General features: G+C 41.9%; 1 protein-coding gene across 9 annotated transcripts; it reads left to right on the top strand.

The window, feature by feature from the left end:
- The first annotated feature begins 114,775 nt into the window (after positions 1 to 114,775).
- Positions 114,776 to 287,727, top strand: TSPAN5 (tetraspanin 5). Of its 9 annotated transcripts, XR_009008382.1 has the most exons (9): positions 114,778 to 115,233; positions 257,352 to 257,402; positions 274,034 to 274,180; positions 278,244 to 278,414; positions 280,728 to 280,853; positions 282,884 to 282,931; positions 283,027 to 283,143; positions 285,556 to 287,352; positions 287,542 to 287,727. XR_009008382.1 is itself a non-coding variant. In XM_007184064.3 (8 exons), the coding sequence occupies exons 1-8, from the start codon at positions 115,153 to 115,155 to the stop codon at positions 285,619 to 285,621; spliced, it is 807 nt and encodes a 268-aa protein (XP_007184126.1). In that variant the 5' UTR covers positions 114,778 to 115,152; the 3' UTR covers positions 285,622 to 287,727. The 9 variants fall into 9 exon arrangements, 8 of the variants coding, with proteins under 8 accessions (XP_057402962.1, XP_007184126.1, XP_057402965.1 ...); XM_007184064.3 differs by having other exon boundaries at positions 285,556 to 287,727; XM_057546982.1 differs by lacking the exon at positions 114,778 to 115,233 and adding an exon at positions 128,988 to 129,100 and having other exon boundaries at positions 285,556 to 287,727.
- The last annotated feature ends 631 nt before the right edge of the window (positions 287,728 to 288,358 follow it).

The following is a 288,358-nucleotide window of genomic DNA, read 5'->3' as shown; positions in this document are numbered from 1 at the left end:
GCTTTATCAAAACATAGATAGGCAGACAGACAGATGTGTGTGTGTATAAAATAACAACTTCCTAACTTTTAATTTGATGATAGAAGATTAGTCTGTGTTGAAGTTTTAGAATTATGTTTGGGAATAGTGAGTCTGGAATGCTAACCACTTAGAAGATGATCCTATGCCTACATATATGCATCTATGATTTTATGTATATTATATGTATGTATACATAAGTTCTAAATTTAAATGTGTATATTGAAATTCAAGTTACCTGATAATGCTAGGATCCAGCATTTATTGAGCAACTACTGACAGATTTGATGCTTACCTATAGTAATTTAATCTTCCCAGCAATCCTGTGAGACAGATTCTATTATTATCCTCAGCATCACACAGCTAAAATTTAACATGCTCAAAACAGATCTCCTGCCTGCCCCACCACAGACCTTCCTTATAGTGTCACACTTCTTTGTTCTTGGAAATTTCATCCTTCCTGTTGCTCACACCAAAAGCCTAGGAGTCATCTTTAATATTCTCTCTCTCTCTCTCCCTCCCTCCCTCTCCCCTCAACACATGTGGTTGTGCAGGTTGCATACTGCACAAGTAAAGAGTTGCCATATGCATTGTAGGCATCATAGGTTTGTGTACTAAGTACAATAATTTCCCAGCAGCTGCCAGTTCTAATATAATAAGTACATTATAACAATTTTCTGTGAGATGGAAGGAAAATGTCATGATTATAGGCAATGAAGGTCCCTTCAACCATCTACACTGAATTATTACCGTGGCTTCCTTGCTTCCACCCTTGTCCTCATACGGCCATTCTCAGTCGTCAGCATGAGCCTGTAAGGTCAAGTCATGCCTTTGCTCAAAACCTTGCAGTGGGCCTTCACTCAGAGAAAAGTCCAAGTCCTTACAACAGGTCTCCAAGATCCACCCCGACACTGCTCTGACATCGTGCTGATACTTTCCCCCTCTCTCACATGGCCACGCTCACCTCCTGGCTGTGCCCACAGCTCCCATCTTGGCCCTTGTTCTTATTTTCTGCTCCGCTCTCTCCCTTTCCACTTTCAGGTTCACACAAATGTCCCTTTCTCTGGCCACCCTATTTATTTACTTATTTATTTATATTTTTATTTTATTTTTTAAAACTTTTTATTTTATATTGGAGTATAGTTGATAACAATGTTGTGTTAGTTTCAGCAAAGCGATTTTGTTATACATATACATGGACCTATTCTTTTTCAAATTCTTTTCCCATTTAGGTTGTTACATAATATTGAGCAGGGTTCCCTGTGCTATACAGCCCTTGTTGGTTATCTATTTTATTTATTTATTTATTTATTTATTTATTTGTTTATTTATTTAAATGCTTCTCTTTCCTTATTTATTTTCATTTTGGATGATCTGTCCATTGGTGTAAGTGAGGTGTTAATGTCCCCCACTATTATTGTGTTACTGTCGATTTCCTCTTTTATAGCTGTTAGCAGTTGCCTTATGTATTGAGGTGCTCCTATGTTGGGTGCATATATATTTATAATTGTTATATCTTGTTCTTGGATTGATCCCTTGATCATTATGTAGTGTCCTTCCTTGTCTCTTATAACATTCTTTATCTTAAAGTCTATTTTTATCTGATATGAGTATTGCTACTCCAGCTTTCTTTTGATTTCTATTTGCATGGAATATCTTTTTCCATCCCCTCAATTTCAGCCTGTATGTGTCCCTAGGTCTGAAGTGGGTCTCTTGTAGACAGCATATATATGGGTCTTGTTTTTGTATCCATTCAGCAAGCCTGTGTCTTTTGGTTGGAGCATTTAATCTGTTCACGTTTAAGGTAATTATTGATATGTATGTTCCTATGTACCATTTTCTTAATTGTTTTGGGTTTGTTTTTGTAGGTCCTTTTTTTCTCTTGTGTTTCCCACTTAGAAAAGTTCCTTTAGAATTTGTTGTAGAGCTGGTTTGGTGGTGCTGAATTCTCTTAGCTTTTGCTTGTCTGTAAAGCTTTTGATTTCTCCATCGAATCTGAATGCGATCCCTGCTGGGTAGAGTAATCTTGGTTGTAGGTTCTTCCCTTTCATCACTTTAAGTATATCATGCCACTCCCTTCTGTCTTGTAGAGGTTCTGCTGAGAAATCAGCTGTTAACCTTATGGGAGTTCCCTTGTATGTTATTTGTTGTTTTTCCCTTGCTGCTTTCAATAATTTTTCTTGGACTTCCGTGGTGTCACAGTGGTTAAGAATCCTTCTGCCAATGCAGGGAACACGGGTTCAAGCCCTGTTCTGGGAAGATCCCAATGCTGTGGAGCAACTAAGTCCATGTGCCACAACTACTGAGCATGCACTCTAGAATCCGTGAGCCACAGCTACTGAGCTTGCATGCTGCCACTACTGAAGCCCACATGCCTAGAGCCCGTGCTCTGAAGCAAGAGAAGCCACTGCACTGAGAAGCCTGAGTACCACAACGAAGACCCAAAGCAGCCAAATAAATAAATTTATTTATTTTAAAAAATAATAATAATTTTTCTTTGTCTTTAATTTTTGCCAATTTGATTACTATGTGTCTTGGTGTGTTTTTCCTTGGGTTTATCCTGTATGGGACTCTCTGCGCTTCCTGGACTTTGGTGGCTATTTCCTTTCCCATGTTAGGGAAGTTTTTGACTATAATCTCTTCAGGTAGTTTCTCTGGTCCTTTCTCTCTCTTCTCCTTCTGGGACCCCTATAATGTGAATGTTGTTGAGTTTAATGTTGTCCCAGAGGTGTCTTAGTCTGTCTTCATTTCTTTTCATTCTTTTTTCTTTATTCTGTTCCGCAGCAGTGAATTCCACCATTCTGTCTTCCAGGTCACTTATCCGTTCTTCTGCCTCAGTTATTCTGCTATTGATTCCTTCTAGTGTAATTTTCATTTCAGTTATTGTATTGTTCATCTCTGTTTGTTTGTTCTTTAATTCTTCTAGATCTTTGTTAAACATTTCTTGCATCTTCTCGATCTTTGCCTCTATTCTTTTTCCAAGGTCGTGGATCATCTTCACTACCATTATTCTGAATTCTTTTTCTGGAAGGTTGCCTATCTCCACTTCATTTAGTTGTTTTTCTGGAGTTTTATCTTGTTCCTTCATCTGGTACATAGCCCTTTGCCTTTTCATCTTGTCAATCGTTCTGTGAATGTGGTTTTCGTTCCACAGGCTGCAGGATTGTAGTTCTTCTTGCTTCTGCTGTTTGCCTTCTGGTGGATGAGGCTGTCTAAGAGGCTTGTGCTTGTTTCCTGATGGGAGGGACTGTTGGTGGGTAGAGCTGACTGTTTCTCTAGTGGGCAGAGCTCAGTAAAACTTTAATCCGCTTGACTGCTGATGGGTGGGGCTGGGTTCCCTCCCTGTTGGTTGTTTGGCCTGAGGCAACCCAACACTAGAGCCTACCTGGGCTCTTTGGTGGGGCCAGTGACAGACTCTGGGAGGGATGATGCCAAGGAGTACTTCCCAGAACTTCTGCGGCCAGTGTCCTTGTCCCCACGGTGAGCCACAGTCACCCCCCACCTCTGCAGGCGACCCTCCAACACTAGCAGGTAGGTCTGTTTCAGTCTCCCCTGGAGTCACTGCTGCTTCCCCTGGGTCCCCACAGGCACACTACTTTGTGTGTGCCCTCCAAGAGTGGAGTCTCTGTTTCCCCCAGTCCTGTTGACGTCCTGCAATCAAATTCCACTAGCCTTCAAAGTCTGATTCTCTAGGAATTCCTCCTCCTGTTGCCAGACCCCCAGGTTGGGAAACCTGACGTGGGGCTCAGAACCTTCACTCCAGAGGGTGGACTTCTGTGGTATAAGTGTTCTCCAGTCTGTGAGTCACCCACCCAGCAGTTATGGGATTTGATTTTACTGTGATTGCACCCCTCCTACCATTTCATTGTGGCTTCTCCTTTGTCTTTGGATGTGGGGTATCTTTTTTGGTGAGTTCCAGTATCTTTGTGTCGATGATTGTCCAGCAGCTAGTTGTGATTCTGGTGTTCTCACAAGAGGGAGTGAGAGCACGTCCTTCTACTCTGCCATCTTGGTTCAGGGCTCGAGTTATTTTGTCGGCAGCAGCTTGCTTGCTGAGCTGCAGTTTCTAGTGAGTACAGAAAATGCCCTATCTATTTTAAATATAGTAGTCTGTATATGTCAATTCCAAACTCCCTAACTATCCCTCCTCCCCCTTCCCCTCTGGTAACCATAAGTTCGTTCTCTAAGTCTGTGAGTCTGTTTCTGTTCTGTAAATAAGTTTCATTTGCATCAGTTTTTTTTAGATTCCGCATATAAGTGATATCATATGATATTTGTCTTTCTCTGTCTGACTTACTTCACTCAGTATGACAATCTCTGGGTCCATGCATGTTGCTGCATGTGGCTTTATTTCATTCTTTTTAACAGCTGAGTAATATTCCATTGTATATATGTGCCACATCTTCTTTATCCATTCATCTGTCGATGGACATTGAGGTTGCTTCCATGTCCTGGCTATTGTAAACAGTGCTGCAATGAACACTGACTGGCCACTCTATTTAAAATGCAGTCCTCTCCCACTCCCCATCCATGTCCTGGCTTTTCTTTCAGTCATGGCACTTATCACCACAAAAATTTTATTTAAGATATATTTTATTTATTCTGATAGATTTTATTTTGATAGTGTAAACCCCATGTGGGTATGGATCTTTGTTTTATTCACTGTGGATCCCAGGCACCTAGAACAGTTCTTGGCACAGAGAAATCAATCTATAAATACTCCTTAAATGAATACATCTTCATTTTACAGATTAGGCAATTTAGACTCAGAACTCATTAAGATACTTTTTATTTATTTATTTATTGTATTTTTAAAATTTCATTTTATTGAAGTATAGTTGATTTACAATTTTATGTTAATTTCTGCTGTACAGCAAAGTGATTCAGTTATATATATATATTTCCATTTCATATTCTTTTTTTCATATTCTTTTCCATTATGGTTTATCACAGGATATTGTATATAGTTCCCTGTGCTATACAGTAGGACCTTGTTGTTTATCTATTCTATATACACCAGTTTGCATCTGCTAACCCCAAACTCTCAATCCATCCTTCCCCCACACCCCCTCTCCCTGACTCCAAACCCTGTGCTCTCTAACCTCTGTGCTCTGCTGCTATTTATCCAACAACATGACTCTTTAAGGCTGCTGTTGATGATGATGAGGACGGTGATGACGATAACAATAGGTAATATTTTTAATGCCTGCTTGTGCCATACACTGTGCTTTACATGTATTATCTAATTTAATATCCAGGAAACATCTCGTCTGAATCAGATTGGAGTCCTTAAACTTCTGGCAAATGAACTGTCATGCCACTGAAGTACAGCTAGGATGAACAGAACTTTATTCCCAAATCCTAAAGATCAGTACAAATGTCCCTTCTTCCTGTGGGGAAGGCAGGAAACTAACAACTTCAAATTTCACATGAACAAATTAGAAAGTGTGTAGCCATGAGAGAGACCCAGTGTAATCATCCTATTATGGTTGGCTTCTTATGCTCAGTTTATTACTCGTTTATTCACCCATACATTCATTTATTTGTTCACTCATTCAACATTTATTGAACAATTGCCATGCAATGTACTATGCCAAGTTCAAAGGCTACAAAGATAAAGAAGACATATCCTCTGCCCTTGAGGGATCCACAGCCTAGCAAGAGAGACAAATAGGAGAGCAAGTAATCCCACTGAAGGAGTAAGTGTGATATTAGAGGATCAGCACAGAGTCCAGAGCAGGAAATGCCTAACTAACCCTGTCTGGGGAGACATGGTAGTATTTCTCGGAAGAGATGACCCAAGATGAGGTCATCCCATCAGGCAGGATGGGAGAGAAAAACCTTCAAGCAGGGGAAGGGTTTGCAGAGGCATGGAGTCATGAGTCACGTGGGCATTCGTGGACTTGTGTATAGTTTGATATAAGTGGAGCTGGGAAGCCATGTGGGGATGGGGTGGGAGAAAGGAAAACAGGAGCTAGAGGAACTTTAACTAAGGTCATGATTAGATCAGATTATCATCTCATAAAAATCCCTCAGGAGTCTGGATGGAAACTAAATTAAGGGGGCAAGGCCAGACGAAAGAGGCAGCAGATACCTGGCACTGAAGCTGCTGCTTTGATGCAAGTGTTTTCACTTGGGGATATTTTGAGGGGGCATAAAAGTAATTACATTTTCAGCTCTTAAAAATTACCAAGTGATGTGCAAAACAGCCGTCTCACCTTCTTGCAGAACCTCTTTGCACACCAACTCCTGAATCTGTGGCGGCTAGGGATGGGGTCAGAAAGAGGGTGAGAATTAGACAACATCTGGCAGATAAGCCACATATAACCAGGGATCATGTGCTTACAGCAGATTCTTATCTCAGAAAGAGCCATTAGTATACAATGAGCAGACTGCTCTTCCTCTGAGACTTCCCTTGTGTTTTGCAAGAGCCACACCTCAAATTCTCTGTTTATTCCCTTGAGGTTATAACTAACAATAATTTACTTTTAGTTAATAAGTATTATTAAGTGCTTTAACTAATATGTGTTCTATTTTCCATTAAAGAAATCTCAAGAATGGAAACCTCTGCCTTTATGGGATTCCATATAATGTTCAATTTCATTTGGGGTCCATGTTATACACTGTAAGGGGAACTGGAGAGAGGGCATATTAATTAAAACTATTTTAACTGACTTTTAAAAAGTCATGTCTTATTGAGCTGGGGAGTCTGGAATGCAGCTGACTTGAAGCGTAGTCAGTGATGTCATTGTGGCGCTCTCACTTTGAGACAGGCTTTTTCCACATGGCAGGCTAGGTAGTCCCTGGAACCCCAATGCTCATATCCAACCAACTGAGCAAACCTGGATAAAGGAGAATTTTTTCAGAAAGCACCTGTAAAACTTTTCAGGAAGGACTCTGATTGACTGGCGTGGGCCATATGCTTATCCCTAAACTGGGGTCCAAGAGATGGGCTATTCTAACTGGCCACGCTGGAGGCATGTGTCTATCTAGGAGGATGAGGGCTGGGATAGTAACCATGTGGGTTCATCCCTACTGGAATCCCCTATGATGGGTACTTTCCAAATAAAGGAATCCTTTTACAAGTAAAAAGGGGGAAATTGTATGAGATATCCATTCTAGATATAGTAACCATAAAATTTATTGCCCAAGCTGGATAAATAATGATTATTCCAGGACAACAGGCATGAACTAGAACTAGAATTGACCACTTAGGAAATATGTCCCCCTAACTGTGAGGGAGAGGCTATTTGGGCACAACAGGATCCTTTATTTTTTACTCTAAACAGAATATCCTCAATTAAATTTCTAACAGTTCTTTCAGTACTCATAATATATACACACTATATTTAATAACATCAAACTCATTGATGGTTTGAAGACTTTGGTACCCTTTTATAGGTTAACCTTGATTTATCAGATTTAAAACATAATTTTCTCCTGATTAGAGTAGTCATCTTTAAAAAGAACTCATGAAAAAATAATATTAAATCATATAAATGTGATCAAAGTATAAAGTAAAAGTCACTGTCCTTGGGGACTCAGGAAATACGTAAGTGTCAGCAATATCTTCTGGTAATAAAAAACCAGTGAGTTTTGACTCAGGTGCTTAGAGATGGAATAGGAAGTTATCCCAGGAATACATGGGCCTCAATGAAGGTAGTGATGGTGGCTTTGGAAAGGAGGGCACTGAGTTGAGAGATATATCTAAGAGATAGGACCAAGGACTTGGTAATTTGACCTGAAAATGCAAGGGAGAGGTTAATGTCCAGGATTCTGGATCAGGTAACTCCCCAGAAAGGGAGCCCATCGTAGAAGTAAGAACTATTGGAAGACAAGGAGGACTGAAAGATGTGAAAGAAAAATGATCCCAAACACCTTCTGGGTCTGATTTAATTTACAACCTCATTCTGGGAGGAAATGAAAAAAATGCATAAGCAATTTTCTGACCAACTTTAATGGAATTAACACTTATTCTGAGAACCAGTTGTCCCCCACTTAGCTGACTATCAGTCAAGAGTCTTGTGACCAATAATCAAAACTTCTTTTCTTTCTCTTCCTTGTTTAACAATGATGATTTAACATTCTCTTTACCTACAAAATGCCCTGCCAAGACTTACTCTTTGAAATGATCACAATTGGCCTTTTCTTTTGCAGCAAAATCATGACAAAATTCCAACACACGCTTGTAACTGGGGGGTTGTAGAGGAGGAGAGCAAATGCTTCATTTATAGGTATTTTAAGTCCTAGTTCTATGGAGCCTTTTGTAACATAAAAATAATAATTAAAAAATAATTATTAAAGTAATACATGTCCCCAGAAAGTAGAAAGCATAGGAATCTTGTTTTCAAATCATCTTTATGCATTATTTTTTTCATTATTTGTATTTCTTTCTGTGAATTTTCTGTCCTTAACAATTTTTCTGTTGCTTTGCTGTCTTTTAAAAATTCAGTGGTTGGAACTTTTTATAAATTAAGGCTATTGCTCCAGATCAGTTGACCTTTCTAGGTGGGAGCTTGCTTTGTTACTAGGACCTCTGCTTAGAGTTGGGGTCTCCTGTAGTTCCCCTCGTGGACTTGTTTTACTACTATCAAAAGCTGACTGCTCTTCAGCAGTTGCTATGCATCAGGCACTGGTCACCTTGGCCTCCTGAGAAGAACCATCTTCTACTGCTGCAACCTTGGGGGTGAGCACAGTACCTGCCACATCGCAGGGAATAAATACCTGATGAATAAGGATAGCAGTAAGGTTCTCGAATGATGACTATTTTTCAGGAGTTACTAAGTATGTTACAAATATTATTTCATTCAAATTCCTCATAATAATTCTATGAGGTAAGTGCAGTCACTGTCACCATTTTACAGATGAGGAAACCGAGCATAAATATTTCACCTGAGATCCCACAGTTGGAACTGAGATTAAAACCCAGTTCTTTCTTACTTTGGAGTTTAAGCTTTTAATTATGATGCTATCAAGAGAATTGTATCTAGAAGAGAACTTTTAGACTTGAGGCATAGACATTTGATCCTGTGAAGAAATCAGCATTAATGTGGTCTCACATCAAAAAGTTTATCCCCCAAAGTTATTTTGAAGCAGTTTTCTTTAATTGAAATTGAGAGCATTGCATTATACAGCTAGAAAAATCCCAGACCATAAATTTCATGTTTCACAAAACTCCTGAATTATAATGCCAGGCTGAATTTGGCAGGGAAAGGACCCAATGGAGGCTGAAAAGACCCTACAGGTAATAAAATGAGCTAATGATCCAGACTAGCGTCATGAAACTACCCACGAGTGTAAAAAGGCAAAGTGAGTTTTGTGGAATTAGCTCTTACTTTGTTGAGCTTTCATGGTGGCGCAGACTGAAACCTTGGTCTTACGTTATAATCAATTTTTGCAATACAAGTTCATTGAGATCATCTTCCACTGATGAGTGCTGATGTGTAAAATCCTCTTCCTATAGGTAGAATCAAATTCCTAATTGACTTGTCCAATTTAGATTGAGTTCACTTCTGTAAGCAGAGGGCCACCTTCATGGTCACCTGCCACTTTCTCAGCTCAGCCCTGGCTGACTTGATGCTGGGGTCAAGCAAAGAGAGGCCTTATTCAGAGCCAGCTAACTCATTTCCTGGGATACTTCCAAGGATGGCTCCATTTGCACTGCTTTGCAGCCCAGGGGGAAAAAGTGATTGGCCACACAGACTGGGCCTACAAGCTAACTCAAAAATAGGAGCACTGCTTGGGCTACTGACAGACAGCTGCATTTTGCCCATCTTCTTTTCAACTCATTTTCTTTATTGCTAGTTGGTTAGAATGTATTTTGTGTGTTTTGTGGAAAGAACACAGGGCTACGAATCAGAAGATACATGTGCTTATCCTGTGTGATTTAGGACATTTCAATTTCCCCTTTTTAAAAAATTTTATGGCTTCCCTGGTGGCGCAGTGGTTGAGAATCTGCCTGCTAATGCAGGGGACACGGGTTCGAGCCCTGGTCTGGGAGGATCCCACATGCCACGGAGCAGCTGGGCCCGTGAGCCACAATTGCTGAGCCTGCGCGTCTGGAGCCTGTGCCCCGCGACGGGAGGGGCCGCGATAGAGAAAGGCCCGCGCACCGCGATGAAGAGTGGCCCCCGCACCGCGATGAAGAGTGGCCCCCGCTTGCCGCAACTGGAGAAAGCCCTCGCACGAACCGAAGACCCAACACAGCCAAAAATAAATAAATAAATAAATAAATAAATAAATAAGAAAATCCTTTAAAAAAAAATTTTATTTTATCGAAGTATAGTTGATTTACAATGTTGTGTTAATTTCTTCTGTACAGCAAGGTGATTCAGTTATATATATATATGTATACATATATATATATACATATATATATATACATATATATATATACACATATATATATATATACATATATATATTCCTTTTCATATTCTTTTCCATTATGATTTATTACAGGATATTGAATATAGTTCCCTGTGCTATACAATAAGAACTTGTTGTTTATCCATTCTATATACACTAGTTTGCATCTGCTAATCCCAAACTCCCACTCCATCCCTCCTCCCTGTCCCTCCCCCTTGGCAACCACAAGTCTGTTCTCTATCTTTGTGAGTCTGTTTGTGTTTTGTAGGTAAGTTCATTTGTGTCATATTTTAGATTCCACATATAAGTGATATCATATGATATTTGTCTTTCTCTTTCTGACTTACTTTACTTAGAATGATAATCTCTATGTCCATCCATGTTGCTGCAAATGGCATTATTTCATTCTTTTTTATGGCTGAGTAGTATTTTATTGTATATATGTACCACATCTTCTTTATCCATTCCTCTATAGATGGGCATTTAGGTTGTTCCCATGTCTTGGCTATTGTAAACAGTGCTGCTATGAACATAGGGGTGCCTGTATCTTTTTGAATTATGGTTTTCTCCAGATATATGCCCAGGAGTAAGATTGCTGGATCATATGGTAGTTCTATTTTTAGTTTTTTAAGGAAGCTCCATACTGTTCTCCATAGTGGCTGTACCAATGTACATTCCCACCAACAGTGGAGAAGGGTTCCCTTTTCTCCACACCCTCTACAGACTTTTTGATGATGACCATTCTGATTGGTGTGAGGTGATACCTCACTGTAGTTTTGATTTGCGTTTCTCTAATAGCAATGTTGAGCATCTTTTCAAGAGCCTGTTGGCCATCTGTATGTTTTCTTTGGAGAAATGTGTATTTAGGTCTTCTGCCCATTTTTTGATTGGGTTGTTTGTTTGTTTTTGTTATTGAGTTGTATGAGCTGATTAAGACATTTCAATTTCTGAGCATCAGGTTCCTCAACTGTAAATTAAGGATAATAATATCTTCTTTGTGGGATAATTGCAAAGATCAAATGAGAGTGTGATTGAAAATACAGCATAAAGCTCTATGCACTATATGAATATTTTTCATGCATAATTTTATTCCAGTTTTACAACTAGGAGCTTGAAATTCATTGAGGTTAAGGCTACACCTCTAATAAGAAACAAAGCAAGGATCTGAACTAAGTCTAATTCCCGAAACTCTGATCTTTTTTTTTTTTTTTGATCATTTTTTAGCATGCTGCCTCCTTACACAAATTCAAGTTGTTATTGTGACTATAATTTTTTTAACCATGTATGCTAGAAATGTTTAACCCTGACTTCAGGAGTCCCATACAACACTCCACAGAACTCGGCCTCAGCTCTCCCTAAAACCCAGCAAAGAGAAGGTACCCAGGTCTAGACCTCCTTTGGTTGCCGATTTCTCATAGACCTGAAAATGGGGCACAACGTACATGTGTAAATGCCTGTTACAGTGGCATCAGTGGCTATTACTCAGTGTGCTATTTTAACACTAAACAATTCAGAGTGAAGAACACATCCTGTGTTTATTCTTTGCCCATTGTACTCCTGTGCCCTACAAATCAAGATCTTATAACAATAAGTAGTCGCAAGTGGCTTTAGAGAGTCCTTTTACCAAGATGACACAATCGGATGCTGCAGCCTCCTGACCCTAACAAACAAAGAAGAATATGCTTGTTGTGTGTCAGATGAAGTTACTTATGAAAAATAATATCTACTAGGAAAATCTGAAAAAATACTTCAAAAGGGGAGGAAAAGAATGAGATATTTACCTGCTTTCTTGCCTGAGAAATCTCCTCCAAAAGTTGATGTATATCTTAAATTTGGGGAATCACAGTTTCTTTACCAGGAATAAACGCTTCTTTGTTGATCTGGTTTCTCATTGGGTATTTTTCTTGCATCTGGCTGTACAAATTCCATTAATTAACTGACTCCTTAGTCATTCCTCAATTGCTGCAATATGGAAGGTTCTGATTAGAACAGCTATAAATAGCAGGGTGGGCAGGGCAGGCAGGCATACAGTTTACACATGCAGCTTCTAAAATGTAAAAACTGAAGGTAATGCAATCTACTACTGCTGTGCGAGTGTCTTCAGCCAGGTCCTTTCCCTGACCGGCGACGACCTGAGCTCTCCTTCTGGGCCAGCACCTGGTGCCTGGTGCACGGGAGAGTCACCCAAACCTCCTCGAAAGGGGCCACTGGTAACAGAAGCTCAGAGGCCAGAGCAGGGCCATGTGGCCAGCACAAGGACTGACACACAAATTCGTGAAGCGTTCCATATTTTTTACCAGACGTAAAATAGATAGCTAGTGGGAAGCAGCCGCATAGCACAGGGAGATCAGCTCGGTGCTTTGTGACCACCTAGAGGGGTGGGATAGGGAGGGTGGGAGGGAGGGAGATGCAAGAGGGAGGAGATGTGGGGACATATGTATATGTATAACTGATTCACTTTGTTATAAAGCAGAAATTGACACACCATTGTAAAGCAATTATACTCTAATAAAGACGTTAAAAAAAAAAAGTACCCATTTCACTTCTGCCAGCTGGATGAATGAGTGCCAGTCTTCCCTTACCCTTGCCACTGTCATATTATTCTTTTTTTTTTTTTTAATTTATTTATGTAGTTATTTTATTTTTGGCTGTTTCGGGTCTTCGTTTCTGTGCGAGGGCTTTCTCTAGTTGTGGCAAGCGGGGGCCACTCCTCATCGCGGTGCGCGGGCCTCTCACTATCGCGGCCTCTCTTGTTGCAGAGCACAGGCTCCAGATGCGCAGGCTCAGTGGTTGTGGTTCACGGGCTCTAGTTGCTCCGCGGCATGTGGGATCTTCCCAGATCAGGGCTCGAACCCGTGTCCCCTGCATTGGCAGGCAGATTCTCAACCACTGCGCCACCAGGGAAGCCCCATATTATTCGTTTTAATACTAGTCAATGTTTTGGGTTTGAAAATGGTATCTCATTGAATTACTTATAAAATTTCCTCTGTTATTTTTAAGCGAATAGTGAGGTTGAACATTTTTTCATATATTTATTTAGTATTTGCCTTTTAAAAAAAATTTATTAATTTTAATTTATTTTATTTTTGGCTGCAATGGGTTTTTGTTGCTGTGCGCGGCTTCCTCTAGTTGCGGTGAGCGGGGGATAGTCTTCATCGCGGTGTGTGGGCTTCTCATTGCGGTGGCTTCTCTTGTTGCAGAGCACAGGCTCTAGGCGCGCGGGCTTCAGTAGTTGTGGCACATGGGCTTAGTTGCTCCGCGGCATGTGAGATCTTCCCAGACCTCGGCTCGAACCTATGTCCCCTTTCATTGGCAGGCGGATTCTTAACCACTGCGCCACCAGGGAAGCCCCTAGTATTTGCCTTTTTCTCTTAGAATTTCTCCTTTATGTTCTATGCCCATTTTTCTATTGATGATTTCCTCCTTTCCTTATTAATCTGAAAGACCAGTTTTATATTTTAATAATAACCATTTTTCACAAATGCTACAAAGATTTTCCCCTAGAATATCATGTATCTGTTATTTTGCATGTGTGCATATTTAATCAACAAAAGTTTTTAACTTTTAGATTGTGAATTTTATTAATCTTTTTAATAATATTTTTCACCTTGGTTGTTTTGGTTATAATAGATTTCTCCATCCACAGAGTGATTAGCCAGTTCTTTTGTTTTTATTTTGGACACTTAATTTATTTGGAATTTATTTTGGATTATACTTAGAAGTAAGTAAGGATCTAACTTCATTCTTTTTTCAAAGAGCCAACCAATTTTCTCAAGATCATGTAGTGAACAATCTACTTTTATCATACAGTAAATACTAATGAATCCTCAGGTTGTTGGGTTTTTTGTTTTGTTTTGTTTGTTTGTTTTTAATTTTTTTGCTGCTCTGCACGACTTGCAGGATCTCAGTTCCCCAACCAGCGAATGAACCCAGGCCCCGGGCAGTGAAAGCCCGGAATCCTAACCACCAGGTCACCAGTGAACTCCCCTCAGGTTTATTTTTAATGCAGAGGCAAAGCAGGGCAGATAAGCCCTTCAGGACATGGCAAGGGCTGTTGTCACAGCCATGTCTCTTCCTATAGAGTATGACTACAGACTAGAAATGAAGGGATGAAAGAGGTACAACTTTAAAATGTAGATTTAAAAAAATGTAGATGGTTATTTTCAAGTGTCTAAAAGATGCTGAGATATAGTTTTCTTCTAAATTTTCTTTGATGTGTGGTTGGTTTTAAAAATGTGATCCCAATTTAATGATTACACATAAATTACATATACATTTTAAAATTATTTTTCTTACTAGTCCACACTAGCTCTCCTAATAAATAATGTATTATTAAGAAAGCTCTTCTAGTATAATCAGTTTGCACTTGGTTACAAATGCATAACAGATAACTAGGTTAAAGCTAGAGAATCATTGTTGGGATTTTTAAACTCAACTGAAAATAGGGGAGAATATGTCCCTTCTTCCTTCCATTAGGACCAGTGCTAAACTACCTAGTAACTGACAAGTTTTATTTTAGTGACCCTTAGAGAAAATTCCATATCATCTCTTGGTTTAATCCATTTCAATATTGAATGATTTTCATTGATAAAGAAATCTCTCATGCAGCAATTTAAACTGTTTCTCCTTTTTTAAAAACAAGATATTGAATATAGTTCCCTGTGCTAAACAGTAAATCCTTGTTGTTTATCTATTTTATATATAGTAGTGTGTATCTGTTAACCCCACAATCCTAATTTATCCATGCCCCCCCCTTTCCCCTCTGGTAACCATAAGTTTGTTTTCTATGTCTGTGAGTCTGTTTCTCTTTTGTAAATAAGTCCTTTTGTACTATTTTTAAAATTCCACATATAAGTGATATCATATTATATTTGTCTTTCTCTGTCTGACTTACTTCACTCAGTATGACAATCTCTAGGTCCATCCATGTTGCTGCACATGGCATTATTTCATTCTTTTTTATGGCTGAGTAATATTCCATTGTGTATATATACCACATCTTCTTTATCCATTCACCTGTTGATGGACACTTACTTAGGTTGCTTCCATGTCTTGGCTATAGTGCTATAGTGCTGCAATGAACACTGGGATGCAGTCTAATTTTCAAATTAGAATTTTTGCCTTTTATAGGTATATGCCCAGGAGTGGGGTTGCTGGATCATACGGTAGCTCTCTAATTTTAGTTTTTTAAGGAACCTCCATACTGTTATCCATAGTGGCTGCACCAATTTACATTCCCACCAACAGGGTAGGAGGGTTCCCTTTTCTCCATTCCCTCTCCAGCATTTATAATTTGAAGATTTTTTGATGATAGCCATTTTGACCAGTGTGAGGTGATACCTAACTGTAGTTTTGATTTCCATTTCTCTAATAATTAGTGATGTTGAGCATCTTTTCATGGGCCTGTTGGCCATCTGTATGTCTTCTTTGGAGAAATGTCTGTTTTGGTCTTCTGCCCATTTTTTGATTGGGTTGTATTTTTTTTGATATTAAGTTGTATGAGCTGTTTGTATAATTTAGAAAAAGAGCCCCTGTTGGTCACATCATTTGCAGATATTTTCTCCCAGTCTGTAAGTTGTCTTTTCATTTTGTTTATGGTTTTCTTTGCTGTGCAGAAGCTTATAAATTTGCCTAGGTCCCATTTGTTTATTTTTGCTTGTATTTCTTTTGCCTTGGGAGACTGATCTAATAAAATATTGTTACAATTTATGTCAGAGAATGTTTGCCTATGTTATCTTCTAGGAGTTTTATGGTGTCATGTCTTATATTTAAGTCTTTAAGCCATTTTGAAGCCATTTAAGCTTTTTTGTAAACTTAATACTTAATAGTGACTTTCTTCAGGCTATTGTCCCTCAGACTTCACTTCTTTAGATTGAAGAATCCCGACCCCATATGCAGACCAAATCAAGATACTTTCTCTTATATTTATCTGGTGTTCAAGAACATCTGAGGAACTAGTGACACTAATTGAGACCCAGCACACACACACACACAAGCATGTGTACATGCAACACTCTCTCATTTAAAAACTATTTAAGATTGACTCCAAATTTTCCATTTTAATTTTGGCGAAATGTCTTTTTTTTGCCTAACCAAAGACCAACTGTAATACACTGAATTGGCTTTTCATCTTAGTGAAAAATCTGAGCAAAGCCCAAGAGGATCCCTTACTGTAGAGGGGGCCTGGGGTTGGCTGTGGGGAGGCGGAGGCTTGCCAGGCCATGTTTGTGGTGAATATAAGCTCCTAGCACTTGCTGTCATTGTGCACGGAGCTCTGCTCTGAGCCCAAGCTTTCAGGAAGGAGTTTATCCTTTCCCGGGGAGAGAGGGCAAACAAATGACACATCCATATTAACAGAGAGGATGGATACATAAATAAAGAGTCACAGCTGTAGAGCTAGGTGCTTGGGCATAGGAGTGGCAAATGACATGGGGCAGAATTCATGAATTCCAACTTGAATTTGTTGTAAAGACAGATTCAGTAGGTTTAGAGGCTGTATTGTAGGTCAAGGGACCTCAAGCCAAGAACTGGGCACAAGGGAGGTTAGTCACATTTAGGCTGTCAACAGCGTGCCTTACCCAGGGCCCAGACGCCTCGCCAGCCTCTCTGAGAAATGATTTCATTCCCTAGGCCAATTTTCCTTCACCTCAGCTCTTCATCCGTAGCTGCCTGCCTTCTTAATTCCTACGAGGGTGCGGGGGAGCTTTAGGTTTGGGGCCCAGAGACTCTCTGTGTGGAGCCAACGCATCTCAGGTGGGTCTTGGCTGAAATGCGACGATGCCTGGGGTAAGAGAACTAGGGAGTTCAGTAACTTTACACTCATTGCCCAGTGAAAATTGCCTGAGCGACTGCACAGGTGTCCTGCTTCCCGTTTTATCCCTAAAGTATAGATGTTCCTTGAGGGCTCTCCAATTACACCCACTTCCCAAGAGGTAAGTCTGGAACCAGGACACACTTGAATCACCTAGTTTAAAAACTGTCCAGATGAACATATCTCCACAGTATGAACCGTCAGAGCTCCAAGATGGCAAGCTCCAAGATGGCAAGCCAAATGTGTGGGTTTCTTGGCAAGCTAACATTTTGGCACTCCTTCAACTAATATTTAAAAAATGCTCTAGACTTTTCAGTTCCCTGGTTGAGGGAGATGCCAAAAGCTCTGGCAGAGAAGGAGGACACGGGTGGCAGGACACAGCATCTCCTCTGTTGACCCAGCAAATCTTCCCTGGCTGCACTTCACTAAGGAAAACAAAAGCTTAGTAATTAATTGCCCTTGTCTTCCTTAGAAGGTGGTTAGTCGGCCAACTATTTTTATTCTATTTATAAAGACGCCTCATAGAGGTTCTAATTCCCAGCCCGGGTGGCTATACAAGAACTTTATGCCTTTGAACCATATACAGCACTTTTTTCTCTGAGAGGAGTTTGGTGAATACAATTTTCACCATCTTATTATATTTCCAGTTTTTTTTTTTCTTCTTCTTTAAACACATACATTGGGTCTCTTGGAAATTACCCTACTGGCCCATGTCTTGGTGTAATCTACATGGGTAGAGCTTCACATGGGTCACCTATCGCTCTATTACTTTTTGAGCTAGCTCAGTGCAAACAGAAAAGAATACTAGAACAACTTACTTCCTAACCAATTCAAAGCAATTTACAGAACGCTCAATTCCAGGTTTTGTTCTCAAATTATATCAGACAGGCAGGAAGTGTTTTTTAGCAGGTGGCTTAGACTCTGAGGGATTGTTTTCTTTTAGGAAGCAATCTCTTATCATCAGTAAGCTCGAGGCCCCAGAAAAGGTCTTTGTTACTTTAACTTGGGCACGTGGTGTTTGTCCAGCTGCTCTGACCTTTCATGGTGTGAGGAAGGCAGTGGGGAAAGCGAGAGGCAGCAGCCCTTGAAGGCAGGCCTAGGGAGCCCTCTGGAGGGGGAAGCAGCCTCCGGACAGAGCCAAAAACAACAAAGTGTGTCTGTGTTTTCCCATCCCTAACTGATGAACCCACTTCATGGTAGTGACAGCAAAAGAGCCACCCAGTAGGAAGTTTGTTGCATGGTCTTCAGGGAAATAAGGAGATTGTGTGGGCCCCATTTCATCAAGAGAAAGACTCAATACTTAATGTGGCCAGATCTCCAAGTTTACCTGAAGGACAGATGCCCCCAGGATGTCGTAGATGTCCAAGCCCTTATCCTGGGGGCTGTGTGGATGGTTTTCTGGGCTTTAGGGTTCAGGCCTTTTCAAAAGCATTGTAAATAAACCAACACTGCAAGAGAAGGTCAAAATTATTTCAATAGGGTCAAGAATTCCTAGTTCAGGCAAGTCAGTTAGGGGTCCTAAAACTGGTGATCAGCGGGGTGAATTCAGTCTATGATTGGCTTGGTTTGCAGGGTGCTTAAAAAACAAAAAATTGCAAGCCCTGCACAAAGACATAGTAATAGTCTTGCTGAAGTTCAGGATTTCGATGGAGACCCACAAGGCGTTCCTTGAGGAAACACATGATGGGGCAGGTTTTCTGCTAGAACGGTTGTTCAGCACACTCCTAAGCCCTGTGGCCTTAAAATAAGTCGCAGAACAAAATAGCAGTGGGCTCCACCTTCGGAGTATTTGAGCCTCTCCCCTCCTGAGCGTGGCTCAGAGCAAGATTAAGAGAATCTCGTGTTGGCAGCAGATAAAGGGATCAGTGGAGGCAGGAGCAGCTGAGGCCTCGCGGAAATTTACAAAAGCCTGTGAGACGTGGAGCCTCCGGAAGGGACAGGAGGGAACCGGACCAAAAGAAAACATCTGTAAAGAGCTGTGAGGGCAAGTGAGCTGCACAGGTTGGAGCAGGCGCCTCCCCGCTTACAGAGCAACCAAGCAGCTGCCAAAGCAAACCTTTCTCCACTTGGGATTTCTTTTATTGTCAGGCTTCCCTTTCCAGGGCTGCCAGCCTTTGAAGTAATACTCAGTGTTAAATGTTAGGGGGATGCGCACGTGAGATGGCCTTTGAAAAAGCCTTGGGGAAGTGGCTAAGCTCGGCAGGGAGCAGCTGCAAGGTGAGTAGGACAAGGAAGCCGGGAAGGCTTGTAGGGAGACCGTACTGGGTTGGAAGAGAGAACAGGTGGCTGAAAACTTAGCCATGTCGGGGCTTCTTAAACACCAAGCCCTACAGCCCGGCCCAGGCGTCCTACTGCAGCATGGCCCTAGGGACCTCATTCCTGTGCCTGCCAGGGTGGAAGCAGAGTTAAAATGACCTCAATGACTGTACCCCAAACTACTAAGGATCCTTTAGAAAAAAGATCCTTTGTTGATCTATGTTCGTGAATAAAAAGTAATTATTTGAACTTTTAACACTAGCAAAATCTAGTGAGTAAGGTATAGGTGGCAGAATAATAATAAGGAATTCAATATTAGTTCCTGCACTGCTCTCCCATCGGACTCAGAAACATGGAGCTTATACTTGCTCCACTGGGGACTTGCAAGAAACAGAGCAGAGAGGCAAAGAGAAAAGCAACTTTGCTTTCTAGGGCAAACCCTGGGCTCTGATGTAACACTAGAGAGGTTTACAAAGGGGGTATGAATAGACAAAGCAGGTACCTCATTGGCCCTGCCACTAACCCCGATAAAGAGCTTTGAGCCTAAAAGAGGGAGAAGAGTTTGCAGTTGAGGAAAACGAAAATGTAGCATGAAGTCCTTGTACTGTGCCCCTATATGCTGAAATAAACCCTGTGCAAAGGGTGACATGACCAAATGTTTCCTGATGCTTGGGGGATCCAAAAGTAGAGAAAACTCATGCCCAGCTTTGAGGTCAGTATGGGGAAGGCCAGCAGGACAACGGCATGGAAGAGCTGAGCAGGAGAAGGCTGTAGACTGGCCCCATCTGAAGTGGGGATGGAAGGGGCTCCAGAAGATTTTGAGTGTAAGGAAGTTAACTCAGAAAGAAAGAGAGGAAGCAGGTCTGCCGCAGTCCAAGTGAAGGACCAAGCAGCAGAAGGGGGGAGGGCGCTGCCAGGGAAGGTGAAGGTCACTGCTGTGGTCTTGGGGGCATCACCAGCCCAGGGTGCTGAGTGGCAGCAGGATGGGTACCCATATGCAGATGAACTTTCCCCATTTCCAGGAGCGAGACCCATGGGTGGTATGCCAAGAACTAGACTGACTCAGGTGACCTGGGGTGGGTGTTGGGACTGCTATAGAAGGAGCCCAGAGTGGACCCACTTTCCTCCCCTAAGGATCCCACTCAGTATTTTGTATAAGCCCCCCGGGAGTTTAGGATAGCCATCAGAAAGAGGAAGGGGGAGTTCCCGAATAGAACAAAATTCCAAGTTAGAAAATACTGCAAAGTCACTGGCCAGGCCTGAGAAGGCCCAGAAAGTAGCCCTCTGGATGTGGCAAAGAGAGTTGACTCAGCTCTAGGAACCAACACTCTTCAGGGCCCCAGGGCAAGTGGAAGAAGTACTTCAGTAAGAGAAAATACAAATGAACTTGTCAGCCTTCCTATTAGATAGCTCTAATGCAATAAATCCTTGCATAATGAAGAATCATTTAGTAGTAATGGCAAGTGCCCATTTTCTTGCTTCTCGTCAGAATTCAATTCATGTATGCAAAGGTATTCATGGAGTATTTGCAACAGTGGCCCTGGACGAGCAAGGATCATGTTGCAGTATTAGACGATTCACATTACTTTTAAATTTATAATACGTTGTTACAGGTCAGTGGTTCTGGGGAAACCTGAAGTCCCAGAGACCCTTTCAGGGTCTACAGGTCAAGGTGTTTTTTTCTTAATACTACTAAGACTTTATTTGCCTTTTTCATTCTCATGCTTTCTCAAGTATACAGTGGAGTTTTCTAGAGATTGCAAGACAATGTCATGTCATCAATGCTCTGGGAGCTAATGGAATGTGTGCTTATATATTCTGTTTTAAAAACTTCCCAGTATTAATTCTAACATGTAAATATTGATAACCCACATTAACAAAGGCGTTTTGGAATCCTCAACAACTTTTAGTAGTTTAAAGGAGCCTTGAGACCAAAAAATTTAAGAACCTGTGGTCTAGGTATCACATGAATGAAAGTAAGATACTAATTCTTACATTGGCAACTTGATGGACATTTAGTACTAGAACTGCAAATGGTTTTATTTTTATAAAAGTATTTAACATAATTGAATTAAATTTACAAAATATTTTCAAAATTCAGCTATATTTAAATACATTTTAAAAATTGTTAGTTGTTTGTTATAATTTATATTTCCCTTTCAATTTAATATCTGCTTTAAATATCTTAGAAGAAAAATAAATTTTTAAAAATATAAATAAAAGTACCTAACACATTTTTTTGTATTTCCACTAAAGTACTTTTAAAATGAAAATGTATGCAAATTGTGCACACTTTGAATAAAATTACATTTTAATTTTAATCCGTCAGGTATTTGCTGTCAATAGAACACAAGTTAAGTAAGAATCTTCTTTATAACAACAGATGAGGTGGTCACCATTATAGAAATAAGCATGAAATAAAGGCAAGAAAAATACATTTTATGGAATAATGTAAAAGTAATTAATTATTAATTACATGTATTTTAAATTTATTAGTCATATAGACATGGCCAACTCATCATCAGAACACCTGTACATATGCAATAATAACTAAATTCAGTAGTTGTTGATATTTTAGCAACTTTCAGATACTTATAAAACATAACTTTATACCCAAATTTTGGTTTTGTCATTATGAAGGTACGCTTGCTACATGAATGTATACCTGTGAAGAGCAGTAGTATATTCTGTTTAACACATGAGATGAGGACATCTATACTCTTCCCTGGGCCTCACGGGAGTTAGGGCAGCCTGTGTATTTTCAACACCTCACTGATTCCTCTAATAACCCTCTAACATAGATTTCCTATCCCTCCACTACAGATAAGCCAACTGAACATTAGAGAGATTAAGACTCAACCAAAGGCAACCATCTCATCAGTGTTGGGGCTTGAATTCTATCACGGGTCTGTCTGAATAAGAACCTATAATGTTTAACAGTTAGACATTTGTATGGCAAACAGGAGTAGAATCTGGGACACCCCAGAGGGTAAGATGTACATCACAGGTGGTGGGGTTTTTGTTTTGTTTGGTTTGTTTGTTTAAGCATTAGTTTTTTCTGAGTGTAATGTATAGCTCACTGAAAAAATTAAAAAATCAAATTAAGGAAATTATAGAAAGAAAAACTGCACAACCACCTGTAATCCCACCCTCTAAACTGAACTACTTTAAAAATTGTGGGGTGGTGGGCATTTCTTCCAGAGGTTTTTTCCTCTGCTTTTGTACACACATGCACACACACACACACACTCTCACACACACACACACTTTTTAAAATGTGATTGTGTTGTAAATTCTGTTTTATAACCCGACCTCTTCTACTATTTTGTGACCATCTTTCCATTTGAATAATTATAGATTTACATAACTATTTAAGGATTGAACAGTATTCCACTTTTGTAGATTTGCCAACATTTACTTAACCTCTCCCATATTGATGGATATTTAAACAGTTTCCAATTTTCACTATTACAAACAATACTTTGAGTCTTTGTGCACTTGTTTAATTCTTTTCTTTGGAAAAATTTCTGAAGACAGGAATTGGGTAGCACATCTTAAGACTTTTGATATATTCGCCAAATTGCCCTTTGAAACGGTTGTACAAACTCGTGTTCTCACCAGCACTGCTTCCGAGCATGTTTCCGCAAACCCTTACCAGCTCTGAGCATTCATTTTCTCTTTAATCTTTGCCAATTTCACAGACCACTGTGAGATCTCAGGATTATTTTAATTTATATTTCTTTGATTACTAGTGAAATTAAACATAGTTTATGATGCTTATGGGCCATTTTTAATTCCTTTATGAACTGATTTTTTATACTCCTGTCCTTTGCCTATTTTTCAGTTGGGATAACTGGCTTTTTTTTTTTAATTTAATTTAATTTATTTTTTTATACAGCAGGTTCTTATTAGTCATCAATTTTATACACATCAGTGTATACATGTCAACTCCAGTCTCCCAATTCATCTCACCACCACCACCACCCCCTGTCAGTTTCCCCCCTTGGTGTTGATACGTTTGTTCTCTACATCTGTGTCTCTATTTCTGCCCTGCAAACTGGCTCATCTGTATCATTATTCTAGGTTCCACATATATGCGTTAATATACGATGTTTGTTTTTCTCTTTCTGACTTACTTCACTCTGCATGACAGTCTCTACATCCACCCACGTCTCTACAAATGACCCAGTTTTGTTGCTTTTCATGAATGAGTAATATTCCATTGTATGTATGTACCACATCTTCTGTATCTATTCGTCTGTCGATGGGCATTTAGGTTGCTTCCATGACCTGGCTATTGTAAATAGTGCTGCGATGAACATTGGGGTGCATGTGTCTTTTTGAATTATGGTTTTTCTCAGGGTATATGCCCAGTAGTGGGATTGCTGGGTCATATGGTAATTCTATTTTTAGTTTTTTAAGGAACCTCCATACTGTTCTCCATAGTGGCTGTATCAATTTACATTCCCACCAACAATGCAAGAGGGTTCCCTTTTCTCCACACCCTCTCCAGCATTTGTTGTTTGTAGATTTTCTGATGCTGCCCATTCTAACTGGTGTGAGGTGATACCCCATTGTAGTTTTGATTTGCATTTCTCTAATAATTAGTGATGTTGAGCAGCTTTTCTTGTGCTTCTTGGCCATCTGGATGTCTTCTTTGGAGAAATGTCTATTTAGGTCTTCTGGCCCATTGTTTGATTGGGTTGTTTGTTTTTTTAATATTGAGCTGCATGAGCTGTTTATACGTTTTGGAGATTAATCCTTTGTCTGTTGATTCACTTGCAAATATTTTCTCCCATTCTGAGGGTTGTCTTTTCATCTTGTTTGTAGTTTCCTTTGCTGTGCAAAAGCTTTTAAGTTTCACTAGGTCCCATTTGTTTATTTTTGGTTTTTTTCCCATTACTCTAGGAGGTGGGTCAAAAAAGATCTTGCTGTGATTTATGTCAAAGAGTGTTCTTCCTATGTTTTCCTCTAAGAGTTTTATAGTGTCCGGTCTTACATTTAGGTCTCTAATCCATTTTGAGTTTATTTTTGTGTATGGTGTTAGGGAGTGTTCTAATTTCATTCTTTTACATGTAGCTGTCCAGTTTTCCCAGCATCACTTATTGAAGAGACTGTCTTTTCTCCATTGTATATCCTTGCCTCCTTTGTCATAGATTAGTTGACCATAGGTGTGTGGGTTTACCTCTGGGCTTTCTATCTTGTTCCATTGATCTATATTTCTGTTGTTGTGCCAGTACCATACTGTCTTGATTACTATAGCTTTGTAGTATAGTCTGAAGTCAGGGAGTCTGATTCCTCCAGCTCCGTTTTTTTCCCTCAAGACTGCTTTGGTTATTTGGGGTCTTTTGTGTCTCCATAAAAATTTTAAGATTTTTTTCTTCTAGTTCTGTAAAACATGCCATTGGTAATTTGATACGGATTGCATTGAATATGTAGATTGCTTTGGGTAGTATAGTCATTTTCACAATGTTGATTCTTCCAATCCAAGAACAATCCATCTGTTGGCATCATGTTCAATTACTTTCGTCAGTGTCTTATAGTTTTCTGCATACAGGTCTTTTGTCTCCCTAGGTAGGTTTATTCCTAGGTATTTTATTCTTTTTGTTGCAGTGGTAAATGGGAGTGTTTCCTTAATTTCTCTTTCAGATTTTTCATCACTAGTGTATAGGAATGCAAGAGATTTCTGTGCATTAATTTTGTATCCTGCAACTTTACCAAATTCATTGATTAGCTCTAGTAGTTTTCTGGTGACATCTTTAGGATCCTCTATGTATAGTATCATGTCATCTGCAAACAGTGACAGCTTTACTTCTTCTTTTCCAATTTGGATTCCTTTTATTTCTTTTTCTTCTCTGATTGCCAAGGTTAGGACTTCCAAAACTATGTTGAATAATAGTGGTGAGAGTGGACATCCTTGTCTCGTTCCTGATCTTAGAGGAAATGCTTTCAGTTTTTCACCATTGAGAATGATGTTTGCTGTGGGTTTGTTGTATATGGCCTTTATTATGTTGAGGTAGTTTCCCTCTATGCCCACTTTCTGGAGAGTTTTTATCATAAATGGGTGTTGAATTTTGTCAGAAGATTTTCTGCATCTATTGAGATGATCATATGGTTTTTATTCTTCAATTTGTTAATATGGTGTATCATATTGATTGATTTGCGTATATTGAAGGATCATTGCATCCCTGGGATAAATCCCACTTGATCATGCTGTATGATCCTTTTAATGTGTTGTTGGATTCTGTTTGCTAGTATTTTCTTGAGGACTTTTGCATCTATATTCATCAGTGATATTGGTCTGCAATTTTCTTTTTTTGTAGTGTCTTTGTCTGGTTTTGGTATCAGGGTGATAGTGGCCTCATAGAATGAGTTTGGGAGTGTTCCTTCCTCTGCAATTTTTTGGAAGAGTTTGAGAAGGAGAAGTGTTAGCTTTTCTCTAAATGTTTGATAGAATTCACCTGTGAAGCCATCTGGTCCTGGACTTTTGTTTGTTGGAAGATTTTTAATCACAGTTTCAATTTCATTCCTTGTGATTGGTCTGTTTATATTTTCTATTTCTTCCTGGTTCAGTCTTGGAAGGTTATACCTTTCTAAGAATTTGTCCATTTCTTCCAGGTTGTCCATTTTATTGGCATAGAGTTTCTTGTAGTAGTCTCTTAGGATGCTTTTTATTTCTGTGGTGTCTGTTGTAACTTCTCCTTTTCATTTCTAATTTTATTCATTTGAGTCTTCTTCCTCTTTTTCTTTTTTTTTTAAAACTTTCTTTTCATTTATTTATTTATTTATTTATTTATTTATTTATTTATTTATTTATGGCTGTGTTGGGTCTTCGTTTCTGTGCGAGGGCTTTCTTAGTTGTGGCAAGCAGGGGCCACTCTTCATTGTGGTGCGCGGGCCTCTCACTATTGCGGCCTCTCTTGTTGTGGAGCACAGACTCCAGACGCGCAGGGTCAGTAACTGTGGCTCACAGGCCCATTTGCTCTGCGGTATGTGGGATCTTCCCAGACCAGGGCTCGAACCCGTGTCCCCTACATTGGCAGGCAGACTCTCAACAACTGCGCCACCAGGAAAGCCCCTTCCTCTTTTTCTTGATGAGTCTGACAAATGGTTTATCAATTTTGTTTATCTTCTCAAAGAACCAGCTTTTAGTTTTATTGATCTTTGCTGTTGTTTTCTTTGTTTCTATTTCATTTATTTCCACTCTGATCTTTATGATTTCTTTCCTTCTGCTAACTTTGGGTTTTGATTGTTCTTCTTTCCTAGTTCCTTTAGGTGTAAGGTTAGATTGTTTATTTGAGATTTTTCTTGTTTCTTTAGGTCGGCTTGTATTGCTATAAACACCCCTCTTAGAACTGCTTTTGCAGCATCCCATAGGTTTTGGATCATTGTGTTTTCATTGTCATTTGTCTCTAGGTATTTTTTGATTTCCTCTGTGATTTCTTCAGTGATCTCTTGGAATTTAGTAACGTACTCTTTAGCGTCCATGTGTTTGTGTTTTTTACGTTTTTTTCCCTGTAATTCATTTCTAATCTCATAGCGTTGTGGTCAGAAAAGACGCTTTATATGATATCAATTTTCTTAAATTTACTGAGGCTTGATTTGTGACCCAAGATGTGATCTATCCTGGAGAACGTTCCATGTGCACTTGAGAAGAAAGTGTAATCTGCTGTTTTTGGATGGAATGTCCTATAAATATCAATTAAATCTATCTGGTCTATTGTGTCATTTAAAGCTTGTCCTTCCTTATTCATTTTCTACTTGGATAATCTGTCCATTGGTGTAAGTGAGGTGTTAAAGTCCCCCACTATGATTGTGTTACTATCAGTTTCCTCTTTTATAGCTGTTAGCAGTTGCCTTATGTATCGAGGTACTCCTATGTTGGGTGCATATATATTTATAATTATTATATCTTCTTCTTGGATTGATCCCTTGATCATTATGTAGTGTCCTTCCTTGTCCCTTGTAACATTCTTTATTTTTAACTCTATTTTATCTGATATGAGTATTGCTACTCCAGCTTTCTTTTGATTTCCATTTGCATGGAATATCTTATTCCATCCCCTCACTTTCAGTCTGTATGTGTCCCTAGGTCTGAAGTGGGTCTCTTGTAGACAACATATATATGGGTCTTGTTTTTGTATCCATTCAGCGAGCCTGTGCCTTTTGGTTGGAGCATTTAATCCATTCATGTTTAAGGTAATTATCAATATGTATGTTCCTATGACCATTTTCTTAATTGTTTTTGGGTTTGTTTTTGTAAGTCCTTTTCTTCTCTTGTGTTTCCCACTTAGAGAAGTTCCTTTAGCATTTGTTGTAGAGCTGGTTTGGTGGTGCTGAATTCTTTTAGCTTTTGCTTGTCTGTAAAGCTTTTGATTTCTCCATCGAATCTGAATGAGATCCTTGCTGGGTAGAGTAATCTTGGTTTTAGGTTCTTCCCTTTCATCATTTTAAGTATATCATGCAGCTCCCTTCTGTCTTGTAGAGTTTCTGCTGAGAAATCAGCTGTTAACCTCCTGGGAGTTCCCTTGTATGTAATTTGTTGTTTTTCCCTTGCTGCTTTCAATAATTTTTCTTTGTCTTTAATTTTTGTCAGTTTGATTACTATGTGTCTTGGTGTGTTTCTCCTTGGGTTTCTCCTGTATGGGACTCTCTTTGCTTCCTGGACTTGGATGGCTATTTCCTTCCCATGTTAGGGAAGTTTTCAGCTATAATCTCTTCAAATATTTTCTTGGGTCCTTTCTCTCTCTCTTCTCCTTCTGGGACCCCTTTAATGCAAATGTGGTTGTTTTTAATATTGTCCCAGAGGTGTCTTAGGCTGTCTTCTTTTCTTTTCATTCTTTTTTCTTTATTCTGTTCCACAGCAGTGAATTACACCCTTCAGTCTTCCACACTTATCTGTTCTTCTGCCTCAGTTATTCTGCTATTGATTCCTTCTAGTGTAGTTTTCATTTCAGTTATTGTATTGTTTATCTCTTTTTTTTTTGTTCTTTAATTCTTCTAGGTCTTTGTTTAACATTTCTTGCATCTTCTCGGTCTTTGCCTCCATTCTTTTTCCAAGGTCCTGGATCATCTTCGCTATCATTATTCTGCATTGTTTTTCTAGAAGGTTGCCTATCTCCACTTCATTTAGTTGTGTTTCTGGTGTTTTATCTTCTTCCTTCATCTGATACATAGCCCTCTGCCTTTTCATCTTGTCTGTCTTTCTGTGAATATGGTTTTTGTTCCACAGGCTGCAGAATTGTAGTTCTTCTTGCTTCTGCTCTGGCTTTTTAAAATTGATTTTTAAGAGTGTTTCTTTTTAATTTTATGTATTTATTTTTGGCTGCGTTGGGTCTTCGTTGCTCTGTGTGGGCTTTCTCTAGTTGAGGCAAGTGGGGGCTACTCTTCGTTGTGGTGTGCGAGCTTCTCATTGTGGTGGCTTCTCTTATTGCAGAGCACGGGCTCTAGCTGCACGGGCTTCAGTAGTTGTGGCATGTGGGCTCAGTAGTTGTGGCTTGTGGGCTCTAGAGCACAGGCTCAGTAGTTGTGGTGCACGGGTTTAGTTGCTCCGTAGCATGTGGGATCTTCCCGGACCAGGGCTCAAACCCGTGTCCCTTGCATTAGCAGGCAGATTCCTAACCACTGCGCCACCAGGGAAGACCAAGAGTGTTCCTTTTTTAGAGTTACTTTAGCCTTTAACCTGCTTTAAAGCTTTAGAGTTACTTTAAAAAGATGGGGGGTTTTTTCTTTTGATAAACAGATTAGAAGTGTGTGTTTATTATAGAGAAATTAAAACCTCGAAAATACAGAGAAAGTAAAGTAAAAATGGCCCATTGTCCCACCACATTTTCTTCTTTTTTAAAATGTACAAAGTAAAAAGTGAATGTTCTCCCTTTCCTCCTCTTACAACTCTGTCCACCTTCAGAATTCATCCTTTAGACAGAATACTTATTTGTATTTTAAAGATAAAGATAAGCTTATAATTTTTCTTTCAACTTTATCATTGTCATCATCATTATGAACATGAAGAAACTTTAGAATCATTTCTGTGGAGTTTTTCTATTATAATTGCTGGCTTTTCTTAGAAAGGCCACTTATACTCCCAAGGATGTATAAATAACGAACTCTATATTCTTTAGAAAATGGCTTCATTAAAAAAAAAATTAACCCTTTAATTCTTCTGGAATTTATTCTGGCATATGGTGTGATGTAGTCATCTAACTCTCTATTGGTTAAATGGTTATTCACATCATATATTGAATTGTCAGTCCCTTCTGAACTGATTTCAAAAGTCACATTCATCATTTAATTTTTTTTTTTTTACATGCTTTTGGACTTTATGTTTTGGCACCAGTTTTGCAATTTAAAGATCTGGCAGGGCAGTTATAATTTATTACTCTTGTTTTTGGAAGTATTATGGCTATTCTTACTAGTTCATTTTTCAGATGAATTTTTATTGGTAATTATGTTAAGCATACATATATTAATATGGGGATAATTGATGTCTTTTCACTAATGACTGTCCCCATTCAGGAACACAGCATTTCTCTCTAGTAAATTAAATCTTGTATGTTCCTCAGTAAAGTGCACCTGGATGTTTTTTGCTAAATCTATCCCTGGGAATTTTGTAATTTTTATTATTTGGGTCTTTTTTTTTTTTTTTTTTTTTTCCTACCAAGATATCTAACTGATAATTGTTGGAAAGAAATGGAAAGTGTTTTAGAAGAGTGAATTTGGGGATGTTAGTCAAAGGAAGTGAAGCAGCGCCAGGGCGCTGTCACAAGTGAGTGTAAACATACCTTGCCATGTGGTACATCCTGTTACTGAGGAAAGGTAAGTGCAAGCTTACTGGAAACTGAAATTTATGCCCTTCTAATCTGAGCCATCAGCTTCTGAAAAACAACTTTTTTCAATGTTCTCTAGAGCATAATATAATTTGAAAAATGTTTCAGGTCTTCTTTGATGCCTGAGGGTGTGTTTTTCAGCAATTTCTTTTCAGGCTGATGAGAAGGAACTTTAGATCCCCAGGTGCCGTAGCCCACTAGGCCCCTACCCCAGGCTGCTCTATGTAGATAGTCCTGAAGGCAGGTTTATTTCCTTTGCCCCATCTAATGTCTCATCCCAAACTTTACTCTCTCAAGAGTGATGAAATTAGCAAAAGGAAGATTGTGTTTATCTAACAAAAAGTAGGAAATATGTATCAGTTGGGTGAGTTTTGTCTTATTTTAGATTTCAGGGTTGTGTCATTTGAAACTTCTGTAGACCAAAGATACCACCAGTATTTTTGAAAACAAGTCACAGACGAGAGAACATATTTAAAATTTATGTAATCCAAATATAGATTATAAAAAGACCACAAAATGGTACTCATGCAAATCAGTAGGGAAAAAAAATTACCAGTTATGAAAATGGGTGAAGGATTTGTTAAGGCAGTTCACAGAGGAGCATACCTGAATGGCCAAAAAGCATTTGAAAAGATAAAATTCTTTACTCATAATCCTGGAAATCAGAACAGTGAGCTATGGGACTTCTTTGGTGGCACAGTGGTTAAGAATTCACCTGCCAATGCAGGGGACACAGGTTCGATCCCTGGTCTGGGAAGATCCCACATGCTGCAGAGCAACTAAGCCCGAGCACCACAAGTACTGAGCCTGTGTTGTAGAGCCTGTGAGCCACAACTACTGAGCCCGCGTGCCACAACTACAGAAGCCCGTGTGCCTAGAGCCCGTGCTCCGCAACAAGAGAAGCCACTACAATGAGAAGCCTGTGCACCTCAACAAAGAGTAGCCCTCACTCGCCGCAACTAGAGAAAGTCCGCATGCAGCAACGAAGACCCAATGCAGCCAAAAATAAGTAAACAAAATAAACAAATTTTTAAAAAAAGAAAAGAAATGACTATGTGAAGTTTAATTTTTCATTGTCTAAAAACTGGGCTTCACTAAAAATATATGCTAATTTTCTATTAGACTCCAGGAAGAAAAATCGTGTCTTACCTAAAAAACTAATAAAATTTCTTTCATTAGGCATTAAGAACTACACTATTCAGATTCCTTTTATGCCTGGGCTTTTAGGAAGCTAAAGCTAATGTAATGTTTGAATTTACCAGCTTATTCTAGATCCTGATCCTAGATAATTGCCTTTCCATTTCCTCTATATGGTTTTTGATTTTCATTTCTGATTTATTTGCTGCTGTATTTGCAATAAATAAATGTACATGTTTTGTACATGTTTATAAGTGTTCTTAGATCCATCTAGAAGGAAATGCATTTTAAAGTAATAAGCAAGTCGATTGAGGAATGCATGAATGGACTGATTTATAAACCATAGATTATATTAATTTACCCTGAGAAATATGACTGCCAAATAGGCATATTTTGTCAGCTGGTCAGTGTACTTGTTTGCCAGTATGAGAATCTACTTAAGAAAAAAATTTCCAGCAAGAAGATTTCTCAGTGAGTGCAAAGTCAGTCTTTCCCAGGATAATTTATACTATGTGACTTCCAGATGACTTTTCCCAAAATACAACCCCAGTTTTATTATATACCTGCTCAAAAACCTTCAATTAAGTAGACATTCCTCAGCTTGGCATCTTATATGATAGTCACCAAATATTCTAGCTTCTGTGTCTTATGTTCCTAACATGTACCCTCTGCCTCAGCCAAACTGGAAAACCTGTAGTTTTCTGAGGACCATCCACTTTCCCATATCCATCCTTTTTGAATACTGCTTCCACCGCTTTCATACCTCCCCTACCATAGAATCTTACACGTACGTAAATGTCCATCTCAAAAGTCGTCTTTTGAGATGACTTTATGTTATAAAATAAAATAACATTTCATTTGCTAATAAATTATTTCCATCTGCCTCTGTTCTTTTCTTGAACAAATAGCTCACCCTTACTTCTAAAGTCTAGTCTCTTTTCCCCCGTTAATTATATTTGGCATCACAACAGCTCAGGAACCCAGCTGACAGAGAAAGAATTTTTCTTGGAGTGGGGCAGGGGAGGGAGTGAGATGGGAGAAGCTTGGAAGGCAAAAGCAGAATTCTCTTTGATTGTTGAAAGAATGAAGGAAATTGCTATATTGCAATTAACAACTTTTTTTCCTTTTCCATTCATCACACTTTTATGATTATTTGATTATTGTATAGCATGCCCCACTGGGCTAAGCTCTTGGAGAACAGAATCTGTGTTCATTCCCTGGAACACAGCAGCCCCTCAGAAGTCTGATGCATGAGTAAATGAGGGAGGTCATGATGATTCAAAGAAATCATGCTGATTAAGCACTTGATACGGTGCCTGGCGCATAGCACCGAGCACAGACTCGCTTTGGGTATTATATCCTTCCTTTAATCCACCTTCTTCTCTAGAAGAAATCCTTCCTGTGCCAATTTTACATCTATTTCCAAAGCTCATCCTCAGGGCCCCTTCTCAGGAAACCTTCCCAGAATATCCCTTCTGGACTAGGAGTTTTACTCAGGTGCCTCCGCAGCTGGCTGCGCTTCTCACTGTCATAGGATTAGCCAGTAACATATCTCTCTCCTCACCAGATTGCAACCCCTCCGGGGGTCAGTGACCAAGTCAGATGTGACTTGGAATCTCCAGTGCCTGGCACACTGCGTGAACCATAGCAGGTGTTCAGTAGATGTGTAAGGAATATGATTAAATCACAGTTTCTCTTAGATATGTTTCAACATGGTTTCCATTCATTTCTTTATGGAATTTGGGAAATACTACGTTTATTAGTAATATTTGCAAACCAGCTCAGAGTTGCATTACTTCAGCATATGGCTAATATCATTCATTTTATGTGAAATCTTTCTAGCTTCAGAATGAAAGATGATATATTCTGGTGACCTTGTTCCCAGATGAGGGAAATCTGGTCTCCCCTCTGCACTGGGTAAATCTTTTAACCTGGCTTTTGAGAATTCAAATACATGGAAGCATAGGAAAGGGATTTCCTTCTCCAGTGAGTTGCCTAAACTACCCATAGCTAAGGGTTGTTGAACATATTTTCAAAGCTCTCCAGTGCTGGTAATGACAGAGTTTAATCACCTTTGCAGCTGAGTTCTGCCTTAGGTCAAAGAGGACTCTCTGGTTGCATTCTAATCCAATTTTGTCTGGTTTTCATCTCTGTAGAGATGGAGAAAAGCCAGCTAGCATCCTCCTCCAAATAAACCATCCTGTTCTCGAAGAAAGTTATTAAATCAGTCCTTGGCCTGCAATTTTCAAGGCGAAGCCAGTTCAGTGTCTTTAACATTTCCTCAGAGGTCTTCTCCTCCATCCTTTTAATGGTTTTTGTTGTTTCTCTTTGGACCTTTTCCAAGTCCTCTACAGCTCTCTAGAAATTCAGAAACCAGAACTTGACTCAACATTAATAGGGGCCTGACCAATATTAAATATAGAAAAAAATGATAGGTTCTCAGACTTTGTGTGTCATATTCTATCAGTACGTCTCAGGGCAAGAGACATTCATTAATCCAGACATCACTAAAACATCATTTGAGATATTTTAAAACACGGTTGAACAAGGATTTACCACTTTAAAAATATCTTTTTCTTCACAGAAAATGTAAAGAGATGCACAGAAAGATATTTAAAATGCTTACAACAAAATACTATTTTAAGCATTCATTAACTGAAAAATAACCGATATCACACATTATAAGCTGTTTTTAACTTTTTACTAGACCAAGTTGTGTAAGGAACTCTTTTAAGCATTGGTTTACTAAACTAGATTGTATTTCTGTGAGTATTTGAAGGTAATATTGTATTTTGACACTCAAATATATATCTGTACCTTAGAGCTTTTATTGATTAAAATTGCCTTCCAAATTTCTTAAAATTAGTGATTTTTCTGAATCAAAAATATTTATAACGTCATATTTATAAAAAATTTTATATCACTTATTGTATAAATTTTTCCCTCTTTTCTTATTTTGAATCTTTATTTGTGGAAGATTGCTCCTCAGAATAGATTTTCACATTCTAGTTCCCTGGTTTTACCTGGAGATATGATCTAGTGTGAAAAGTAACTAGCCTTTGTTGGCATCTCTCTGAAGAGATGAGATGAAGAGAGATGGAGAGAACCAACAAGTGGTTGGGTTTTAAGGGTCTCCCTGGTGTAACTTTGCACTGTTCTCCAGTGCTGCCCACTCACTTTTTGACTTTTTCAGCTCCCAGGTGGATAAGAAATGGATTCAGAGACAACTAACCTCTTTTCTATAAGATTCCTAAATTTTGCTACTGATTTCTAAATTTCCACATCAATTTCTTTTGTTCTTCTGAGGATGACTCCCCCCAAGTATTTCTGTTACCAGATCCCTTCCTGTTCTTTTAAAGTCATTGTATATATGTATATCATATTATGAAGGCTTTGTTTGGGTTCATGAAATAATTTCTTTAGATGTGTTTTTCCTTAAGTCAGTTATATTCTGCTTAGTTTAGATTCTCTTTTAGTTCCCCTAAAATCAGAGTCCCACCCAAGGACTTGGATGCAGGTATTTTGTTTAGGAGGTTATCCCATGGAGCAGAAGGGAGGGAAAAGGGAGAGTGGGACAAGGAAGAAAGGAAGGTCAGTGTAAGGGTGTATTATCAAGGTCCAGCTGCAGGCAATGGAGATTCAGTTTCTGAGATTCAAGGGCCTTTGAGAAGCATATGAAGTTCCTCCTGGGATTGTCCCTTGAAGGACAGGAGGCTGGAGTATATGTCCGTCAGCATCCATCCCTTCTTCTTTGAGGATTGCTCCCAGGAGGGTTAAGCGCACAGGCAGGTGTTCTGGGCTGACAGATGCACAGGCAGGTGTTCTTTGGCAGATATTGGGCCCTGAGGGTACCACAGGTGGGTACCTGAGGAGGTCCAAGCCTGCATGGAACTGTCCATCGGCCTTGCACTGAAATTAGAGGTGGGATGAGGAAATGCGACCCAAAGCCCAGGCCCCTTACCTTAACAAGCCTTCCATATCATGAATAAGTATGATTTATAAGAGCCCTCAGAACAAGTGGGGCCACTTGATGGGAATGTGTACCCATGATGGACTGCCTAATGAACAATTAATTGCACTGGGAGTTGAAATTTGGTGAGTGGCTTCTAATCTCTTTGGAATTAAAAATTATCAGCTTTAATATGAATCAACACCAATACAAGGGCACTTTCACCAACAATGCAATGAAAATAAACCTCTTTTGCCTCCTCCTCTCATGTCAGCATAAGAAGCAAGAATCACATAGAAACCAAAGATGTTCAGAGAGACTCCTGGGAGAGAACGCAAGAGCGAGCTCCATGGAGCAACTCAGCCTGACATCCAAGGACCTTGCAAGGGCTCACCTGTAGTCCTGGTCCCCTGTTGTTCCATGCATCTGGAGCACCATTTTTATCTGAGAAAGAAGATTTTATTACAGTCACATGAATAGAATATTTTTTCATTAGAAAAGATGTTAAATTTATTTGTATAATTAAAGCAAATCAACCAGTCAGTGCTCGTGGTTTAGAGAGCTGTGTGTAAAGAGAGATGGTCAGCGTCTCTCTGTATTCTTGGATAGTATTTCTCAAACCTTTTTGGCCGTGACCCACAACAAGGCACACATTTTACATGGTGACTCAGCAGACACATACATAAGTATAAAACGGAAACAAAAGGTCCACAAGGTAATAATCCTTACTATGTGCTCTGGTAATTTCTATTCTATTCTTTTCTATTCTGTCCTATTCTATTTGTTCTATTTCATTTTTTAAATGCTAGTCTAGACTCACTAAATTGTTCATATGACCTATGGTGAGCAGGTCACATACTGCAGTTGGAAAAACACTGCTCTGGGGCACTGTAGCTTTGCACTCACAATTCCTCAACTGATTTGTTTCCTTTCATGTCATAAATCAATGTATGTATAATTTGTTGCCTGCTGTAACTGTGGAATTGGTTTCCTATCCAGCCTTTTCCCTCCTATCAAATCTTTTTCCTCCAGCCAAGAGTGTAATAATGTAGGATATATTGTTTTGGACACACTGGAAACATTTCTAAATCCTTTGGTGCTTCATTCTAAAATGAAACCTGTAAAACCGTAAAACTTACAAATGAGGGTCCTGCATCAGGATGCTTTAAGTTGTAAGTAACAGAAATCCTGCCTTAAACTGTCTTAAATAGTATACAAATATAGCATCTCATAATGAGGAAGTTCAGAGTTAGGCTTGGTTGACTCAGGGGCCTTCTGATGTCACCCAGGATGCTGGTTCTTTCCACCTCTCAGCTCTGCCAGTCTCCAGGTTGGTTTCATTCTCAGGCTGGTATCAAGATGTTACAGATGTTCCAGGTAACGCCTCCAGACACAACTCATCCAGAGGAAAAAGAAGGTGACTCTCATCCTGTGGTTCATTTATGGAGATGCTCCCCACAGATGTCCTGCCGTACCCCACTGGCTATCGTGAAGGTCACATGTCTTTTCCTAAATTAATAGCTGTCAAGGAAGATGTGATGACCCTTAAACAAATCAATTTATGGAGGCGAAAGAGACACCTGCACAATTAAGTCAAAATCCCTGAAGTTATCTTCAATTTCTCCCTTTTTCTCACCTCTGTATCTAATTTGATACCAAATCCAGGTGATTCTTCCTCTAAATAGGTCCAGTATCAGAACATTGCCCACTGTCTCCTGTGCTTTCACCCTGATCCAAGTCACTATCATCTCCTGCCTGGATATCGCCATAGCCTCCAAATTGGTTTCCTTTCTTCCTCTCTTCACCCTTTGGTCTCTTGTCAACACAGAGTAACCTTCTTGAAACAGTAAGTCGGGTCACGTGACTCCCCTGCTTAGAGCTCTCATTGCTCCTCAGCTCACTAAGCGTGGCCTCGAGGCTTTGTACCAAGAGCTGGACACAGAGGAGTGAATGAAACAGACATGGGGCTTACCTTCTTTCGAGGGGTAGGGATACACACAAGCCAATTAAATAAGTAATATATGTAGTGGGGTAGATGGTGATAAGTGTTATGGATAAAAATAGACAGGTCCCTCACATCACACGGTTTATATTCTAATATACTTGAAGGACCTGGTACAGAGTAGGTTTCTGATATGTGAGAGCTACATTAGTTACCTTTTCATTTAAAAGTGACAGGAACCTAATTCATACCTAATTAAGCAAATCAGGAGAAACGTAAAAGCGGGTCCAGCTCCAGGCCCAGCAGGATTTAGAGGTTCAAATATGTTCAGGAGCCTGTTTCTCTCCACCTTTCCTTCATGCTTTTCCCCGCATTGGCTTCATTCTCAGATACACTCTTACCAAACAGGGGCAACGATGGACACCATGGCTCCAACTAACATTTACTGTCCTAGCAACCTGGTAGGAAGAGAAGCTACCACAACTTTCTAGCCACACTCAAGCCAAATTTTAAAAACACAGCTCCAAATAAATTATTAACCTGAATGTCAATTTCCTTTTCTGTAGATTGAGGGCATTAATAATAATACCTATTTCACAGATCACTGTAAGGAAAGTTTGCTTACTGTATCTAAAGGCCACTTGCATAGGATTTGGCCAGAAGAGCACAAAATAAATATTGACTCATTGTTAATTTGTTTTCAGGTGTGGGTGTATTGATCCTAATTTCTGCTTCAGAGAGCTGTCCGAAATCAACAAATTTTATCAATGCTTAAAATTAGTACTTTGTTATGCATTATCCTGCCCTGTGGCTGTTTTATGAGAACCTTTCTTCGGTTGTATTGCAAAGTCTTCCTTATGAAGTAAGGTAGCTAAGAAATGAATTCGTTATCTGAAAAACCTGGGTTCAAATCCTGCTCTGCCACGTAAACTTGTGGGATCTTGTGCAGATGATTACCTTCCATGAGACTCACTTTGCTTATTTGTAAAGTAGGGATAGTGATACCTAGTTCACTGGGTTGCTGGAAGGATGAAATGAGATGATATTTATTATTTCCCTAGCACCGTGGCAGGTTCAATATACAGTAGCTTGAAGCTATGAGCCTAGGATGGTGTCCTCCTCACAGTGACTATTCAGTAAATCCATACTTGGAATTAGACACACATTCTAGACCCTCAGGTTTGGTGACCCACGCCTGAACTCTTGGGGCAGCTCTGCTTCAACAGATATTTTTGCAAACTCATTCTTAAGAATTTCCTTGGACATGAGTTCTGAACAGTCAAGGTTTCAAGCCACTTCTTTGGTTTAATAACTATCAAAAAGATGTTATTTCACTCTAGTTTTTCTTAACCTAAATTCTATCCCATGTCAATAATTATCCTTCCCTGTCATTTCTCTCATATAATGTACTTCATTTTCTTTTTTTATCAAATTAAGCTAAGAGGCTGTTTCTAAAGGGCCCCAGGGTGAGGGGTAAGTGCACTCGTGCTCTGACTTCTGAAGTCATGAAAGGGTGGCTTTGAAAGGGGGCAAAGTAGTAAGATGGCATTTAGGGACAACATGTGACTTGTGTGCGGACTGTGTGTGGAAGGGGCTCGTGTCACCTGGCAGGAAAGCAGCACTGACCTTTTGGCACCAGCTGGTGATATTGTCATCTTCTCCATTCACTAGATTTCTCTTTTTGTCTATTTCATCTTATTCAAAAAAATATTTGTCGAGCCCGTATTATGTACCAGGCTGTGTGCTAGATGTGGGGCAACGCAGAAACACAAGTCACAGCCTCTGCCCTGAAGAAACCTGGAGTTCTCAGAGAGAGAGTTGACAGGCGGATGTACACAGAAGGGGATCCTCATGCGAGAAAGACCTGGAGTGAGAATGCTGGGCACGCATGGGGGTCAGCGAACATGGCTCTGTTTCGGCTGGAGTCCACGGACTGCAGGAAAGGGACTATAAGAGAACAGGGCAGACAGTAGGGTGGGACCCTATCACGTGTCAGGAGTTGGGACTTTCACAGCGAGGATACTCCTCCAGGGCTATCAGAAAACATCTACTGCCCGCTGTACCACCCTGATCATTGCCATGATGAAGCTGAGCAGAGGACAAGCCAAAGCTGTGGCAGCTCTTCAAGGGCAGTCAGTTTGCCATGTGCTGGGGCTTTATTCCTCTTGTGATTTGCTTGGGATTTAAGAGGCATGCAGATCCTGAGATGTCTAAACCAAGCATTTTGAGCCTACTTTGGTGATAAAGGACAATTTGGTCTTCTGGATGTGGAAGCAGTCAATAAATAGGCACAACATGGAAGGTGTGTGCTCTGATTAGGATAAGAAGTGGCACATTGTTCAGATGTTCACCACTTGGATGGCATAGGGATCTTACTTCGCAGATACATCTGTGGCAGAGTGGAACTCCACTGACTTCTTTATGATGGATTGTATCAAAACAAATATTTTTGACAATGAAAAACTAAATAAAAAACACATCTACCCAGCCTCCCTGTCTTTAGGCTAATAAGGAATTGTCTCCATTTGACTAACACAGGCAATGAGGTTCAGAGATGTTAAGTGACTTTCCCGAGGTCACACAGCTTCCATGGGCCTTCTTTGGGAGAATGAAGCAGCTCCCAAAGCCATATCTTTTTTTTTTTTTTTTTTGATTAAAAAAAATATTTATTTATTTGGCTGTGCTGGGTCTCAGTTATGGCATGTGGGATCTTTAGTTGTGGCATGTGGGCTCTTAGTTGCAGCATGCAGGATCTAGTTCTCTGACCAGGGATCGAACATGGGCCCCCTGCATTGGGAGTGTGGAGTCTTAACCACTGGACCACCAGGGAAGTCCCCCAAAGCCACCTCTTTGATTCGGCTTTGTTCTAAAAGAAAGGGTATATATGAGTTACAGTGGGATTTTTATAACCTAATTGACCAATAAATTTCATAGATAATGACAACTACAAATATTTCTGTATTTCTTTAATATATTTGCACTCAGCTCAAGGGATAAAAATCTCAACAGAGACACTGTTTAGATTTCATTCATTCATAAACACCCATTACATAGAAAGCACAGGGCTAGGATTCTTCAGAGAAGAATAAACAGTACATGCTTTCTCTTCTACTTGTATGCATACTAATGCAATCCTAAATTGAGTTCTGTATTCCATCAAGGTAATAAAACCTATCCATTTTGACATTGAGCTGCCCATTATCCAATACAAAGCAATTTCTTTTTTAAGACAATTTTTAAAAAGTTGTTTTAGGTTCACAGCAAAATTAAGGGTAATGCACATGAAACAGGAGGGAAGGGGGCAGGGCACAACCTTTGAATGACACAGCCCAAGGACATGACATAAACTGATTAGAACCAAATAGGTCCAAGGTGGTCGATGAGTTGACTTCCACTAGACCTTGAGCCTCAGTATACCCTCATTGTAACATATCAGCAAGCTAAGTGACACATCCACAGGTGCCATGACAGTTGCAAGGCTGACCATAAAGGTCAAAAAGTGGGCGGTGGCCCAATTTCTGGAAATCCCCACCCCTTCCCCAAAATAGCTGAAATATTCCTCCCACTCATTAGCCTATGAAATTACCCACACCTATAAAAACTGACAACCACATACCCTGGTGCGGCTCTCACCTTCTGAGATGGCCCATACTTCCTGTGGAGTGTGTTTCTCTCTAAATAAATCCACTTCTTATTTATCACTTTGTCTCTCACTGAATTCTTTCTGCGATGAGACATCAAGAAACTGAGCTTCATTAAGTCCTAAGACCAGGTGTGTGGTCTCAATTAAAAGACCGTGGGTTCAAGTCCCAATCTGAGTTACACAGTTTCATACAGAGATTATACCCTGCCCCTACGTACACATAGTTTCTTTGGTTATAAACTTCCCCCACCAGAATGGTACATTTGTTATAATTGATGAACCTACATTGACACATCATTCTTACCTGAAAAATGGGTTTGCCTCTTGGTGCTTGTTGAAGCAAAAGACACAACCAAGCCAAAGATCAGGAGAAGGAGCATTTATTACTTGCAGCCAGTAAGGAGAACACTGGGGATCTTTCCCACAGCAGTGTCTCCCGAACAGCAAAATCGGGGAAGTTTTAAGCTAGGGGTACATGCATATTCATGAGGGGGCTTGGCTGGTCCACAGAGTCCAAGCTTTAGTTGATTGAAGTCACGAGGATCAGAGAAGGTCAATATCATTATCCCTTAGGTTCTGTTGTTCTGGTGGTTGAGCACTTCAGGCTAATCTTTACCATTGAAATAGAACTGGGAGTCTTTACAACTGATATATTATCTTTGATATTGTTACTTCTCTTGCCTGATTGCATTCTTTTGTTCCCTAAGATCATTAATTACTGAGATTTGTTCAAAGGCAAGCATTGAGGCCAGATTTAGCTCACAAAATGGCTTAGACCAAAAATGGCTTCTCTTATGTCAAGCCATAAGGGAAGTGGTTCTCTTTCTCTGGGACCCCCTACCTTATCTGCTTACATTATCACTCAAATTCCATGGTTTACATTAGGGTTCACTCTTGGTGTTGTGCATTCTATGGGTTTGGACAAATGCATAATGACACATATCTATCAATATGATATCATATAGAGTATTTTCACTGCCCTAAAAATCCTTTGTGCTTCGCCTATTCATCTCTCCCCATTCCCAGCTCTTGGCAATCAAAAGTCTTGTTACTGTTTTGATAGTTTTGCCTTTTCCAGAATGTCATATGGTTGAAATGATATAGTATGAAGCTGTGATACTGTGATTTATAATAAGAAATATATGTTTGGTCTTCATCTAGTTTCTGTCACAGGGCTCCTAAAACCCTTGGAATTTGCTAAGTGATAAGAGCAACAAATGGATCTTTTGTTATGTTAATGAAATGACCCTCGGACTGCACCTAAGGCTGATTACCAGGAGAACCAGCCATGCAATTAGAGGGTTGGAGCTTTTAGTGCCACCCCTGACTTCCAAGGAGGGGAGAGGGGCTGGAGATTGAGTTCAGTCACCAATGGTTTAATCAGTGGTTCGATGGTCAATAATTTGGTTTAACCAATCATTAAATCATTAAACCAATGGTTTAATCATTCATGCCTAAATAGTGACGCCTCCATAAAAAATCTCTAAAGTACCGAGAGCTTCTGGGTTGGTGATTATGTGGAGGTGCTGGGAAGGCGGCTGGAGAGGGAATAGAAGTTCCTCACCTCCTCCTCCATTGCTTGCCCTATGCATCACTTCCATCTGGCTGTTCCTGAGTTACATCCTTTCATAATAAAACAGTAGTCTAGTAAGGAAACTGCTCCTCTGAGTTCTGTGAGCCAGCCACTCCAGCAAATTGACGGAACCCAAGGAGGGGTGGCTGGAAGCTTCAATCTCTAGCTGGTTGGTCAGAAGCACAGGTGACAACCTGGACTTGCAACAGGTGTCTGAAACAGTGTAGGGGATGGTCTTGTAGGACTGAGTCCTTAAGCTGTGGGATCTGATGCTCTCTCTGGGTAGATAGTGTCAGAACTGAGTTGAATTGTAGGACATCCAGCTGGTGTCTGGAGAATTGCTTGTTGGTGTGGGGAACATCCCCCCGCCCACTTTCAAACTGGTACCAGAACCTGGAGTAGTCTTTTCAGATTGGCTTCTTTCCCTTAGCAATATGCATTTAAGATTCTTCCATGTCTTTTCATGGCTTGATAGTTCATTTCTTATTAGTTTTGAGTAATATTCCGTCGTCTGGATGTACCACAGTATATTTATCCATTCACCTACTGAAGGACATCTTGGTTGCTTCCAAGTTTTGGCAACTATGAATCAAGTTGCTATAAACATCTGTGTGCAGGTTTCTGTGTGGATATAAGTTTTCAACTCCTTTGGGTAAATGCTAAGGAGCACAACTGCTATATCAGGTGGTAAAAGTATGTTTAGTTTTGTAAGAAACCAGCAAAGTTTCTTCCAAAGTGACTGTACCATTTTACATTCCCACCAGAAATGAATGAGAGTTCCTGTTGCTCCACATAGCCACCAGCATTTGTTGTTGTCAGGGTTTGATCATTCTAAAAGGTGTACAAAGCAAGTTTTAATGTAAGGAAAACAAAATTTTATCTTATCTCTATCTCCATCTACCTATATATCTCCAAAGATTTAGTGGCAAAAAGATAAACTTAGGAATCTGACTGCTAAGGATTCCTGCTCCATCACTTCCTAGCTATATGGCCTTGGGCAAATTATTTAACTTCTCCATTTCCTCTTTTATAAACAGGCCATGGTAATGGAAGTCTCATAGCATTTTGAGAGTATTGTATAAAACAACATATGTAAAGCACTCAGCAGTGTCCAGTCACACAGCAAGCACTTAATGAGTACACATCCTTGTCTCCTCCCCTTGTAAAACACGTGGTTCCGGTCATCTCTCTGTATTATGATAGCACTTCTCTCTTATCTCATCATTGCTGTCAATTACTAACATGACTAGACTCGACCTTCTGATTTTTCAGGATTTTTTAAAAAATTAATTAATTTATTTTTATTTTTGGCTGTGTTGGGTCTTCGTTTCTGTACGAGGGCTTTCTCTAGTTGTGGCGAGCAGGGGCCACTCTTCATCGCGGTGCGCGGGCCTCTCACTATCGCGGCCTCTCTTTTTTTTTAATTTTTTATTTATTTATTTATTTATTTATTTATAGCTGTGGTGGGTCTTCGTTTCTGTGCGAGGGCTTTCTCCAGTTGCGGCAAGTGGGGGCCACTCTTCATCGCCGTGCACGGGGCTCTCACCATCGCGGCCTCTCTTGTTGCGAAGCACAGGCTCCAGACGCGCAGGCTCAGCAATTGTGGCTCACGGGCCCAGTCGCTCCGCGGCATGTGGGATCTTCCCAGACCAGGGCTCGAACCCGCGTCCCCTGCATTGGCAGGCAGATTCTCAACCACTGCGCCACCAGGGAAGCCCTCGCGGCCTCTCTTGTTGAGGAGCACAGGCTCCAGACGTGCAGGCTCAGTAGTTGTGGCTCACGGGCTTAGCTGCTCCGCGGCATGTGGGATCTTCCCAGACCAGGGCTTGAACCCGTGTCTCCTGCATTGGCAGGCAGATTCTCAACCACTGTGCCACCAGGGAAGCCCTCAGGATATTTTTTAACTTATTTTACAGAATAATGGTGAACTTAATCAAAGCTATTGCCTTTTATTTTACTAGTGGCTACACAGCCCATAGAATATAACTTAAAGCAGTATAGAATCTAATACTAGATGCTCATTTCATGTAGTATTCTTTTAAATGAATTAATGAACAACTTCTCCAATTTGAAGAAACTTCTAGATTATTAAAAACCCATCAAGTAATAACATTGTCCTGACAGTTTACAGATTCCTGCTTAGATCCCCTATCCTGAAACATGTTAGAACTCATATTTTTAAGTTTCCGTTTCTAAATGTGATATCCTTTGAAGGGAGATTATTAAGTTGCTTCACATTAGGAACATAGTACGTAAATAAGTTATGCCCACATGCAGAATGTTTTCCATACAAGAACTGCAAGAGGCCTACCAGAAACGATCGCAAAACCTCCATAATTATAACAAACCAATGGAACGAGCAATGTTGGTGGCATAGGAAGGGGAGCAAAGAAGGAAACAGAACTTAGAGAATTGGTTCAAACCTCAGCCAAAGGAATTAGGAAACTGGAAACTTGATGGTCAAAGCAAGATTTGCCTTTGTTTACTTCTCAAATAAAAGTAAAGGAAATCATGAACAGTGGGAAAATTCCTTCCACCTCCCCAAAGGGAGATAGAAGGGGCCTAGGAAGGCTGTCATCTGGATTTATAAATAAGAAACTGCAACACAGCCAGTTTTACTGCCATCAAAATGTGAGCTCTTTCCAAATGTAGCTAATGATGGGTACATTGAGCTGAGACAACTTAATTCTAATTCCAGAACAGACACCTCACATGCTTAGTTTTCCTTATCCTGCTTTTCTGTTACTGCCATAAATGATGTAAATAGTACATTCTCTTCTTTGGGAAGAGTAACAGGAGTGACGGTGGTTTGTTTTTCAACTCTTCTGTTTGTGTTGATACCCTTGACCAGGGAGAAATCTGCCAAACATGTAATGTGTAAGGAATTCAACATGCAACTTGAGGCTGCAAGTTCCTTGAGGATAAGGACCGATCTGGTGCTCTTTTCACATCCTTCAGTCTCTAGCTTGTGGATGTGGGGGAAGAGTCCATAGAACCTGGCATTCAAAAGAGAATTAGGGAGGGGTTCCTAGAGGCCTGGGGCCATCCTCACCCCAAGGATCACAGAGAGTTGTTTCTACCAACCGAAGGAGGCAAATTAAGATGTGGAGTCAGAGGAAGGCCCTTCCCTCACCTGTGCACTTCACAAGCAAATTGCAGAGAGAAGGTGGTAATTAACCCTTCAAGGAAATCCTTTCCCGAACGTTGGCATCCTAGGTATAATATCCTATATGCATTAAACATTTAGACTGATTACCATTGACTTTTCTGCCTTGGTCCAACATGTAGCTAGCTGTGGATCCTGGGACCACCATGGTGGCAGACTCTCTTCTTCATCCTTCAGAAGATCCATCTTTGGGGCTCTTTCTTCTCCTTCCACCCCTACTCTTCTTTTTCTTCCTCCTTTCCCTCCTCTTCTTGCACACTCATCAAATTCAGCATTACCATTCACTGTTTTTCACTTAGGATGCATCTTCATAATTGTAGACTGTCATAATTCAATTGGACTTTAGGGTGGTCTTAACAGATCAACAGATCAATGGCAGTCAAAGTAACTGTGAGAAATTAGTCATTAAATGCAGTTGTATAAACACCTCTGGTGGCAAGAGGAATAAATTGTGGCATAATAGTTAGGATTTTTTGAGACTCTAGTAGGTACCAGAGAGGCAATGTGCTAAGTATCTATATTTATTGTTTTATCCAGGCCTCACATCACCTGATCAATTAGCTACAATTATTCCTATGTCACAAATGGGAGAACTATGGCTTAGAAAGAAACGCAAAGTCACTTGCCCAAGGTTGTGCAGCTAGTAAGTGATGGAGCAGGTTTGAACCCAAGAATTTTGATTCTGCAACTTACCCAAGAATTTTGATTCTGCAACTTAGACTCTTAATGACTACGCTATGCTGCATTACTTCCTTGAGGGGAAATTAGGGGCACCATTCTTGTTTTATTCCCTTGAAGTTTCAGTTTTTTGTGTTCAAAGGTCTTGTCACATCAATTTTTTTTTTAAAGTAATGTGAACTTCGAGTCTGAAAAGTTGTCTCAAAGTTCTTTAATTATGAAAAAAATCCTTGTTTGAGGATGCACTTCTGTGAATCTTTTCAACCATTTTCTTTTGACTTAGCGATCTTACTTTATTCAACACAAAATCTATAATTTAATACTCTGCTTCAGCTTCTTCTAAACGTTCCATAAACTGTGATGATTGTTAGGACAGAAACAGGAAGAAAACTCAGGATCTTAAAATTGTTTTCTTTGTAACGTGATGAATCAGACTTGCAAAGTCCACAGCACAGAAGCTCCTGATAACGCTAATTCTGTGGAAGGGGTGCATACCACCCCCTTTTTGAAAACAAAACTTCCTCTAGATGTTTGTTCTATTTGTGGCAGATTTTTCCAAATTTAGACTAATGTTCTCATTCCTTACTGATGTGTGGGTGGAAGCTTTCTTAAGTCATACAAACCATGACCGTCCCATATCTATCACTGGGAGACCTTAAGTCAGTCATTTAATTCTTTGAGTCTGAGTGTTTTTACTTTTAGAATGAAGTGTGGTATAATGAAGGCACCTCTAGATCCGTTCTCCGCCTTTCCCCCTCTACTCTGTGTCCTGGGGTCTTTATGGACCACATCGGTGGTTCTCTTGCCTGCTGACTTCCTGTTGGGCTCAACCAATGGGAGGTACCAGCAGAAGGTCAGAGGAGAGGAAGGCATATTTATTTGACCAGCTCCCTCGTTCACAGTGCATGGCAACAGCCACATTCCTCTCCCAAAGGTCATCACCTCTCCTACAGCCTCAGCTCTTAAGTTCCAGGAACCACTCCCTCCCTTCACCCTTCCTCAGCCAGGTCAGCAATGGCTTCCTGCCTATGTTAACCCTATCCTCACCGGGCACTCTGATACAGAAGATATGGGTTTAGGTAAATTCTAACGTTTCTTCTAATCCTAAATTAAGTAGAATCCCTTTTTGATATGTCCTAGAAAGATCTTTTCTTATGAGAAAGGAGATGGTTTTCATGCCTAGTTGATAGAATGTATTCTGATAGGAGCCAGCATGTGTAAATGAGAGGATATTGGACTGGGAGTCAGGAGATCAGCAGTGCTGCTAAATAGGATACAACTTTCTTTCTCTTTGTAAAAAATTGTAGTAAAATAACACATAACATAAAAATTACCATCTTAACTTAAGTGAACAGTTCAGTGGCATTAAGTACATTCACATTGCTGCGCTACCATCACTACCATCTGTCCACAGAACTCTTTTCATGTTGCAAAACTGAAACTCTGTGGCCATTAAACAATCACTGTTTTCCCTCCCCTGAGCTCCTGGGAACAACTGTTCTACTTTTTGTCTCTTTGAATTTTTTGACTCTAGGTACCTCATATAAGTGGAATCATACATATTTGTCTTTTTGTGACTGATTTATTTCACTTAGCATAATGTCCTCAGAGTTCATCCATGTTGAGCATGTTTCAGAATTTCTTTCCTTTTAAAGGCTGAATAATATTCCATTTTTTGTATACACCACATTTTTTGTATCCATTCATCTGTCTATGCACACTTGGATTACTTCCACTTTTTGGCTACCACAAATAATAATGCTATGAACATAGGTATCCAAATAATCATATTCAAGTCCCTGCTTCCAATACTTTTGGATATGTAACCAGAAGTGCAATTGCTGGATCATATGGTAATTCTACTTTTAATTTTTTAAGGAACCACCATCCTGTTTTCCATAGTGGCTTCACCTCTCTGCAGTGTACAAGGGTTCTGATGTCTCCACATCCTCACAAACACTTGTGATTTTCTGTTTCTTGTTTTTTGTTTTTTAAATAGTAACCATCCTACAGGTATACAGCTTTGAATCAATATTTATTTAGCACCTGTTCATCCATTCACTGTGTTAGGTACTGGAAATACGACAAACAGACTCTGCTCTAATGGAGTTTATAATTCTAGAGGGAAGAACAGACAAAAACAAACAAATGAAATAAAATAATTACAAATCTTGAGAAATGCTATGAAGGAAACAGAGATGAGGCAGATAATGATGGAGACCTACTTGTGGGGAAAAAAAACCTTTTATGAAGAAGTGACATTTAAATAGAGATATGAAAGAGCTAGCTAAGAGGAAAGAAAGCATATAGAAAAGAGCAAGCCAGGCAGGGGTGGCAAATGTGCAAAGGGCTGGAGTGCGGGAAGAGCTTGGGGTGTTCAGGTTGCGGAGGGGGCAGCAGTGTTACTGGATGGTGGAGCGGGGAGGCACAGACGTGGAGAGGACAAGGTAGGCACCTTGTTGTTCAGGTCCTTATAAAGCCACTTTTCAGATCTGGGATTTTATTCAGTGTTCAGTAGGAGGCCATTGAAGTGTTCCATGGGAGAATTGCATGCTCTGAGCTTTGGACTAAACACTGACCTAAGCTTCCGCTCACTAGGTGTCTTCCCAGGAGCCCTTGCAGCTTCGGGGCTGTGGGTCACTGGCTCCTGGAAGCCGCGTTGTGCAGGGTTAAGGACTCATGCTCTGGGGTCAGATATACTTGGATTCAAATCCCCCTTCTACCACCTACTTGCAGTGTGACTTTAAACAGGTTGCTTAAGTCAGCGGTCCCCAACCTTTCTGTCACCAGGGACCGGTTTCGTGGAAGACGCTTTTTCCACGGATGGGGCGGCGGCAGGGGTGGTGGGGGTTCAGGCGGTATTGGGATTGATGGGGAGCGGCAGGTGAAGCTTCACTCACTTGCCCGCCGCTCACCTCCTGCTGTGCAGCCTGGTTCCTAGGGGAACCAGGGGGTTGGGGATCCCTGATTTAAGCCCTCAGAGCCTCAGTTTCTTCATCAGGAAAATGGGAAAAAATGGTACTTTCTTCATAAAATTGTTTAAGGATAAGATGAAAAAATATATGTGAATCCCTTAACACAGTGCCTGGCACACATTAAACTCTAATAAACATTAGCTATTATAATTATTATAATCTTTCATTCACTCATTCAACAAGCTTTTATTGAGAGCATATTGTGTCCCTGGTTCTGAGCTAGGTGAGAGGGTTAAAAAGATGAGACCATTGTCCTGGTTTTCAAGAAGCAGCAACACATCTAATTATAACACAGAATGCTAAGTGCAATGGGAGACGTAAGGATAGGACATTATAAATGCACAGAGAAGGTGCACTCAACCTAGACTGGGGATGGGGACGTAGAAGAGTCCCCCTACAGCAAGTGATAACTGAGCCATGTCTTAGAGAATGAGTTGAGGGGGGGGGTGAAGGACATCTAGACAGAGAGGACCACATGAGTGAGCGGAGGGAGACAAGAAGCAGCATAGAGTGCAAGAGGGGAACACGCTGCAGTTCGGGGGCTGCCAGGATATTAAGCATTGGGATAGGTGGCCCAGAGAGCCAGACAGAGGCGAGATCATAGAGATCCCTGTATAATAGGCTGAGGAACTTGGAGTTTACCCTGTAGGCAATGGTGAACTACTGAAGGATTTCTAGCCCTGTACAGATTTGAGTTTTAGATAGTTCATTCTTGGCATGTGCAGAAAATGGATGTAATTGGGAAAAGAATGAAAGAAGGGAGAACAAGTAGGAGACAACTGCAGTAAACCAGGCAAGAAAGAGACAGTGTGAGTCTGAATAAGATCATTGGACATACGGATGGAGAAGATGAGGCAGATTTTTTTTGTTTTTGTTTATTTTTTCACACACACTGTATTTTATTTTTACAAGAGATAAATAAACTGACACCAAGCATTGTAAATGGATGACCACAACAAAAGCAACAATGATTGCAATTACCAAACACGAAACACACTCATACTATGTCATAATATTGACATTCAGTCCAGTAATCCTCCACTGTAACAGCTCCTTTACTTTGCAGTGAAAATTGATTTGTATATTTTTTGCCTCTGAGTCCTTGTGGGATTTTTTTTTTATTCAAACAGAAAGTCACAAAAATTATAATCATCCTCATCAGTTCACTCAGTCCCATGTAATTAATTTTTTTTATCTTGATCTTTTGTTAACACTTTTATGAATTCATCAGTTTTCCATTAGAGTTCTGAAAATGCTTATTCATTCAGTTCAACAGTATAGTCAGTTACCAGAAACCTGTACTTGTCAGAGTCTTTTCAATGAATTCCTTGAAGATGAAACCCTTTTATAGGAACATTTTTGCGAAAGCATCAGAGTACACCCAGAACTGTCTGTAAATGACAAAAGACTTAAAAATGACCACGGTTAAAGATTTGATGAAAGTTCATAATAATGCAATCGACAAGGAATTTGGTTATTTCTGAGATACATTTTAAAGTAATAACTAGAATTATGACATAACATTAAACCAGAACATATAAGATTTTTAGAAATTTGATGTAATGTCTGAAACATTTATATTAACATATTCCATAAAAATAACCCAAAGACAGTTTAGTATTAGTTGTTTTATTCTTTGTTTGTTTATACTGCAGGTTCTTATTAGTCATCCATTTTATGCACATCAGTGTATACATGTCAATCCCAGTCGCCTAATTCCTCACACCACCATCCCCACCCCACCACGGTTTTCCCCCCTTAGTGTCCATAAGTTTGTTCTCTACATCTGTGTCTCAACTTCTGCCCTGCAAACTGGTTTATCTGTACCATTTTTCTAGGTTCCACATACATGCATTAATATACGATATTTGTTTTTCTCTTTCTGACTTACTTCACTCTGTATGACAGTCTCTAGATCCATCCACGTCTCAACAAATGACCCAATTTCATTCCTTTTTATGGCTGAGTAATATTCCATTGTATATATGTACCACTTCTTCTTTATCCATTCGTCTGTCGATGGGCATTTAGGTTGCTTCCATGACATGGCTATTGTAAATAGCACTGCAATGAACATTGGGGTGCATGTGTCTTTTTGAATTATGGTTTTCTCTGGGTATATGCCCAGTAGTGGGATTGCTGGATCATATGGTAATTCTATTTTTAGTTTTTTAAGGAACCTCCATATTGTTCTCCATAGTGGCTGTATCAATTTACATTCCCACCAACAGTGCAAGAGGGTTCCCTTTTCTCCACACCCTCTCCAGCATTTGTTGTTTGTAGATTTTCTGATGATGCCCATTCTAACTGCTGTGAGGTGATACCTCATTGTAGTTTTGATTTGCATTTCTCTAATAATTCGTGATGTTGAGCAGCTTTGCATGTGCTTCTTGGCCATCTGGATGTCTTCTTTGGAGAAATGTCTATTTAGGTCTTCTGCCCATTTTTGGATTGGGTTGTTTGTTTCTTTAATATTGAGCTGCATGAGCTGTTTATATATTTTGGAGATTAATCCTTTGTCCGTTGATTCATTTGCGAATATTTTCTCCCATTCTGAGGGTTGTCTTTTCATCTTGTTCATGGTTTCCTTTGCTGTGCAAAAGCTTTGAAGTTTCATTAGGTCCCATTTGTTTATTTTTGTTTTTATTTCCATTACTCTAGGAGGTGGATCAAAAAAGATCCTGCTGTGATTTATGTCAAAGAGTGTTCTTCTTATGTTTTCCTCTAAGAGTTTTATAGTGCCCGGTCTTACATTTAGGTCTCGAAGCCATTTTGAGTTTATTTTTGTGTATGGTGTTAGGGAGTGTACTAGTTTCATTCTTTTACATGTAGCTGTCCAGTGTTCCCAGCACCACTTATTGAAGAGACTGTCTTTTCTCCATTGTGTATCTTTGCCTCCTTTGTCATAGATTAGTTGACCATAGGTGCGTGGGTTTATCTCTGGGCTTTCTATCTTGTTCCATTGTTCTATGTTTCTGTTTTTGTGCCAGTACCATATTGTCTTGATTACTGTAGCTTTGTAGTAGAGTCTGAGGTCAGGGAGTCTGATTCCTCCAGCTCCGTTTTTTTCCCTCAAGACTGCTTTGGCTATTCGGGGTCTTTTGTGTCTCCATACAACTTTTAAGATGATTTGTTCTAGTTCCGTAAAAAAATGCCATTGGTAATTTGATAGGGATTGCATTGAATCTGTAGATTGCTTTGGGTAGTATACTGATTTTCACAATATTGATTCTTCCAATCCAAGAGCATGGTATATCTCTCCATCTGTTGGAATCATCTTTAATTTCTTTCATCAGTGTCTTATAGTTTTCTGCATACAGGTCATTTATTTCCCTAGGTAGGTTTATTCCTAGGTATTTCGTTCTTTTTATTGCAATGGTAGATGGGAGTGTTTCCATAATTTCTCTTTCAGATTTTTCATCATTAGTATATAGGAATGCAAGAGATTTCTGTGCATTAATTTTGTATCCTGCAACTTTACCAAATTCATTGATTAGGTCTAGTAGTTTTCTGGTGGCATTCTTAGGATTCTTTATGTATAGTATCACGTCATCTGCAAACAGTGACAGTTTTATTTCTTCTTTTCCAATTTGTATTCCTTTTGTTTCTTTTTCTTCTCTTATTGCCATGGCTAGGACTTCCAAAACTATGTTGAATAATAGTGGTGAGAGTGGACATCCTTGTCTTGTTCCTGATCTTAGAGGAAATGCTTTCAGTTTTTCACCATTGAGAATGATGTTTGCTGTGGGTTTGTCATATATGGCCTTTATTATGAGGAGGTAGGTTCCCTCTATGCCCACTTTCTGGAGAGTTTTTATAATAAATAGGTGTTGAACTTTGTCAAAAGCCTTTTCTGCATCTATTGAGATGATCATATGGTTTTTATTCTTCAATTTGTTAATATGGTGTATCACATTTTTTGATTTGTGTATATTGAAGAATCTTTGCATCCCTGGGATAAATCCCACTTGATCATGGTGTATGATCCTTTTAGTGTGGTTTTGGATTCTGTTTGCTAGTATTTTGTTGAGGATTTTTGTATCTATATTCATCATTGATATTGGTCTGTAACTTTCTTTTTTTGTAGCATCTTTGTCTGGTTTTGGTATCAGGGTGATGGTGGCCTCATGGAATGAGTTTGGGAGTGTTCCTTCCTCTGCAGGTTTTTGGAAGAGTTTGAGAAGGAGGGGTGTTAGCTCTTCTCTAAATGTTTGATAGAATTCACCTGTGAAGCCATCTGGTCCTGAACTTTTGTTTGCTGGAAGATTTTTAATCACAGTTTCAATTTCATTCCTTGTGATTGGTCTGTTCATATTTTCTGTTTCTTCCTTGTTCAGTCTTGGAAGCTTATACCTTTCTAAGAATTTGTCCATTTCTTCCAGGTTGTCCATTTTATTGGCATAGAGTTGCTTGTAGTATCTCTTAGGATGCTTTGTATTTCTGCGGTGTCTGTTGTAACTTCTCCTTTCTCATTTCTAATTTTATTGATTTGAGTCCTCTCCCTCTTTTTCTTGATGAGTCTGGTTAATGGTTTATCAATTTTGTTTATCTTCTCAAAGAAGCAGCTTTTAGTTTTATTGATCTTTGCTGTTGTTTTCTTTGTTTCTATTTCATTTACTTCTGCTCTGATCTTTATGATTTCTTTCCTTCTGCTAACTTTGGGTTTTGTTTGTTCTTCTTTCTCTAGTTCTTTTAGGTGTAAGATTAGATTGTTTACCTGAGATTTTTCTTGTTTCTTGAGGTAGGCTTGTATAGCTATAAACTTCCCTCTTAGAACTGCTTTTGCTGCATCTGATAGGTTTTGGATCATCGTGTTTTCATTGTCATTTGTCTCTAGATATTTTTTGATTTCCTCTTTGATTTCTTCAGTGATCTCTTGGTTATTTAGTAACGTATTGTTTAGCTTCCTTGTGTTTGTGTTTTTTACGTTGTGTTCTCTGTAATTGATTTCTAATCTCAAAGCGTTGTGGTCAGAAAAGATGCTTGATATGATTTCAGTGTTCTTAAATTTACTGAGGCTTGATTTGTGACACAAGATGTGATCTATCCTGGAGAATGTTCCATGCACACTTGAGAAGAAAGTGTAATCTGCTGTTTTTGGATGGACTGTCCTATAAATATCAATTAAATCTATCTGGTCTATTGTGTCATTTAAAGCTTCTGTTTCCTTATTTATTTTCATTTTGGAGATCTGTCCTTTGCTGTAAGTGAGGTGTTAAAGTCCCCCACTATGAATGTTTTACTGTCGATTTCCTCTTTTATAGCTGTTAGCAGTTGCCTTATGTATTGAGGTGGTCCTATGTTGGGTGCATATATATTTATAATTGTTATATCTTCTTCTTGGATTGATCCCTTGATCATTATGTAGTGTCCTTCCTTGTCTCTTGTAACATTCTTTATCTTAAAGTCTATTTTATCTGATATGAGTATAACTACTCCAGCTTTCTTTTGATTTCCATTTGCATGGAATATCTTTTTCCATCCCCTCACTTTCAGCCTGTATGTGTCCCTAGGTCTGAAGTGGGTCTCTTGTAGACAGCATATATATGGGTCTTGTTTTTGTATCCATTCTGCAAGCCTGTGTCTTTTGATTGCAGCATTTAATCCATTCATGTTTAAGGTAATTATTGATATTTATGTTCCTGTGACCATTTTCTTAATTGTTTTGGGTTTGTTTTTGTAGATCCTTTTCTTCTCTTGTGTTTCCCACTTAGAGAAGTTCCTTTAGCATTTGTTGTAGAGCTGGTTTGGTGGTGCTGAATTCTTTTAGCTTTTGCTTGTCTGTAAAGCTTTTGATTTCTCCATCATATCTGAATGAGATCCTTGCTGGGTAGAGTAATCTTGGTTGTAGGTTCTTCCCTTTCATCACTCTAAGTATATCATGCCACTCCCTTCTGGCTTGTAAAGTTTCTGCTGAGAAATCAGCTGTTAACCTTATGGGAGTTCCCTTGTATGTTATTTGTTGTTTTTCCCTTGCTGCTTTCAATAATTTTTCTGTCTTTAATATTTGCCATTTTTATTACTTTGTGTCTCGGCATGTTTCTCCTTGGGTTTATCCTTTATGGGACTTGCTGTGCTTCCTGGACTTGGGTGGCTATTTCCTTTCCCATGTTTGGGAAATTTTCGACTATAATCTCTTCAGATATTTTCTCTGGTCATTTCTCTCTCTCTTCTCCTTCTGGGACCCCTATAATGCGAATGTTGTTGCGTTTAATGTTGTCCCAGAGGTGTCTTAGGCTGTCTTCATTTCTTTTCATTCTTTTTTCTTTAGTCTGTTCCGCAGCAGTGAATTCCACCATTCTGTCTTCCAGGTCACTTATCCATTCTTCTGCCTCAGTTATTCTGCTATTGATTCCTTCTCGTGTAGTTTTCATTTCAGTTGTTGTGTTCTTCATCTCTGTTTGTTTGTTCTTTAATTCTTCTAGGTCTTTGTTAAACATTTCTTGCCTCTTCTCGCTCTTTGACTCCATTCTTTTCCCGAGGTCCTAGATCATCTTCCCTATCATTATTCTGAATTCTTTTTCTGGAAGGTTGCCTATCTTTGCTTCATTTAGTTGTTTTTCTGGGGTTTTATCTTGTTCCTTCATCCGGTACATAGTCCTCTGCCTTTTCATCTTGTCTATCTTTCTGTGAATGTGGTTTTCGTTCCACAGGCTGCAGGATTGTAGTTCTTCTTGCTTCTGCTGTCTGCCCTCTTGTGGATGAGGCTATCTAAGAGTTTTGTGCAGGCTTACTGATAGGAGGGACTGGTGGTGCGTAGAGCTGGGTGTTGTTCTGGTAGGCAGAGCTCAGTAAAACTCTAATCCGCTTGTTTGCTGATGGGTGGGGCTGAGTTCCTTCCCTGTTGGTTGTTTGGCCTGAGGTGACCTAGCCCTGGAGCCCGCAAATGCTTTGGTGGGGCTAATGGGGTTATACCAAGGAGTACTTCCCAGTGTCCTTGTCCCCGCAGTGAGCCACAGCCATCCCCGGCTTCTGCAGGAGACCCTCCAACACTAGCAGGTTGGTCTGGTTCAGTCTCCCCTGGGGTCACTGCTCCTTCCCCTGGGTCCCAATGCGCACACTACTTTTTGTGTGCCCTCCACGAGTGGAGTCTCTGTTTCCCCCTGTCCTGTCGAAGTCCTGCAATCAAATCCCGCTAGCCTTCAAAGTCTGATTCTCTAGGAATTCCTCCTCCCGTTGCTGGACCCCCAGACTGGGAAGCCTGTCATGGGGCTTGGAACCTTCACTCCAGTGGGTGGACTTCTGTGGTATAAGTGTTCTCCAGTTTGTTTGTCACCCACCCAGCGGTTATGGGATTTGATTTTATTGTGATTGAGCCCCTCCTACCATCTCATTGTGGCTTCTCCTTTGTCTTTGGATGTGGGGTATCTTTTTTGGTGAGTTCCAGTGTCTTCGTGTCGATGATTGTCCAGCAGCTAGTTGTGATTCTGGTGTTCTCACAAGAGGGAGTGAGAGCACGTCCTTCTATTCCACCATCTTGGTTCCTCTGATGAGGCAGATTTTAAAAGTTTATCTAAGAGACTAAATTGGTGGGATGTGATGAGTTACAAGATGTGGAAGTTGTATGGGGTGGAGAGGAGTCCAGTACAACTAGAAGCTATAAAGTTGGGTGTCTGAGTGGATGGCAGACACAGAAACCAGGGGGAGAGCTTGCAATGGATTCTGCAAGATGGTGCACCGTGTTCAAGATGGAAGCCATCATTTCCTCAGCCTTCAGGAATAATGGCTGCTGATGGCTCATGGAGGAGTCCTCTCTGGCCTAAGGGAGCTACTTTGCTCAAGGATATGCCCCGTTGCCAGGTGAAGCCCATATTCAACGACTGGTTGATGTAGGGACACAAAGACTGGGTCTCCTTTTCTCATTTCAGGAAAACTCTGAAGGGCCATTCCAGCCCCAGAGCTCCGTTGAAGATCAGCTGAGGCTCATGTGTCTGCAGCACACTTCAGCTTCTCCCTGTGCCTAATCCTCCTTCCCTCACTGGCCTCCAGGTGCTACACCCTAAAGCAGTCCTCAGTAAATCTGCTCACAGATACCTGTTTCAGATTCTGTTTCTCAGGGGGCTTGACCTGAGGCAGAGGGGATGATACTCAGTTTTGAATGAGTTGAGCTTGATATGTCTATAAGACCTCCAGGTGGAGATATCTAACAGGTTTCAGACAGCTAAGCCTAAACCTTCATATAATGCTGCAGCCTGGAAATAAAGATCTGAGAGTTATATCAGCACACTGGTGGCACTGGTCTGCAATCCCTTACTTGGAATTTCCAAATCCAAAAAAAAAGTCTAAAAATCAAAAGTCTTTAAAAAAATTCATTTGCTGGCAAAAGCTGATATGATCTGAGCACTTTTGACACTAAAACATAACCTAAATGTACATGAAAACTATTTCTAGCCCTGGGAGTTCTCTGGTGATCCAGCAGTTAAGACTCCACGCTCCCAATGCAGGGGGCCTGGGTTCGATCCCTTGTCAGGGAACTAGATCCCGCATGCTGCAACTAAGAGCCCGCATGCTGCAACTAAAATATCCTGCATGCGGCAACGAAGATCCTGTGTGCCGCAGCTAAGACCCAGCGCAGCCAAATAAATAAATATTTTTTAAAAAATCAAAAACTATTTCTAGCCCCTTTAAAAATCCTACTTAGTGTGACTATTTCTGTGTTTTGCTACAGAAATATTCTTGTGTTTGATTAGAAGGTGCTATCCCAGGCTCTACTGGGCCCAGTATATAATTTTCAGCATATTTTCCTTATAACCTTTCTAAAATCTGAAAAATTCTGGATTCTTAAGCCACCTGGTCCTGAGAGTTTCAGATGAAGCACTGTAGACTTATAATTGGGAACATGAAAGAGGATAAGATCACCTAGGGAGAAAGTATAAATAAAAAAGCAAGCACTAGACAGGAAACAGCAGCATTTTGAATTAGTCAAGGGAAGCGTGGCCAACAAAAGAGAGAGAGAAGAAATGTTCCTAAGGTATGGTTAGTCAGGAGAGTGAGGAGTCCCGGAGGCCAAGAGAACGGAGAGCTTTAAGAAAGAGGAGAGCTGTCAGTGAATTCACATGCAGCAGGGGTCTAAGAGCCAGGAAGTTAAGACTTATCCTCCAGAGTTGGCAACTGGTGGTTGATTGATAGTGAGTGCAGCTTCAGAAGAGTGGTGCGGGCAGCGGCTCAAATGCAGTAGATTGTGGAATGAATGGAAAGTGAGGAGAGAGAGCATACAGTTGCTAGATGGCTAAGGGCATGTTATTTTAGCCTGAAGAAAGCCTTGGGCATGTTTATAGGGAGGTGGAGAGGAGCAAAGAGTGAGTGAGAGGTGGAAGGTAAAGGAGAGAGAGGAGAACCAAAGGGACAAGATGTAGGAGGAGGCAGGGAGAACTCAGGTGGGGTTGGGGCCGGGATTCATGTGGAGGAAGGGAGCATGAGGGTTGGTCTAGAACTGAAGGAGGGACTACTCACATTCTGAGATGGGAAGAAAAGGAATGAGAAAGGGATTAGATAAAGAAAAATGGGTACGTAGAAAGGGATAACATGGTTGGTCATCTCTGATGACTTCCATTTCTCATTGAAACAGATTGAACCATCTACTGAAAGTAAAGGGGATACAGGCTGAAAATGGATCTTGGGGAGAGGTGATAATTTGGTGTAAAGAGAGGGAGTAACCAAGGAGAATTAGAAAGATGAGTAATTGGTGGTGTTAAAAAACCCAAAATTCAACTGAGTGAATTTGAAGATCGAATTGGCCTTATTAAACAATTCATGTATCCATCTAGCAAACAGAGATACTCCAAGGAGTTATACAGAATGGAAGGCTTTTATAGAAAGAAGGGTGGGACAAGGAAGTCATTAGCAAAAGAAAAATTAAAGTTTATTGGAGGAAACTAATAGTTCAGGGTGATGATGGCTTCTTATTGGCTGAGCTGTGGTGTTTTCCATTGACTGGGCTTGTTGCTGGGCAAGAAGAAAATCTTCCTTCCTCCTAAGGTGGTAAAGTAGAGACACCTTCCTGTTGAAGATGCAAGGTACTTCTTTCCCATCTGGGGGAATTGATGACAAGTGGTAGGGCGTGAGATATCCTCTACAGTCTTTCCCAACTCCAATTTTAGTTGTGGTTTCCTCTATTACTTTTCACAGTTGTCTAAAATTAGAGAACATGGGCAGGCATTAATGGATACAGTGGTGTGTGGTGTGATTTTTCCCCCCAGCCCTCAGCTTTATGCACAGAGGTGTTAATTAAACAACAAGATATCTATGTAACCATTAAAAGTCATCACAAAGAATATTTAATCGCAAGGAAAAATGCTTAAGATACGCTGTAGGGGATAGTGTTGGTAGCTTCCTGAGAACCCCCTGGCATTCATCTCTGTTCAGATCTCTGCTCCTGAAAGACTGCTTGCTGTGATCACATGAAGCTCTCTGCCTGAAGCTTTCCTCTGGCCAAGGAGCATGCTTAGAAGTCAATACTAGGGGAATGCCCATCGATTCCTAGGGGAATTATTGTTCCCTCCCCAAACTTCCCAGCCCTAAACAATTACTAATAGGAAGTTGGAGGTTAAATACTTTAGCTTCCTCTGCCTTCCTTGGGGACAATTTTGAGATGTTTTGTACTCTGTTTCTAAGTGTCCTCCAGAAGAACTCAACTCCAGTTGCAACACAGTGCCAACTGGATTAATTACACACAACTTATTGGCTTCCCTCCTGTGGTGATTTTTTTTTTAAAGGTCCCAACTTCTTTGGCATTACTCCCATTAAGTGTATGGCTATGTGAGCAGACCATCTGGATCACCCAGCCCAGCAGAGCCTTCAGATGCCTGCAGCCCCAGTGGATATCTCTCCACTGAGCCCTTCCTGAATTCCTGATGCACAAAGTTAAATGCAAAATAAATGGTTCCATTGTTTTATACCATTAAGGAATAACTTATTACATAGCAATAGTGACTGGACATTCCCCTTCCCTGTATCTCTTCCCCATTTTCCTTCTGGTGTTTCCTGGGGTTGCCTTCAAAATACAGTATATGCTCTTTTAATCTTTTCTTTTTTAAAAATTTATTTATTTGTTTCTTTGTTTATTTTTGTCTGTGTTGGGTCTTCGTTGCTGTGCGCAGGCTTTCTCTAGTTGTGGTGAGTAGGGGCTACTCTTCGTTGTGGTGCACGGGCTTCTCACTGTGGTCGCTTCTCTTGTTGTGGAGCACGGGATCTAGGCACATGGGCTTCAGTAGTTGTGGCGAGCGGGCTCCAGACACGCAGGCTCAGTAGTTGTGGCGCACGGGCTTAGTTGCCCCGCGGCATGTGGGATCTTCCCAGACCAGGGCTCGAACCCGTGTCCCCTGCATTCGCAGGTGGATTCTCAACCACTGTGCCACCAGAGAAGTCCCCACTATGTGCTCTTGAATCTTTATTTCAGAATTTGTTTCTGGGGAACTCAAACCAAAACCAAAACCAAACCCAACAAATGAACCAAAAAAACCCCCCAAAAAACTGTGTTACAAAATAATAATATATCATAACCGTGAAAAAACAAAATAACAAGGGAAAAAAGGAAGAAATATATAAACATGTTAACCAGATTAATTTCTAAATAGGAAGATTGAAGTTGATTTTTATCTTTAATATTCTTTTTGTGTATTCTCTAAGAGTTATAAGAGTTTCTAAGAGTCATATATCAATTTTAAACAAAAAACCTGTTTTATAAACATGTGAACATGAGTAATGTATTATGAAAACATTTTTCTACAAAAATTAAAATTGGACAGTTTTCATGGTTAAAGTAAAATTTGTGTTCTGAAATTTTTACTTATGGTAGAACTCTTCCCTCTAGCTTAATGAGCCCAACCTACATCCCTTGGACAGAGTGATTCTTGTATTATGTGACCAACATTTGCCAATCACAGCCGATTAAACCATGGGTTACCATATCTGACCCTCAAAGAACCAATCCATGATCTAGCCAAAATCCAGTCATCTTCTCTCTAGAATTTGGCTGGGAAATACAGTGCCATGTATACAGTGACAGGGCCATGGAAATTAGACATTTGAGGCCCAGTGGTGTCAGGATGGGAGTTGGCCTATGGTGAGCTAATGCCACATACAAGTTGAAGTTGTGTGGAGGGCAGAAGCCATGAGAAAGAGGGGATGCTGAGCTGCCACGTGGTGAAGGGCAAGTGCAAAGAGAGAGACAATGGTGAAAAACTCTCTTTCTATGTATGTGTGTGTATGTGTAGGGAGAGAGGTAGAAAGACAGATGGGTTTCCAGTTCCCATGAGGTTTGGCTACACTTCCTGCATTATATTTCCCTGAGATTCTATCATATCTCTTCATGATCCTTTTTACTTGCCTTTGTTTAAGGAGTTTCTGTTCTTCGTAACCAGTGGAACTAAACAAGTTCATTTCCCAAGACCAAAAAGCTAAAATAACACCAATGCTGATATTAATATTGTCTTAGTCCTTTAGGGCTGCTGTAACAAAAATACCATAGACTGGGTGACTTAAACAGCAAACATATGTTTCTTACAGTTCTGGAGGCTGGGAAGTCCAAGACTAGGGTGCTAGCAAATTTGGTGTCTGGTGAGGACCTGTTTCCTGGTTCATAGAGAGCTGTCTTCTCCCTGTGTCCTCACATGGTGGAAGGGGTGAGAGAGCTCTCTGGAGTCTCTTTTATTAGGGCACTAATCCCATTCCTGAGGGTTGCACCCCCATGACCTAATCACTTCTCAAATGCCCCACCTCCTAACACCATCACATTCAGGGTTAGGATTTCAGCATTTGAATTTGGGGGGAACACAAACATCTAGTCCATAACAAATATTAATGTGAATTACTTAACAAGGAAGTATTAGTCATATTCCTGTCTCATACATGAGACAGCTGAGACATAAGGACGTTTGGCAAGGCCAGTGGTCCTCTGGCTGACAGGTGTAGGGCAGGATTCGCGAGTGGGCAGTCTGGCTCCAGAGCACTTAACCTCTATGCCATTCCATCCCACGTTCCTGTGATTCCACACACTCTAGCTTGGGGGGCTGAGGCCATGGCTCTTTGTTGAGAGCTCATTACAGGGTGCCGAGGAGGTAAAGATTCAAGGTTCCCAAAACCGCACAGCAGGTTGGAGGTTGCCTTAAGATACCAACATGTGCATAGTGTGAGGACTGGCAAAAACCTCACGAATGGCATTTTGCTTTCCGTCCCCACGCTTCCACTTTTCAGTAGTGTTTATTCATTTTCTACCCATCATCTGACCTGCAAACACATGATCACTCAAGAATATTGAGAATGAGAGGAAACTACAAACCACAAGAGGCCCTAGGCTGAGAGAAAGGCAAGGCAAGCTAACTAAGCATGGGACAGAGCTGTTGTGGGCACTATGTCATCATCAGTTAAGCCTCAGGAGGGCTAAGCTGAGCTTCCAGGCCCAGTTTAAGGGAGTAGGTGGGAGGCCTCAGGGCTTTCACGCATATTCTCTCATTTCACCCTTGTTACAACCCTGTGAAGTAAATATCATTAAACTTATTTTGGAGATGGGGCAAATGAGGTTCCGAGAGGGTGAGTGATTTGGCAAAGGACACACAGTGACTAATGGCAGAGCTGAGCTAAATCCTATGCGGTTTCCATTTCAGGATACTGTCTCTTCAGTCTAGTCTGCTCACATTTGATTATACGCTACCTCTTAACTCCCAGATTAATAGCATGGGAGCCAGGGTAGCAAATCTGACCCTAACAGTATTAAAACTCAGGTAGTTGGTTTTCAGGATGAACCTCAAACTGTGCCACGTAGTAAGCAACTGCTTCATCCACCAGCATGCAAGGCCAGCATGATCGGCTTCTTACAGAGGCACACATTTTCTGAACTTGGTGGCAATTTTTAAATTTGTAAATTGAGAGCTACGGTCAACCAGCTCAGATGTTTGCAGGGCTTTTCTACCCATTCCTAGCCTCACAGACAGGCAGACAGACGCACACACACACACCAAACAAGAAAGGGCATAGTAGGCGAGGAGGATGATCAATTCCTACCTGATAGCACCGGTTCCATAGCTAGTTAGAATAGCTCAGGCTTCCCTGGTGGTGCAGTGGTTGAGAATCTGCTTGCCAATGCAGGGGACACGGGTTCGAGCCCTGGTCTGGGAAGATCCCACATGCCGCGGAGCAACTAGGCCCGTGAGCCACAACTACTGAGCCTGCGCGTCTGGAGCCTGTGCTCCGCAACAAGAGAGGCCGCGATAGTGAGAGGCCCGTGCACCGCAATGAAGAGTGGCCCCGCTTGCCGCAACTGGAGAAAGCCCTCACACAGAAACGAAGACCCAACACAGCCAAAAATAAATAAATAAATAAATAGAATAGCTCATCTTTTTCCAAGGTATCCATAACACTTTCTCCTGTTGTTAATTTTTTTTGAAAGTAACAGAAATAGAATCTCAAAAATATGTAACATTAAAGGGTGAAGATGGAAATTTCTTTCCAGTATTTATAGTGAGGAGATAGGTTCTCTGCATAAATAACGAGCTCAGCATTTTTATGGAGTGAAATGAGGTCAATCGTTTTTAAAAGATATGTCATTTCATACTTCAGCAGCTCCTGGGCCATTAAAAATGCAGCGCACGACGGTGAGTTAACGCTTGTACAGGACTGCCTATCTTTTAATCCAGCCTGAAAGTCAGCCCTGAAAGCAGTGCATTTAACAGGGGACATCAGTGACTCACGAACGTTCAGGAAAAGCAGAAACCTGCTGACATGAATGATCAGGAAAAAGAGAATGCAAAAAGAGGCTTTCTGACTTTTTTTTTTTTTTTTTTTTTTTTTTTTTTTGCGAACAATGACAATAAAGGGAAAAGACAGGCCTGAGGGATAATGAGGGAGGGGAGTGTGGTTTCCACACTTCTATGGCCTCAATCGGCTATAAGACAGAACTTCTGAGGTGCTGTGACATTCACAGCCAGGCTAAGCCACATAAGTATAACTTTTTTTTTTTTTTTTTTTTTAAACCCAGTGCCTGGACCTCATGCCTAGAAATTCTGTTTTAATTGGTGTGAAGTGGGGTTGGGATCAGCAGTTTTTTTGTTTTTTGTTTTTTCACTGCACATTTTTTATTTATTTTTTTTTTAAATTAATTAATTTATTTTTGGCTGTGTTGGGTCTTCGTTTCTGTGCGAGGGCTTTCTCTAGTCGTGGCAAGCGGGGGCCACTCTTCATTGCGGTGCACGGGCCTCTCACTATCGCGGCCTCTCTTGTTGCGGAGCACAGGCTCCAGACGTGCAGGCTCAGTAGTTGTGGCTCACGGGCCTAGTTGCTCCGCGGCATGTGGGATCTTCCCAGACCAGAGCTCGAACCCGTGTCCCCTGCATTGGCAGGTAGATTCTCAACCACTGCGCCACCAGGGAAGCCCCCACATAAGTATAACTTTTAAGGGGACTTCCCTGGCAGTCCAGTGGTTAGGACTCCGCACTTCCACTGCAGGGGGCATGGGTTGGTTGTATCCCTGGTCCGGGAACCAAGATCCCGCATGCTGTGTGGCACGGCCAAAAAAATAATAATAAATAAATAAGTAAATAAGTACAACTTTTAAGAGCCATATTTTGGTCCCTGGGTGTCATGGCCCTCACCTCTCAACCATCAAGACCCTAACAGTACTGAGGAGTTTCTTGGGAATGGGAAATGACTGGGGATGGGAAATTCAGTGTGAAGTAGTGGGGAAAGCATGATTTAGCTTCAGAGAGACTTACTTTGAAATCCCGACCGTACAACTTGCCAGCTGTACGTGGCGATGGGTTTGTCACTGGAGCTTGCTGAGCCTCGTCTATAAAGTTCACCAGACAGTATTTATCTAACACCCACTGTGGGCCACTCTGGGCTGTTCTAGGTGCTGGGGATGCAACACTGCCGTCAGAAAGTGTGCCCTTGTGATCTCAGACTCTGACAGGATAGTTTCCTTGAAGCAGTGTGGGGATTTGAGATCGGAGCGGGGAGTTTCTGGAACACTGTAGGTGGGCTTACTAGGCATCAGCTCTTTCATTGTGAGCAGTTGATACAAGGGTCGTTCCTGGATCTCACTCAGTGGCCAGTGGCAGAGCAGGCCCCAGGCGTTCATGCCCAGATATGGAGCTTGGATGTCTCCTGCTTTCTGAGAAGGTTGCAACCTGCTGCAAATCTCTGTGTTATCAAGCTTTAGAAACCTGGCCTTCTCATGAAACGTGGCAAACTCCTGTTGGCTGTCTGAGGTGGGCCACTCAGAGGTGCATCCCTTGACCCAGGGGATCAGGTGCAAAGCTCAGCCTGGGGGACCAGGTACAAATTACTGGGTTCCAAAAGTTCCTTTGTCCATCTGGTCTCTGGAGCCCAGAGTCGGCTTGGGGTTGCGGAAGCACCGACAAGGTAGGCCTGACGCGGTCCTCTTAAGGCCTACTATCTAAAGGTTTGTTTCTGTGAGTGGCGGGGCAAGGGAGGTGCTGATAAACAGGCATTAAAGAAGCTGTTAGGTACATGGACCCCAAGTCAGACTGCTTGGGTTGAAATGCCTCCATTTCAATCAGGGTGACCCAGATTGATTGTTGTGAGGATTAAATGAACTAATATATATACAAATCACTTAGAACGGTGTCTGGAATGCACAAACGCTGTGTAAGTGATTACAATGGTGTTGAGTATTACTGAGAGGGATGTCAGTGTGGTCTAAGGATTAGGGAGTGTTCTTTGAGGGAGTGCCATTCAAGCTGCGACCTGAAGGATGAGTAGAAGAGGGAAAGTTGGGTGGCTTCTCTTCCAGAGAGCAGGACTGTCAAAGGGGTGACATTAAGGGGACACAATAGAATCGTTTTGGTTGCTGTTGTCTTGTAGAAACAATGTTGTGAATTGAGTACCTCCCTTGTGCCGGACACTGTTGGAAACGCAGGATGGCTATCTCAGCATCCCTTCCTCAAGGAGCTTACTAACCGGAAGAGAAGAATGACAGGTAAGGAGGCAGGTGCATGAACTGAAGGCTGTAGGGACAGCAAGGGAGAAGCAGTTAATCACTTGGGGTATGAGTTAATAATGGCTTCACAGAGGAGGTGATGGCGATGGAGGAGGTGTGGTCACCGAGTAGGGGAGAGATGTTTCCTTGCGAGCCAAGGGATCAGTGTGGGCAAAGGGACGTTTGCTTACCGTGGCACGTTTAAGGATTAGCGAGGACTTTCGGGTGACTGGAGCGAGGAGGGGTGCGGGAGAGGTGCAGCTGGAGTGTGGGGCAGGCTTGGTTAGAGAGGGCCTTGGAAGCCAAGCCCAGATGCTTGGATTTTATCCTGGAGAGAGTTTAGAAAGAGCACTCTGTCAGCAGTGTGGCGAGATGAATTGATGGTGGGGAGATGGAGCAGAGAGGAGAATTAGGAGACTGTCGTCATAGCCCGAGCAAGACATTGTGAGCGGCTGAACCCTGGGAAGAGAGGGCAGAGTGAAGAAAGGGGAATGAAAACCAGAGGCCGATCCTAGAGGGTTTGGCGACTGGGTGACTGAGGGGTGACTCTAGGTCCTGATGGGGTGACTCAGTGAATGGTGGCCTACTGCACAGTGCGGGCCTGGGTCTCAGTCACCCTGGGGAGGGCCAGACAGGCACAAACCAGAGAGAATGTACGCCTTCCAAAGGGCATAGCTGTGCTCACTGAATTAGTTACCTATTATTACTATGTAACAAATTACCCCAAAACTTACTCTCTTAAAACAAATATATATTTTCTTGATTTATACACGTATATTGTGGGCCAGGAATCCAAACATCGTTTAGCTGGGTCCGCTGGTCCAGGTTCGCTCATCAGGCAATAATTAATGTGTCAGCTGTGTCCATGATTTCATCTTAAAGCTCAGCTGGGAGAGGACACACATCCAGACTGATGGCGTGGCTGTTGGCAGGCCTCGGGTCCTTGTTGGCTGTTGGCTGGAGGCATCAGTTCCTTGCCACGTGGGTCTCTCCTTAGGGCAGCTCCCAACATGCCAGCCAGCTTCCCTCCAGGGCAAGCAAAGAAGAAAGAGAGAAAACAAGACAGAAATTAGTCTTTTGTAACCTAACCTCAGGAGAGACAAAAACCAGGTTCAGCCCACACTCAAGGGGAAGAGATTTCACGGGGGCATGCATAGCAGGAAGTGGGATCACTGGGGACCGTCTTAGAGGCTACATTATTTGCCTTGTGGGAACATTACCCAGTATTGCTAGTGCTTGATTTTTCAAGAAAAGTTGAAAAGTCAAAATTTTATGTGAAATCTTCCCATTTTTAAATACTGCCCTTTAATCCAAAAAGAAATTTTTTTAATGCTGTTGGTTAAATAAAACAGATCTCTCAAGCAAGACCCAAGAGACAACCCACCATTCAGAGACCACAGCAGAAGGAGCAGGATTGGAAGGGAGGGAGCAGAGGTTTCCCTTGTCCATTTATTTGGAAAACCAAGTCATTGTTAAAATGATTGGAGCCTGAGAAGTACAAATGCCAATCATTTCATCCAGATAGCTGTATCCATAGAAATTCTACAGTCATATTGGTAAAAAATGACTTGTTTTCATTAAAAGCAAGGCTTTGATCCCTGATCTGACAGCTGCACATCTATATAAAATGAGACACTTTGACACGCCCAGCTCTGATCTCAATTGGACAGGTGATTTCCTGCACAATGATGGGACAGAAAGACAACTGAGCATTATTAGATAGGAGAGAATGTTCTCACACACAGGAAAACAGCTTTTTCCTTTGAAAAAAAAAAAACACCACACAATAAAGAACAGAAAATGACTGACAGAATCAGAGCTTCCCAAATGTCAGAAGAGCTATTTCAGCTTTACTCTGGCCTCTGTTAGGGAAGATTAGGGTAGTTTTTAGACAAGTATTGAACATACCTTGGCATTAACTGACTCAGGGAGCAATTTGCTGGTAAAATAAGCCTGCTCTTGGAGCATGTCAAAAAGCTAAGATGCAGCTTGGGCTTTTTGTATTTAAACAAAGCAAACACCTTGGTAAAGCTTAATTTGCACACACTTGCTGAAAATTTTCGTTAAGCAGGAATACTTTAGTGTAAAACCCTCCTGCTCCTTCATTCAACAGATACCTACAGAGCGCACACAAGTGCTGGACGCTGGGGGTGTCAGGGGAAAGATAGCCAAGGCCACTTTGCCCCAATGCTCTACAGACTAGAGGAAAAAACAGATATTACTCTGATAATGAAAATATTATACAATTAGAAATATTTTAATATGTGTACTCTGTTGCATGTTGCATCAGAGGAAGTAGAGGCCCAATGGGAGCTTCGCCCCAGGTGACCTAATTCAAGCCGGTGACTTGGGGAAGGCACCCACGGGACCAAAAAGGAGTAACAGGTCACCAGTTCAAGGTGGTGGGGTGAGAGCAGACTTTGGGTTGTTTATTATGTAAGTGGTAATATAGGAATTCGTTTTTACATAGTTCAATCCAGCTTTGGGTTTTTCTTTCACTATCCAAATTATTATAACACGCTGAAAAACAGCTCACGGCTGTAAAGTAGAAAATCAAACAACAAGATCCTACTGTATAGCACAGGGAACTATATTCAATATCCTGTGATAAACCCTAATGGGAAAGAATATGAAAAAGAAGTATATATATGTATAACTGAATCACTTTGCTGTACAGTAGAAATTAACACAACATTGTAAATCAACTATACTTCAATAAAATAAATTTTTAAAAAAAGTAGGACATTGGCATTTCTTTGAACACTAATAATAGTGGGCTCTTTTGCCCAAAGAGTGTTTTCATCTCACTTCTTTTATCACATAGAAGAAGCTATTTATTTTTTAAAAATTTATTTTTTATTGGAGTGTAGTTGATGAACAATGGTGTGTTAATTTCAGGTGTACAGCAAAGTGATTTAGTTACACATATACATGAATCTATTCTTTGTCAAGTTCTTTTCCCATTTAGGTTATTACAGAGTATTGAGCAGAGTTCCCTGTGCTATACAGTAGGTCCTTGTTGGTTATTTATTTTGAATATATTTGGATGTACGTGTCAATCCCAAACTCCCAATCTATCCCTCCCTCCCACCCTTCCCCCCAGTAACCATAAGCTTGTCCTCTAAGTCTGTAAGTCTGTATCTGTTTTGTAAATAAGTTCATTTGTATCATTTTTTTTTTAGATTCTGCATATAATAGCAATATCATATGATATTTGTCTTTCTCTATCTGACTTACTAGAAGAGACTATTTAAAGCCAAACGATGAGAGTAAATGGCAGGTGAGGTTGTGGAGCAACGTCCTATGACTGCTGGTAAATATGTAAATGGTGTAGCCACTTTGGAAAACAACCTGACAGTTCCTCAAATCGAGTTAACACATCGAGTTAACATATGACCCGGCAATTCCACTCCTAGGTGTATAACCAGAAAAATGAAAACATAAGTCCACACAAAAACTTATGCATGAGGGCTTCCCTGGTGGCGCAGTGGTTGAGAATCTGCCTGCCAATGCAAGGGACACGGGTTCGAGCCCTGGTCTGGGAAGATCTCACATGCCGCGGAGCAGCTAAGCCCATGTGCCACAACTACTGAGCCTGCGCGCCTAGAGCCCGTGCTCCTCAAAAAGAGAGGCCACCGCAGTGAGAGGTCCGCGTACCTCAACGAGGGGTGGCCCCCACTCGCCACAACTAGAGAGAGCCAGTGTGCAGCAGCGAAGACCCAACGCAGCCAGGAATAAATAAAATAAATAAATTTATTTAAAAAAAAACAAAAAAAACAAAAAAAACACACAAAAAACCAAAAACTTATGCATGAATGTTTATTCATAATAATCATAATAGCCAAAAGGTAGAAACAACCAAAATGTCCATCAATTGACAAATGGATGAACTCATGTGGTATATCCTTATAGTGGAATATTACTTGGCCATAAAAAGGAATGAAGTATGGGTACATGCTACAGCATGGATGAACCTTGAAAACACTATGCTAAGTGAAATAAGCCAGACACAAAACAACATATTATATAATTCTATTTATATGAAATCTAGAATAGGCAAATCTATAGAGACAGAAAATAGATTAGTGGTTGCTTAGGGTTAGGGGAGGGAGGATGGGAGGTCATAGCTAAAAGTCATAAAGTTTCTTTTTGGAGTGATGAAAATATTCTAAAATTGACTGTGGTGATGGTTGCACATATCTGTGAATATACTAAAAACCTTTGAATTGTATAGTTTAGGTGGGTGGCTTTTATGGTATGTGAACTTTATCTCAATAAAGCTGTTGAAAAAGAAACAAAAAGCAGAGCTCACAACAGGCACCCCATTCTTCCTCGCCTGGTGTTGGAGCCAGCCAACCCCAGCCCTGCTCTTCCCTGTGAAGGTCCTTGGCCTTTGCCTTTTCCTTCTGTTCATTTTTTTCCTTCTTCGTCCATAAACACCAAAAATAACACTTAAGTGTCATTTTTATCCTTATTTTGAAATCTTTATCCATCAGCCTCTGGTAATGTATTTGAAGTGCGGTATCTTTAACTTGGTTTGGAATTGTGATGCCTTCCCTTCTGGGCTATAACCTAAGACCCTCAATTTCAACTTTCACTGCTTTTATTAACGATCCCCACGTATTTATATTTCAGCCCTTTTCCAGTGGCTTGAACCTTGCTCCTTCTCTATTTATCTATGGGATTCAGCTCCATGGCATAGCTGGTAACTCATCAGCCAGCCACAGTGATTAGTCCTCTTCTCTGGGGGCCCAGAGAGGGGATTGAGGTCAGATGTGACTGATCTGATGATCTCAATGGAGCCAGTGACAGCAAACATTTTAGATGTCACAAAAGATATTTGCTGAAAATTAATGTTGGTGTTTATACAATAGACATGATCTAAGAGTGTTAAGTAAAAAAAAAAAAAAAAATTAAAAATTTACAAAACCACACAATTATTTAGCCATCCTATCCCCCCATTTAATACAACGAAATGCAAAATTTTACACCTGGCTTGTTCAGCAGTCTTGGCAAGTAACTGCAAGCTAGAGAATCCAAATGTCACAAATGTTTGGTTTTATAATGTATCCCATTTGTGGCCACAGATTTACCTTTCTACTCATGTATACGTATCTTATTCTTAAATTGAGTGCATTTTATAAACACGCACGAGATTGGTGATGGGAAGTCAGCCAAGAGTAAATGAGGAGTTCATGGGAAAATCTACTTACTTTCAAAATTTTGCTGGAGCTAATTTGCAAAGAGAATAACCCGCATGTGGATTATTGAGTGTTAGCTGTGTAATCTCCAAAGAGCAAAACACTGGGTAATGATTCCTATTGAGAGAGATTTTCTGCCAGTTTCTGTTATTTCAGGGATTTTACATATATTATCTCAAATTCTTACAGTAAACGTACAAGGTGGGTATGATTACACACATTTTCTAGATGGAGAAACTGAGGCCCACAGAAGCTAACCTGCCCAAGGCCATAGAGATGTTATCAGTGGAGCCAAGACTGGATAGACCTGGGTTTATCTACAGCACAACATCGTCTCCTTTGTCCATTCATTCATCTGTTCAGTCCTGATTGTAGTGTACAAAGAACTGCCTTGATTGTGGGGTAGTATCTGTGGGTAACAATTAACAAAACAATTCAAAGGAAGAACAAGTAAGAGGTTAGCATCTTGATTGTAAACAGTTTAAATGGCAAGGCATAAAAGGAAAGGATTACTTCGCAGAGGCCAACGTCTCTATAAGAAGCAATCATTTTCTAAAATCAAAGATTTCTAGTCAATAGGTGACAGCCTGCCGGAACATCCCATTTGGGTCTCTAAGTCACAGCTGTGACATCTCTCTCTCCATGTGTGCTGAGCTGCTTTAGATGTTAGTCTAAAAAAGTGATTTTTCTTTGATATGTAAAGTTCAAAGGAACTTTGTCAGACTGGAGTTTACTTCCAAGTTGAATAATAGCATACAGGTGAAAAGAACGCTGGGTTGACTGGTAAGCTGTGCTTCCACCCGAACTGCAAATATTTGGGCAAAATCAGGAAAGTGCAAAATGACGAAGTAGCAGTGAAGGGAAATGGACCGCCCAGGAGTCTGGGTATGGACTTTGATGCCCTTTGCTTTTACTGTATAATCAGCCAGGACAAATAATAACCAAAGTAGTATTATTTTATCTCTCAGTCTCCTGTGCAGGCTAGATAGCCACTCAACTCATACAAGCTACAGCTCTCAGAGTTCTTCTTAAGAGGACAGATCTCACCAATGAACTTTTTATTATTGTTATTATTATTATCACAACAGGCGTACTTCGTTGTATTGCAATTTGCTTTATTGAGCCTCGCAGTTATCGTGTTTTTTACGGATTGAAGGTTTGTGGCAACCCTGTGTCAAACAAGTCTATTGGCACCATTTTTCCAACAGCATTTGCTCACTTCGTGACTCTGTCACATTTTGGTAACTCTTAAAATATTTCAAACTTTATTGTTATTGTTAATATCATTATTATTATTATTTGTTATGACGATCTGTGACCAGTGATCTTTGATGTTACTACTATGATTCACTGAAGGCTCAGCTGATTGCATTTTAGCAACAAAGTATTTTTTTTTGAATTTTATTTATTTCTTTGTGCAGCAGGTGCTTATTAGTCATCCATTTTATACACATCAGTGTATACATGTCAATCCCAATCGCCCAATTCATCACACCACCACCACCACCACCACACCCCATGGCTTTCCCTCCTTGGTGTCCATACATTTGTTCTCTACATCTGTGTGTCAACTTCTGCCCTGCAAACCAGTTCATCTGTACCATTTTTCTAGGTTCCACATACATGTGTTAATATACGATGTTTGTTTTTCTCTTTTTGACCTATTCACTCTGTATGACAGTCTCTAGATTCATCCATGTCTCAACAAATGACCCAGTTTTGTTCCTTTTTATGGCTGGGTAATATTCCATTGTATATATGTACCACATCTTCTTTATCCATTCATCTGTTGATGGGCATTTAGGTTGCTTCCATGACCTGGCTATTGTAAATAGCACAGCAATGAACATTGGGGTGCATGTGTCTTTTTGAATTATGGTTTTCTCTGGGTATATGCCCAGTAGTGGGATTGCTGAGTCATATGATAATTTTATTTTTAGTTTTTTAAGGAACCTCCATACTGTTCTCCAAAGTGGCTGTATCAATTTACATTCCCACCAACAGGGCAAGAGGGTTCCCTTTTCTCCACACCCTCTCCAGCATTTGTTGTTTGTAGATTTTCTGATGATGCCCATTCTAACTGGTGTGAGGTGATACCTCATTGTAGTTTTGATTTGCATTTCTCTAATAATTAGTGATGTGGAGCAGCTTTTCATGTGCTTCTTGGCCATCTGTATGTCTTCTTTGGAGAAGTGTCTATTTAGGTCTTCGGCCCATTTTTGGATTGGGTTGTTTGCTTTTTTAATATTGAGCTGCATGAGCTGTTTCTATATTTGGGAGATTAATCCTTTGTCCGTCGATTCATTTGCAAATATTTTCTCCCATTCTGAGGGCTTTCTTTTCGTCTTGTTTATGGTTTCCTTTGCTGTGCAAAAGCTTTGAAGTTTCATTAGGTCCCATTTGTTTATTTTTGTTTTTATTTCCATTACTCGAGGAGGTGGATCAAAAAAGATCTTGCTGTGATTTATGTCAAAGAGTGTTCTTCCTATGTTTTCCTCTAAGAGTTTTATAGTGTCCAGTCTTCCATTTAGGTCTCTAATCCATTTTGAGTTTATTTTTGTGTATGGTGTTAGGGAGTGTTCTAATTTCATTCTTTTACATGTAGCTGTCCAGTGTTGCCAGCACCACTTATCGAAGAGACTGTCTTTTCTCCATGGTATATCCTTGCCTCCTTTGTCATAGATTAGTTGACCATAGTTGCGTGGTTTTATCTCTGGGCTATCTATCCTGTTCCATTGATCTAAATTTCTGTTTTTGTGCCTGTACCATATTGTCTTGATTACTGTAGCTTTGTAGTATAGTCTGAAGTCAGGGAGTCTGATTCCTCCACCTCCATTTTCTTCCCTCAAGACTGTTTTGGCTATTCGGGGTCTTTTGTGTCTCCATACAAATTTTAAGATTTTTTGTTCTAGTTCTGTAAAAACTGCCATTAGTAATTTGATAGGGATTGCATTGAATCTGTAGATTGCTTTGGGCAGTATAGCCATTATCAAAATATTGATTCTTCCAATCCAAGAACATGGTATATCTCTCCATCTGTTGTTATCTTTAATTTCTTTCAACAGTGTCTTATAGTTTTCTGCGTACAGGTTTTTGTCTCCCCAGGTAGGTTTATTCCTAGGTATTTTATTCTTTTTGTTGCGGTGGTAAATGGGAGTGTTTCCTTAATTTCTCTTTCAGATTTTTCATCATTAGTGTATAGGAATGCAAGAGATTTCTGTGCATTCATTTTGTATCCTGCAACTTTACCAAATTCATTGATTAGGTCTAGTAGTTTTCTGGTGGCATTCTTAGGATTCTTTATGTATAGTATCACATCATCTGCAAACAGTGACAGTTTTATTTCTTCTTTTCCAATTTGTATTCCTTTTATTTCTTTTTCTTCTCTGATTGCCATGGCTAGGGCTTCCAAAATTTTGTTGAATACTAGTGGTGAGAGTGGACATCCTCGTCTTATTCCTGATCTTAGAGGAAATGCTTCCAGTTTTTCACCATTGAGACTGATGTTTGCTGTGGGTTTGTTGTATATGGCCTTTATTATGCTGAGGTAGGTTCCCTCTATGCCCACTTTCTGGAGAGTATTTATCATAAATGGGTGTTGAAATTTGTCAAAAGCTTTTTCTGCATCTACTGAGATGATCATATGGTTTTTCTTCTTCAATTTGTTAATATGGTGTATCACATGGATTGATTTGTGTATACTGAAGAATCCTTGCATCCCTGGGATAAATCCCACTTGATCATGGTGTATGATCCTTTTAAAGTGGAGTTAGATTCTGTTTGGTTGTATTTTGTTGAGGATTTTTGCATCTATATTCATCAGTGATATTGGTCTGTAATTGTCTTTCTTTTTTTTTTTTTTTTTTCCACACACACACACTGTATTTTATTTTTACAAGAGATAGATAGACTGACACCAAGCATTGTACATGGATGACCACAACAAAAGCAACAATGATTGCAATTACCAAACATGAAACACACTTATACTATGTCATAACATTGACATTCAGTCCAGTAATCCTCCACTGTAACAGCTCCTTTACTTTGCAGTGAAAATTGATTTGTATATTCTTTTCCTCTGAGTCCTTGTGGGATTTTTTTTTTTTTTTTAATTCAGACAGAAAGTCACAAAAATTATACTCATCCTCATCAGTTCACTCAGTCCCATGTAATTAATTTCTTTTTTTTTTCATCTTGATCTTTTCTTAGCACTTTTATGAGTTCATCAGTTTTTCATTAGAGTTCTGAAAATGCTTATTCATTCAGTTCAGCAGTACAGTCAGTTACCAGAAACCTGTACTTGTCAGAGTCTTTTCCATGAATTTCTTGAAGATGAAACTCTTTTATAGGAACATATTTGCAAAATCATCAGAGTACACCCAGAACTGTCTGTAAATGACAAAAGACTTAAAAATGACCATGGTTAAAGATTTGATGAAAGTTCATAATAATGCAGTTGACAAGAAAATTAGTTATTTCTGAGATATACATTTTAAAGTAATAACTAGGATTATTACTTATAACATTATACCAGAACATATAAGATTTTTAGACGTTTCCTGTAATGTCTGAAACATTTATATTAACATATTTCCATACATATTTCCATACAAATACAAATATAAGATTTTTAGAAATTTCATGTAATGTCTGAAACATTTATATTAACATATTTCCATACATATTTCCATACAAATACAAATATAAGATTTTTAGAAATTTCATGTAATGTCTGAAACATTTATATTAACATATTTCCATACATATTTCCATACAAATACAAATATAAGAATTTTAGAAATTTCATGTAATGTCTAAAACATTTATATTAACATATTTCCATACAAATACAAATATAAGATTTTTAGAAATTTCATGTACTGTCTGAAACATTTATATTAACATATTTCCATACATATTTCCATACAAATACAAATATAAGATTTTTAGAAATTTCATGTAATGTCTGAAACATTTATATTAACATATTTCCATACAAATAACCCAATGAAAGTTTAGTATTAGTTGTTTTGTTTGTTTTTTTATACTGCAGGTTCTTATTAGGCATCAGTTTTATACACATCAGTGTATACATGTCAATCCCAATCGCCCAATTCAGCACATCACCATCCCCACCTCATCGCAGTTTTCCCCCCTTGGTGTCCATATGTCCATTCTCTACATCTGTGTCTCAACTTCTGCCCTGCAAACTGGCTCATCTGTACCATTTTTCTACGTTCCACATACATGCATTAACATACGATATTTGTTTTTCTCTTTCTGACTTACTTCACTCTGTATGACAGTCTCTAGATCCATCCACGTCTCAACAAATGACTCAATTTCGTTCCTTTTTATGGCTGAATAATATTCCATCGTATATATGTACCACAACTTCTTTATCCATTCGTCTGTTGATGGGCATTTAGGTTGCTTCCATGACCTGGCTATTGTAAATAGTGCTGCAATGAACATTCGGGTGCACGTGTCTTTTTGAATTACGGTTTTCTCTGGGTATATGCCCAGTAGTGGGATTGCTGGGTCATATGGTAATTCTATTTTTAGTTTTTTAAGGAACCTCCATATTGTTCTCCATAGTGGCTGTATCAATTTACATTCCCACCAACAGTGCAAGAGGGTTCCCTTTTCTCCACACCCTCTCCAGCATTTGTTGTTTGTAGATTTTCTGATGATGCCCATTCTAACAGGAGTGAGGTGATACCTCATTGTAGTTTTGATTTGCATTTCTCTAATAATTAGTGATGTTGAGCATCTTTTCATGTGCTTCGTGGCCGTCTGTATGTCTTCTTTGGAGAAATGTCTATTTAGGTCTTCTGCCCATTTTTGGATTGGGGTGTTTGTTTCTTTGATATTGAGCTGAATGAGCTGTTTATATATTTTGGAGATTAATCCTTTGTCCGTTGATTCATTTGCAAATATTTTCTCCCATTCTGAGGGTTGTCTTTTCGTCTTGTTTATGGTTTCCTTTGCTGTGCAAAAGCTTTGAAGTTTCATTAGGTCCCACTTGTTTATTTTTGTTTTTATTTCCATTACTCTAGGAGGTGGATCGAAAAAGATCTTGCTGTGATTTATGTCAAAGAGTGTTCTTCCTATGTTTTCCTCTAAGAGTTTTATAGTGTCCAGTCTTATATTTAGGTCTCTAATCCATTTTGAGTTTATTTTTGTGTATGGTGTTAGGGAGTATTCTAATTTCATTCTTTTACATGTGGCTGTCCAGTTTTCCCAGCACCACTTATTGAAGAGACTGTCTTTTCTCCATTGTATATCTTTGCCTCCTTTGTCATAGATTAGTTGACCATAGGTGCGTGGGTTAATCTCTGGGCTTTCTATCTTGTTCCATTGATCTATGTTTCTGTTTTTGTGCCAGTACCATATTGTCTTGATTACTGTAGCTTTGTAGTATAGTCTGAAGTCAGGGAGTCTGATTCCTCCAGCTCCATTTTTTTGCCTCAAGACTGCTTTGGCTATTCGGGGTCTTTTGTGTCTCCATACAAATTTTAAGATGATTTGTTCTAGCTCCGTAAAAAATGCCATTGGTAATTTGATAGGGATTGCATTGAATCTGTAGATTGCTTTGGGTAGTATACTCATTTTCACAAGGTTGATTCTTCCAATCCAAGAACATGGTATATCTCTCCATCTGTTGGTATCATCTTTAATTTCTTTCATCAGTGTCTTATAGTTTTCTGCATACAGGTCTTTTGTCTCCCTAGGTAGGTTTATTCCTAGGTATTTTATTCTTTTTGTTGCAATGGTAAATGGGAGTGTTTCCATAATTTCTCTTTCAGATTTTTCATCATTAGTGTATAGGAATGCAAGAGATTTCTGTGCATTAATTTTGTAACCTGCAACTTTACCATATTCATTAATTAGCTCTAGCAGTTTTCTGGTGGCAGTTTTAGGATTCTCTATGTATAGTATCATGTCATCCGCAAACAGTGACAGTTTTACTTCTTCTTTTCCAATTTGTATTCCTTTTATTTCTTTTTCTTCTCTGATTGCCGTGGCTAGGACTTCCAGAACTATGTTGAATAATAGTGGTGAGAGTGGACATCCTTGTCTCGTTCCTGATCTTAGAGGAAATACTTTCAGTTTTTCACCATTGAGAATGATGTTTGCTGTGGGTTTGTCATATATGGCCTTTATTATGTTGAGGTAGGTTCCCTCTATGCCTACTTTCTGGAGAGTTTTTATCATAAATGGGTGTTGAATTTTGTCAAAAGCTTTTTCTGCATCTATTGAGATGATCATATGGTTTTTATTCTTCAATTTGTTAATATGGTGTATCACATTGATTGATTTGCGTATATTGAAGAATCCTTGCATCCCTGGGATAAATCCCACTTGATCGTGGTGTATGATCCTTTTAATGTGTTGTTGGATTCTGTTTGCTAGTATTTTGTTGAGGATTTTTGCATCTATATTCATCAGTGATATTGGTCTGTAATTTTCTTTTTTTGTAGTGTCTTTGTCTGGTTTTGGTATCAGGGTGATGGTGGCCTCATGGAATGAGTTTGGGAGTGTTCCTTCCTCTGCAAATTTTGGAAGAGTTTGAGAAGGAGGGGTGTTAGCTCTTCTCTAAATGTTTGATAGAATTCACCTGTGAAGCCATCTGGTCCTGGACTTTAGTTTGTTGGTAGATTTTTAATCACAGTTTCAATTTCATTCCTTGTGATTGGTCTGTTCATATTTTCTATTTCTTCCTTGTTCAGTCTTCGAAGCTTATACCTTTCTAAGAATTTGTCCATTTCTTCCAGGTTGTCCATTTTATTGGCATAAAGTTGCTTGTAGTAGTCTCTTAGGATGCTTTGTATTTCTGCAGTGTCTGTTGTAACTTCTCCTTTTTCATTTCTAATTTTACTGTTTTGAGTCCTCTCCCTCTTTTTCTTGATGAGTCTGGCTAATGGTTTATCAATTTTGTTTATCTTCTCAAAGAACCAGCTTTTAGTTTTATTGATCTTTGCTATTGTTTTCTCTGTTTCTATTTCATTTATTTCTGCTCTGATCTTTATGATTTCTTTCCTTATGCTAACTTCAGGTTTTGTTTGTTCTTCTTTCTCTAGTTCCTTTAGGTATAATATTAGATTGTTTATTTGAAATGTTTCTTGTTTCTTAAGGTAGGCTTGTATAGCTATAAACTTCTCTCTTAGAACTGCTTTTGCTGCATCCCATAGGTTTTGGATCGTCGTGTTTTCAATGTCATTGTCTCTAGGTATTTTTTGATCTCCTCTTTGATTTCTTCAGTGATCTCTTGGTTATTTAGTAACGTATTGTTTAGCCTCCATGTGTTTGTGTGTTTTACGTTTTTTTCCCCTGTAATTGATTTCTAATCTCATAGCATTGTGGTCAGAAAAGATGCTTGATATGATTTCAGTTTTCTAAAATTTACTGAGGATTGATTTGTGACCCAAGATGTGATCTATCCTGGAGAACGTTCCGTGTGCACTTGAGAAGAAAGTGTAATCTGCTGTTTTTGGATGGAATGTCCTATAAATATCAATTAAATCTATCTGGTCTGTTATGTCATTTAAAGCTTGTGTTTCTTTGTTAATTTTCTGTTTGGATGATCTGTCCATTGGTGTAAGTGAGGTGTTAAGATCCCCCACTATTATTGTGTTACTGTCGATTTCCTCTTTTATAGCTGTTAGCAGTTGCCTTATGTATTGAGGTGGTCCTATGTTGGGTGCATATATATTTATAATTGTTATATCTTCTTCTTGGATTGATCCCTCAATCATTATGTAGTGTCCTTCCTTGTCTCTTGTAACATTCTTTATTTTAAAGTCTATTTTATCTGATATGAGTATTGCTACTCCAGCTTTCTTTTGATTTCCATTTGCATGGAATATCTTTTTCCATCTCCTCACTTTCAGTCTGAATGTGTACCTAGGTCTGAAGTGGGTCTCTTGTAGACAACATTTATATGGGTCTTGTTTTTGTATCCATTCAGGAAGCCTGTGTCTTTTGCTTGGAGCATTTAATCCATTCACATTTATGGTAATTATCGATATATATGTTCCTATGACCATTTTCTTAATTGTTTTGGGTTTGTTTTTGTAGATCCTTTTCTTCTCTTGTGTTTCCCACTTAGAGAAGTTCCTTTAGCATTTGTTGTAGAGCTGGTTTGGTGGTGCTGAATTCTCTTAGCTTTTGCTTGTCTGTAAACCTTTTGATTTTCTGTGGAATCTGAATGAGATCCTTGCCAGGTAGAGTAATCTTGGCTGTAGGTTTTTCCCTTTCATCACTTTAAGTATATCATGCCTCTCCCTTCTGGGTTGTAGAGTTTCTGCTGAGAAATCAGCTGTTAACCTTATGGGAGTTCTCTTGTATGTTATTTGTCATTTTTCCCTTGTTGCTTTCAGTAATTTTTTTTTGTCTTTAATTTTTGCCAATTTGATTATTATGTGTCTCGGTGTGTTTCTCCTTGGGTTTATCCAGTATGGGACTCTCTGCACTTCCTGGACTTGGGTGGCTATTTCCTTTCCCATGTTAGTTAGTTCCCATATAGTTTTTGACTATAATCTCTTCAAATATTTTCTCTGTTTCTTTCTCTCTCTCTTCTCCTTCTGGAACCCCTATAATGCGAATGTTGTTGTGTTTAATGTTGTCCCAGAGGTCTCTTAGGCTGTCTTCATTTCTTTTCATTCTTTTTTCTTTATTCTCTTCTGCAGCAGTGAATTCCACCATTCTGTCTTCCAGGTCACTTATCCGTTCTTCTGTCTCAGTTATTCTGCTATTGATTCCTTCTAGTGTAGTTTTCATTTCAGTTATTGTGTTGCTCATCTCTGTTTGTTTGTTCTTTAATTGTTCTAGATCTTTGTTAAACATTTCTTGCATCTTCTTGATCTTTGCCTCCATTCTTTTTCCGAGGTTCTGTATCATCTTCCCTATCATTTTTCTGTATTCTTTTTCTGGAAGGTTGCCTATCTCCACTTCATTTAGTTGTTTTTCTGGGGTTTTATCTTGTTCCTTCATCTGGTACATAGCCCTCTGCCTTTTCATCTTGTCTGTCTTTGTGTGAATGTGGTTTTTGTTCCATAGGCTGCAGGATTGTAGTTCTTCTTGCTTCTGCTCTCTGCCCTCTGGTGGATGAGGCTATCTAAGAGGCTTGTGCATGTTTCGTAATGGGAGGGACTGGTGGTGGGTAGAGCTGGCTGTTGCTTTGGTGGGCAGAGCTCAGTAAAACTCTAATCCACTTGTCTGCTGATGGGTGGGGTTGGGTTCCCTCCCTGTTGGTTGTTTGGCCTGAGGCGACCCAACACTGGAGCCTACTCGGCCTCTTTGGTGGGGCTAATGGCAGACTCTGGGAGGGCTCACGCCAAGGAGTACTTCCTAGGACTTCTGCTGCCAGTGTCCTTGTCCTCACGGTGACACACAGCCAGCCCCCGCCTCTGCAGGAGACCCTCGAACACTAGCAGGTAGGTCTGGTTCAGTCTTCTATGGGGTCACTGCTCTTTCCCCTGGGTCCCATTGAGCACACTACTTTTTGTGTGCCCTCCACGAGTGGAGTCTCTGTTTCCCCCTGTCCTGTTGACGTCCTGCAATCAAATCCTGCTAGCCTTCAAAGTCTGATTCTCTAGGAATTCCTCCCCCTGTTGCCGGACCCCCAGACTGGGAAGCCTGTCATGGGGCTCAGAACCTTCACTCCAGTGGGTGGACTTGTGTGGTATAAGTGTTCTCCAGTTTGTATGTCACCCACCCAGCAGTTATGGGATTTGATTTTATTGTGATTGCGCCCCTCCTACCGTCTCAGTGTGGCTTATCCTTTGTCTTTGGATGTGGGGTATCTTTTTCGGTGAGTTCCAGTCAATGATAGTTCAGCAGTTAGTTGTGACTCTGGTGTTCTTTCAAGAGGGAGTGAGAACACGTCCTTCTACTCCGCCATCTTGAACCAATCTCGCAACAAAATATTTTAAAATTAAGGTATGTACATTTTTTAGACATAATGCTGTTGCATACGTAATAAACTAGAGTATGGCATAAACATAATTTTATGTGCACTGGGAAACCAGAAAACTTGTGTGATTTGCTTTATTAGTATTTGGTTTATTGTGGTGGTCTGCAACTGAACCCTCAATATTTCTGAGGTATTCCTGTATTATTATTATTATTATTATTATTATTATTATTATTACTATTATTAATTTTAAAAGGGAAAAGCCATACCTATCTATCTCACTCTTGCACTGCCACTTTGGAAAACCTTTCCCTTCGACAGATTAAGAATGGAGATATTCCATGAAATGTTCCTTGCAGAAAAGTGGGAAGGCTGCTGACCTCTCACCCCACTCCACGTTCTAGGCTAGGGAACAGTGGTAGACAGAATAAAGACTCCCTTGTAAAGACATCCTGATTTTAATCCCCAGAACTTGTGAATAGGTTACCTTTTGTGGCATAAGGGACTTTGCAGATGTGACTAATTTAAGGACCTCAAAATTGGAGATTATCCTGGGTTATTCAGGTGGGCCAGATTTAATCACATAAGCCCTGAAAAGTGAAGAAACTTTCCCAGCTGTGGTCAGAAAGAGATGTGCTGATGGAAGAAATGCTACATTGCTGGTCTTGAAGGTAGAGAAAAGTGGCCACAAGCCAAGGAGTATGAGCAGCCCCTAGAATCTGGAAAAGCCAAGAAAGTGAATTATTTCCTAGAGCCTCCTGAAAGGAACATAGGCCTGCTGACACCTTGATTTTAACTCATGAGCCCATGTTGGACTTCTAATCTGCGGAACTGTAAGATAGTACAGAGGTAATTTGTTCCCAAAGCATGCGAAAATAAATACAGGAGAGAACAAATCAAGGCAGTTAGAGAATTGGACCCCTTTAGCAGCATATTCCTCAGCCTTACAGCTCCAGCAGCGGGATACTTCTTGGTGGGGAAGAACACCCCATAATCTCTAGCTGCTTAGACCAAAGTCAAAACCTATTCAAGTCGTTGTTACTTTTATTGATCTACTAGAGTCTTTGTTTTTATACTCACTAAAAACAGATTACATGTTAATGCCTTTGAGATTTATTTATTTGCCTTTCCTCTATCTGAAGATTTAATAGTGTAATTTAATTATTAACCAGAAGAGTACTCCTGTTATTATAAAGAAATCTACCCAATAGCTAAGGTCTCTTCTTACCTTAATGCCGATGCCTTCAGTTGAACCAAAGAATACAAAACCAAACAGAATTTAGTGGGCCTACAAACATTATCGTTATTGTCACTGTGACAAATACAGACTTAGGCATTTTCCAATTTATTATCACCAATGCTAAAAACAAACCTTGTGTACTTTCCATTTATAAACATGTTAGGAAAATCATTTGGTCTGAAGCCCACATGAAAATAAGATACAAAGTAATAACTCATATTAATTTCAGTGGATAGGTTCTTATATCACAGACCTTTCTGGATCGAACAAAATGAAGTTCTCTGACTCCCTCAGTTAAAAAAATCAGGTAGACATCTTGTCTTTGAGGATCATCTTCTAGCCTTTATGTTAGACGTAAAGGACAGAGAAAATGCTTATATTTTGGACTCGTAGCTTATTATTTCCATCCACACTACTGAAACTGCACTCCTTCTCGGATGGGACTCGCACCCATTCACACCTCAGATTGGGACTTGAACCCATGATCCCTGACTTAGGAGGGGACTCAGACCCACTGTCCTTTTTTAAAAATTATTTATTATTATTTTTTTATTTTTGGCTGTGTTGGGTCTTCATTGCTGTGCACGGGCTTTCTTTAGTTGCGGCTAGCAGGGACTACTCTTCGTTGCGGCGCGCAGGCTTCTTATTGTAGAGGCTTCTCTTGCTGTGGAGCACGGGCTCTAGGCGCATGGGCTTCAGCAGTTGTGGCTCGCGAGCTCCAGAGCACAGGCTCAGTAGCTGTGGCTCATGGGCCCAGTTGCTCCTGGAATCCTCCTGGACCAGGGCTCGAACCTGAGTACCCTGCATTGGCAGGCGGATTCTCAACCACTGCACCACCAGGGAAGCCCCAACCCACTGTCTTTTAATTGAAACTGCTCACCTGGTGTCAGGATTTACTGAAGCTCAGCTTCTTTTGTCTCCGCAGAGAAAGAATTCAATATGAGGCAAAGTGATAGGCAAAGAGTGAGTTTATTAGCATAGGATGCTTGTGAGAGATACAAGTGGGCAGACAAGGGAGCACAGCCCGGAGAACAAAGGGGGCTATGTTTTTATAATCAAAGAAAAAGTGGGGAGAAGAGAAGACCATCTTCCTCATTTTGGGTAGATGTCAAGGCTTAGATCATTAGTTTCTCCTTTGCCCCTATATGATCTAACTGGACTGTCGTGGCACTATTTAAATCATATGTATATTAGCAGAAGGGTGGTAACATACACTAAAATGTGGTCATTCATCTCAGCTTTAGGTATAATGTCCCCTTTCACCTAGTTTCTTTCCCCTTTCACCTATATTTCTGTCTTGGCTACATGCAGCAATGCTATTCTTCAAGGACCATTAACTCCCTGACTTCATGTAACAAGACATAGACCCCATATGTACTGTCTTGTGTTTTAACTATCAGGATTTGTGGCTTGAGTAAGCCTGGTACTTGAATGCGCCTGGTCTTCATTCAGGGTAGAGTAGATTATTGCTAGGTTACTGGATCTTTTCTGGATTGGTCATTAGCTTACAACAGTCTCCCAAACTCTGTTAAAATTCCCTTTCTGTCTTTAATCTCCTAGTGGGATTTCTAAACTATTTAATTATCCTATTCTATCACTATCAGTACCACTTTCCAATTCTTCTAACGATTCCTCTCTCATTTACCCACTCTCTTTCTACTTCATCACAGCCAACCATTGCCCCAGAGAGGTTGTCTAAACTTTATTTCCTGCTGCCAAAGGACAAATGATTAAAAATTAACTATGTAAAAAACTTACCTGTGATGAAGCTTTTGATCATTCATTTTAGCATCGTGAAAGGTAGGTTTACCATGAAGCAAATGAAATTTAAGCTTCCCGGTCCCTCTCATGAAGGGGTCCTTTCATGTATGGGCTCCTTGTAAGGTCCTGGGAAAGATCCTGATACATTGACACAATTATAGATTTTCGTGAACTTTGTAAAAAAGTAAAATACTTTTAGGTATCACACTGCAGTCAAGGACACAAGCATTTTGGGGATCTGGTTACGGGGCAAGTTGAGTTGGGAGCACAGTAAGTTTTGGCTCAGTGGGATATATTTATGAGGTCCCAGTCACTCCTTTATATAGTTAAGCTATTCCTGGCTGACCTGGTGTAGAAATGGCTTCTGGATACTCTTCATGCCCTTGAGCCAACTTACCAGGCATTGTGCCTTGAAGGACCAGGGTCAGAAGTCATGTCAGGATAAGGATGTGTCCTGCAGCACCTAACACTGGAAGTATGTGGGGAACAGAGAGAGCAAGGCTTGCAATGATCAGAGCCAGAAGCAATTCTGTGGAAAATTCCTGCAAGCATCAGATGTGTAAAATTATAAGCAGAGGATTCAGTTATCATCAATGCCTCATCAAGGCAGAAATTCTCTCCTGTCAGGAATATATATACTTGATAATACATTATATGTAAACTCCAAATACGTTTTTTTCTGGAAATAATCTAAAATAGATTTATTAGAATTCCTGTCCTTCTTTCTGGCTCAAAATCCTGTAGCAGTGAGTACATCTGTGTGTGAAGTTGCATGTTTTATGCATCGCATGGTCAATAATGAAACACAAATGCTAAAGGAAGAGAGTTTTCTTTTCTCTCTGTTGAAAATCATGTTACAAACTTGGTGCTATATGAAGAGGTGATCAAAAAACATGCAGTCAAAGTATGTAGGAAAAAAGCATTGTGAAAGGGTGTGAGATAATTAAGAAACAAGAATGTTGTATATTTCAAGATTTAGGGGTATTTGTAGTGTTTATCATCTTTCTAATATTTGTAATTTGTTTTAATTCCCTTTTATCGTAAATAAATATTGACCTTTGTACCTAATTTTTAGTTTATCATTTGATGCTTTTAGAGAAGATTAACTTCAGTCCCCACAAAACCTAGATCCACTCCTGCATCCCATTCTAATCATTGAGTACCCACATTTGGCAGTCTGTGGTGGAGACCTTTATTGTTGATTGAAGGCCTTTGGTTTGCTTGGTTATCTTTTAGGTCTAAACCCCCTGGGAAAACAAGAGAAAACAAACTAACAAAACATTGCGATATGTCTGAGAGCAAGGTTTATATCCCGTGCACAGTTGTCAAACAACATTGATACACCCAAGTCCTTTTCTCAATCTTTGCTTTTAGGGGAGCCCAAAGTAAGAAATATGCCTGTATGTGTTTGCTAGGGCTGCCATAACAAAGTACCACAGACTGGGTGGCTTAAACAACAGAAAGGTATTGTCTGGAGGCTGGAAGTCTGAGATTGATGGGTTGGCAGAGCTGGTTTCTTCTGAGTGTTGTGGGGGAGAATCTGCTCTACACCCCTCTCCTATCTTCTGGTGGTTTGCTCTGGTCACTGTCATCCCCTGGCTTGTAGTTGCATAGCCCTGATCTCTATCTTCATCTTCCCATGGCATTCTCCCTGTGTATAGGTCTCTGTGTCCAAATTTCCCCTTTTTATAAGGACACCAGTCATACTGGATAAGGGCCCACCCTGATGACTTCATGGTAGCTAATTACATCTACAAAAACCCTACTTCCAAGTAAGGTCACATTCTGAGGTAATGGGGGTTAGGACTTTAACATATCTTTTTGCAGGGACATAGTTCAACCTGTAACAATGCCCTAATTTTTTTTGTACTTTTCTTCATGATAAAAGCAAGAACAATAATGCCCAATGCAATATAATGAAGTGGTCATCCTATGTATTGCTATTGGGAATGTTAATTAGAACATTAGAAGCATAGAATTTAAGTTCATACTAGAATGTGAACTCCATAAAGTCAGGGGTCTTTTCTGTCTTCCTTTCCACTGTAACTTCAGCTGCAAAAATAGAGCTTAGCACACAACAGGTGCTCAACACCTATTTGTTTTAAATGAAAGTATGATCTTAATAAGCCTATACTAAATGGTTAAGGTTTGGTAATGGTTAGAAACCCAGACAGAAGTGCTGCTAAATACCAGAATCTTGACTAAATAGATGGAAAGGGTCACACAGCCTAAAAATCTATCCAGATGAATAATTTAGGTCTTTATAAAAATAATAGAATTTGTTGAATATGATAGAATTCATACAATGGAATAAAAGCTATTATTACACTTAATTTCACTGTATAGAAAACATATGTGCACCATATATTCAGTAAACCACAAATAAGATTTCCAATTCCTTCCCCACTAAGGAATTGGTAAAAATCCTTACCCTAGCTAAATCTTTTTTCACTTTTCAAACTTTACTTAAAATTTCAAATCTCATAGAAACCCAAAGAAGGATTCTCTGATCTTCTGAGTTAGATTAGGTTCTCCTGCTACTTACTCTCACAGATTTCAAAACTTCTTCTTTGTTAGTACTTATCACATTTGAACTTAACATGATAATTTGTGTTATTATTATTTCAGTCTTAGCTTTGCAACTATTATGTGTCCTATGAAAGATCTTCTTTGTCTTTTTCACTAAGGTAACCTCCAATACTTGCTTAGTGCCTGGCATATATTTGCTGCTCAATAAATAGTTGATGAATCAACTCATAAATTAATGAAAGAGTGAATGAGTGAATAAAGGAATGTGCATGGAAGTGTGACTGAGGAAGCAGTCTGGTCCAGATTCCTCTACTTTGAACTTCACCTGAGTTCTGCTACTGATCTTCACCTTCTTTCCTATGCTAGTTTTGCAAGAATGTCATTTTCTTTTATTGTAGCCCTTATTTCTCTGCAGAAAGTCTGTCTTTGCTTTGAGTTTGCTCAAAATAATGGTCTTTATCAATTTTATCACAAAAACTTGAAGGAAACTTTGTTTTCCTTCAGTAAACTCTGCAATGTCTCCTGCTGCTTATTTGTTATCAGAGGAACCTCCCTTTCAATTGTAACACCCTGGAGCTTTCTAGTCCTTTAATCTGGGTTCTCTGTGTTCCCTGGTCCGCCCACATTGTGTGGATGGAAGTTAAATTCTTCTTTTGGTGGACTGACTTACTGATTAGGGTCAGAGCTACAAAGAGATCCCCACTGGGCAGAAATATGCACACAGTGAAACTTCCTTTGTAGCATTAAGAATTGCTTCTGGCTGTAACAGGGAAAGCTGTTTTTCTAATTTAACCATTTCATGTCCACTGTATCTGCAAAACTTTTCTATTATTTCCATTTTGAAGCTATTATAAATAATCCTATTTATTTATTTATTTTGGGTAAAACGGTTTCTCCATATAAGAATTATTTCTTTAAGATACTCTACAAGTAGAAATGCTGGGCCATCCATTGAGTATGGACCTTTCTTAAGGATCTTGATACAAATTCAAGTTGCTTGTCTAAATGTATACCATCAGAACAAAAGAGGGCTCTCTTAAAGACATATTGTATGATATCACTTATATGTGGAATCTAAAAAATAAAACAAACTAGTAAATATACAAAAAAGAAACAGACAGATAATAGAGAACAAACTAGTGGTTACCAGTTGGGAGGAGGGGCAAAACAGAGGTATTGGAGTAGAGTTGATTTACAATGTTGTGTTAGTTTCAGGTGTACAGCAAAGTGAATCAGTTGTGCATACACATATATCCACTCTTTTTTAGATTCTTTTCCCATACAGGTCATTGCAGAGTACTAAGTAGAGTTCCCTGTGCTATACAGTAGGTCCCTATTAGTTATCTATTTTTATATCCTATTGCTTTTCTTATCAGTTTGCATAAACTCTTTATGTAGAAAATATATCAACTTTGACATTTTATTGAAAACATTTTCCCATTTTAACATTTACTGTATGGTTTTTTGTGCATAGCATTTTTTATTTTTATATATTCAAATCTGCTGGTCTTTTGCTTTATAATGTCTTCTGTTATTTCTAAGCTTAGGAAATCTTCCCCCTTGTCGAAGTTTTATAAATAGATGTTATATTTTCTTTTTTTAAAATTTTCTCTCTCTCTTTTTTTTTTTTTTACTTATTTTTAAATTGAAGTATAGTTGATTTACAGTATCATGTTAGTTTCAGGTGTACAGCACAGTGATTCATTTATATGTACTGAACCTGGGCCATGGCAGTGAAAACTCAGAATCCTAACCATTAGGCCACCAGGCAACTCCCTAAAGATTTAACTTTTAATCAGTCTAGAATTTACTTTGGGGTGTAGAATGAAGTGAGAAAACAATTTAGTTTTCATATTTCTTGACACTTGTCCCAACACTATTTATTGAATAATTTATGCCTGCCCAATGGTTTAATATGCTTTCTAATGGCATAATAGATTCTTATATAAAATAAGATCAATTTCCAAGTATCAAAAGCAAAATTTTTTAGACAAATTTTTCTCAAACTCCTGCTACATTTTATTAACTTGCTGCAAGGACACCAGCAAGGTGACTGAAACAAGTGTGCCAGTATAAAATGGAGACGTTGTATAGTGGAAGACAGAATGCTTACATAAGCAAATAGATTATTTTTAAGCGAGAAAGATTTCCTTTTCATTTTACAAGGTCATAAAAACATCATGTCCATATCAGTTGTTAAAAAAGAAATATGTGGCAAGATGGTCCATTACCCCAGGTGTGCATTAAGCTTTGCTGATATGTTTTAGAATGATGCTGTCAGTTAATAAAAATAAATCATTGATATTTTTGATGGGAGTTATATTAAACTACTTATTTGGCTTCTGAGACTCCAAACTCTCCCAGGTTCTCCCCTATTTTATTAGCTGCTTCCTTTCAGTCTTCTCTGCAGGATCTTCTTCCTTGTCTCAAACTCTAAACACTGGTGGGCCCTGGGTGTCTCTCTGTGCATTCTCTCCATGGATGACCTCATCCAGTCTTCTGCCTTTACATTCCAGCTACAGGCTGATGGCCTGAGAAGTTCCCCTGAGTTTCAGATTCATGGAAACTGCCTGCTCAACATCTCCACTTGGAGTCTGATGGAGGTTTCAAATTTGACATCTTCAAAACACAGCTCTTGATTTCAATCCCCCAACGCCTGCTCCTTTTCCAGTCTTCACCTCACCTCATTAAGTAACACTATGATCCAGCCAGTTGCTTCAAGACAAAAACCTAGTGGCCAACCTTGATTCTTCTCTTTCTCTTACCCCTCTTACTCAACCCATCAGCAAATCTTTTATGTCTACCTCCGACCTATATCTGGATTCCACTTTTGATTACTCTACCCCACTACCCAATACAGGCCTATTTTTTCCAGCCTGAATCATTGAAATACCCTCCTCATTGATCTCAGTATTCCCCCCTCACCTCTACCTTAACCATTCTCAGCACTGAGGCCAAACAAATCTTTTTAAAAAATGTAATTAGATCACATTCTCACCTGATCAAAATCTACCAATGGCTACCATCAGACTTAGGACAAAACCCAAAGTCCCTATGTAGTCTACAAGGCCCACATATGATCTGTCCCTCATTACCTCTGTCCTCATCCCCTACCAATGACCACCTCACTCGCTCTGCTTCAGCAACACTGGATTACTTTTTATTCCTGGAAGACGTCAAACATGGTTCCATGTCTGGGTCTTTGCATTTGCTGCTCCCTCTGCAAGAGACACTATTCCTCGGGACAGCCACATGGCTCTCCGCTGCACTTTATTCAAATATCTGTTTAAATGTTACTTCTTCAGAGGCTTTTAACGACCCCTCTATTCTAAACAGCATCCCTGCCCTTCATTCTCACTTGACCCTGTTTTATTTTTATTCAATGCATGTATCATTTCCTGACGTTGTATTAAAGTAAGGCTTTATTTGTTTGGTGTGTCAACTCCATAAATATCTAAACACCATGAGAGCAGAGTCTTTGTGTTACTTACTCCTTGCATGGTTATCCTCAGTACCTAGAATTTTGTTAGGCATATAGTAGGTTGACTGATGACAGTCGTGATTAAACCTATATTATTTTGAAAATACGTAAATATTTGTAACAATGTCCTCCTGCTCAGAAACACAGTCTATTTTTCCATTTTCTCAAGCTTCACTAAATATATCTCAATAAAATTTTGCTCTTTTCTTTGCATAGATGAAAGAAATTATGCATTAAGGCTATTTCTAAGATGTTTTATATTTTTGTTGTTACTGTGCATGGGCTCTCTATATTCATTTTTTCTCACAAATCTTTTTTTAGAATTACATATAAATATATATTTTAAAAGTTTCTAGCTTATAATTTCAATTATATTGGAATGCTTTTGATTTCTGTGTGTTTATCTTACATTCATCCCCTTGCGTTTAATCAATTTTTAAATTATTTCTTTGGACCTATATAATGACTTCATCCCCAAATAAATGTCTTTTTATCTCTTCATTATTAATAATATACTTTTAATTTTGTATTATGTCATATTGCATTGGCTATAACTTTCAGAACAATATTAAGTAATATTCCTTCTTTTGTACATATTTTTAAAAAAATATATTTATTTATTTATTTATTTTTGGCTGTGTTGGGTCCTCGTAGCTGCACGTGGGCTTTCTTTTAGTTGCGGTGGGCGGGGGCTACTCTTTGTTGCCGTGCGCGGGCTTCTCATGCGGTGGCTTCTCTTGTTGCAGAGTGCGGTCTCTAGGTGCGTGGGCTTCAATTGTTGTGGCACATGGGCTCAGTAGTTGTGGCGCATGGGCTTAGTTGCTCCGCGGCATGTGGGATCTTCCCAGACCAGGACTTGAACCTGTGTCCCCTGCATTGGCAGGCAGATTCTTAACCACTGAACCACCAGGAAGCCCATTTATACATATTTTTAATGGTGATATCACTAATGTTTTATTATTACATATAATGCTGGCTGTTCGTCTTAATCTTACACTTTTTCTTTCTTTTTTTTTTAGAACACTATCCATCAATAGAATTTACTAGTCATAATTAGACACAAAATATGAAAAAATGTCAAAAACATAATGTTGAAGAAAGTAATTCAGATAACATGATTACATCTGTATAAACCTCAAAAAGAGATACATTTATTCAATGTTGACAGAAGTCACGTCTTTGCATGGATGCAGCTAGAGAATGGAATGGAAACATGAAGGCAGCACCTTAAGTATAGAGCATTATCTGTCTTTTATTCTGGATTCACGTTTAATTTTTGAAAAATTTATTGAGCTATACATTTATCATTTGTACACATTTCTTTTTTAATGTAGTTTTTCTACAAAAAGCTGAATATTAAGAGTCAGATTTTCTTCTGTTACATGTGTTAGAGGAATATCAGACTTATTTATTTATTTTCTTATTTTTATTTTTTTGAATTTTTGAATTTTATTTTATTTATTTTTTAATACAGCAGGTTCTTATTAGTTATCCATTTTATACATATTAGTGTATAGATGTCAATCCCAATCTCCCAGTTCATCCTACCACTCCCCTCCCCCTGCCTACCACTTTCCCCCCTTGGTGTCCATACGTTTGTTCTCTACATCTGTGTCTCAATTTCTGCCCTGCAAACTGGTTCATCTGTATCATTTTTCTAGGTTCCACATATATGCGTTAATATACGATATTTGTTTTTCTCTTTCTGACTTACTTCACTCTGTATGACAGTCTCTAGATCCATCCACGTCTCTACAAATGACCCAATTTCATTCCCTTTTAAGGCTGAGTAATATTCCATTGCACATCTTCTTTACCCATTTGTCTGTCGATGGGCATTTAGGTTGCTTCCATGTCGTGGCTATTGTAAATAGTGTTGCAATGAACATTGGGGTACATGTGTCTTTTTGAGTTGTGGTTTTCTCTGGGTATATGCCCAGTAGTGGGATTGCTGGGTCATATGGTAATTCTATTTTTAGGTTTTCAAGGAACCTCCATACTGTTCTCCATAGTGGCTGTATCAATTTACATTCCCACCAACAGTGCAAGAGGGTTCCCTTTTCTCCACACCCTCTCCAGCATTTGTTGTTTGTACATTTTCTGATGATGCCCATTCTAACTGGTATGAGGTGATACCTCATTGTAGTTTTGATTTGCATTTCTCTAATAATTAGTGATGTTGAGCAGCTTTTCATGTGCTTCTTGGCCATCTGTATGTCTTCTTTGGAGAAATGTCTATTTAGGTCTTCTGCCCATTTTTTGATTGGGTTGTTTGTTTCTTTAATATTGAGCTGCATGAGCTGTTTATATATTTTGGAGATTAATCCTTTGTCTGTTGATTCGTTTGCAAAAATTTTTTCCCATTCTGAGGGCTGTCTTTTCATCTTGTTTGTAGTTTCCTTTGCTTTGCAAAAGCTTTTAAGTTTCATTAGGTCCCATTTGTTTCTTTGTGTTTTTATTTCCATTACTCTAGGAGGTGGATCAAAAAAGGTATTGCTGTGATTTATGTCAAAGAGTGTTCTTCCTATGTTTTCCTCTAAGAGTTTTATAGTGCCCAGTCTTCAATTTAGGTCTCTAATCCATTTTGAGTTTATTTTTGTGTATGGTGCTATGGAGGGTTCTAATTTCATTCTTTTACATTCTGTCCAGTGTTCCCAGCACCACTTATTGAAGAGACTGTCTTTTCTCCATTGTATATCCTTGCCTCCTTTGTCATAGATTAGTTGACCTTACGTGCGTGGGTTTATCTCTGGGCTTTCTATCCTGTTGCATTGATCTATATTTCTGTTTTTGTGCCAGTACCATATTGTCTTGATTACTGTAGCTTTGTAGTATAGTCTGAAGTCAGGAAGTCTGATTCCTCCAGCTCCGTTTTTTTCCCTCAAGACAGCTTTGGCTATTTGGGGTCTTTTTTGTCTCCATACAAATTTCTAGTTCTGTAAAAAATGCCATTGGTAATTTGATACGGATTGCACTGAATCTGTAGATTGCTTTGGGCAGTGTACTCGTTTTCACAGTATTGATTCCTCCAATCCAAGAACATGGTATATGTCTCCATCTGTTTGTATCATCTTTAATTTCTTTCATCAGTGTCTTATAGTTTTCTGCATACAGGTCTTTTGTCTCCCTAGGTAGGTTTACTTCCTAGGTATTTTATTCTTTTTGTTGCAATGGTAAATGGGAGTGTTTCCTTAATTTCTCTTTCAGATTTTTCATCATTAGTGTATAGGAATGTAAGAGATTTCTGTGCATTCATTTTGTATCCTGCAAGTTTACCAAATTCATTAATTAGCTCTAGTAGTTTTCTGGTGGCATCTTTAGGATTCTCTATGTATAGTATCATGTCATCTGCAAACATTGACAGTTTTACTTCTTCTTTTCCAATTTGTATCCCTTTTATTTCTTTTCCTTCTCTGATTGCCGTGGATAGGACTTCCAAAAGTATGTTGAATAATAGTGGTGAGAGTGGACATTCTTGTCTTGTTCCTGATCTTAGAGGAAATGCTTTCAGTTTTCATCACTGAGAATGATGTTTGCTGTGGGTGTGTTGTATATGGCCTTTATTATGTTGAGGTAGGTTCCCTCTATGCCCACTTTCTGGAGAGTTTTTATCATAAATGGGTGTTGAATTTTGTCAAAAGCTTTTTCTGCATCTACTGAGAAGATCGTATGGTTTTTCTTCTTCAATTTGTTAATATGGTGTATCACATTGTTTTGCGTATATTGAAGAATCCTTGCATCCCTGGGATCAATCCCACTTGATCATGGTGTATGATCCTTTTAGTGTGGTGTTGGATTCTGTTTGCTAGTATTTTGTTGAGGATTTTTGCATCTATATTCATCAGTGATATTGGTCTGTAATGTTCTTTTTTTATAGTATCTTTGTCTCATTTTGGTGTCAGGGTGATGGTGGCCTCATGGGATGAGTTTGGGGGTGTTCTTTCCTCTGCAAATTTTTGGAAGAGTTTGAGAAGGATAGGTGTTAGCTCTTCTCTAAATGTTTGATAGAATTCACCTGTGAAGCCATCTGGTCCTGGACTTTTGTTTCTTGGAAGATTTTTAATCACAGTTTCAATTTCATTCCTTGTGATTGGTCTGTTCATATTTTCTATTTCTTCCTTGTTCAGTCTTGGAAGCTTATACCTTTCTAAGAATTTGTCCATTTCTTCCAGGTTGTCCATTTTATTGGCATAGAGTTGCTTGTAGTAGTCTCTTAAGATGCTTTTTATTTCTGTGGTGTCAGTTGTAACTTCTCCTTTTTCATTTCTAATTTTTGATTTGAGTCCTCTCCCTCTTGATGAGTCTGGCAAATGGTTTATCAATTTTGTTTATCTTCTCAGAGAACCAGCTTTTAGTTTTATTGATCTTTGCTATTGTTTTCTTTGTTTCTGTTTCATTTATTTCTGCTCTGATCTTTATGATTTCTTTCCTTCTGCTAACTTTGGGTTTTGATTGTTCTTCTTTCTGTAGTTCCTTTAGATGTAAGGTTAGATTGTTTATTTGAGATTTTTCTTCTTTCTTGAGGTAGGCTTGTATTGCTATAAACTTCCCTCTTAGAAATGCTTTTGCTGCATCCATAGGTTTTGGATCATCGTGTTTTCATTGTCATTTGTCTCTAGGTATTTTTTGATTTCCTCTTTGATTTCTTCAGTGATCTCTTGGAATTTAGTAACGTACTGTTTAGCCTCCATGTGTTTGTGTTTTTTACGTTTTTTTCCCTGTAATTGATTTCTTTTTTTAAAAAAATTATTTATTTATTTATTTATTTATGGCTGTGTTGGGTCTTCGTTTCTGTGCGAGAGCTTTCTCTAGTTGCGGTGAGCGGGGGCCATTCTTCATCGCGGTGCGTGGGCCTCTCACTATCGTGGCCTCTCTTGTTGCGGAGCACAGGCTCCAGACGCGCAGGCTCAGTAATTGTGGCTCACGGGCCCAGTTGCTCCGCGGCATGTGGGATCTTCCCAGACCAGGGCTCGAACCCGTGTCCCCTGAATTGGCAGGCAGATTCTCAACCACTGCGCCACCAGGGATGCCCCCTGTAATTGATTTCTAATCTCATAGTGTTTTGGTCAGAAAAGATGCCTGATATGATTTCAATTTTCTTAAATTTACTGAGGCTTGATTTGTGACCCAAGATGTGATCTATCCTGGAGAACATTCCATGTGCGCTTGAGAAGAAATTGTAATCTGCTGTTTTTGGATGGAATGTCCTATAAATATCAGTTAAATATATCTGGTCTATTGTGTCATTTAAAGCTTGTCCTTCCATATTCATTTTCTATGTGGATGATCTGTCCATTGATTTAAGTGAGGTGTTAAACTCCCCCACTATTATTGTGTTACTGTCTATTTCCTCTTTTATAGCTGTTAGCAGTTGCCTTATGTATTGAGGTGCTCCTATGTTGGGTGCATATATATTTATAATTGTTATATTTTCTTCTTGGATTGATCCCTTGATCATTATGTAGTGTCCTTGCTTGTCTCTTGTAACATTCTTTATTTTAAATTCTATTTTATACTCCAGCTTTCTTTTGAATTCCATTTGCATGGAATATCTTTTTCCACCCCCTCACTTTCAGTCTGTACGTGTCCCTAGGTCTGAAGTGGGTCTCTTGTAGACAGGATATATATGGATCTTGTTTTTGTATCCATTCAGTGAGCCTGCGTCTTTTGGTTGGAGCATTTAATCCATTCACATTCAAGGTAATTATCAATATGTATGTTCCTATGACCATTTTATTAATTGTTTTGGGTTTGTTTTTGTAGGTCCTTTTCTTCTCTTGTGTTTCCCACTTAGAGAAGTTCTTTCAGCATTTGTTGTAGAGCTGGTTTGGTGGTGCTGAATTCTTTTTGCTTTTGCTTGTCTGTAAAGCTTTTGATTTCTCCATCGAATCTGAATGAGATCCTTGCTGGCTAGAGTAATCTTGGTTGTAGGTTCTTCCCTTTCATCACTTTAAATATGTCATGCCACTCCTTTCTGGCTTGTAAAGTTTCTGCTGAGAAATCAGCTGTTAACCTTATGGGAGTGCCCTTGTATGTTATTTTTCATTTTTTCCTTGCTGCTTTCAATAATTTTTCTTTGTCTTTAATTTTTGCCAATTTGATTACTATGTGTCTCGACGTGTTTCTCCTTGGGTTTATCCTGTATTGGACTCTCTGCGCTTCCTGGACTTGGGTGGCTATTTCCTTTCCCATGTTAGGGAAGTTTTCAACTATAATCTTTTCAAATATTTTCTCTGGTCCTTTCTCTCTCTCTTCTCCTTCTGGGACCCCTATAATGTGAATGTTGTTGTGTTTAATGTTGTCCCAGAGGTCTCTTAGGCTGTCTTCATTTCTTTTCATTCTTTTTTCTTTATTCTGTTCTGCAGCAGTGATTTCTACCATTCTGTCTTCCAGGTTACTTATCCGTTCTTCTGCCTCAGTTATTCTGCTATTGATTCCTTCTAGTGTATTTTTCATCTCAGTTATTGTATTGTTCATCTCTGTTTGTTTGTTCTTTAATTCTTCTAGGTCTTTGTTAAACATTTCTTACATCTTCTTGATCTTTGCCTCCATTCTTTTTCTGCGGTCCTGGATCATCTTCACTATCACTATTCTGAACTCTTTTTCTGGAAGGTTGCCTATCTCCGCTTCATTTAGTTGTTTTTCTGGGGTTTTATCTTGTTTCTTCATCTGGTACATAGCCCTCTGGCTTTTCATCTTGTCTGTCTTTCTGTGAATGTGGTTTTTGTTCCACAGGCTGCAGGATTGTAGCTCTTCTTGCTTCTGCTGTCTGCCCTTACTTTTTCTTCTATTAAAGAAATATTTTTTCCATTTTTACTCTTAAAATAATGTTACTATGGATTGGTTTTGAATCTTATGAAATACACTTTAAGCATCTATAGAAGGATTTTTTTGTGTGTTTGATGTAATGATTTGATGTATTGTATTAATAACTCTCCTTTTTTTAATGATTTCTACCCCCCTGACTATGGTGGCTTATTCCTTTACCTGCTGCATAATGAAACTTGATAATATTTGCTTGGCAAAATTGTGGCCATTTTGTATCTCTCAATATGTATTGCTGGCTACCTTAATCCAGGGTTTTCTTGCTGCTCTTTCTTCCCTTTCCTATGTACCAGCCATTTCACTATTTCTACCAACCCTTATTATTATCGGCCAATAGATAAAAGGGAAGAAACCAATACTCTGCTTCAGAATCTTGTCTCAAAATTTAAAATAGCCTTGTTATTATCTTAATGAGTAAAAAGTACCAGGTGGTGAATATCTGTAGAGGAAGGTTCCCATCAAGCCGGGTTAGCAGGACATCACCTTCCATTACAGATAAAAGCCTGTCCAGCCTCCATTTGACATTTGCTAATAGGAACCACAATTTGTTGAGGGCCTTTCTTGTGTCGGGCACCTTACATGTACTATATTATTAAAACTTCACACCAATCGTAGGAACTGCATATTAATATTCCCATTTTACAGATGGGGAAACTAAAGGAGGGAAGGGTTAAATAATACGAACCAGTTCAAACAGCTGTTGGGTGGCAGAGCTGGAATTGCAACACAGGGCTCTCTGGCTCCAAAGTCCACTCTCTTTCTATCTAGCTACAAGGCTCACAGGACATTCTCTGAAGAAGCAATGGCTCAGTAAACGGGATAAGATATGGCCATAGATAACTACACTACAAGACAGGATATAATGACTGCCATGAAAGAGGGCCAAGCACAATGTTTTCCATTGTGCTTCAGATTCACTTGGAGTCTGGAGAGCCTTTAGGAAGGCAGTGGCCTAGAATGGGGAGGAGGGTCTTCTGGGCTGAGAGAGTGGTTAAGGGTGAAGGCACGTAATCAGGAAAGCCTAGGACATGTGTACAGAAGAGAGAGCCATGCTCTTTGGTTGGTGTATTGTGTTCATGCTTCTATGTAATTGAAGATGAGGCTGGAAACTTAGATTGGGTTCCTACTGTGGAACCTAAAAAATGAAGGAGTTTATTTTTTTAAGGGTAGGCCATAGGGAACCATTGTAATTATTTAAACAAGGGGTTAACAAAGTCAGATTAATATGGATCAAAGAGGGTAAAGATGGGAAAATGAGAGTACTGTAAGTGGCTATAAACAATATAGACAAGACATAAAGGGAATGTGGTTGAAGAGTGGCAGTAGGAATAGGAGGCTGGGATCTGATTTAGGGTCAGATACAGGGTAGGTTTGTTAAGTTTGTGCAGATAGGATGCTGGGAGCACAGGAGTGGCAGAATCAAAGATGCCTTCAGGTCACTGGAAGATTTAGACACTCGAAGAAGGGCTGGGCCACTAACAGAATGAGAGAGATTGGAGACAAGGCTAGTTGGTGGGTGAAGAGCTTCTGAAACACCAAGATGGAAGATGGATGTCTCTTGAGAGTTCACTTTGGGGTCATCTGCCTAAAAATGATAACTGACATTGTGGGAGGTCATTAATGTCTTTTAAGGGAATGGTCTTATGAAGGTTGGAGAGCTGAAGCCAAGCAGAGATTCTCAGTCCTAGTTGCACACCAAAATGACCTATGGATCTTAAAACAAAACCAAACTAAAATGAAGTAGCTGAAAAAACTCTGTCTCTGCATCTGTTGACTCAGAATCTCAGGAGCCCAGATCCCTGAATAATTTAATAGGCTAATCTGTTAGACAGTTAGCATTGAGAACCCCTGAGTAAGGGGTGGATATTGGCTGTAAGTAGGGAAGGAAGAAAGAGTGATACAGGTCTCCTTCCTAACCTGGAGAAGAGATGCACCATCTGGGTTTCTCTAAATTTCCTCTTTCACATCCTTCAAGCATCTCTTCAATTTGCAAATTCGATCAGTATCTAGGTAATACTCTAACTGAGAACCTTCTGGTTGCTTTAGCAGGCATGCATCCCTCTTATCATTGAATGTTAAAGAATCAGAGGGTGTGAGAGCTGGAAGGAAACAGTTGTTTTAGTCCAGGGGTTTGCAAAGTTTCTTTAGCACGGGATACCTTTCAGAAAATGAAATCTTATATGAAACACCAACGTGGAAACAGAGAAAAGTAGAAGTGTTCTGAGAGAACCACAGCCTAGAACCCGCTTATTTTTCCCGCTCGCCCCAAGTGGGGACTTTAGAGAATTCTTCCAGATCAATATCTTTATTCCACCTGTTTGATCTAACCTCCCCCGTTTCAGGTAAGGAGACAGGTTGTTGAGTAGTGAAGTAACTGATCTCACGTGGCAAATGAGTTAGGGTAGATTTCCTAAGTCCTTAGACAGTTTTCCTTCCTTCACAGGGTCTCCCCCTCTAACATCACCCTAAAAATCCATGTTCCATTTCAACAGAGAAAGGTGCGCAGGGAATCAAATTACCCACAGCAGCTTTGGTACAAGGTTAAGTGAGGGAAGAGGCTGCAGCTCCTGACTGCCCTGGATGATGTGCTTTATCTGCGAGGATCTCATCTGTCTGTACTGCTCCAGTTTCTGCTCTCTCTGGTGACGCTGAGTGGCCTGTAAACTCGTTATCTGGCCAACTCAGGGAGATAAAAAGCCTTGTTTATTTTAAAGGGAAAGTTTCAGTGGTTGAAATTTTGTCAGCAGGATGGGCATGAAAAACCTTTTTTTACACATATCTGAGGAAAAAAGTGATGAGACCTAAGGAATTATAATTGAAGATGAGAATGGTTAAGTGTCTCTTGCATATTTTTTTTTATGGCTGTTTCCTTTTTTTTTTTAATTTTATTTATGTATTTATTTATTTATTTTTGGCTGTGTTGGGTCTTCGTTTCTGTGCGAGAGCTTTCTCTAGTTGCGGCAAGCGGGGGCCACTCTTCATTGCGGTGCGCAGGTCTCTCACTATTGCGGTCTCTCTTGTTGCGGAGCACAGGCTCCAGACGCACAGGCTCAGTAATTGTGGCTCACGGGCCTAGTTGCTCCGCGGCATGTGGGATCTTCCCAGACCAGGGCTCGAACCCGTGTCCCCTGCATTGGCAGGCAGATTCTCAAACACTGCGCCACCAGGGAAGCCCCGTCTCTTGCATATTTTATGTGACTCTCAAAAGAGGCTACTCTGAGGCGTATTGGGCATTTAATATACTTTTGGCATCTAATGTATTCCTAATTATCCCAAAGCCATCTCCTGGCTGTAACTCAACTCGTTGGGAATGTTTGTCACAACAGGAGGAACCAAAAATTCTAGAGGCTGAAGTACCTTTCTGACTTTGAGGAGCGTTAACTTTGAAGTCCTGTATCTTCTAAAATTTATTCAGAAACTTGAAGGATTCTTCCCAAACAATTGCATCGAGGAGATTTAACTGTTATGCTATTTATTTGTACTATGCGCCTTTGTTGAGTTGAGTTGCTAATATTTAGTCGTATAATCATGGCTTTAGATGAGATCATGAAAAGCTAGTCCATTTCTCTGTTACTATGCAGGAAAATATTCAATCACAGAAGACTGCATTCATCTTTTTAAGGAGGCTTGGAGCATGATGTTCCTTTTCTTAGTGCCAGGTGATTCTACAGGCTGCTATTTAACTCACAACTTCTTGTTCAAGTCTCAGAAAAGAGTGGTTGTTATTTCTAAATCATCTCCCAGCATCCTGTAAGAATATGCACTTCTTTCATTTCTGGCATCATTGCAAATTTTCTTCATCAATATTGTAAGGAAGGGCCTGGTCTTTGTGTCCATGGGGGAGGCAGTGCTCTAACTACAGATCCATCTTTAATTTATGGTAAGTCAGCAGCAAAACTGCCAGCTTAGAGGCTTTTCCCCAGCTGTGGCAACCTCATGTAGATGACTAAACCTCACAGGCTACTTGGCGTGGCGACCCATCATGCAGGTGCTTATCTTAGTACCGAGTTGTGTCTCTGAGTCCAACTAACGTTTATTCACGTAGTAGTACTAAAAAATAAAATTAGAAGTTTAATAAATGAATAATTCAGCTAACACATTCAGTCTTTAATATCTGGAAAATTCATGCTGTTAACATTTTCTCCCTGACTCTCCCTCCTTCTTCCTTTAATTTATATCAGCAGCCAGAGCAGCTGTGGATTGAAATACATATGTATTAATTTCCAGATTCCAGCCTTTGCTCCTCCTCCTCCCTTTCTCCTCTGCTTTTGGCCACTCCTTATCCGCGGAGACTGGGGTTGGTGCCTTAGCCCTGCACACCGAGGAGACGTTTACCCCAGCTATACATGTTGTCCGGGGGCTGTGGCTAGAGGTATATAATTACGATAATGATAGCACATCTTGGATTTACAGAGACTTCCCAGTGTACAAAGTACACTCACCTTCATTATCCCCAGAGATGACAAGGCTTGAATCCACACAGGGCAACTCCCTCCTACCAGGAGACTCAAGGAACACTTTGAAGAATGTGCTGAACTTAGAATTTCCCCAAATTCCCGGGTGAAGAGCATTACCTGAGCCCTTGTTAAATAATCAGATTCCTGCACCCCGTATAGACCTACTAAACACGAACATCTAGGGAGAGGACCTGGGAATCTGTGTTTATGACAATAGCCCTAGATGGTTCTCATCACCAGACAAGGCTAGAAAACACTGCTCTGGAAAGATTTCCATTGTCCTCAGTGGCTCAGTGCTGGCAGTCCTGGGAGGACCCAATGACCAAAGTGCTGGGCATTTATATGTTGCCAGAGGTATGCCAACAGCTGGGTGCAAAGAGAGGCTGGGTGCCAGAGATTCTACCCAGGCTACATCCTTGGTCCTAGAGCAGTGCTCCAGATGGTGGCTAATCCTGAGGGACTGAGGAGTTAAGAGGAAGGGGCAGGGTGTCTCTCAGTAACAGCGATTGACCCCCCTTTTTTCTTGGCTGTGCCACGTGGCTTGCAGGATCTTAGTTCCCTGACCAGCTAATCGAACCCGGCCCCGGGCAGTGGAAGCCCAGAGTCACAACCACTGGAGCACCAGGGAATTCCCTTGACCCCCTCTTGATTGTCTTGGGCCCAACCTAGGTTTGTAGTTTGGAGGTGTTCTTCCTCCCGGGAGGGTTGACAGGTCCATTAGTATAACAGTATACAGAGCTCTTCCTCTACTTCCCAGAGAATCTTCCCTGCTTCAGATAGTCTTGGAGAGAATGTGGTGGTGATGGACCTGTGGGAGCAGAGGGGCAGGTAGAAGCTGAAGTTCTAGAAGCTGCAACTTGAGACCTTTCACATTTCTGGGGTTATATAAGGCAGCAAGGTGCTAGGGTTCAACCTGTTGTACTTTGGTTAACCCTAATTCATCATACTGAAGGAGGATGGTTCTTGTTCTAAACCTCAAATTTTAGTTTCCCATGGTGATATTAGGTATTTATAGAGCAAATTTGAGCATAAAATTTTAGATTCCCAATGATCTTATGCCTGTTTTATTTTTAGAGGATAAATGACCATTGAATTGAAATAAAACAAAAGTTAGCTTTTAGTTATAAACCATTACTGTGTATTTTATTTCTAATCACAATCATGTCACTCTGGGATTGACGAATTTGAAGAAACATGGAAATTTATTGGCTGTGGCTGTGAATCTAGTGATGTGGAGGTGCTGGATTTATGTATGTTAATTTGATTCATATGCAAGTCAAAACATGCATATTTTTAATCAGCAGATGGTTTAATATGCTTTCCACACTTGTAAAAAATGAAAAGTACTGCGAGCTATTTTTTGCCTTGTCACTCATTCTTTTGACAGTATTTATGGTGAACCCAGTGAATGTGGTGCATTTGGGTACAAGACAGAGTTACAAACACAGTAGAAATTAAGTCCCTTTTGTAGGAGAAGATATGATAAGCGTGGACACAGATTTTGCTCACTTTATGCTTTGAGGAGTGTTTCTCTAAGATTGTATGTGTCGTTTGAACTTTTATGACTCAAGTGGATTTCTTGTATATTAGAATTTCAGAGCTGCTTTATAACTATTTTTGTTTGACCTTCCATTGCCATTTTGTACTAAAGTTATTCATTCATTCACTCATTTATTCAGTAAATAATATGATACACCCAGCACATGTGGCATACTTGCAAGGCAACACACTACACAGAAATTTGATCCCTGCCCTCAAGGAGTTTGTGGTCTAATAGAAAAGATTGCTGAGTGATTGATATAAAACGTCAGATCATCAGCTTAGAAGGTAGCTAATCCTCTCACCACTGTATCCCCAGCTCACCTCAACCATGTTGGATTCTCCTAGAAGGCTTGAGAGGGCCCAGAGCTCCTCTGGGAAGAGAGAAACACAGGTGGCTGGTCTCCTGTGTGAGACTGTGCACGAGAGAGGGGCCCCAGCTTCCTGATACCTCTTTCCAGAGAGTGTTTCTGCTCTCAACAGCCTTTGTTGTGTTTCTCCTGATCAATTAGCAAACAGTTAAGTTTACAGGAGAAGCTCCTCATTTAAAGGAATGTTTGGATAAATCACTCTGTAAAACAGATCCTTTTTTTTTTTTTTTTTAGCACGTCCTCCACCCTTCCCCAAGGTGTGGGAAGGAGACAGAGAGAGTAGCCCTGCCCCTCCCCCACTTCCTTAAGCCCAAAGAGGGCAAGTGCTGGAAGAAAGGGGCAAAGATGAGATTTACAAAGGATATGGGACTGGTGCTTTAAAGCAGATGGTTCTGAGTTTACTTTTTTTTTTTTTTTAAGTATTTATTATTTTATTTATTTTATGGCTGTGTTGGGTCTTCGTTTCTGTGCGAGGGCTTTCTCTACTTGTGGCAAGTGGGGGCCACTCTTCATCGCGGTGTTCAGGCCTCTCATTATCGCGGCCTCTCTTGTTGAGGAGCACAGGCTCCAGACGCGCAGGCTCAGCAATTGTGGCTCACGGGCCCAGCTGCTCCGCAGCACGTGGGATCTTCCCAGACCAGGGCTCGAACCCGTGTCCCCTGCATTGGCAGGCCGATTCTCAACCACTGCGCCACCAGGGAAGCCCCAACAGATCCTTTTATATGCAATCATCTCTACATTTATTTTTACACTTCTATTAGATTTCCTAAAGTGAGGACACACACAACTCATAGCCTTAGAATGCATATATTGGACATTTAATTTTGATCATATTTAGACTTGAGTGAGTAACTTATTTCTATATTTTGAACTATTCTGCAGTTTGTTATTTGTTATAAGTGTAGACTTTGTTTTTATTGTGCTAAATATAGAGAACATAAAATTTACCATTTTAACCATTTCTAAGCATATAGTTCAGTCGCATTAAGTATTCACAGTGTTCTGCAACCATCACCACTATTTCATTTCCAGAATTTTTCATCATCTCAAACAGAAACTCTGTATCTATTAAACAATAACTCTTCATTCTCTTTCCCCTCAATCCCTAGTAATCTCTATTCTACTTTGTGTCTCTATGAATTTGCCTTTTTTAGGTACTTCATATAAGTAGAACCATACAATATGTGTCCGTATGTGTCCGTCTTATTTCACTTAGCATAATGTTTTCAAGATTCAGCCATGCTGTAGCATGTATCAAAATGTCCTTCCTTTTTAAGGCTGAGTAATATTCCATTGTATATATACTTACTGTATTTTGTTTATCCATTCATCTACTGAGGGACACTGGGCTGTTTCCACATTTTGGCTCTCCTGCTGCTATGAGCATTGATAAACAAGTATCTCTTTGGTTTCCTGCTTTCATTTCTTTTGGGTATATACCTGGGAATGGAATTGCTGAATCATATGTTAATTCTGTTTAACTTTTTGAGGAACTGCCAAACTGTTTTCCACAATGGTTATAGCATTGTGGTTAATTATAAATTTTAAAACTTATTCTTTCAGAGTCCTGAACTCATTCAAATAAATGATTCAGATATAAGACATTCAGTCTTCATAAATGGAACTAGTTTTTGTCCCTAGTAGTTGCACCTTAATACTACTACTACAGAAAAGAAAAAAAAGAAAGGAAAAATAGAACTGGAAGAAGTTTTTTTATGACTGTTTCACACTGTACTTCGTTGGAATTGTAGCACTGAGTCCATTCTGACCTGTGTCCTTACCTCTGTGTGTCCATTTCTTCCATTTCACTCCTAGGGCAGAAATTATGACTACAGGTGCCTTAATGGGAGATGTGCTCAATAAATATTTGTTGTTGAATCGATTGATTTCTGCCTAATAAAACCTAAATGGATATCTGATGAATCTGCTAATATCTATTCCCTGCTTCTGGACATTAAGTTCAATGTTCCACCAATTATAGTTCCATTGGAAAGAGATATATCACAGAAGCAAAGTTTTTAGATGGTAAAAGAAACCAAATGGTGAAAGAGGAAATTACTAGATATGATTAGCATGCCTAGTGTTAAATGGGGGCAGATTTTTATAAGGAGTTGAAATGCTTAACTGCAATATAATTTGATTTGGTGATGGATGAAAAGAAGGGTGGAGTTTGTGAGGTGGGAATGGAAGTTTGAGATTGTTTGGAGGTAGGAGTGAGTTAGGAATGTAAGGGAGCATGCAAGAATGTTTGCCTTATGAGAAAGGAAACAAAGACCAATACGTGGTAGAAAAGGAAAACACTCAAGGGTTAGAGATACAGGGCAACGAGGTTAGAATCTTAACGGATAACCACAGCCTGGAAAATGAGATGGACTTGTTTCTATTCTTTTTTTTTTTTTTTTAAATTAATTAATTAATTAATTTATATTTTTTTGGCTGTGTTGGGTCTTCGTTTCTGTGCGAGGGCTTTCTCCAGTTGCAGCAAGCGGGGGCCACTCTTCATCGCGGTGCGCGGGCCCCTCACTATCGCGGCCTCTCTTGTTGCGGAGCACAGGCTCCAGATGCGCAGGCTCAGTAGTTGTGGCCCACGGGCCCAGTCGCTCCGCGGCATGTGGGATCTTCCCGGACCAGGGCTCGAGCCCGTGTCCCCTGCACTGGCAGGCAGATTCTCAACCACTGTGCCACCAGGCAAGCCCCGGACTTGTTTCTATTCTGATGGAGGATTTCTCCGTGCTATTTGGGGACACTGGCAAATGGAAAATGTAGTAGGTTTAAGTTTTTTTCTCTACAGAATGAGATCAATCATACAAAAATATTTGTTAATGAAGAAAATATATCAAAATATTGACAGTAGTTTTCTTTGGAAATGTTGTCGTAGGTTTAAGTTTTTTTCTCTACAGAATGAGATCAATCATACAAAAATATTTGTTAATGAAGAAAATATATCAAAATATTGACAGTAGTTTTCTTTGGAAATGTTGTCATGCGGGAGTCTTTAAAACTTTTTTCTGAATTTTCTAAATATTGTATAATAAGGATATCCTACTTTGGAAATCAGAAAAAAAGTTAACATTTTTCTCTGAAAGTGCAGTTTCAGAAGTTCACCTTGGACTTCCCTGGTGGTGCAGTGGTTGAGAATCCTCCTGCCAACGCAGGGGACACGGGTTCGAGCCCTGGTCCAGGAAGATCCCACATGCCGTGGAGCAACTAAGCCCGTGCGCCACAACTACTGAGCCCATGTGCCTAGAGCCCGTGCTCTGCAACAGGAGAAGCCACTGTAATGAGAAGCCCGTACGCCACAACGAAGACTAGCCGCCGCTCGCCGCAACTAGAGAAAGCCCACGCGCAGCAACGAAGACCCAACGTAGTCAAAAATAAAATAAATAAGTTATAAAAAAAAAAAGTTCACCAAGTGTTGATTAGGAATTTTTTGGTCTAAGCCATTGAAACAGGCTGATTTAATCATGAGGGAAATTTACTCGGAGGAAATAAGCTAGTTTACAGAACTAGAGGGAGGGCAGAAGAACCAGGAGGACCCCGAAGGTCCCAAGGGCAGCCTCAGACTTGTCCAGGGGCTGCAATGAATGAACTCCAGGTAGTTTTTGGTCTTTTCCTCTCTCTGTGCAGTAGCATGAAGGGAGCTTCTGACTGGCCAAATGTGTGTCATGCACCTGCCCCTGGTAAGGTGAGGGTAGGGCCTGGCAGCTTGATTCAGAGGGAGGCCTCGCTGACTATTTCCAAAGCAGTAGGAGATTGAGGTGATATTTCCAAAAGAAGGTGGAACAGCAACATCAACAAAATCAATGCCTGCGCTGTCATGTTTCATAAAAGATAGAATTCATTTTATTACACAAGCAATTATAATTGATTTTTAAAAGTGAAACAACTGTGTTCTACATATGCTTGTTTAATCATATTTATGAGACAGATATGCTTTCTTTTTATGTTCTTCCTGGGACCCTGAAAACTAGACTTCTTTAATGGGTATGTGTGGGCGTGGGGCGAGAGGGGCACGGGGTGATACTGATTCTGGGGAATCCTTTGTTTTTTAGAGAAATATAATATATATATATATTTTAAATTAATTAATTAATTTATTTATTTTTCGCTGTGTTGGGTCTTCTTTTCTGTGCGAGGGCTTTCTCTAGTTGCGGTGAGCGGGGGCCACTCTTCATCGCGGTGCGCGGGCCTCTCACTATCACGGCCTCTCTTGTTGCGGAGCACAGGCTCCAGACGCGCAGGCTCAGTAGTTGTGGCTCACGGGCCCAGTTGCTCCGCGGCATGTGGGATCTTCCCAGACCAGGGCTCGAACCCATGTCCCCTGCATTAGCAGGCAGATTCTCAACCACTGCGCCACCAGGGAAGCCCAAAATATAATATTTTAATTTACTCACTTTTTGATGAAAGAACAGTAGGCACAATATTTGATTCATTAACTACAACAAATATTTATATTATGGCCAATTAAAAATGTTTTCAGTTGACCTCATTAGATAATGGATTTGAGGTGGGATGACTTATTTTAATCAAGGTTCTTTGATTTACAAATATGAGATGCCCACTCCAAAGTAGCTAAAGCCAAAATGGGGTGCAATGGAAGAATTCTATCTAAAAACTTCTTAAACCTCAAGGATAGGGTCCTCTTGAAGAAATCCAGAAATAGAAAGCCTTTAGCAGGGCCGGAAGCTTTTCAGAGCACAAAATGCACAACAGTTTGCGTGGCCCACGTTGTCAGAGGCTCTGCCCCTGTTTCTCTTGGTGTTCGTGCTTCCTTCCTCTTTCTGCAGAGAGAGTGTGAGAGCCTTCCTCCTGGAAACACAGGCCCCTCAGCTCTCCTAAAAAACATCGCCTCCATTTCAGCCACATGCAGGGATTCCTTTGTTAAGGAATCCCAACATGGAGAGAGACAGACTCTGGAGCTGGCCTGGCGTGGATCCACCCAGGCCTGTCAGCTGTGAAGTATGAGTGTAGTTGGAGGTGGGGAAGCATTTTGTGGTTGAGAAAGTGAGAGAAAGGGGTGGGTATAAGCTGGTCAGACTGTGCTAAAGGTTCCCCCTGTATTGTTGAAGACAGACAGGAACAGTTGGGGAAGAGAGGAGAGGGGAGGGAAAAGGAGAAGAAGGGTGGTACTGAGAAAAACGTGGAAACAGTGGTGATGATTCAAGAAGAGAAAATCAAAGGGTCAGGAGAGAACGCCAAAAGGAGAGTGTTTAAAACAGAATACTTTGAGCTGCATGAAACTGAAAACCTCTCTCACAGTGCCTTAACTAACAAGTTCTCTCCTGTGACAGGAAGTCCTGAATAGGCTGAAGTCAGCCAGGCAATGATGGCATGAAGCCTAGGTTCTTTTCACTTTCTCACTCTGCCATGCTTGGTATGGTCTTTATTATTGTCAGGCTGTAGAGGACCCAGGTGTCACATCCAAACACAATTACATCCAAGGCCAAAAAGAAAACATCTCTTAGATGTGAGGAAAAACCCAGAAGATTCTCCTTATTGGTCAGAATTGTATCTCATGCCCATTTCTGAACTGAACACTGGCAAGGGCCAGGTTTGGCTCACCCATTGGAGCTGACCTTCCCAGGCCTATGGCTGTGAAAAGAGGGGGGACATTGGAACATTAGGTGGGTAGACAACCACCAGTGCTGGCCATAGAGAAGGAAAAGAAAAATACAGGACTAGAGGAACAGAGAGACAGACAGTGAAAGAGAGAGAGGAGGGAGGAGGCAAAAGTCGGTGGGGAGAGTGAAATACAGAGAGGGAGTCAAGCTCACTCAATTTGGTGTCTTAGGTTAAAACGCTCTTGTCATATCTTGCTGTTCAGGCAACTATTAGAAGAACGTGCTTTACCTGTTCTTACTGCCATTTGAAAGGCTGATTAACTTTTCAGTAATTAAACTTATTAACCATTTTTTCAACCTCAGAGTTATGATGGAGATGGCTGTAGCTGTCTCCAGGGAGAAAATTACTCTCCTTTTTTTTCCTCCTTAAAATAGGCCAGAATTTATTGAGTCATGAAAGGTGGTGCTGAAATAAATATAATGATTACTTAGTTATTTGTTTATGTCTTTATTTATAATTTTATCTTTGTCATTGTAAAAGTAGTATAACCACATTAAATAAAAAAGAAACCAGAAACGTGAAAACAAAATCACCCACAATCCCACAGTTGAACAACCATTATTTGTCAAGAATTCACGCTTAACTTTTTTCAGATAATTGCATACAATTTTGTAGATTGGTTTGTTTTCAAAACAGGTATATCATATACATGGTACAAATTTTGAAAACAAACAAAATACATATATATTTTTTATATTTTTTATATATTGGAAAATAAAGCAGGCCTCCCTCCCATCATATCTTTAGGTCTCTAGTCTGCCCCCTGCCCCCCAAACCACTACTACCAGTTTATTTTCTTCTATACATAGCCTACCCATTAACAAGGAAATATGTGCATATATAAATTTTCCACTCTCCTTTGCCAACATGCTTTATTATTATTATTTTTTACAAAATGGTAGCCTACTCTGTATACTATTTTGCACCTTGCTTTTTTCATCTAACTTTTATATTACTTTGAGATATTTCCACAAAATTAAAATTGAACATTATAATGTATTCACACATTGCCACATACTCTTTGAATCATCATCCTTTTTTAAAATTAATTTTTATTGGCATATAGTTGCTTTACGATGTGTTAGTTTCTACTGCACAGCAAAGTGAATCAGTTATATGTATATATATATATCCCCTCTTTTTTTGGATTTCCTTCTGATTTAGGTCACCACAGAGCACTGAGTAGAGTTTCCTGTGCTATATAGTAGCTCTCATTAGTTATCTATTTTATACATATTAGTGTATATATGTCAATCCCAATCTCCCAATTCATCCCACTCCCCCTTCCCCCCTTGGTATCCTTAAGTTTGGTCTCTACATCTGTGTCTCTATTTCTGCTTTGCAAATAAGTTCATCTGTACCATTTTTCTAGATTCCACATATAAGCGATTAGAATCATCATCCTTAATGTCTGTAAAAGTTTTGAGTAAATGATTTATCCTTTTCTTTTTTTTTGTCTGTGCCATGTGGCATGCTGGATCCTAGTTCCCCGACCGGGGGTCGAACCCATGCCTCCTGCATTGGGAGCCCACAGTCTTAACCACTGGACCACCAGGGAAGTCCCTGATTCATCCATTTTTAAATAAATATTTATCAAGCACCTGAAACGTTGGCAGGATGCTAGTAATTCTAAGATGAAAAGGAAATGGAGCACACCCTTGAAGGAGACGTAGCAGAGTGGAAGAGACAGGGAGGGAAACGAGTAATTACAGGTAGTCTCCAAGGGCCAAAATGGGAGAGTGTAGGAGGCCTTGTGGGGATGAAAGAGGGAGCCTGGAAAATGCTGATCAAAAGTGTTGAGGATAAGTGAGAGAAGAGAGCTCAGCTCACAGACACAGGGCAAGGACAGTCTTTCAGGTAGAGACCAGGAATGATATGTGTAAAGCAGAGAAACATGAAGTAGCGTCGTGGCCCAGGTGGCTATAGGGAGTTGGGTATAGCCCCTACCTCTAGCATCTTTAAGTTGTGGCCTAGTCTTCAATATAAATAATGCTGTGATATACAACTTGCAGCATATAACTTTCCCCGTATTTTGGAGTATGTCTCTGGCTAGATTCCCAGAAGTGGGACCTCTGAATCAAAATGTAGGAGCACCCTGACCTACGACATATAGTCAAAATGCTTTCCAAATGGACAGTATCATTTTATAATGACACCCTCAATGTATGAGCAAACCATTGCTTATTATCTCTATATCTTTATCACTGGTTTGTTTTAACATGTATTTCTTTAATTACTATAAGGTTAATTTTCACCATATATTTATTACTATTTGATGTCTTTGTATGTGATTTATTTGTTTTCTGTTTATACTCAATAACTGACATTCTATATTTTACTTTAGCTGTATGAGCCCTACTTATAGATATTCATACTTTTTAAAAAAATATTTGCTGTCACTTTTTTTCTTTTTTTGGTTTAGGTTTCTGTCTAAAACAATGTTTGACACATAGAAGTTTTAGGTATTACCCAGTCATATCCATTGATCATTTCCTTCTATTGCTTCTAAGTTGAGGAATACTTCTAGCCAGAGGTTTAACAAATAGTATTTTCTGGTTTGCTTTAAAAAATACATTTAACTCATAAATCCTCCTTGAACTTGCTTTTGACATATGAAATGAGAATTCAACTAGCCCCCCTGCCCCAAATTACCAGTGAGATCTGAACTTCCCCTTCTCTGTTGAGTTTTATTTCAAAGGTAAATCCTGCTTAGGGATCAACTCAGTCATCAATTGGATCTAATTTCTAGTCCTTTTCTGAGTTGTGTCATATCAGCTTTCCTTTGATTTATCCAGGAGTCTGCAGGAACTGTTTTATTTATGTACAGAAAGAATTACAATATAGCACCAGTAGGCTTAGGTAAAGCTTGTCAGTGCCTTCCTGTTAGTAGGTAATCTGCGGCTAAGGGCAGACTTTACCTTTGAAGCCCACCAGATTGGTGGTAGTACTATGCTGCGTGTTTTGGGTGGGTGGACGACACCTTTGAGGTAAAGAGGGTTATTTCATCCAAAGGGCTCAAGTCACTGTTAACCAGTGTCATAATTCTAGAACCTCCTGGTTCTTCCACCTTTGTGGGGACCCTGGCTCTTACCTGTGGCCTCAATATAGCCCCAACCCCTCTCAAGGCCAAGCCTACTTAAGTGCGATTTATTGCAAGAAAAAGTAACTTCTTGCTCCTCCACGTAACAGGTTGTCACCTAGCTAGCTAGTTTTTGAGAAAAGTGAGAAGTAGTTAACCAGGGAAGCCCTACGACAAAGGTTCTCAAGCATACTTAAGTATCACGTGAGAGCTTAGGAAACATGCAGATTTCTGTGCCCAGTACCAGGTTACACGGGGTGGTACTGGAAAAATTTCCTGATCTCATCTCTTTGTAGCTTTCTGAAGCCTTAAAAAAATTCCCACAGATGTTTACACACAGTTCTGAGCGGTTCTTCATTCTTTTTCCATGCAATACTGGTACCCGCTTGTCAGCACCTGTGAAAGTGCTCCAGGCGGGAGGCAGAGACACAACTAACGGGCACACATTCTCAGGTAGGGCTCCAATCTAATTTCCAGGCACGTTCCGTCCTTCCTCAGAGGTCAAAAGCTTAACCGTTCATGATCTATAAACTCAATTCGGATTCCCTGGAAGACCGTCCTGGAACGCCTTGCTGGATTCCTTCTTAGAGTTAAGACCAGTCAAGTTCCTTCGGCACTATTCCGGGTTTCTGTTGTTGGCACCTGGCCCTAGGGCAAGGATTGTATCCCGGGTCAGGATTCCTTTGGGCCATCTCTCCTTCCTCGTCCCCATTTCTAGGATAAGCCTATTTCTCCCGCAGGTGGGGAGGTTGGGTTGGAGCCACACTGGGATTCGGGGGCCTTTCCTATGCAACCCTCCCGATTCGCTCCCCCCATTTCCCATCTCTCTTTTCTCCCCGTTCCCTAACACCTTATCCTTCCCCTTTGCTCCCAGCAAAGTCTACGACCCCTTTCCTCTCCGGCTCAGTGGCCCGGCGTCTTCTCTTGGCACAAAACCGGGTGGTGGAGCGCGGGGCGTGAGTGTGGCTACACCCAGGACGGAGGCTCGTCCGGGGGTCGCGGGGAGGATTCTCACTCAGGATCCCTACTGTCGCCCCAAAGCGACCCTTTCCCCCGCGTCCCTCCAGAAGCTGCCTGCTGCTGCCGGTGGCAGAGGGGGACCCGCTGCTCATCAACCCCCGTCACTCCTCCAGGCTGCTCCCAATGGGCGTGCTCCCCGGGCACCCGTACTTCTCCCTCCGCCCCGCCATCCTCCCCACCTACCCCGCTGCAGGGCTCGCGGGTCGGCGGCGCTCCGGGCTGGCCTGAGGCGGGGCGAGGATGGAGGGACCAGCAGGAGCGGAGAGCGCTGGAAGGAGGGGGCGGCGCGCACACTTCGTCCCACCGCCATCCGGGAGAGCCCGGGCCCGTGCGCGCGCGCACCTCGCCGAGGCTCCAGCGGCGGGAGGCGGGCGGAGCTGCGGGCGGCGCGGGCGGAGCGATCGGCGGGCGGAGCGAGGGGTGGGAGGGAGCTCGCGAGCCGGCGGGCGGGCGAGGAGCGTCTCCTCCAGCATCTGCCGCGGCCGCGTTTGCCCGGAGACTGACCGACGGACAGATCGTCTGGCGGACGGGCTTGGGAGCTCGCCTTGTGCTCGGGGCCAGCTCCAGCGAAGCTCGGGGCTTGCAGCACGCGCTTCCCCGCCCGCTCGCGGCCACCCCGGCTCCGGCGGCCTCGGCGCGCGAGGGGCTGGAGGTGCGGGAGCCGCTCTCCGCAGGTCGGTCCCTGCGCTGCTCAGCCCCTGCCGCTGCGCTGCGCCGCGGCCCCCGAGCGGCGTCCCTGAGCCCCAGCTCCCCAACGTGCTGCTCCGAGCAACGGTGCTCCGGGGCTCCAAACTCGGGCTGCCGGGGCAAGTGTCTTCATGAACCCAGAGGATGTCCGGGAAGCATTACAAGGGTCCTGAAGTCAGTTGTTGCATCAAATATTTCATATTTGGCTTCAATGTCATATTTTGGGTAAGTTGGAGCGCTTCTGGGATTTCGGCTATCGTGGCCGATCGATTCGCGACGATTTCCCCCACGTTGCTCTCTGCCTTTACTTTTCGCAGCCCCTCGGGCGCTTGTCGGAGCATCTGCCTTCCGCCTTTTCAGCCTGCGCGTTGGAGAGATAAACATTTAATCCTTTCTAGGAACGCGAAGAGGTAAAAAGAAAAACCGAGCCGGAAAGGGGGCACCCAGGCCTTGGGGTGGCTTTTTAAGGGAGGAATAGCGTGGATGCAGATGAAAGAAAGGGCTCGGCAGTTTGAGAGATGAGCAGCCACTCGAATGAGATTTGCTCCCGGTGGGATATGGATGTTGGGCTGAGCGTGGTGTCATAACAGGGAAGGCTAATCGGGCAGACCCGACCCTGAGGTCCACCTTCTAACAAGGATCTGATTGGACGAGGGCTTGGCTCCGTGTTGCCGCGGCTGGTCTGTGCCATGCTCAGCGTGTATCTTCTTGCACCATCTCGGGCTTTGTGTAGGATGCAGATGCGGTGGTATATCGTTCTGTAATGTGCACGTGAATAACGCTTCCTGCACGCTCTTCCCCTTCATCTGGAAAGCGCTCCTTTTGCGTAATGGACTGACCAGTGGGCGTGTGGGGTGGAGGGATTTATTTCTCTCTCTGTATTATTGTCAGGATAATAAGAAGTCACCATCAACATATGTTTCAGTGTGTTCGTGCCTCACGTCCTCCTTTTTGAGGAGTGACATAGAGCGGGCCGTTTTGGGGAAACCTTGGAGAAATGCAGAGGAGAAGGTGTACGAGACATGTTTTATGGGGCTACCGGGAGAGCAAATGCTTGAAGGAAAGATTCAAACCATGCTCTGCTGGCACTACAATGTGCTGGGCACCTATTGTAATTAGGCTGGGTTGCCTACTCTTTTGTTTTGTTTGAATTCTTTTCCTTGATCTCACAAACATGTTCAGCAACCAGACAAAGAGTTCACTAGGACAAGAGGAAAACGTTGGTTCAAAGACCGTGTTATTTTTCCTTTCCATCCCATCCCGTCCCATCCCGTCCCATCCCATCCTTTTCCTTACTGGGCACTCCTCCTGCCCCCCATTCTTCCCCCCATGGAAAGTAAAGATGGTGGTTGTCTGGGGTGGGGGTGGTTCTCCAAGTTGCTGTTCAGTGTAGGTTCAGTGTGAGATAAACAATAATCTAGTGGTGGGATCAATAATAATCCACGACAGTCTGAACACAAGGTATATTTATTTTGATTCTCCTTTAATTTTGGCCATACGATGTAAACATATACATCGATGAGAATAGTTGTCAATATAGCTCTTTATATTCTTCTTTTTTCTGCCACACATTTACTAGGCTATTTTATTTTTATTTTCTGTTTTCTATAGGAGTACCTTGCACTGCTCATGCATGTTTTGCAAAAGGAAATGGAAGGGATTGGAGACCACTTTCTGTGTCAGCATGTCATCTGGCCTCAGGACTGATGATGAGGGGGGACACATGAATAAATATCAGATCTAGTCTTTCACAGGCCATTTTTGCCAGGGATTGGACATGATTCCTGTCAGCAGTCACCCCCCTCCCTGCAGTCAAACACTGCTACAAATATAGGAAGGAGAAATTATTTTCTTTCCTTGCTTCCTTTTTTTCAACCCTTGTTGGAAATGTTTAAAAGTCACATTTCTGGGTGAGGCGTTTTGATTTTATCTGAACTTGAAACTTTCATGACTTTGAGAGTCAAGGACTACCGAATTAAGACTGGATCTTGTTGGCGTAGTGAGTCCAAGCCTCTTGATTCTACTTGGACACTTCCAAAAGTTGCACATTTCAGCTACTAGGCAACAAAAAGTACCCAGGGGCTTTCTCTGCAGTTTCATAGCAGGAGGTGGAAAAGAAATGAAGGGATTTGGGCTCGTTTCCCTGACAGTTTGGTGTAATTTTGTAGTGTACAGAGGCACATTGAGTATTTTCTGTGGATTAGGTTGTAGCAAAACCTCTGGAATTGTGGAGAGCTTCAAAGAATTGCAGAGTGCTTGCATAGAGAGTTCCAGAAGAGAGTCATGTCTTGTCTCATTCTGAAGGTCTTCCTCTCTTGGGGGAAGTTTTACGGGAAGCCTGAAAAGAGATGTAGGCTGTGGAACTAGACCAGCTGCCCCAGGCAGAATTGTTATGTAGATGCCTCTGTTACAACGGCCCTTCTCTTACTCTGCTTTCTACACACCTTGTCCCTCCTTTCTGTGCCTAAAGCCTTCCACTCATATACGCCCTCATACCTTTCCTCTCCTGTTGTCTGCTTCAAAATTACCCCATATTGGAATCTCTGAGTTTTTAGTACCCTGGTCTCTAGAGTGTTGATCAGCAGGAAGGTAGTCATGATACTTGATCACAGTAACTCAGACTAAGATGTTATTGACTGAAGAACTGGGGTCAGGAATGGGCAGCCTGCTTCTGTAAATTTGTTATTGCTATTACAAATTCTGTAAATTTGTTTTTGCTACGTAACAAAAAACCCCAAAGCTTAGCGGTTTAAAATAAAACTTCATTATATCTGACAGTTCTGTGATTTGACCAGGCTCATCTGGGTGATTTGCACTTGGAATCGCCCATGCAGTTGCAGTGAGATGTGGCTGGCTGGGCTGGAGTTAACTGAAGGCTCACTGCAGGGGGATACCCAAGATGGTACCCTCACATGACTGGCAGTTGATGCTTGCCGAGAGCTCAGCCAGATTTGTTGGCTAGAGCACCTAAACGTGGCTTCTTCCTGTCTCTGAGACTGGCAGAAGAAACTTCCAGCCCGTGAAGGCTACTCCCGGAACTGGCCCAGTGTCAGTTTCATCTGTTCCACTGGTTTAAGCTCGAGTGGAGCCCTGCTCAATTTCAAAGTGCTGAAGAAGGAAATTCCCTCTTTTGTCAGACAAGGGTCAGGGTCGTGGAAAATACAGTCTTCTGCACTGAGCCTTAATTTCATTTATAAAGGAAAGATAACATTATCCAATAGAGTTGTAGTTTCAAGGGTGCAATCAGATAAGATATTACCCAGCACAGTGTCTCAGTATTTAACAAATGGTGAATATGGTCTGTGTCATTGTCTCCAGATTTTAGACTAGTTCCATCCTGGCTATAAAACTTCTAGAATACCTTAGCCTGGTACTTTGGCATCATTACTACCAGGTAAGGATGCTCCTCTTAATATCTGCCAAGGAGATGAGGCGAATGGATTCCACAGATTGGATCGTCATGTATTTGAAAAAAGCACTATGGATCCGTGGAAGCCTTGAATGACTTGGGAGAAGCAAGTCATTTTTCTCTTCTCTTTGCTATACAGAGATTAGAAAGCCTTGGATCCTTGAGGCCAAATTTCTCTTTGGTGTGCTTGCAAATATTACATTGTATCTTTAAGTGGAGGTTTACCCAGGTTTGATGGCAGAATGTTGCATCTCATTTGTTTCCACAGGGTTTAAATTCAGAGAGGAGAGAGATTTAGGGAACCTTGCCGGGGGGCATAAGTAGGAAGTCTTATCTTATGATTCACTATAAATTGTAAGATGTTCTGGAATGATGATACATCAGCAGTTTATAAGTCATAATTTTTGTTTTAATTTGCTAGACATCTGTTAGCTTCGATGGCAACCATATGGGAGTCTAAACTGCCTTTTGAATTACAAGGAGATGGTAGGAAGAAAGCTAAATATGGTTATGAAAGTGTCAAATGGGAAGAGTGTAAGAAGGGTGTATAGACCTAAGTGGGGAAAGTAATTGAATACTGACTTGCTTGCTCTGGCCTCTCACTCCTGGGTCAGTGAGAAGGCACTGAAGCATTCTCACTTGATGATATGCTGGGAAGATTGAAATAAAGCCAAGGGGAAAAGTTGGAAAACCAAATAATGTTTCACCCACCATAAAACTGCTGAGGTGAGCTCATTTAGATGGATCACTCTGTCTTACTTAGTATGTCCACAGTAATCGTTAGTCCCTGGCAAAAGGTGAAAGTAACCTGTATTTTAACAGAACTTTATAATTACGACGTCTTTCTTCTAAGCATCTCAAAGCATCTTACAAGCATATTATGACATCTTTGTGACAGATGTAGAAGTTGGAGAACAGAGATGTGGAGTGACTTTTGAAGAACATAACAGGGTTCACTTTTGGAGTGTTAAGTCTCTTTCAATAACTATAGCCCTAGCTTCTCATTTGAATCTTATTTTAGAAGATGCTTGTTATTCTAAAATAAAACATAGAGTAAGTCATTTACATATCTTCATAATTGAAAAGTGATAAAGTTTTTGCATATGTCTCAACACCACCCGCAAGCACACAAAAGTCAGGATGAAAATGTTGAGTATGATAGAATAATAAACTATTGTGTAGTCTACTGAAAATTCATAAATGAAAAATGGAGTATTAAAGATTGTTATTAAAGTGTTATTAAAGTGTTCTTGAGTCACATGCTTCTTTCTATATGTAACACTGATGCCTGTCTTAAAATTCTAACTGCAGGCTTCTGAATCACCATCCTTCACTAGAATATAAGGTCTCCAACTGCAGGGACTGTCTCTCAGTTATTTTCATAAGCTCAGTGTCTAGCATATTGTCTGAAACAGTAGGTGTTTAATAAATGTTTGTTGAATGAATGAATTATGAAATCATTGGAGAGTACATAGGCATCATCTCCTCTAACTTACTATTCAGTGAGGCATTTTCTCTCTAACATCCTTCCAGCCCTCCTTAGGATGGATCTGTTTGGGGACCACTTTAATCATTTGAGAGTTTCATCTTTCCTGCAAACTAGGTGTAGTTTTCCCTTGGAACTTCCATCTTCCTAATATACTGTTGTTGATTTTTAATTTTATTTTGAAACTGTCTCATACCTGCAGAGAAATTGCAAGTAGTACAATTTGTTTTTATCCTGAATCATCTGAGAAAAAGTTGCCAGCATGATGGCTATAACACCAGTACTTCAGTGTATATGTTCTAGGATGTTCTCCTAGGTAACCACAGTATAGCCATCAAAGCCAGGAAATTACCACTGATACATTACCACCATCTAAATCTTAGATCTCATTCAAGTTTCCGGTTGTTCCAATCATGTCTTCTAAAGCAAAGAAATTCCGTTCAGAAGACACATTGTATTTAGTTGGATCTTTTTAGTCTCTTTCAGTCTTTCACTGTCAGTTTCTTGACACTTTGGAAGATTTTAAACTAGTTATTTTGTAGAATGTCCCTTAATTTGTGTTGGTCTGCCATTTTTTCATTCTCAGATTCAGGCTGTGCATCTTTGGCAGGAGAATTACAGAGATAGTGCTGCAGTCCTCTCATTGCCTCCATCAAGTGGCACTGATTTCTGTTTGTGTTTGTTCCGTTACTGATGATGGTTACTTGATTAAAGTGTTGTCTGCCGAATTTCTCCACCGTAAAGTATGACTCTTTTCCCTTTTGTAATTTATACATATTTTGTGGCAAGTTATTGTGAAATTATGTATTAAAAAGCCCATTCCTCATCAGAATCTTGATTGATTAATTAATTAATTAATATCAGTAAGAACTTTTGGTCTCTTTTTTTCCAGTGTGTTTTAATTAAACTGTTACTCTCATTACTTACTTTGATGTTGCCATTAGTTCCAGGTTTGGCAGTCTTTTCATGCCCTTTAACTCCCATCACTCTTTGAGCCCTTCTTTGCTTTCTGGCAGAACAACATGTTCCAAGCTCATCTTTTGTATCAGCCATTTCCCCAATGAGCCCTGGTTCCTTTGCACAGAGAATGATATTTAGAAGCCAAGATCTGGTTGCTAAGTGTGCTCATTGCTTTGAGGCTATCACCACCCCTGGGGCCTCTCAGTGGACAGGACTATGGAATATGTGTACGTATATACACATATGTACACATACACACGTTTACATCTGCATTTCTATATCCAGCTATATATTTTGAAAACCACGAGTTCACACTGGTATCTCAAATCCCTCTCTGACACGACAGGGTTTATTTTAGGTTTTTCCTTTTCCGTATTTATAACTACCTTCTTTGACAGTGAGAATCCTGGCTCCCATTGTTCTTAATGATTTACTTTTTTGATTAAATCTCCCCTTATGTAGGCAGTCTTCCACTGCTGCCCCTGCCCCTCACATGGTTGCCCTCCTTAACGGCTTTTGCTCCAGCATGCCGTGCCACAACCTACTTCCCACCGTGAACACCTTTCTCTGATACCCTGCTCTGGGCTTCCACATCCCTCCCCATACCTGTTCCTGGACAAAGGCTTACCTTCCCTTGTCCCCACTTTAGGACTGAATTTTTCAGGAAGGAGAAGGGGAAGGGCCTAGGTTACTCTTATACGATACAATATAAGACTTATCTCCCTGTGCACAGACCTTCGTTCTTTAAAAATAGCCATGATGTCATTTCTAAACCCTCTGCTTTCCATCTTTAAAGGCTCTTGGTTTTTCCATGTCTTCTTCATACACTATTTCCAGATTGTTCTTTGCCCTGATTAAGGTACTCTGCCTATGGTCCCATTTGGACACACCTCCATTAATGTAGCGACCAGAATGAAACACGTTTTTCACACACCATTCCTACCATCCAGAGAGCGGTGGGTTGTTATTCTCAAACTCCCCCTTAAGTCTCTAGCCCAGGAGGCAGAAGCCTGGATTCATCTTTTTTTTTTTTTTTTTTTTTGGATTCATCTTTGAGTAAGTTACTCTCACACATTATTTTCTCAGTTGCTCATCTAAAATATGGCGAAAATAATTCCAATAGCTTGCAGAGCTGTTATCCAGTACTAAATGAGATCATGCATATGAAGGTGCTTTCTACAAGGTAAATCTCTCAGTACAAATAGTAGTTATTAACCCAGGCTAAACTGCACATGCTTTTCCTGGCAGCCAGAGAACATAGTTGGCTCAAGTTGCATTTCTAGTGAAATGAAACCTTCATCTCTTTTTCAAGTGAACTTCTGTTAAACCCATCTCCCTAGGCTAAGTGCTAATCAGAAGCCCTAACCCTCCAGTTAATTATTTGAATTTAGGTTTAGTACTACATATTTATTCCATTTAAATGTCTTATTCTGACCCGGTGGTTTTCAAACCATGCTACCAGCTGCACTAGGCTTCCTTGAGGTGTACCGGGGCCTGAGTGGGTTTCTGCCCTCTTTCCCCTGGAGAAGCTCAGCCAGTAGGTTTGATATTCTGAGATATCCTGAAGGGTTTTGCTTGCAAAAAGGGGTCTACTGCTTAAACAAACAATTGAAAACCACCATTCTAGCCTTCAGATAATTTTAAATCTTGAAGATCAAGGCATGTTTAGAAAAAATTATTCCTCATATGGGTTTTTCTCCTATGGGTTTTTCTTCATGCATAGGACGTCCCTCTCCCTGATCAGGGGTGACTTCTGTAGGATTAGTTGATATTTCAGGTGCCTTTATAGACACAGCAGCATAATCAGTGAATTGTTAGAAAATTTCAGTCTGATTCTGATTCTGTAGGTCCGGGATGGGGCCCTGGACTCATTCTGTAGGTCCACCAGGGAGTCTGATTCTGTAGGTCCAGGGAATCTGATTCTGTAGGTCCGGGATGGGACCCTGGACTTAGTGGGGATTTTTTTGGCTTTTTTTGTTTTTAATCCCTGCAGGTGATTTTGATGCCCAGCTGAGGTGGAGAAGCTCTAGCTTGTTTTTCTTGGCAAGATGTGGCATCTCTTGCCATTACTCTCTGGAGGGGGAGCTGGGAGTGGGTGGTACAGGGCTATGACCAAATGGTGACTGATTTCACCAGCACATGAAGCTAGTGTTCTTTGCTTATGAGAAAAAAATAATGTGGCCTATTTTATCCCTCATGGAATTTTTTTTATTAATCCAAAAATGCCAGTTTATTTTTAAACCTGAAAGCCCTAAAAACAAAATGAGAAAATCTCTGCTAAAGAGAACCTCTTGTGCTGCAATTAGTAGGCTAAAAATTAGCATCGTATAGGGATAGGAGCTAGTTATTTATTCGACAGGAACATTGAAGAAATAGACATTTGTTCCTTTGCCCTTGCTGTCCTGCACACTTCAGCACAGTGGGCTGGGTCTAACCACAGATGCAAGACAGTGAACGGTCCTCCCCTCCACAAACCAGCCTCCCTGTCCAAGGTGCCCTTCCTTGCAGGCTGTTTCCAGAGGCTTCCTTCCGTGCCCCCAGCCCTGAGTATCTTGATCTGGGGGTGGGGAGAAGGGGAGTTGCTTTCTGCACCTCTGTGGCAGTTCCGTTGACTTCCCTCTGCTGTCATGCCGAGCAGGGACATTTCTTCTCTCGTATCCAAGTTTGCAGCACTGTCACAGAGAGCTGACAGTAAAGCAAACACAGGGGACTCAAACCTGATATTTGTCAGTTTTCCTTACAAAGAAAAGTTTCAATGTAGAACTGAGTGTGCACAATAAAGTTTTTCATTTTTTCCCCTGATGTCTTCCTTTTCATCTACCCCCTTTAGAAACAAAAAAATTAGGTATTCAATTATGGCTCGGCACCTAAAGTGGAAATCTTTTGAAAGAAATAAAATTTTGAATAAAAATCTAAACGATCTCTCTGAGATGTATTACTGGGACATAGTTATAAGCACTCCTGAACAAACATACCCAGAATGGCGTACACACCCTGTGGTTAGCGCTACGGTATTATCTGTCTGTACATAAAGGATTGTTAATTATGAAATGTAAGGTATAATTTTTAAGTAATGTAATCACCAACCTCAATAACAAAATATCAATAGTATTTGGAAGTGTTTGGCCAAACATTTTGGCTCTTCTCATTGAAAAGGCATAGTGATGTTCTATACCTCTTCCAGCTACTATTTACTATTTGGATAAGTATTGCAAGACATAGGGCTCTTTTTACTCATTGAAAAATTTCTTTCTAAATTATAGTTGGCACTTAGTCCCGAATTTCTAAAAATCTGGAGGGAACAGCTGTTGCTCTAATAAATATTCAGGCCAGCTATTTTAATGCTTTGTACTTAAGTCATCCTAATAAAAGAGGAATACTTGACTTAAGCATTTCTCAAAGTATAATGTTTTGCTTCCAACAAAAATTTCCCCAAACTGTTAATATTTCCCCCAAAGCAGCCTTAAAACTTAATTCTGCCAAGTAAGTAGTTCTAATCACTCCTGAAGCATTTAATGCCCAAACTCAGTTTTCCTGTTTTAAGGTACAGTCCTATCAATATAGCTCAGTCCCTTAACTTGTGAAGATTTCACAGCCACTGACCTTTAAGGAAAATTCTTTATAGGGTCTAGTATTAGAGAGTGATAAAAGGTTTATGCTGAGTTGGGCATTCTGGTGCTCTGGTGGTAGGCAGGCAGAAGTCTGGTGTTAAGGAGTTTGGATTTTGAGTGTGTCTGGATTTTTACCCAGCTCCATTCGCAGGCTTGTGATCTCAGACAGGCTACTTACTCACCTTAAGGTTATGTCTCCCCAGCTGCAAAATGGCATTCTTAGCAGTAGTATTAATGTTGTTATCACTAATATTAAGACCCAACATCTACCTCAGAGTCATGAGGATTAGAGGAGTTAATATGTATAAAATTGCTTGGAATAATCAATAGGTATTAGCAATTATTACTCTATTCTCCTCAACACCCATAATTTCATTTGGTGGTTTTTTTCTTGACTTCTTTCAGAACCATTACAGTAATCTTACACTGTAACATATATTTTTTGTTCTCTGTAATGTTCTGCCTACATAAGTACATTCCCAAAATAACTAAAGGAAAAAAAAAGATCTAACAAATGTTCACAATGTTCTTTTCATTGTAATGAATAGCATGTAATTCTTATCATGGATACCAGACCATGAATTCATGTCTATTGTTTGTTGTTAATTTTCCCATTTTTCTTTACCCATTAGCTTCACTCTTCTTCATTTTCTTTGCAAAATGAAACTGTCTCATATTGGTGTTTTGTACTGGGAAGTTGAGTTTCTAATGTTGGACTCTGGTATTAGGCCTAACACCTGGGAGAAATAGAAACAGTTTATTAAAATCTGTTAAATCTGGATATTTTGGAAATACCTAGATGGCTGTAAGTATATATATTTAGCTTTTATGGCGTCATAAGTCCTGTATATTTTGGTCATTGTTTTCCTCGGTATTTCCGACACATTCTTTAGTCTGTGAAGGTGAACACTGAGTCAGCAACACAGATAATTCAGGCTTTCCCCTTGGATGTCTTTCCAACTGATGAAGGAGTAGGATTTTGGCCTGAACTACCCGGATCATTGACTAACTGGGCCACCCATCTTGGGAATGAGTGACTGCCTGGCTTCTCCTTTGAAGCGTTACTGGGATGCCCTGAGCTGTGCTCCAGTACTGTCACCTGACGCGGAAGACCTGGGCTGCCCTATTTCCAAAGCATGATTCTCTAATGGGGCTCAGCTCTGGGAGAAAAGGCCAGGACATGCTAATTCAGTAGGTCCAAGGATGCTTGGCACTCTTTCCCATGCTGAAGATGTGCAGAAAGCCTCAGCCCTTGAAGGGGGGAGAGGAGGGATAAAGGGGAGGGTTAGGTAGAATTTTTACTGTAGTATTCATTAGTAAAAAAGATGATTTATGTGGCATGATAGGACATTATAGGAGCGTATTTAAAGTCATTTTGGCTTACTGTAGCATCCCCAACGCTGCCACTTTAGGCCCACTCACTGACCTCACGATCCACTGATGGTTTGTGACTCCCCATGGGGAAAGCACTGAGTTTCCTCCTCGTCCCCAGCCCTCTGCTAGCTGGTTTCGCTGAGTGTCTGAAGGATGGCCACCTGATTAGCCAAAGCAGCGAATCTCAAAGCTCAGTCATTTGCAAACTGCCTGCATGGTTCTGGACAAACTTTTGTGCCACCCCAGAGTTTTGTAAAATTTAAGTCACGTGGGAATCTCGTTTAAAATGCAGATTCTGATTCGGTAGGTGTGAGAGGGGCCGAAGATCCGGTACCTTAACATGCTCCCAGGTGAGGCTGGTATTCCTGGTCCACTGATCTCATTTTCAGTTTCAAGGATCTAGACCATTTCAAACGTATTCTTTCCCTTTAAATCGACTCCGTTTTTAAACCTTAAATACATTTATTTAAAAAGGAAACTTGAAAAATATCACTATTCAAATGCATACAATAACAATAATATGGCTTGTTAACTTCTAGGTAGCTCTTGGTGCCTGCTGGCAGGCCTGACTCCGAGGCTTATTTTCCTTTGTTACAGTGGAAGTTAACAAGTGTACAAAGCATTCAACATCCTGGGATCAAATGGAGACTTTCTCCTTGAGTAGACCAGAGGATTAAAAGAGAATTGAAAAGGAAATGACTTTCTTATTTAAGGTTATTTAATGCTGTATTCTAAAATTGTCTCCTCTGGCACCCCAGGTCACCAGGGAATCTCACTTTGGGGAACACTGCTTTTAAGTAATTTGCAGGAAGACATGCATTTATAAGCTGAAACCTATTAGCAAGATGGGCGAATCTCTAGAGGTAAAATGATTGGGGGGATGTGTTCAAATTCTTGCCTACTCCAGGTTCTGTTTCCTGTTGGGAAAAAAGAGGGGTACCCCCAATTTCTGAAAAATTGCTACCCCCAGGCCCAGTGAGTAATTACATCTTAGGTATAAAAGGGAAAATGCTTTGGAAAATTGGATTTCAGGCGAACAGAAAGTCAACCTGAAATACTTAGGAAATCTCTCTCAGTGGGTTTCTTCCTCTACTCCCCCGTCTCCTCTTCCTTCAAGTTACTATTGATTATGTTCAATTTGGAATGAATCCATTTATTTGATGCATTTTTTAGAATAGGGTACTTCCTTTATACTTTTTTATTGTAAAAACAATACAGCAACATTAATATACCTTTTTTTTTAAGGAAAAGAAATTCACCACATTCCAATAACTCAGTTCAATTATATTAAAAGTAGACTCAGTCAAGTGCTCTGAGAGCAGTGAACAAACACCCCAAAACAAACAAACAAACAGCCCGTTTTAGAGTTTCAGTGGTAGTCACAAGGATTCAAATTTAGCAAACTGCAGTTACTTAACTTTGTAAAGGAAAAATGTGCTTTTCCATCACTAGCTTTTAAGCATTTCTTCTGACTTTACCAGTATTTCCCCCCTCAGGACAACATTTAGAATAAGTGTTTCAACATACAGAACAAATACCTTGTGAATAAACATCAATTTCACACAACGAAAAAAAAATCAATAAATCTGCTTTAGGCATTTGAAAAACCCTGTACTTTTAAAGGAAGGAGTTATAGCGTTAAGTAACTGAAAAACAAAACCCCCCAAAACCCAGGCTCTTAGCTTTAAATGTTCTTCAGCATGACCTTTACTTAGAAAAATGTAGTTGGAACTTTCTGAACACCTGTTTCATTGTTGGCGCCTCCTTATTCAAGGATGGATAGCAACTGCCCACATGGCAACTCATGTGAGAAGTTCTACTTAGTATTTTTTTTCTAATCTCATAACTGGAATCCTATGGAAAGTAGTGTTTTTTTGGTACCAGTTCTTTTTAGCTTTGTCTGTTGGGGTTTTTGAAAGAATAAATTGAATGAAGAGGTGGCTAGATGATATGTGGCATTTAAGGTTTTTGCAAGTCTGCAAAGATTTAATAATCCCTAATATTCTTACTGTATGCATTGAGAGTTTTAAAGTTGCTCTCCAGTGAGGGTCTGAAACAATTGCATGAAAGTTTGAAAATAATGTTTTACTCATTCATCTTTCTTTAAGATAAACAGTCAATATTTTAGAAATAAAAGGATTGGTTTCACTAAAAAGAGGACTGAAATATCTTTTATATTTTGTGAAATACGTACATTCCATTTAAAATTAACATATATCCTTGGATATTTAAAAAATATATTATCAGTGTATATCCTTCATGCATATTAAATATTGATTTATATCCTTGGATTTTTTTTTTATGAGTAGATATATGCTTTCTTTGGATAAAGAAAGAAAAACTACCTAAATGACCATATGACCTCCAAACAACTTTATTTGTGATAAAAGATTAAAATTTCTTTATTACATTATCCTATAAATATGCAAACTAAATGAAACTTTTTGTAAGTTAAAAATAAAAACCAGAGATCAGTCTTAGTACCTAAGACATAAGCAGGAAAAAACACTATTCTTGCTGTTTTGGTTCTTAGATGAAGACTAGAAAATAAACTCTTTTGAATTATGAAATTACTACAGCCTAGCTGGAGGCACCAACAGATCATTAATTACTGCTAAGAACCTTTCAGAATGCAGTTTTTAAATTTCAAATATCCTTGCTATTGAATCCCATCCTTCCCCCCCGGCCCCCCCTTTTTCCGTGAATTTAATTCCAGAACGGAGAAGATAGGGCTTTTTGCTTTGGGGGTAACTAAATCTCTTTCTTACTCTTTAACGACGTTAACCTGCTGATGAAAGCACAGAAGGTTGGAATTATTTTGAACAGGAATGGCTGTGCAAATATTTAACTGAGTGTTCTTTGGCAAGTCTTTTCGTGCTCAAGTATTGGAACTATCCTTTAATTGGTCTTTTGCATTCTTGATTATATAATCTCAAAACATATGTTGAAACGGACCTCAAAAATCAGTTAGGCTTCTAGTTTTTACCCCCCTTCCTCACCTTTTTTCCCCTCTTCATAGTGGAATCCTTTTTTTTTTTTTTTCATCCACTTTTCCGCGAAGCCCCCGTTTTATAAAGCAGCCCCAGCTGGTGCTCTGGGCTCCGCGCGTCTCTTTGGGCTCCGCGCGTCTCTTCGGGCTCCGCGCGTCTCCGTGGCCTCCGCGGTTCCCAGCCTCGCTGCGTGGGAAGAGCGTGCAGAGGGGACGGCGGGTGTCCTGGAGGATTTGATGTCGTGCTGAGGACGGTGGAAAAGGTATCTGTGTACCATTTACGCGTTGAACGAAGATGAAGTCGGCATTTGGCCTAGTAGGCTGTGTGCTGGCTGAATTGCCCAAGTTTCCAAGTCTCAGTGCTTTGACCGCATTTGGTTCTACTAAACAGCTTTGGCGCAGTCATTTTGATTAACATCAACTTGCTTATGTTAAGTAAGTATTCAGGTTATTTATTATGCATTGCTCTTGCCTTTGGAATGAGCAGACTTGAAAACTCCTGTTTCATATGGATTCCATATGTGGCTTTTAAGTTAGCAGAGATGCAAAGGCTTCCAATTATATTGCATGTGAAGTTGCATATTGAATAGATTAATCTTGATGGCATAGGTATTATCTGAAATTCTTTGTCATCTCTAATATTGTTCATATTTCATTTAAACAAACTATTAGGTGTTGGAAGATTCTGTGGTGATGAACTTAACCTACGAATTCACGTGTCCTATTTGGGTTTTTTATTACTGAAAGCAGATACCCATGGTATTTGTTATTTGGTTTGCACTGATGTACTCCAGATAGTATGAGGTGACATTTAAAAAGAAAAAAAAAACCGGTACATTTGCTCTTTATCCCCACACCTCCACCCCAGCCAAGTTAGGTAGAGAATATTGCAGTGTTTAAGATAGTGGTTAAGAGTGAGACTACGTGGGTTCAAATTTTGGCCTTGGCACTTCCAAGCTGCGTGACCATGGACAGTTATGTCATCATTCTGGACTGTTTCTTTTGGGCAAAAAGTGGGTAACAGTAAGCCTACCTCTAGGATAACTGTAAAGATTCAATGCGATGACGCATGTGCCAAGCCTGAGCGGGGTGAGCGCTCCGTGACTGCTGACCTTGGAATCAGGTGTGGAATAGCTGAGTGCTTGGGGCAGGTGCAGGCTTTTGAGTCAGTATCACCCGGGAAAGGTGTTGTCGGAGTCCAGGAGCCTCAACTTTCCTTATTAGGGAAGCGCTGTCTGTATAATAGCACTTTTCTCTCACATCAAACTTTGTTTCCTTTGGTGCTTCACCTACTGCAGGAGATTGCATCTCCACACTTTCCTTCGGCAACTAGATCTATCTGAGAGTTTAGTTTTCTAGCTGGGGCAGCTGCTCCATTCCCCTGCTTCCTGGACCCTGATTTCTTCTCACGTTTAGCTGCAGCTGTTCACCATGTCCATTGCTGGCATGACCTGATCAGCCCTCTGTTTCTTTATCACAAATGCCAGCATTTCTCGTGTCTTGCCTAGAGGGTCATTTTGAGGCCACGAACCTACCTGTTTTTTTTTTTTTTAATGGTAGTATATGCAGAATATTACAGTTACAATAAAATAATAATTCTAGTAATAGAAATATGCCTGGAAAAATACCTAAAATATAGCAGGTACCCAGTAATTATTAATTGAAATAAGTTAGTTGAATCTAAAGTAATTTTCTTTTTTTAATAACCATTTTTTAATTGAAGTATAATTAATTTACAATGTTAGTTTCAGGTGTACAACAAGGTGATTCAGTTATACATATCTTGATATATATCTATACTTTTTCAGATTTTTTTTCCATTATAGGTTATTACAAGATATTGAATACAATTCCTTGTGCTGTACAGTAGGTCCTTGTTATCTGTTTTATATATAGTAGTCAGTATCTGTTAATCCCAGAATCCTAATTTATCCTCCCCCCTCCTCGCCATTCCCTTTGGTAACCATGAGTTTGTTTTCTATGTCTCTTGAGTCTATTTCTGTTTTGTAAATAAGTTCATTTACATCATTTTTTTAGATTCCACATATAAATGATAGCATATGATATTTGTCTTTGACTTACTTCACTTAGTGTGATAATCTCTAGGTCCATCCATGTTGCTGCAAATGGCATTCTCTTTTGTTGCTGAGTAATATTCCATCGTATATAAATACCACGTTTTCTTTATCCATTCATCTGTTGATGGACACGTAGGTTTCTTCCAAGTGTTGGCTATTGTAAATGATGCTGCAGTGAACATTGGCGTGCATGTATCTTTTTGAATTAAGAGTTTTCTCTGGATATATGCCCAGGAGTAGGATTGCAGGATCATATGGTAATTCTATTTTTAGTTTTCTAAGGAACCTCCGCACTATTCTCCATAGTAGCTGTACCAATTTACATTCCCACCAACAGTATAGGAGGGTTCCCTTTTCTCCACGCCCTCTCCAGCATTTATTATTTGTAGACTTTTTGATGATGGCCATTCTGACTGGTGTGAGGTGATACCTCATTGTAGTTTTGATTTGCATTTCTCTAATTAGCGATATTGAACATGTTTTCATGTGCCTGTTGGCCATCTATATTAATTTTCTCCGTTTAGTAACAAGATTAGCATTCATCTGGGCCCCTCTGCAAAAATTTGTTATACACAAGTAGGTATGTTAATAAAGTTTAATTAATATATAATTTATTCTGATTGTAATTACACATTTTCTAACTGAATTTATATTTAGATGCTTACAAATTTTTGTTACAAATGGTGTTTTATTGGCTGCTGAACTGTAAGGAATCTGGCATTTTAAATTGCTTTTCACTGTTTGGGAAATAAAAAAATATAAGTCTGAAAAATCATTGACATTATAGTAAAAGAAAGCAGCTTCCCTCCCCGAAGTTAGTTCTTTTCAGAGTGTATTTTTCAAGTGGATTTTTGTCTCGGTTTTCATTTTCTGAACTATCGTAAGTGGTTTCTCTTCCTTCAGCTATATAGATGAAGATTTCTGGAACTAAAGTTTTGCCGAGATTGAGACTAGCTTCTATCTTGTTCACTATATATATGTGTGTGTGTGTGTGTGTATGTAAATGTGTGTATATTTATGTATATGTATATATATATAGTTTATGTTTTGATTTCTTGTGCATTTCTTAAATTTATTTATTTATTTTTGGCTGTGTTGGGTCTTCGTTTCTGTGCGAGGGCTTCCTCTAGTTGCGGCAAGCGGGGGCCACTCCTCATCGCGGTGCGCGGGCCTCTCACTATCGCAGCTCCCCTGCGGCGGAGCACAGGCTCCAGACGCGCAGGCTCAGTAGTTGTGGCTCACGGGCCCAGTTGCTCCGCGGCATGTGGGATCCTCCCAGACCAGGGCTCGAACCCGTGTCCACTGCACTGGCAGGCAGACCCTCAACCACTGCGCCACCAGGGAAGCCCCTCTTGTGCCTTTCTAAATATAGAAAAGTTTCAAAAAGTGGGGGAGGTGAAACAGAAAGGGAGAGGAGAAGCAGAGGTGGTATTGGGCCACTGTATTGAGGGAAGGATATGCTTGGGGGGATCCCAGACTGTGCTGTTGAACAGTTAAACTCTGGAGTGTTTCAAAGTACCTTTCCAATGAGGGGCGTAATGCTGCTGCTTTTGTAACCCATGACATGAAGAGTGTAGGGGGGCTCATGTGGAGGAGTTTCTGGGACCAGGAACCCCATAAGGACAGTCGTGTAAATTGAGGAATGTACACAGGTCGCTCAGAGACACTCCTCAGTGGGTCTCTTGTGCTTCGCCATGTCTTGCTGGGTGGGCGGAAAACGCTCTTCACTTGGGCCATTTCTTAGGGTTGTGTTTGTGGCGAGCAGCCTTGAAGGATGAGGTAATGTCTCTCCCTGGGGCAAAGAGCAACCTCACCTACACTTGTTATAAAGCAGCAGGTCCCCAAAGCACAGGTTCCACAGCTGTGCCGCAAACATAAAGCAGCGCGTGCAGCTTGCATCTGGGCCCCTCAGCGCCACCGCCGCTGGACTTTGGGGTGAGGAGAACTGACAAGCATAGCGCCCATGCTGTCCACTGTACTGCTGCTAATACTGTCCTTTGTCTGTGACCCAGGAGTCTTGTGTCTTCTGCCAGCTTCCGTGAAACAGTACTGAGGCCAATGCATTACCCTGGAAGGAGGGCAAAAGCAAATCGAGACCGGACACAGGTGTACTGTATATAAGTTGAATACATAGCCTGTTAAATGTGTTCGGATGTGTCCTGTTTAGAACATAATCACCTGGGCCTCACCTACGAAGAATGTGTTTAGGAAGGCGACAGTGGGTGGCTCTGCAGAGCTTCCTTCTCAGATTTCTAAGACCTGACGAGGGCTTCTCAGGCACTTCTCAGCTGTGCCACTGCTCAGTGCGACTCCAGGGACCCAAGGAGGCCAACGCATCCTTACCAAGAATTGTTGCATCCTGATTGAGGTAAGAGGCAGAGCTGACGCACGTGAGGGGCTGATGTTGAGCGTGCCGAGCAACAGGGTCCAGAATTTTTGGTGGCAGTGGGGGAGAGCACAGAATACTGGGAGCCGGGGCAGCCCAGAGGGCGCAGACAGGGCAAGATGCAGAGGTCGTCAGATGTCTGGCCCTGAAAGAAGAGAGGCGGGAAAGTCCTGGCCAAGGCAGTGGGCTGGAGCTGAGGAGGAGAAGCCTGGCCCTGTTGAACTGGACTGGGGAAGAGACTTTCTGGGTGCTTTTTCATACTTGTGCAATGAATTGTTTTCAAGCGGTCAGTTAACCAGCCTCTTGGAGAATGACACAGAGATCACCTCCAAGCTGGTATAGGCAACTTAGAGAAGCGTTTATAATGAACAGTCGTGCAGCTGATGAGAGCCAAGTAAGGACATTTGTTCAGAACAATAATTTTTGTGTGTATGTGTTTTTTAAAATGTATCTGTAAAAGTGTATTTACCGGTTATCTGCAGTAGGTATTTAGTTCTTCCCCCATCAAAAGACTAATATGTCTGTGTGGTGATTAGGCCTGACATTAAGATTCTTGATGGAGAGAGGGCTCTCAGGGCTCAAATACATGAGATGTTGAAGCCCCACTCCTGGTGTTTCCAGTGTGAATCTTACTGGCAGTGAGAACCAAATTCTAAATAATATTTTTCATTCACTTAATGATATGTGAAAATGATTAACTTCCTGCAGCCATCAATTGAGATCCATGATGACTGCTGAAATCTGGGGATTCACGGATTAGGTAAAAAAATTCATGGGTCAGGAAGTGGATTTTGAGGGGGAATTTCTGTGGGAGTGCTCCCCTATCCCTGAGGGTTGCCGCCACACATAGCTACACAGGTTGTGAACTGTATAACTCCCCGGGGCATGCATAGTGCTTGCTCCCTGGATCGTGCAGTGTGGCAGCTTGTGGGCATTGGGCAGCCATCCAAAGGTTTAACTAAGTGGCCTACAGGATAGAAAGCCCAGAGATAAACCCACGCACATATGGCCACCTTATTTTTGATAAAGGAGGCAAGAATACACAATGGAGAAAAGACAGTCTCTTCAATAAGTGGTGCTGGGAAAACTGGACAGCTACATGTAAAAGAATGAAATTAAAACACTCCCCAACACCATACACAAAAATAAACTCAAAATGGATTAAAGACCTAAATGTAAGGCCAGACACTATAAAACTCTTAGAGGAAAACATAGGCAGAACACTCTATGACATAAATCACAGCAAGATCCTCTTTGACCCACCTCTTAGAGAAGTGGAAATAAAAACAAAAATAAACAAATGGGACCTAATGAAACTTGAAAGCTTTTGCACAGCAAAGGAAACCATAAGCAAGACGAAAAGACAACCCTCAGAATGGGAGAAAATATTTGCAAACAAAGCAAGTGACAAAGGATTAATCTCCAAAATATACAAGCAGCTCATGCAGCTCAATATCAAAAAAACAAACAACACAATCCAAAAATGGGCAGAAGACCGAAATAGACATTTCTCCAAAGAAGATATACAGGTTGCCAACAAAACACATGAAAGGATGCTCAACATCACTAATCATTAGAGAAATGCAAATCAAAACTACAGTGAGGTATCACCTCACACCAGTCAGAATGGCTGTCATCAAAAAATCTACCAACAATAAATGCTGGAGAGGGTGTGGAGAAAAGGGAACCCTCCTATACTGTTGGTGGGAATGTAAATTGATACAGCCACTATGGAGAACAGTATGGAGGTTCCTTTAAAAACTAGAAATTGAACTACCATATGACTTAGTCAATCCCACTACTGGGCATATACCCTGAGAAAACCATAATTCAAAAAGAGTCATGTACCACAATGTTCATTGCAGCTCTATTTACAATAGCCAGGACATGGAAGGAACCTACGTGTCCATCAACAGATGACTGGATAAAGAAGATGTGGCACATATATACAATGGAATATTACTCAGCCATAAAAAGAAATGAAATTGAGTTATTTGTAGTGAGCTGGATGGACCTAGAGTCGGTCATACAGAGTGATGTAAGTCAGAGAACACATACTGTATGCTAACACACATATATGGAATCTAAACAAAAAAGTGGTTCTGATGAACCTAGGGGCAGGACAGGAATAAAGATGCAGACGTAGAGAATGGACTTGAGGACACGGGAAGGGGGAAGGGTAAGCTGGGACAAAGTGAGAGAGTGGCATGGACATATACACACTACCAAATGTAAAATAGATAGCTAGTGGGAAGCAGCCGCATAGCACAGGGAGATCAGCTTGGTGCTTTGTGACCACCTAGAGGGGTGGGATAGGGACGGTGGGAGGGAGACGCAGAGGGAGGGGATATGGGGATATATGTATATGTATAGCTGATTCACTTTGTTATACAGCAGAAACTAACACACCATTGTAAAGCAATTATACTCCAATAAAGATGTTAAAAAAAAAATAAGTGGCCTATAAAGTGGCCTATACATTTTATCCTTAAGCTGAGTGGATTCAGGCTTTCTGTTAGTGTGATAAGTATCACCTGTGCCTTTCGCTCCTGGTGGAGAAACCTGGTGGTGATGGTGGTGAGGGTGGAGGCTTCTCATGTGGAGCTGGGAGCTCCCTGCCAAGCGAGAGGGTCCCGCCGGCTGACAAGGACTGCTCAGAGGCCTTGGGACCTTGCAGACTGAGCTAAGAAACCTCAGAGTAGTGTCTGCAGTCCAGCTGGTCTCCACTGAGCCCAGGGAGACCAAAAGACCTGCCAGTGCTGAACCTCTGTTATTGTCCCCTTGAAGCCAAGCAAGTCATTTGTTCACTTTTATGTTAATAAATGAACTCGATCACTCATGTTCAAAATAATGAACCCCATTTAAAAAGTAATTGTCTCCAGTTACCTTTGATTCTTTTTTTAAAAAGTTTATTTATTTATTTTTGGCTGCGTTGGGTCTTCGTTGCTGCACGCGGGCTTTCTCTAGTTGCGGCAAGCGGGGGCTACTCTTCGTTGCGGTGCGCGGGCTTCTCATTGCGGTGGCTTCTCTTGTTGCGGAGCAGGGGCTCTAGACTCACGGACTTCAGTAGCTGTGGCTCGCGGGCTCTAGAGCACAGGCTCAGTAGTTGTGGTGCACGGGCTTAGTTGCTCCGCGGCATGTGGGATCTTCTGGGACTAGGTCTCGAACCCGTGTCCCCTGCATTGGCAGGTGGATTCTTAACCGTTGCTCCGCCAGGGAAACCCCTACCTTTGATTCTTGAATCCGGTATGTTTGTTATCAAAATGAAGAGGCTGCCAACCAAATTCTTTTCAGTTTCTTAATACAGTTACTTTACTTTCTTTTAATTATGTATGTGAAGTGTTAGCTAGTTTAAATGCACAGATGAAGAGAGATCATTTTTATATGGAATGTTATTTTATTGCATACCTCTGTAAGTAGTTTTAGGAAATAAAGGCCAAGTATTCACATATAAACGTTTCTTCACCATTCTGAATGCATTCTCACTTAAAATTTAAAATTTTGCCGGGTGGATTTAGGAAGGGGCTAACGAAAGACTTGGAGTAGAACTGTACCGCCACATAGAGATGCACCACTGCTGTCTCCTATAGCAGCCTAGTTCTGTTCTGTCATTCGAGTTTTGAGCCCTATGACCCAAGGAGAACCTATATCCTTATAGCCAGGCAGAATTACCAGCCACTAGTATGTCCCTTTTCCCTTCCCATGTGAGCTGACAACCTCCAGGAAAACCTGGAGGACCTATTTATCACCCCCATACCCCCTTCCCCTAGCAGAAGCCCGTATGTTTTCCGTAATAGGATTTTGCATAATGAAGGGTAGTGGGACTTGGCATCATAAGGTCTGGGTTTGAATGTCACTTCTGTTACCTTCTAGCTATGTTACCCTGACTCATCTTAAGCTTTTTGAGTCTCAGTTAATCCTCACAGGCAAAGTGAGTATGTTGGAAAACAGTTCTCCATAAATCTCTCATGTTTCTGTATATCTTGCAAGCTGAGGTACTGACTGCCTTTGTTCTGGACCACCTTTTCAAGGATATTTGTAGAGTGAAAAGCCTTGGAAGATAGACACACGTGAAAAAAAATATTTGGGCTCCCTAATTTCAAGGGTCCTCTCTTGCAGTGCAGTTCCCGGTGTGCTCCCTCTGCGTGGTCCTGTGGGAATTGTTGCTCGGGGAACTGGTGCAGGTGCTGATACTATGGCTACTGTATTGCTGTGAGTAATAAACCAGTCTTTGCCTTTGACCCAGGAATTGCACGAGTCCTGCCAGCATCTGTGAAACGGTGGTAGGCTGACTTGTTAGCTTACTAGTAGGTTGAAATCTCGGACCCTGAATATTACTGTCAGCAGTAATACCTGCTCAGTCTTAACTCAGTCAGTGTGTTCTCTCATCCTCCTCTCCACCACATGTCCCTTCCTTGGTTCAGGCCATCAGCATTTTTCACTTGCAGGATTGCAGTACTCCCTTCCTTCCCCAACACTCCAGTCTCCTGCGGGGAGAGTTCTCCAGTGGTAAATCTGATTGTGTCACATTGCCTGCTTTAAATTCTTAAATGGCTCTTAATTTGGTCAGGATTAAAGCTAAACTCCATTATAGGGACCTTGCCTATTTCTCACCTCTCATCCACAGTCTGTTCCCCAGCCATACTTGTATGGAGCAAAGGGATAGGCATATATGATGTCCGTTATAAAATTCGGGTTCCCTAAGTTCAGGGGTCCTCTGCTGTGATGCAGTCTGTGGTGTATGCAGGTGTCACTGGGTTCTCTCCCCGTCACCCTGTGGGAATAGGGGCTTGGGAGCTGGCCCCAGGTTGTGAGCTTATTTATGTTTTCTGACTGTAACTTTGCACTTACCTCTGCTTTCAGTGATGTGTCCACCATTTCTGTCTACCTTCTACCAAAGGTGTGGTATCTACCATTAAAAGTTGTAAAAAGCAAAGAGGACGTGAGTGCAAAGCACTTATCTCGGGGCCTGGGTAGCTGCTGCTAGTGTTGCTGTAATTGTTCTTACAAGAGCTGGTTCTAGAATTACAACCTTTGAGAGCTCTTCGCCAAACTTCCTCTACCCCCGCCCCGCCCCATCATTTAGCTATATTCCATTTAGCTGTTTTGTCTTCAGCATAAATTCCTTATAGCTCTTTTTCAGAAACATTTTCAAAACCATTAAAAATACACCAAAATCTACTATAATACTGAAAAGAAAGAGCTTATATATCTTGCTTCTGGCCAGTTGGATGGCGTATATAGAGGAGGGCTGTGGGATGCTCTTAGCCACAGTTCCAGCCTGGCACTCTGCCTTTCTCAGTTTGAGTGGTTCTGGGCAATCTGTTTTGTTTTGTAGTCTCTTTTTTTCCCTTTTAACGTGCTGTTTTTTACCTCATTGTCTTTGATTCACAGCAAATTGTTTGTTTTTAAAAGGATACATCAAAGGTGGGTTTAAATGGTTAAAATACAAGCTGGCTATTGTGAGTTTTACAAGCTGTCAAATCATGTGGATTGTGTTCTGTCTAGCTAGGTCCACCCTTGGAACCACTTTGAACAGTGGTGAAAAGATGAAGACAGCAGGCAGTAAATCCCTCCCTTGTGTAGGGATTAGGCTGGTGGAATTGCACCTCCATGGGGTGCTTGCCACAGTGGTTGTCTTTGGTGCCAATTCGGTTAGGGGGCCCGTTTCCACTGGTCTTTGAGGTCCTTGTGGGACAGCACCTGAATGGGGTTTCGTTCCAGGTCTTGACAGGGCCTGGCTCTTAGAAGGCATTCCAGAAATTGTTTTGAATGCATGAATGACTCAATAAGAAAATGTGAGAGTGCTTAGTTAGCTGTAAACCATTAGCCCAACGCGAACTAATTTGTTCCCACTTCTCTGATGTGAAAAGATGTACTGGTTCGGGAGTGGGGCCTGACAGTGGAGATTTGGGGTGATGGGAAATGCCTGTTTTACTTGGCTTTCTCTCTGCTGTGCTCCCGTCTTCCTTTTACCCCTCTCCCTGAAAGCTCAGCAAGCCTGGCTATGGAGGAAGGCCTCAGTGCTGTCGTCCTGACTTCTGTGATCCGTTCTAGCTCAGGCCTACAGGACTTTCCAAAGATTGGGCATCTTTTGTCTCTTCTCCCACTCCTCCCAGTTGGGTTTATAACCCCTTTAGTCCCTTACTTCTCTCCACCTCTGTTCCGACCTCCACCTGCAGAGGCTCTGATGCCATTTTGCGTGTCCCTTCCAGAACCACAGAGCCCTCCTTTGTGTTCTAGGGCCTTTCTGTTTCGCGGTGAGTTAGGGTATGTCTAGTAAGATAAGAGAGTGGTGACTATATATTTTTAAAAATTCAAATTGGGACAAAGCATCCACACAGATTTTTTTCCCCTCCTGTCTGTGGACTGCTTTTATAACAAACACATTATAATCACATACAGATTAAACCGCATTTAATGAATTGGTATTATTGCAAAGAATACAGTTACTCAAAAAAGGAAAAAAAAAAGTGCACATATGTATGTGTCAGTTGACAGTATTTGACTGTTTGAAGTCTGGGTCACAGCACTCTCAGATAGGGAAACTTTATGTACTGTAATCCAGAATTTGGTCCCAGACAGTTTTCCTTTGTTGGCTCATGTAGGGCCCTTGTGAAAAATCTTGATAGTCAAGTGCATATTTGCCTGCTTGTGCTTTCAAGGTAACTGAAAAAAGTTAGAGCTTTGCAAACTAGAGGGTATGACATGAATATAAGTTGTAAGTAATTTTTACTGTGATCATTTTTAGTTATGTGCATGGGAATTCTTGACATACAGGAGAGGCTAGGCACTGTTCTATTTTCTATTTGTGATATATTTCATGAAAAGCTAATCTTTAGGGGTAGTGGTACAGGGCGGTATAACCGCTGTAACCAAAATGATTCCTTTCCATTTATTTATCATATCCTCTCAAAGGGTGACTACCAGTCATTTTTAATTCTGTTCATCGAAGTGATGAACATCGAAATAAATGGGGACCAGATGTGATTTCACAGATTTTCAATCCTAGAAAGGATCTGCAATTTGAACACCATCTCTAAAGATGAAAGGCAAACTTCCCGTGTCACTCAGAACTCTTAATAACTTCATTTTCAATTGTATTATTGGGTGACATAACTGAAGAGGTCATGACAAACTGAGAATATTGAGTTGTTGAGATCTGTCTTGTTTAGATTTGTTGAAAGATTCATTGATTTGTGGGAGAGAGAAAACTGTGGTAGGGTAGCTTTAGCATTTGCATTTCATTTTAACATTATGTTGCTCAGGGTTTTTGAGGCTGTGTGAACAAGGTTACAAGGCAAGCCTAGGCAGTTTAGGGTTGTGTAAGGAACTGGCTTTGCTGTCTTACGTTCAGGCGCATTTTTTTTCTGGCTGAGCCAGAATCTTGGCAACCTTCTCCCCCATCACCAGCATCGTTGGACGTTACATCTCAATTTTTTTCACATCTGCCCTCATTAATCCATCTGTACAACCATTGTCCTGGTCTGAGCCTTCATCCTCCCGACTGCCCTGGCCTCCTGCTGTCTCTTACCTTCCTGCGGTCCACTTTGCCCTGAGCCAGAGTGGTCCAGTCCCAGGTCTGATCATGACACTCCAGACTTTGAGTGATCTCCCAGCTTCCCACTGCCCTTGGTCTCACCTGAAATCCTCCCTGTCATCTTTTCCTTCTCCAGTGCCCTCCTTGCGGCCTTATCCCCTCCTTCCTCCTCTCCCACTCCAGCCCTCTGGCCTTTCTTGTCTCCCTGGTATTCCTTCCTACTTCAGAGCCTTTGCATATGCTCTTCCCAGAGCACATGGGATTGCGCCCCGCCCCCCCAAATTGGGTTAAGCCTTGAAATATTCTCTCATAACATCCAGGACTTTTCCTTCCCAGCACCCATCATAATTAGGTTAGATCATCATTACTTATTTGGGTGATTATTTGTTTGTATACTGCACTAGTCAGTCAGCTTTGAGAGGGGAGGGCTACCCATTTAATGCGACTTTGATGGTAACCTCAGCACCCAGGGTTGCGTCTTTAAAGTGCTCACTGGGTCTTGGTTTTCTGCAACAGTTTTGGTTTATACCTGTAGTCCCCAGGTAATGATTAATAGTGTCCCCTTTGACTTTGAAAATTATTCATTTTGGATGACAGCATACATAGTGATCCTACTGGAAGCCCAAGGATGTTAAGTCACTCCAGGAAAGGGTTCCACTGTCAGGCTCCTAGAGCAGGAGACCCTCGCGCAGTGTGTGGGCAGGAGGGAGCTGTTGCTGAGTTCTGATTCTGGCTGAAGATAATTTATGTTTTTGAAACCCGGGCAGCATATACAGATGTGCATGTTTGTTGTGGTTGTTTTTTTTTTTTAACATTTTGAAGAAGTGAGAACATTCCCTGTTCACCTGGGATTTTAGAACATGATAGCAGAGGCATCAAGGCTGTTAAAGAAATGGAAAATAAACACAGGGTAGCGACAGGTAGGTGCTTCCTCCTGTCAGAGGCTGACAAACTTTTGATTGGAAGGGGTTGAGGATGCTTTTACCTTTTGTTTGGCCATCAAGCGAAGTCCTTGCTGCCCTCAGGTTAGGGTGAGCTGGTCTCTAGTGGGCAGTGTGTCTGGGGGGACCTGGTGGGAAGCACAGAGATTGTCTGTACTCCAGTTTCCCTCCCCATCTGTAGACTCAGCAGGTGACGTGGACAGTGCCAAGCGATCTTGTTAAATTAAAAAAACAAAAACCTAAAAGGCAACATGAGGGAGGCCCTGGTTTGTTGTATGGTCTGTTATGGGCCAGGCCCCCGGAGACTCAGTATCCTTCTGTCTGACTTGGAGCTGCCACATGCCTGCCTCAGGGAAGGCTCTGAAGACTAGAGCAAGAACATGCTTTGCAAGACACTTTCAGATTGCTGGGTCCCTTTAGGGGAAAAGGGCTTTATGTGACACTAGACTGAAGAAAATTTTTATCATAGCCCGAGGTCTCAAAACAAAACAGCTAGGAGCCCCTCTCAGGCCTGGCTTCTGCACAGTAGACAGGCTGAACCTTGCAGCGGTGGCTTCCTTCATGCTGGCCCCACAGGGCCGGGCAGCCCCTGAAGACCCTCAGAGGCCCAGGCAGGCAGAGGTGCCAGAGAACAAGACAGACAACAGAACCACAGAGGAGAGCGCAGGTGGGGTCCTTAAGGGATGCAGGCACAGCCAGCCAGAGCCAGGGGTGGGAAATGCGTGTTAAGGTCCCAGGCTTCTGGGATATTCAGGTGGACCTAACCAGAGTCCGCCATGGGCTCCGTGAAATTGAACACAGCCTGCCTTGCTTTTCTGCTGTCTTTCATTGGAAGGTTGTGTGCAAGGGGTCTCTCTTTGCTTGCCCAGTCAGCTTAGGCCTGACCATCAGAATGTGGGAGATGTGAGGCCTTGTGGAGATTTTGCCGGTTGAATGATTTCAGCAAAGCACTTGCAAGGTTTCTCTACTAGTTACCTATCTACAACAGGCGGAATTTGGATTGGCTGGAAAGAAAGGTGAAATAAGGTAATCGGAATTATAGGATTTATTTTTCTTCTTTTAAAGTTCTGGCATCCTGTGTTCTCTGCCTACCAGAAATATTCCAGCAGAACCGTGATAATGCCTTTCATGTGCTAAGCCTTCCAGATGGCAGTTGCTCACCAGTAAGCAAGTGAGGGAGTGGAGCATTGGAGATTTATGAGTGAGTTGATTCCCTTCCTCGGTGTGACCCAGTGAACTCTCACTCGCTCTTTGTATGGTGTCCTGAAGTCCTCAGCCCTGCAGGGTCTTTGAAAACCACTACCCCTCATTTTAAGGGGAGGGTTCACGTTCTTCACGTTACTGGTGATGAATGGCCGTCTCGAGAGAGCGCTTACGGCGCTTTCTCAGACAGCTTTTTGGAGGCTAAGGGGACTCTAAGGTCCTTGAGGACAGAGGTTCTCCCTTCACTGCGCAGCGCCAACGTGCAGGGGAGCTTGGCGCTGGAACCCGTGGGCCCCACCCCAGTGTCTCCCCGTGTGTGTAGGACCCTTCCCTGGCTGAGGCGTCCTCCCCGTCACTCTCTCACTCCAGGGATGTTCGCTGAGCCTGCACACCTGGGGCCGCAGTACCAGGTGGTTTCACGTCATTCTTGGAGCTCTCGGTCCAGTGGAGGAAAGACGTGTAAATCAATACACATCAAGGGAAGCGGTGTGTAAGCCCGAGGGAGGAGTGGTCAGGGAGTGCTCCCAGGAGGTGGTGTTGCTGTGTGTTTTGAGAAGGGTTAGGGCATTGCGGAGCAGAACAACGCTTGCTGTATTTTTTTCCAAAAATAGCAAACACCCCCAGACCCCCACTGAGCCGCCCCAGCTTGCTAGGATGCAGCTTGAGGAACGCGTGTTACACTTTGCTGTGTGTAGCCTGGTGGATGGGGACGTCTGCAGTGCTGTTACTCTGGGAGCCTCCTGCTTTGTGTGGATCCGGTTCCCATTCACTTTGAGGGCACTTGCAGCATCCGCTGGGTGCACCTCTCTGAGAACGCTTACAGCGGATACTCAGAGGTTACAACTTGGTCTCTGTTAGTTTTGTTCCCCAACTAGATTTTAGATTCAGAGCGGGGACCACGCCATCAACATTAAGCACAAATGCATCAGTGCATACGGGAAGCATTGAGGGAATGCTAATTGAGTATTTTTCATACATCATTATTACCTGGCTCTGTAAGTATGACAGAACAGTTCGGCATTGACTCTTAAGTATAAGCAGTGTTTTTTTTTGTTTTTTTGGGTTTTTTTTGTTGTTGTTAAGGATAGCACAAGTTTGTGATCAGCAGCATATCACCAGTTTGATGTTCATTCATGGTCATTCATTTACTTTTTAATTCATTCATTCACTTACAGGCTCTACCTTTGAATAATACTTGTCTTTTCCTGCATTGAGGCTTTTTTTTTTTTTTTGAATGTTACGTTTTTACTGCATTGGGGATTTTATTCTTCAAACTTGATAATTGTTTCAGTAAATCTCTATCTCTTGCATACTGGCTTAGACCTAATTCTTTTCTATTAAGTACTTTTGGGAGTGGTTTACCATAAACCATTTGAGATATCAGTACTTTTATTAATGACTTTTGAGATTTGGCAGCAACTTAAATTGATAAAAATGGAATGTGCTTTGGGTAGAAAACTGTATCAGACAGTGTTTCACTCTGCAAACCAGGGCAGAGATGAGGATGCTTCCGGCAAGAGAACATAACTTATCAGTGATTTAGGTCATTGTGTCAGGTAATACAAGGCCGGGCAATAATGATTGTTTCTTTTTAATTCTTACATGGCGCTTACGACGTGGTAGGCACTGTTCTGAAGTGCTGCTTGTGTATTAACTCATTTAATCTTCCCAGTGACCCCATGCGGTGTCTGTGCTGTTCTTCACATTGTACTGATGAGGGCACTGGGGCACAGAAAGTGCGTGACTTGTCCGTGGGCATGGTTGTGTGCCCACAGACAATCCCTCTGGGACTAAAGACGTTCTGATTTCATATAGTATGCAACTGGAAAGTTGGGAAATATTCAGAAAGAAATTAAAATAGTCATTCTTGGGACGTCCTTGGTGGCGCAGTGGTTAAGAATCCGCCTGCCAATGCTGGGGACACGGGTTTGAGCCCTGGTCCGGGAAGATCCCACATGCCACGGAGCAACTAAGCCCGTGTGCCACAACTCCTGAGCCTGTGCTCTAGAGCCCACGAGCCACAACTACTGAAGCCCGAGTGCCTAGAGCCCCTGCTCCACAACAAGAGAAGCCACCGTAGTGAGAAGCCCACACACTGCAATGAAGAGTAGCCCCTGCTCGCCGCAACTAGAGAAAAGCCCGCGCACAGCAACAAAGACCCAACGCAGCCAAAAATAAATAAATAAATTTATAGTAAATAAATAATCATTCTTTTGACAGTTTAGGACAATTATGTTTGTTGAATTGTTTCCATTACAGTATGTATGTGTTTATGATGGTTATTATTTTTTCTTTTCTAAATTGTGGTAAGATATACATAACTATGACGGTTAGTTTTGAACTCATGTAGAGGGCTTCTAAAACAAACAACTTCACGTTTTGATAAGCTAAGAGACTTTCAAAGCATTCCTGTTTCCACAGCAAAGTGGTTTCAAATGATAAACTTTGCCTCTGCCAGTGATGCTTGTGAGAATGCCTTTGGAAGAATGTGAGTGTAATTTATTATACATAATGTTATTAACGTATGCTTTCTCTCTGAAGTCTTATTAGAGCAGAATGTGTAAGATACGGTTCAGTTTTGGTATCCTCTGAAGTGGGGTGTTTTGTCGTCACTGTCGTTGTTCTGGATTATTTCAAAGCTGGGGTTGCAGATTCCTCTGCTTTGAGGGACCAGGCAAAAGACAAGCCATTGAGGGTCAGAGGTGGGAGTGTGGTAAAGGGTCAACCATGCTTCTGCCCAGTGTGGGTGGAGCTGCTTTCCTCCAGCTGTTGGTTGACCAGAGAATATGAGCCGGTGTTGCCAGATCTAACCATTTCCCAGGACCAGTTGAAACTTCATGCTTTTTAAGTAAGCAATTTCTCAACGTTACTGCTTTGGAAGAAAATTTAAATCAAAACCAACCAATCCCAGAGAGCATGGTGGACTCCACATACAGAGGAGAGTTGGGAACTTGGAAGGGGCTCTGCATGTCTCCGTAGACCCCTGCTGTGGTACTGAACTTCTGCTTTCACTTGCCTGTTGATGTTTTGGTTGTACAGTGCGTAGCTGCATCCCTGAGAAGTTGTATGTAAACTAATTTCATTTCTTTTCTGTATTTTAAAATAGACTTGTACCTTATTATGGAAGATCAGGGAACTTCTGGTGAGTCCTTTGTATAGTCAGTGTATTTCTTTTGTATGTTTGTACTAATGTGTTTAAAATGGGGAACGCTGTTAGCTATCATACACTGCTTGAGTTAAGGAAGTCATTAGTTAGGTATGCTTTGGGTTACTCAGAAATTCTTGTGGCTGTGGTGTTTGCTGTAATGATATTTGACCTGTCACGGGAGCTGTAGCCGCTTGGAAGAGCGTTCGGTCCTTAATACTGGTATCTGAATTCTAGGCATGTTGCCTGTAACTTCCAGTTTCAAAAAAAAAAAAAAATCTATGTCAATCTGTTTCTTTATATCCCAGTGCTATTCCCGCTCGCCCCCCCTTCCCCGTTTTATATTTAATCATTCTCTTTGGCTCACAACAGCAGTCCAGTCCAAAGATTTACTTTTTCTATTTCCAACCCCATCATTATTTTTATGTAAAAAGTATGTTTTGAGTTACAGCAATTCATGGGGATCAAGCCTCTGCTCTGTAGGGAGAAGAGAGATGTCATTTACTACAGAGTTTATACAGACAGATGTCCTGCTGCATGCTGTGTTTCCACTGTAATCCAGGGGGTTTATCTGTGTTACATTAAAGAAAAATGACCATATTTGGCCTGACTCTAAGCCAAGATGATATAGGCCCAAAGTTTTTCTTGGAGGAATGGGGGAGCAAGGGGAATAGAAACATTTGGAAGAAGTAGTCCTTTTTCCTCGTATTTTATTCATTGGGCATTTAATTCACAGATTATTTAGTGCATTACACTTACTCATATAATTCTGGTTCCTTTTGTGTTTTCCTAGCCTCCCTCTCCCACCATTTTTCTTCTTTTGAAACAATTTCAAACTTATAGGAAAGTTGCAAGAATACTAAAAAAGAACTGCTATATATACCTTTAACGATGGACTCCAGGTTTCTCTAGTTTTCCCAATAATGTCCTTAGAGCGAAAGGATCCAGTTCAGAATCGAGCACCACACCCAGCTGTCACGTCTTTCTAGTCTCCTTCAGTCTCGAAGAGTTCCTTGTTCTTTCCTTGTCTTTCATGACATTGACGTTTTTTTCTTTTTAAATTTTTTATTTACTTATTGTATTTATTTTTGGATGCGTTGGGTCTTTGTTGCTGTGCGCAGACTTTGCTCTAGTTGCAGTGAGCTGAGGCTACTCTTCGTTGCGGTGTGCGGGCTTCTCATTGCGGTGGCTTCCCTTGTTGCGGAGCATGGGCTCTAGGCACGTGGGCTTCAGTAGTTGTGGCATGCGGGCTCAGTAGTTGTGGCCCACGGGCTTAGTTGCTCCATGGCACGTGGGATCTTCCCAGACCAGGGCTTGAACCCATGTCCCCTGCATTGGCAGGTGGATTCTTAACCACTGCGCCACTAGGGAAGTCCGACGTTGACGTTTTTGAAGATTGCAGGCCAGTTGCCATGTAGAATATCCTTCCTTTTCTTAGAGGGTGTTCTCCGTTCTTCCTTCAAAACCCAGCTTGTGTTACCTTCTGTGAGAGGAGGTGGGCTGTTGCCATGAGGAATTGGTTGCCTCTCTTCTAGATTCCTACAACACTCCATTGATACCTTTATTCGAGCATTTATGATATTCATTCATTCTTTCAATGAGTACTTTTTGACTTCTGCCAAATGGGTTACATTTAAGAACAAAAGAGATTGAAAAAAAAATCCCTGCTTCTTTTGAAGCTTACATTTTAGTGAGGGTAACAGACAACTAATAAAGATACAGAAGTATTGTAAATTGGTAAGTGTTTCAGTTACTGGTAAGTGCTAAAGAGGATACAATCAGGAAAGAGTGTACGTGTGGCCATGGGGGGAGTGGTCCTTGATAGGGTGGCCAGGTGATGCTGGAACAAGACTCCGCAGGAAGTGAGGTGACAGGCCGTGCAGGTACCTGCAGGAGAGCAGTCTGGGCAGAGGGAACCTGCAGGGCACAAAGGCTTCGCCTCAGGTGGCCAGGTGTGAGAGGAAGCAGGTCGGTGACTGGCCGAGGGGAGGGGAGCGTGGTAGGAAAGGGGTCAGAAAGACAAAGCGGGAGGTCATTCAGAGCTGTGGCCATGAAGGGGATGAGAAGCGCTTGGGGAGTTTTGAGCAGAGAAGCGACACGACCTGACCTTTAAAAAGGAGCCCTCTGTTTATAGAGAATAGCAGGTGTGTGGGGATGGGGAGGAGGGTAGAACCAGGGAGAGCAGTTAAGGGGCTGAGATAAGCGCTGTGCATCGTTGCTTGAATCCTGTCAATGTGCCTTAGAGGACCGTGGTTCTCGAACTCCAGGATACCTAAGACTTGTGTGCGCCGTTTGTGAGCGGCACGGAATTCTTCGCCGGGAATAGAACTCATTAGGCCTCACCTGTGTTAACAGCAGCCTCCAGGTGATTGTCATGTGGATGGTCCTCGAACCACAGGTTGATAAATAGAGTAACAAGTGATTTTGGATTGAGTGAATAATTGGTTTATGGAATATCCTTTAGAGACGCTTAGATATGAAGTGTTCCCACTCTTACTGATTTATTTCTTATAAACATACTACTCCAAAAAATTATATGTGGTAGTATAAGTCTCCTCTTATGACTTATCTGGTATGTAAAGATCTAACTAGGCAAGGCTATTTTTTTCTTTTAAGAGAAGATGTGGGGCTTCCCTGGTGGCGCAGTGGTTGAGAATCTGCCTGCTAATGCAGGGGACACGGGTTCGAGCCCTGGTCTGGGAAGATCCCACATGCCACGGAGCAGCTGGGCCCGTGAGCCACAATTGCTGAGCCTGCGCGTCTGGAGCCTGTGCCCCGCGACGGGAGGGGCCGCGATAGAGAAAGGCCCGCGCACCGCGATGAAGGGCGGTCCCCGCACCGCGATGAAGAGTGGCCCCCGCTTGCCGCAACTGGAGAAAGCCCTCGCACGAACCGAAGACCCAACACAGCCAAAAATAAATAAATAAATAAATAAATAAGAAAATCCTTTAAAAAAAAAAAAAAAAAAAAAAGAGAAGATGTGTATTGTATGAAATAAACATAATATTCCAACAAGCTATTTTTCTGCCTCCAAACACAGGGTTTCAGAAGGAATGAATAAATTGTGCTAATAGGATTCATTCACAAAGAAGCTATTAAATGTATTCAAGAGGAAATTGCATTCAGGGAGTAGTAGGTTGGATGAAGCCATTAAAGTGTGAATGAGTATTTTTGATACAAATGAGTATTTTAGAGCTGGAGTGGACCAGATCTGGCTTGGCATTTTATCGTACCAGAGGTCCACGGGACGTGTGTCAGAAGGAGCCCTGGAAACAGGGTTGAGTGCAAAGCATTAAGGGATTTTTGTTTCCTCTCCTGGTGAAATAAGTTCAATCTTGTGTGGTTAATCCCAGGTTGAACGTGAAAACAAGTTGTGCCTTGTTTAACTGTAGAATGGCGTGGTCAAGAGCGTGGACTTTGGAGCCGGACTAGCTCTGAATCCTGCTCTGAACTCTCAGTGTGACTCTGGGCAACTCCCAGATCCAGGAGGGAAGTAATAGTACCTGCCTCACAAGCTCATAATGGGCATTAATGTGTTAGTCCTCACAAGGTACGTAGAATGAAATGGTGTCAGGCAGATTGTACACATTCAACAATTATTAACATTTTTCCTCCACCCTCTATTATTATTACTATTATTATTATATTTCAGTGCTTTCAAATCATATTTTGCCTTCTGGAATACCACAGATTTTCAATCACTGTTGTTTGCGGATGAGTGTAGTTTTTGTGTCTAAAAAGATGCTCACCCATGCCTCTGTATATATGAAGAATTTAAAGTCTTCAGTGGAGTGTTTGTCCTTTGTATTGGGGACAACAGTTTTCTGGGTGTAAGTTGCCATCGTTTTTGTAACATTGTTTTTTTTTCCCTCTGTGAAAGAGGGATGCTCATACTTGCTTCAGGGACATGTGGTGAGAATTAATGAATGAGTTAATATTTGTGGCTCTACCCCATTAAGTACTAATTAGCCTTAGTTACTGCCCTCTTATAGTCTAAGTACCAACATCAAACTGATTCTCTGAACTAGGGGCATTGAGAGGCCTTCTCCTTATGTACTGTGGGAAATGGTGTTTTATAACAGGTTGGCTGTTTCATTACTTCCCACATCTAAAACAACATGAAAATTACTCCCCATATCTAAAATGTTTATACCTCCCAACAGCAACAACAAAACTTAAATCATGTAACAACTTCTTGTAGAACTCTTAGTAATAAAATATTACTTTATTAAATAAGTATTAAGTCATTATTTTTTCCTCTGGAAGATCACCGTCTTTCATTTTTGACTTTATTTTCTCATCATCATGCAGCAGTTCTATTTGTACTTAGCAATAACATTCTGAAAATTCCCACAACAGGTCTTTGAAGGCCTAGTGTGGTAGGGGCAGTTGTATTCTGGTTTAAAAAAAAAAAAAAAAAGTTTGTATTTCAATTCTGTGTTACCAGAGGCAAGATTTGGAGTTTCTGCACTTCCGGACCTTTGTCTGTAAAACAGGGATAATGATACCTTTGGAATAACACATGTCAAGTACCAGGCACAAATACCAGCGTACGTGGCTGATTGTGGTTAATACTTGCAGTGATTTTATTACTCTTTCCAATGTGATTCATTTTTCTAATGTAACTGGAACCAATTTCATAGTTTTTATACAAAGCAAAAGAAGATATCTTCTAGGTCCTAATGTCAGTTGGATTTCTGCCTGACATGGACTTATCTTAAATAGCTAGTTTCCAAACTTATCCTGGGAGGATACATCTTCTACCAATCGATAACATTAAATCTTTCAAAGGATGTGAATATAGAGTGAACATGGGAATTGTGTGTTTTATTCAAATAAAGTAATTCAGTGTAATGCAATTTTACATTCCCCTATTTTGTATTAGTGTTGCAGGTCACCAAAGGTGTAGCTAACCTAGGGCACAGGCCTGTATTCAAATGTATCCAAAGAGGGCCATGGCCTCAGCAGAGACTCATTCCTTTGCTCCTCTAAAGGCAATGTTTATTTAACCACGAAAGTCCTTTGTTCACCTAGTTACAAAGTTAAAATTCAGTTCCTTGCAATGTAGGCCTGAAAGGATTAGCTGCAAGAGAGCTTTATAATCTCTGGATATGGCTTTTGAGGAACAAAATAATCTAAACTATAATTTTGAAATGGGACAGAAGATGTTATTATAGGTTTATTCTTAGGATTCTCATCTTTTGATTTGCCTCTGTCATTAAATACGTACTTGTCGGCAGGGTGAGTGTGTAGGGGAACGATTTTTCTCCCACTTTAATCTCTGTGGATTTCTTACTTTGAAGTGGTGTGCGACTGTCTTCCGTGGCTTGCAGATGCTTTGATGAAATAGGAACTTGTTAAGTACCTAACCAGATTCTTTCCACGCAGCTCCCTTACAGGAGGTCTATTTTAAATTAGGTTTGATGTCCAGACTGAAAAGCACTTATTCACCAGTTCTGATAAAAGGTCAAGTAGTTTAACCTCTCACAACATTAAGACTGAGGGAACTAAACTGCTTCCTCTCCACCATGCTCCCCTTTCCAAAAAAAAGGAAAAAAAAGGAAAAATGTAGGAAGAAGTAAAATGTAAAATGGTATTTATCTGATTCTTAAAGTTTCAGGATTTAGTCTCTTTTCAGATCTTCTGTTTCTTATTACAATTTTGTCTTTTTTTTTCTCTTTCTTTTCTTTCTTTCTTTTTTTTTTTTTGGTGGTTTGTTTGTTTTGTCTATTGTCTCCTTCCTCTTTCTTAATCTACCAGTTTTACAGTTTTGTTCCATTGATTTATCCTGCTCCTTTTTCAGACTCAATTTTCCTCTCTCCCACCATTCATTTGGAGCTCCTAAAAGATCAGACCAAGCTTCTCTTTTTTTTTTTTTTTTTTTAAAGTTATTTCTTTTTTTTTTTTTTTTTTTAAAGGATTTTCTTATTTATTTATTTATTTATTTATTTATTTTTGGTTGTGTTGGGTCTTCGGTTCGTGCGAGGGCTTTCTCCAGTTGCGGCAAGCGGGGGCCACTCTTCATCGCGGTGCGGGGACCGCTCTTCATCGCGGTGCGCGGGCCTTTCTCTATCGTGGCCCCTCCCGTCGCGGGGCACAGGCTCCAGACGCGCAGGCTCAGCAATTGTGGCTCACGGGCCCAGCTGCTCCGTGGCATGTGGGATCTTCCCAGACCAGGGCTCGAACCCGTGTCCCCTGCATTAGCAGGCAGATTCTCAACCACTGCGCCACCAGGGAAGCCCTAAGCTTCTCTTTTTCTACGTTCTGTATTTTCTCTTGAGGAATCTTGTCCATGCTCTAGGCTGCTGAGTCTCGAATTTTAACTCAGAGCTGACTGACCTCTTGTCTAAGCCTCTCCTACTTTGACGTTTCCACTTGCATGTTTTAAAAGGCATGTCAGACCCAGCAGTACCAAATCAACTCACGTTCTTTCGGAAAAGCTGATTCCTATTTTTTCAAAGCACAGTTCTGATGTTTACCCCTTTTGCTTAAAACTTTCCAGGGAACCCTAAGACGTTGCTGGTGGCAATGAAAATGGTGTGGCCACTGTGGAGGACACTTTGGTGGTTCCTCAAAAAGTTAAACATAGAGTTGCCATTTGACTCGGCAATTCCACTCCCAGGTATATGCCCCAGAGAACTGAAAACTGATGTTCATATAAAATGTGTCTAGGAGTGTTGAATAGCACTGTTATACATAATTGCCAAAAAATGGAAACAATTCAAATGTCCATCAACTAATGAATGGATAAATAAAATACACACAATGGAATATTATTCCGCTATATAGAGAAATGAAGTACTGATGTATGCTACAACATGGATGAACCTTGAAAACATCTTTCTTGTGAAAGAAGCAAGACACAAAAGACCACATGTTGTATGATGCCATTTATATGAAATGTCCAGAAGAGGCAAATCCACAGCAACAGAAAGGAGATTAATGGTTGCCACGGTTGGGGAGAGAAGGGAACAGGATTTCCTTTTCCAATATGAAAATGTTCTGGAATTGGATAGCAGTCATTGTTGCACTATATTTTGAAGATACTAAAAAATCACTGAAACACACACTTTAAAGTGGTTTAAAATGGTGATTATATTAGTTCCCCAGGGCTGCTGTAACAAAGTACCACAACCTGGGTGATGTAAAAAGCAGGCATCTATTGTCTCACAGTTCTGGAGGCCACACGTCTGAGCTCAAGATTGGCAGTTTCCTCTGAGGGCTGTGAGGGTTAATCTGTCCCACGCCTCTCCCCTGTCTTCTGGTGTTTGCTGGCAGTCCTTGGCATTCCTTGGCTCGTAGACCCATCACGCCAATCTCTGCCTTCATCTTCACGTGACATTCTCCCTGTGTGCTTGTCTGGGTCCAAATGTTCCCTTTTTATAAGGACACAGTCCTATTGGATTAGGACTTACCTTAAGTACCTCATCTTAACTACTTATATCTACCGTGACCCTATTTCCAAATAAGGTCCCATTTTGAAGTTCTGGTTTTGACTTCGTATGCATTTTGGGGAGACATAATTCAACCGTAAAAGTGACTTTTATGTTATGTGAATTTTGCCTCAATTACAAAAAACCAAAAACCAACCCTTCAGGAACTTGTAACTGCTGACGAGTAAGAGACCAGAGCCCTGAACCCCGTCTGGCCCCTGCCTAGCTCGCCAGCCTTTTGCTCTCTTCTCCCTCTGTGCTCTGGCCAGCTGGCTTCCTTCCTGTGCCAGCCGTGCTCCCTCTGACCGCAGGGCCTGTGCTACAACCTACTTTTATTCCTTTTGGACCATCCCCTCCCCTTCTGTTTGTTGGAAGCCTTTTCACCCTTCAGCTCTCAGCTCCAGTGTTACTTTCATCGAGAGTGCTTGTATGACTTGCCAGGATAAGGCAGGCTCTTTTATTATAGACACTACCTTTGATTGGGTTGTCTACCGCTGGGTAGCAAAGCACTCCAAAGCTTCCTGGTGTTAAACAACCATTCTGTTATGCTTCTGGATTCTGTGGGCCAGGAACTCGGACACACTGAAGAGGGCTTGTTTCTCCTCTGGGAAGACAAGCCTCAGCTGGGAAGATCTGAACAGCTGGGGGCTGCAATAATCTGGGCACATCTCCACTCGTGTGTCTGGGGCCTGGACTGGGGCGACTCAAAGACCAGGCTCGGCTGGGACTGTTAACCAGAGCTCCTACCCAGGGTTCCTTCATGTGGCTTAGCCCTCCTCACAGCAGGGTGTCCTCGGGATAGTCAGACTGCTTACACAGCAGTTCAGGGCTCCAAGAGTGAGCATTAAATAAAAAGGAGCGAGAAGCAACATGACTTTTGTGACCTTGCTTTGGAAGTTACATAGCATCGTTTGCACCCTGCTCTAATGATTGAAGCTGTCAGAGCCTACCCAGATTCACGAGGAGGGGACACAGACCTCCCCTTTCAGTGGGAGGAGTATCAGAATCTGCAGCCGTGTGTAAAGGCTGCCACGGTACTCACCGATCTGTGTTCCTTCGCAGGGCTCCTTTGTAAATCACTCACTCCTTTGTGTTCTTATTGGGTTCATTTCTGCCTTTCCAACTAAGCAATAAGCTTATTTCACTCGCCATAATATTCCCAGCCTCTAACACTGCAGACAGCACAGGATAGGTGCTTGGTAAGACTCTATGAAATGAAAGTCAACTGTGAAGAATTAGAAAAGGTAGAGAGCAAGGAAAGACATTGGCTTAGATCGTAAACATCACAAGCACGTGACCTGAGCATGCTCACCAGTAAGTAGGCCCCGTGGCCTGTAGCTTTATTGTTCCGTCCTTCTGATCTGAGCTGTTCAGCAGTAAATCTGTGGCTGCCTTGTGACTATCGATATTGTCTGAGAGCTGCTACCCAGGAGAAAGTCATATTGACGCCTGCAGTAAAACATAGCGACAGAAGTATAAGTGAAGCCAAATGTTTGTCGAATGAATCCCCCCAAAGAGAGTAAACAGAATTAAAAATTTAAGGTTTAAATAGGCTAATATTAATAGGGTTTGTGTGTGTGTTCATGGACTTCTGTGCTCATTAGGGGAAGAAGGGAAGGTTAGTAAGGGATACGGTTTCTTTTTATTTTTAACCGACTGCCTATCAGAGCCGTATGGGGCCGATCGTGTTTATTTAACATTCTCTGCAGAATTTAGAATGAGAGTCTCCCTCCCATCATCTCCTTGGCTTCTCATTTCTTTTAAAAATTTCAAGCCTGAGACAGAGGCGCATATAACTTTGCCAGGCACACAGTTCACTCGTCCCCCCAGCTCCTGCACAGCTGCTTGACATCTGTGCTACAGACTTGGTAGAAGAGTGCCAATTTCCCTTCCTTGCCTATAAAAATTTTCAGGGCAGTCATTTACACAGAACCTCTTAAAATGCAGAGGGATGCGGTTCAATAAATTAAAGTGCAGTTTTAGTTTTTGCTCCTACACACCAGAGACCTCAAGCCCGAGTGGAGTAAAGTTAAGAATACCACCTTTGGAGTCACGGGGACCTAGGTTTGAACCTTGACCCTGCTGCTTTCTATTGATGTAACCTTTGGCTAGTTAGTTACCCTGCATACGCCTCCTTCACTTAAAAAACGGGGGAGGTGATAATAGAGCTGTCAGAAAAATTCAGTGAGATCATGCATATAAAGACGCTAGTGCGGTCTGGCACGAAGTGAATGCTCAGTGTTCGTTGTTACGACTATTATTATACAAATGTAACTGCTTGGGGTTTACTTGGAATTTAAATGTAATACGATTGGAGTGGCTTTCAAAGAATGCTCAGTCTCATTCTGGTTTTGCTCTTAATTGGAAAGGTAAGTTTTTGCTGTTTTAGGTCTGGGATATTAGTGTATTATTAGTGTGATCGTTTTAATACTTGTGACTCTTGCTTTGACAAGTGACTATTAAAGAAAAAGAAATGGAAATGGAGACATGGTTCAAATTCTAGGACTTAGCAAATTGAATGTATTTTTCCAGCATCTGCTGTGGTTAATGCCGCCAGACAGAGTACATGAAGGTGTTTGTTTCAGGATGTCTGATGTAGAACTGGTAGCTCCCTTGTTTCTGGACATGGTCAGCGTGGGTGGTGTCCTCTCCAAGGTCGCCCGTGAGAGCTCCACGTCCTCGGTTCACAGGGCTCTCGCTAATTCCCACTTGCGTAACCAGGGACGGTGGGAGATGCCGTGGTGTGTGTGTGTGTTTTTTTTTTTTTTTTTTGTGGTGTGTTTTGACGTGAAGTTGGAGGAGGGAGGGTTTTGTAACAGATGGTTTCTTGGATATCTGGGGCCTATCCAGCTCTAAGCTTTGAAAACAATGGGCCAGACCCCGAACAAGCACAGATACAGTCCCGATTGCCAGAACAGCAAGTGAGGGCCTAGGGTGATGTGTTCGGGCAGCTGCTGCCGCTAAGCTGGTGGGCTGGCATGGCGGCACTGGCTTCCTGAGGTTTGGTGAGGTCATTGTATGCGGTGTGATAACAGCGATGAGGTGGGAAACCCAGCCTGGAACCTGAGAAGGTCATAACCACTTGGGAGCTGTTGGCCTGTTTTGGAAGGAGTGTCAGCTACTGGGCCTTATGGGACTTGGGCCACCTTTGGCACAGATGGAAATGTGTGAATATGGGAGCCAAAGATATATGTGTCCTGCACCAATCAGCCCAGTGTTCTGGCTTGTGCGGAACTGTAAGCGGTGCTTTGTGGGAGGGCTTGTGTGTCCTCTTTGACATTAGCCTCCAGAGACTAGGAGCTTACCCCAGACTCTGCTAGCATCCTCTGATACCTTTTTGGAATGATTAGATCATTCTTGGCTGGGTTGTAGTATTTGGCCTGCCTTTCACTGGCTGGGTGGCCTTGGGAAAATTACCTAATCTTTCTGTGCCTAACTTTATCCATAAAATGAAGAGGCCAGACTAGATGAAGTCATAGGTATGAGATGACCTTTAATGTCCAACTCTGATTAAATCATTTTATGTATCTATTCATATATTTTGGTATTTGCTTCTTTGAATAGTGGGCTCCACAAATTTACTTTGGTACGAAGTGAAACATACACCTTTTCTTTTGCCCTTTAATTCTTCCTTAAAGATTCAGGTGGTCCTTCCCCATATCTAGTATTCAAGAGTTTGGAAATTAGAGTCTGTATCATTATCTCGTGGAAAGAGGGACCCAGATTTTATCTCTTTCTGCAGCCTGGAAATGATCTCTTCCCGTTTGTTGTTGGGGCAGTACTGATCAAAATTGCCATTGGGGAGGTCAAGTATAGAAAGCATGGTATAGAATTATAGAGGTGACTTATGGCAATGGCGGTAGGGGCCATCTGATCAACCCTATCACGTTGAGAGAGGACTGAGGCCCAGAAAGGTTTCACCACCTGTGTGAGACTGTGCATCTGGACCCCATGAGGACCGAGGCTGTACTTGGTTCATCTTTTTTTTTTTTTTTTTGATGGTAAAAACAATGAGAGTTTATTAGCACAGGAAGGATATACAAAAATATTTTGGGGGTATGGGCCTGAAGCTTACTTAGAGAACTTTACTATATAGCCTGTGGTGTAATGTGGTAGGTAGCATGGAGAATGTAAAATTATTAGGAAGAATTCAATTCCAGGAATAAAAGCATTGAAACCTCTATGATTTACTCTATCAAAGTAACTCTTTTGTCAGACATATTTCTTAAATTTGTGGTGGGTTGCCTGGTATGATGACAAGTAGTGAAAACTCTCATATACATAGGGTTAATGTCAGTCGTAAAAAAAACTTTTTATAAGAGATGTATGCGTTGATCATATCAAAATTGTAGGTAGGAGGCTCAAATTCATAGAAAGGAGATTGTTAGATGTGTTTTAATGATGATTTGGGCTGTATATAATTCTGGCACCTAGGGATTGTCGAATGCTCCTAAAAATAGATTGCTGTGGAAATGTTTATTATAGGGAAATTGACATATTCTCTAGGAGGGACGGGGTGAATGGGCCTGCTACATTTTCTACATTGAAGACATATACAGGTTTTGATGCTACTTCTGTTAAATCATGTACTTGGTTCATCTTGACATCCCCAGTGTCTCTTGGGCACCACATCCAGCTAATTTCTTTATCAGTGCTTGTCAGAGTGACCTTAGGTAAAGATGCTTCACAATAAATTCTTCCCTGACCCATTAAGTTCTGAAATGTCAAATCACCCATGTTCCAAAGAACTATCTCAAGGTAGAGCCAATTCCAGGAGCCTTGGGTTTCCTCTTCCGTATGGTCTGTGTAAACATGGGCTGCTTCTCGGGAGCTGGGCTCAGGCCCTGGAAGTGCTCTTCATGAGAGGTCACTTCTTACCTCCTCCTCCTCCACAATTCCTTTTTTTCTCTGAGGTTTTAATTTGTAAGAGGAAAGCAGAGGTACAATTCTGAGGAGTGATGCAGATTCTATGGAATGCAAGAGAAGCAAGAGCTAAGTGGGTTGGGTTAATATGGAACTAAGAAACCATTGTGAGGGAAAAGTGCAACCAGAAAGGCCTTGCAAATCTACCTAGTGTTTGGATCAAGTTCTTGTGCAGGGCTCTGGGAAACTGGAAACATTCTCTAGAGATTGCATGTGCATTGTCTAGAGTTCCAAGGTCTTTGTCTTGCTTCCTTTTGATTCTCATTGTTTTACTTCTTACCTTGCTGCAGCCGTCAAATGCCCTGCGTGACATTTCCTAGGACTCTGCTGCCAGCCAGATTTGGTCATTCCTGCTTTAATTCCACCCCTTCTCCCTAACTGAAGTAGACACACTTACCTTATTTTCTTCATTCTAAGACATTAACTTTAAAAAAAACATGTCTGAAATTCCGGTGAGTCTAAGAATCAATGTGTATATTTAACGTAGTGTTTTTCTTGTCCCTAGAAACACTGTTAGGAAATCTCTGCATCTGAGAATCCGGAAATAGCAAGAGTTACACACTGGACTTTCTTAGTGAAGAGAGAAGCTGGGGGATTGAGAGCAAAATGATTAGAAGGAAAGGGCAAGAAAACCATAAAGGTGGGGATGATCTGCTAAGTGAAATGGAAAAGCACCGTGTTCTGTTTGCCCCCTGAGGTTTTCCAGCTTGTGTAAATTTTGCAAAGGGGCAGCCTCTCAAGGGTTTTCAGAAAAGCTGTGGCATTAGGCTCTCTTGGTCCCAAGGCACCTGGGTTATCATACAGGTTACATGTGGCAAGGGAGGTGGGACTCTCAGGACTGTCTAAGGGTATAAACGGTGTTACAGTACTGGGCTGACAGGTTGTTTTAGACCCAAGGCAGCATTGGGGATGTCATCAGCAGGGGTTTGTGACTAACGTTTCCTCCTTGAAACCTGCTGGGATGACTTATGGTGCGTCTCGCTAATTACCAGCATCTCCGTGTAAGGAGAACTTTGACTTAAATGCGTTGTCCTCCGTTGCTGGCCATGGGGGCCTCAGCGTGTGTGTGTGTGTGTGTGTGTGTGTGTGTGTGTGTGTGTGTGTGTGTGTGTGTGTGTGTGTGTGTGTGTGTGTGTGTGTGTGTGGTCAAGGAGGATGGTGGAGGTGGTTGGCTGCAAGACCATTCAGCTGGGGCTTCACATTCGTGAAGGGCCTCAAATTTATCCCTTTAGTGTCACCTCCTCAGGAACTTATACATTCAGTCACAGAGACAAACTGGCAAGATTGAAAGAAGATGGCATTCATCATCCAAATTTAAATTTGTTTTTCATTAATAGTCATTCTGCCTGTAGTGCCCTATGAATTAATGTGTTTTATAAATCTCATAACTGTCTTATGAAGAGCATAATCAGTCAGAAGTGTTTGGGTGTTAGAAATGTTAATTTATTCAATGTAGGCATTAAAATGTCTTGTCATCTCTTTATTTTTAAAGTAACTGGGAGCGTTAGCAGTTGAGCGTCGCTCCATCCTCTTGACTCTGAAAGGCCCTGCTGAACTGTCTTCACATTGGCTGTCCTGGTCACACACTCACTTCTGGTCCAGTCAGCTGGGAGCAGGGCCGTCACCTGATACAGAAAACTTTGCCTCCTGGGTACATGGACCAGCCTGGGACCTTTTTCCCTCCGAAAGTGCTGTGGGTATGGCAGGCTCATGACTGAACTGAAGATGAGGAACCTGGGAGTCTGACTTATAAGTCTGAAGAATAAGGCCCTCAGCAGAACTCTGATTTAGGCAGGAGATTCCTAAAGTTTCAGGCAGCTCAGCTCATTTCTCTGCTTCTCCTCTTGTGAACTACAGATGAATGACACCAAATGACTTCTGGAAACTGAAGACTGTAAAACTCATTTGTGCTTTGAGATATCAAGCCACTGCTAAAATACTTTCTTGAAAATGAAGTAATTGTTCAGGCAGTTGGCAGTTGTTTTGGTAAAATTTCAGAGTGAATGGCTCTATGAGAAAAACAGTTTCCAGAAATAAAAAGGGGATAAAGAGATGCAAGGGGCCATTTAGTCAGCTAGATGAAGGCTGGAAGTGATAATTTGTTGTGCTTAGGGAGGGATAAAATTGGAAAGCAGGGACTTCCCTGGTGGCGCAGTGGTTAAGAATCTGCCTGCCAATGCAGGGGACGCGGGTTCGATCCCTGGTCCAGGAAGATCCCACATGCTGCAGAGCAACTAAGCCCATGCGCCACAACTACTGAGCCTGTGCTCTAGAGCCCGCGAGCCACAACTAGTGAGCCCGTGAGCCACAACTGCTGAGGCCCATGCACCTAGAGCCTGTGCTTTGTAATGAAGAGAGACCCGCGCACCGCAGTGAAGAGTAGCCCCCGCTCAACGCAACTAGAGAAAGCCTGCACGCAGCAACAAAGACCCAGTGCAGCCAAAAATAAATAAGTAAATTTATATTAAAAAAAAAATTGGAAAGCAATGTAAAAATGCAGCTTGTGTCATTGTTGGAGGGAACTCTGAAATGACAACCTGGTATTTAGTAGTAGTAGTGACCGTGCATTTTAAATTCATAAGTCTGCCTCCCCACCCCCATTTGTCTTTATCAACCTGTAATGATTTATGTTGTAACGATCACCACGAGATGCCGTAGGCAGGGCTGGATTGCATCAGTCACCATTTTTGTTGTTGTTACACCAAAGCTTTGATGTCTATAGTATGGACTAGAAGTAGAAAATTTTATGGGGAAAAATTGGCATGTTAACAGACGTTGAGGTAAGCAGTCTGGGACCTTGTTGCGTTACGAAGGAAGGGATTTTGGACCTTGGTGTTTTGCAGAGACACATTTGCATGATTAGGGAGCACAGGATTATTTATGGGCAAAACAGTTTTAAGAACTAAATTAGCCAGTATATGTGGATTCTTGTTCATTCACAAAATAGGTTTTCAGTGTGCTTGTAGAAACTATAATATCCTGGGTAGGTTTTATTACAGTCATTTGTGGTGTAGTCAACATGTCTGGAAATAGTATAAGAGAGTAGAGCATAGGCACCACTTGTAAGCCTGCTGCTTTCTGGATACATTGTGCTTATCAGAAATTGTTGCATTACTGTAAATTTTTCTTCAGACTTCTTTCAAATAGAGCAATTGACTTGGTATTTCAGTATACTATTTTGCCAGGAAAATGTCAGTTTAGTTAATGCCTCTCAGTAGGGCATTATGCACCTCAGTCACCTGTGGAACTTAAAAGGGGGCTCAGCCCTGAGCTGTTTGCCTTAAATCTCTAGGGCTGGGCCCATCACTGTCCTTTTCATTCTCAGGTCTCTTCCGGCCTCCGTTCCTTCAGTGAATACATACTTGGTGACTGTCACTGAGCTGGGTATAAAACGGTAAATGAAACCAAAATGATTCTTGGCTTATTGGTGTTTACGTCTCCAAGGGAGCAGGGAATAAATACATAAATACTGCAGGAAACAAATTTATACATTGCGATGGAGAGAGAAACAAAGCACGGGGGCAATGAAAGAGAATGACAGGAAGAGCAGTTTAGGCGGGAGGGAAGGCCTCTCTGAGGAAGTGATACCGGCAGCTGATCCGGGGATCCAGAGGTTTAGCCCTTCGAGGGGAGGGGTACCCTTCTGGAAGGCCCTGAAGTGGGAGGAGGCTCAGGGAGTTAGAAGGGCTGAGATGGGGGCCTTGTGGAGGGAGAGGGGGGAGTGAGAGAGGAGGAGTGTCTTTCTGGGAGAGATGGCTGCACTGTGCCTATTCTACACTCACCATTTAGGTCCGTTAAGCAAAATTCTAGGTGTCTGTTGGCTTTGTTTTGGGAGTTGTAAATGGATTTCACTTGAGAACATTACAAGACCTGAAAGATTAGTTTAAGCAAAAGAATTTAATTGAAGGACGCATCATTGTTCTTGCAAATACTTTGATGCTTGGCCACTGTCTTCTAGCCTTTTCATTCAGTGTTCACTCTGCTTGGAGTACTGGGCTGTAAGCCTTCACCTCCAACCTGTCTTTTTGTAATGCTTGCAGCTTTCCTTTTTTTTCCCCTAGCACACGGAAGGGAGATGGGAAAAAGCGTTCACTCTATTCCATTTCAGAGAAGCTATTCTTCTTTGAAATGGAATATACCTCAGTTTCCAGTGAAGGAATTCTGGCAGATTTAGTGACAGGTAGTGGATTCCCTCCAGAATTGGGATTCCCCAGGAAACATTAGGTACAACTACATTTATTGATAATGATGCCATATGCACTTTAAATTTGCGACAAGGCCCTGTGTACAGTTGTAGGGTGTTTCTTGGCAAAAGGGCCCCCTGGCTGAATCCACTGAAACGTAGCCCACTCTCCAACCTCCAAGGCCGTGGAGATGGGTCAGCCTGGAGGAAGGGGTTGCCTTTTTCTATTTGTCATGAAAGCAACCAAGCAAGCCAAGCCTATTTCTAAAATGCCCCAGAGATGCCATAAGGGCTGGCAGTGGCCCTGACTGGGAGAAACCTCAGGACCCTGCCTTCCTTCCCAGGAATGCCCTGCCCTGACCTGGTGAGAGGGGGCTAGAACCATGTTTAGTTCTCATTACACCACACAGGGCCGCCTCACTTATCTCTCCTGGTGTGTCACTAGTTTTAATGGACATAATTGTGCAGTCAGTGCATACGAATCGTGTTTGTAAGTATTCAATATATTTTAAAATATTTTCATCACTATGCTGAACTCCCATTTTAGCTTGTCCAAAATTGTAGTAGTGTGGTATGACTCAAACCTCATTTCCTTTGGGGCAGTACTTTCCACAAGTGTGTCGTGCTTGGATTCCAGTTATATCATCTTCATTCAGAGGCCGCCTCATATAACTTTCCAAAGCATTTATACTTTAATATTGCATTTGATTCTTCTTATTAATAAGATTGAGCAGGTAGTTTTGTCCCCTTCTTTATAAAGGAGGAAACTGTGGAAGGGGGGAGGTTTAAGAGGCTTGCCCCGAACAAATTAAAGGTTGGAGTTAAGGCTAGAAGATGGGTTCTCTGCTTCCTTCTGGAATTAGTCATGATGTGGTTTAATACCTTTTTGTGACAAGGGTACCTCCAAGTACAGTGGTCCTCAGATCATAGTGCAGAGGTGCAGAGGTGAGTAGTAAGGGCTGGAGGGGTGGCTCTGCCTTCTTCCACTCCTGGTGCAGATAGCTCCACTTGCTACCATGTCTCAGCCAGTGGTGCAAGTGGCTGTGTCTTTAAGAAAGTGATCCCGAAGATGACATATCACTTTAAGTCATATCATATCACTTAGTCATAGGAGCTACCCAGCTTCAAGGGAGCCGGGGAAATGTAGTCTTTACCAGGGAGGCCACGAGCCTGATTAACAGTAGGGGGGCTTATTACCAAAAGGAGCAAGAGGAGGATGCTGGGAGACCATCTCCCACATTAGTCCTCATCTCCTTTTTTAATTTTATTTTTTAAAATTAATTTTTGTTGGAGTACAGTTGATTTACAGTGTTGTGTTAGTTTCTGTACAGCAAAGTGAATTGGTTATACACATACATATATCCACTCTTTTTTAGATTATATTCCCATATAGGTCATTACAGAGTATTGAGTAGAGTTCCCTGTGCTATACAGTAGGTCCTTATTACTTAACTATTTTACATATAATAGTGTGTATATGTCAATCCCTCATCCCTTTTTTACATTGAAGTATAGTTGATTTATAATATTGTGTTAGTTTCAGGTGTACAGCATAGTGATTCACTATTTTTGTAGATTATATTCCATTAGAGGTTATTACAAGATAATGGGTATAGTTTCCTGTGCTATACAGTGTATCCTTGTTACTTATCTATTTTATATACAGTAGTTTGTATCTGTTAATCCCATATCCCTAATTTGTCCCTCCCCCTTCCCCTCTCCTCTTTGGTAACCACAAGTTTGTTTTCTGTGTCTGTGAGCCTGTTTCTTTTTTGCATATACATTCATTTGTATTATTTTTTGTATTCCACATATGATATATAGTATTTCTCTCTGTCTGACTTATTTCACTAAGCATAATATTCTCTCTGGGTCCATCCACATTGCTGCAAATGGCATTATTTCAGTCGTTCTTATGGCTGAGTAATATTCTATTGTGTGCATATGTGTATGTATATATGTATGTACATATATGTATACACACACAAACACACACAAACATATATGTATGTACGTGTTTTCTTTTTCTTCTGGATATATGCCCAGGAGTGGAATTGCTAGGTCATATGGTAGCTCTATTTTTGGTTTTTTAGGGAACCCCTCCATACTGTTCTCATAGTGGCTGTATCTGTTTACATTCCCACCAACAGTGTAGGAGGGTTCCTTTTTCTCCACACCCTCTCCAGCATTTGTTACTTGTAGACTTTTTTTTTTTTAAAGCTTTTTTTGGATGTGGACCATTTTTAAAGTCCTATTGAATTTGTTACAATATTGCTTCTGTTTTTTTATGTTTTGGTTTTTTGGCCGCGAGGCATATGGATCTTAGCTTCCCAAGCAGCGATCAAACCCACACCCCCTGCATTGGAAGATGAAGTTTTAACCACTGGACCACCAGGGAAGTCCCCCACTTGTAGACTTACGGGTGATAGCCATTCTGACAGATGTGAGGTGATACCTGATTGTGGTTCTGATTTGCATTTCTCTAATAATTAGTGATGTTGAGCATCTTTTTTTTTTTTTAACATCTTTATTGGAGTATAATTGCTTTACAATGGTGTGTTAGTTTCTGCTTTATAACAAAGTGAACCAGCTATATGTATACATATATCCCCATATCCCTCCCTCTTGAGCCTCCCTCTCACCCTCCCTATCCCACTCCTCTAGGTGGTCACAAAGCACCGAGCTGATCTCCCTGTGCTATGCGGCTGCTTCCCACTAGCTACCTGTTTTACATTTGGTAGAGTATATATGTCCATGCCACTCTCTCACTTTGTCCCAGCTTACCCTTCCCCCTCCCCATATCCTCAAGTCCATTCTCTACATCTGCGTCTTTATTCCCGTCCTGCCCCTAGGTTCTTCATGACCTCTTTTTTTTTTTAGATTCCATATATATGTGTTAGCATACAGTATTTGTTTTTCTCTTTCTGACTTACTTCACTGTATGACAGACTCTAGATCCATCCAGGTCACTACAAATAACTCAATTTCGTTTCTTTTTATGGCTGAGTAATATTCCATTGTATATATGTGCCACATCTTCTTTATCCATTCATCTGTCGATGGACACTTAGGTTGCTTCCACATCCTGGCTGTTGTAAATAGTGCTGCAGTGAACATTGTGGTACATGACTCTTTTTGAATTATGGTTTTCTCAGGGTATATGCCCAGTAGTGGGATTGCTGGGTCGTATGGTAGTTCTATTTTTAGTTTTTTAAGGAACCTCCATACTGTTCTCCATAGTGGCTGTATCAATTTACATTCCCACCAACAGTGCGAGAGGGTTCCCTATTCTCCACACCCTCTCCAGCATTTATTGTTGGTAGATTTTTTGATGATGCCCATTCTAACTGGTGTGAGATGATATCTCATTGTAGTTTTGATTTGCATTTCTCTAATGATTAGTGATGTTGAGCATCCTTTCATGTGTTTGTTGGCAGTCTGTATATCTTCTTTGGAGAAATGTCTATTTAGGTCTTCTGCCCATTTTTGGATTGGGTTGTTTGTGTTTTTGATTTTGAGCTGCATGAGCTGCTTGTAACTTTTGGAGATTAATCCTTTGTCAGTTGCTTCACTTGCAGATATTTTCTCCCATTCTGAGGGTTGTCTTTTTGTCTTGTTTATGGTTTCCTTTGCTGTGCAAAAGCTTTTAAGTTTCATTAGGTTCCATTTGTTTATTTTTGTTTTTATTTCCATTTCTCTAGGAGGTGGGTCAAAGAGGATCTTGCTGTGATTTATGTCATAGAGTGTTCTGCCTATGTTTTCCTCTAAGAGTTTTATAGTTTCTGGGCTTACATTTAGGTCTTTAATCCATTTGGAGTTTATTTTTGTGTATGGTGTTAGGGAGTGTTCTAATTTCATTCTTTTACATGTAGCTGTTCAGTTTTCCCAGCACCACTTATTGAAGAGGCCGTCTTTTCTCCACTGTATATTCTTGCCTCCTTTATCAAAAATAAGTTGACCATATGTGCGTGGGTTTATCTCTGGGCTTTCTGTCCTGTTCCAGTGATCTATATTTCTGTTTTTGTGCCAGTACCATACTGTCTTGATTACTGTAGCTTTGTTGTATAGTCTGAAGTCAGGGAGCCTGATTCCTCCAGCTCCGTTTTTCTTTCTCAGGATTGCTTTAGCTATTCGGGGTCTTTTGTGTTTCATACAAATTGTGAAATTTTTTGTTCTAGTTCTGTGAAAAACGCCAGTGGTAGTTTGATAGGGATTGCATTGAATCTGTAGATTGCTTTGGGTAGTATAGTCATTTTCACAATGCTGATTTTTCCAACCCAGGAACATGGTATATCTCTCCATCTATTTGTATCATCTTTAATTTCTTTCATCAGTGTCTTATAGTTTTGAGCATCTTTTCCTGTGCAAGTTAGTCAACTGTATGTCTTCTTTGGAAAAACGTCTATTCAAGTCCTCATCCCTTCTTGATGTAACATGAGGGTGAGTGAGAGACACTAGGTGAGTGGTTCACTAACAAAGATATATAATGAAAGGCTTCAACAGAACATTTTATGATGGTTGTACTGTAGCTGTAAATTTAGCAGACTGCTTTTTATACATATACTTGAATGTGTTTCTTGGGGTCCAGTTCATTCACTCAACAAATACATGTTAAGTATTGACTCTTCCTGAAAGGTACAGTGATTGACGGTACCTGTAAGATAGCCTGGAACAGCCCTGCTCACGACTCCTGACAAAGGTCCTGCTTTGGCAGCTAATTTTGAACCTTAGGAAGGAAGGAGGTTGGCTTACCTGTCACCAAGTTTTAAAAGAAAGATTTTTGCAACTGATAGCAGCTGAGTGGAGCTTGAGAAGGAGGGAGGGCTGTGTCAGCCTGGGGCGTTTCCTGTACCGCAGCTGGGCTAATGACTGCACATTCTTTTAGCTTGCTTGTGTTGAATGCGGGGCCCTCCTGCTTGTTCCGTGAAGGCAGGGTGCTCACAAAGCCACAGAGATCAGAGAGTTAGCCTCTGACTTACTGCATGCGCCTTTTCTGCTCAGAACCCTTGAGCTGGAGCCGGCTGTCATGCTCACTTTCCCTCAGTCTTGGCTCTGTCTCCCCTGGTCTGTCCCAGGCCTGTGTTTTGGGGGGCAGGGGGGGGCTTCCTGCCTCGTTAAGGTAGGGGACAAGTTCCACCTTGACCTTCAGGGAGGGGGAGTTTGGGGCATCAGGAATGCTCTGAAGTGAGAGGTGGTAGTGATGGTGAACAGCTGCTGGAAGTGTTGTCCTTTATCACACCCATGAGTGAAAGGGACATCTGCACCCAGAACCCCAGAGGGTGGAGACTAGGTTGGGGGCCATGTTCTTGTGCCCTGTGCTACATGGGCTGCTGTCTGTCCCCATGATTGCTCAGAGAACAGATGCCCTGCAAACACCTGGCGTTGTGTCAACTTAGTGATTGTTACTGGGAGGACCAGCAAAAAGGGACACGCAGGGCCAGTCTGATTTTTCCCTTTAGCCTTCCAGGCACCACCTCTGCTTTTGCCCTGATGCTCTTTCCTGCCCCCCACTTCCCTTAGCAAAAGGGCTGGGTTGGGTGTTTCTCTGCTCTGGCCTCCACAGTGGAGTAACACAGGAGCTTTAAAATATCCAATGTCCAGCTCCCACCTCTGGCAATTCTGAGTAAATTAGTTACAGATGAGACTTGGGCAACAGTATTTCTTTAAAAAAAAAAAGTTCTTTTTAGTTGAATTTAATATTATGATTGGGATTGAAAATTCTGGTCTAGGTGGACTGTTTAGTGTTGGTGGTTTTTTTCCTTTCTTTGTCTCCCTCCCTCCCTCCCTTTCTTTTTGCATCCATTTGTTTTACTACCCTCAAGACCATTGTGATTTACTAGTCTACCCTAACATGCTATATAAAACCCTCTAAATTTATGTCTTACACGAGGGAGTGATGTAAGCTTTGATTTATGGTAAGAGATACCTTGCTCAATAAAAAGAAATAAGTACCATTTATTGATAACTGCAATTGTATCTGAGGGAACAACAGGAAAGATTTTAAGGCAGTGATGGGGTAAAAAAGAAACGAACAGCTGTCTTTGAGGGCGAGTACTAAGGTTTCGGACTTAGTGGAAAAAGTCCTCAAAAAATTCAAATCATTGGTGAATTTTATCAAACATTTAAAGAAGAATTAACCCCAATCCTTCTTATACTCTTCCAAAAAATTCCAAACTCATTTTATGAGGCCGCTGTTATCCCGATACCAAAACCACGAAAGGACACTCCCAGAAAAGAGAGCTATAGGCCAATATATTTTTATGAATATACAATGGAATATTATTCAGCTATAAAAAAATGAGGAAACCCTTCCATTTGCAACAACATGGATGGACCGTGAAGGCATTAAGCAGAGTGAAATAAATCATACAGAGAAAGACAAATACTGTGTGATCTCATTATATGTGGAATCTTAAAAAAAAAAAAAACAACCCAAACTTAGAGAAAAAGGATCAGACTTGTGGTTACCAGTGGCTGGGAGGGAAACTGGAGGAGGGTGGTCAAAAGGCACAAATTTCCAGTTATAAGACAATGAGGTACTAGGGATGGAACGTACAACATGATGACCAGAGCTAACGCTGCTATATATATATAGGAAAGTTGTTGAGAGGGTAAATGCTATGAGTTCTCATCACAAGGAGAAATTTTTTTCCTTTTTTTTTTTTCCTCTTTATTCTATCTGTGTATGAGAAGTTGCATGCTAGTTGAACCTATTGTGGTAATCATTGACATATGTAAATCAAACCATTATATTGTAGGTCTTAAACTTATACAGTGATGTAGGTCCATTATTTCTCAAAACTGGAAAATAAATGGTTCAAATCAGGGAGAAATACTCAGGGGAGAGACTGAGGGAAGCACTGTGTGAATTTTTTTGTGGTTAAAAATAAGATGCTGTATATATCTAATCTGTTTCTTCCACAACAGCGGTAAAGTGTTAGAATGCGTCTCTTCAGGAAAAGAAAATCTATATCACTTAATGGTAAAGATGGTGAAAATCATTAGAGCTCCTGGAGGGGTCAGGAGACCGGGGCTTCATTCTGCCACTGTCACCCACCAGTGTTGGGACTCTGGTCTCTGACAGAAGACTGGTCCTCTTGGTGGTGATTCACTGGGACAGGGACGGGGGATTAGCTCCACGTGGAGCTGCACTGCTGGGCATGTTGGGTGCAGGAAGGACTCCATGTGGCTTCCTGCAGTAGAAACCGACCATCTTCCCTGTCATTTCTCTGGCAAGAAGGAACCCAGATGGGGTGAGGGGTCTGTGAACACCTTAAATTATGTGTTAAACATTGTGTGTGTGGATTCGAGGGCTCATGTTTTTCTGGGGAAGAAGTCACATGGCTTTTAAAAATCGGAATCCTAAAGGGGTTCAACTGACTTTTAAGAGAAGGATTCCTATCATAGGTGTGTTTGTCTGTGTGGGGAGAAGGGGATGTCTGTATAATGTAGTAGAGAATCCCGTGAATTCAAACAGGGATTTTTTTTTTTTTCCTCAGTCACGCACTGGCAGCTTATGTCTAGCATGTTACTCTATAATGGATAAGGTTCCAAAGTTAAACTCTTTCTGACGCTTTCTCAGAAAATAAAATGCCATTTTATTAATAGTTACAGTGTATATAAATTTTATTTCAGGCGTTACAAAAATTTTTTGAACTGTACTCTTATTGTAGGCAAAAAATATTTAAGGAAGGTTATAACAATGTAACTGTAGACAAAAGGACTGATAAAATACAAATAAATGATAAAAACCACTTAGAGGAAGGGGGAAATAATTGTACCAAGTAACTTAGGCTAGTGAAGTTATTGCAAATGAGCATTACATTTAAATCTGAGCTTCCTGGAAACCAAGGTAAAAAGAGAAACATGGTGGGTATTAGAATTTTCTTATTTAAAGAAAGCAAATTATTTCAGTAGGTGAGATACTGTCTGTGGTTAATGTCTAAGATTTTACAGCTTGTCTCCACGTATGTGTCATCCTCTGCACTTTTACCAAACATTTGGAAATGCTTCTTTTTCCACTTCAACAGTTGTTTTATAGGGAAAGTCTTTGTGTGGGATACCTAGCTGATGAGATCCCAGCATGTGACTCTCTGAGTTTTCTCTCTCATCTTCCTGAGAACTTAGTTGTCTTAGCTGCCAGCAATTGTAATAGCTGACAGTGCAAGATTATACTCTGGAACTGCCCAGGGCGTGATAGTGTGCTTTCCTTCAGGACCTACCAGCATCAGTGATGATTTTCTGCTATGGGAATTCAGGATCTTGACCAGAATATCAGGGAGCTGAGCTGCGTGATGGCCCTTTGTTATGGCCAGTCTGCCCCTTGCCCCTTACGAAGAACTGTTTCTCTCACCTTCTTGCAAAGGACGTTCACTTCATGACTGTTCATAAACGCCTCATGAAGTTGAAAATATATTTTAAAATTTGGAATGCGAATCACAATAAAGCCTCTTTAGAATCAAATTACCGAACTTCAAGGCTTTCTTTTTCTGCTCCTTTTCCTCCTTACAAAAGTCATAAAAATTCAGGAATACAAAAGATGTTTTATTCAATTCCTCATTTCCTTCCGTATGTGTTCAATAGTTGGGTAAACTTTGGCGCTTAAGCCATTACTAATAATAGCTTTTATGTTTTTTTGGAAAACTAAGAAAAAAAATTTCCTAATACATGAATACTTCAAAATGTATTTCCTTGATAATAGTGTTTGATCTGGAGTGAGAGGTAGAGAATGAGGTGGGGAGTGGAAAATATTTAAATACTTACATAGTTTTTAAGTATTATCTGTCTCCATTATGATTTTATCCAGAAATAGTATGTGGTGCAGACAGATGTTTCCTTATCTTCCTGGAGTAGCTCATGAGGAGAACCTAATATTGCTTTGGAAGGTTTTGTTGTGCGAGTATTTTGTGTTTGTCCTGTTTGTTTGTTTGTTTTGCCACCCCACACAGCATGTGGGATCTTAGTTCCCCAACCAGGGATGGAACCCACGCCCCCTGCATTGGAAGCGCGGCATCTAAACCACTGGACCGCCAGGGAAGTCCCCAAACAGGAAGCATTTTAAATTAGTTCATTTATAAATGGAGCGTGGTGTCCTATAGAATACTTTGCTTAAAAATTGTGTGCCTGTTGTCTTCTGGGTGTTCTTTGTGTTAAAGGCTCCAAGTGTCCTACAGGAGAGCACGGTGAGAGCAGCTGCCATGGGAAGAGGTAGGAGGACAAAGGGGCCTTTGCTTTTCTCAGCTGCTGTAGCTGTATGTCAGGAGCATTGTCCACAAGTCGGTCCTGGTACCAGCTTTGGAAGAGTGATGCAACTTTTTTGGGGTGAATTAATTAGCGTCCCCACAGTTGAACTTTAGCCAAGTCGTTGCTTGATAATTGGCATATTTTTTTCCCTGACATGCTGATAATCCAGTTATTGCTTCGAGGTTCTGTTAAAATGTTTGTTTGGCTCTTTCAAGCCTTAGGGTTTATGATGATGTCAGTAGATCACTAGACTTTGTGAAATAGTTCTTTGTTTTAAACCCGCCCCCCAAAAAAAATCACCAAAAAAATTTTTTTTAAAACCCATACTTGGGGCTTCCCTGGTGGCGCAGTGGCTGAGAATCTGCCTGCCAATGCAGGGGACACGGGTTCGAGCCCTGGTCTGGGAAGATCCCACATGCCACGGAGCAACTGGGCCCGTGAGCCACAACTACTGAGCCTGCGCGTCTGGAGCCTGTGCCCCGCAACGGGAGGGGCCGCGATAGTGAAAAGGCCCGCGCACCGCGATGAAGAGCGGCCCCCGCACCGCGATGAAGAGTGGCCCCCACTTGCCGCAACTAGAGAAAGCCCTCACACGAAAACTAAGAGACCCAACACAGTCATAAATAAATAAATAAAATAAATAAATAAAGTATTAAAAGACTACCTTTATAAAAAAAAAAAAAAAAAACCCATACTTGAAGACACATTAAGCAGTAACCTACTATTATTGATTGTTAAACCATCGTGAACTGTCTTCCTTCATGGAAATATTTATTTAAAATATTTAGTATACATCCTAATTAAAATGTGGAGCAAATGGGATATGAATTCCATTTTGGACCTGCTGAATTTGCACGGCCTGGGAGCAGCTGGATGTTGTAAGAGTGAGTCTGAGTGGGAGAGAGGGATGAGGAGCCCTAGTTGGGTGTCTCTCAGCAAGCTGCTTCATATCTTTGAGCCCTGGTTTCCACAGTTTGTACAAAAAGCATGAAGACTGCTTTTTAGGATTGTATTAGAGATTAAACAGAGTCATGTGAAGAGTACTAAGCACATAGTATGTGCTCAAGAAATACGCTCTTTTCCATTTCCCTTCTCTTTGGGTTTTGAGGATCGTTGTAAACTTTTTTACACATTTGGGAACACATCTTTCTCTAAATGTAATAAACCTCCTGGGCTTGTCCCAGTATCTTGAAAGTTGGAACCTCAGACGGCATGTGGTGTGCTAGGGCGATTGCTTCCTAGTCCTTGCATGCCTTCTTCCTACTAATACGTCTGATGTCATGTTAGCTGTTTTATAAGTTGATTCATTGCTGATTCATCTCAGCTCTTCAGTTCCAGGACGGCATAGTGTCAAGGATGCAGTGACTCTGTCATTTTGATGAGGAGATGTTAGAATGATTTTTCAGTGTGAGAATCTGCGTAGCATTACAAAACACTCATTTTTGTGGACAGAAATCTTCACGAAGCCCAGGAATTGACTAAAATAACTGTTTTGGTTTAGACTTAAGAAGAGAACATATTTGAAGTTCGGGTGGTTGGTGATGGGGAGAGTGATTACGTGAACTGTTTTGGCCTCGTTTCCTGGAGCGATGGTAATGAGCTGACCTGGTGCTGCAGCACCCCCGAATCACGGAGCCATCCGGAGCTTGCGCGATGCTGGATGACTGAGGGTGCTAATATCCTCTCTCTTTTCATCCTGGCTCACGCTATTTTCATACAGCTCCAAAGGCTAAGTAAGCGTCAGACAGGGAAAAGGAAATGGCAGGCGAACTGAGTGGTAGTTCAGAACGGCCAAATAATTCCCAAATTCAAGAAAGTAATTGTTTCTCAAGTGCCTGTAAGGATTGGGCTGCCTTAGAGTCTGCACAACTTGGAAGTGATTGGAGGGATTTTGTGGCTTTTCTGTTCTCTGCTGGCTGGAGCTGGCTTCAGACTCCAGAGTAAGTAGTAGGGAAGGGAGATAAGAAATGCTGAGGAGACAGTGCGGCCCCGATTGTCTTTGCCATCGTGAAGGAGAGCTGTGTCAGTAACCTGCCACAGAATCAGCCTGCCACATTAAACTGGACTCTTGTGTGGTACGCTCACTTCACACTATTTAATTGAAAGAGTTCTCATCCACTTGAAAGTGTTTGCTCCACTAGAACTCTTAAGACGGTTGTGTAAGCCAGAAGTGGTTTATCCATTTCCTGGCTGTCCATCTAAGCTCTGTGGGTAACTTTGTTCATGAGAGTTGAGGTAGGAGAAGACAAAAACCACAGTGGCATGGGTGTATGAAAGGCACTGGGTTTTTCTTCCGTGCCCTAGTGCCGAGCTGGCTACACCTAGGAATGGTTTCAGGCTTGCCATCTGTTGATAACAGACTTGTTTTGATAGTAAAACTGCTTTCAGGCTTGAGTTTCTGAAATCTGATCCTTTACAATAGGCCCATGGCAAATGTCCTTTCAGAACATCATGAAAACATGTGATGTTAATGACGTGGCTGGGGGACTCTTCAACAAGGTATGTGTGTATTTGTTGCAAGAATGCCATATAGCAAAGTACCTGGTAGGATGAAGGCTAAAGGAACTAGTAGGTAAAGTGATTGTTCAGGATCTTATTCTAGTATAGATGGCAGCATCCAGCTTACAAATGACATCCCCTTGCCACCATCATGCTTGCTGTTACTACGGGTTTAGCGTAAAAAGAATCTGAGACTTCTTGAGAATTTGTGAGTTCAGAGGTACAGAGGAAGAAAAGAAATGGTGAAAACCAGAAATAATTTTGGGGGACAGAATATCACTAGGCAGGTCTAGTTTATAAACACAGTGAACTTTCTATCCTAAAATGATAAAATATCTTCTCCTGCCTTAACTTGAACACCCACCTTTCATTATTTCACTCTACTTTATCGCACTGCTGTTAGGGACTCATTTGGAATAAGAACAATATTGTAGAATTATAGACAGCCGTCTCTAATCTTTTTTTTTTTTTCTTATTTATTTATTTATTTTTATGGCTGTGTTGGGTCTTCGTTTCTGTGCGAGGGCTTTCTCTAGTTGCGGCAAGCGGGGGCCACTCTTCATCGCGGTGCGCGGGCCTCTCACTATCGCAGCCTCTCTTGTTGGGAGCACAGGCTCCAGACGCGCAGGCTCAGTAATTGTGGCTTACGGGCCCAGTTGCTCCGTGGCATGTGGGATCTTCCCAGACCAGGGCTCGAACCCGTGTCCCCTGCACTGGTAGGCAGATTCTCAACCACTGCGCCACCAGGGAAGCCCTCTAATCTTTTTTTGAACATCTTCATTTAACCAGTCCTTCATGCAAAGGTCCGTTGAATGAGATTGCCTTCCTAATTCCTAAACGTGAGCAGTTAAACAGAGGAGCAGAAGTTTTGATTTGTAATGGGAGAGGAAGGCAAGGGGAAGAATGTAGCTTTGGAAAATGGAACACTTTGGAAGTGAGCTGGGCCAGTTCTGTAGCTTCATCAGGGATTTAGAGTAAGGTTAGTATAAGGGCTGTGAGCACTAAGGCATCTGTGGAGAAGGAGTGAGGGAGAAGTGCATAAATGGCGCTTTGTCAAAAAAAAAACTTTTTGAAATGGGCGAAGTGCTTCTAGTTTTGCCAAAAGAGTTTTGCCAATAGAAAAATAGGGAGGAATTTCTTCTCAACAACTCTCTTATACTGCAGACCTTTTTTTGTTTTTAAGCTAGGATAGTATCAGGCACAGAGCAGCTTGAAAAGACGTTTGTGGGTCAGCTTTTAAACTTCACCATTAATTGCAATGTAAAATGGTACAGTCATGTTGGAAAACCATTTAGAGTTTCCAAAGTAATTAAAACATATGTCCACAAAAAGACTTGTGTGTGAGTATTCACAGCAGCATTATTCATAATAGCTCAAAACTGGAAACAACCCAAGTATCATCACCCAGTGAAACAAATTGTGATATATCCATACAACAGAATCCTGCTCAGCAAAAAAAAAAAAAAAAAAAAAAGGACTGAACTATGGGTATAGACAGTGACATGCCTTAGTCTCAGAAATGTTGTGTGCCTAGTCAAAGCAGTGAGGCATAAATGAATACATACTACATGAATCCATTTATATGAAGTTTTGGAATAGGCAAAAGCAGCCTGTATTTATAGAAAGCAGATCAATTGTTGCCTGGGTCTTGGCATGGCAGAATTAACAAAGGAATTTTTTGGGGTGGTGGAAATGTTCTATATCTTGATGTGGAATGACTACATGGTGTATATAATTGTCAAAACACCCTTTACTGTGCATCCTGAATGAGTGTATTCTAAATAAATACACCTCAGAGTTGCTTTTTTAAAAGTTTCTGTTAAAAAGTGAAGACATTCACGGGGTTTATTTTTTATTTTTTTGTAAATATTACTACTCCTTATTACCTTGCTCTGTAGACATATTGCTTTCCAAGTCAAAAAGTCAATTTAAAAATGACTTTTTAGATTATAATCTGTATGAAATTGGGGATTGTCTGCACTTTGTATTATTGGTCCATTTTGATTCTTTTTGAATAGCCTTCTGGATTATGTGCTATTTTCAGAAAGCTTTTGGAGACTTTTTAGAGTGTATGTTTTAACAGGATTTTCCTGTAGGTCTTTGGCAAGTGTTACACTTCTATTGTGTAAGGAGTATAAATAACAACAGGACAGACTCATTTGCTGGCACGCCTTCCTCTTGTCCTGATTCTTTGCTGTTAAGTAACTCTTCAGTTCCTGTTGCTCCTGCCTTTGAACTCAGAAAAACAGGCCATCTCTCATACCCCTGAAATTAAGAGAAAACACAAAATACAGGAGAAGCTTGGCAGGGCAGAGATGCCGGTTTCTAATGAGCTATCACTGACGGCAAAAAACAAGGGAAGTTGATTTCCTACCTGATCCACACACAGATATTTGAGGTTTACTGAATTTCCCAAAATGTGTGTTCCTTCTTGCCTTCTCCGTTTCCTGCATCGATGGCTGGTTATTTGGAGGGTCAGTTATTTGAAGACCTCAAAATTTCATAGCTGTTATCTTGTCAAGGTAAACCTAAATTTGATGAACCCCAAATTAAAGGGAAGTGTCGGAAGAAATCAGTATGTTGTATGTTTGGCATGGAAAACATGAGTTGAGGTGGATTGGGACGGGTTGTTGAATTTTCAAGGGGATGAGGTCTGTTGATTTAGATAATATTTGGCGTCCAAGACCAAGTGCAACTGTATTGCCAGACTGTTTATGGCCCGGAGTTATCCTACCCTCATAGAAGCAGATTAGATCACAGGCAGTTCTCAGCTTCTTCAAGATCAACTCCAGTCTTTCTTCATGCTGGTCGCTAGGTTAAACCACTTCACCCTGGTTTAGGAAATGAGTAGAAATTGCACTAGACCTGGAGTTTGACCCATGTTCAAATCATGACACTGGCCAGCACTGTGACTTTGGACAAATTAATTCATCTTTTGAGCCTCAGTTTCATCATCTGTAAAACGGGGATATCAACTTCACAGAGTTTTCTGGAAAATGAGATGCAAGAAGAGACAGTGCTTGGCATTGTGCCTGGCACACAATAGGCAGTTGGTAAACCTGAGTCTGTTTCCTTTCTTTGTTGAGTAGCTCTTTCTGACTGTGGTCCCTGTTACATACGTACAACTATATGTCCAGTAGCACCATATTCATTTTATAAAACGCTTGAATGATGAGAATGAAGTGAGAAGAGTTTTAGAGCACGTGCTAAATGTTTGTTAATACGTAGTACCTTTGGAAAGGGAGGTGGTGCACCTTCATTTCCTGGCCTGTGTTGTGTACTTCGCCTTCACGATATGCAGCGATGTGACTGGAATTGCGGACAGCAGGCTGGGATGTGGAGAATAAATCCGATCATTGGAGGCTCGTTACTTGTGACTGCAGTGCGGGAGAGAGGAGGTGCGACTGTGTAAATGGAGCTTGATGTGCTAATGAAATAACTCAGATTCTTAAAAGAAAAAGAGAGAGGAAAACCTCGCCTTCCATGGCAACATTTTCTCGATATGCTTCTACTGACACTGCAACGCCAGAGAGAGATTCAGTGTATTTTGCTCCAACATTTTACAATTTGGTCAGAGAAAACACACTTAACACAAGGTAATGAATATTTTTGTGCCAGGGCAAAGTATTTGTAAAAAAGTTAATTATTAAATCCATCATGGGTGTTTCCGTTCTGAGTCTAATTCTGGTAGTCCGCATGTGGACGGCGTGCCAGTCCCTAGTTGTGGGTCTAGGCAATTGGAGAACGGAAGCAATTATCCAGCTAATATAAAGAAATCCTGCTACGGAGGACAGAAAGGCGCCCCTCACCCTCTCATCAATTACTCGAAATTCGTGTTTCTAGAGAATTAAATTCTTTGATAATCGCCTGCTCTCTTCCTTTGTCTGTTAGCGCCATCATCAGAGGCCTCAAGCGAAAGCCCTGGGAGTATTTCCGGTCTCTTCTCTAAGTCAGGCCAGCGATCAGGCTGTGAAACACGCACTTGGATGGGGATGGGGCCCGGGGCTTCAGTGGTGCTTCCAGGCCAGGATTGGTTTTAGTTCTAGGGGATTAGTTGACCCTTAAGAAATATTATAATGCAAATATATGCCCACCCTACTTTTCCGATCAGTGTGCAGGAATTCACAGTGGTGAGGTGCGTCTTGTTTCCAGCATGGACCAGTCCAGGGTGGTTTCTCCCCACCTAGAGAGCATTGCTGGTGGTGGTGGAGGAGTTGTTGCAGAACGAGCTCTGGATTAGGGGTCAAGGGTGTGAAGTTGAGTCACCTTCTAGCTGTGTATCATTTTCCAGGCCTCTTACCTGTTCTGGGCCTCACTTTTCTCATCTGTAGAAGGTGATAGTAGTAGCTTACTTTCCTGCCAACCTTCTAGGCTTTTTATCAAAAAATAAATGTGACATTTATAATGATACATTATAAATGAAGACACCTTAAAAATCAAAGCACTCTACAAATGTAAGATGTTATTAAATGTAAATTCAATGACCTTATTTCAATGCTCACATTGGAGAAACAATATTTGAAGACTTCTGAGAGCACACAAATAATTGTGAAGTTTAAATTTCCCTTTGGTGAGGCTCTTTTAGGACAGATCGATATGCTGTAGGGCAAACTCATCTCTGTGAATATCATAACTGAGTTTTCTTTGGCTTTCTTTTTCTGTTGTTTAATCCTATTATCTCTGTCCTTTATTTCCAAGCATTGGGAATAATGGGAAAACTGGAAGATTTTTACAAATAGTGAAGAATAAGTTGAAAGACCTCTGGGAAGAGAAAAGAGATTTTTTTTAAATGGGCAATGGTAATTTAAAAATTTATTTTTTCAGAAGTGACAGACTCAGGAACAGAGTTGATTAAAAAAAAAATTTTTTTTAAAGTCAACACCCAGCACTGCCCTTTCTTTACTTAGTGAGACATATGGTAGAAACAAATTTTGTGATCCTCTGCGGGCTCCGTTACCGGTCACCGCATTCACGTGACTACTGGCACAGTTGGCTCATTTAAAAGACTCAGTGATGTCTTGGAAGCCTAATGACTCTCTATTTTATTTTTTCGTCCTGCAGGATATGGTGAAGCTAATTCCTTTCCAACGTTCGACCACTTTTTTACAAAACAGGAAAATGAAAGGACTTTCAAAAGTGAGACCCAGAATATCCAGTTTGCAGAATAGACAGTACAGGCCTGCGCTCGGCCGGAGGCCGGCCGGCCATGGGTTTCACTTAAGAACTCCAAGTAAAAGGACAGGGTGGAAAGTGTAGGGAATGCCTTCAGGGAAATGCCAACGGGGCTGATTATTGTTAGAAAAGTTGGAAATGGCTGGGCCGCGGGGACCAGGGTCCAAGCGCCCTGGTCTCTGTGGAGATGGAGTGAGCGCCTTGCTTCCCTGAGGTCTGGACGGAAGGCGTTCCTCTTCCTGACTTGACCGTGTCTCCCCGACCCCTGCCCGCCGCCTTTAGAGTAGTGAAATATGCTTACTCTTCACGAAGCTGAGAAAAAAGGCAGACAGCCGAGGAAGAGACTAATAATTAGGCCTCTTTGGAAGGTTTGAGACAAATTGGCATCATGGCTGCCCGGGAAAACACAACGGGTCTTTGTTTTCAACTGAGAACACTAGAAATCATGGTGTCCCAGTGCTTCGGGGTCCTGTCGCGGTGGGGGGGGGTGGGGGGGTGGGGGGGTGGGGTGGGCCCGGCCCTGCCTGTGCGAAGCAGGGCCCTCTAATTGGTACACACACACGATTCTTCATCATCTCTGCCCCCGTCTCTCCAGAGCAGCTATTTGTTTTTGTTACTGCAGTATTGCGAATTGACCCATCACGCCCAATGCCCCCCTTACTTTCTGTGGCTTCTTTCATTCTTCTGGAAGGAGGGCTGGGAACAGCCGTTGGCGTGTGTGGTGGCAGCGCTGCAGGCTGGCCATCGGAGGATATCCATCAGAGGAAAAGCTGCGCCCCCTCGGCCCCTCACCCTTGGCTTTGGGCCCCCCTCTGCCTCCCCACTGCCAGCGCATTCAGCTCCCTGCCTTTGTGCAGGCGCAGGACACAGCGCCACCTTCTTGGCTCCCCTTTCCCATGTGGAAGCCAGAGTCACTCCTCCGGCTCGGGAACTGTGAGCCTCTTGTGAATGCCGCTGGCTTGGTGGGAAGATCAGGATTCTGGCCGCCTGCTGTGTGGAGAGTCGGCGAGGATGAGGATGCGTGTGCTGTGCCCTTGTTTGTTATCTGTAAACAAACTGCAGAAACAAGTGTCTGGGGTTCGATCCATCGCTCCGGGACCCCCGTTCCTTTTTCCATGTAGACTTTCTCAGCAGAAGCTCCTTTTCACTTGATTAGCTGTAACAAACTCTCTTTGGAGTTTTGTGTTTTGGAAACAACGTTGCCAGAGAAGAATCCCTGTGTCTGTGGTAAATGCCTCAAATAAATTCTTCCTCCTATAAATGGAGAAGACAGAATAGAAGGGCTTTAATCTATCGTCTTGCCTGTTAGTGAAATACTACTGAGGGACCTAGTTCATCTGCATATTAAATGTGCTAGACCTATCTCTGTTTTTTTCCCCTTACTTGTTACCTTGGAGACAGAGCCCTGGCTCAGGAATTGCGCGAGGCATGCTGCAGACCTTCCGTATGGCTTCTGTGCGCTGAGAAGGCAGTTAATGGGGAAAGGTTGGATTTTTCCAGAGTGTCTTCAGTGGTTAATAGAGAAGAGAGAGGAAGGAGAAGAAGTGAGAGAGGTTTATTCTTCTGGTAATATTTCCAGAATACTACTTTTAAATTAATTGCAGGCAGTTTACCTAGATTTCAAAAGAAAGTCAGACTAGGGCCTCTGATCACGTGAGACTGCTTTTAAAGAGGAACCTTCCAGTGCCTTTGGCAGCACTGGCATAGGAAGATCAGCTACCAGTTGACACTGGATTCCAAACCTACCGTGAGGGAGTCTCGCCTCTCACTGCTTTGTTTAATAGCACTGTTCTTCCATATTGTTTCATGGCGTCTTATTTTCTCGGGCCAACTTTTTCAGGAGACTGAGAAGCAAGATTTAAAAATAGGATTCAGTCAGCAGCCAGAGAGCAAAACTGGCCCATTTTCCCAGCTGAATATGTAGGCTGCATGTCATGGTGCAGCAGGGAGCCTTCACAGTCTTCTGCGGTCTCAGCACCCAGGTGAGGAGATGGCCCATAGCACACCTCTGGTTGGGGCAGAGTCTGGATTATACATCAGACTTCTTGACTCCACGTGTAGGGCTCTTTCAGCGTCAGTCCTGACCTATTAAATCACTTGCTCTGAGTTCTGTCCGAGGTAAAGTTGTGTGAAGGAAGTGTGAGAAGGAAGCCGGCCACCAGTCAACTTGGGAAACTTGGGAAGGAGGAGGCACTGTGTCCTCAAATTTTAAATCTCTTCCTGTTGGTATTTGTTGTTAATAGACGGAATTAGATCGAGTCTGGAACCATGGGTGCTCTGAGGATGAATTGTCAAAAGTGTGCCTTGCCATTCAAGGCACATTTGGTTCTCTTGGTAACTCTGCCTTCCCTGAAGTCCCGTTGACCACGCTTTGCCATGGCCGTAGTTTGAGGAGACAAGATGTCCCTTAGGCTTTTTCTCTTGAAAACTTGAATATGGACAAGTTAGCCCGAGGCAATCACAGAATCTTTAAAAAGAGACTTTTAGCTAGGAAATGGTTTTTTTTCAGTAGGACACAGGATTCTGGTCTTTGACTGTGAACCGGGAAGTCTGCAGGTAAGAGTAGGAACTGTGTATAATACCTTTCGTATATTCGTCCCTCATTTATAAATGTTTTCTTACCTGCTGGTTATTTATTCATTCAACAGGTATTCAGTTTGTATTGATGTGAAGTGCTACATACCATGAAGGTGCTTGGGAAGCAGAGTTGAGTATTATACACAGTCTCTGGCTTCAGTAATACGGAGGCATATGCTTGTTCAGTAACTGGACAGTTTTAAAAAGAGATGAGCGTTTTGACTGCTCACATTTAATGGGAGGGACTGAGTAACTTTTTAAAAGATGGCAGTGGTTCACGCATCTTTATGGTACCGAGAATTATTCAGAAGGTCTTTCTTTGTAAGGTCTCACCGCTTATTTTCCTCAAAACAAGATCTGGTGCTACAGGGTATACAGGGTCCCATGGCCTTTGGCTGAGGGGGTTATTTGAGGTTGGAAGGTAGGGGTAGGAGGCGCCAGGGCCAAGTATGGCAGAGTTCCCGAGGATGTACGAGTGTAAATGCCACAGAGGTGGGAACAGGGGCGGGGAAGCGATGCACAGAGGCAACGTCCAGTGCTATGTACTCTGACACCTGCCATGATCCAGGCTCCGTGCTAGGCGCCTTATATATATATTCTCCCACTTCTTTCTCTTAACAACCCTGTGCGGGTGAGCTGGTGGCACGTTCCTGTATTGCTGGTGAGGACGCCGGTGCTGTGAGGACCGACAACATGGACGGGGTCCTGTGCCTACGTGGCGGAGCACGTGTTTAACCCGGGCTCTCTGCTGTCCGAGCCCACCAGCTCTTGCCTTCATACAACACTCCCAACTCTCTTAATAAGTTGGAAGTTTATCAGGACCCTGGGGCTAATTTTTTCCCTCCTTTTAATCATTGAAATGGGATCTCTGTGGACCCTGAAGGGGAAACAGACTGAAGGAAAATGACACTGCAGTGTCAAGAATAGAAGTGAAAATCTAAGACCAAACTGGTAAAATGAAGTAGACATGAAAGGAATCACATCCATAGCTTTGACTTCCAACCCACTTTGCCTGAAGTTATTTCAGTCAACAAGGAGCTGGTGAGTTCTGGATAAATACAACTTTCTGTGTTCTAGATGGAAGTAGGTCCGCCCCCTCTTTTTGTATGGTCCCAAGGACTGTGTTTTGCTTTCTTCTCACACAGGGAGTTCATAATTAACGGTAGTTATTTTTACCTCTTCAGTGGGTACCCTGCTACCATGCACACTTTTCTTCATTCTAGGGACTCATGCTTTGATACAATAAAGCCAACATAATCCCTGTCTTTAGAGAGTTTGTAGGGGATGTGTGATTACAATGTAGTGGGATTAGTGCTGGGGAGGCACCGATAAACATAGTGTGAATTCATATTTAAACTTTAGTGATGTGGAAAACAAGCTAGTGGAAAGGTATTTTGGACTTCATTTTACAAGGAGCTTGAGGAACTCCTAAAAAAAAATTGTTCTGCAGACTCGTTTGCCCTAAGACTTGTGATTTTCAGTTGTGATTTAGGGTTGATCATGGTGAGATTTCTTTGTCAGTGAGGCTTCTCTTCAGGTCTGTGTGGTGGATGCCTTCCTACACTTACTATCAGAACTGCAAACCCGTCTCTTCTGCACCCTTTTCCGTCTCATTTCCCGTGTTAGTGCATGTGTAGTGTGCATTTATTCTCCTTGCTGGTTTGCATGAATTTGGTCCTAGATGGCATCACAATTCGAACCAGATTTTAGTGGTAACCATTCAAGGCATCTGAGTCATCCTGATCAGCATTTGAGTTTTTCCCTACTGGGCCCCTAAGTGACCTCAACTGCTAACCAGTCTTATGAAAAATAGTATAATTTGGTTTCACACAGCAGGTCTCTTAAGCAAAAATCACATGTATAGGCAAATTTACTGGCTGTGCAGGTTACTTTGAAATATTTTTAGTGCTTTAAAAAAATCAGAAAGCCAGTGGAGCTGAAGGCAAAGGGAAAGAATTATATTTTTCTTTTCAATGTCCAACAAAATATGCACTAATGATACAATTACAGTATATTAAGTTAATACAATAAATACAGTGTTAATCCATTTTGGACTTTCTTGTGTTGTCCTTGTTTGTGGAGTAATGTAATTGTGACAGAGTAATTAATACCCTACAGAGGGATTAGCGGTGAAGATTGAGATAAAAGAACAAGGAGACAAGAAGGACTGAGCTGTCTAGAAGACAGGGGAGTTTAGAAAGTGCTGAGACATGGAATTTCCTGAGGGTGATTTTAGGCTTTCCTGACTCTAATTACCGTATACATTTTCCTGTCTGCTAGTGATGATCAGCGGGGCTAGACAGGTAAAACGTATTAGAAATGATGGCGTCCTGGGACGCATCAGCAAGAATGATGTTCCAGCCAGGCCACCGGCCCTCAGCTGGGCCTCTGCTATTGTCTCAAAGGTTTTCTCATCTCTGTAATTTACATGTTTTTGTTATTTTGTTATTAAAATATCTTTTGGGTCATTATCTCCTCTACACAAATCTTAGAAAATCAGGAGGAGTTCCCCTAAACGAGTACTCGGTCCCTCGGTTTTCTATCAGAGCATGGTGGGCCTCTCAGGGCCAACAAATTGTTCCAGTTAATTTTTCTTGCCCCTTTTATTGGCTCTGGAGTTTCTCGTGGTCAGCCTGTGCTTCACATTGAAATCATTAACTTGGACCCAAACGAAAGGTATTTGAGAAGCAACAGCAGCAGTAGAGAGCAGAAGGTGGAGATCTAGCTGGAATTTCTTGTTTTCCACAGAAATAAGTGCAGTTGGAAGAAACTCTAGGAACCAGTTTAGGTGAGCCTTGCCCTGCCCTCCCAGCCCCTGTGCAGGCAGCAGAGGGGAAGTTCTTTCTATACCTGTCTCCACCTGGCTGACACGGTAAATATTTTTTTTTAATATTTTTTTAAATTGAAGTATAGTTGATTTACAATGTTGTGTTAGTTTCAGGTGTACAGCAAAGTTATTCAGTTATACACACATAGATGTATGTGTGTGTATAAAAAATGTGTGTATATTCTTTTTCAGATTCTTTTTCCTTATAGGTTATTACAAAATATTGAGTATAGTTCCCTGTGTTATACAGTAGGTCCTTGTTGGTTATCTGTTTTATATAGTAGTGTGTATATGTTAATCCCAAACTCCTAATTTATCCCTCCCTGCCCCCTCCTTTCCCCTTTGGTAACCGTAAGTTTGTTTTCTATGTCTGTGGGTCTATTTCTGTTTTGTACATAAGTTCATTTGTATCATTTTTTTTTTAGATTCCGCAGATAAGCGATATCATATATCTGTCTTTGTCTGACTTACTTCACTTAGTATGATAATCTCTAGGTCCATCCATGTTGCTGAAAATGGCATTATTTCATTTTTTTATGGCTGAGTAATATTCCATTGTATGTGTATGTATATATGTATGTGTGTATCTATCTATATATTTCTTTATATATCTCATGTCTTCTTTATCCATTCATCTGTCCGTGGACACTTGGGTTGCTTCCATGTCTTGGCTATTGTAAATAGTGCTGCAATGAACATTGAAGTGTATGTATTTTTTCAAATTATAGTTTTCTCCAGATCTATGCCCAGGAGTGGGATTGCAGGATCATGTGGTAACTCTGTTTTTAGTTTTCTAAGGAACTTTCATACTGTTCTCTGTGATGGCTGTACCAGTTTGCATTCCCACCAACAGTGTAGGAAAGTTTCTTTTTCTCCACATCCTCTCCAGAATTTATTATTTGTGGACTTTTTTTTTTTTTGGCCACGCTGCACGGCATGAGGGATCTTAGTTCCCCAACCAGGGATCGAACCCATGCCCCCTACAGTGGAAGCTTGGAGTCTTAACCACTGGACCGCCAGGGACGTCCCATATTATTTGTAGACTTTTTGAAGATGGCTGTTCTGATTAATGTGAGGTGATACTGCATTGTAGTTTTGATTTGCATTTCTCTAATAATTAGCAATGTTGAGTAAAAGAGTGGGTTTTTTTAATAGATTATTATTTTTTTAATTGAAGTATAATTGGTTTACCATGTTGTGTTAGTTTCAGGTATACAGCAAAGCATGGTAAATATTCTTTAGTGGCAGGATTCTCATTTTTGAATTGAAAAATAGGCTTTCGTATTAAGTTATTAAAAATTCTGTGGTTTGGCTTTAAAATCAAATAACTTGTTCACAGATGAATTAGACATTAGTTTTAGCTTTCTGTTAATTTTTTACCCTTCCTCCCCGCCGTGTTGTTCATCTCGGCCTTTTTGGCGATCGTCTTGATGTTCAGGTGTCTGCACTCCTCCTCTCCTTGGCACTGCTGCAAGCAGCCTTCTCCACGTTGGTTGTTGTTGTGCTGTCCCCCACTGCTCTGTGCAGGAAGGTTGGAGCAGGTACAGGTTCAGGGGCTTCCCGCCTACCCTGGAAGTCTGAGCCCAGAGTAATTTTACCCTCAAAAATCTTTCCACAGTTGGCATCAGAGTCAAGGAGGTCAGCTGGACAGCTCACCCTCACTGGACCCAAGCAGTTCAGCCAGGTGATACTTCCGTGGACTGTCTTGTTGGGTCAGATGGGCTTGTCTGTCTAGCCAGCCTCCTCAGCCCCCACCTGCACTAGCCTGGTCATAGTGGGTGGTCACTACCTATAATATTTCTCAGAGACTTCTGCACGTAAAACCTACATCTAGGCATGTATGTTTACAATCGTGATGGACAAGAGCTTATTTTTCTTAAAAAGGAAAATGAAAATTTGTTTCCAATTTTTTTTCCAATTGTTTCCTATTTTCCTCTGGGAAAATAGGTGTGAATTTTTTTTTTCCTAGCAAAAACCTGGAGGGAATCACTAATGGAAAAAAATGCTGTTGTGTACTGTTAAAATGTCACAAAGCAGATATCCTAGCCAGTTATCATATATACATATAAATTCTTTTAAAGGATGATTTAATCATCCCTTTGGATTTATAGTGTTTTAAAAAATATCTTTACCTGGCACCTAAATACAAATGTATGAACAATTTTACATAAATTCTCACATAAAATTTCACATAATAACTGCAACTAAATTATTTGCTTTTTTTTTTTTAAACGTCTTGCCTTTCACATTGTTTCTGAAGATCTGACTTGAATAAACACAACCTTGGGAGCTTTTGCTTTATATAGATAAGCCGAAATGCCATCCTGATGCTGCATAAAATAGCTAGGATTAGAAGAACTCTTGAAAAGCAAGATTGGTAATGGGGAGCGATAGCTGTGTGTGAAAACCTTAATGTTGAAGTATGTTCTTGTAATGCATTTTTCTTGTCCTCCTTGTTATCCTACAATTTTAGTGGGAAAACTACCAACAATGTTATTTCAAAGATGTGGTTAAAAAATAATCAAATTTAACAGAAAATGGAGCTCTAGCCTTTGGTTAAACATTCATTTACTTCTCTCTCTCTCTCTCCCTCTCCTTAAAAAACAGAACCATGGATCGTTTTTGTGCACAGTTGCATAGATTGGTGTTAACTCTTTCTCAGGTTGCTCTTTGGTTTGGGACTCCAGAGATTTAACTTGCTCCTGGTTCATGTGTGAAATGCTGCACTTGGTATAGGTTTGTCCGGTTGAGAATTTATTTCCTTCCTCCAATTTTTTTTTTCGTTTTAAATTTTTATTGGAGTATAGTTGATTTAAAATGTTGAGTTAGTTTCTGCTGTACAGCAAAGTGAATCAGTTATACATATACATATATCCACTCTTTTTTAGATTCTTTTCCCATATAGGTCATTACAGAGTATTGAGGAGAGTCCCCTGGGCTATACAGTAGGTTCTTATTAGTTATCTAGTTTGTATATAGTAGTGTGTATATGTCAATCCCAATCTCCCAATTTATCCCTCCCCCTACCCATCTTCCAGTTGGGTTTATGGAGGTTCTGACATGGGAAGAGGATGCTGGAGAATGTCAAGATGAAGCCAGGAGCATGGAGGGACCAGAGCCAGCTTCGGCTCCCTGGGAAAGCAGTACCATTGTAGATGCCCTGTGGCAGTTGATGGTGCCCTTTCTGGGGACCTGGGGAGGCAGCTGTTCTGCTTCAGCCACTTTATGAGAAGGAAAGCTGCCCCCCACCTCAGCACGTCCCCTCATTGTCTTGACATTCATACCATATCGGGGATATATATTTATGTATGAAAGAACACAGGACAATGGGGTCCGTGTTATGCGGCATACAGAGGTGAAAAAATAGACATCCTTACCCCTTTGAAGTTTTCAGCTGGTGTGTGTCGGGGGAGGTGTGCCTTAAGGAAGTGCTATATTTGGATGAGAGGAAAGGATTCCTGAGGAGGACTGGGGGAGGAGGTGAGAGCTTGCAACAGATCTGGAAGGAAAGAGGTGGCACTGTCCACCTGAGAAAATGGTAGCAGAAACAGATATCTTCCATGGTCGGGTGGGTCCCTAACAAAGGGAACATTCCCTTCCTCAAAGGGAAGGCTGGGGACGAATGTTCAGGTATGTGTGGACGTATAGTTTGGGATGTATAGTTTTGTATGCCATGAGGACCCTTTTGTCAATGCTTGTTTCACCCAATAGCCCAGCAGTCCTATCTATTCCACATAACTTCACATTACTCTGAAGTGAATTTTTAAAAACTTAAATCTAGTGGGTATGGGTTTTCTAAAGGGGAAAATTCTTCCCAGCTTTCAAAAAAGGGAAGGGACTGTGGCTGTTTTGTTTGCATCCTATCCCCAAAGCCCAGTACAGGGTTTGACATATAATGAGTGCTAATAAATACTGGTGGAAAGAAGGAAAAAAGTCTAGGGGTTATAATTTGGGAAAGAGCTAAGAGAGGAATTCAGTTTTGAGTAGATAAACTGAATATAATTTCAGGGTTATTTTCTCTTTAAGCATTTGGGGGACTGGGATGAACTTCCTTTGCAGGTGGGTTGGCTCCGCAGGGATAAAGGGGGTGGGGTTTTCAGCTCATGTTCCAAGTTCATGTCTCAGGGAGAGGTTCAGTGAGACTGAGGGCTGCCTCCTCTGACCACACAGCTTTGCATAATTGATTAACACTGCAGAGCTGTTTGCATTTCTTTCCTAAAATAAATTTCATTTTCTAATGGACTATCTGGAATTAATAAGTGCCAAAAGCCAGGATGTGTGTTGAATCTTGTGATCTGATGTGATACACCTCAGCTCCTTGAAAAGGTGTAATTAATGATCTTGAATCTCGGGGCATTCTTAGTTCCTGAGTTGGTAAACAGGTCTCTGAAAAAGCTAGTATTTATTGTTTACCATGGGCCAGGCATTGTCCTGAGGGCTTCACCTAATTACCTCCTTTGATTATCTTTTTTAAAATCATCTCAGACACTCTAAGAATTAGCACCATGAGTATCTCCATTTCTAGCTGTGAGAACAGACTCTCAAAGTGACGAAGTCACTCCAAGTTGACACGGCCAGTAAACAGTAGAACTGGATTTGAGTTGAAACCGTCGGGCTCCTAAAGGCCAGGCGACATAGCTTCTTTCTCCTGGGCATTTCTGTTTTCCTTAGAGCTTCCCCATAGCTTCTGTCATTCTGATACTCCTGTCAGATGTGATAAATAGCATTTAAGTGGGTGTGGCACAGGTCCTACATTAACAGACCCCCGAGGCCATAACACAGTTTAAGAAAGATTTTGGCAAATCACATCAATTGTATAAAGGTAGGTCACGATCACGTAGTGCGCTGGAGGCCAGTTTTGGGGCAATACTGTGAGGAAAAGGTGTGTGATTTACACCTGCAGAGACATTTCGGCTGGGAGAAGCCACATGATGAGGGGACTTGGGGTTTCAAGGGGGAAAAGATTAAGGATTCTGGTTGGCAAGTCTCTTGGAAAATGTAAGAGTAGTAAACATTTTACATTCAGTACATCAGTAACTTTTGAATGAGGTGTTCCAGGTACTTCACAACACTTAAGTTTAATGTGTGAGCATTGTGGTTGGTAAGTGAGGATGACACCAATTCTCTCTTCTGTGTTAACAGAAATATGAAATGACAGAAGATGAATTTTTTAAAATTGAGTTTTAGATTTTGGTAAAGCAGAATATAAAACAATTGAATACCAGGATAAAAGACTTAATAAAAAGCAATAACTAAGTTTATGCTAGAAAAAAAATCATCAGTCATGACATTTTTGGGATCAAAGTGTCTAGATAATCAAAGATAATCAATGTATTCAGATAATCTAATTTGATGTACGACTTATTTTCCTTTTTTTATAAAAGGCAAATTTTGTGCATGTTATAGACTTGGCAGTACAACTTTATCTTTTTATTTTATTTATTTATTTTTTATTTTTGTCTGCGTTGGGTCTTCGTTGCTGTGTGCGGGCTTTCTCTAGTTGTGGCGAGCGGGGGCTACTTTTTGTTGCGGTGCCCAGGCTTCTCATTGCGGTGGCTTCTCTTGTTGCGGAGCACGGGCTCTAGGCACTCAGGCTTCAGTAGTTGTGGCTCGGGGCCTCTAGAGCTCCGGCTCAGCAGTTGTGGCTCACAGGCCTAGTTGCTCCGCGGCATGTGGGATCTTCCCGGACCAGGGCTTAAACCCGTGTCCCCTACATTGGCAGGTGGATTCTTAACCACTGTGCCACCAGGGAAGTCCCGGCAGTACAACTTTAAATAGCTTTTCTAGCATTACAGGTTGATTTTGAGTTAATTGAACAGTTTGTAGTTTTAATAACATTGGGAAAGTGGATATGTGCACATAAATTTAGGGGAAAAGAAAAAAATAATACTGTTTGGTTTTTAAAACAATCCTCTTGTAAATAATGTGAATATCCAGAAGGTGAGAAGATCACCTTATGATCACCTTCAGAAACAAAATGACATTTTTTTTTCTTTCAAGGGGATGGCATTGGATAAAATATTCAGGGTATTCTAGTTTTGAATGAAAGAGAAGAAGTTCCCAGAATATTGTGTAAATATTATTTTAAGTGCTGATTATTTAGAAGAAAATTTAAATGCTAAGGAGATTTTTTTTTTTCATTAGTTAGGGTATGTAAAAGAGTTTAGATATTATTCCTGACCCACCTTTGCAATCTGAAGAAACCCAGGGATAAACCCCAATGGCTCTGACTGGCCAAATCACTCAGTAAGTAATGATAGACACCTTTGTAAGTAGGAAGAGAAGAAATAAGTAGAAGGAGCAAGGGAACAACATGCTCTGAGGGCTCGCAGACTCTCAGGTCATACGTGTATTGAAGAGTTTAGATCTCAAAGATGAGCATTTCTCTTGTCTCATTGGGAAGGGGAATGACAGCGTGGGCTCTTTCTTCTTTCAAAACAAACTCACCCCCCACCGCCATTATAGATAATACTCTGTGTTCAAATCATTCCGGAAAACTTCAAGCTTGTATATAAATATGACAGAGAGAGAGAGAGAGAGTGAGAGAGAGAGAGAGTGTGTGTGTGTGTGTGTGTGTGTGTGTGTGTGTAGTGGTTGTCCCTGCTGATCTATATTTTTAAACACTTTTCCATATTGTTTGTTTTTCAAATATTTGTATACATGTATCCATCCACACCTTTTTATATTTAATTTGTGCTTTATTTTTTTCACTGTACCAGGATGTAGTGAGCTTTTCCCCTGTGTCACTAGATATTCTTTGAAGAAGCGATTTGTAAGCTTTGCAGTTGTGTGAGTTTGGTGAGCCCTGATTTGTCCATCTCCACTCGGCACTCAGTGTTCCAGTGTCTCCTCTGCTCTCAGCTCCTGCATTCTCTGCTTTTTTTTTTTTTTAATGTCTGAAACATTTATATTAACATATTTCCATACAAATAACCCAAAGAAAGTTTAGTATTAGTTGCTTTTTTTGTTTGTTTGTTTTTTTATACTGCAGGTTCTTATTAGTCATCAATTTTATACACATCAGTGTATACATGTCAATACCAATCATCCAATTCATTGCACCACCATCCCCACCCCACCACGGTTTTCCCCCTTGGTGTCCATACGTTTTTCTCTACATCTGTGTCTCAACTTCTGCCCTGCAAACCGGTTCATCTGTACCATTTTTCTAGGTTCCACATACATGCGTTAATATATGATATTTGTTTTTCTCTTTCTGACTTACTTCACTATGTATGACAGTCTCTAGATCCATCCATGTCTCAACAAATGACTCAATTTCGTTCCTTTTTATGGCTGAGTAATATTCCATTGTATATATGTACCACAATTTCTTTATCCATTCGTCTGTCAATGGGCATTTAGGTTGCTTCCATGACCTGGCTATTGTAAAATAGTGTTGCAGTGAACATTGGGGTGCATGTGTCTTTTTGAATTATGGTTTTCTCTGGGTATATGCCCAGTAGTGGGATTGCTGGATCATATGGTAATTCTATTTTTAGTTTCTTAAGGAACCTCCATACAGTTCTCCAAAGTAGCTGTATCAATTTACATTCCCACCAACAGTGCAAGAGGGTTACCTTTTCTCCACACCCTCTCCAGCATTTATTGTTTGTAGATTTTTTGATGATGGCCATTCTGACTGGTGTGAGGTGATACCTCATTGTAGTTTTCATTTGCATTTCTCTAATGATTACTGATGTTGAGCATCCATTCATGTGTTTGTTGGCAATTTGTATATCTTCTTTGGAGAAATGTCTATTTAGGTCTTCTGCCCATTTTTGGATTGGGTTTTTTGTTTCTTTAATATTGAGCTGCATGAGCTGTTTATATATTTTGGAGATTAATCCTTTGTCTGTTGATTCGTTTGCAAATATTTTCTCCCATTCTGAGGGTTGTCTTTTCATCTTGTTTATGGTTTCCTTTGCTGTGCAAAAGCTTTGAAGTTTCATTAGGTCCCATTTGTTTATTTTTGTTTTTATTTCCATTACTCTAGGAGGTGGATCAAAAAAGATCTTGCTGTGATTTATGTCATAGAGTGTTCTGCCTATGTTTTCCTCTAAGAGTTTTATAGTGTCCGGTCTTACATTTAGGTCTCGAATCCATTTTGAGTTTATTTTTGTGTATGGTGTTGGGGAGTGTTCTAATTTCATTCTTTTACATGTAGCTGTCCAGTTTTCCCAGCACCACTTATTGAAGAGACTGTCTTTTCTCCATTGTATATCTTTGCCTCCTTTGTCATAGATTAGTTGACCATAGGTGCGTGGGTTTATCTCTGGGCTTTCTATCTTGTTCCATTGATCTGTGTTTCTGTTTTTGTGCTGGTACCATATTGTCTTGATTACTGTAGCTTTGTAGTATAGTCTGAAGTCAGGGAGTCTGATTCCTCCAGCTCCGTTTTTTTCCCTCAAGACTGCTTTGCCTCTTCAGGGTCTTTTGTGTCTCCATACAAATTTTAAGGTGATTTGTTCTAGTTCCATAAAAGATGCCACTGGTAATTTGATACGGATTGCATTGAATCTGTAGATTGCTTTGGGTAGTATACTCATTTTCACAATATTGATTCTTCCAATCCAAGAACATGGTATATCTCTCCATCTGTTGGAATCATCTTTAATTTCTTTCATCAGTGTCTTATAGTTTTCTGCATACAGGTCATCTGTTTCCCTAGGTAGGTTTATTCTTAGGTATTCTTTTTGTTGCAGTGGTAAATGGGAGTGTTTCCTTAATTTCTCCTTAAGATTTTTCATCATTAGTGTGTAGGAATGCAAGAGATTTCTGTGCATTAATTTTGTATCCTGCTACTCTACCAAATTCATTGATTAGCTCTAGTAGTTTTCTGGTAGCATGTTTAGGATTCTCTATGTATAGTATCATGTCATCTGCAAACAGTGACAGTTTTACTTCTTCTTTTCCAATTTGTATTCCTTTTATTTCTTTTTCTTCTGATTGCTGTGGCTAGGACTTCCAAAACTATGTTGAATAATAGTGGTGAGAGTGGACATCCTTGTCTTGTTCCTGACCTTAGAGGAAATGCTTTCAGTTTTTCACCATTGAGAATGATGTTTGCTGTGGGTTTGTCATATGTGGCCTTTATTATGTTGAGGTAGGTTCTCTCTATGCCCACTTTCTGGAGAGTTTTTATAATAAATACATGTTGAATTTTGTCAAAAGCTTTTTCTGCATCTACTGAGATGATCATATGGTTTTTATTCTTCAGCTTGTTAATATGGTGTATCACATTGATTGATTTGCGTATATTGAAGAATCCTTGCATCCCTGGGATAAATCCCACTTGATCATGGTGCATCATCCTTTTAATGTGGTGTTGGATTCTGTTTGCTAGTATTTTGTTGAGAATTTTTGCATCTGTATTCATCATTGATATTGGTCTGTAATTTTCTCTTTTTGAGGTATCTTTGTCTGGTTTTGTTATCAGGGTGATCGTGGCCTCATAGAATGAGTTTGGGAGTGTTCCTTCCTCTGCAGTTTCTTGGAAGAGTTTGAGAAGGATGGGTGTTAGCTCTTCTCTAAATGTTTGATAGAATTCACCTGTGAAGCCATCTGGTCCTGGACTTTTGTTTGTTGGAAGATTTTTAATCACCGTTTCAATTTCATTCCTTGTGATTGGTCTGTTCATATTTTCTATTTCTTCCTTGTTCAGTGTTGGAAGGTTATACCTTTCTAAGAATTTGTCCATTTCTTCCAGGTTGTCCATTTTATTGGCATAGAGTTGCTTGTAGTAGTCTCTTAGCATGCTTTGTATTTCTGCAGTGTCTGTTGTAACTTCTTCTGTTTCATTTCTAATTTTATTGATTTGAGTCCTCTCCCTCTTTTTCTTGATGAGTCTGGCTAATGGTTTATCAATTTTGTTTATCTTCTCAAAGAACCAGCTTTTAGTTTTATTGATCTTTGCTGTTGTTTTCTTTGTTTCTATTTCATTTATTTCTGCTCTGATCTTTATGATTTCTTTCCTTCTGCTAACTTTGGGTTTTGTTTGTTCTTCTTTCTCTAGTTCCTTTAGGTGTGAGGTTAGATTGTTTACTTGAGATTTTTCTTGTTTCTTGAGGTAGGCTTGTATAGCTGTAAAATTCCCTCTTAGTACTGCTTTTGCTGCATCCCATAGGTTTTGGATCATCGTGTTTTCATTGTCATTTGTCTCTAGGTATTTTTTGATTTCCTCTTTGATTTCTTCAGTGATCTCTTGGAATTTAGTAACGTACTGTTTAGCCTCCATGTGTTTGTGTCTTTTACGTTTTTTTCCCTGTAATTCATTTCTAATCTCATAGCATTGTGGTCAGAAAAGATGCTTGATATGATTTCAATTTTCTTAAATTTACTGAGGATTGATTTGTGACCCAAGATGTGATCTATCCTGGAGAACGTTCCATGTGCACTTGAGAAGAAAGTGTAATCTGCTGTTTTTGGATGGAATGTCCTATAAATATCAATTAAATCTATCTGGTCTATTGTGTCATTTAAAACTTGTGCTTCCTTATTCATTTTCTATTTGGATGATCTGTCCATTGGTGTAAGTGAGGTGTTAAAGTCCCCCACTATTATTGTGTTACTGTCGATTTCCTCTTTTATAGCTGTTAGCAGTTGCCTTATGTATTGAGGTGCTCCTATGTTGGGTGCATATATATTTATAATTGTTATATCTTCTTCTTGGATTGATCCCTTGACCATTATGTAGTGTCCTTCCTTGTCTCTTGTAACATTCTTTATTTTAAAGTCTATTTTATCTGATATGAGTATTGCTACTCCAGCTTTCTTTTGATTTCCATTTGCATGGAATATCTTTTTCCATCTCCTCACTTTCAGTCTGTATGTGTCCCTAGGTCTGAAGTGGATCTCTTGTAGATAGCATATATATGGGTCTTGTTTTTGTATCCATTCAGCAAGCCTGTGTCTTTTGGTTGGGGCATTTAATCCATTCACGTTTAAGGTAATTATCGATATGTATGTTCCTATGACCATTTTCTTAATTGTTTTGGGTTTGTTTTTGTAGGTCCTTTTCTTCTCTTGTGTTTCCCACTTAGAGAAGTTCCTTTAGCATTTGTTGTAGAGCTGGTTTGATGGTGCTGAATTCTCTTAGCTTTGGCTTGTCTGTAAAGCTTTTGATTTCTCCATCGAATCTGAATGAGATCCTTTCCGGGTAGAGTAATCTTGGTTGTAGCTTCTTCCCTTTCATCATTTTAAGTATATCATGACAGTCCCTTCTGGCTTGTAGAGTTTTTGCTGAGAAATCAGCTGTTATCCTTCTGGGAGTTCCCTTGTATGTTATTTGTCATTTTTCCCTTGCTGCTTTCAATAATTTTTCTTTGTCTTTAATTTTTGTCAATTTGATTACTATGTGTCTCGACGTGTTTCTCCTTGGGTTTATCCTGTATGACACTTGCTGTGCTTCCTGGACTTGGGTGGTTATTTCCTTTCCCTTGTTAGGGAAGTTTTCGACTTTAATCTCTTCAAATATTTTCTCTGGTCCTTTCTCTCTCTCTTCTCCTTCTGGGACCCCTATAATGCGAATGTTGTTGCGTTTAATGTTGTCCCAGAGGTCTCTTAGGCTGTCTTCATTTCTTTTCATGCTTTTTTCTTTATTCTGTTCCGCAGCAGTGAATTCCACCATTCTGTCTTCCAGTCACTTATCCATTCTTCTGCCTCAGTTATTGTGCTATTGATTCCTTCTCGTGTAGTTTTCATTTCAGTTACTGTATTGTTCATCTCTGTTTGTTCTTTAATTCTTCTAAGTCTTTGTTAAACATTTCTTGCATCTTCTCGATATTTGCCTCTATTCTTTTTCCGAGGTCCTTGTTCATCTTCAATATCATTTTTCTGAATTCTTTTTCTGGAAGGTTTCCTATCTCCACTTCATTTAGTTGTTTTTCTAGGCTTTTATTTTCTTCCTTCATCTGGTACATAGCCCTCTGCCTTTTCATCTTGTTTGTCTTTCTCTGAATGTGGTTTTTGTTCCACAGGCTGCAGGATTGTACTTCCTTTTGCTTCTGCTCTCTGCCCTCTGGTGGATGAGTCTATCTAAGAGGCTTGTGCAAGTTTCCTGTTGGGAGGGACTGGTAGTGGGTAAAGCTGACTGTTGCTCTGGTGGGCAGAGCTCAGTAAAACTTTAATCCACTTGACTGTTGATAGGTGGGGCTGGGTTCCCTCCCTGTTGGTTGTTTGGCCTGAGGGAACCCAACACTGGAGCCTACTTGGGCTCTTTGGTGGGGCTAATGACAGACTCTGGGAGGGCTCACGCCAAGGAGTACTTCCCAGAACTTCTGCTGCCAGTGTCCTTGTCCCCACGGTGAGCCACAGCCACCCCCTGTCTCTGCAGGAGACCCTCCAACACTAGCAGGTAGGTCTGGTTCAGTCTCCCCCAGGGTCACTGCTCCTTCCCCTGGGTCCCGATGCACACATTACTTTGTGTGTGCCCTCCAAGAGTGGAGTCTCTGTTTCCCCCAGTCCTGTCAAAGTCCTGCAATCAAATCCCACTAGGCTTCAAAGTCTGATTCTCTAGGAATTCCTCCTCCCGTTGCCGGATCCCCAGGTTGGGAAAGCTGACGTGGGGCTCAGAACCTTCACTCCAGTGGGTGGACTTCTGTGGTATAAGTGTTCGCCAGTCTGTGAGTCACCCACCCAGCAGTTATGGGATTTGATTTTACTGTGATTTCGCCCCTCCTACCATCTCATTGTGGCTTCTCCTTTGTCTTTGGATGTGGGGTATCTTTTTTGGTGAGTTCCAGTGTCTTCCTGTCAATGGTTGTCCAGCAGCTAGTTGTGATTCTGGTGTTCTCACAAGAGGGAGTGAGAGCACGTCCTTCTACTCCGCCATCTTGGTTCCTCACATTCTCTGCTTTTAATCTTCATGGTATTTTTTTTTTAATTTAGATGGATTTTAATGCGTTGGGAAAGTGTGTAAAGATCATTTTCACTGGATGACAAAAAGTAGGCTTCTTTGGGTAGAATAATCTCTAACCTCTTCAATAATGTTATCATTTATTGTGTGTCCCTTTGGGGGGTGGTCAGGCCCCTTGCTAAGCACCCTTCATGCTTTCACATTATGTTCATAGTTACCCTGGCTGGGAGGTTGCCTTCTTATTTTAGAAAAGATGAAACTAAGGCTGAAAGTAAGGTATGAGGCAGACCCAGGACTGGAAGCCACCTCTGTCTCTTTCTCGTTTGATCCTATTATTTCTTTTAATTATGACTCACTAGGACATGGCCCTCAGCAGAGTGGGAGAAATCTTGATAGGGGACTTGATGAACCACCACAGCTGTGCTAACCATTAACAAGGCTCTGTTGGAGTGGAAATGGTGTTTGTTAAAAGATCTAGTCCTGAAATACCTTAAGTTAAGGAGGTCTCTGGGAGAATGTTGAAGATCTCTGAGGGATAACTGTTAAGAATCTAAGAATTAGTCTTATGCTACTTGTGTGTAAGGTAAATGATCTTGGTGCAGAAGGGAAAATAGCCTTTAACAAAATCTCTGCTCTCTGAGGAGAAACCCTACCCCTCGTTAACAGTTGGTACATTTAAGAAAATAAAGAAATGCACCTCCAGTTCAGTAAGTCCATGAAATATGATGTACTAACCTTTAAAGGTTGAATAGGTTGATTGTTTTGGTGACAAGGGTTAACTTAAGGATTAATGAGTCAAGAGAGCTACAAAGTGAAAATATCTTTGCACCATTCAGTTCAGTTCAACAGATACTTTCCTAGGCCAAGTGGAATCATTAGCCTTGTAGGAAGGTCTTGGCCTTTTTTTAAATGATGAAAGTGTGGCCAGTTTTGTAAATATAATTTATGCTTGACTCTGTAGACCATGGATCAGATGAATTTTGTGATGCCCTAGGGGAAGCTGGTTGATGGAGAACTGGTTTCTCTGCGTTTTAGCGGCAGCGTTAATGACCCATTTCTACCATGAGATTCTGACGTTCTTCAGTTATCTAAATGCTTTAGTGTTCCCTGCCATATAATTTTAAATCATAGGCACATTTTGGGGATAAATCTTATTCATATTTTGCTTAAAAAATGAACTAAACCAAACTAAAATCCAGAACATTTTGTACAACTGCTTCTTATTAAGATTGTTTAGTCATTGGTGGGGGATATGAAGAGAACAGTATTCAACAGTTTGAGAATTCTCTCATAAGTCAAGACTGTTGGATGACAGATTTTGTACTGCTTCAGATGATGATTTAAAATCATTTATAGTCGTTACCTACTTTAGAGTGGAGTTACTCTGATGGAAAAGTTGATATTTGGTGACTTGGAGTTCTACAATGCAGCAGACAATAGATATGAAGGATTGTTTGTAAGATGCATCTGCCTGTGTGTGTTTCTCTTCACATGACCAGGTCAAACCACAGAAGAGAACCAAAATTCTGGGGCTCTAAGCCTGTTCACCTCGTGTCTCCTAGAAGAGCCTTTACAGAAATTCCTAGAAATTGTTGGGGTTGTTTGGGTTGGTAGCCATGGACAAAGCATAAACAGAACAAAATAATAATTTTTTAAATTAAAAAAACGTGGTAAAGGTGGAGTAAGTGTCCCCCCAAAACCCCCCGCACCAGAGGAAATATGGGTCTGTAGCATTTTTCTTGGGGAGGGGTGTATGTTTCCCTGGTTCAGCCCGTTGATGAAAACAACATATGGTTAGTTTTATGACGACTTAGAGACAGATGGTGACCTATGGGCTAATTATGCAGTGGGCAAGATTCTTTAAACAAATCACCGTGATTGTGACATGGCTCTTTCTCAGGAGTTAGACAATCTGGACTGTTTATTGTCACACTAGGTAAACATGTTCCAGGTGAATGGGGAAAAGGTGCTACAAGAGGGGAGTATATTTGCAACTTCTTTTCATCTTCATATTCATTTTAGTGGCTAACGGGAAAAAAGCAGAGAAGAGGTTAAGAGAAGCAGTTAAAACAAAACCTCAGCTTATGCTACCATTGCACTATTTTGGACAGCTGACTCTGGAGAGCTTAGGGTTTTCCTCGTTAAACATCAACATTTGTCTTTTCTTTTATTTATTTATTTATTTATTTATGGCTGTGTTGGGTCTTCGTTTCTGTGCGAGGGCTTTCTCTAGTTGCGGCGAGCGGGGGCCACTCTTCATCGCGGTGCACGGGCCTCTCGTTATCGCGGCCTCTCTTGTTGCGGAGCACAGGCTCCAGACGCGCAGGCTCAGTAGTTGTGGCTCACGGGCCCAGCCACTCTGCAGCATGTGGGATCTTCCCAGACCAGGGCTCGAACCCGTGTCCCCTGCATTGGCAGGCAGATTCTCAACCACTGCGCCACGAGGGAAGCCCAACATTTGTCTTTTCATCGCTTTGAATGGAGCCCTTTTTGAAGGCTTTGCTGAGCTCTGAAAACATACCACTGGGAGCAGAAGTAAGTTCTGAGACGAGCGCCCGCCCCCTGGAGTGAGCTGCGCTCCCGAGGGTCACGGTTCCCTTGGGCCCATCGCCGCTCTAAGATGCACCCACTTCCGGCTCTCCCTCTCCCTGACTTCAATTTCCTTCACCGCACTTTTCAGTCATCTGACAGATTATATATATATATATTTTTTACTTAAACGTGTGTGAATTTTACAGCTCTTCCCCCAAATGTAAGCTTCATGAGGACAGGGGTCTTGGACTGCTCTCTGCTGTGACCTCGCGCCCTGGAACGGTGCTGGCACATAGCAGCTTTTACATATTTGCTGAAAAAATTAATCGATTGATTAAAATCCTGTTAATCTTCACCACGGTGCCGCACAGTAGGCCTTGTTCTCTCTTGTCTGTGCGCTGGTCAGATGACCCTCTCATGCAGTGCTTCTGTGCTTAACGGTTCTCGTGTTCGGCTTACTATATTGTTAATGCCTTTTCTGGTCTGTCTCCCTCATTGGACTATCTCATCCTTGACAGTGGAAATTGTAGAGGTTCACCATTGTGTTCACAGTGCCCGGTGGTACTGGTACTTGTTTATTGACTGTATGAATAAACTAATACACCAAGGGAAATAGTCACTACCCTGGGCTCTTTCCTTCACAAAATCCTATGCGGTAGGTGGTTTCATGCCCATTTCACAGATGCTCAACTGAGAGAAGCAGCCATGATTTGAATACAGATTTGTCTGACTTCAGGGCCCATCTTTGAATATGTTGGTAATTCCCAGCCTTTTCAAGCACAAGGACTCTCTTTTCATTGTCACATTTCTGAAACCTCACACATGATGGCAGATGTACTTTGTTTTAATTTTAATTTATTTATTATTATTTTAAAATACTTTTTTTTTTTAGGGCAGTTTTAGGTTTATAATAAAATTGAGAGGATGGGACAGAGATTCCCCATATACCTCCTGCTTCCCAACATGCCTTTTGATAACCTCCTCTGTTATCAGCGTCACTCACCAGAGTGGTACATTTGTGTGTGTGTGCGTGTGCGTGTGCGTGTGTGTTAAGTCCCTTCATTACGGGTCTTTTTTTTTCTTTTTCAGAGTGGTACATTTTTAACCAAGGATGAACTTACGCTACCATAGCACCCAAAGTCTGTGGTTTACCTTCAGGTTCACTCTTGGTGTTGCACATTCTATGGGTTTGAACAAACATATAATGACATGTGTCCATCATTATAGTAGATACAGTTTTTCGATCAGATAAGTAAAAAATATAGCAATGCTATAAGATCAGTAGTGCTTTTACTTAATAGTTTTTTTTTTTTAGCATTTTTAAAAAAATTATTATTATTATTATTATTATTTTTATTTATGGCTGTGTTGGGTCTTCGTTTCTGTGCGAGGGCCTTCTCCAGTTGTGGCAAGCGGGGGCCACTCTTCATCGCGGTGCACAGGCCTCTCACTATTGCGGCCTCTCTTGTTGTGGAGCACAGGCTCCAGACGCGCAGGCTCAGCAGTTGTGGCTCACGGGCCTAGTTGCCCCGTGGCATGTGGGATCTTCCCAGACCAGGGCTCGAACCCGTGTCCCCTGCATTGGCAGGCGGACTCTCAACCACTGCGCCACCAGGGAAGCCCGACTTAATAGTTTTATGAGTTACACTAACATAAATTTGGAAAGTAGACGGCCTGCTACGTGGGAAGCCTTCTCATATGTGACGATGCTTGGTGCTCCCTGAAGTCTGCCAGCTTCTTGCAGTAACTCTGTGTCTGCCTGGCAGCCCGGGGCCCACCTCGCAGCCACCTCTGCACCCCCTGTGCGACCTCCCCTCCATGAGCGGCCACAGACTTCCGGGCCAGCTTAGTCTGTGCACCGCCTTTCAGGATGTGGTGTCTCCTCGACCGTCGGGTTTCCTTTTGTCAGTATAGCTCGTGGCCGGCCCCTTTCCTCACTCCTAAGTTGCTGCTCTGTCATAAGCCTCTGGTTTGAAAGGCAGGTAGTCAAGCCTGCTGGAACTTGTGAGAATGAGGAAAACAGGCAGGTGGGCTCTGAGGGAGCTGCAGGGACCCGTGCGACATGGGATTTGTTATGTCGAGTCTGGCTTCAGCCCTGAGAGGCCCGGATCTTGCGCCCTTTCAGGGTCCCTGCTGCCAGGGGTCGCCCGGGCACTCACCGCACACCAGCCAGTTCTGCTCGGTTCTGTGGGAAGTGGACTCTGCACCTAAGGGAGATGGGTAGAAAGAGTAGAGAGGGAGAAGGGAGAGGTGAGATAAAAGCGCATGGCCCTGGGCAAGTCGGCTTCATGTCAATGCCGCCTCAAAACCCTCTCCCTCCGCCTAAACTACCCTGGCTCTCAGCAGTGCAGATGCTGTCTTGTGGCTTTTCAGATACACGCTTTTTTCCTCTCACCTTGCAGAGGGCTGAAATTTGCAGTCAGGATTTATATATGCCCTATAAACAAGGCAAATTAGGGGTACAAATAAGATACTGCCGTGGATTGTAGCCTTTCTACTACAGGGGAGTGGTAGTTTTTGTTTTGCTTTGTTCTTCCTCACAGACCAAAGCTAAAACTGCCATTAATGTGGGAGTCTCCGCTCTGCACCCCAGGATGTACCAAGTCCTACCTGGTGTATCTAGCCATTTGCCAGCGTTAGTGCCCTTTCTCCATGATTTGGCTGAAAAGCCACCACAGATGTGAAATACTGATCTGTTTCTCCACCTTTCAGTTCATTCATCCACCTGCCATCTCTTCGCACCTTGACTTTTCCAGAAACAAAATTTAGTATATTTAAATATATGAAATTTAATATCTATTAAAAATACTTACATGGTTTAAGTAGTCATAACATAAGGGATGTGTGGATATTAGAATGTCTAATAATAAGCACTCCATAAATATTTGCTATTAACTCTTACACTTTTTTTTGCTTTTGTTTATTGTTTTTAATTAGGAGAATATGTGTGAAGGGAAAACCAGGGATAAAGGTAATACTTTTACACTGGCAGGTGGTTGAACTTGCTGCAAGTGTGCTGCAAATGTTTTCTGAGCTTCCTATTAGCCAGTGCAAAAAGGGAAACATGTCAGCCTCATGTTACAAAATAATGTGATACTGCTTAGAGAAGTCACAGGGCCTGGTAGAATGGATACTTTGTGATAAAGTGGAAAACAGCTTTAGCAAAATCCCTGCAGTACACACAAAAAGGAATTTTTAGAACGGCCTCCTATAATATCCCTCAGTGTTGGCCACTGGGACAACCAAAAAAATGCATCTCAATAAGATCAGTCCACCAGGGACAAAGTAGTTTGGAAGGTGTATTCTATAGAATGTGTAATGGAAATATTTGTTCCCAGATCTTCCAGTTTCATCCTTCTGCAAACAGTACGTTATACACAGTAATTAGTACTTTATACTAATATAAGTGTATATTTATATTTTATACTAAGACTGGTGGAGTGTGGGGATAGGGGAAAAAATGTAGGCAGGAGATATGAGCTCTAACCAAGACTGTCTTTATTTCTGCTTTTTAACATCTGTCTCCGCATTTTTTTATGTCTGTCATTCAGTGCTCTTAGCTATGTATTTTCCTATGTACCTCTGTCAACTCAATCATGGTGATTGAGGAAGATCCTATGTCTTTCCAAAATTTCCGGTTTTTGGTGACCCTGGAATATTTTCTTTGGTTTATACACTTTTTTGGAAAAGTCCATTGGGTTGCAAGATAATAATATCCTAGAAGATTAAATTGTTAATATGAATTGCATTTGGGAATTTTGTACCAGATGATGAAACTGGATGGGTGTGTGGTCTTTACGTAGGCAGTGTCTTACAGGTTTGGTTTTTGGCCTGAATACTGGATGTTTGCCTTTTCATGCGCTGTCATAGATCTGGCATCTACCTTTATTTTATTATTGGGAGTTTTCTACACATGTTGCTGCAATGTCTCAGCTAAGGTCATATTTTTCAATCCTCTTGCTATTTCTTTTTCACCACTTATAAGATGAAAGGAAGTAAAATTAGATGTGATTTGATGTCTGATTTAAAATTCAGCATTTCAGGGGATTCAGAAATACAAGAAGGTGAAAAAACAACATTGATTCTTTTCTTTGAAAAATGATTTATCTCTTTTGGCTGAAAAAGTTTGGTGTTCCTCCCCCATGGTGTTCATTATTTTAGACGTTCCCATCATAATCTGTGCGTACCCCCATCATAGCACTTAACATTTACTAAAATAGTAAATTAACCAGTCAACACCTCTAGACTGTAAGCTTTTTGAAGGCAGGAATCCCTGGTGACTGATGGAGTAATACCTGGCATATTGTAGACAGTCAGTAAACCTTTGTGGAATGCAGAGTGACCAGCAACGTAATAAATACCTTTACGGTCCCAGCCAGTCATTGGATTGGACATAGCTACTATCGTGTCATCTCAAAGGAACATCTCAAGCCAAATCCAGTTCAATAAACCTTCGCGCTGTGTTTTAGAAGCGGGGGCCCTACTCTGAGTGTCTCTGAGTTGAAAATCTTAGAGTCATCTTTGTATTTCTTTCGTCCCCTTAATTTTCTCTTGTATTTTCCTTCCCCGCTTCCCATCCCATTCCTATTGCCTCTACTCTAGTTTACACTTTTTTTTTTTTAATATTTCAGCTTACTTTTTTTTTTTTAACTTTGGGTTTATTTATTTTATTTATTTATTTATTTATGGCTGTGTTGGGTCTTCGTTTCTGTGCTAGGGCTTTCTCTAGTTGCGGCAAGTGGGGGCCACTCTTCATCGCGGTGCGCGGGCCTCTCACTATCGCGGCCTCTCTTGTTGCGGAGCACAGGCTCCAGACGCGCAGGCTCAGTAGCTGTGGCTCACGGGCCCAGTTGCTCCGCGGCATGTGGGATCTTCCCGGACCAAGGCTCGAACCCGTGTCCCCTGCATTGGCAGGCAGATTCTCAAACACTGCGCCACCAGGGAAGCCCCTAGTTTACACTTTTGGTCACCTAACTTCTGTGGCTTTCAGGCTAGCTTTGCTGACACAAGTCTCCCTTGCTCACCCCACCACAGGCCGACTGGCTGCCTCTGATATCCCTCTCTGAGGTCGCCCCTGGAGATGGTCAAAGTGGGTTTTCCCAGGAAGTTGTGCAAAGCAGCCTCTCCCAATAGGCATCCTTGTTCCCTTGATGACCCTCAGCTCTGAAGGCTCCGAAACGGATCTGAGGAGCGTAACAAGGGTTCATCTCTGCATCTTGTTAACCCGGTTCAGGAAGTGGATATATAAAACCAGATTGCCAGCTTTACTGACTTAAAATGAGAAGAGAACTGTTGCTATTTCCATTTCATGGCCTGGGATTCCAGTGTGGGAACAACTGGTACATATTCTCTTCCTGTGGCCAGGCCTGTGTGGGAAGCCAAATCATAATCAGATGCTTCGCTGGCCAGTATGGAATAAAAACAAAGAGAAGTTAAGTGTCAAATGGCATCAGGTTAAGTCCGAGGCGTCCATTTCACGGTCAGAAGGCTTGCCAGCGGGAATACCCAGAGGGAGCTGGCTTCAGCTGCCCGCGTCCCGCTCCGCAGTGAGGCTGACTTTGCCAGTAGGTCCTGAACCCTCCAGGGACTAAGGAGGTTGCCTGTGGCTCTCTCTGTCTATTGCTTGGAGTGGCAAGGCCATTGTGAGTCTCTTTAAATCTCCCCTTTCAGGTCTGACCAGACCCCATCTGATTGACCTTCTTGGCCCTGGATTTAATGCTTTCAAGTTTGTTGGCTTTGGAGCTGTTTCTCTAGGATGTCTTTGTGGATCTTGACTTTCAAAGTTTAGCTCTGAGAACAGCACTATTTCCCTAATTTCAAAGCCTTACTGTTCTCTAACCCCCCCCACCCCATAGCTCTTTTCCTCAGAAACCTTGTAAGCTCTCTGCCTCTTGTTGGTGGAAGTCCGAATTTCTCTTTTTTAAATATATCTTTATTGGAGTATAATTGCTTTACAATGTTGTGATTGTTTCTGCTGTACAACAAAGTGAATCAGCTACATGTATACATATGTCCCCATATCCCCTCCCTCGGGAGCCGCCCTCCCTCGCTCCCTCTCTGAATTTCTGTGCTTCGCCTTCGAAGTCCTTCAGCCTCTGTTGCACCATTATCTGCTCTTCTCCCTGTTGAATAAGGGCCCAGAGCAGAAGCCCCAGCACACATCCTTCTGTGTCTCTGCTGAAGTTTCTTGAGCTCTAAAACTGTCTTGTCTGTTTCACAGAAGTGCTGTCATGGCCAAATAAAATAATGTCTGATCATTGATTTATCGGTGCAGGATTCTGCATGGGTGAGGCGACTTCTTTTTTTAAGCTATCATATGTTGAGCACAAGCACTTTATATACACAGTTTCACCTAGTAGGTACTATTATAATCCCCATTTTACAGACGAGGAAGGTAAAGCTCAAAGTCTCAGGACTGATAGGGGCTGCCAAAATCTGTCCAACTCCTTTAATCCACTCTGAACTTCCCGTATTGTCTGCTACATCAGGCCGGACTCTCCACTCACCCTCGAACCAACCCAGCTTATTTCTGCATCTCTGCCTTTCCATCCCAGCCAAGACCTAGTCACTTTTCCAAGTCTCTTTCAGATTGTACCTTCTCTCACTCCCTTCCTTTCCTCTCCAACCCTCTTTGCTCACCATTACCCCTGAACTCCTGTGGTGCTTGAGGATGTACTAGAGTCAGACCATCTGGGATTACATCCAGGCTCTGCTGTGCCGCTTTGAACAAGTTGGTTAACAACTCTGAGTCACTGAAAAAATGGGCAGTTTCCTTATGGTGTTTCTGGATGGTTTCATAGGACTACGTGTGAAAGCTCTTTGTAAATGGCTAGCTGTTCCCGTCTTCCTCACTAGATCAGCTACTTTCAAACGTATTTTTATTTTGACCTACAGGAAGGAGTATATTTTAACACTAGGACTTGGTGGTGGTGAATACACACATTTGAATCAAAAGTTCCACAAGAGTTTTCTCTTTTATTCTTGTCTGTGTGTGTGTGAAAAACAATGCTGATTTTGACCCATTTAATTGCCTTTGACTACCCACTAGGGAAGGCCACCCACAGTTCGGAAAAAACCATCTGGCCCAGATGACAATAAGCCCTTTGAGGGCAGAGAGAGTATTTCGTCAATCTGTATTCTCACAGGCCTAACAGGTTATGAGAACCTCAGCCGGGTCTGGTTGATGGGTTTTCATCTGAGGGGGAGGGAGGAGGAGACCTGAGCCAATCTTACGATCATTTATTGAGTGCCCCTTTGCCAGACTCGGCCAACAAGGTGCTGGGGCAGCTTTGTTTCTGCTCCACTCGGGAGCCTGCACCGTCTTGAAGACATCGTGCCGGCGTCCCCCCACTTGGCCGCCTAGGCCGCAGCACAGCTGTTTCTGCGACAGCCGACTGTAGTGTTTGATTCCTCCTATCCCGGCCCTGGCACGTTCGTTGGCCTGCGGGGATGTGCTGTGCTGGATTTCGGATCTCCTGCCCTGCAGGCCCTGCCTCTGCTCAGGGCCCCACACCCACCCATCTCCGAGGCTAGCATCTCTGCTTGCATCGTGTCTTCCCTGCTGGGCTGGCGGGGACAGCCTCCCTCAGCCTCAGCAAGGCTCAGCTGTGTCTATGCCGCCTGCTGGCCTCCCAGCATCCAGGCCTCCAGGGTGAAAGCCTCTCACAGCTTACATCCTCGGGCCGGAGAAAACAAGGCTGCCGCTTGTGGTGCCCCTGCACCAATCTGTCACCCACTTCACTCGGCGCCGGCCCCCGGCTTCTCCTCTGTATGCAAGCTTTCTTTCCCTGGCTGCTGCAGCTGGGCTCTGGCCTGACTTTGGAATCACATGTTCTGGCTCCAGCCGCTGGTATTGTTCTCAGAGTTGTCGGCATACATCCCTACGGCCGTCTTTCTCTGGTGCAAAGGTATTTTCATTGACAGACGCTTTTCCCTTCGAGACCTGTTCAGGCTGAGGGTCCCCCACCCCTGCCCTAGCGCCGCAAGGATTTTCCACGCCAAGTCGAAGACTGATTTGCAACCACCTTCAGAAAACTGCTTTGGCTTCACTTTGGTTTTAGCACAACCAGCATACATAACTCTTGTTCTTCTTCAGTTCCATTAAATGTCACTTGCTTCTGACCCTAGAAAGAGTTTAGAATTACAGGTTTAGGATCCTAAGCACTCAGAATCTCAGGAGCCAGAGTAAGGAAAACTGTTTTAAGCCATTTGCCCCAAACAGACCGAGCAGACAGCTGTTGCCCCACCTCTCCTCTCATTTCCCATCCAAATGCATCCAAGATGCTCTCTGCCTCTTTTCTTCTCTTCTCACTAAAGCCAAAGAACTTCCCCCTGTGTTTCCTTTCGGCTTCTAAATTGCTCACTTAGCTTTGTATCCGAGCTTGTATTAAATTGCTTCGTGATTTCGTGCCCGGAGAGCCTTTGGCGTAACCTGGCTCAGAGAAGTGTTGTTTTTTTGCGTTTGGACCACTTCACTGCAGAGGCATCTGCTTATGTCTGAGCTGGGCATGCAGGTGAGGTATGTGTGCTCCGGGCCAGTGGAAAAGGAGAGAGCCCAGGCATCCAAGCTGACTGCTGGCAGCTGTGACCTACTCAGCAGAGATGTTGCTTAGGTGACTTTCAAACAGCCCCTGGGGTCCTCAGCTGCTTGCGATAAGGGCTACAAAAAAGCAGGCAACTTCCGTCCCTCTGGGAAGTATATAACTTTCCTACTTTAAAGCAGGCTGAATTTCATGCAGAGCAATGGAATTAGATGTATACGAATGATGTCACATCAAGGATGGTCTCTTTAATCGTTATTCTCAACAATTCTGTTTCAAGAGGATTAAGTGAATTTTGGAAATTCATATGGGGAAAAATTTCTCAGCCAGTAAATGTGAGGTCTGCTGTGTGTCTGTATCCTCCTCAATCCTTAAAGACCCCCAAAAGGGTATGAAAAGTTGCTCAAAAGTTCTCACGCAAACTCACAAGAACAGGAGATCTGATCCACATGGAGATATATTAGGAAATGATCAGATAAATATGTTTCTAAGATCCTATTAAAATGTTCAACAGTTATATGAACCATGCAAGTACTTAGATATTTTAAAATTTAATTGGCATGGGGGAATTAGATGTTCCTGTGATTTTAATTTAAAAAATTTCACTGCACAAGGGGAAAAAAAAAACTAAGTGTCAAAAGGAAGAAATACCCTTTATCTACTCATGCAAACAGTTCCCTTGTTCCTAGCTGTCACAAAGGACACGATTAGCCATATTGTGCAGGGTCCAAGGTTCATGAGAAGCAGGTTTGTAAGTGGCAGGTAGTGGGAAAGTGATTTATGTTCCATGAAAATCCATTCAGCAGTTGTAACACGCTCAGGGCATCTGATGCTTAAGGGAGCCATTGTCTTGACATTGGAGGGACAAAAAGCCTTCAGTTACCAAAGGGTGCTGGTTTGGGGTAGTGATATCCTGTCTCCTTTTCCACAAGGGCAGGAGCATGATTGTCTAGGGTTTTTAAAAGAAAAAAGCTTTTGTTCGTTCTCATTTAGTTACAGTGGAAATTAAAATAGAACCTTAAAAATTAGGAACACAGTCAGTTTTAGTGTCAGGACCCAAGCAAATGGTGGAAGTTAAATCAGCTGCCTCATTACAAAACGTGTGAATGTTGTTTACTTTCATTTAAATTTTGGGAAAGCAAATGAATGGCTGTTGAGGTTAGGCGTGGGAAGCAGTAATTAGTAATGGGGTAAAAGGACTCCGAATAGATTAACTTAGATCATCTATATTTAGCTCCCACTTTTATTTCACTCTTTGGTTTTTTAATCAATCTAAATTAACTGCCAGAATTGCATTTCTCAATATGTAGAACAATGATGAAGAGATGTTTGTTTGTATTTTATAGTGGACCATTATTATTCTTATTACTTAGGTGACTCTTTGAAAAATAATAATGGAATTTTACATAGGAAGATTTATTTGCTCTTAATGATTTTATTTGGGGCAGAAATTTAATATATTCTATAAGAATTTGGCAGAAATTATAGACTTTGCTTTATCAGAAAGCACTTAAACTGTATATATCACTTAGCTTTCTAACACTTCTTATTGGCTTTTTCTGTAATCTGAATTGGGAGCCTAAACGGAAGGCAGTCATAGCAGGAGAGAAAAATAAATGAATTTGTTGCCCCTTTCTGCAATATAGTGTAATAACTGTCTTCCATTTAATTTTGTCTTATCAAACACTTTTGGGCATCAGAAGTACTTAGTGGTCCTAGGTCCTTATAGTTTAACAGAATTTTTCTCAACCTGGACACCACTGACATCTTGGGCCAGCTGATTCTTTGTGGTGGGGGCTGAGCCGAGCATCGTAGGATGTTTAACAGCATCCCTGGCCTCTACCCACCAGGGGCCAGTAGAACTCCCCCCACCCCGTTTCCCTGTTGTGACAACCAAAACGTGTCTCAATACGGTTAAATGTCCCTTGGGGGAGAAGCAAAATCACCCCCACTGCAGAACCACTGGTTTGACTCAGAGCATCTTGCTGTAGAAACTCAGCAGCATTCCATGCCATTACAGGTTTTCAATTACTTATGTTTATTTCTAATTTTGGAAAAGCCATTTGGAAATACCCTGAAGTGATTTTTTATTCTAGGCCAGAGAAGAATTGTTAATCGTGTGTAGGCGAGTGTATATGTGTAGGCGTGTTTTCTTTATCATCATCATCATCATTTTACATGGAAAATGCAGCCCTGGAACCCGTGAGCTGAAGGAAGACCCAAATGAGATCTCATGAGCAAGCAGGGCCATGATTGTTTTTAGTGAACTCCTGGTATTCCCTATAGTAACAGAACCCAGTGAGACCATGAAAGTTTAGAGGTTAATAAAATTGTTGCAATCTTCAATGTAGAGGATATAGAAGATTTTTAGAGATCAGTTTTGAAATGGAACCGAAACAAAATGGATTTGCTTTATCCCTTTTCTCACCCCACCTGCCTTCTTTCTTTTTGTTCTCTTTCCTTCCTCCCGCCTCTGCTTGTTCAGGAGCAGCTCTTTTTTGGCAAACCTTTTGCTCATCCTCACAATAACTCTGATGAATTAGAGAACGATGCCCTTCTCTCCAGATAATGTATGACAGTTATCTACCAGAGAAGCACCATGATAAGGGTACAAAACTGCAGTGACCTGGGGTAGCTGGCACCTCAGGAGTTGTGCAGTGTGCAACTTGTGCAGCAGTACATGCTGGCCACGTTTGGGCAGTTTCTTTCATTCCCATGACATTAGCTGTCACCTGGATGCTGTTCTTCCACTTCTGAGCCCAGACCAGACCTCTTCCTGGAGCATCACACCTGCATGCCCAGCTGCCTTTTGGACATTTCCTCTCGGAAAACCCTCAAGCATCCCAAATGTAACATATGCAAAATTGGATTACTGTTTTTTCTCCCAGCTTGCTTTTCCTTAAATATAAGAGTCATCTTAGACTCCCCTTCTTCCTTTATATATAAAACCATTACAAGCCCTCTGAGTCCCGCTTCCCCCCGTGTATTGGGTTGGCCAAAAAGTTCGTTCGGGTTTTTCCAGAACATCTTATGGTAACACCCGAACGAACTTTTTGGCCAACCCAAATAGTTCCTGAATCCTGTGATTTTCATTCTACACCCCCCGCCCCCTGCCACCAGCCCCCTTATTTCAATTTTCATCTCCTCTCGCCTGGGGCCCAGGCCATTGCAGTCATCTCCTGAGGAACTCCTCTGGTGTCACACCCCTTCACCCACCTTTCAACCAGAGTGTTTTTGTAAAATGCAAATCTGATCTTGTCCCCATCGGGGCTCTCTGATCCCTTCTCTTATCCAGTCCCCACCTCCTCTCCAGCCTTGTTTCTAAACTTACCCTCTTTCCCCAAATCTTCCGGCATTCCCGATCTGCAAAGTGCAGGTCCTGTTCCAGGCACTGGGGATTCAGCAGTGAAGAAAACCAAGTCCTTGCCCTCCTGGAGCTTCCTTTCTCAGGGGCTGGGCTATCTGCAGTTCCAGGAACTCTCTCCAGCTGCATAAGCCTCTGCTTCTCCCCTTCCTCTGGAGTGCCTCCCACAACCATCTGCCCAGAGAGTATCCGCTGCAATTTCAGGATCAGCTATGGTGTCACAGTCCTCACTGCAGTGTCCCACTCCTTTTTATGTCCTCTTTGCATCCTGTACTTCAAGATTCCCCTCGAGCAGGGCCTAGCCTCACCAGGCTTCGTGCCTCTAGTGTCTTCTATAGTGCCTGGCACGTAGTAGTTGCTTAAAAGTCGTTTACTGACTACAAATAACTCCATTTCGTTTCTTTTTATGGCTGAGTAATACTCCATTGTATATATGTGCCACGTCTTCTTTAGTGAGGTGGATGGAGTTAGAGTCTGTCCTACAGAGTGAAGTAAGTCAGAAAGAGAAAAACAAATACCGTACGCTAACACATATATATGGAATCTAAGGGGGGAAAAAAAAAAAGGTCATGAAGAACCTAGTGGCAAGACAAGAATAAAGACACAGACCTCCTAGAGAATGGACTTGAGAATGGGCCTCCTAGAGAATGGGCCTTCTAGAATGGGCCTCCTAGAGAATGGCCCTTCCATGTGGCTCTGCTGACCTCACCGTGCTCTACTTCATGGAATGCAAAAGAGAGCATGGAGTAGACATGCCTGCCTCTGAAAGCCTTGCCTCGGAAGTGACACACACCGCTTCTCTCACATTCCGCTGGCAAAGACAAGTCACAGGGTTGCCCCAAACGGCAAGGGCAGCTGAGACCTGTGGTCTCACTGGGTGCCCTGGAAGAAGAGATGGGGTTTTGGTAGACAACTAGCAAATACAGTCACACCCCTCATGATGCCGGTTGCAAATTGTGTCATCATGAGTTGCCTGCATATGAGTTAGTTCTCTCTGTCTAGAACACTTTAACCCCCAAATTTGCAAGACTTGCTCCCTCACTTCATTTAAATTTCAATCTCATCTGAAAGATCTTCCAAGTATAAGGCCACCAGTCTAGAAAAGCTCCCCAGCCTCTTACACTGATTCTTTTTTTCTCTTTAGAGCCTCTGTCACCCACACTAGATTATATAAATTATGTATATTTTTATTATACATAATCTATTATAATTTATAGTTTACATTTCTATATAATTTATTATTATTATATATAGTTTTAATATCTCACCTTTCACCCCACCCCTCACTAAAATATAAGGGCCTTGAGGGCACGAGGTTTCTTTGGCTCACTGCTGTATCTGCAGAGCCTAGAACAGTGCCTGGCACTTCAAGGATTATGAACTCCTTGAAGACATTTACATTTCAGCAAATACTTGGTGATACTGCCTTGTTCTGGGCAGATCTTGGAGACACATGCTGAACAAGGTATTTAAGCCCCTGCCCTCCTAGAGCGTATAGTTTATTCCATATCTTTTTCACCTTTCTCTTGTGCTAAGCATTTAGAAGTGTTTAAATATGTTTGTGGAGTGAAAAAACTCATTCACAGCATACTTAGAAAAAAAAATCTCCCTGTAGTAAATATCTTATTTAGTTTTAGGAAATCATGATAATCTAAGTGAACTACTGTGCAGGTCATGAGAAAAAAACTTGGGTGAAAATCTACTGTGCTCTGCTCTAGCCTTTGAAAAAATCTGCCTCTAAGTCACTCTCTTTGTTGCTAATAATACCACCAGTGGGGGGACACTTGAATAAAGAGGCATTTGTCACCAAATGGTAAGTTAGCAGCATGTCTTGTTATCTGGGTGGAACACGTAGTCATTAAGTGGCATTTGGACTGAATCTGATTAGAATTTAGAATCTACCTGGGGACAAACAGAAATACGTTTCTGCTTAGAAAAATTGCTTTTTTTCCACCTCAAATGTTTTGGATTAGAAAAAGATTAAAATTAATTTTTAAGGGAATGCCGGTCTTTGAAAGGATGGTTGTATGTTGATGGAAATTCTTCAGGAAAGTGACATCTCAGGAGGGGGAAACACAGAAACAGTTCAATACAGTCAGTCAGTTCATTTTACTTTGAAGAAAAAATAACTGAAAGTGCTTGTTGGTTTTCTGTAAGCTGTAACAGTTGGTCGACTCAAATTTTTACTTCCTACCAGTTGTGAAAATTCAGCCTTAATTTGAAGAGTGACTGAATGTTCAGGTTCTGTACAAAGATACAGGGGCTAAGGAATATAGCTGTGGCTTGTGTGTGGTTAGATTTCAGCAAATGTAGAAAAGCTTTTGGAGCCTACTTATCATGTTATGAAGTATTTCCAACTAGTCGTTATGAAAGTAATTCAAGCAAAATCAGTATCTAATGATAGTAAAAAGCTGCTTTAAAAGTGTTCAAGAAAATAGTGTGTGTATAACTTAGCATATATGAAGCCTTAAAGTCTCTTGTGAACTCCTAATCATCAATTTCTATATTATCCTATTTTAATTCACATTTATAAATTCTCCTTCCTTTCTGGATAAGGACAGGAATAAATAAGGATAGATATAAATTCCACTCCCCCTCTTCATTGTAACGTCACATTAGACTGTTAATGCCAGCAACACATTTTAACATCTGGTCATGTTTAGCCATTTGTATCATATTTAAAATTATTCTTGATGATTCCCAAATTTGAGAGACTTGGAAGGGAGATTCTAGGCTGTTAGACATTTTACCAAACAGGGTTGCCCTTTTGCTATAGAGAGCATAAGAGACACACTGTCTTCCTGTCTTTACTGATGCTGTTTCAGTTCTTGAAGGGCTGTTTCCATCTGTGTGCTGCTGCATCATATTCAAAGAAGGGAACATGTGAGCCGGCAAGAATACGGGTTTGGAGCAAAGAGGCGTGGGTTAGAATTCTGCTCTGCCATTCCTAGAGGGAGTTTCTTTTCACTGCTGATTCTGTGTCATTGTCACTAAGGTGGGGATGTTTACAGGACCTACTCCATAGGGTCCTGGGAGATTGAACAAGAAAACATACCGAGGCCCAGCACAGGGTAGGCAGGAACTCTTGTCCCTGCTTATGTCCTGCTGCTAAAGAAAAGGAATTAAACTTTTCCATTTGTTGTCTAAATGACGGTCTGACAAACCTTGCGGTCTCTCAGTTAGACTTTGGCCCATTCCAATCAGATCAGCTTGCCCACATGGCTGAGTGCCTGTGTACCGGTGATCATAAACATGGAAGGCTAAGGTAGAAGCTAGAAAAAGCTGAAACTAAATTTCAGAATTCAAACACTGCCTTCTGGAGTGTTCAGATGATGGCAGGGTTGTTGCGGGGGCTTGAAAGGCACTTTGAAATACTCTACATATGCTAATCAGGAGCCTCAAAGCTGATCTGGCAGAGATCTCTCAAGTCGACCCCCATTAAAATCCCCCGTGGGGACTGTGCACGTGAGCTGGCAGCGCTGCACAAGCCCTTTCTCTGCAACTTTGAAAACTTTCTGCTTCATCATCTCAGTTGTGCATCCTCTGGACTGACTTCGTCAGCTAGGAGATTGAGGTCCCAGGGCAGTGCAAAACATAGAGTTTAATTGTTAGTTTTATTAAAAATGACTTTTTCAAGCTTTTTTTTTTTTTGAGCTTTTTAGTTGTCTAATCTGACACTCCAGGAAAATTTGAAATGCTTTTAATGTTGAAAGGACTTTTAAAATATTATAGTATTCTAGTATCTGAAATTTCAGAGAAAACTATTTTTCCTTTTAAGTTTGTTGTGCTCAGCTCTCTGAGAAAAACATACCTTTTATTTTTGTTAGTCTTTTTTTTTTTTTTCAAATGGCTATGTTTTAAAACTGGTATTTGAGTGATCAATAAAATAGCCCAACCCCAAAGAGGATTCTAAGGCAGGTTCCTGTGTCCTGCTCAGAGACTTTAGCCAGCTGAAAAGTTTGGGTAAATAAAACCCTTCATCAGCCACGTTTGATGACAGACATATTACAGTGTAACTATGTAAGTTACGTTATAACTATGGCTAGAACTGCTAGGAAGGGAGATGATTCCTTTCAACATTCATTAAATTAAATCTAGTTAATATTTTGGAGTGCCATGCAAACCTTCTATCTATAAACTTACTTGATTTTTTAAAAAATAAAATCATTCTGTTTAGTGAAGAAATTAAGTAAAGAAGAATGACTAAATTTGAGTAGAAAAATGTTAGTTTTTCACCACGAAGAGGTCACACCTCTTCAGCTGTTCTTAAGTCCTCAGAGGATCAGCTTAGAAGGGAACTGCAGGCCCTGATTCCGGGCTGAGAAAGTTTCTGTTCTTATCTGCAGTGACTGATCCACAATTTATGAAGAAGTTTTCCCAGAGTACTATAGCTCTTCCTTCCAAATTAAAGTCAGTAATCATATCTGTGGGGTGCACAGCACTGAGAAAATATACTTTGTAAGCTTCTCTTTCTCCAGATGAAGGCACATGTTATACCCTGCCACCCCCAACTTTTAAATTGTAAGCTTAGATAGAAAGGTGGAGAAGTAAGATAGAAATCCATCTGCTTCAATAACTAAAAATAACACCTAGTGGTGAACACTGTGGGGTGGGTAGATTCACAGTGTCAGGAAGCTAAGGCTCCTTCGAGTCCTGGGTGCCACGGGGCAGGGCGGCTTGCCAGGTTGTTACAGAAGCTGTGGTAACACTGCATTAAGAATTATGTTTTCCAAAATTGTACCATGACACCTAGTCTCTGGGGATGCCCCCCCCCCTTCAGCCCGTAAAAGTTTTCTGGTTGAAGAAGTTTGGAAAGTGATGCTAAATATCATCTTTTTCACTCTGCACGTTGGAATTAGAAACCCTAAGATGTTCACCCACAAAGGAACTTATTTTACCTTGACATTACTGAGCTTGCCAAGAGATCGTGGTAAGAACTTGTGCAACACACACGCACATTTGACCCTTCTCCGTAATGGCTCTGTGGAACTGGCAGTCCTGCATCTACTTTGGACAGGAACTAGGGAGATGCCTGTCAAATTTAATAGTGTAAGAGACACCACTGCTTCCTAAGAGGGGAGTAGTAAGAACGAGCTCATGTTAGTGTTCCGTTTTTGGATGATTTTATTAGAATCTCTTTTGTTCTCATTCACTAGAACAACCACCTTCTGAATAACCATAGAGGTTAACCAAACCAAACCTTTTAAAGGTTTAAAGAACTTTCATCATCATATTTCTATCTTGTCTGTGGGTAAAAGGAAACTGAAACATCAAACTCAATCATAGTTTTTATAATAAACTTTATTTTTTGGAAGAGTTTTAGATTTATAAAAAAAGTTGCAGAGATAGTACAGAGTTCCCTTTTACCCCACACCCAGTTTCCCATTATTAACATTTTATGTGCAAATATGGTATATTGGTTACAATTAATGAACCAATATTGATACGTTATTATTAACTAAAGTCCACACTTTATTCAGATTTCCTTAGTTTTTACCTAATGTCCTTTGCTATGCCAGGATCTCATCGAGGATACCACATTACATGTAATCGTCATGATTTCTTTGGCTCCTCTTGTCTGTGACAGTTTCTTAGACTTTGTTTTTGATGACCTTGACAGTCTTGAGGAAGGTCTCAAAACTGTTCAGGTGTTTTGTAGAATTTGTCTGATGTTTTTCTCATGATTTGACTGGAGTTAACGGTTTGGGGAGGAGACTACAGCGGTAAAGTGCTATTGTCGTATCACGGGTACCTACTAGCATCAGCGTGACTTATCACTGTTGATGTCGGCCTTGGGACCTGGCTGATGGAGGGTCTGCCGTGTGTCTCCACTGTAAAGTTCCTCCTCACCCCCAACATCCCCACTGTTCTCACTGGAAGTCACTATACAAAACCAATACTTAAGGAATAGGGAGTTATGGCTCCCCTCCCACTGGGGAGAGAGTATCTACATATATTACTTGGAATTGTTAAATATATTTCGAAGTGTGTGACTTTAAAAACTACTTGGATGGTAGAACAGTTACTGTTGAATTCATTATATAGTTACCTACAAACTTGTTCTGATAAACACTTTATTCTAACTAAGAGAGAAAAATAGGCTTCCCAAATTGAAGCCACCCAGCCTTGATCAGAGGCTGTAGAATTTGTGTCACTGCCAGTGTTTGTTCTTAGTAGCATGCCAGAAGTTCCAGATGCTGCCCTCTCTTTTTTTCTGTGTCAAGATTTAATCCTGTTTGTGCATTTTCTTCTGCTTCAGTTGTGTTGGTGTCATTTTTGGAGCCCACAGACCTGTTTGTGCTGTATGTTACTGTCCAGTGTGGACCTTGTTTAGAAAAGAGCTATTATGACAAAACTTACTATTTTAACATCTTTATATATTTTAAGGGCAGGCATTCCCATCAAAGACATTTCTTCATGTCTATTAATTGCTTGGCTTTAGTCACCCCCAGTAAGAGTATATAATTTGAGATTTTCTGTGTAATCAACTTTCAGATTAGTTCATATTTAATATTTGTGCACATTTTAATACAATGTAGTTGTAGGGATCGTTTTGCTTCTTGGTTCTTTCAAAATATTGGTATCATTTTTAACAAATTTATTTTAGAATAGCCATTTCACTTTTTGATAAGTATAAACTTGGTGAGAATTGGAAATTTCTTCCCAACATAGAAGCGTATATAGGGACTTCCCTGGTGATCCAGTGTTTAAGACTCTGCACTTCCACTGCAGGGGGCGTAGGTTCGATTCCTGGTCAGGGAACTAAGATCCTGCGTGCCGCGTGGTGTGGCCCCCAAAAAAGTATATATATATTTTTTCTTCTATGTATATTTCATTCTCTTTATATAGATATTAAAGATTAAAAAGATAAGATTTTAAAATATTAATATGAATATACATGTATTATATATAAAGATGAATATATATATTTTCTTTAGCAAAAAATGATAATAATTGGACTTTAAGAGAAGCTGTCTCTTAAGGCAGAGATTCATGGATACTCCTCCAACCCAGCAATTTTATTGCTAAAAATGACTAATGACCTATCCCTATCCACAGAAGAAGAAAAATGGGTTAATAAAAATAATTTTTTCAGTTTCAAGTTTTTCTCTTGTCAACTTAAGCCTTTGGTATCATCTACCATATACCTATTGAATATTGGTGGACGTGAATAAACAAGCTGTGAAAGAATATTAGCAGAAAAACTCAGACAGCCAATGAGTTCAATAACTCTATTAATTTTGTTGAGAACCCATGGGTTTAGGCTGTGGTTTTACATGGCATTCATATGCTGCCTCTTCTGCCAGAAAAAGCGTTCCTGGTTCATAAGAAGGAGCAAAGTATTTCAGTATTGCATGCTTTTCCTCAATGGGCAGCGTTCCTGCCAGGTGCTCCATCATCTGAGAAGTCTGAGACCCACTGCACTGATGAGTAAGAGGTAATTAGGGAGCCTCTGGGAGCTTCCTGAGACAGGAAGGCACGGGTCATCCCAAAGTTGTGTAATAATTGCCTGTATATCCTTCTGCAGGAAGGAGAGAATTGGCTTTCCCACCCACAGATTTGGCATAAAATTTCTGTATCTCAGGCCAAGGCCGTGTGTAAGGATTATGAAGTCTCCAGTGGATTGGGTTGTAGGTGGAGATACCAGTCCAGTGCTGGAGAGCCGTTCCCGACAGAGGTGTGTGTGCGCGCATGCAAATGCCTGAAGTGTTTTTCCAGTCTTTTTATAGGAAGGAAAATAATGAATTTATAGGATTGCTTTTTTTTTCCCCCTAATAACATCCTAACAGTGTGGTAGGTCTTTTTAATTTAAAAGGGTGGGTTAAACTACTGAGAAGTTGTTAGCTTATTGTTTTGTCATTAGCATTGCGATGATGCTGATGGTGGTGGTGAGTAAAGCAAGGTACGTGAAAGCAGCCTTTACATAGTTTTTATTCTATCTCATTTCAAACTAATTCTTAATTTTTAATTACTTATTTATTTTTTAAATCTACCTTTTAGCATAATAACTGGAAAAATTTTGATGTGAGGTACCATTTATTCATTCAGCCAACTCGATTTTGAATACCTATGTGCCAGGCACTGTGTGGGGAAACACAAGTGGAAATGATATGTATGGTCTCCATCCTCATTCTAGTAGGGGAAACAGCTGAAAAGCAGCTACAAAAACAAAAGAGATAACTTCAGGATGTGGTAAGGGAGGTGAAGGGGGGAATAAACAGGTGATGTAGTCAAGACTAGCAAGGGTGGGCAAAAACAGACTTCTCTGAGGAGGTGTCATCCGAAATGAGCCTCTGGGGGATGGAATAACACATCTTTATAAAACGAGAAGGAAGAGACTTAATTAGCACTAGGGTTGAGATGGGAAATTTTGTGGTGTGTGGTCAAGGAGTTGAAAGTAGACCTGTATTACTGGATTGAGTGGTGAGAAGTGAAGTTGGAGAGGTGGTAGGAAGGAGAACATGGAGACCTTCATGGGTCATGAAGTATGATGGGCCTACAGAAAAGTGCTCATAGTGATGGGTTTTCACAAATTGAACATAACTGTGTAACCAGCACTCAGATGGAAAAACTAACCATCTCCATTGGGACCATTGGGAAGCATTGTTTGGGGTTATAGCTCACCCCCTGATGTTACTTGTGTGTGTGATCCAATCAGGTGTCAGGGGCTTGGTTTGAGGAAACTTGTAGTTTTCTCAGGCTGTTTCTTTTATAACTACCCAATGCCTAAGTGCTTCTAGCAGCACATAGGGTATTTTTCTATGGGATTTCATCATAATGCCACATCTTCCCCCCAGCCTTCACCATGAACATGGACATGGAATTATTTGGTAACTAGGATACACATATGTTTTCCCAAAGTCTTTTCTTTAGAAAGCAAGAATTGTTCTTTCAGAGGATTCATTCTCAAAGTATTTGTGGATTTGTCCTTTAGGTCCAAGCTGAAACTTTTCATTTGGAATTTATGTATGTTAACAGAGTTTGTATTTTCTGGGGTAATGGAATATTTTAGGGTTTGTTGCCTCATTATATTTATAATTTTATATAAAAAGCCCACAGGGGCATCAGACCAAATTTAAGCTAGAAGTAAATTAAGGATAATATAGTAATTTCAAATAGGTTTATGTTCAAGATGAAGATTTTAAAGTGGTGATTCCAATGTGAATTTTAATGATTACTGTGTACAATGGCATTTATGGATATTCAGTCACCAAATGAATATAATTAGTGTGTTAGATTATGGATTTGTAATGTGGAATGAGAACTCTTAATAAGCTTTCTCTGCAATGGTTCATGCTGTGAACACACAAAGTATGAGACACTGAACTTCACTAAATCATAGCAGGGTTTTTGGAATCAGTAGGCTCATGTTTCAAATCGAGATGAGTTTCAAATTTTTAAAAACACAGCTAAAAAGTTAAAAGGCAGTTACATAACCAGATATTTTATATCCTTTTGGGGATTTGGGACAAGATGTTTCTTTTTATAATGCAAAGAAAATTTTACTTTTGAAGGGATCAAGCATAAAATGGAATTGAAGTTATTACACTTTGAGAAAAACTTGTTGATTGCAAGACCCTGCTATTTAACACGTCACTGAAAATGCTTTTGGCATTTTCTTTGGGAGACTTTTGGAGAAGAGCTAGCTGAAGTCTGAAATTTGGTTTGGTGTGGTCTTGTCCAAACTGGCGGTTAGTCATTTTGACCCCCCCGATCTGGTGATCCTGAGAAGCTTTCTGGAGACACTTGAAGATGCGCAAATGCCTATTTCACCATTTAAAGGTTCTTTTCAGTAAAAGCATATGAATAATATTTTTATGAAGTGAATCCATTCTTATGACATTTTGAAGAAGAAGCATATTATTATTTTCACTCTGTATCATTATCTTGCCTTTTATTTTTAAAAGCTCAATTTTTTACCCCTTATCAAGACAATATGACTTGGATGGACAATTTGGGAGAGACACAAGATTCTTTTTGTTCTACTTTTCTGTAGTACCACCACCTAGGGATAACAGTTTTCAAACTGCCTAGTACTTAGTGTATTGTTTTCACTTCCTTTAAGATGCATTTTAACGTTTTAACCTTGGACTTTAATTTTTTTTTCCTCTTGGAGATTTTGGTTGGTCCTAAAATACTATCATACTGTTTCAGCTTTTATTTAATTCACTCTATTACTTTTGGACAACAAATCAGATAATTTTATACTAATAGTGTTATCTAGCAATGTATTTTGCTTACTGTTACATTTTAAGATGTTAGCTCACAAAAAAGTTTTAAATATAAATACATATTAAATAAAATGTTGAAAATACATGTCTGTAATTAAAGACCATTGTGTTGTTGACTAGCCTTGTAGTGGCATCAAGTAAAGTAACAATAAATGGGTCATTCATTATTTTAAATCTTTCATGTTACATGACAAACAGTAAATTCCAGGTAATCCTTGAGAGGTAAACTAGTTATAGGGAAAGGATGGAGAAGTACAGAACCTGAACTTACTTTGGAGATCGATGCACTCCATGAGGTTGGAGTTTATTAGCTTATACACTTGAAAAGAACTTCAGCCACAGCTGTATCCAATAATCAAACCACGTCATAAGGGATCCATCCATTTCTTGGCTCTACTTTCTCCTGGGTTGACTTCATTCTCGGTCAGGGTACCCCCATATGGTTTCAAGATGGCTACCAGCAGCTCCTGGCATCTTTCCTACCAGTTTAAAAACCCTAGCAAATGAGAGTTTCTCTTGCCAAATACTTAAGTAGAAGTCCCAATACTGAGTCTCATTAAACTAGCTTTGATCACTTGCTATTTTTAAACCAATCATTGTGGTAAGGTAGGTGGAATGCTATGATTACCAGTGTTGGGTCACATACCTCCCATCTCACCCTAGGGCACCAGGGTGTTGCCCAACAAAGATCAGGATGATGTAACTAGAAGAGAAGAAGGAGACTCTACGCAGGCAGAAAAGCCCCTGGCTGTCTGCTAGAATGATCAGTAGTGAAGTCTAATTCCCATTAGACCTTTCGCTGGTACCATATGATTTAGCGTATAACTGTGTGTGGACTTCCTTTTCCACCATTGCTTCATCTCACTGGTTTTGTTAAGATGAAGGATGGAAACTTCTATTGTTTTACCCTTTCAGCACTAAGAATGGTCCTAAATAACTGACCCTAAATACTTAACTGATTATCAATTTCTGAAGTATAATAGAGTTAAGTAGGAAATGTTGAGATCATTGTTTTGTTTGTTTCGTTTTTTGGTATGTGTTTGAGAGACATCGCTTAACTCCATAAGTGGGCAGATTTTTTTTTTGCTACAAGGATGTGGGAAGATTTTTTGCTACCAATATATTTAATACTGTAAAGGTGACAGATGAGGACTGAGAATATTAACCCTGGGGTTCATATGCTTTCTGAGGGACCATGGAGAGCTTTCTGGGTGTCGGTGAACCCCCTAAAATCCTAGCAAATTTGTATGTGTGTGCACATCTCTACACCTGTGTGCAGTTTTCTTGAGAGAGGGTCCATAGCTTTCATTAGATCCTCAAAGGGGGACCCGTAACCCATAAAAGGTTCAGAGCCGCGGAATGAAACTATCTTACACTGACCAATAGTTCCTGACTTTATGAGCTTAAACAATTCAGTGTGAGTGGGGGGAGTTAAAGGAGTAAAGCAACTTTGGGGAGACACAAAGGAGTTTAGGCTTTAGGATGCACTGTTAACTTATGTTAACAAGTTCAGTCTGTACAAGGTTCAAACGAAATATATTCTGGAAGAGCCTGTAATAAAATGGGCTTCCTCGGCACTGCCCGTTCGATGGTTAATGATTGTAGCTGTGGTGCCAGCTGATTTTGGCTCAGGCTCTGAAGCAGGCACAGGCCTACCTCTCGCCATTTGGCAGTATAGGGGAAGTGATAAAACACATTACTCTGCTCTCATAAGCAATTTATTACAATCGTTTAATAAAAGTGTAAGAAGTATCCTTTCCCGGAGTGAGGAGGGGCGCTGGGAAGCCTGCCTGGGAGTTTAGTGTCAGATGTGAACTTCCCCCCGCCCTTCCCACCCCCCATCCCCCGCATCTCTTTGTGGGAAGGAGGGAGGGGGAGTGAGCCTGATGTTGCTTTTCACCCAGTCAGGGCTGCTGGTATGCTTGTCCGTTTTGATGTCTTTTCCCCCCCCAAACTCAAGTTGGCCCAGTGAATCTAAGCTTCAGCCTCAACGCCTGCAGGGCTGCCTGGAGCCGGGCCCATCACTGCCCGCGGTGTGAACCTCCCTGGTTTATGCACAGGGCGTTCTGTGTTAATATCACTGGCATCAGTCTTTTCAGTTTTGAATTACTACATAAACATCAGATACTGAGGGTTCTGTGAAAGGATTCATGTAGTCTCTCATATTTAGTGAAGGAAAAAGAGTTCTCCCAGGGAGTCCAATGGATTCGTGGGTTTCCCCATGAAAATGTAGTGCCGTGTTAGTCAGCTTAAACTTTCCTCAACTCTTGAGGCCGTTTGATTTTAATGTCTCCCTCTCTCCCCACCCCGACCCTGTGGGTCCTGGTGTAGGTTATTTCACACCCAGCCTGCACAGAGCCGTTTGCTTACTAATGGCTTCAAACTCTTTTGACAATGAACTATAGTATAATAAGACATATTGTACATCATGACCCAGTATATACCTGTATAAATGTATATGTAGATATAACTAAAAACAATATTTACTCTTATACGCTGTGTTCTGATGCTGTATTTTCTATTCCGTGGGGGAAATACTGCTGGTCTCTACTCATTAAATCAGTTTCATGACCCGCTAATGGTTTGCTACCTGTAGTTGGAAAGCCACCTCTCCCAGGGAGATGCTAGGGCATACTGACTTTTGTATGACCGTGATGAAGGGGGCTCAGGGCACACGGAGCGGCTGAGTCTCTTTATGTGGCAGAACCGAGTTGTGTGTTGTCAGTGGCACTTGTGATCATCTGGAGGCTGTAGCACATAGTGGTTAAGCGTGGATGTTCTAGTTAGCGTGCCCCGTTCCTGCCTGGCTTTGTGACATCACCCTTTGTCTCTGGTGCTGGGCAAGTTTCTTAACCTGAGTTAGTTTCTGCATATTTAAAATAGAGATGATGAGAATACTTCCTTTAAAACATTGTATGAGTTGAGTTATAGAAAGCATTTAGCATAAGCACATAGTAACATTTAACAAATGTTTGCTATGAATGTTGTCAGTATAACTTAATATTTAACATGGGTCCCCAACTGCATTGCATTTTCCTTCTGCCCTTTGGAATAATTTATATTGAGCCCATTTAGAGTATGTGGCTTATGTGTAGGGATAAACCCTGTGTTCCAAAGCGTAGATTGTAAGCAGTGTGGTTAAATGGAAACAATATATTGCAGCTATTTACACCTTGAATTAGTCAGGGCTGATTTCAATTACAAGTAACAGAAACCCCAATCAAACTGGCTTAAGTGAGAACAGGAAATTATCGATTCGCATAATGGAAAAGTCTAGGGGTATTGCTCTAGGCATTGGCTATATCCAGCTGCTCTGACAGTGTCAGAAATGTCTTTCTCTTCCTTTCTTGCTCTGCCTTTCCCTGTTGGCTTCATTTTCAGGCAAGCTTGCCCCAGGCAGTGGCAGAAACAGCCACCAGCTGCTCTAGTTTTATATCCCACTAGCGGAAAGAGAGAGCCTCTTCTTTTAGTGGTTTCAATTTAGTGCTACATCTGATGGGCATTGACTCCGATGGACTCAGGTCACCCCTCCTGACCTCTGCCACCTCAGTCACTGAGTCAAGGGGGGCAGTGGTACCTACCCTGGGTCCTATACCTGCCTGCCCCACTCAAACCACACAGGAATAACAGGGCAGGGCTGCTGCATGGGGAAATCACAGCAGGTGTCCACGCTGCACCTCCACCATTCCTTCTTGGAATGTAGGACTTTCTGCGTAAGGTATTGTCTTTGAATAATCCAACTGAGAGTAGTGTTGACACTTAGGTACTTCTCATTGCAAACTACCTTTCATTTCCACTCGTATAGTACAGCCGTGTTGGAAGATGTGCAATCCCTTCTTTTCTGATCACTGCTAAAAAAAAAAAAAAAAGTTCTTTCCAGCCACCCCGTCTTTTTGTTACAACTTAAAAGTTATCATTTCCCCCTGTCTTGTTTTATGCCTCCCTCTCTAATCTGCTTTCCCAAGCTTTTAGCACTTGTTACTCTCCTTATAAACAACCAAATACAGAAATGTGACACCTCACCTCCTCAGTGGTCACTCCCTTTCATTTTGTGGTCTGGCCGGTCTGAGGGTCAGACTGTGTTTGCAGCACCCTTTTCATCCGTTGGCTGTGAATGAGGATCACCTGTTTGCCAGAATCTGTGAGGCTGGGTCTCTGAGTTGGTGGACCGCCCCTGACTCTCCCTGTGCCTGCATGCACAACACAACACACACACACACTCATTCACGCACACAGGCACAGATGGGGCCAGAGACATTGGGCACTGTGGTTTCAGTGGGGACTCCAGATGGTGAATTGTGTCAGCCAGGTTGTTTAACAGAATTGTGCCTCTGGGGCCAGCAAAGTTGAGGACACACCCCCAAAGCCTTTCATCTGCTGTGGGCAAGATATGTGTAACCCACTAATTAAATTAGAAATAAGATAAGCACTCCTTTATTTTTTATTGTGTTAAAATACACATAAAATTTACCATCTTAACCGTTTAAGTGCACAGTTCGGTGGTGTTGAATACATTTGCATTGTTGTGGAGCCATCACCACCATCCGTTCCCTTCATGCTTTGCATCTTGTGAAACTGAAGCTATGTGCCTGTTAAACAGTAACTTTCCATTCTCCCCTCTCTCCAGCCCCTGACAACCACCACTGTACTTTGTGTCTTGATCATTTTGACTTTTCTAAGTACCTCATGTAAGTGGAATCATGCAGTATTTGTCTTTTTTGACTGGCTTGCTTCACTTAGTATAATGTCCATCCATGTCGCAGCATATTACGGAATTTCCTTCCTTTTTCAGGCTGCATGGTGCTCATTGTATGCATATACTAACGTTTTGCTTATCCGTTCATCCACTGATGGACACTGGGGTCGTTTCTATGTTTTAGCTGTCGTGAATAATGTTGCGACGACTATGACTGTACAAATATCTCTTCGAGACCCTGCTTTCAGTCCTTTGGGGTATATACCCGGAAATGGAATTGCTGGGTCATATGGTAATTCTATGTTTAATTTTTTGAGGAACCTTCATCCTGTTTTCTGCAGCAGCTGGACCATTTTGCATTCCTACCGACTACGCAAAAGGGTTCCAATTTCTCCACATCCTTGTCAACACCTGCTGTTTTCTGGGTTTTGGATAGTAGCCACCCCGTTGGGTGTGAGGTGGTACCTAATTGTAGTTTTGATTTACATTTCCCTAATGATTAGTGATGTTGAGCATCTTTCCATGTGCTTATTGGCCATTTGTACATCTTCTTTGGAGAAATGTGTATTCAAGTCCTTTTGCAATTATTTGCACTCCTTTTTTTTTTTTTAATTTATTTATTTAATTTATTTATTTTTGGCTGCGTTGGGTCTTCGTTGCTGTGCACGGGCTTTCTCTAGTTGCGGTGAGCGGGGGCCACTCTTCGTTGCGGTGCACGGGCTTCCCATTGAGGTGGCCTCTCCTGTTGCAGAGCACGGGCTCCAGGCGCCCAGGACTCAGGAGTTGTGGCTCGCAGGCTCGGGAGTGCAGGCCCAGAAGTTGTGGCGCACGAGCTGAGTTGCTCCACGGCATGTGGGATCTTCCCGGACCAGGGCTCGAACCCGTGTCCCCTGCCTTGGCAGGTGGATTCCCAACCACTGCACCACCAGGGAAGCCCTCCTTTATTTTTAAAGCCCAATATTGTGCTGTAATACTTTATGACTGTGTAGAATAGATACCAAATGTTGTGAAGTCCACATATACACAAAGATACGAATTCAGTTATTCCCAAAGTATTACTTTGGGGGCAAAATTAGGACATTCCCCAAAGACATTTAAAAACTCTTTTTAAAGTCACAAAGTTTTTATGTGTAAATTTATACGTGTGTGTATGTAAAACATAAGTATATTAAATACCAGGCAAGAAACAGATGTGATTTGCATATGTTATCTGCTGGGAGCTTTGTAACTCCAAGCACGTCCACTTGTGTGAAAACACATTCACACACAGAGTTGCAGCCCCGTTGTCAAACTCAGTAGGACTGGTCACTGGTTAAGCTGGAGAGTCCATTAAAATGATGAGGACACATGAAAATTGACACATACTTTAAACATTTTATTTTAAATGAAAACATAATTTCTAAGCCACATGTTGATTAGCATTTTGATTTTTCCCGGCTAGTAGTGTACACATGGAGACCCTGATATTTTCCCCCTAGTGCTCTGTCACTTGCTGTAAAATTTGGAGTACCAAAAAATGTTCTGATGTCGGCCCAAAACCTTTTCCTTGAGGAAGGCTCCTCTGACTGCAGTGTCTCTCTTACATAAACTCAGCCATAATCTATCGCCTACAACTTCCATTTATATTTCTTTAAGGCGGACCTAGAATTTAGCAATCCTTGCAAAGTTCATCTACGTTCAGGATCCTTCCAGACCCTTTCCAGTCTTTTAGAGTTGTCTCTCGCACACCTAATTCACCAGCAGACTTTTTCATGATTTGCCTTCACTGAGCCTTTACAAGGTATTTGACTTAGTTTTTAGAGAAATGACTCCTTTTTGACATTCATAGTTAATTGCTTTTACATGGTGCTTGGAGAGTATAAATGCAAAGCAAATACAATTGGCACAGAAAGGCAACCCAGCCCACCCGGCATGAACACGCGGCTCTATTGGTGGGAGCAAATGCGAGTAAGTGTGTTGGCGCTTTGACCACTGGTGACTGACACTCGTAGGCAACTGACTGGGAGTTGCTGTGTCTTCTAAGCTCTTCGCATGCGTTGACTCATTCAGTCTTCCCAGTACCCCCACCGGGTAAGGCACTGTTATTTCTTTTTCCCAGATGAGGAGAGTGAAGCCCGGAGAGGTTGAGAGATTTGCCTAAGAGTAGCCTGCTAGCTGTCAGCATTCAACCTGCCTTGGTCATTCCGTTTTGCAAAGTGAATGAGAGCATTTTACATGCAGGTAAATTAAGATCAGGGAGAGCGAGTGAGAGCGAAACTGTGTAGAGATATTTATCCCTTAAACAAAAACCCCCTTCATAACACAGAAAGCCTTCTGAAACATTCTCTCTAGTGCCCTAAAATTAGAATCTAGGCTTTTAGAGGTAGGAATGACCTACATAATCACTTATCCTATCTCCCACATATCCTGACAGGATAACCAAGGCCCAAAGGGGTGAGATGATTTGCCTTACAGGGACCCAACTAGTTAGTGGCAGGTTCTTCGTGAGATTAAGCTTCCTGGCTTAATCCACATTTTCTTCCAGGAGAAAGGGATGCGTGCCTTCCTGAGAGAAACATTCAGGAAATGAGTCAGAGTCTGCCAAGAGAGAAGGAAGATTGGTAGATGGGTAGATATGAACACCTTAGTGTTAATCGAATCCACACCTGTCTATCTCAAGCCAGTGTAAAGCTTGTACCAGAGATTCTTAGGGCTGGAAAGGGTCTAGTAATGTGGTTTTATCTGTCCTGTCTAGAAAAGGAAGGAATGAGGCCGGCTGAGCCCCTCCAAGGCACATGATGCTATCACTACTTTACAGGTGAGGAAGCTGAGACTCAGAGAGGTAAAGTGATTATCCAGAATCACACAGCCAGAAGGAAATGGAAGCTGGAGGTGAATCTCCTCTTGCTGAAGCCAAGGCCCATGGTCTTTGTGCTGCCTCGTGATGCCACCCAGGGGGCAGGGCAATTGTTCATCTGGTACAGTTGTGTGACAGCAGGTTTTCTTGGCAAGAAGTTCTTCCAAAAGCTAATCCTAAATATCTCTTTAATTTAAATCTGTATCCTTCTGCAGCCCTCAGTCAACAATGAAAGCAATTGGTCATAGTGTTTTGGGTAATAATCTTTATATATATATATATATATATATTTTAATTGGGATATAATTGACAAATAACAATTGTATACACTTAAGGTGTACAATGTGATGATTCAATATATGCATACATTGTGAAATGTTTTTAAGGCTTTTTTTTTCTGTTATTGAACTTTTAAAAATTGAAATATAATCGACTTTCAACACTTAGTTCCTGGTGCACATCATAGTGATTCGTATTTCTGTACGTTGCAAAATGATCACCACCATAAGTCTAGTTATCGTCTGTCACCGTACAAAGTTATTACAATATTGCTGACTTATTCCCCATGCTGTATGTTTCATCCCCGTGACTCATTTATTTGTAACTGGAAGTTTGTACCTCTTAATCTCCCTCACCTGTTTCTCTCATCCCCCACCCCCTTCCCTCTGGCAACCACCTGTTTTTTCTCTGTATCTATGACTCTGTTTCTGTTTTGTTATGTTTGTTCATTTGTTTTGTTTTTAGATTCCACATATAAGTGAAATCATATGGTATTTGTCTTTCTGCTTGACTTATTTCACTTAGCATAATACCCTTGAGATCCATCTATGTTGTCACAAATGGCAAGATTTCATTCTTTATTATGGCTGAGTAATAATACATTATATATGTATATACCACATATTCTTTAACTACATCTATTGATGGGCACTTAGGTTGCTTCCATATCTTGGCTGTTGAAAATAATGCTGCAGTGAACGTAGGGGTGCATATATCTTTTTGAATAAGTGTTTTTGTTCAGAAAAATACCCAAAAGTGGAATTGCTGGATCGTATGGTAGTTCCATTTTTAGTTTTTTGAGGAAGCTCCATACCGTTCTCCACAGTGACTGCACCAATGTACATTCCCACCAACAGTGCATGAGGGTTCCCTTTTCTCCACACCCTTGTCAATACTTGTTATTTGTTGTCTTTTTTTTTTTTTTTTTTTTTAATTTTATAGCTACTTTATTTATTTATTTATTTATTTTTGGCTGTGTTGGGTCTTCGGTTCGTGCGAGGGCTTTCTCCAGTTGCGGCAAGTGGGGGCCACTCTTCATAGTGGTGCGGGGACCACTCTTCATCGCGGTGCGCGGGCCTCTCACCATCGCAGCCCCTCCCGCTGCGGGGCACAGGCTCCAGACGCGCAGGCTCAGCAGCCGTGGCCCACGGGCCCAGCCGCTCCGCGGCATGTGGGATCTTCCCAGACCAGGGCTCGAACCCGTGTCCCCTGCATTAGCAGGCAGATTCTCAACCACTGCGCCACCAGGGAAGCCCCTGTTGTCTTTTTGATAGTAGCCGTTCTGATGGGTGTGAGGTGATCTCTCATTATAGTTTTGATGACATTTTGTGAGTGAAATTGCATCTTGGATATTTTTGAGCCTACTTGAGGGGGGAAAAGAAGACCGATTAGGGGTGTTTGGGTACTAGTAGAATCTTAAGGTTGAAGGAATCTCTTTCACATCACCATTACCCATGCTCACATCTGCTGTGTAGCGTCTCCAACAAGCCTGTGCTGGGTGGTTTTCAGCCCAGTAATTAAGAGACATAAGACAGAGGGACCTCACCACCTTAGACAGCCAATTCCATCTTTGGCCAGGAAGTCACACTCACATATAGTTTTTACAGGATGAAGCTTTTTAAAACGTTACTTTAGATTTCTCTTATGTTTACAAAAGTAGTTCATGTTTAGCATGGAAACTTGGATAACTGAAGAAAGCTCAAGGAAGAATATGAAAACCTATGCATATTAGTTATCTATTGCTGTGTAACAAATTACCCCAAAGCTTAGCAGCTTAAAGTGACAAACTTTTATTATTTCATATGATTTGAGAGTCAGGAATCCGAGAGTGGCTTAGCTGGCTTAGTGGCTTAGTTCTCTCATGGAGTTGCAGTCTAGCTATGAGTTGAGGCTACAGAAATCTAGAAGTTTGACTGGGGCTGGCGGGTCTGCTTTCAGACCCAGTCACATGTGTGCTGGCAGGAGGCTTCTGTTCTTGCCATACTGGCGTCTCCATAGGGCTGCTCACGGTACGGTTTCCCTCCCCACCATGTGGCTCTGAGAGAGGGTCAATTTGCATTAGACAGTGACCAAGATAGAAGCCAGAATCTTTTCTAAGCTCATCTTAGAAATGACATTCCATCACTTCCGTTGAATTCTGTTGGTCACATAACCAACCCAGGTATAACATTGTCGAGGGACTACCCAAGGCTGTGAATACGAGGAAGTGGAGATCATTGGAGGCCATCGTGAGGCTGCCTACCACTGTTTGTCAATTAAAATTTTGTTAGAATAAATTACATACGTTTTTACTCACTGTTTTTATTCCCCCAAGAGTATTACAAAATACAAAAGATCATCAGGAAAAAAAAATCTGAAGAGAACACAATGTTGAGGGATGAAGGCACCAATAAATTGTTTATTGCTCTCCCATCCTGGAGACACTTGCTGATTTTATTCCAAGTCGGCCGTATTGAGATGTGTGTGGTTTGGGCTGGAGGGGTGTAATGGGAGTAGCGTGAATGGAAGGGTCTGGATGTGCCTTGATCCTGAGGTCGTTTGTGTTTTGGGGAACCAGAGGTCCTACTGCCTCTGGGATGGGATGAGGAATTTAGGATTCTGTCCAAGCTGAAACATGGAGAGGCTCTTGGCTCCTGGACCCCTTCACTCTGCTGTTTTGGATGCAGTATAAGAAGCAGAGGTTTGTAAGAAATATTCCAACTTTTACAAATAATTATTTGAAAAAAAGGTGTAAGTACTTAAATCATAAATGTATAGATAGTGACTTAAAAGTGTTTTGTGGCGGAAAGAATTTTGTTTATGCAAAAACGGTATACCAAGATCCAATAGAAAATCATAACATCTGGATAAACAATAATGTTCTATAATCCCTTCCCCCAACCATTAAGTCATACAGATAATATAGGAAACGCATGGGTACACAGTAGGTAGTACACACTTACAGATATGTGACATTTTAAAAGCATACATGCAGAGCTTTAAAAAAAAATAGCGTATACCTGTATAGTATTTTGGTGACTAATGGTAATGCAGAAGCAAACGTTAATATCAAGTAAATTTGAGTGAATTCTTTTATAGTCAGAGGAAATTTATCCGCAAAAATTGGCACGAAACAAACAACACAATGGAATAAATTTGAATAAATACCTGCATAGGCAGTCACAGGACATGTTGATAAATATTTCAACATTAACTGATACAAGGTATAACAAAATATTAATTTTGAAGGGATTCCTATGTCATGCATTCAACAGAAGCTAATATTTCACTGAATGGCAGTGTGCGCGTACAAAGCAACAGAGGGGAAACTGAATCCGTTTTCCCAGGGTGGCTTGAGTCTAGAGTTTATGACTGTGTGTGTGCTGCTTTGAGCTGCAGGTTGCAGTCATCATAGCGCCGTGGATCCTAGATGTCAGGGCGGGGGGGGGGGAGCCTCCGTGGCCCCCGCTCCGCCCATCTGGGGACCCTCTGGCAGACAGGGCGCGAACACAGCAAATTGGTGTGGCCTCCCTCAGCCAGAGGCGACCCGTGGGTTTCTCCATCCCAGGCCAGACCTACTGGCGGCCGCAGGTGCATAGCGGGCGGGACAGCCACGAAGTAGCTACTCCTGCTCTTCGGCTGGACCCTGAGAGAGCTGCGGTGCTTGGAGTCGTCGTCTTGAAAAGGGAGCAACTTCATAACCAGCGGTTGGCTCTGAAACCCTTTACACGTCCTCTGTTTCAGGCCTTGAGCTCTGTGGCCTTGGAACAGTCTGCGTCCTCTGTTGGATCCAGTTGTGGTCCCCCCGTGAGAGTGTGAGGAACCCGAGCCTTCGCGTGAGCGGGTTTTCTCCTGTTACTGCTCATACTTTAGAAAATTCTCTGCCAGGCATCAAGCTGAGCCCCTTACAGGTGGCTACGCAGCCCCCTTTGTCCTGCAGTCAGCTGAGATCCAGCCAACCCAGCCCGGAGCACGGGAGAAGGTAAACCCTGACACCTCTCCGCGGGGAGCAGTGCTGGGGCATAAATAACAGCGCCACCGGGAAAACGTCGCAAGAGCCCGGTGACGGGATGCAGAGGGATGTGTCTGCGGATGGAAGCCACAGCTAGGCTTGCCGCCTGTGGGGTCCTTACCACCTCCTGGCAGGGAGAGGCGGCACTGGAGGCCTGAATGTTGGCTCGTTGATGAGCACACTGGGAGGGGGATGAGGGCTTTGTGGGGAGCACAGGATTTGGCAGCAGAAAGATCTAAAATCAATTACGTAACCTCCTTTACACCTTAGCTTCCTCATCTGTAAAATGGGGCACCTGCCTGATGGGGTCGTGGTGAGGATTGAATTAGATAATGTATTTAAAGGCACTAGGATCGTTTCTGGTACATAGTAAGGGTTTAATAATCCTAGTTAAAAATTTAAAAAGCTGTGTAATCCTGTGTGAAACTAATAACCTCTCTAATTTACTGTAAATGGAGAGACTAGACTCTTTGTTGGGTCTAAATAGCTCTTCCTCAGATTAGCTCCCGTTTCTTTCTCCCCAAGTCCAGCCGCCGCCGAATCGCCTTGCTCGGAGCGGTAGCAGGAGCTCGGGTGGGGAGGAGCATGCAGCCGGGAAAGTGGAAACGGCTGTGAGTTTAGGGGGCTCTGGCCTCAAGCTGCTTCCTAGAGCTGTCTTACTTCTAAGCCTCAGTCTCCTCATTTGTGTGAGGTGGGCGGGAGCGGGGGGGGAATAGCATGGTCTACTTCGTGGGGAGATGAGAATTCTTACTATATGGAAGGCACCTGTAGTGCCTGTCATACACTGATGACCAGTACGAGGTAGCTGTCATCACCGTGTCTCAGTCAAGGGACCTTTCATCCCTGGGCGTCTCGGGCCATTTCACAGGGTGTGCTCATGAGCCCTGTCTGCCTCGGAACTTTCCTCTGCCCTGGTCCCAGTGTCCTCGTCAGCCTCTGGCAGGACACATCCATCATGTCCGCCTAAAGAGTGAGGAGATGGCTGGGTGAAGCAGAGCAGATTGGGCCATGCCCGAGGCTCACGGGAGTCTCCAGCAGTCCTTTGCCTGCCAGGTTAATACGTGCAGGAGATGATGCCCAGGTGGAGGAACTAACGGTGGTCTAGCTTTCTGACCAAAGCTGAGGTTTGTGCCTCCAGGGCATTGTGGGTCTCTTCGCTTGAACATTTTCAGACTCTTCATCTTTTTTTTTTATTTTGGTTTGATCGCGCCACGCGGTTTGCGGGATCTTAGTTCCCCAACCAGGGATCGAACCTGGGCCCTTGGCAGTGAAAGTGCGGAGTCCTAACCACTGGACCGCCAGGGAATTCCCTCAAACTCTTCATCTTTAATTGCAGTTCTTCTTAGGGTCACACTAGTTTTTGGTCTCAGAGCCAAAATGTTCAGAATTATCACAGATCTGTGCTCTTCTGACAGAGTAATGTCTCTTGACCAACCAAATAGGACAGGCAGGTTACAGGTGGAGCTGGTTGCAGAGGTCCCAGGTTCTTCTCCAGCTGTCATGTAGAGGGGGTTCAGGTTCTGGAGTCAGATGCCTGGCTGCCTGCTGTAGTTCACATCACTTATATCTTCTACCCTTGCAGAGTGAAGGTGGTAATGACGTTCACCTCAGAAGGTTGTTGCGAAATGTCAGTGGGATAATACAGATAAAGTGCTTATCTGTACCAGGTCCATTTCAAGGACTCGAATAAATGTTAGCTCTTGTTTTTATTTATAATGGGCATATCATTTTTAAACTTGTTGCCTGCCTCTGGCAGTTTTTTATTCTTTGGAAGTAATGATTTTCGAATCCTGAATTAGACCCTAGCAGTTTGCAGGAAAAGTCTCTGATCTTTGAGGGCATCTGTCTTGGTTGAATGCAGAACAACCAGATGGAGATATCTAGTGGGCGGATAAAGATATTAGCATCTTCTGGATCATGTGCTCAACCACATTATAAGATAATGCTTGGATGTAAGGGCATTGCCGGCTCTGTGTGTGTGTTCTCAGTGTGTGGATGTGGACCACGTGGCAATTGCAGTGGTCAAGAAGCATTTGTGGTTTAGAGCTTGGGGTCTGGAGTAAGCCTTCCTGGTTTTACATCCTGGCTTCACCACTGTCAATCTGACCATGGTGACCATGGGTGAGTCACTTAATTCAATTGTTTCCTCATCTGTTAAATGTGGATAAAGTACATTTTCCCCTAGGGTAAGTGCAAAGACTGAATAAGATCAATGAGAAGCAGTTTGCACTAAGGTCGTGCTGAACTGGGGGCAGTCAGACCATACTCCCATTCCCTGCAGGAGAATGGGCAGGACCAGCCCTCGCATGTGCACCTTGCACTGTAGTTCATTTTTAGTGTCGCTGGTAGATACGCAATGAAAAAAACTGCCTGTTTCTCACTTTAGCAGTGATTGGATTAGATATCCATTTAATGCATGATCTCACTTATACGTGGAATCTGAAAAAGTCAAACTCGAAATCAGAGAGTAGAATGGTGGTCGGCAGGGGCTAAGGGAGTAGAGGAAATGGGGGGATGTTGGTAAAGGGTACAGTGTTTCAGTTATGCAGGATGAATAAGTCCTGGAGATCTAATGTACAGCAATGTGATTGTAGTTAATGATACTCTATAGTATGGATGAAATTTGCTAAGAGAGTAGATCTTAAGTATTCTCAACACACACACACACACACACACACACACACACACACACACACACACACACACACAGGTAACCCTTTGAAGCAATGGCTGTGTTAATGAGCTTGATTGCAGTAATCGTTTCACAATGTATATCACAACTTCACGTTGGGGACTTCCCTGGTGGCACAGTGGTTAAGAATCCGCCTGCCAGTGCAGGGGACACGGGTTCAAGCCCTGGTCCGGGAAGATCCCACATGCCACGGAGCAACTAAGCCCATGCGCCACAACTACTGAGCCTGTGCTCTAGAGCCCGTGCTCCATAACAAGAGAAGCCAACGCAATGAGAAGACCGCACACCGCAACGAAGAGTAGCCCCCGCTCGCCGCAACTAGAGAAAGCCTGCACACAGCAATGAAGACCCAACGCAGCCAAAAGTAAATAAATAATTTTAAAAAAACATCACGTTGACGAGTAAAAATTCTATTTAAAGTGTACAGTTATACCTCAGTAAAGCTGCAAAAATGCAAATTTCAATAATGCTGCAGTGCTACCTCTGAAGTGAATAAGAGAGCTTTGCAGAGTTTTCATGACTCCTCATTATAATAATTGGCTGACTTTGGGTTAAGTATGAGGTTTGATCATCCCAATCTGGCCTCGAGGTTTTTTGCTGTTTTATTCAACATACTTTCATAAACAAGTGTTCTCTAGGTAAACATCTGTGAAAGTCAAAATACCAAACCAGATGAAAGCTAGAACCAGGCCGGATGCTACATCAGTGTTTTAGTGGCAGCAAAAAAACATCATCTGTTACATTTAATTATTGTGTCTAGTTTGAGTTCTGTTGGTTTGGTAGAGTTTGGAGTTGATTTCTAAATATACTGGGGATAGGGCTTCCCTGGTGGCGCAGTGGTTAAGAATCTGCCTGCCAATGCAGCGGACACGGATTCAAGCCCTGGTCCGGGAAGATCCCACATGCCGCGGAGCAGCTAAGCCTCTGCGCCACAACTACTGAAGCCCGTGCGCCTAGAGTCCATGCTTCACAACAACAGAAGCCACTGCAATGAGAAGCCCGTGCACCGCAATGAAGAGTAGCCCCCGCTCACCGCAACTAGAGAAAGCCCGCACGCAGTAACAAAGACCCAACACAGCAACAAAGACCCAACACAGCCAAAAATAAATAAATAAATAAATTTATTTTTTTAAAAAATAAATATACTGGGGATTTTATACCAGTTTTCTGTTTCTGCACATTTAAGGAATATTTTAATAAAAGTAAATGAAGTCAACATTGAAAGTCATTTTTTTTTTTCTTTTAAGGAGGGTCCGTACTTCAGTCAAGAAACATTGGCTAGATCATTCAGAGTGTGCAGAGTGTGTAATCAGCTGATTTTTCTGATTTGCTGGATACTTGGTAGACATTTCTCTGTCCAGCTCACACATTGGACAGGGGAGCACTTTTACCATCCTGGTTTCTCTGAGCATTGGGTGACCGGGTTATTCTGACTGTGTGGAGAGCTTCTTCTATTCTTGTTGTGTGCTTTTAGCAGCAAGGGGGAAGCATACTTTCTCTCTTTTACCACTAAGTATTCCTACCTTCCATATTCTGTTCATCGGATACAGCCACTTCTAAAGTCTTATTTTTTCACCATGAAATGAGACACACCATTGTTCTATCGACTTATTTCTTTTTCACATTTTTATATTAGGAAGTTGACTGTTGGCAAGTTCTCAGTGCCCGCCCACCGCTGCCCCAACCAGTGATAATATCCAGGCTTTCTCCAGCCTTTCTTTCCCTGGGAGCTCTGCACTCTTCACAGATGACACCATTAGTCCTCACGGTTGTCCCCAGAGGTAGGTAGGATGAGACAGAGCATCTGGGTGTGTGAACAGAGGGCCGGAGTGAATTGAGTCTGAGGAAAGCAGTGGGTTACTTCTTTTATGTCAGCGTTTCGGCTTTAGGCAGACTTCTGCATTTGCACCTATTTTCGTATTTTCTACAAAGAATTTTTCAAGTGATAACAGTCATTAACTTCATTGCTGCAGAATGAAATAAAAGGGATACTAATGTAGCTATTGAGAAATACGAACCTTCACTCAAATCTTTTTAGGGTCATTAAGAAAGCGCAGTTTTAACTGTTGATTTTGGTTTGATTTTTTTTTTCCCCCTAGGATTTGGAGTGTATTTAAATTGATCTTAAATTCTGAAGCTAAATGATCAAAACAAACACCTTTAATAATACAGTTGTCTAAAACCTATTCAGTTTAGCTGTTTGAAGGTGCAAGATTAACATGCCTAAAGCCTAGCTCTGATCATTTCATAATTTCGTTTTGTTTCTTTTTAAACATTATGATCTTTGAAGTCAAAAGACCTGGCTTCATTTTATGGGCTGGTTATATAATCTGTCTGATTCTCACTTTCTTTCTCTAAAATGGAGATAATAATACCCACTTCAAAGGATGGTTATGGCAATTAAGTGAGATCGTGTGTGTGAGATACTAAACACAGTAGGTGTCAATAAAACTTAAAAGTAAAAAAGGTGGAAAGCTAAAAACCTATAAGAACCTCTCTGTCTTTACAATATAAAATCCAGATTCTTTGATGCCATGTTCTAGACCCCCGCATAGTCTGGCCTACAGTGACCTCATAGCCAAGTTGTTATTTTCCAGCCAGATAGACAACTTCACTCTTCATTTTCCAGAAAACTTCCAAATTTTTGACCAAGACCCTCAATAGGAAACACATTTTACACATGAAACAAAAGTTCCACGAAGCAGTACCTCACCTTGCCACATGAAATACATTCTGTTCTACATAGAAAATGCTGGTCTGACCATTAAACTGATATCAGCAGGTTTTCAAACTTGCTGGTTGAAAACCCCCTGATCTAGAAGACTCTTCATCTCCATTTCTTGAAATTCTCACCCTCCCTTGAGACCCGTGCCCCCATCATGAAATCTTCCCTCATCTTGGCAGCTGGTGGCCTTCTCTGAACTTACCATTTTTTCTCAGTCTCATTTATGGAATTTGCTGCAAATTGGCTTTTATGTTAATTGTTGACTTACACCATCTCTGTGACTAGACGGCAAGTGCGGTCAGGGCTTGGTCCCTGTGGTCATTTATCAACCTGTGCATGTAGCAGGAGTCCCGCCCATTGCTCTGAGGTCCAGACTCCGAGGTGTTTGTTAAATTGCGTGGTGTCTTGACTGCTTCGCTGCCTTTGTGCTGACGTTTGAAAGCCATAAAATCAGGTTCGCGTGTGGACGCAGGAGCTTCTTGCCATGACTACTGCCTAGATCAGAGGTCTTCATCTGTCGGGCTGCGTTGGATTCCTGTGTATCTGGAAAAGAATGATATGGGTTGCCATTGGGGTTCCAGCTTCTAAATGGAGATTCTCAATTTCCGGTTTTCTGACATGACTTTGCTAGACCTGAGGCTCCTTTCAGCCCCAGCAGTGTGTGAGCAAAGATCAGTAACAGCGTCCTCTCTGATTAAGCACAGCCTGGTATCTTTAAACCTCAGGCCTTTGCAGCATGGAACAGATAATGATTTTAGCCTGTGAGACTCACATTTTATAACATAAGACGTTTTTAGATATGTTTCCTTGTGTGGATATACTGTTCTCTCGATTTTATATGTGAGGGTATTTATACACAGTATTAATGATGTAGAGCCTTTCATCTACAATGAAAAAATATTATATAAACCAGAATAGAATATTTATATCTTAACTACGCACACTTACCTCATGTTGGGAGCCCAGTTTTGAGAGACTGACTAATGATGAGATTTAGGGGAGTGCAGGACTCATTTTATGTTTACGCAAATTATCTACCCAAAGGTCAACCTCATTTAAAGGCACTGATTTAATTTAGGAAAGTTATTTTTCTCTTTTAAATCTAATTTAAGAAGCTTGACTGAAATAGTAATAGATAGCAGAGAACTGCCTGTGCAGCAGTGTAAACCAGCAGATCTGGGCATAGTGACATCTCTCCACGGTGACATACGGGGACAAAATACATAGCAGAAATATCTAGGGAATTGTGGATTAAAAACAAATTACTTAACAGCTAATGAAGCAAACAGTAAAAAGATAAATAACCCACTGATAACTGCATCGTAATATCTAGTAGAAGTTACTGATGCACAGTTTTTATAATGACTTTCTTTTTTAAGAGGCTGGTGGACCCTTAGGTTTTTATAGTAAATCTGTTCATCCATAGGCGCATTTTTCTCTTTTGAGCATCACACACTTGTAGGGACTTATGAAGTGAGTTTAGTTAAATTCGGCACTCAGAGAATTTGCGCACAAGCTTCCTTATTTTGATTCTTCCCCATCCAGTCTGCCATTTACCAGAGTTAAAATGTGTGTCGAAGGAAGCGAGATTTGTCTTAAAAGAGATTTGGAGAAAATCTTCCTTCAATATTTAAAGCGCTTGACAAAGTCATGTTCACACGGAAGTCAGTATGGAGATGAGGAAGTTAGAATCAGGTGGCTTATTTTTCATCACTGGCTGAAAGCCCATCTGATAGGACTGACATGGAGCACTAATTAATTACCCAGGGTCTCCTCATTCACTAATCACATTGCATGAAACTTCCCTCCTGGCTGAGACTCAAGGGCAAACCATAGGCATCCAGCCAGCTTATTTTCCATAGGCATTATGCTACCTCTATAAATTAATGTGAACCTAATATATACTGTCAGCGGTTTACTTTCCCATGGCGACCCTCTCTGGTTAAACAGCTTTAAATGAAATCTTATATTGAGAGTGAAAGGTTTCTTGCAAAAGGGGGGGAAAAAAAGGAAGATTTAAAATCCTTTTTGTAATCTTTTTTCCCACAGTGTATACTATTTTGGCTCCAGTAAAAAATCTAACGCACAGATGACATGATGATTGCCTTTTGTTATCTGAAAAGTGAACCTATATAATGCTTAAGGAAGAGACTTTTTCCATGATATTTTTTAACTGCAATAATAATCTGTTCATTGAGTGCATACTATACGCAAACACATATCTTAACTCGTATATTCTCACATCAGTCCTATGAGGATGCTATTATTGCCACCATTTATGGGTGAGAAAATTGTGAGTCTGTCAACTTGTCCAGGGTCACATCTAGTAAATGCTGGGGCCCAGATTTGAACCATGGTTTGTCACCAAAGACCATGCTCATTTGATTGTGTTACTATTCATGACTCATCTGGTCCCTTTGTACTATTCCTTTTAACTTCAGGAAAATATGAATGGTCTTAGTCTTTAAAAATATTCCGGTTTCCATATTCATTTTTTACATTCATCTGGATTAGTAAATCATTTTACAAGCATGTTGATCTGTAGCACATTGTTTTATGTCTTCAAATCACTTTAATGTCATGCAGCTTTTGTTCAGAGAGCAAAAAGTTGTGGGCATCTTTAAACCAGAGGAAATAGGTACAGCTTATTCACACATCACTCACGCTGCTGTCCTTCTTGAGACGCTTCCAAACAATTCCAATAGAAAAGGGAAATTCCAGAGTGCACGTACACGGACAGTTTCCAAGGCAGTGCCTATTGAGAATGCAGCCTTCCATCCTGAAGCTGTGAATGGTTCGGCTACAGCTTGTCCTATATGTAAATTAATTTCCAAGAGCGTGTGTAATAAACTCTTCTATGAAAGAACATACAAAAGAGTGTTTTGTCACAACCCAGTTCCCCTGTTAAAAATACCTAACCAAAAAAAAAAAAAAAAAAAATACCTAACTAGAGAGAGAACAGGTTGATATTCAGTGGTTTATATGGGTCCTGTCTTAAGCCAACACTTTCCTCCTTAGTATGCAGTGCTGATGTTCTTTATTGAAAAGAATCCATTCCATTTCTTTTTATAGGGTCATGAAAAGTTGGAAAGAGGAAAAACTGAGCTGAACATACAGAATAAATAACTAAATGGTGCTGGCAGTCGGCCCTTTTGTTTTCAGACGTTCTCCCTCCCCTTCCTTTGTGAGTCATTGAGCCAGTAAGACCTATCAAAGACGCCTCAGTGTATAGAACGTGTTATGTGGAGCTTTAGTTGTCGTCCACAGCAAAGGGCCAGTTGCCTCTAGGCCTCCTTTCAGGTGATAACCAACGGATTTGGACCTCCTAGCTGTGCTCCATGTATCCTGCATTCATCTCTCAAGATGTTTTAGGTTGTGATTGAATATAAAGCATCAGAAAGATGATGGCAATCCAGTAAAAACATTAAGGGGATTTTAAACATGAGTGTGGAAATGTAAAAAATGAGCTTGAAATGAAGGTACCTACTGCTAGTCTTTTTGTGCATGGTTAATTGGATTAGAATTACACCATCTGTGATAGCTATTAAGACGGCTATATGGCATTACTAGGGTGTAGCATGTTTCTCTTAGAACTTAGCATTTCAAAAGGCCCACTGGGAGAAAATTCGGTTCCTGTTTTAATATGAACTTGTGGTTCTCAAAGATGATTTCTTGGATGCCTTTGTTACTAATGTTATCAATAAGATTTTGTTTTACACATTCTGAATTCTAACAAGAAGTCAGTGCACTCTGAATGTGGTTTCCTGTAGTGGTGTTGCCCAAGTGGGGTGGGAGGAGGGTATGCAAGTGGGTGATGAGTGGGCGATGGGGGTGGAGAGGGTAGGCACCACCATTCCACTCACTCTGTATAATGCCTGAAAAATTGGAGTTACATCCCCCTGGCGTTCTTTAACAACTATTTCTAAGTAAGGCATGTGATTACTAAAATTCACCTGAAACATGCAGTTATTTCTTAGAAGAATTTTTAATATTTACAGTTAAATGAGAACATTTTTAAATGAAAGCATTATACATTGACTATAGCAAAGACATTTGTTTAGTAAGAGAGTCACCTTTTCCCCCAGAAAATGTGTAAATGTCACTATATTTCTTCAAAAAGAAAGGAGATATATATATATATTTGGATAAAGAAACACATTTTTTTAAAAGGCATAAGAAAATTTTAAAACACACAGATACATAGGCACAGAGAGTATTTGCATTAGGTTAAAAAAAAAAATAGAGTACTAGAAATAGCTCTGACTTAACTGCTCCTCTGCCCCCTCATCTCTGACTGAGCTGACTTCCAACAGGGCAGACCAGGGCAAGCTGTGGGTGCCAGAGAACAACCTGTTGGGTGAGAGGGAAACAGCCACCCTTCTTCTGTAAAACAATAACACTAAATGTCAAGAGCTGTGAGGGATCTGAGATTTTGCCCTACCTGCCAGCTAACAAGTTACCCTACCACAGTGTCGTGGATGCTGGTAGAGATGCCAGACTCCTGGGTCGGAGATATAGGACTTTGTTAATCACAGCAATACTAGTAGCCAGTGTATCAATATTTTTCACTCTTTTCCTGAGCCCCAGTTTCCGTAGGGTGATGCAGAGAGGGCCAGTCAACACCTGTATATGTAGTGAGTTGTGTTATAGGAGGGGAACCCTGTGTTTAGGGAACCCAAACTTTTATAATGGGCAGCAAGCCTGCTGGATCCTTTGTAGGATCTCCGTAAACACTATCTCTGTCTTCCAAGGCTGTCTGCTATACACATCTCCTTGAAAAGATAGTCTGTCACAAATGACTCATTTGTAATTCCAAGCGATTCATAGGAAGTGCAGAAACTCGAGAAAATTATCTTCTAACATAAAATACTCTGGAAACAGACCTAGATAAGCACAGATTCCGTGAACAGCTACTGTGCACTGATTTTTAGGGCTGCATATGTTCCGATGATGTAGCCAGTAGCGACAGCATGTATCTCACTGTTATTTTATCATGTAGATAAAATGTGATATTTTAATTACATTCAGTATCTGTGTCACACATCCTTTTCAAAATGTCTTCCCTCCCCTTGTGTTGGTCACCACAGTCCTGCGTAGCTGGGGCAGGAGTTGTTATTCTGCATTTACACTTGAGGAGACTGTTGTCCAGAGTGACTTGACCAAATTCACACGCTAGTTAATGTCCTGGTTGGCACTAAACCTGGGGTTTCCTGATACCCAGTCTGTTAGTCTTTGAAACATGTTGCCTAACTCTGTTCCCATTTTGTCTCTTACACAAGGCAAAGGACATTACCAGCCATTCTAGAGGTGACCCAAGGCCAGTCCCAAGTTCCTTCTTGGTAGTTGCCATCCCTCTCAATTAACCTTGGGTGTTGCCCAGACATCCTGGGGGGATTGTCTGATGGTGATGCCAGTGGTGGTGTCCGGGGTCAGGAAGGAGTTTGAAATAAGGGAAGTGATTGTGTTGAATGTTTCCTCGTTGCTCTACACTTTATTTCAGTTTAATTGAACACAAGCAGTCTCCACTGTTTCAGCCCCTTTGCTTAGTAGAGCAGCCCCTGGCTCTCCTGGACTTAATGTATAATTACAGGTGTCAGACTCTCCATCTGTGCTTTTGGGGGCACCTGTCTGTCTTGGTTTCCTGCTGCCCCTGTGTCTGCTTCTTTGCAGTCTCCCCTCAAGTTCCCTCTGTGCACTTCACCATGAATCTTACTGTTCTCTGGGATGGTGGCTTGGTCCTGTTCTCTACAAACTCTTTATGTGGCCTTAACGATAACCACAGGAACAATTATTCATTGAGCGTGTCCTGTGTGCCAGGCCCTTTGCAAAGCACATTATATGCATCATCTCATTCAATCTACCCCAGTGACCCTATGAGATGGATACTGCTATCTCCATGTTTTATAGAGGAAGAAGTAGAGAACTGAGAGAGTAAACTGTTTGTCTGAGGTCACACAGTTAGTAAGTGATGGAGCTGGATTTCTAACCCCGAGTCTGCTGTCTGGCCTCCTGGACCTCATACAATTGTGCCAGGACACTTTTACGTGCATGTCTGACATTCATCTGAGTTTGTAATGTGTCTAAGACTGAATTCTAAAATTGATCTTTCTCCTAAAATCTTCTCACTGACCCGTATCCCTAACTTTGAAAAGGACACCGTAGCCTATCAAGTTAAAATCCTGGGAATTTTCTTAGATTCTTCTCTCTTCCTCATCTCCCACAACTAATTCACTGATTTATTCGACAGATATTTATTTAAGACCTACTGTGAAGCACACATTGTTCTAAGTTTGGTGGGTACAGAATGAACTAAACAGACAAGAATCTCTGCTCCCATGGAGCTTGTTTTCATGGAAATTAATATCCCCATTTTATGGATTTGGAAACTGAGGCATAGGGAGATTAAGTGACTTGCCCAAGGTCACATATTTAGGATTCAAACCCAGGCATTGTGGTTTAGAAAACCATGGTTTTGACCTTATACCCTGTGCTTCCTGTCACCAAGTCCTGTAGCGTCTCCTCCTTAATCTTCTTTTCTGTCTTCATCTACTGCCAGTGCCTCTGCCTCTGCCTTTCTGGGCTGGTGTCAGTGTCACCAGGATGACTGCAAGAGTCTCCCAACTTGTCTCATGGCCTGCAGTCTCACCTCCCTTCAATTTTATTCTCTATGCTGTACTGGAATGATTTTTCTAAAATGCAGTCTGATCCTGTCACTGTTTTGCTAAAAATCCTTGGTTGGCTTCAAGTAACTTGGTGGTACCTTGGTCCCCAGGACACAGACAGCCTGCCGTGATAAGGTCCCTGCTTAGCAACCTCTAGCCCAATGGTTCTCAGACTTCACTGTGTATCACAATTAGCTGGAGGGCTTCTTAAGAGGGGCTTGCTGGGCCCCATCCCAGAGTTGCTGAGGAGGTAGATCTGGGGCCACCTGAGAATGTGCATGTCTAACAAGTCCCTGGAACAGGACCCACGCTGTGAGAAGCACTGCTTGGCGGGGGCCTGGCCTGATGTCTCTGCTCCAGCCCTGGGAGCATTTACGGATTCCTGAGGGACATGCTGTTTCAGGCTTTGATCCTTTTGCACAAGCTGCTTCCTCTGCAGGAGATGGTCTTCCTCTCTCCTTCCCTTTAAATCTCAGTTCAAGTGTCACTTCCTAGGAAGCTCCCTCTGACTCCGCACAGCGATCCCAGAGCCTCGCCTCTGTGTTTCTATGGCAACGTGTCTCTGGGAAGGCGTCATTCCGTCCCCTGTGCTTGAGCCTTGGTTTTACTTATCTGTTCCCTCTCACTGACCCTCGACAGTTAGCTCTTTAAGAAAAGAGATCATCTGTTATGTTTTTCACCTTTCTGTCCCTGGCACCTAGCATAGTGCCCAGTATATATTGAAGGTATGTACTTACTAAATGAGTTGAAATGTATAATCCTACTTGTGCTTTAAAAAAGAGTAATCCTATTTTAAGTTTTCTTTGCATTAACCTTTAAGTCTTGCCTAAGATATTTCTTTAAAACTTTAAGGTGTTTCAACACAAAAGCAGTATACATCTGAAAGTATTAAACTTTCAAAGCTGCTGCACTGCTTGGTTGTTTAATGCAAACAGCAGGAGCTTATTCCCACAAAGGCTGATGTTTGTCTACAGACAACTTACTTGTCGTACCTGTGGTTTGAAATACTTGAGTTATCCCTCAGTCCTCCTCAGCCTTCAGAACACCTCTCTGGTCTCTTCTTAGCCTTGGTCTAATCGAATCAGAGAATTACAGATGGAATAGCGCAGGTGGTGTTAAGCCTGGCTTTTACTGAGACAAAGATCAGTGGGCTGTAAATTTGCAGCCTCCATGTTTCCATCCAAAATTACATAATCCCCCACGTTCCTTTCTGTGTGCCTGTGTTGCCTGAGTAATTTCCAAGAGGAATATGGGTTTTATTGCCTGTATAGCCCTCCCGCTTTCTTTCCCCTCCCATCTCAGATGACTAGTTCTTGCCAAAATGTTAAGCTCCAAATTCTAACACAGGAATTTCTGAACAAGATTGTCCCTGGATTGTAGACATTTCTTCAAGAGGTGCTCTGACCTGCTGGTGCAGAGCAAGCTCAAAGGCGGAGAGAGCCTTTCCATCCTCTCTGGGAAAACAGGAGGAGGAAACACGGGTCCATCATGCTTGGGAACCACTGCTCTGCTTTGGGAACCATTTCCTGGGTTCTGGCTGCTTCCAAAATTCAACAAGCAAGCAGAGGGCAGCCCTTTCCGTCAGGTGGAGTGTGGCTGAATCATGTCTAACTTCTTGTTGAACTTCATGTTCACCGAGTCACAACAGCTTACCCGGTAGTTCAGAACCACTGGAGTCTCGACTCAGCTGTTTGGAAAGGAACAGCACTTTCCACCAGATCATTAGTCTCTCGAGCCCCATCACGCTCATGCCTGTTCCACACATTTAACTGTTTACAGTGAGCTTGTCACAGGACTAAATATGAGGGAACTTAATCTGGTTTCTTATTTGCGTCTTAGGACCCTCTTGGTTGCAAGTAACAGGAAGCCCCCAAAGTAGCTTGAGCCAAGATGGGAGGGGGAGACGTACAATAGGAACCCAGGGGCATTACGTGGACCCCAGGATCAGGAAGTGCGGCCAGGGGTCCTGGGGATAAGGAGCAGAGAGCAGACAGGAACAGAGGTTTTCCTTGGTCTCTTTTCTGCTTCTACGTGTGCATGCTCTACCCACAGCACCCCAGTTTGTTCTAGCATAAGGGAGACTGAAGCTGACAAAAATCACTGTGTCCAACACCCGATTTCTGGGGAAGAGAGCCTCTGGCTCAGCTTCATGTTCAATAAGTGACTTTTCCTGACACACAGCCCACCCTAGCCTGCTCCTCAGTCTAGAGAGAGGGCTGGGAGGGAGTGGGCCCTCCCTGGCAGACGTGGCTGCAGGGTCTCTCCCTTGAGGGTAGGGGACACTTTTCAGAAAAAGGGGCGTGTCGATGGAGAAGGTGTCCCCATCAATATTGCTGATAATTTATACCCCACATTCTTCCAAAAAGATTCTGTTTTTAAAAATGGATATAATGAAACCAAAACACATCACAGAGGATATAAAATAAAAACGAGGAGTGATAAGATTAGGGAGAGGGACGACGCATCAAGAAACCCTGATGGGGAGAAACCTATTGTAATGTGGGATTTCAGAATTAGTAGGTTTCCAAGTTCCGGGGCCAATTACACCGAGAATTCATGAACCAGATTGCTAGGATCAGAAAGAGAAAAGATTTGCGGTTAAACCTGATCTTGGTATTCTGGCTAGAGCCTGTTTCTTCTAAATGCACAGGGATACTGTGTACACTGTTCCTGGAAGGAGCCTCCAGCCTGCGTCAGGGGGAGGGGATGATTAATTGGAGGGCAGGTGCTGCTGTCCCTTAAACAGGCACCTGCTCTCTGGTTAACACAGCCCCCAGCGCTCCTGGAGTCTGACCTCAGGCCACGTCACTCCTATACAATCCCGTGCGTGTAAATGTCAAATTAAGGGTACACGCAGCGAGAGGTGCGCAGGTTGAGAAGAGAGGGCCCTCTGGTCACTGTGAACGAGGATGCTTTCTCATCCTCGGAGTAGGCAGGAGTGGAAGCAGGGTCCAGGGAGGCGGGGAGGAGGAGGCTGAGAAAGGCCTGAGGACGGGGAGGGAGCTAAGGCGTAGGAAGTACCAACTATTCTGGGCATGTGATTCGAGTTTTGAATCTCACCCGGTCGCTCGTTGTCACGTTGACCCCTGTAGTTGTTTTGTGCATTTCCTCAGGTGCCCTTAGTATCTCCATGGGACAGATGAGGACCAGGGGGCTCTAGGAAGTCAGGAGACCCTCCAGTGGTTCCTTCTCTCTCTGGGAGAAATCACAGTCACCACCTGCCATGGCTTCAAAGCCCAACCAGCGTGGCTCCTGTTATTCTCTGTCCTTTACATTGGCCCTTGGGTGGCTGTGCCTCCCACGAGCCTGTACGCCTCCGCCGTGGCACCGCAGCCGGTACACCTCAGCCGTAGCACCTTAGCCGGGCTGCTGTTTTGCCTGGAACACAGTTCCCCGACATCCACCAGTCAACTCCTTCGTGTCCGTCATGTTTTTACTCATGTAGCTTTCTTAGTGGAGACTTGCTTTGTCCGCTCTATTTCAGTGTCACACCTCCCTCCACCCTGGACCATATTTCATTCCCCTTATGCTGTTCTCTTTTCCTGCAGTGCTTCTAAAATTGCCTGTTGTCTAGCTCATATATGTTTCTCTTTATTGTCTTTCCCTCCCCCCTGGCCCCAACTAGAACATCAGCCCCAAGAGGAGGCACATTTGTCTGTTTTGCTTCCCAATTTATCCAGGGCCCCTAGAGGGCTGCTGGCTCACGGTGGATGCTCAATAAATATGTGTTGAATGAATGAAGAACCTTTCCTGAGATTACAGAACCACAGAGTTCCAGGGCTGGGCTTCTGCAAGCTGTGTGTGTTCAGGCCGCTTGGAGGAGGCCGTGCGGGTGAAGTGAAGTGAGAGGTTGACCCTGGCTCGGATGGGGAACGTCCTGTTTACAAGTTCGAACTTTGTCTGCCACGCCATCTTATCATGAGGATTCCAGACAGTTTGAATGTACAAACTGGGATGTGGAGACCCAGTGGCAGAATTGGGATTGCCTTTCTGTGCATTGAATTTTCCACCAGCCCATATTTACTCCTCGGACATGGCAAGAATTATGCCAGAGACATTTTGTTCCTGCAGTCAGCCCCTGCTTGATAGAGAGAACATGGATTTTGTTAACAGAGGTATTTAGCACACTTGTGTGGACTATTCCACCTCACCTACCCCGCCAGACTTGGAGTGTTGGTCATACTCAAGTGTCAGAAAAACATCTTAATGAAACGTACATGTGTTGCAGGCTCAGGAAAATACATCTTTCCTAATGGCATTCTTTCTCTTTCCTCTCTTCTGTGTCAAATGTTTTAAATGCATCTCTCCTGTTTATTCAGGCAGAGCTTAAAACTTTTAAAAACAATGTCATCAGGATGATTAAAGAATAACAGTTCTTTCCATTGTTATTTAGGATAATATTTTCGAGATTCCAATTAGGTGAGAAGATTGACCTGATTTTTATCTTCCTCTATTGTGTTTACCTTGCTGCATTGTTATTTTGAGTCTGTTCACAGGGTGCTGGGCAGATGCCATTGACGTAATTATTATTTTTTAAGCAAAAAGGATTGAAGATGTCTGTTTAAGAATTGCCTGTGAACTTTAACGTACATCTATACATAACTGCTTCCTTTTATGAATAAAAGTCGTAGGAGGTCGTAGACATGTATATGGATTTTAAATAATTTATTTTTTAAAAGTATACAAGCTGAAACTTGTTTCCAAGAGAATTCAGATAGCAGCCAAAATACCCATGAAAGAAAACTGTCCTTCAGAAATGCTGCTAGATCTCAAGCTAGTTATGAAATTGACACCCGAGAGTTATTTCTGTCAGAGGACATAAGATGGATTTAGAAGAGCCAGAGTCTCCATGTAGAAGATGCCAGAAACACAGGCATTATCCTTATACCTCCCTATCCTTCACTGTTACCCCCACCCCTTCGCCATATCCAGGCATCACTGAAAACGTCAGTTTTACTTCTAAATACTCTCAATTCCGTGTGCTTCTCCAGCATATTTCAGTCCAGGACACAATCGGGTCTTGTCTGCATGACCAAAGTGCCCTCCTTCTAGCTGCTGTGCATCTACTCTGAACTCTCTTCCAACCTTTTCTGCAACTCAGATCATTTTTCCAAAGCCCACATCTGATAAAGACCTGCCTTCTCACCCCACCTCAGCCGACTACATACGTACGGCCCTGAATGCCTTCCCGTCACCCTTAGGGAGATGACTGAATTCCTTAGGAGGAGGCCCTGCATGGGCTGGTCCTGCTTGCATCTCTCATTGCAAACCTGCCACACCTTCCCCCCTTCCCCCATTCTCTGTGCACCAGCCGTACTGGTCACCTTTTAGACCCCTTTACTTGCTGTGCTTCTCCCACCACAGGGCCTTTGTACATTCTCTTCTCTCTGCCTGAAACTTTCTTCCTTACTTTCTTTGCCAGTTAACGTCATCTCATCTTGCAGACCCCAGTTCCTACATCCCTTACTTAGGGAAGCCTTCCTGGACCGCTCTCTAGGTCAAATCTCCCTCTTATAGTTTGTACTGGCCTTATTTTCTTCTCCTTTCCAGCACCATCAAGGGTGGTTTTGCCTTTTACACTTTATTTGATAAAAATCTTTTTTTTTGGTAAACATTCAAAAACGTATTGTATTTTGAATAGGTGATACATTAAAATGGTTCAAACTTCAGAAGACCCAAAAGGGTTCTTAGGAAGAGCCTTCCTCTTCTCCCACCCCCGCCCCTGCCCCAGTTCTCTTTGCTGGAGGCAACTAGTAACACCCCCGCTTCCTTCCCCCCAGAAATCTGTTTTCTTACCTCCATTTATCCCAAGACAAAAGCAGTGCCTAGCACAAAGTAGGAACTCGAGAATATTTGTTGAAGGTTGTAGATAGATGGATAAATGGCTTCTTGAAGTACCCATTTTTGTACCCGTTAGAATGGAGCACTGGTCCATTTCTAATCTGTTGGAGGCTCAGCAAGGGTGAAAACAACAGATTGAGGAAGAGATGTTCTATTTGTAGGCCTCAGAGAAAAGGGGGCAGACGTGACCCTCCTGGCAGAGAAGCCCCGGCACCCTGGTCACATCCTAGGGCCATTTTCCTCTCCAGCTTTGCCTAAGGATCAGCTCTGCTGGCTCTTGTCCTGCCCAGCCTGGCAGGCTTCCATCAGCACGCCACTCTCTGTTTCTACCTAGTGCCGTCCTTGCTCCCAGTCAGGAAAACATACCTTTGCCTTGAACACCTAGAAATTAAAGAAGCGATTTTGAGTCTTAGGACATGAGTTGCAGTATAATTCTCCATCCCTTATTTGGCTGGACAAAGATTTTATGCACATTAGCAAAGTACTATAATGGTTTTTAGCTTGGACTGAGAAGTCAGGTTTCCTGAGCAACCAGCTCAGGTGCCTATGTAATCTTGGGAGACTTACTCAGTGTTTCTAAGTCTGAGTTTTCTTTTCTATAGAATGGGGATAATACTACTACTACTGCATGGGATTATTGTGGGACACTTTAGAACAGTGTTTTCCAATAATAATATAGTGCAGGCCACATATATAATTTAAATGTTCCAGTGGCTGTAGTATAAAAATTATGTATAAAATAAATATGCTTCAAGGGTATATTACACAGCACAGGGAAATGTAGCCACTATTTTGTAACTTTAAATGGAGTATAATCTATAAAAATATTGAATCACTATGTTGTACACCTGAAACTAATATAATATTTTAAGTCAACTATACTTCAATAAAAAAGTAAAATGAAATAAGTGAAATTAATTTTAAAATATTTAACCCAATATATCCAAAGTATTATCATTTCAACATGTACTCAAAAATAAAACAACTGTAATATTACTCAGCCATAAAAAAGAATGAAATAATGCCATTTGCAGCAACATGGACGGACCTAGAGATTTTCATCCTAAGTGAAATAAGTTAGAGAAAGACAAATATCATATGATATCACTCATATACTTTATATGTGGAATCTAAACAAGTGATACAAATGAACTTATTTGCAAAACAGAAATAGACTCACGGAAGTAGAAAACAAACTTATAGTTACCAAAATGGAAAGTGGGGGGAGGGATAAATTAGGAGTTTGGGATTAACAGATATACACTACTGTATATAAAATAAACAACAAGGACCTACTGTATAGCCCAGGGAATTCTACTCAATACTCTGTAATGACCTATATGAGAAAAGAATCTGAAAAAGAGTGGATATATGTATATGTATAACTGATTCACTTTGCCGTCCACTTGAAACTAACACAAGATTGTAAATCAACTACACTTCAATTAAAAATCAATAAATGAACAGTTGTTAATGAGATCTTTTACATTCTTTTTATTCCTATTAAGTGTTTTAAATCCAGTGTATATTTTACACCTACTAGCACATCCCGGTTTTAATTAACCACCTTTCAGATGCCCAGTAGCTGGGGCCTACTGTATTAGGCAGTGCTCTTATAAAACACAATACTTAGCACGGTGCTTAGTTCATACTTAGCGTTCGACAAATGTTGGCAAAATTAATATTCATTTTAAATCATCAAAAATTGGGTAGACTAACATTTGACTGTGTGTTTGCATATCCTGCCGCATGGGAAGATGCCTCAGATCTGGTTATTTCTGTTTCAAAGGAATAAAGAGCTGACTTTAATGTTCTTGGTTGTTCCCTGTAAGGTGGCCTCTGGGTTTCAGAATGAGGTCAGTCTGGGGGTTTATGGTTGCCTTTTCTTTGGGAGGTGGGAAAGGGGAAACTCAGTGTGCTTCAGGGGCTGCGTGCCTGTCTCTGTTTTTTTGGCTCTTCTCTGTTTAATTATTTGGAGCTGGATCAACTTGATTTTAAAGCAAAACATATGGGCTGGGAGTAATTGGGAGGACGTTTACTGGTGATGGAGCAGCAAAGCTATGTACGGGTTTAGGCCCTGGCTCTGCGGCACTCACTCAGCTATTGACGGCTTTCCTGGACTTCAAATTCAGTGTTCTTTCTCCAAATTCTCAAACCTTGTTTGGAAAGTCACAGTTAAGGCAGGAAATATTGGAGCAAGATTACAAAGGAAATTGTGAGTCTTCTTTAGGTCCTGATTTTTTTCTCTTCTTTGATGAAAACTTGGTTTCCAATCTGTTTATACATGATTTGGGAAAGAAAAAGGTTTTCCAAAGTGCCAGGAAGAGAGAGGAGAACTCCATACAAAGAGGAGAAAGTTGACCCACCACTGACGTTTTCTGTTTTCCGTTTTCCGCTTTACTCCATTGATGACACCAGCACGGGGAACGTCTGTTATACAACCAGTTCTTAATGTGAAGACAAGGTTTTCATCTCGTTTTACCTCCTCAACTTCCCTCTGCTTCCTGGGGAGGGAATATATGATGCCCATGTCACATCCCATATAATTCTAACCTGAATGCCTCCACTTTCTGTCCCATAGGAGAAAAGGGGGATGTGTCAAAACTGGTAAGAACACGCATGTTGATGTTTAGACTCATCTTGGTTCAAATCTCTGCTTTTCCACTCGGAAGCTGTGTGCCTTTGAGCGGGTTAAACTGTCTCAGCCTCATGTTTCTCATTCTTAAAATGGGGTTAATAATAGTGCCTATTTCAGAACAAAATTATTGTGACGCTTAAGAGAGACACGGCGTACAAAGCACTAAGCAGAGTGCCTGGAAAGTAATAAAGAGAAGTTTAATGTTAGCGATGAGGCAGGGGCCCTCAGCAATGATACGTCCACCCTCTTCGACAGCAAGAGGGACAGTGGACCACTACGTCCTCTGCCACAACATCTCACCCATTGCTTGAGCTGACACTGTGATTAAATACTGCATCAGGGAAGTGACCGAACCTTTGTCCACAAAGAGCTTTAGCATGAGAAAGTCTTGCATTTCACTGGGCTGTGTTTGATGTCGATGTGGATGAAGTCAAGCGCTCCGTGTCTTCTAAGGTCTGAAGGGCTCCTGTGTGTGCACTTGCCGCTTGTTACCCTACTGTGCCTAGGACCTGTGGATATGAGAGTGACGTGCTGAATTGCTTTATTTGTGTACTACAGAGTCCCCAGAACCTTTTGAGTCATTTGGGGGACTGGTGCATTTGTGGCTTCATATCAGAACTGTAAAGCAAAATAGCATTCTGGCCTGGGCAGTAGAGGGGCCGAGTGTAGTGGGTTTTTTTGTTGGGATGTTGAAGGCAAATTTTTCTGAACACTTTTCAAACCTCTATGAGCAAGGGTAGGAAAAAAGGGGTCCACGGTTTTTGCTAAATCAAGGACACATTGCTGAGCTTTTCTGTGTAGGGACTCAGAAGGCATTGAATGCTATCTCACTACAGTGTCAGATAATTGTCCGGGGATTTGGAAGGTTCTGCTTTTAAAAACACCACCACCTTTTCAGAGCAGTCATTCCTTTGTGTTTTTTTCAGTCCCCTCTTTTCCCTCTGCTCCTGCTGTTTTCCCAGCCCTTTCGGATTTATTAGCCATTGCCTACAAAGTGTCAGTAACTCCCCGCTGCGAATGGCTAAGACCTCGCCAGGTGGACCCTTCTCAGATTTCGCTGAAACTGGAGAGAGTAACCACCCTCACTCTTGTTTTCTCCACGCCCCCCTCTCAGTGGACAGCTTCCCTGACATTTAACTTGATCAAGATGTTAGTAAAATAAACAGCTGCCGTGAGACTGAAACTGCTTGTCAACCTGCCCACCCTCTTTTCACTTCACTGTTTGGACAGGAAACTCAGAGCTGCTATGGATTATAAAGATGAGAACTCAGATGTGTCTTTCTTCGTGGCCAGTTACACCCAGTCCTGATGCTGAGCTCTTAGTGGGTGGACAGCCCTGTGCAACGTGTCACCAAACCTGTGAAACTCTGATTATAAGACACACTATTATTTTAGGTACAATCAAGGGGAAAAAAAGCAAACTATGAGCCATCATCGATTTTAAGACACATCCCAATTTCAGAGATGTTAAAATGTGGTGGGAAAATGTGTATCTTAAAGCTTTGAGTTAGAATACAGTGAGAACTAATTAAAATGGACCGTCCCCCTGGGTACTGACTGGTCCCCTCCCCAGCCCCATACTCAGTGCAGCTGATGGAAGGCTGAGGGAGTCTGTGTGTTTTTCAACTCAATCTCAGGTGTTATTTGTGTACTCTGTGTTATGCATGAAGTTATAGCACTGAGTTGAGACCAGGCCGAGTCATGGAAGCTCTCTCAACTGCAATATAAGTATTTTAAGTTTCCGACAAACAGAAGAATCCAGGTGTTTTCTTTGGGTCACCCTGGACTTGATAAGGTTCACGTTCCCTTTTATTTATTTATTTATTTATTTAGTTGCACCGGGTCTTAGTTGTGGCAGGCGGGCTCTTTAGTTGTGGCATGCGTGTGGGATCTAGTTCCCTGAGCAGGGATCGAACCCGGGCCCCCCTGCATGGGGAGTGCAGAGTCTTATCCACTGTGCCACCAGAGAGGTCCCTCATGTTCCCTTTTGAAGGAGTGATAAAGAGCTTGTGGAGGGACACTGGGGGCTTCGGCATGCCCTCCCTGCCCCGGCCCATTCATGGTGGCATGATGGCGAGGAGAGAATCTCCAGCTCTTCTAAATTCATGCCCCTAGTTATCCATTTTCTAGTGAACATCATGCTTAGATTTACTCACTGTTTCCTCTCCTATCCAAAAGGCAGCATTAAACATTATTGATGACTTTAATTTTACTCAAGATTCTACCTAATTATTATTCTTCATGATCTGTTAAGCATTAAGCTTAACATTAACAGTAAGCAGGTGCTCTTCTTAATACTGTAATAACTTTAATCAAGGGGATGATGGTATTTCTTTTCCTGTTGAAGACTGTTAGTCAGGTTTTAGAGAAAACTTTCTCAGCAGGTAAAGTAACCAAAAAATTGATTGAAAACTTTGTTTGTACTCATAAAAACATGGCATTTACCTTCATACTTACACCACTTTCTCCCTTTTTTTCAGTTTTTGGGAATAGCATTTCTTGGAATTGGACTGTGGGCATGGAATGAAAAAGTAAGTTAAACATTAAAATGCACACATTTTGGTTGTAAGAAGCTGCACATTATATGCTGTTTCTTTTTCCTCTTTGACAACTGCCAAGTATATGGAAACATGGCTCTTTAATGAAAAAGTACTCTTGGAAGATAACGTCACAGTTCAAAGACTCTTTAAGAATGGAGCCTAAACTGGTCACTCTACAAGAATTTCAGTAATGCTTATAAATAATACTTCAAGCACCTGTAGCCTTTTTTCTCTTTTACTTTTTAAAAAACCCTTTGGAAGATTATTCAATCCATAAAAAGGGTATTCTAGTGTGAGCATTAGGTGCTGAGTGTTAGCATGCGGTATGTATGAAGGAAGCTAGATATAATTCATGTTTGAATATCAGAGAAACTTATCACTGTTGCTAAAGAATGTGAACACTTGTCTGCTGATTGAAAGTGTTAAGGAATATTCAAACTTCGTAATCAAATACAGCACAGAAAGGGTTAAATCTGGCAGGAGAAGGCTGCATGAAGATACAATGTTCTGGGTGGTTTATTCTGTAAACAACACACTCAGGACACCACTGCCCTGTGTCCATTCCTCCACTTTACTTCCCATCCATACCTTTTAATTTTTTCTCTGCAACTTCTGCTGAAGCCAAGCGGTGGAATTCAAAAATAAACACAAACCTTTTTTCTTCCTTCTTTGGATGTGAGATCACTGGCAGCATTTTATCTGTTCTGGTATTTGGCTACACAGTGAAGCTTTATTATCTCCCACCTGTGAGAGTGAGTGAGTGGATGGATTGTTTAAAAGTTGTAAACTAAGACATTGGCTGAAATTTTCCCAGAAGACCATTCTCTTATCACTTTGGTATTTCACCCTCTGAGCTTGACCAAGGCCCAAAGTCAGGAGTTCCTTTGAAGTATTACATGTACTAAGAAAGAAGAGAAAAACTACAAAAGTCCAGCAAACAAAAGCCCTTCAGACGGAGGAAGGAATTTCCACAAGTAAAACAATGTTTAGATAGACTACATCCAATAAATTCAAAATAAATCCAGAGTTTTGAAATTGAACCACCCTCTGTTTATTTACGTAATATTTCTACAGAGTGTGAAATGTTTTATGGAAAATGAACCACCTTCCTGCCACCTTATGAGGAAGGGCGGGGATTATACATCAAGGGAGACAAATTATGTTCCGAAAACAGAGATAATTTTATCTCTAGAAACTGTTCTGTTGAATACTGGCCTTCTGGATTATGATCAGCTTCTGCCTCAATCCCCTTGTAAGCTTGGAGATTTGTATGGGTGGAATCTCAGAAATTCCACTTTTAGAAGCCCTCTGTTTGGTTCAGTGACAGATCATACAGCTCTTTATAACTCTCCTTTAATCATTCCATTTCTATCAGCTTTGAAATGATGCTGGAAGGCATTATATGAGCTAATTGTCTATTCTAGCAATACATAGAAAATTCATTGTTTTGAAGGTTTTTTTTCTCTCTTCGTGAAATATAATTATCCTTTTGTTTCATCAGTTGCCCCAGATGTCTCTTCTCTGATAAAATCACAAAATTCTAAAACTGGCAGTGTCATACAAATATCAGAGCAAGGGAACGATGCGGTCTCCAGGGAGGGGTGAAATAGCAGTTCCCTCTTTTGTCAGGGCCAGTGGTATCAGCAAATGGAAGGTTCCTCTGGAGGGCTGAGGTTACTTGGCCAAGGTTACCCAGCTACTGTGTAGCAGGGCTCTGTGAGCTGGGACCAAGCGGAGGTAGCAGAGGGTAAAAGGTGCGCAACAGCCCAACTGGGTGTGCGCTGGCTACGCGTCTGGGCCCTGAGCCTGGGGCGAGGCTGCAGCAGTGAATGATGCAGGGTCCCTGCCCCGTGGGGCTTGCGTTCTAGTGGGGGCACCGGCAGTAAGCAGTCTACTCGCCAGGAATCCGCGCGCGGGTATGGTGAGTGCTGCTGAGAAACGTCAGGTGTAGCGTAAGGGCTAGTTAGAGAGTGGTGGGGAAAGGGGTCTCTTTCAGGTAGAGTAGTTGGGAAGAGCCTCCCTGAGGAGGGGGCACTGGAGCAGAGACCTGGATCAAGTCAGAGGGATCTGCATAGCACTAGGGGAACAGCTTTCCAGGCAGAGGGAATAGCAAGTATGATGGCCCTGAGTCTCAGGGACTTAGCGATTCCAAGGAACAGGAAGAAGGCCGGTAGGCCTGGAAGGGAGAGAGCCAGAGCGAGAAGAAGTAGAGGATGTGGAAAGAGAGGCAGGCAGAGCCCGGAGCAGGCAGCGTCCTGCAGAAGTTGGGCGAGAGACAGTCACCGGGGCATTTTGGTAAGGGAGAGTCCTAATCTGGCTTTTGTTTTAAGATCGCTCTGGTTGCCGTGAGGAAAAAAGAAGCACAGCTCTAGGCTGAGCAGACCAGAGTTCAGATACTGACCCTCCATTTCCGTCGGTGTGACTTCGGGCAACTGCGCTAACTTATCTGAGATACCCTTGCCCTGTTTATGCAAGGGCCACTAATGTCACCTCATAGGATTGCTGTGAGGGTGAAATGAGATGGCTCCCAGCACAGGGCCCGGTATGAGGTCAATGCTCTCTGGACATGTGGTTCCCTCCCCTGGACGCGTTACTACAGTATGTCCACTCCTACCTGGGGAAAAGAGCAGAGCGGTGGCTTTGAAAGCTGCCTCAGATTTTAGGAGAGCTCCAGGCTCTGATCCGTGGACCCGAGAATTGGCTTTGTTTTGGGGTGTCTTAAGGAGGATGTGATGTGCATTGATTGACTTGGTAACTGCAGAGGCTACTCTACCGAAGCCCTTTGGGTTAACTTCTCAGCTAGACCAGGCCTCTGATGGCATGACGTTCTGAGGTGAGCCACAGCTGGCCAAGGGAGGCGGCCGCAGGCACCTGCAGGGCAGATCACACCAGCCCATGAGCCAGTAAATCCCCCCAGGGGAGATGCGGTGACATCTACTTGAAAAGAGGCCTAGAGGGTAAATCCCCAAACTGGGTCACAGCTGGAAGGATCAGATTTCCTTAACAGATGGGGTTTTGCACTTTTCTGTGTGGAGTACAGAAACATTGGAGGCAAAAGTTATTACCCCTCATACTTACTTAATACCAGGCTGAGCTTTAAACCTAGGACTAATATTACAGTTGAATATTAGACATAGTAATTAAATAATTTATATTATCTAACTTCCAAATAGACTGTCAAGATGCAAAGAATGAATGTGTCTCCAGAGGGAACTGGTTTGGGTGCAGTTTTTCAGAAATCACAGGATCTGCTCTTTTGGAAGGAACATTAACAGTCACGTAGCATGAATCACCTCTACAGCAGGCTTGGCAACGTCCAGCCGTAATCAACTCATTCATTCAAAGAACATGTGCCGAGCACACGGCATGGGGCAGGGCTTGTCCTGGACTCTGGGCAAGTAACTCCTCAGGGAATTTATGGTCTAGGAAAGGCATGCATATATCCATAAAACATATACATGTAGAAATAAAGCAATACATTGCAACAATGCTTATTTGGAGTGTATAGAAGTTTAACAATTCCTTTGGCAAAGTGCTCACGACTTCTCTCTCTCTGGGTTTCTCTTACTGTTAGAAAGACCTTCCTCCCACCCCATTAGGATCATGTCCTACTAGCCTACTAGTTTTCCTTCATTGAATGTGGGTCTACCCTGTTGGATCCCACAGTAAGTCCTTCTCCATATTAGTCCTTGGTTCCTTCTGAGTTTCCAGGCTGAACATTTGCTTCTCTCTGGGTGGAGCCCTTTCATGATCTTGGTCTTGCACCTCTGACCTCCCTCTGGGGTGTCCTCTGCACCAGGGAGAGGGTGCTTTAGGGGCCAAAGAGGGCATGGCTGGATCACGTCCCTTCTCTCCTGTCTGCTGTCAGTGCAGCTTGAGATCACACAGTTCATCACCGAGAGTCCCAAACTGGTCTCAGATCCAGCTAGGTTTCCTCCATCCATCTCACATCTGGCTGATTTCCAGAGGCAAATGCAAGATTCCAAATTGACCCAGCTATATTCTACCTGCATGTCTACCTGCTAAGATTGCTTTGGAGCCCAAAGCTGTCATCCAGCACATTCCCCATTCCATTTAGCTGGGTTTTAGCTGTACTTTCAATCAACCTCCTCCCTCAATTCCTTCTTTTAACTCAGGCCTTCCTTTAGCTCTTCGTCCCAGTGCCACCTGGCAAATTCAGGTTCAGTAGGTCTGGGGTGGACACCGGGAGGCTCAATTTTAGCAAGCCTCTTATATTGTTCTGATTGCAGTCAAGAGTAGTTATCACTGATAGAAGTCACTGATATGTTGAGCAGGCCAAGGGCAGAACCCAGTGACATGTCACTAGAACTTTCCTTTGGGGTTGACACTCATTCACTTATGTGTGCCCCTGGGTGTCATTAGTCAAGGAATTTCTAATCCATCTACTTGTCATTACATCAGACTATCTTTCTGCATCTTGTCTTTTTCTCTGAATAACCAGCCTAGGACTTATTTGAACCTGGCACTTTCTTATTGAAACCATATGGGTCCTGAACCACATCATTTTCTCACCCAGGTACCCCGAAAGTCTTACCAGTAAAGCAAGGACTGAGGCATGTTTTATCATTCCTCCCTTCTAGGAACACTTTCGTCACTTGACTTCCAAGAGATCACGCACTTCTGGGTCTCCTACCTCGTAAGCACTGCCTTCTCACACTCCTTTGCAAGGTCCAGCTCACCTCTCGGACCTCTGAATTTTGGAGAAAGCCCTCTCTCTCTTCAGTCATGCTTTGGGAGCTCTCATCCAGGCTTGGAGCATTAGGTACCATCTGTCACTGATGACTTCCAAATTTAGATATTTGGTCCTGGCCTCATCTGAATCCCAGACTCGTCATATCCACAAGCCTACCCAGCATCTCTGCTTAAATGCCCACCGGGCTTCTGAAGCCTAATAATCCAAAGCAATGCTCCTGATTTCTCCCCTCAAACCTGCCTCTTCCCAATTGTAGGAAATGACAGCTCTGTCCTTTCACCCACTTGGGTGTTCGTGACACCCTTCTATCTTTTCTTCTCATACTGTGTTCAGTCTATCAGCAAACACCATCCGCTGTACCTTGAAACTACATTAAGAGTCTGATGTCTTTGCACCACCTGCACTGCTATACCTTGGTCTAAGCTGCCACTTTTTGCCTGTTTTAGTGCAGAAGCCTCTGTTGTTCCCCTGCCTCTGCTCTTGTGCCCCTACTCCCACCCCAGGCCAGAGTGATTCTTTTAAATATAAGACAGATGCTGTCATTTCTCTACTCCAAACCCTCCAATGCACTTACTGTCTCACTCAAAGCTATGTGTGGTGCCCCATTACTTCTGAGACCTTATTTCCCACACTGTGCCCTCCCCTGATGCACTCTAGCCCCCGTTCATCATCTTGCTGTTCATCTGACATCTCCAATGGACCCACCACCCCAGGGCCTTTGCACTGCTCTTCCCCTGCCTGGTATGCTCTCCCCCAGAGGTCCACATGGGTGCTTTCCTTTACTTCCTGGTCTCTGCTCAAATGTCACCTTTGTCTGTAGGCCTCCCTGGCCTGTTTGAAGCAGCCACTCTCACCCCAATCCCAGCCCTTTTCCCTCTTCCCTATGTTTTCCCCCCTCTGTGTTTTCATAGGACTTGTCACTTCTATGCTAAAAAGGATTTTTTTTTTTCCCCCTAAAGAGGGACTTTTGTTTACTGCTACACTCTAGTACTTGGAACATTAACTGGCACATAATAGACGTTATGTGAATGAATGAGCAAAAAAGGGAAGATGAAAGCATTCTTTTAAACCCTGGCTCTAGCACGCAGTATAGAAGTCAGTAGTCACCTCAGATCTCTAGTAAGCATATTATCAGTTCTTAAAGCCTAAAAGGAAGTAAAATTACATGTGGTTTCTGATGTCTGATATGATAGGGGTTCAGTGTTAGAAATAGCAAATTCTTACATCCATTAATTCTGGATATCGGGGAAAAATTTTATTTCTGGCATAAAAGTGGGACTCTATATATGATTATCTTGATTCGTGGAAAAATTAGGGGTACCTTTCATCTTCCGTTTTGCCCAATGTTTATGCCTTCCCCCACCCACCTTCGCGTGGCTTGTGGGATCTTAGTTCCCTGACCAGAGATGGGACCCGGACCCTCGGCAGGGAGAGCTTGGAGCCCTAACCACTGGACCACCAGGGAACTCCCGTGTTTACACTTTTTACTTAATTCTTAGGTCGGGGCCAGAGGCCGAGTGACAGATCACTGACGGTCGCCAGCGAGGCCGGCAGAGCAGTTGAGGGCTAGGGGGAGACTCGGCTTTTCCGAGTGGGAAGAGTGCGCTTCCCTGGTCCTCGGTGTGAGCTCCTGGTTCCCGCTGGGCGTCCTGCCACCGCTTCCACAGCACCAGCCCCCTGGGCAGAGGGGGTGCCCGGCCTGGCTTGTCTGACCTGAAGACGCCTTGAGGGCAGGAGCCCGTCGCCTTCACCGCTTTATGCTCAGGTCTAGCACCGTGCCTCCTGTACCGCGGATGCCCTGATGCTTGTGACTGAGTGAATGAGAATATGCAGGAGCGCCGTATACACTGTGGAAGCCCCCCACGGGGTCTCCCTCCCTGAGTCCCCTCTCTGTTCCTCCATCCCCCTCGCCTGGCCGGGCTCTGTCGGCAGCGGCTGGCAGGAGAGAGTCGGTGCACAGTCCTGCCCCAGCAGGCAGAACGGCGATGAGAAGAGCTCTAGCTTCTATCGCTTTTCTCCCTGGCTGTCCTGGGGACAAGGATGAGTCTTCTTCCTGGAGGCTTTTCGCCCTGACCACTGCCTGTAATTGTCAGTCTCGCTTCAGAACCCTCCAGTTGCTTGCTGTCATGATCGTACAGTAGACTCGCCTTGGAAATTCTTTCCCTGTTTTCCCAGGAAGGAGAAGTTAGACAAGGAGATTCCGTGATTCAGGCAGTTCTTAGCAGTAGTGGTCAAGGTAGCCAGAGGGAGGTGGTAGGTGGAAGTGGCTACCAGGTCACTTAAACAGAAAAAGGCATGCCTCGCCTGAGAAACTACTTCAAGGAGACATTTCTGAGATGCTGAAAATACCTTTGAAGATTTCAGTTTATTACCTGCAATGTAGGAAGTTTGCATCTCTTTCTCAATTGTCCATGTAATCCCCTCAAGTCTTCTGTTGCAGCTAAAAATCTGAAAACCACAGCTATCGTTCAGTACCTGGAAAGTCAGCCTATGATCTGAGGTGCTGTAACCAGTATGGTCAGCAGACACATGAAATACGTTGGAAAAAAACCTTAATTGTTCACTTTTCGTATGTCCCGGTAAACTTTGCAGAGGGATTTCTCAGGAATGAAAATTCAGGTGGGTCAAAAATTGAGTGTCTTTGTTGTTTACCCTCAGATACCAGAGTTCTGCGCTCATTTTAGGCACAAGTCAAGGCCCAGTTATTAGACAGGGCTGGATAATAAATCGAAACCCCAAACCTAACATTGCATTAAAATGTCCTCCCTTGCCCAGTGCCGTTAGCCCTGCGCCCCTGAAGAGGGGAAGGGCTGAGGCCTTCACCCGCCCCCTGCTTCCTCCTGCCACCCCTCCCCCGGTCCCCCTGAGGTTCCTCTACCCACTTCCTGTCAGGGCACAAGTAGCAGGGGGGACTTTGCCCTCTGGGCCAGACAGATGGGGAAGGGGATGCCGCCTTGGTCCTTTGGAAGCTTCCCTGCGAGTCCCCCTGCCTGGCGGTCCCCTTCGGCTTGCTGGACATCCCTGTTCTCCGTGGCCGCCTTGTACCCCTGCCCAGACGCGCCGTCCACCTGCGCCTCTCAACTCTGCCTTCTCAGGTCTCTTCTCACCCCAAGCTGCCTGTCCTGTGCTGCCCTCATGTTTTCTCCTGGGCACGCTCGTCTGGGGGTGAGGCCAGTCCCAGCGGGACAGCCCTTGTCTGCCCTGGAGCCCTCCTCACCCCCAGATTTCTGGGGCAGGGGTCAGACCTCAAGCCACAGCCTCCTTCCTGGGCAGACTCAGGCCCTGATTGTGGCATCTCAGAGCTTCCTCAGGGGTCCCCTTGAAACTTCCTTACTAGGTTTTGGATAAAAAGAAACCTGCTCCCCTACCCAGGAAGGAGAGTCGCACAGCACAGCAACTGCTTTCTCCAGAGAAATCTCAATTCCCTCACCCACTTTTTATCCACTTGGTTTCACTGAGATGTGCAAGAGAAGGAAGTCTTTGCCTCTGCGTGTGTGTGTGTGTGTAGGGGGAGGTCGTCTCCTACTCACGTTGGTTTTCAGATTGTTATCAGTAAAGTCTGAGGTATGACTATCATTCTGGCATCGCATTTCATATTTTTCTTAACATTTTAGAAACAAGTATATGATGTTACACTGGAAACAAGAATCTGCTTGCCCACTGCTGGTCGCTCTCTTCAGACAGTAGAGCATCGTGGTTAAAACACTGCTCTGGGGTCGGGTGGCAGGGCTCAAAGCCCCTGCTCTGCCACTTTCTCACTTGGGTCACCTGGCAAGTTACTCCATCTCTGGGTCTGTGTCCTGCCGTGGATAGTAGCCGTACCTGGAAGGTTTACTGGGAGGGGGAAATAAGCCAGGTAGCCCCGTGCCTGGCAGAGTCCGTGCTCAGTAGGGGAGCTCTTACGTGGCTTTCGTCCCAGCGTTCAGCATCTCTCGCCTACGTCACCAAGGAACCTAGCCGCTCCTTAGCTGCTAGCAGCTGTAGCAGGTGTAAGTTTCCTTAGCACCTACCTGCTGCCCAAGGAGTAAGCTTTCTAAATGCATAAATCACCCTCCTCTGCTCAAAACGTCTTCAGATTCAAACCCTGCCCCACTCCACCAACCTGTCTCCTCTCACCACTTGTCATACTCACGGGTAGACCTCTCGGTGGGCCCGGTCCTGCCGCTTTGTCCCTGTACTTGCTGACATGACCTTCTGCCCCTCCTGTCTACACCCCCATAACACACACTGCTAATACCTCTGCCCAGCGCGCTCCTGCTAACTTGTCTTCCCTCTAGACTAACTCCTGATGGTGTCACCATACGTTTACTCTGAATACCCATGACCAGCACAGAACCTGGCACCTCTCAGGTGATTCCTGTTTGCTCAGGAACTGAGTGAGTTGTGTATCTCTGAAGCCCTAGAATACAGTGATCACCTGCCACTAGGCTAGACTTGATTTTTTTTTGTTTTTTTGCTTTAGTTGCAGGGCCACCGTGATCAGAGCCTCTATTACATATTTCCGTTTAAACTTTTTACTCAGGAATATTCCTGGGTGTGTCTCTCATCTTCTGAATGTGCAAATGAAACATCTGGAGAGTGGCTAGGAACATGCTGGATTTCTGAAAAGCGACACCTTTGCAAGTGGCTGTTTCCTTGTTCAGAGAGGCAGTCGCTCCCACCACGGTGGTGATGGTGGTTTCCCGGCCTGAGAGTGGTACCAGCAAGGGGGCTTGGTGCGGCTGTCCTCCCCAGTAGCTGCTTGATCGCAGGAGTTTATGGAGCCCTGAGATACGACTACCCCTCCTCTTCTTCCTCACCACAAAAGCAGGTCATGGCTGTTTTTTATCTGCAAGAAGGGATTACTTGAATCTCACCGATGACCTTTTCTGACATGGAAAACCACACACCTTGAAAGCGTCCGGTCTTCCTTTAACCTTACATCTCTTCTCCAGGCCACGAGTTACGCTGCCCCTACACCCTCACATCTCCCTGAACTTCTCAGGTCCCAGCGAGCTCCCGTTCCTCCGCGTCCTCTCTCTGGATCCTGCAGGAATTCCTTAGATACATGGGTGTTTTGGAGTTTGCAGTGTGGCTTTGCCCTGTAACATTCCTTGAGGATCTCCGATGAATTGTTAAGGGGCACGTTTTCCTGTGCCCCTGTGTCCCAGCTTGGACTTCCTGTGGACATTGTTTCAAAACCCATCGCCAGCTCTCCAGGGCCACCCTCTCTGAGTAGCTCATTTTCTTGAAAATGTCCTATCTTGTCATCCTTTCTCAGGTAGAGAAATGCTTCTCCCCCTCTTGCTCTAGGAGTGTTGCCAGTTTCACCCAGTGGTAGTTTAGGGAGGGTGGGTGAATCAGGGCCCAGGCTCGTAAATCTCCAAAGGGTCCATCTGGCCTGGCTTTGGGTGCACATTCCATTTGCCTGTCTCTCTGTTTCTTATCCAGCAGTTGGAAGGAATGTGCCTGTATATGCCAAAGCAGAAGAGTCCCAGACCTTAGGGGCTTATTAATGCTATTTTTGCATTTCTTTGCTGAGTTGAGAGAGAAGAGACTGAAGCTTGCCAGGTGGCACACAGAGGCTGCTCTGTGCTGGTGGGGAAAACCACAGACACTCCTGAGGTTTATTGGTTTGAAACCCTTCTGGAGTTTTGCTTGCGTTTTCATTTCTGCATGTGTGTAAAAACCTCTTCCAAGAAGAAATAGTGACACTCAGAATATAGTCCTTTATCGCCGAGCCCTGGGGAGGGGCTGCTTAAATTCCAGAGATTGCTGAATGAACGAGGGGTGCTGATGAGGAGATGGAGGATGGAGGGTGGAGTCGTATCCTTACTGAGACTGACCATGTTCATCAGACCGTGGAAGGACGAGATCTTGAAGGGAATGGGACATGGTTTAGTAAGTGGAACGTCATGCGGGAGCCATGACTCTTCAGCGACCAGAGCACCCAGTCGGCTTCGTGGCAGCAGTGGGGCCCCTGGCCGGGTTCAGTGTGCAGCACGCCGGCCACGTGGCTGTCGACTGCTGGACGTGCTGCCCGCTGCTGACTGGCTTCTCACTGCTCTCCTCTCCGCTGCACCGCCTCCGCGTACTCTCCGCTTCCAGCCCCTCGTGGCCTCTGCCTCCTCCTGGCGTTTGCTTACTCGTGGCTCCTCCCTTCTGCCTTTACTCTGAATGCCTTTTAGGTGACTTCCGAGTTCTCAAGGAAGAAGATTGATTGGTACGTCGGTTCCTGCCACCTCCTTTAGACATGATCCTCCAGTGTGGCCACGGGGTTTCTTAGAAGGGGGTCAGGCAGGGCAAGTGCCAAAGCAAAACAGATTCCCCTCCAAAGCCGTTGGGTTAGAAGCCCCTCCAGTGTGCTTCTATAGCATCTGATGTCTTCCTCTTGGTCCAGTGTAGTAGTGATGATAACGGCGATGCTGATAAACTTTGACTGAATTCTCGTTATGTGCCGAAGACTTAGCATAGTGTTTGAATTTAACTTACATTATTTCCTACATCCTCATGATAACCTTATGATGTAGGCTACCATTTCATAGATGTGGAAATTGAGGCTTAGGCAGGTTTGGTAGCTTAACCACGATCACACAGGTAATAGGTAAGGGAACTGAGATTCAACACAAGGTAGTCTGTATTGCGATGTCCCGTCTGTCTGTCTGCCCTACATCTAGCCCTTGTCCAGGCTGCCCTTTTTCTGGATTCCAGGGGAAATTGCAGCTGAGCCAGGTGGCTTGAGTACAGGATGGCTTGTGCCAGGAGGAGGCCGACCCTGGACTGCTCTCTGCCACACCCTAGCGCAGACTTGTCTAAGTAGCTGGAATTTCAGAGTCTCCCTTGTATGGTGACAGATACACATCAGTACATTTTTTGTTTGTTGGCTTTCTAAACTTTTGTTATAATGATATTGCCTCAGCCGTGTTCCATTAACGCGTCTTAGTTCTTCTTAGACACATCTTGGTCTGCTTGCTAAGTTCTGAGAGATACTGTCTAGTACCTAGGGGTTAATGGAAATCTCCTATTTTCCTTGGCAGTCATGTCTTAAAGGCTCCAGACTGATACGCCAAAAGCTAGTTGTCTAACAGCCAATTTGTGGAATGGCTAATTTGCTGAAAATATTTGTTTTAACTTTTTAAATTGACTGCTCTTCATTTTGTCTTTATAGCAGCACTTGGTTACAGTCAATTTGGTTTTGCCTCTGCTGCAGCAACAGCTGTAGACTTGGAGGAGATGAGTGAGGGTCACAAGAGTACAGGTACAGGTGTATACAGTATGAACATGAAGAATTCTTATGGGTGTTCACTTATACTAGTTTTTCTTAATGTAATCTTGATGTATTAACAAAGGATATGTATATGAGAAATCCTCCTTATATTCTTGACTCTATAGTATTCGAATATATTCTTCTTGTGCCCTGCAATCTTGGTCTCCGGCTCTCTCTCTTATTCTGACTCATTCCTTTTCTGTCTTTGCTGCTCCTGTTCAGAATTCCACCTTCACGTCAACCATAACAAATGGCTAAAGGAATAAGTCCATGTGGACAACTGTTCCGTTCCTCATCCATTTATCCTTGTTCCGGTTAGATTCAGCTTCATAGGATGCTATTTTCTGACCTTACACACAAAGGCCAGTACCCTTGACATCTTTAACTCCCAGGGCGTTGCTGCAGGATCCAGGCAGGAGGACTTATTACTGGGGTGCAAATTCAGGCTCTGTGTGTGCTCTTCTCACATCAGCAGCAGCTCTGGGTACAAAGGAGAGTAGCCAGATAACGTTTTGTATTGGTTTATTTTTTCAATAAGTTTGAGTTCTAAAAAGTTGTTATTTAAACCCAAGGACTGACCATTCAAGTCAACGTGGAGAACTGGAGCTGAAATCATGTACGTATTGTCGGTGACATAGACAAAACCTAAAAGTTCCTTCCAGAACTGATTGTTTCATTAATGATGCTGAATTGATAGTGAGTCAACGTGAAGGAGATTATTTACACTGGCTCAGTTGCTGTGTTGACTGGAAATATCAGCCATCTGAGCAAAGGTATCATTAAATCCAACACTTCCCTCTATACTCCCCACTCCACCCCGTCTGCTTCCCACCCCCGACCCAATACTTTTTTTCCAGTGTAGACTGTGAGCTTTAGTTTTGGTCGTGTGTGTGCTCACACGCACATACATGCAACACTAAAGCACAGTTTATTTGAAGCTGTCATGTTGTGTGGGACTCCTCAGGTGCAAATTCAGATCCAGATACAACCACTTTATGCGATCGAGGGGTCTAAGGATCCTGAGTGACTCGCAGAACTCATGGTCAGGCCAGAGATTATAATACTGTCAGGATTTTCTTTCCCTACCCTTGTTCTTTGTTTCTCGCTACAGACTGCCTTTCTCCACAAGGTGAAAAACACACTGCACGTGGCTGCAGAGTTGGGCCTTTTACAGCTTCAGCCACTAGAGACAGATGCTTATTCCAAATCCTGGTGTCTGAGGCAGGGAATTTCAGGCTTTCCGACTCCTACCGGGGCGGTGGGGTCATGTGAGAACTGACAGCTCTGGGGGGCTCATGGAGTGGGTTGGGGGAGAAGGAATCCTTACGAGAAGAGGGAGGTGCTCTTCCCCGAAGGAGAGGGTGGTGCCCACGGGTGCCCAGCAGACAAGGTGTCTGCTGCTGGCGTGCTTGCACATTCCTGAGGGTTTACCACGAATCTGAATGTCTATTTTAAATCACTTGGCAGACTTAACTGTAATCTTGGATTTTTTTTTTCTTCCGGCTTCTTGTCAACTACAAGCTTTAATTATAATTATTCTTCAGCTGGCATGTCCTAGCGCTTCTTACTCATTTGTCAAATTGAGCTTAACACAGTTAAAACGTCCAGTGAAAGACTGCATCTTTGAGACAACAGAAGGCTGAACTGTCAACTTCCTGTCATTTTTGTCCCCAGTCATTGTTGCCAGGATTATGTTCAGCTCCTCTCTGGTTTCTCTGTGTAGTTAGAAACAGTAAGACTACTCTTCAGTGAGTATTTGGAGACGTTGCACAGGTGAAAGAGTAAGTCTTTTTTCCATCCCCATCCAGGTTAGCCATCCTAATCCTCAGGAAAAGAAAACTGGGCCTTGACTGCCGTCCTTTGTGTTTTAAGATTCGAGTTAGTTTCCGACTGATAACTACCTGGAATCCATTAAAAATAAAGTTTTTGGTTGTCTTTTCTGTCCTCTGCAGAATATTATTTCCTACAAGCTCTCAGTATCTGTCTCCAGCCCTGTCTTTTGCCAGAATGTGGGATTAAATGAGTAGAATCTGCAGTCCAGCTCAGCCCCCAGATGATTGTCGTTTCCATGGAAGCAGTTGAAGGCCTCTCAATTAAAACTGCCCCTGCAGGCTGGGGAGGCTAAAAGTATGAAAATGAGTTTGAGAAGCCGAATTCTCATCCTCCAAATTAAACCCAGAGAGGACAGTGCTCCAGGAATCCACTGACAGTTGGGACCATACTTTTTTTGCCTTTTGGGGAGGGAGGGTCTTGGTATTTCAGGCACAGGTGTGTGTCGGTTTGCTTGCTTTGCTAAATTCCTCAGATAACTGTCCTGTTATCCATGGAGCTCTTTGTGTACAGCCATGGATCATGGAAGAGTGTTTGGGAACAATCTGATTTTTGTTCAGACTTTGGTGTGAATCACAAATAAAAAGGCCATTAAAAATGGATGAAATCATAGAATGGTCTTAAAACTGGAAGGAACCTAAAGGACAGTAAGTGCCAAATTCCTCTCCACTTTGAGAATCCCTCCTGGAGCACTGCTGAGGGAGGTTTAGTGCTTCGGCTCCCGCCAGGGGAAGCCCATGTTTCTCAGGCCGCCTTCTCTGCCCCATTGCTGGAGACCTGCTGGTATTAGAAAGGCCTCTTTATGCTGGAACTGACATCTCCTTCTGTCCCTTCCAGCTCTGCTGCCTCTTTTTGGTGCCAAGTAAATTGAGTCTACTTCTTCTTCCATAATTATGTTGACTTTTTTAAGTTTAAGAATGTTATCACATACCCTCAAAGTCCTCTCCTCCCCTGGCCGAGCAGGTCCAAAACATTAAGACCTTAAATATTACCACCTATGTTTAAAGGCATTCTGAGGGGAGAAGTTGATTTCCTTCCAATTCTGGACCCTCACCACTGTCGTGTAGATTTTGTTTGACTTCTGGCAATTTTTTTTTTTTGTCTCAGCATCATTTGGGTAGGTGGAGAATTGGTTACAGTATTTCTGGGTTTTCCTTTTTCCCCCTGGAGTATTCATAGTTCAGAGCTTGGAAATCTAAGAAACACAAGGTTGGATCAAACCATTGATCTGTGCAGTTTCACGAAGGGTGTGTTTGCCTCGTATGATGTCACCCCAGACATTAGTGAATACACCCTACATTCCTAAGTGTTTAATAATCTCTCAGCCCTTTATCTCTGACTTTATTTAACTCCGGCCTTTTCCATAAGGTTAAAGTTGTGCATTTTAGGAGTCCTTTGCGCCTCATACGTGTTCTATTATTAGTATCCTATTATTGTCTTTAAAGTGATTCCTGCCCACCCTGCGCCCGCCCCCGCAAAAAACGCCCCCTAAAACCTTAAAATGGGTTAAAACATAGAAACCCTAAACTCAGGTGTTGATTAGTGCTGACTGAAAAGTGCTGGGAAGCAAGTACATAGCTTCCACTTGGTAGAGAAAGATTATTGAAGTAGACATTCTGTTCTGATTCTAAAAAATCAATAGCTGTGTGACCTTCAGCAAATCACCAAACTTCTCTGGGTTCCATTTTCCTCAAGGATAAAATGAGATGAGTATTCCTGTTTTTCCAGGTTGTTGGGAATGCTTTGAAAACAAATTGTTTAATATTAAGACTTTACAGCAAACTATACCGTGGTACTCTGGGGGTATTTTGAGAGCTCAAAACAAATTTAATAAGATAAGAAAATAAAATACTGACGATACCGGGTATTTAAGACTCACATACTTCCACAGTTTCAAAATAGCAGTAGCTGGCCTCTGTAAGAATGAATAGTAAATATATACCTTCCATCGTAGAGGAAAAAAATCTCATAAAATTTCTAACTTAGGTTCTGGGTGGTATTTGATGTGGTATCACACTTAAGGGAGAAAAAATTTCAGTAAAGAAATGGCATTGTTTGTGGAGAAATGAAATTACTCTGGGTTCTTTTGGCAGGAGAACAAACGGGTTTCAAGCCAGGGAGTAACCTTTGATTTATAAGTCATTTAAATGAGGCTAAGGAAATACCCTAATAACTCAATGTGGGACAGCCATCAGCACAAACCACCCAAGCGGGCTTTGGGAATTTGAGCCTGGTAGGGTCTCCCAGGGAGCTCAAGGGTGGACCTGAGGTGAGTTTTTCCCTGGAAAACGTTTAGGGGCTTGTGGCTGGGACAGCCTGCTCTGTTAGCTTTAAGATTCCAGCTCTGCCCGATTTCCTGAGAAGCGCCAGTGGTTTGAAGCTGGCCCTTGTCTGGCATCTGCATGCCCGGGGGATGTGAGGACGGCACCTCTTGGGCGTTGAGAGGTGTCTTTCTTACACGTCTGATTTTCACTCAGACCACTTATACTTGGAGACATAGAAAGCAAAGTAACACCCACGTCTTCTCCATACAGGGTCTGCTGACGGTTTCTAGGGGTCATGTCTTTGCTTTATGTAGTTTTACCAAAAATATGAACCCATCTAGACCTTGGAAAGTAGTTTTTCTTTTCTTTTGTTTTATCTATCTACCTATCTATCTATCTATCTATGTATCTTTCTATCTTGCGGTGTTTCTTGATGTGACGTGACAGTCAGATACCTCTCAAGCTTTTCTTGGGGTGGGGTGGGGAAAGACAGTGGCAATCATCTGTTCATGATGGAAAACTGACCCCGCCTCCTGGCACCCTGTTGTGTGTTCTTTTCCGCTTCCAGGGAGTTCTGTCCAACATCTCTTCCATCACCGATCTTGGCGGCTTTGACCCAGTTTGGCTCTTCCTCGTGGTAGGAGGAGTGATGTTCATTCTGGGATTTGCTGGGTGCATTGGAGCTCTACGGGAAAACACTTTCCTTCTCAAGTTTGTAAGTACCGCACTCTGCTCTCAGGTTGAGAGCCAAACTCTCATCTCACATCAAAAGGACACCCTGCCTACCAGCAAGAGTGAGCCGTACCGAAGGCACTGGCAAGAATGTGGCCTGGGTAATGCTTTTCTTTTAGGAGGGCTCTCTAGATACCCACCTTCCATCCTCCTCTGCCCCTACCTCCTTAATAATATCAGCAGCGGCCCCTCCCCATGCCATCCATGGAGGTTTTGTACATGGATATCATGAGTTTGCATTCCAATCCCTAAAATCGCTTTAGGACTAAGGTAGGTCTATCTAGGTACCTAGTTTTCTTCTTTTTAATGATTTTTTGCCCCCTCTTTTAAGCACATAGTCAATAGAAAGCTGTTTAGGTAGTTGGTTTAGAGAAACCAGACCTAAGCACAGTGTCTCTGACACGTCCAGATTAAGTCTGTTAAGCAGTAGGTTCTGGTGAATAAAGAGAAACAGTAAATGCATATCTCCTGTGTTCTCTGCCAGCGCAAAGGCCTCCTTTGTGTGACCAGCATAATTTTTAGATCCCTTGCGGGGCATTTGGTGTGATCATTGTTAGCATGAATATTTTTGGAGGAGGAGTTTAACCAGGGATTAGATAAGTATTAAAAGTCAAGAATGGAAAGTAAAAGCCTTTTCCTTTGGAGATTCCTTCCTCAGGAGATCAAAATGGCATGTGTTTACCTGTGCGTGTTTGAAATCAGTTTGGTAGGTGTAGCCAGTGGTCAGCTTCAGCTGAGTGTGCCTGTCTGTCTCGAGCCTGGCATTCTGGTGAGCGTCTATCTCACAGCCAGTGTACGACAGCCTCCGCTCCCCTCTCCAAGAACAGAAAAATGATTTTTCAAAACCCCACCATCCTGTGGTGAGGGAAGATGGTGGGACTTTGGAAGAACAGCCTTAGCGTTATATCCCCTGTTCCTAGGGTCATTCTCTACCTCGGCTGACACATCATCATCTAACGACATTTTCATTTAAAACAAGAGCATTGACCAGAGCTAGTCCCAACGGCCATGCCCTATGTGATTCCCTTCCCCCGCACTTCTGCCACATCTCCTCCGACATCTTATCTTGAGTTGCCCTAAGAAGAGCAGACTTGCTGTCCCCTCGCTGTCCCCCTGGGCGAGCTCATTTTGCATTTGGGCGGCTCTGCCTCAGACAAGATTCTGGAGGCTGTTCTGAAAGTTCATATGACTCATGCTAACAGGGAAAACCAAGGGATGCTTGGTCCTGTGTCCAATTTAATCAGCAGTTGGTTCTCTGTTCTTTATGCATAGGTCTGTGTTGGGAATAGTTTTCCAAGACTCTATTTGTCTTACACACACACACACACACACACACACACACACACACACACATTTACACCCCCAATTACTTCATTCCTCACCTAGTCTTGACCTCTGGAGCCCTCAGGAGAGCTTTGTCCCTGATTGTGACCTACCAACCTGCCAGTCTTCTTGGTGTGAGATACTTCTAAATGCTTGAGCTCACCTCACTCAGCTTTTCTGTAGCCTCATTGGGCCACAGATCATACTTACTACTGGCCACTATTTTATCAGTGTTAGTCTCCTTGCTCCCCTTTAATGTGACTTACTTGCATATAGTTTAGTTTATAAGGGTAGCCTGTTTAATATAGTTGATGATTTTTGTAGTTGAAGATACCAGAGTTAACTGAACAGGCAGAAATACATACATTTCTCTAGATTGGCATCTTAATTTATAAAGTCCCACATTGGAAATGAAGAGAACTGTGTTGTTTCTTGGTTTTTTTAAGTGTTGGAGAATATTTTAAATGCCCTCTCTCTCCATTTAGTACAAACAATCAAAACTGGCCTAGAATATGCTTTGAGCAGGAGCTATGAAAGAAGTAGGAAGTAAATGTCAACATGGCTCCAAACAGCTTCAACCATCTGATGTCATAAGGCTAAGAGAACTGCTGAGGGGAAAATCCAGGAGCTGAGAAAATGGAGCTTCCTGACTGACTGAGGCCCTTGGATGAAGCCTGTGAGTCAGTCTCTGCACCTTTAGAAATGGGGGAAATTAGCTCATAGGACCCGAAGGATGCTGATTTCTGCCAAATATTTGATAAGAATTTAATTTAGACTCAATTTCTGATACATACATTATGTAACATTATGAGAAAACTTACCAGGGTGACTGGGCCTCACCTTGATAGAGGTGAGAACAAAAATCTAATTAAAACCTTTGCATGACCTCTGTTTTGCTATTTTACGCGTGCGCGCCTGTGAACTAGCTATGATTCTCTCATTTCTGTAGTGTGATAACTGTCGTATTTACATGTGTAGAGTGGTACCTGATAAAGGAGGGAGTCGTTTTATGTGGTGGGGTAGGCATTGTGTGAAAGTGATAGGATTTTTTTTCTTTCCTTTTTTCTAGATTGAGGAAAGCTCACTTTGAAATTATGGGTACTGCTGATGATTGTTAAGAACTGTTTAGATTCTATTTCTAAAGTGAACTCATCAAGGACAGATGACCAGGAGCTCTATGGAACCTGAGGGGCTGAGCTGGAGCGTCTAGAATTGGGACCTAGACCTTGGGGTCCTAGACTTTGGCAGGCACTTCTTTCTTCCTTCCACCCCTCCCCTCATGCCCATCCTCCCAGAATGGCACTTGGCACCCTGGATAAACACTGCCAGATATACTGACATCTAATGTGGAAAGAGCTGACCCCACGGTCCTTTCCTACCCTCACATAAGACTGTGGGCTCTTTGGAGGCAGAGCTGTGGTCCTACTTATCCTTGCTTCTGCAAAGCCCACCTAGGCCCGAGCCTGATCTCTTGTGGGCCACTCAGTAGGTGTTTGCTGAGTGAATAAACCTTTTTTGTCTTTTATTTTCATAAGTAGCTGTAACTTCCTTTGCACCCGTCGCCAATACATTTTCCTCTTGGTTGGCTGCTTGCTGTCTGCTCGCTGAACATAGGCACAGCAGACAGTAGCCCCTGTACCTCCTCAGCCTCTCCCTGTGTGGCAGGAGCCCTCAGGAGCTCGGCTGAGCAGGTGGCCCCAGTGCCACCCTTTCTGCCCTTGCCCACAGGAGTTTGCCCGCAGTTTACCCTCTGGTCCTTCACACCCTCATTTCTCGTAAATGGCTTGAGCAAAATAGTTTGAAAAGGGTGAGAACATGGGGGTGGGAGGAAGTGGAAAGAACCATGGGCGTGAGCGGGACGTTGATATGACTAAGATGAGACACTTCTGGGTCTTCTAGATGAAAGGGAAATTTCTCCAGATTTATGGGCAATTACCTCGTAACCCATGGTCTCCTGCCTTCCTTTTAAATTCTTGTTGTCTGCATCAACCGGAAGTCTTCCTCTGGCTGCGTGTTGATGCTATTTAAAATATTCTGAGCCTGGTGCTTCACAAAGGAAAGCGGGCACAGCTTGCTGTCCCAAGAAAGCCCTCAACCCAGTGGTTTCATTTTGTTTTCATCATGGGAAATTACTTTCGTGTCACAGCTGCCCCCTCCTCCCCACCCAGTTCCTTTTTGACCTCTTCACCTAAAATGAACCCATCTGCTGCTTTACCCCGTGTAGCAGGTGCAAAGGGGAAGTAACACAGTATCTGAATCCGGAAAAGGAATATATTGCATACAGAATCAAGGCCACAGTAACAAATGACAGGCGATCTTAAAATACTGGGCTAATTTATCTTTCAACGTTACAAAAGCTTACTAGAGGTAGGAGCAGGTCGTTGTTCAAGCGTCTGACAAATGCATTAATCAGGAGAAATTCATTAGGCCTTAATGTGGGTCTAATGAGGAATTCCTATTTTCCATGTCTGCTTATGGGCTTTGTTGGTTAATTACCAAATGGAACACCAGAGCCCCTAAAATGTGATTATGAAGTGATTTTAAAAAATCCTTTCTTGGAGTGTAATATTCTATTAATGAATCTTAAGAAACTGAAGGTTATCTGCTTTGGACATGGGTAACAACCCACTGGTATTATAAACCTTTTTAGAAGGAAGCATTTGACTATATAGGATCAAAATAGCCCTTACAACTGTTCTCTGTATATGTGTCTTTTGTTTTAGTTTTCTGTATTCCTGGGAATTATTTTCTTCCTGGAGCTCACTGCCGGAGTTTTGGCATTTGTTTTCAAAGACTGGATCAAAGACCAGCTGTATTTCTTTATAAACAACAACATCAGAGCGTACAGGGATGACATTGATTTGCAAAACCTCATAGACTTCACCCAGGAATATGTAAGTTTAAATTTGGTTTATTTTCAAGTTGAAAGCCTTCTTGGAAGGATGATCCCAATGAAAACTCCTCCTGGCTTCTGCATCTGCCAGCTGGAACCTACCTCTGACTTTTCTGCATGGGTTTTTGTCTGTTTGCTTGTGTATTTATTATTTTCTGACTTGTTCTAGGGCATACACGATATGTACCCTAATGGGAAATGTCTTATTTTCACTTACCTCAATTTCTGCTAAGAACAAGGAAGAACACTCTTAGGCAAAGAGGTTAGAGTCAAAGGTGCCCATTCCTATCGACATTTGAAGACTATTGTTTTGCTATAGGTTTAACCCTGTTCTTTGGTGTTAGATGTGGGTTCTTTCCTATTCTTGGCCCCTTTTTTGATCACTCTCTGCACTTCATAGCTCATAATAATATACTCAGTCAATAGAATGTTTTCCACAAAGTTCCTAGAATTGTGCCTATCCAAATATTATTATAGCACCTGCAGCTAAAACTGAAAGTCAAGCCTTGGTAGCTCCTCACAAGTGAAGAACCTGTGGAGGAGAGCCACCCGACTCAGGTTTCTCAGCATTTACTACGTGACAGCCTCTGCGATGCAGACGAAGGAGCGAATGCCCTGTTGCACTCACAGCGCAGAATGGTATAAACAAGGGTTCGGAAGACACAGCTAGTGCCAGAATCTGATTAGCGAAGTGACCTTGGGCTAGTAGGACCTTGAGCTATTTCCTCAAGAGTAAAATGGGAATAATAGTAGCAACTACCTAGCTCATGGGGATAACATGACACTCTCATAAGATGTACACGGTTTTACATCAGGCTTCAGGTGTTATTGTCCTACGAACTGCCAGGCCTTTAGTTGCACGCACTGAGAAACTGGATGAGGCGAGCAGACCTGGAGAGCCGTGTCCGTGACGTTCACGTATATGGCAGAACTGGAGGGCAGACAGAAACTCAGCGGACCAGTGGCTGTCTCTTGGTCGGACAGTTTTCCAGAGTGAGCTGGGGTCCCTTTGATAAAGGGAGGAGAGGGCTGCGTCGGCGCTCGCCGTGAGGGAGGCCCCCCGCCCTCCTTAGGTGCTCGGAAGTGAGCTGAATCGTGTCGCTTTTGTTCGGTGGCAGCGACGACTGTCCTGGAGCCCGCTGTCCCTCAGGTGTGAAACTAAGCCCTGTTTCATCTCCTCAGCAGGCTTCACTGTCTTGCTGGGTCATAATGGATGCAAGCTCACACCTTGCCAGGTAGTATTGCTGACTAGTTTGCGTGACAGATCTGATGGAGCATTGTAGGCAAAGTGGAGATGCACAACCCAAGCCCTCGGAGGACCCGATGAGTCAGAAGAACAGGCGGATACACGTTCTCTTGAGAGGCTGTGTCTGCTTTATACAGAGATTCTGTTATTTCATGTGATTTCACTTTTCTCTCGTGGCCTTTAATACTTTGAAGTAGCTATTGGTCTTGAAACTCTTAAAATGGTCAAGGCTTGATGTTTACTTAACTTGGAGGAGCAGGGCTAGTCCAGCGTGGGGAGTGTCAAAGGGGCTTATGATGGAGCTGCCCTTGAATCAGGCCTCGTTTAAGACCCACTGAATTTAACAGCTCGTTTGATTGTATTTTAATTAGATGATTGAATTTTTTTTAGGTTGAAAATGTAAATGCATGCTCTTGTTTATAAAAATTCAGAGCAGAAACAGATATAGAATGAAAAGTAAGCCTCTAAAACTTGGGGGAAGGTAATGAGTATTTTCGCTATCTTGCTTGTGGTGATGGTTTTACGATGTATAAGTGTGTCAAAACTTATAAAATTGTATACTTTAAATATGTGCAGTTTATTGTATGTCAATTACACCTCAATAAAATGGATTTGTAAAAAAACCGTTCAGGTGGAGAGATGGAAATTTTAAAAAAAGTAAGCCTCTAGATCTCCTACCCACAACCCCAGTTGCCTCCTTCAGACACTACCACTGTTTTCTGTCTTGCTTATCCTTCTAGAATGCTCCTACACGTACTCAAGCCAAACAGATCTTGCTCTGACTGGGCCCTGCTGTACAACTCCTGCTCTGCCCGTCTTCCACCTAACACCACGGGTCTCATCAGTTGTTTTTTAAGTCTCACGCCAACACATCCTTACAAACCTTCAGCCTTACCTTGGAAGCTTTTACAGGGGCCCTTTAGGTTCAGTTGGTTTAAAAATAAATTCTGAGATAGAGAGAAGGTTAGAGCTGGCGGAACCTGGGTGTGGGTCGTCCTGGCGGGTGCGAGTGCAGGCACCTGGTCGCCTCCAAGTCGAGATGTTCTAATTCTCTCCTGTTTGCTCTAGTGGCAGTGCTGTGGGGCTTTTGGAGCTGATGATTGGAACCTAAATATTTACTTCAATTGCACAGATTCCAATGCAAGTCGAGAGCGATGCGGCGTGCCCTTCTCCTGCTGCACTAAAGACCCCGCGGTAAGTGACTGCCAGCAAGCCGTGGGCCCGCTCCGCGCATCACACCGAGAGCGTGTGTGGGATGAGCAGAGTGGTGTTTTCTGGAAACCGCTTCTTACCCGCTTATTCCTAACTGTAGCCCCTGTTAGGGGGGTTAGTGCTCAGATCTTCCCAGCAGGAGTAATCATGCCTGACATTAATTTAGCGGTACATGCTGGTTCCTATTCTGAGCCTTTTTGTGTGTTGGCTTAAGTTTGGAACATCCCTACTGGCAGATACCACCATTATCTTCCCTTTTCAGGTGAAATCAAGGCCCGTGGAGTTTAAGTAACTTTCCCAAGCTCACATTGCTGGCAAGTGATGGAGCTGAGCTTAGACTCAGGCAAGCTGCCTGTATTGCCTGTGATTCCTTCCTTGCGAGAAGGATGGGCTTGTGTGGAAGCTCTCTGCATTGCTTGGGGTTAGTAACCCTTTTCTTGCTGACTTAGCTCCGAAGGAATACTAGGAATAGCAGAAGAGTTTGAGACAAGATAGGACGAGACCACTTGCAGGAAGACTGCAGCTGCCCAGACTCTCGGCCAGAATGACCACAGTCATTCTTTTTTTTAAAAAAACAAAAACAAAAACATAAAACCTGTTCACAAGCCACCCTCTTCACCACAGGTTTGATTGTATTTTGAGTCAAATCATGTGCCTGGTATATAGAACAGCTTAAAATGCAGCACCCCTGCTGTAAGTTAAAAGCCAGAATTGAGGGTTAGAACAATAAATGTGAGGGAGAAGGTGCCCCTGGCCCTTCCGCCCTCTTCAGCCTCTCTCTGGCTGGTCAGTCCCCAGGTGTCCTCTCCCAGACCTGCCCTTCCCCACAAGGAGCAGAGCCGAGTGGGCGCTGATGAGTTCATGGCCGATTTTCCCCTGCAAGGTAGGGGGGGTGCGGGGCTCTTTAAAAGGGGGCGTGGTTCGTCTGTAAAGATGCTGAATCATTATGCTGTACCCCTGAAGCTAATATAATATTGCAAATCTACTACACTTCGATTTTAAAAATGAAAAAAAAAAAAAAGAGAGAGAAGAGGGGACAGTGGTCTGGGTCTGAGGTAGCAAAGCACAGCTTCTCGTAGGCTGCCCACCAGAGGTGGTCTGAAGGAGACAGAGTCGGCGAGGACTGTCCTGCCCCGCTCTGAGCCCTCAGCGGCAGCGCCAGCCTTTCCCATTAGCTCACTTCTCCTTTCCTCTGAGGAGGCTGGGAGGCAAGCGAGCGCCCAGCACAGAGCCCAGGGCGCCCACCCAGGCAGTAGGTGCAAGCCCTGCTCTCTCGTCTCCAGCCCCTGCCCTGAGTTACCATTCCATCAGAAGAATTCTGAAGATTCTCAGGTGCTGTGCCCCCCTCTCAACGACAGATCCTCTGGGTAGAGATATCTCATTCCATAAACGCTAAGCTGATAAAATCCACCCCATACCCTCCAGAGGGGAAACATAAACAAACCTAAAGCAGCGGAACCCACGTTTCTGATCAGGCCTGTAAGATTTCAGGGCATCTGTCCATGTGCTGTGTGGTCAGGGTATCATTTTTAATTATCAAAATAATTCATTCTCATTGAAAAATCATTTAAATCCCATACAAGTATATAGATTCAAAAGTAGAATTCCCCCCAAAAGATCATAAATGAAGATAGTCATTATGAAAGTAACTATAAGAAACCTTTAACTGTGGTTTTCACCTGTCTCCAGTCTCCTAAACCCATAAGCTTCTTGAGATTATCAACTTTGAATCTAGAGCCTTCCACATAATGGAATTACTAGTCTTTCTGATATTTCCTGAGTCTCAGTTTTCCTCATTTGGAAAGGAAGGGATATTTAATACCTACTTCTAAGGATTGTTATAATAATTCCATGGAATTACGTGTAAAGGTGTTTAACATGGAGCCTGGGACGTCTGTGTGCCCAATAAACATTTTCTGACCAGCACTTAACAGGGGTCTTCTGCTGACCCCCAGGTGGGCTTTCTCTCTGACAAGAGTGAATTTCACTCTTTTGTTTCTTTTCTCCCCCAGGAAGATGTCATCAACACTCAGTGTGGCTATGATGCCAGGCAAAAACCAGTAAGTGGAAACTCATCTTGTCGCTTAGCACGAAGGGTGTTGGAGGAGCTTTTGAACTTGCTTAGTGATGCTGTGCTCTCCTCTTCCCTCTGAAGGAAGTCGATCAGCAGATTGTAATCTACACGAAAGGCTGTGTGCCCCAGTTTGAGAAGTGGTTGCAGGACAACTTAACCATTGTGGCTGGTATTTTCATAGGCATTGCATTGCTCCAGGTAAGATGGATGTCTCAGGGAAGTGATGCCCTGGGAGAGCCCTCACCAGGACAGGAGCTTTGCTTATTCACCATCATTTCACAGTTTTTAAGACACATTGGAGGGCTGGGGAACAGACCTCAACTATATTTGGTTTGTATTTTATTAAAGCTCTGATTTTAGATGCTACTGTCCTGAAAGACTTTAGGAAACCTTTTTTTTTTTTTTCCTTTTCAAGAAAGAGAAATTGACTGGGTCAGTATTTGCCTGCTGGCATTCCAACATTGCCATGGGCTCAGTAATGCGGCATTGTGACAACTGGTCAGACAGGAATGGTCAGATGTAGAGCCTTGCCCAGTGGCAAGGCTAAGGCTTTTTGGAGTTTCACAGCTACGCTCTGCTCCTTTCTCTCTCTGGGCCACCTTGCCAAAATGCTAGTGAGGGAAGGGAGCACCTACTTTTCCTCCTGGGAAGTCCCAAGAGCTAGGCTTTGCGTCTTATGGTGATGTGATACCTTTAACTTAGAGGGTCACAAATGAGGCGCCATGGTTGAAAGAAATTAAAGAAGACCTAAATAAATGGAAAGCCATTTCGCATTCACGGATTGGAAGACTTAATATTGTTAAGGTGACAGTACTCCCGAAATTGATCTACAGATTCAGTGCAACCCCTACCAAAATTACAACTGCCTTTTTTGCAAAAATGGACAAGCTGATCCTACAATTCATATGGAAATTCAAGGGACCCAGAAGAGCAAAACAAACTTTAAAAAGCACAAAGTTGGAGAATCCACACTTCCCAGTTCAAAACTTACTACAAAGCTACCGTAATCAAGATAGAGTGTACTGGCGTAAGGTTGGACCTACAGATTAGTGGAATGGAATTGAAAGTTCAAAAGAGCCTCTATATCTATGGTCAGCTGATATTTTGACCAGGAAACCAAGACCATTCAATGGAGAAAGAATAGTCTTTTCAACAAACAGTGCTGGACCAACTGGATATCTATATGCAAAAGATCGTATTTGGACCCGTAACTCACATCACATATAAAAATCAACTCAAAATTCCCTAGCGGTCCAGTGATTAGGACTCTGCACTTCCACTGCAGGGGGCCTGGGTTTGGTCCCTGGTCGGGGGCGGCTAAGATCCTGCTAGCCACATGGTTTGGCCAAAAAATAAAAATAAAAATTAACTCAAAACAGATCAAAGACCTAAATGTAAAAGGTAAAGCTATAAAAGTTTTAGAAGAAAGTATAGGTGTAAATCTTTGTGACCTTGAATTAGGCAGTGTTTTCTTAGATATGATACCAAAAGCACAAGCAACCAAAGGAAGAGTGGATAAATTGGGCTTCTTCAAAATTAAAAACTTCTGTGCTGAAAATGATACTATCAAGAAAGTGAAAAGACAACCCACAAAATGGGAGGAAATATTTGCATATCCGTGCATCTGTTAAGGATCCTGTAAATAGAGCATATGAAGAACAACTCAACAACCCGCCCAATTTAAAGGCGGGCAAAGGATTTGAATAGACATTTCTCCAAAGAAAATACACATTAGCTATTTGTAATGACATCGTTCATTGTGAAGGAAATTCAAATCAAAACCACAATGACATACCACTTCAAACATATCAAGATGGCTATGATAAAAAAGACAAACCAATAACAAGAGCTGGTTAGGATGTGGAGAAATTGGAACCCTCATACATTGCTGAAGGGAATGAAAATGATGCAGTCTCTTTGGAAAACAATTTGTCAGTTCATGAGAAAATTAAACAGTTACCATATGACCCAGCAATTCTACTCCTAGGTATGTGCCCAAAAGTACTGAAAACATGTTTACCCAAAAAGTTGTACACAGATGCTCAGAGCAGCATTATTTGCAATAGCCAAAAAGTGAAAACCATCTAATGTCCATCATCTGATGAATGGATAAACAAAATGTGGTGTATCCATATAATGGAATATTATTCAGCCATCAGAAAGATTGAACTACTGTTGCAACATGGATGAACCTTGAAAACATTTTGCTGCATGAAAGCAGACCAACACAAAAGGCCATATATTATATGATTCTATTTATATTAAATGTCCAGAATAGGCCAATCCATAGTGATAGAATGTGGCTTAGTGGTTGCCAGGCCTGTCAGGATGGGGGTGGGGTGGGGAAGACAGCTCATGGGTACAGAGTTTCTTTTTGGGATAACAAAAATGTTCTGGATTTAGATAGCGGTGATAGTTGCACATCCTCACGAATATACCGAAAATCACTATAAATTATACACTTTAAAAGGATGAAATTTGTGGGATGTGAATTCTATCTCAATTTTAGAAAATCAAAGATTTTTAAAAAATGGAATTCAGTAGCCAAAGAAAAGCCTAACCTAAAGTGAAAAGTTCTACTGTTTGACTGTCTTTTCCTTCCTTGCTCAGATTTTTGGGATCTGCCTGGCCCAGAACCTGGTGAGTGATATTGAAGCTGTCAGGGCTAGCTGGTAGAGCGCCTGCAACAGTTGCCTCCAGACACTGGACAGACCCCGCCTTCCTGACCCTCCATGCGCCCAACTGATACCCATGCTGCACGGACCCTAATCACAGAGGCATCCTGCGATCCCACCTGATGGAGCTGCCATCAGAACTTAGTTTCTGGGGGGTAGAACTGGGAAATGCTGCTCACTGACAGAATTAAAAAAAAAAAAAATTAACCAGTATGAAAGTCGTTGCGCCGTGAATCTCTATTGTAGACATGAATTTCTGGGTGGTTGGATACTTATCAAATGAGAAAAGAAGGGAGGCTGGGGGACCCAGATGTACTGAATTTGTGGAAGAGCCTTGTTCTCTGCTTCGGTAATTGGGGGGCTGCCTTCTGTGCCATGGCCTGAGGAAGTGCGTCTTTTCTAAAACCCAGCCCCTTACCTGGGAGGGCTGTGGTTTCTCGGCATCCCTTCACTGTACGTTTCAAGGAACTGCTACAACCATGGTCCCAAGAAGAAAACAGCTTGCCTTTGGGTTCAGATTTTGTGACCGCATTCAACAAGGAACTTGGGTGGGCACGTCTGGTCTCTCCTGGAGTTTCTCCTCATAAGAGAAGTTGTATATTCCTTGTGTGCTGAGCAGGGGCTTTGGAATACTTCATGATGCTGAATTTTAGCAGGACAGATCTCTTTTCTAAGTAGGCCTGAGCTTTATTTATCAATGAAATCCAAGGAGAAAATGAGGTTAATGAAGAAGTAGTAAATACTGCAACCTACCAAATTAGTCGTTGGATTCTTTGGAAACTCTGGAATACTATGGGTTTCGTTTTGTTGTGGGTGTTTTTTTGTTTTTGTTTTTTTCTTCTTCCAAAAGTGAAAGCTATGATACAGTTTCTTAAATTTTAAAGATTTTTTTTTACTCAGCTCGAATATTAATTTTTTATATGATCTCCCTGCATGACCTGTGAATCAATCCACCAACTCCTTTTCCTGCCATCTTTTCTACAAACCTTTAAAAACGTTATTCGGTCAGCATTTATTTCATGGGTTCACAGCCTTAAGAGATGTGTCCTCCGTGTCTGCGAAGGGACCGTCTGGGCCATCGCAAATGCTTCTGTGGACTCAACACTCTCTGAACCGTGTCGGTTGATCATCGTGGCCTCTTCTGCAGCCTCCCCGTCTTTCTCTTTGAAGGGAATCCAACCCAATTCTGAAATGATGTGGACACAATCAAAGCTTCTGATGGTTTCTTTCTTCTGGTTTTAGTTCGTTTTTATTAAAAACAAACAAAAACAAAAACAAAAAAACCCAGAGTGCATGGCCAGAGCTCCTTCTTTTCTTGTACAGACTCACCATCAGGATGGTGACAAAGCACAAACACTTTGGAGGGGAGAGCATTGATGGGGCAAGTGTTCTGTGACACAAGGTGGGAAACACTTCCAGATCCTGCCACCTGCCCCCATTCCAGGTGGGAGGGACGAGTTTTGCCCCCAGATTTTAATCATCCAGGTCCACCAGGATGTCGCCCCCCTGGGGAGTAGATGTTAGTCTGTGGAACACTGGGAAGACCACAGGTGTATTTTCTGGTGATGACACACTTACCAACACAGAACTGGGCAGCCAGCTAGCACAGTTGGTGGAAACTCAGCAAGGTTTTCCATTTCAGCCCCATGTTGCATCGCTGTGGCTGATGAATGTGTCCGTCTGCCCAGAGAAAGGACAAAAATTCTTTGCAAATCTAGTCTCCAGAGTTAAGGTGTGTATGACTCTGCATGTGTGTGTTTCTGTGTCTCTGTGTAGTTAGAGATGTTCGTTCCATATTCTGGCTGTAAGATTATTTTGTTTCATCTCTGCCCCCACCACTGTTGTCATTCCATATTGTCATTCCAACGTGGAGAAGACTTGAGCTCTGCAGCTGGCACTCTTGTCTTGTTTGTTGCCTCAGTCTCCAGTGAACTCCACCTGCCCAGTTGATTCAGAATCAGGCGAGCCTCCCACCCTTTGGCACATCCAGTGAAAGGCCAAACAGCAAGTCCAAGTGAGTTCTAAATTTTAATTAATCACCCTTTATTTTTTACACTTGAGAGTGGTTGTAATAAAGGTTGTCATCAATAAACTCGGTTCTACCTTATGTGGAGTTATGCCTGTCTTCATTCTCTCTTGCAGTTGTGAAATTCTCCAATCCAATGGTGATCAAACTTAAGTGTGCATTGGAATCACCTGGAAAGTTTGTTAAAACACAGGTTACTGGGTTTGCCCATCCCCAGAATTTCTAATTTAGTAGGTCTCGGGTGGAGCTTGAGAATGTGCATTTCTTTTTTTTTTTTGAATTAATTAATTAATTAATTAATTAATTTTTGGCTGTGTTGGGTCCTTGTTTCTGTGCGAGGGCTTTTTCTCTAGTTGCGGTGAGCGGGGGCCACTCTTCATCGCGGTGCGCGGGCCTCTCACTATCGCGGCCTCTCTTGTTGCGGAGCACAGGCTCCAGACGCGCAGGCTCAGTAGTTGTGGCTCACAGGCCTAGTCACTCCGCGGCATGTGGGATCTTCCCAGACCAGGGCTCGAACCCGTGTCCCCTGCATTGGCAGGCAGACCCTCAACCACTGCGCCACCAGGGAAGCCCCAGAATGTGCATTTCTGACACGTTTCCAGGTGATACTGTTGTTCCTTGTCCGGGAAGGACACTTGGAAAGGCACCGTTCTGATCAGGTTCTCTCAGAGGGGAAAAGGAGAGGGGACATTTTGTGGCTGGGGAGGGGAAG

Source organism: Balaenoptera acutorostrata, chromosome 5 (genome assembly GCF_949987535.1).
Source record: "Balaenoptera acutorostrata chromosome 5, mBalAcu1.1, whole genome shotgun sequence".
NCBI lineage: Eukaryota > Metazoa > Chordata > Mammalia > Artiodactyla > Balaenopteridae > Balaenoptera > Balaenoptera acutorostrata.
The sequence above is the reverse complement of the archived record's forward strand: the minus strand, read 5'-3'. Positions and strand labels throughout refer to the sequence as shown.

Bases quoted from the DNA above. Each gene is read 5' to 3' on its own strand.
- TSPAN5 (XM_007184064.3), top strand. From the start codon at position 115,153: ATGTCCGGGAAGCATTACAAGGGTCCTGAAGTCAGTTGTTGCATCAAA. The intron at 115,234-257,351 runs GTAAGTTGGAGC...CCTTTTTTTCAG, and splicing joins GCTTCAATGTCATATTTTGG to TTTTTGGGAATAGCATTTCT. The intron at 282,932-283,026 runs GTAAGTGGAAAC...TTCCCTCTGAAG, and splicing joins ATGATGCCAGGCAAAAACCA to GAAGTCGATCAGCAGATTGT.